Here is a 288358-nt window from a genome sequence, read left to right as displayed (position 1 = left end):
AATATGCATAGTTATGATTTAATAAAAAGTAATAATAATGAGAAAAAACAACAACAAACAACAAAAGAATGGACTTACTTTGTGACCCAGCAATTTTACTCCTGGGTATGTATCTCAAAGAAATAAAAACTGATGTTCACACAAAAACCTATACATCAATGTCCTTTACAACTTTATTCATAATTGCCAAAAAGTGTCAGCCACTAAATAATTAAATGATTAAACGAACTGTAGTAATTCATACTATGGACAACTACTCAGAAATTAACAGGAACTGACTGCTTTGTGTAGAACATCTTGGCTAAACCTCAAGAAAAATTATGCTCAGTGTAAAATAATAGTTTTGAAAGGATAAATACTAAATGACAACTTTAAGTAATACATGTGAAATCATAAGAACAGCTTAGTGAGTGCCAAGGGCTAAGAAGGGGAAGAGGAGTTGGATGTGACTTTAAAGAAATTATGTAAGAGTCTTGGGGTGATGGTACTGCTGAGGATCTTAATTGTGGCAATGGTTATGCAAAGTTACTTGTGTGATACTGTTGTATGAATCTATATACAGACATGCACACACAAATTAATGTATGCACATACCACACACACACACATATATACACATATGTGCATATATCTGTTGAAACCTGAATAAACTATAGACTGCAACAATGTCAATCTATATTTTTATATATACACATATATACTACACATATGTGTGGGTACATATATGATACCATTACAGCAACTGGTATCTACATGAAGCTCAATAAAAATGTTAAGTAAACAAATAAATCCAATCAATTTACAAGTCCTTCTAATTCAAGCTCGTCAGTAACTTTAAAGTTGTTTTTTATTTATTTTTATTTTTTTGCAGTTTTTGGCCAGCACTGGGCTTGAACCCGTCACCTCCAGTATGTAGGGCGAGTGCCCTAACCCTTTGAGCCATAGGCGCTGCCCTGTTTTTTATATTTTTATTCCTAATACCACTAATTGATAAGTTTTCACCTTGATTCTAGAAAAGTCTATTAATTTAATCTATTAATCCTAAATCCTAAATCATTCATCCTTCTCCGATTTTCCCATTAGCAATTCAGCACCTACACTAATACCAAAATGATGATATTAAGATAAAAGATAAATACATCAGTCCCCTACTTAAAACATTTCTTATTTTTGTATTTTTATATTTTTATTTTTATTTTATTTATTTATTTTTTTGAGACAGAGTCTTACTGGTCATAAGACTTACATGTCTTATGTGTGTGACTTATATGTCACACTGGTTATAGTGCCATAGCGTTACTGGTCACAGTAACTTCAAATTCCTGGGTTTGAACAATCCTTTTGCCTCAGCTTCCCAAGTAGCTGGGGCTACAGTAGCCAGCCACAAGGCCTAGCTAGTTTTTCTGTTTTTAGTAGGGATGGGGTCTCACTCTTGCTCAGCTTGGTCTTGAACTCCTGAGCTCAAGTGATCCACCTACCTTCATCTCCCAGAATGCTAGGATTACAGATTTATATGCCCAACATATAGTAACACAGACTTTATAGTTGGCTCAAGGTTTGTTTTATTAAAAGACCATAAACGCAAAGATGATCTGGGAGAAGAAATGTTTAATTAACATTATGTGGCTTGTAACCCTGGAAACTTGGACAAGTATTACCCTCAATTTTTAGAACATTATTCTGAAAAACAAAATTTTCATAACCCAACGTATTCCCTAGAAGCTGAGTTATACATATTTAGGAGAAATACCTTAATGTTCTCCTAAATATCTCGATTTTCTCTTAAATGTTTCCTTTTCCCTATACACTAATAAATCAGGTATTTTCGTATGATTATCCAAATCTCTTCTATCTCTGAAATCAACTCTGGTTTCTGCACGAGATCAACCTTAAAAACATAATTGGCAATGAACACTATTTATACTCTCTATAGTATTCCATAGGTGTGATGAATACATAGTATCATCAGGGTAAAAACTGGAAAGTACATTTTTATCCTATTTTCTAAAATCTTTCAAATAATAGAGGAAATAAAGCCATACATGGTTGATTGCAACCTAAAACATCACTCCAAGGTTCATAAATTCAAAAGCACTCAAGTTTTTTTAATGGGAATTTAGGATCTAGAAGTGTCTTTTGTATTAGGAAAATGATGGAATGGAACAGGTATACCAGAAAAAAAATGCTCTGAAACAATAATTTGTAATTTCCTATATAGTTATCCTACCTCCATTTTTTCCCCAATAAATATTTTATAAGGTAAAACATTCTTCAGGCTACATGCTATACTTCAAGAATTCCTAAAATGGGGCGGTGCCTGTGAAAAAACAAGGGTGGCAGCTGTGGCTCAAGGAGGAGGGTGCCGGCCTCATATATCAGAGGTGGTGAGTTCAAATCCAGCCCTGGCCAAAAAAAAAAAAAAAAGAATTCCTAAAGTGGGTATCAAAAGAATTTCATTTTGACTAAAATCACCATTAAAAGATATTATATATGGATGATTGAAAGAGATCCTAAAAATATGAAGTACCAGTAAAAAAAAAATTGTTCTGCACTATCATTATTTATAGATTTCAAAATAAAACATTTCTGACAAAACTAATGTACCTTTTTACTATTTGGTTTTTCAGATTGCACATTTTTACATCATTATCTCTATGACATACAAGTAAGAAGACTGTGAATTTTTAGTTGCTTTCTAGACAAGAAAAATCATTGATTTGCATCAAATATTTAAAAGTAAGGAAAATAAAAACACATACCAAAGAGTTGTCCACCACAATGTGTATTTCTAGATAAAGAGGAAATAAATCTGGAAAATCTTGTTCTGACTAGGAAAAAAAATCAGCATATAAAACTTAAAAATTTTAATAATTTGTTTAATTGAACTCATTAGAATTTCCACTCACAGGATATTCTAAGGTAATTGATTCACATAAATAGTTAATATCAATGTGCACTCTTGGCAATGAACACTATTTGAGTTTACAGCAATACACCCAAGTAATAAGAACACTGGTTATAAAGTTATAATATATATCTCAATAAACTACAGCTTTCAGTTTCTGAACTGTGAACAAAACACCTAGCACTCACTTCTAACCACCTATTACATATATATATACACACATACATACATATGGGTGTTTATGTGTGTGTGTATATATATATCAAAAATAAATTACACTTTTGCTTTATATATTAAACAGGCATTAAGGATTTTTAAATGTTTATTTGCAATAACTCCCATCATGAGATAATACTAAATCCCCTCTCTCTCAATCGATGCTGGGCCTTGTAACTTACTTGAACCAAAAAATGTAGTGGAAGTGCTGTTGTGCTAATCCTAACTAAGTCAGCTTTCATTCTGCCCTCATGTCTTAGAATCTTGCTTTCTTCGTGTGGCCAACTTGCCAGATTATAAAAACCAAGTGGCCTATTCATCCCATTGACACAGAAAAACAAAACAAAACAGGACAAAGCTTGAAGAAGAAAGAATCTGCTGAATTTCTGTGAGAGGAATATAGTGCTTGAGCTTATCCACCTATCATCCCATCCCCCACATCCAGCTTGGTGGCATCCATGAGGATGGCAGTCTATTTTCTAGGCTAGGCTTTCTGGTGCCAGAGGGTGAGGTACCAAATTTGTTCTCAAAGAATTATAGTTGTGTGTTTTGAGCTGTCTAGTAACTCCCTAAAGAATTTGCTCAAGGGCTATCCTATGTTTCCATTACCTTGAAACTTTCACAGGGTTGGAGTAGACTCCAAGGTGTTGTTTGTGAAAGTACTTAAAGGCAAATATACTGACTGCAGCCACCTATAGCAAGGAAAAACAGGTGGTACAAGGAGCAGGCATGCTGAAAAAGCCAGGAAGAAGAAGAAGGCAGGGGAAGAATATGGATAAAAAATATAAAGGTTTCTAAACTCTAGCATATACTGGGAAATCTAGACCGCAATACACATTCCAAAGGCATAAAGTACTTGACAAGGCACTAAACTTTCTCTTCTGGCTGTCTTTAAACTACTGTCCAAGCAGGAATGAAGGACAGGACAAAGTTTTAAACATCTGGAATAAGTGTTTCATGTGTACCCAGGCACATAATCAATCTTCGAAAACCAAGAAAAGTTTTCTTTGCTTGTTTGTTTGTTTTTTGCTCCAGTCATTTAAGGAATGCTTTGCCAAATCACTAGTGGACAACTGAACTATGTTCATTAATTATAGTGAATATAGTTCAATACAGTTTTTATAATTTAACAGTTTGTAAATTTACAATTTTTAAAAAATATTGATAACAAAATATTTCTTTACTTAAAAGTCAGTAAATAAAATCTACAATGCTCAACAAGCAGCAGAGACAAACTCTAGTGCAAGCAAGGGAAAATCTTATTTAAGGCATTATCACATCAAAATATTCAAAATGTTCAGTTTTCAACAACAACAACAAATGAGACATAAAAACAAACAAGAACACATAATACATCCTCCAGGGGATAAAATAGAAATTGCCCCTAGGGCAATAATAGTCAAGACGAAAAACAGTCAAGGACTTCATTCCCTTTACAGTTGTTCCAAAGAAGATGAAATATTTGGGAATTTACCTAACAAAGGATGTAAAAGATCTCTATAAAGAGAATTATGAAATTCTGAGAAAAGAAATAACTGAAGATGTTAACAACTCGCTCCTATCTTAACAGCAGAAGAATCAGGGGTGTGATTAGAATATCCTAACCCCCACAGCGCCACCTGGTGTTCAAATAATATATTGCTGTGTATATGATATATATATATATATATATATATATATATATATATACATTGACCCTACATTTAATTTTTGTTCTTGTTTGTTGTTGTGTTTTTATTTTTGCATTTTTTTCTTTCTTCATTAGTAATAACTCCATTTTCCTGTGGTTTTATAATCTTTTTGTCCTTCCTTTTTCATTTTTTTCCTTAAGGTTTGTTTTGTTTTGTTGCATTTTCATTTTTCCACTTTTACTATCGTAAATAGTAATGGTCCCATATTTTTTCTACGATTTTATACCACTTTCACTTTTTCTTAGGAGATCCTGATGTTAAGAGACACATCCAGCACACCCCCAGTGGCCTGCAATTGCTGGGGAGGGTCAAAAAACCCTAAGGAACACCACTAGTACTCCTGACTCTTTCTGTTCTTCTCTCCTTTTTTTCAAGTTTTTTCTTTCATCCTCCCTCCACTTTTTGTTGTCCTTTTCATTTTCTCCTTTATTGCTCTTTACTCTTGTCTTCCTTTCTGTCTGTACCAAATGGACACTTAAACAACTAAGCATATAGACAAGATAAAATAAAGAGAAGGAGGAAGTAAAAGAAAAAAGTAGGGAAAGGAAGGGAACAAGAAGAAAACACTTATGAGGAAGAATCAACCCAAAAATTATGGCAACATGAAAAACGAGAACAGATTAACCCCCCCACCCCCACTCCCACCTCCGGGATCATGAGGTAGCTACTGAAGAGGATTCTACCTGTAAAGAATTTTTGAAATTAACAGAAAGGGAATTTAAAATATGGATGACCAAAATGAAGGAGAGAATTAAAGGGAAAGTGGAGAATAAACAAAAAGAAATTAAAAAACTAACACAAATAATGAACACAAGACATAAAGAAATTAGAAAAAAATATATTGGATCTTAAGAAAATGAAGGAGTCATTCCAGGAGCTTAAATATGCAGTAGAACAAATGAATATTTAATCAACAACAGATTATACCATGCAGAAGAAAGATTATCAGAGCTAGAGGATAAGGCTCTCGAGCTAACCCATGTAGCTAAAAAGACAGAAAAAATGAGAAATTAGAGCATTTGTTCAGAGAATTGTGGGACTTAACTAAATGTTCAAACATACAAATTGTAGAGATCACTGAAGGGAAATAAGAAGATACCAGAGGAAATTAAGCCCTACTGGGGTATATCATAAATGAAAATTTCCCAAAAGATTCCAACACACTCCTTTCAGAGGGATATTGAACCCTGGGTTGTCTCAATGCAAACAGAACATCTCCAGGACACACTGTCATGAGCCTGGCCAAAGTCAAGATGAAAGAGAAAATACTGAAAGCAGCCTTGAGTAAGTGCCTATTGACCTACAGAGGGAGATCATTAAGAATGACAGAGGACTTTTCAGCTGTAACCTTTCAAGCCAGAAGAGAATGTCATCTACCTTAAACCTTTCTCAATAAAACAATTTTGTGGGTGGGCACAGTGGTTTATGCCTATAATCCCAGCACTCTGAGAAGCCAAGGAGGGTGGACTGCCTGAGCTGAGGAGTTTGAGACCAGCCTGAGAAAATGCAAGATACTGTCTCTAAATGATAGGTGCCCAGTGTTTTAGTGGGCACCTATAGTGCCAGCTACTTAGGAGGCTGAGGCAAAATAATTGCTTGAGCCCAATATTTTGAGGTTGCTGTGAGCTATGACACCAGGGGATTCTACAGAGGGCAACAAAATGAGACTCTGTCTCAAAAAAATAAAAATTCTGCCTAGAATTCTATATCCTATTAAGCTAAGCTTCAAATTAAAAAAAAAAAGAAATCGAATGTTTTACTGATATTCAAGAATTGAGGAAATTCATCAAAACATGACCAAATCTACAGGAAATATTTAGAACTATTCTCCACACCTATCATCACAATGGACCACCAACAACGTTAACACCCATAAAGAATCTAAGAGACAAAACCTAGCTTTCAAATGATAAAAAAAATAAAAACAACAACTAAGCAACAGACTTTCACCAAAAAAGATGACTAGAACCCCACCATATGCATCAATTCTTTCAATAAATGTAAATAGATTGAATTGGCTGAGTCGGTAAAGCGCCGGCCCCATATACCAAGGGTGGCGGGTTCAAACCCGGCCCCGACTGAACTGCAACCAAAAAATAGCCGGGTGTTGTGGTGGGCGCCTGTAGTCCCAGCTACTCGGGAGGCTGAGGCAAGAGAATCACTTAAGCCCAAGACTTGGAGGTTGCTGTGAGCTGTGTGATGCCATGGCACTCTACTGAGGGCCATAAAGTGAGACTCTGTCTCTACAAAAAAAAAAAAAGAATTTCCCACTGAAGAGGCACAGGTTAGCTGACTGGACGAAAAAGCACAAGCCATCTCTATGATGTCTCCAAGAAAAACACCTAACCTCAAAAGACAAAACAAGACTCGGGGTGAAGGGTTGGAACAACATTTCAGGCTAAGGAAAATTAGAGTATAGGGAGAATCTCAATCTCATTTTCACGTACAAGTGAATTTAAAGTAATAAATTTAAGAAACCCAAAGATGGTCACTAAATACTGATCAAGGGAACAATGTAAAAAGAGGACATTAGAATTCTAAATCTTTATGAAGCCAATTTAAATGACACCAGATTTGTGAAATGCACCTTAATTGGTCTAAAAAATATATCCTACAATAGTGTAATAGCTGGGGATGTTAACACTCCTCTGAAAGAACTGGAAAGATCCTCTAAACAGAAACTAAACAAAGATACAAAGGACTTAAATGTGCCCCTAGAACACTTGGGCTTAATAGACATATACAGAACATAACATCTCAAAGCTAATGAGTATACATCATTCTTATCAGCCCATGGTTCATACACCAAAATAGACTATTTCCTAGGACACGAATCAAACCTCAATAAAATTAAAACTACTGAAATTGTACCTTGTTTCTTTTCAGACCTCAGGGCAATAAAGGTGGAGCTCAACTTGAACATAAATATTCATCCCAACACCAGGGCATGAAAACTAAAAAATCTTATGCTGAATGAGAGCTGAATCAAGGATGAGATAAAAGAGGAAATTATTAAATTACTCAAAAATAACAATAATGAATCCATAAGCTATGGGATAACACAAAACCTGTGGGATACCACAAAAACAGTGCTAAGAGGGAAATTTATCACATTAGAAATACAATCGTGAAAAACAACACTACAGCAAACTAATTATCTCAGGGAAGTGGAAAAGTTAGAACAATTTAATCCCAAACATAGCAGAAGAAGAGAAATAACCAAAATTAAATAGGAAATAAATGAAATTAAAAATAAAATAATTATTCCAAAAATTAATGGAAAAAAGTTCTTCAAAAATATGAATAAAATTGATAAAAAACAGGCCAGATTAACTACAAATGGGAAAGTAAGAACTTTAATAGCCTCAATAAGAAATGAAAAAGAGAAAATAACAAGAGATACAACAAAGATGGAAGAGTTTATCTGTGATTACTACAAGAAACTCTATGCCCCCAAATTTGACAATGTGGAGGAAATGGACCAATACCTGGATTCACACCATTTCCCTACACTTAACCCAGAAAACAGATCTCTTAAACAAATATCAAGGACCAAAATTAAAGAAACAATAGAACCCCCCCCCAAAAAAAAGCCCTGGACCAGATGTCTTCACATCAGAATTGTAACAAAACTTCAAAGATCTTGTACCTATACTGTAGAAACTATTCCAAAACATTGAGAAGAAAGGAACCTTCCCCAACATGTTCTGTGAAGCAAACATGTGATAGAGATGTTTTTGTTTGGTCACTAAGAAAGGACACAAGTAAGAAGTAGAACTACAGATCAATTTCACTGATGAATATTGATGCAAAAATAATAAAATCTTAGCAAACATATTACAGCTACACATTAAAAAGTTATGCATCACGATCAAGTACAGTTCATCCCAGAAATGCAAGGCTGGTATAAGATATGCAAATCCATAAATGTAATTCACCATATCAATGGAAGCAAAATCAGAGACAAATGATCCTCTTAATAGATGCAGAATAACTACCCCGTTTCCCTGAAAATAAGACATCCTCCGAAAATAAGACCTACTTACAGGAAAGATAAGACATCCCCTGAAAATAAGACCTAGCGCATCTTTGGGAGCACACCATAAAATAAGACACTGTCTTATTTTCTGGGAAACAGGGTATTTGGCAAAATTCAGCATACTTTTCTAACAAGAATACTTAATAGGCATAAATGGCACACTTCTTAAACTGATTGAAGCCACTTATGACAAACCTACAGCCAATATCATACTGTGTGGAGCAAAAGTAAAAGTTTTTTCACTTAGAATTGGACTAGATAAGGATGTCCATTATTGCCATTATAATTCAAAATAGTTCTGAAAGTTCTAGCCAACACGATAATGTAAGAGAAGGAAAATACATTCTTCTCATCAGCCCATGGAACATTCTCCAAAATAGATCATATCCTAGGCGACAAAACAAACCTCAACAGAATCAAAAGAATTAAAATTTTACCTTGTATCTTCTAAGATACAAGGTTGCACAATTCATAATCATAAAGATATGGAATCCACCTTAATGCCCTTCAATAAGGAATAGGTTAACAAAATGTAGTATTTGTATACCATGTAGGACTGGTTAACTATAAAAAGAAATAATGTCTTTGGCAGCAATTTAAATGGAACTGGAGACTGCTGTCCTAAGTGAAGTATCTCAAGAATAGAAAACAAATACCACAAGTGATCTCTAGTAATTTTCAATGAACTCACGGGTACACATCCACACTGAAGGAAGTAAAAGTCATTGAAAATTGGGAAGGTGGAAGTGGGGGGTGGTGGGAGGAGCAAAAATCTACATAACAGGTTCAATGAACACTATTTGATTGATGAGGAAATTACAAAATCTATGTAATAAAAACATTTATACACTCAATATTTTGAAATTAAAGACAAACTATTATGTACTACTCAGCAATAAAAGCAATGAATTAATATCTTTTGCAGCAATTTGTATGGAACTGGACATTATCCTAAGCAAAACATCTCAAGAGTGGAAAACAAACACCACATGTACTCTCCAGTAATTGTGAACTAACTGACAATCAATAAGGCAATAAGAAAGTAAAATTTATTGAAAACCAAAAAAAGGAAGAGTGGAGAAAATGAGGTATAAAAATCTTACAAACAGGTACAATGAACACTGTTTGTGTGATGGGCACACTTGTAGCCCTGACTAGAATATTATCTATCAAAGACATCCATGTGATAAAAATATTTGTACCCCTTACTTTTTTGAAATAAGAAAAAAAATATTGGGGTAGGAAAATATTTCTTGCCTAGACACTGATACTGGAATATAGAAGCTACTATATAATAGATATGACTATACATTTTGTTTGATATAAAAATTATATACTGTTCCAAATTATTAGTTTATCTTATCTTTTACTTCTTAGTAAAATAAAATATTTTTAGTAAAATAAAATATTTATATCTTTGTTGAATAAAAATTCAAAATCCCCACAATTATGGAAGAATATTTCTCCTGAAAATAGACAAAAATTAACAACATGTTAGCAATAAAATTCAGCAGAGTTTTTAAAATAACACCATGACCAAGTGGAATTTATTCCAAGAACACGAGGCTTGGTCAATATTTGAAAATACCCACCACCCTTAATAAAAATAATACACCAATCAATAGGCTAAATAACAAAAATCACACAATTATATCAACTGATGTTGAAAATCATTTGGTAAAATTCCATACTCACTTGTGACTTACAAACAAAAAATCTAAGAAAACTGGGAAGAGAGGAGAAATTTAACAAATTTGTAAGAATTTCTTCAAAAGAAAACCCTAAAACAACATTACATTTACAATACAGACTGAAGGCTTTCTTTCCAAAATTTGGAACAAGAACATGACGTTACTCAAAAACATATGGAATTGTCTAGCCCTATAAGAAGTCAGGAAAAGGAAATAAAAGGCATATAGATCAAAAGAACAAAATATATCTGTTCCTATTTCCAGATGACACATTGCAGATGCAGGTTGTCAATAAAGAAATTCTCTAGCAATTCATAAAAAATACCCTTAAAACTATTCAGTGTGTTCATCCAGGTCACAGACTACAAATAAATACATAAAATAAATTGCATTTCTACATAGTAGTGGTAATTACCCAAGAACTGAAATTAGAAATGCAGTATCATTTCTAAAACTTGAAATACTTAGGTATAAATGGAACGAAATATGCTAAAAGCTTATATGCTGAAAAGTATAAAACTCTGATGAAAGAAATCCAAGATAAAAAAAAAAAAGTTTATAGCATGTTCATGGACTGGAAAAGTTAAAACAGTAAAGATCAATTCTCCTCAAACTGATATATAGGTTTAACCCAATTCCCTTTAAAATCCCAGCAAGAATATATATACAAAATTATTCTAATTTGTGTGGAAATTCAAAGACATTAGAAAAGCTAAAATAATTTTGAAAAAAAAATAGAGAAAAATCACTTTGCCCTATATGAAGGCTTATGATAAAGCCACAGTAATCAATACTATATATTGTTGACAGAAGGCTAGAAATATAGATCAGTAGAATACAGGATACATAATCAAGGAGAGCTCTGTAAATACAGTGGTTATGGTGCCAGCAACATACACTGAAGCTGGTGGGGTCAAACCCGGCCTGGGCCAGCTAACAACAATGACAACTGCAACCAAAAGGATGTTGTGTTAGGCGCCTGTAGTCCCAGATACTTGGGAGGCTGAGGCAAGAGAATAGGTTAAGCCCAAGAGTTTGAGGTTCCTGTGAGCTGTGATGCCACTGCACTCTACTGAGGGTGACATAATGAGATTCTGTATTAAAAAAAAAAAAAAAAAGTTTTAGAAAAACATTTTTTGGTATCTATGGCTATTCAAAGTTCTCATACTTCCCCTGAATACGTGATCCATAAAATTAGGACCCCAAGACATAAGAAATGCATCATATATACGAATTCACAATAAGACTATCAATGGACTTATCAGCAGAAACCCTGAAGGGCAGGAAAGAGTCAGGTAAAATAGCCAAAGTGCTAACGAGGGGGAAATGTAAAATCATACATCAAAAACAAAATGAGGGGAAGTTAAAAGTGTAGAGTTTTTACATCCACTTACACAGAAGATGTGATTGGCTTGAATAGAATAAGTTGTTTCATGTAAGTTTCATGGTAAACAAAAAGAAAATATCTATAGAAGATGTACAAAACAAAATAAAAACCCATTCAAAATACAGAACTACAGAAAATGATAAAATCACAAAAAGATGACTAGAGAAGGGGGAAAAAAAGAAACACAGTAGCTATGAAAAAGTCAGAAAAAAAAACAGTGAACAAAATAGTAGCAGTAAGTTGTTACCTGTCAATAATTACCTTGAATGTAAATGGATTAAACTCTCCAGCCAAAACATAAAAAGTGAATGAATGGATTAAAAATTATATAAAATAATTATCAAATAATTTTCTGACTATGAGGGACTAAATTCTGTAAAAATACAGACTGACGCATCGCACTATCAGACTTCAAGATATACTATAAATCTATAGTGTTCAAAACAGCCTTATACTCACACAAAAATAGAGGTAGAAATATGGAACAGAATAAAGAACCAACAGATGAACCCAGCCACTTATCATCATTTCATCTTTCATAAACCTATCAAAAACTTTAATTGGGGGAGAGATTCCCTATTTAATAAATGGTGCTGGGTGAACTGTCTAGCAACATGTAAAAGACTGAAACTGGACTCTAACCTTTCACCATTAACAAAAATTTATTCTCACTGGATAAAAGATTTAAACCTAAGACATGAAACTATAAAAATACTGGAAGAGAGTGCAGGGAAAACACATGAAGAAATTGGCCTGGGAGAATATTTTATGAGAAGGACCCCCTATCAATTCAAGTAACATCAAAAATATATTACTGGGGTCAGATCAAAATAAAAAGCTTCTGAAGAGCCAAGGGCAGTGTAAGTAAAGCAGACAGTTCTCAGAATGGGAGAAGATATTTGCAGGTTATGTTTCTGAACTCAAACTAACCATAAGAGAAGAACAAAGAATGCTATTTCCTTGTGGGTAGGAGACTTGAACAGAATTTTCTCTGAAGAAGACAGACACATGGCCTACAAACCATGAAAAAATGCTCATCATCTTTACTCATCAGAGATATATAAATCAAAACTGCTTTGAGATATCATCTAACTCCAATAAGATTAGTCCATGTCACAAAATCCCAAAACTCCAGATGTTGGTGTGATGTGGAGAGAAGGGTACACTTCTACACTGCTGATGGGAAGGCAAGCTAATACATCCTTTTTGGAAAGAAGTTTGGAGAATACCCAAGGAACTAAAAGTAGACCTGCAATTCCTCTACTAGTTATATACCTAGATGATCAAAATCATTTTATAACAAAGACATTTGCACCAGAATGTTCATTGCAGCCCAATTCATAATTGCCAAGTCATGGAAGCATCGACTAAGTGCCCATCAACCCATGAATGGATTAACAAATTGTGGTATATGTAAACAATGGAATACTATGCAGCCATAAAAGATGGAGACTTCACATCTTTATGTTTACCTGGATGGAGTATTCTTCCTAGTAAAGTATCTCAAGAATGAAATAAAAAGTATCCAGTGTACTCAATACTATTATGAAACCAATATATAATCATCTACACTTTTCTTATGAGTGATGAAATAAAACTTTAGTCCAGAAAAAATCAGGGAACAGGAGGGAGATGGGAGGGATGAGGGAGGCCAGTAGGAGGGAGGGTATTTTGTGGGACCTAATCTATTGCACATAATGCAATGGTACATTTTAAAACTACCATGTTTCCCTGAAAATAAAACATCCTCTGAAAATAAGAACTACTTACAGGTTTCCTTCTGGGTGAAATATAAGGCATCCCCCCGACAATAAGGCCCTCCAGGCTCTGTCTCGGAATGAAAATTAATTTACTGAAAACTGGTTGCTAGGGCACCCTGACTGGCGTCTAGCAACCAGTGACGTTATGCGGAGTCCTGATGTCACTGCTGTGTGGAGGCGGAGTGGAGTTGGAGTGAGCGGTGAGCGTGAGGCGGGAGACAGGAGGAGACTTTCGCAGATGCGTGTAGAAGAACAGGAGGATCAGAGTGGACGGGTTGCGGTGAACAATAAATGTGTACTGTATTCTTCTTCATGGAAAAATAAGACATCCCCTGAAAATAAGACCTAGCGTATTTTGGGGAGCAAAAATTAATATAAGACACTGTCTTATTTTCGGGGAAGGAGGGTATTAAGAGTAGAGTATAAATGCCTTACCACTATAAATAAGTGAGATGTTTGTTATGTTAATAAGTTTGGTGTAAACTTTCTGCATTGTATATCAATTAGCACATTGTACTCCATAAAGACATTATGCACACAGTTATGATTTAATAAAGAATTAAAATAAAAAATTCTATAAATAAATTTGAAAAACACACAGACTGAAAGAGATAGAAAAATATATTACATATAAACAGATACCAAAAGTTAAAAAACAAAACAAAACTTCTTACAGTTTTTAAGTCAAAAATTGTAAAAAGAAACGAGAGTGACATTACATAATGATAAAGAGGTCAACTCATGAAAAGGATAAAAACATTGTAAATATATATGCACTTAACAGTGGAGCACTGAGATATATAAAGCAACTATTAAAATATCTGAAGAGAGGTATATAGATTGCAATACAACAATTCTAGGAGACTTCAATACACCACTTGCATTAGTAGGCAGATCATCCAGACCAAAAATTAATAAGGGAACATTGGACTTGAACAACATTTTAAACCATATAAACCTAAGAGACATATATAGAACATTCCATCAAATAATAGAATATACATTCTTCTCAAGTATATACACAAAATCCTTTGGGATAGATCATATTAGGCCATGAGACTGGATTTGCTAATTTAATAAAACTGAAATAGTATCAAGTATTTTTTTCTAACCACAATAGTGTAAAACTAAAAATCAGCAACAGGCTGGGCAAGAAATTTGAAGAGAAACTTCTCTGAAGAAGACAGGCACGCAGCCTTCAGACATATGAAAAAATACATAATCATCTTCTGCTCATCATCTTTAATCATCAGAGAAATGCAAATCAAAAGTACTTTGAGATATCATCTAACTCCAGTGAGACTAGCCTATATCACAAAATCCCAAGACCAGAGATTTTGGCACAGATGTGGAGAAAAGGGAACACTTTTGCACTGCTGGTGGGAATGCAAATTAATACATTTCTTTTGGAAGGAGATATGGAGAACACTTAGAGATCTAAAAATAGATCTGCCATTCAATCCTGTAATCCCTCTACTGGGCATATACCCAGAAGACCAAAAATCACATCATAACAAAGGTATTTGTACCAGAATGTTTATTGCAGCACAATTCATAATTGCTAAGTCATGGAAAAAGCCCAAGTGCCCATCGATCCATGAATGGATTAATAAATTGTGGTATATGTACACCATGGAATATTATGCAGCCTTAAAGAAAGATGGAGACATTACCTCTTTCATGTTTATATGGATGGAGCTGAAACATATTCTTCTTAGTAAAGTATCTCAAGAATGGAATAAAAAGTACCCAATGTACTCAGCCCTACTATGAAACTAATTTAGGGTTTTCACATGAAAGCTATAACCCAGTTACAACCTAAGAATAGGGGGAAGGGGAAAAGGGAGGGGAGGGAGAGGGAAGGTGGGTAGAGGGAAGGGGATTGGTGGGATTAAACTTGGTAAATGTGGAATGTAAGTGTCTTGGCACAGTAACTGAGAGAATGCCAGGAAGGCTATATTAAGTAGTGTGATGAAAGTGTGTCAAACGGTCTGTGAAGCTAGTGAATGATGCCCCAGGATCATATCAATGTACCCAGCTATGATTTAATAAAAAATAAATAAATAAAAATCAGCAACAGGAGGAATTTCAGAAAATGTGCAAACACATGGAAATTAAACATGTTTCTGAACAATCAATTAGCCAATGAAGAAATAAAATTGACATTTAAAAAGATCCTGGGAGACACAACAATGGAAATATAGCAAAACTTACAGGATACAGCAAAAACAATTCTAAGAGTAAAGTTTATAGTAACAAATTCCTACATCTAAGAAAAGTAAAGGTTGCAACTTAATTCCAACAAAAATATTCAACCCCACACAAAGGCAGGGAAATTAAATAACCTTATTCTGAATGACAATTGGGTGCAGGAAGAAATAAAAGAGGAAATCATTAACTTCCTTGAGCATAACAACAATGAAGACACAAGCTACCAAAACCTGTGGGATACAACCAAAGCAGTCCTGAGAGGAAAATTTATTGCTTTATATTCCTACATTCGAAAAACAGATAGAGAGCACATCAACAAACTCACAAGCCATCTTATGGAATTGAAAAAAGAAGAACAATCTAAGCCTAAACCCAGCAGAAGAAATGAAATATCCAAAATTATTTGAAATATCCAAAATTCATAAATCAGAGATTAATTAAATTGAAAACAAAAGAATCATTCAGAAAATTAATGAAACAAGGAGTTGGTTTTTTGAAAAAATAAATAAAATAGATAAACCTTTGGCCAGACTAACTAGAAATAGAAAAGTAAAATCTCTAGTAACCTCAATCAGAAATGATAAAGGGGAAATAAAAACTGATGCCACAGAGATAAAAGAAATTATCTCTGAATACTACCAGAAACTCTATGCCCAGAAATTTGACAATGTGAAGGAAATGGATCGATATTTGGAATCACACCCTCTCCCTAGATTTAGCCAGGAAGAAATAAATCTCCTGAACACACCAATTTCAAGCACTGAGATCAAAGAAACAATAAAAAAATCTCCCAACAAAAAAAATGCCCTAGTCCAGATTACTTCACACCAGAATTCAATCAAACCTTCAAAGAAAAGCTTCTTCCCATACTGCAGAAATTATTCTAAAAAAGCAGGAGGAAGGAATCTTCCCTAACACATTCTATGAAGCAAACATCACCTTGATACAAAAACTAAGAGAAGAACCCAACAAAAAATGGAGAACTTCAGACCAATTTCATTAATGAATATAGATGCAAAGTATCTCAAGAATGGAAGAAAAAATATCCAATGTACTCAGTACTATTATGAAATCAATTTACAGTCACTCACACTTTCATATGAAGAATAAATCACAACTATGGCTCAAGATGAAGGAGGGAGGAGGGGGGATGGAAGAAGAGGGGGAGGTCAGATCCAGGAAGGGTAAATGGTGGGATCACACCTATGGTGCATAATGCAAGGATACATGTAGGATCTATTAGTATGGAATCACACCCTCTCCCTAGATTTAGCCAGAAAGAAATAAATCTCCTGAACACACCAATTTCAAGCACTGAGATCAAAGAAACAATAAAAAAATCTCCCAACAAAAAAAATGCCCTAGTCCAGATTACTTCACACCAGAATTCAATCAAACCTTCAAAGAAAAGCTTCTTCCCATATGAAGAATATGAAGAATAAATCACAACTATGGCCCAAGATGAAGGAGGGAGGAGTGGGGATGGAAGAAGAGGGGGAGGTCAGATCGAGGCAGGGTAAATGGTGGGATTACACCTATGGTGCATAATGCAAGGATACATGTAGGATCTATTAGTATGGAGTATAAATATTTTAATACAATAATTAAGTAAAAGAGATGAGGTACATATTAACCAGTGTGATGTAAGCATTCATAATTCTATATGAAATCAGCACATTGTACCAGACAAATGCATTAATGTATACATGATCTATGTGTTTATGATTTAATAAAAAATAAAAATAAATAAATATAGATGCAAAAATTCTCAACAAAATCCTAGCCAATAGATTACAGCTTATCATCAAAAAGTCATACATCATGATTAAGTAGGTTTAATCCCAGGGATGCAAGGCTGGTTTAACATACGCAAATCCATAAACATTATCCACCATATTAACAGAAGCAAAAACAAAGACCATATGATCCTTTCAAAAGATGCAGAAAAAGCATTCGATAATATCCAGCGTCCTTTTCTAATTAGAACACTGAAGAGTATAGCCATAGGTGGCACATTTCCTACACTTATTGAAGCTGTCTATGACAAACCCACAGCTAATATTTTACTGAATGGAGTAAAACTGAAAGCTTTCCCTCTTAGAACTGGAACCAGATAAGGTTGTCCTCTATCATCATTACTATTCAACATAGTGCTGGAGGATGTAGCCAATACATTTTGGCAAGAAAAGGAAATTAAAGGTATCCAAATGAGAGCAGAGGAGGTCAAAGTCTCCCTCTTTGCTAATGATATGGTCTTATACTTAGAGAACCCCAAAGGCTCAACCACAAGACTCCCAGAAGTGATGAAAAAATACAGTAATGTCTCAGGATACAAAATCAACATCCACAAATCAGTAACCTCTGTATATGCCAATAACAGGAAAGATGATAAAAAAATCAAAGACACAATTCCTTTCACAGTAGTTTCAAAGAAAATGAAATACCTAGGAATATACCTAACAAAAGAGGTGAAGGACTTCTGCAAAGAGAATTATGAAATCCTAAGAAAAGCAATAGCAGAAGGCACCGATGAATGGAAGAACATATACTATGCCCTTGGCTCAGCAGAATCAACATTGTTAAAATGTCTATACTACCCAAAGCAATCTACAGATTCAATACAATCCCAATTAATTTACCAACAACATAATTTGAAGAACTGTAAAAAATAGTTCTTCATTTTGTAGGGAACCAGAAAAAAAACCTGTATAGCCAAGGCAATTATTCATAATAAAAACAAAGCTGGTTGCATCACTATCAGATTTCAGGTCATATTACAAGTCCACAGTGATCAAAACAGCATGGTATTGGCACAAAAATAGAGACATAGACATATGGAACAGAATAGCAAAGAGATGATACCAGTGTCTACTTGCCATCTGATCTTTGATAAACCAAACAAAAGCATACAATGGGAAAGAGAATTCCTATTCAATAAATGTTTGTTGGAAAAACTGGATAAATACATATAAAAGACTGAAACTGGACCAGCACCTTTCACCACTTACAAAATATTGATTCAAGATGTATTAAAGATTTAAATATAACTTAAAAAATAGTAAAAAAAAAAAAATAGAAGAAAACATGGGGAAAACTCTTTTTTTTTTTTGCAGTTTTTGGCCAGGGTCAGGTTTGAACCCACCACCTCTGGTAGATGTGGCCAAGGCCCTATTTCTCTGAGCCACAGGCACTGCCCTAGGGAAAACTCTTATGTATGTTGGCCTGGGGAAAGAAATTATGAAGAGGACTACAGTGGCAATCACAACAACAAAAATGAACAGATGGGATTTAATTCAACTGAAAAGCTTCTGCACAGCTAAAAACACTACAAGTAAAACAAATAGATAACCTTTAAAATGAGAAAAGATATTTGCATATTAGGCATCTGACAAAGAGTCCATTACTAGAATCTACAGAGAACACAAATTAATCAGCAAAAAAAGAGCAAACAATACCATCTACCACTGGGCAAGAGAAAAGAACAGAACCCTCTATGAAGACAACAGTTGAATGGCTAAGAAACAGGTGAAAAAATGCCCACCATCCCTAATCATCAAAGAAATGCAAATCAAAACCACCCTTAAATACTACCTAACCCCAGTGATAATAGCCTACATCACAAAGTCTCAAAGCTGCAAATGCTAACATGGATGTACAAAGAAGGGAACTTGTATACTGTTGTTGGGAATGCAAACAAATATAGCCCTCTTTGTAAAGAAGTAAGAAGAATCCTCAAATAACTCAAAATACACCTTCCATTTGATTTTGAAATCCCATTATTAGGCATAGATGCAGAAGAAAAAATTATTTAATCAATGGGACATTTGTACTAGATTATTCATCACAGCTCCATGTACAATTGCTAAGATGTGGACACAATATAAATGTCCCTTAAACCATGAATGGATGAATAGACTGTGGTATATATATACCATGGTATATTATTTAGTCACAAAAAGATGGGGGCCTTACATCTGTTGTGTTAACCTGGATGGAGTTGAAGCACATTGTTCTTAATAAAGTATCATAAGAATGGAAAAGTAAGTATTCAATGCACTTAATACTAATATTAAGCCAGTAGACAATCTAATTCATGCCACACAAGTGAAAACTCAATTCAAATCAAGATAGGTGGAGGGGATAGGAGGGAGGGTTAGAAAGGAGGAGTGAGAAGCTGTGGTAGTATATGGTGTACCTCTTGGGGGGCCCACTCAAATACTAGCAAATGGAAACATTGTAACCTATTTCTTTGTACCCTCAAATTAATCTGAAATTTAGAAAGAAAAGTCCTCAAAAAAAATTAAAAATGAGCAGAGTATAAGAGACCTGTATGATTCCATAAAGCATAAGAACATATGCAGTAATCGAAAAGTATACATAATACCATTTAAGTAATTTCTCATCCCTCACCACCCTCCATGCTCCCACCTTTTCCAGTCTCCAATGTCTTATTATTCCAATCTCTGTGTCCACATGAAAAGTAAATGTACTCAACACCACAAAGGATAGAGGATAAATTGGAATTATACCATTTAAGGTTCTTAGGTACATGTGAAAAAACATAGTATTTGAAAGAAGACTGTGACTAACTAAAGATATTTATTATAAACCCTAGAGTTTACAAGACTACTAAAATATTGAAAGGAATAAATAATAAGCAAATAATTAAGAGAGAACTGAATTATAAAAACTATACAAATAACCCAAAAAGGGCAAAAAGAGAGAAAAAATAACAAAAAACAGATGGAACATATGACAGACTTTAATCCAACTACATCAGCAATTACATTTAATGTAACTAGTCTAAACAGAAAAAATTAAAGAGCAGAGACTGACAGATAAGAGAATGAGAGAAAATCAAACCAAACCATGTATTTATCTAAGAAATCCACTTCAAATATAAAAACAAATAGTTTCGAGACAATGAAAATTAGGCAATTTTTGGATTACTGTGCTATATGACTAAAATTAAAATGTCTAGTTTTAATGGGGTAAGAAGGCAGCTTTCTCCAGAATTTCCCAACCCTCAGGAGATAAATTACACTGAAGTGGACTTTGGAGAAGTTGAAATTGGGTGGTTAAAAAACAGAAGAAATCAAGGTGCATATTATCCCCACTGAGACACACAATGAGGGTGAAGAAGAGGAATAAAGACAACAGAAATCAGGTACCAGTGCCTAGACTGAAGGTACCTGGAGGGAAGAAGAAGAGAGACAACTCCCACAACAGGGGGCTTGCTGTGGGCTTTCCACAGCATGGGACAGAGAACTTTTCATCTCACCTCACATAAGAGAGCCACAAAGCAGGAATTTTACTTCTGTGTTCATGTCCTGCCTGGCACAAAAGTGAACAAATTTTCTCTGTTTTATCTTGAGCCCATAGACTCTTCCCCACCTCTCTGGTTGCCCAGTAGACTACACCCTGAAGAGGAGTTTGGTGAGATCTCTGGGCATCTTCTACATTGTATGGTCCAGTGAGACACATGTGCCCAAACCCCACTGTGAGAGGAAACTGTGCTTCAGTGCACTGACTTTGGCTGACCCCCCCTCCTGCTGGGTGTGGGACCTTCCCCCTGCCCTCTCTAGTGGCCCTGTTCAGTGTCTGCACCTGGCATTCCTAGGTTCCCCTCCTGCTGACTTGGAGAGAGCCAGGCCTAGCCTCAGATGACTTGCCCTGGAAAGGTCCACAAAGCAGACCACAATATGTGGATCCCCTTCCCCAGGCACAGGTAATGGCTGCATTGTATCAAGTCCACAGCCAAGACTCTAGGGGGAAAAAAAAAGTTTTTTTTCATTTTTCACAAGAAGCATTCACACTGGACTCACCCCCAAACACAGCTTTTATGAATTTGCTTGTGCAAGAGGCATTTGTACCAACAGAGGTGGGAACAGTTGGGACTGTCCATATATTCCTTTCCTCCAGCCGCTGCTGGGAGGGTTGGTGGGTACAATGGTTCAAACCTATTATGGAAGGGAATCCAGTGAAATACCATGGCTCTTTTAAACTGGGTAGAGGACAGGCTGATCCCCAGACAGAGTCAGTTTGCACTAACTGGGAGACACCCCCTCCCAATATAGGACACTCACCTGGAGGTCCACCCGCAAATGCTACCCCACCAAACCTGGAGAAAGCAAGGCCAGCCCTGAACGACTCTCATCCTGCAGCCCCAAAAGGGAGCTTTGTGAGGCTGTGTGGGACGGGCCCCAGGCAAAAGCTCTAGTTCATTCAAGCAGTTAGTGGTGAAGGTGTGGCAAGAAAGTGTGAGAAAAACTCTTGAAAAAATTGGCCTGGAATTTACGAAGAAGAATTTATGAAGACCCTTTGGCAAGTGCAGCAACACCGAAAATAAATAAATGCGACATGATCAGACCAAAAAGGTTTTGCAGAGCCAAGGGTACAATAACTAAACAACCATCAGAATGGAAGAAGATATTTGCGCACTACGAATCTGACAAAGTTCTGATAACTAGAATCTACAGAAAACCTGAATTAATCAGCAAGAAAAGAGCAAACAATCTCATTTATAAGTGGGCAAGAACTTGAACAGAAACTTCTTAACTACACCAAAGACCAACAAACACATGAAAAAATGCTCATCATCCCTAACCATTAGAGAAATACAGATCAAAACCATTCCGAGGTATCATCTAACCCTGTTAGAATAGGCTACAACACAAAATCCCAAAGCCACAAATGTTGGTGGCAAAGTGGAGAGAAGGGAACACTTCTGCAGGGCTGGTGGGATTGCAAAGGAATACCGCCTCTTTGAAAGAAGTACAGAGAATCCTCAAAGAACTAAATATAGACCTTCTGTTTGATCCCGTAATCCCATTACTAGGCATATATCATAAGGAAAAAAATCATTTTATCAGAAGGACATTTGCCTTAGAATGTTTATTACAGCTCAGTTCACATAAGAAGTGGAACCAACCCAGTGCACATCAACACATCAACACATAAATGTATTAATAAACTATATATATATGAATACTATTCAGCCCAGTGCACATCAACACATGAATATATTAATAAACTACATATATATGTATATATATACATAATGGAATACTATTCAGACATAAAAGAGATGGAGACTTTACATCTTTTGTGTTTGCCCGGATGGAGTTGAAACATATATTTCTTCATGAAGTGCCACAAGAATGGAAAAGTATCCATTGTACAGACAAATGGCCAAGAAACAAAAATACTCATTAGCTCTAATCATCAGAGAAATGCAAATAAAAACCACTCTTAGATATCACCTAACTCCAGTGAAATTAGCTCACATCACAAAATCCAAAATCTGCAGATGCAGGTGTGGATGTAAAGAGAAGGGAATACTGCTGGTGGAATTGCAAACTCATACAACTTCTATGGATAGAAGCATGGAGAATTCTTAAAGAACTAAAAGCCAATCTTCCATTAAATCTCACAATTCTATTACTAGGTATCTATTCAGAAGAAAAAACATAATTTTACCACAAAGACATTTGCATCAGAATGTTTATTGCAGCTCAATTCACAATTGTCAAGTCATAGAAGCAACTCAAATGCCTATCAACCCAGGAATGGATTAACAAACTGTGGTGTAGGATACAAAAAACTACTATTCAGCCATAAGAAAAGATGGAGACTTTACATCTTTTATGTTTACTTGGATGGAGTAGATACACATTCTTCTTAGTAAAATGTCTCAAGAAAGGAAAAAAAAATCCAATGTTACTGAATACTAATATGAAACCAATATAGTATAAACAATTACACATCTAGACAAACGATAAACACACATATAAGTCTAGCAAGAGGAATGGAGAGGAGGAAGAGTAGAAAGGAGAAGAAGGAGGGTGATTGGCAGGAGAAGGGAGAGCCATTGGTGGGATCTCACTTAATGTGAGGGTGTTCAGCCCTCCTCCCTGGGTGAAGTGCTCAACTACTTTAACTTTACCTTAGAATTCAAAAATAATGTAACTTAAAAACGTGTACCCTCATATTAATTTGAAGTAAAAAAAATAGTAATAAAACATATATAACTCACTTTTTCACTTACAAAATTTTTAGAGTCCATTGGGTATTTTTCTATGTCTCCATTGTTAAAAATTGAATATTCATCATTTTCTTTCTTTAATTTATAAAGAAGGTGCTGAAATTCAAATTCAGATGCCATAGGCTCAATTCCATAAGAAACATTTTCAAATTGTAGTATTCCTCTGTAAAATTAAAGTTAAAATTTTAAATTTTTTTACTCAAATCTATGTTATGAAACTCAGACAAAATCCAAAATAAAAAAGTATCACAGCTATAAAACATTTTGAGTCCAGTATCATGATTCAAACTCGGCTTTAAAGAAGATTCTGAAGAGACAAAATATTTTCCTAATCCACAAAAGTAACATTCCATTTCACTTCCTAGTTACAAACACAGCAGAAATTACCTTGTTAACTGCTAAGTACACAAGCATATGCTATTACAGTAATCAAGTAATCCATCTGTTTTCCATGTCAGTGACTTAACTATCTTAAACATAGTGCCTCCAATTCTCATACTGATTCATTGTTATTTCAATGGTTAAGAAAAAATAAGAAAGCAAGGAATCCAGGAAATCTAAATCTTTGAGGGAATTAGAAATGTCTCTGCCAGTGAAGAAAGTGAGAGAAAGTAGGAGAATTGGAATCATGTCCAGAGTAGTATATCATTGAATGATCTAGTCATAGGAATCTTCCTATAGAGCACCACACTTAATACGAACAGTGTCACAGCAGCCAAATAGCATAACTATGGTGTTTTGTAATGAATGACAGAAACTAATAACCTCAGTCCAGAACATGCGCTGAGTGTGACATAAGAATTTGGATATCCTTCGATATGTCCTTGATAGTAGCAATGAGTCTAGAAAAGAAAAAAAGTAAAGTGGTTACCTCAGAATTAGCAAAATATTGTAATGATTTCTTATTTCTCTATCTGATAGAAACCTTCTGAATGTCTTTCACAGACAACATGCTTTATATCAAGTATGAGCAAAAGTGACATTCAGAAAAAGCCTCCCATATTTGCCACTTTCACTATAATAACTACTCTTTTTAGAGTATGATTCAGGATTAATATTTTATAAGCTGCATCCAAAGTGTTACCCTCATGTTTTAGGCATAAATTATTTTCCAACACATAAATTTAGGTCATCAATTAAAATACAAAAATTGTGCAAATGTTTTTTTCTTTTTTTTTTTTGTAGAGACAGAGTCTCACTTTATGGCCCTCGGTAGAGTGCCATGGGCTCACACAGCTCACAGCAACCTCCAACTCCTGGGCTTAAGCCATTCTCTTGCCTCAGCCTCCCGAGTAGCTGGCACTACAGGAGCCCGCCACAACGCCCGGCTATTTTTTGGTTGCAGTTTGGCCGGGGCCAGGCTTGAACCCACCACCCTCGGTATATGGGGCCAGTGCCCTACCGACTGAGCCACAGGCGCCGCTGGCAAATGTTTTTTTCAAAAATATAATATGTTGCTAAAAAATAGACATATAAAATATAATGACACAGAAGATTGAAAGGCTAGATGTGAACACAAAAGACAAGGATGATTCTGAAAATATATTGACAGAGGAAAGGTAGATTTTAAAGTATGAAGCATTACTATAGATAAAGGAAGACATTTATAAGGACATGAGTTTTTCAATTCACCAAGAAGATACAAATATTCCACACTGGCATTCACTTAATAACACAGCTTCCAAATGTATAATGTCAAAATTGGAAGAAGAGCAAAAATAGAAAAATGTATAATTATAAAAAAGATTTTTTAACCTAATTTATCTCAATAATTGATAAAATCAAGCATTTAAAATCCATAGAAGGTTTCAACATGGTTAGTAAATGATTTAATTAATATATGTATAACATTATACTTAAAATAACTGGAATACACATTTTGAGGACACATGGAATATTTACAAAAATGAAACCATACTCTGGGCAATAATTTAGGACTCAACATATTTCAGTGGACTGAAACGTACAGTTTGGTCTCCAACCACAGTACAATCAAGCCAGAGATGAAGACTAGGGGAACCACACCTATGGAGCACATTGCAAGTACAAGTTGGATCTATCAAGTGTAGAACATAAATGTCTTAATGCTGTAATTGGGTAAATGAGGTGAAATATATGTTGATTAATAGAATGTAAGCACTCCAATTTGTGCAAATAATCAACACATTGAATCCCATAATGGTTTAAACCCAGCCCTGGCCATACTGCAACAAAAAAATAGCCAGGCATTGTGGCGGGTGCCTATAGTCCTGGCTACTCGGGAGGCTGAGGCAAGAGAATCACCTAAGCCCAAGGAGTTGGAGGTTGCTGTGAGCTGTGACTCCATGGCACTCTACCGAGGGTTAATAAGTGAGACTCTGTATCAAAAAAAAATTAAAACTGAATCCCATAATGGCATAAGTGTATTTATGATCTATGTACAAATGACTTAATAATAAAAAAGAGTAGCAAATGTCTCAGAAATAAAGGTAGATTTCATGTCCAAGAGTCAATGGTGTTATAAATTTTGGTACAAATAAATATAATATTTTTTATTAGCATACTACTTTATAATGGAACTAAAGTAAGGAAGAGGTAAAGGGAAATCATGTATAATTTAAGTGATACAACATAATGTTTCAAAAAATCTTCAGTGTAACCTGAGTGCTAGGCATTTTTCTAAGAAATGGTGTTGCAGTGAATTAAATACAATAAAAGCCCTCAGGAAGATTATATTGGATTGGGGAAACAGAAAACGAAGTAAATAGATACAATATAGGTACATTACATACTGATAACTACCACGGAAAAAAGCAAAATGGTTAAAAAAAATATACAGAGGTATTAGGGTAAGAGTGATTTTGAATAAAGACCTGAAGAAAACGAGGAAAACATAAATGTGGGTCTCCTGGGAAGGAACAAGCACTTGGATCCCAGGGAAGAGGAAGTACAAAGATTTGGAAGGAGAACATAGCTGGTATGTTTGAAGAACAGCAAGGAGACCAGGGTGGCTGGAACAAAGTGAGTGAGGTAGAGAAAAATAGGAAAACATCAGAGACGTAAATGGGATTCCAGAGCACTCTGGTTTCTACTTTCTGGGTGACAGGAGGCCATTCCATGGCAGGTTCTGAGCAGAGATACAACATGATCTAACTAGGTTTTAATAGGATCAAACTAATTTCCATGTTCAGAACTGTCTGAGGTGGACAAGGTTTGAGAGCAGGGAGATTACTCAGGAAGCTATGGCAACAATCCAAAGTAGATACAGTTTTTCCTTATAGATGGAAGGTATCAGTGGATGGAGGCAGAAGAAGAGAGTGGCTTCTGAATATACATTTTGAAGGGCAGTGTTAATAGGAGTTTTGATGGATGGAATGGGGGAAGGAAGAAAAGAAGTATTTTTTGATCTACATATATGTGTCCAATATTTGTATATACTTTTCTTATTATTTATACATCTTCATTCATTCATCAAAATATAAATAAATAAGTGAATAAATAGTGCCTGTGTTCTAGCCAGTGTCAAAGGTGATGACAGGTCAATGTAATTGGTCTTTAGTTTACCAAGACTTCAGGAAAGCCAAACTGTTAACCAATAAACATTTTAAATATGTTCCCTGTGAAGCCGGAAAGCCTTCTGTATTAAAAAAATCATGTATTTAATGTAAAAAGTATTTTAAAAAATTCTACAAAATATAGAACTGAAAACTTACCTGAATATTTGAAGAATGAGAATTCACAGATCCTTGCTTATACAAATAAATCTTAAAATTATCTGCTACAAAATATCTGAATTTAAAAGAGAGGAAATTTTAAAAATTATCCTTGAAACATAAAGCAAAGGTCAGTAAACTGACACCCTCAGCCAAAATCTGATTCACTCTTTTGTAAATAAAGTTTTATTGAAATGCAGCCATACCCACTCACTTACATATTATCATGGCCGTTTTCATACTATAGGAAAAGATTGGTTGGGTAGTTTTGGCAAAAAAAAATATATATATATATGGTGCTCAAAGCCTAACATATTTTCTATTTAGACATTTAATGAAAATGTTATCAATCTCTGACATAAAGGTAGTATTTGCTTTCAATATATATTTCATTTTTAAGCAAATTAATACACATTTACTCAAAATATTTTCCTAACTTAATGGACTCCTTTATTTATTTATTATTTTTTATTGTTGGGGATTCATTGAGGGTACAAAGAACCAGGTTACATTGATTCCTTTGTCAGGTAAAGAAAAATAGGAAGAAGGGACTGTAAGAGGGCAGGCAAAGTATGTTAAAATTTAAAAGATATAGGGTGGCACCTGTGGCTCAAGGAGTAGGGCACTGGTCCCATATGCTGGAGGTGGTGGGTTCAAAACTAGCCCCAGCCAAAAACCAAAAAAAACAAAAAAATTAAAAGATATAAACTAGATGTAATATTATGAAATTTTTATTTCATTCTTTCTAAGTTTTCCTACCATGTACATATATTATAATGAAGTGGAAGATTATTGTGTAAAAGTCATATTCACCTGAGCACATGTACTGAAACTTTTGAGTCTGAATTCAAATTTGGTATCATTCCCTTTACTTATTATGTTATTTTAGTTATGCTTTCTCACTTCGTGTTCACTCTTCAACCTAATGTAACTTAACTCAACCACCCAGACCACCTTCTGCTGAAAGCCTCCACTAACACTGATCTCACAAAGGTTACTAATGATCTCCTAGCTGACAAATCCAAAAGGCCATTTGAAGCCACATAAAACTACTCTGAAGAACTCCATACTGAAGAACTCCTCATCTCTAAGATATCTCTGCTTCAGTTTAAATGATACTACTTCTTGTGGTTTCCTTCATGTATTTCCTTCTACTTTTACCAAGTCCTTTGTTGGGATCCTTCCTTCATCCTTTAATGTTCCATTGAACATTAGGTATTGAACACTAGGTTGTTTTCCGTCTCACCTTTAACATTCACCCCCCCATCTCTACAGATTTATCTTATTTATTTCTGTACATTCACACTTCTGGATAGGAATTCCAGTATTATGTTGAATAGAAGTGGAAGGTGGGCATCTTTGTCTTGTGCCTGGAACTAGACGAAAAGCTTTCAACTTTCCATCATTGAATATGATGCTAGCTGTGACTGTGTCATGTGTGGTACTCACTGTTTTGAGGTAGGTTAATTCTTTACTTAATTTGTTGAGAGTTTTTATAATAAAACAGTGTTGAAACTCACCCTTCTCTCCCATGTTCTACACTAATTAACTGCCTCATGAACATTTCCCTTGGGATGTCTGACAAGCATTCTATAACCAGCTTCTTTCATCATGCGTCCATATTTCTTTTGATCAAATATGTCCTTCATCGCCTTCTACTTACCAAATTTTTGTGACCACTCTATTCAATCTGTTACTAAGTCATTTCTCTGCCACCTCAGCATTTCTCAGAAACTAAATTTCCTTACCTCTAAAAAATCATAGTTCTCCTTCCTATTATTCCTCATATAAGCTATTTTCAATAACATCCTAATGGCCATTATGCTATCATAATAATTATGCAGCTAATTTCCCAAAAATAATATACATATTCCTTATCCATCTCTCAAACTCCAGTCTCTACTCTTCTTAATAAGGTCTATATTCTTAATAAGATGTTCAAATTCAAGAGGGCTCTCTCACTTTCCCTCTAATACTCTTTGAAGTTCTTTGGGTTATTGTGCATCATACTCTTCTCTTCTGTCTAAAGGGAAAGTCAACCCTCTCTATGGGAGTACTTGTTTACCCCTTTCATTTATCTTTTTCTATCTCTTTACGAAACTTCCCCTTAGTCAAAAAAATCCTGTTTTTTTCTTTATGGGGGCAAGACATGATTGCAAGAGGGACTTTACCTAACAATTGCAATCAGTGTAACCTGGCTTATTGTACCCTCAATGAATCCCCAACAATAAAAAATAAATAAATAAACAAATAAAAGAGTATCCTGATGGGCACCTCTACCAAGTTCTGCAACGTACAGTGTGAAAATTAGATGTGAACACCACTTATTAAAGAATACCCTTCACTTAAAAAAAATGCTCATCTAAACATCCTCTTATTTCTCTGATCAATGTTCTTCGACAAAGATATATATATTTTCTGAAGGAATGGCATTAGTCATAAACAGAAAGAAAAAAAAAGGAAGAAAAATCACAGCAACAACTTCCCCTCTGTTTTCTTAACCACCTTTGATTTAACTTGTTGCCCTTAACAATTGCTTTTGCAGCACTTGAAGAGTACTGAGCAGAGGAGCATGACCTTCCTCCATATCTGCTAAAATCACATTCTAAGAAGTCTAATAAAGCTAGCCTAGCCTAGCATAGGAAAAGAAACAGTCACTTCCTATTATCATTTTGCATCAATAACTGCTTTTTTACCCTTTATAACCCCAATAAAAAGTCCAAAACCCTAAATGTTGGTCTTCTTCCTTCTTTCTTTCATGCCATTCCTTATCTTCTCGTGTAAAAAATAAAAATAAATAAACTTTTTGCATCAAACCTATCCTAATCTTTGAGTCAAGAATTTTTTTTAGTCCTGCAGTACAAGTTCCCATGCCCACACTTGCTACCTTCAGTTTCTCATAATCTATCTCTCACAAATACCGTAGTTTTATGCCCAAATTTAACTGAGGCTGTTCTCTTCAGTGTCACAAAGTAAACATAGTGGCACATAGAGAACTACTCACCAGCTCTCCAGCAGTGTAAGATCTAATTTCTATATTAAACCCCTATTCCCTATCCCTTACTGTAGTCCCACCTCTCTGATAAAACCCTAAATCATATGATCAGTTACAGATTTACTTCTTTTTTCACTATCTTTGTTTATTCAGATATTATACAATTGTCAACTTGATGGTGACACATAAGTCACAAGCTAGCAAGAAAGATTTTTTTCATTTTGATACCAAGACGTCATTAGGATTAACAAGTTAATGTTTACCAAATTACTCTGAACGATATCCTGTCCTGAGAATATAGGTCCTTCTGGTCCTGTCAACTTAATATCACATGACATAGATCAGTCTCCAGGAAATGAGTCCCAATTTTTTCTGTTCCAAATTCCCATTTACAAAAGACTACTTGAGGCATTAGAATCAAAAGTTAAATCAAGTCACAGGGGAGTATGTGTTCACCTGAGAAAACTAAAAGCTTAAATGTCAACTTCATTTATTTTTTCATAGTCTATTTTTATTATAAGTAAACATAGACATAAGATAAAATCCAAAAATAAAAACTAAAACAATTACCTTTGCTTAAGGTGTATAGTATATGGCCATTCATCTATTGGAATAATGTAAGATATCTGTTCCTAGAGAATTCAGAACAACTGAGAGTTAAGACAAAGTTAACATAAGAAACTAAACAATAATTAAATATATATATCAAATAATCCTTTTAAAAAATGCTTAAAATGTCTATTTTTACAATTATCTAATTAAATATCTCAGACTACATTGATTTAAAATCTGCAATAAAATATCAAAAAGATATTATATAATTTTATAATCCATTCTATTTCCACAAATATAGTATTAGAAATATACATGCAACTAAATTGTAAACTCTTATTAAAGAATAGACTATGTTCTATGCAATTAAGACTATTTAGGTGGCATCATCGGGATAATAAAGTCTTCTACATCAGTGTCTTCTATCAGACATAGAAATTATTTAATAATTTGCTTAAAATTCCTCTTACAATGTATTACCTATCACCTGTATTTTTAAGCAGATTATTGAGCAAAATCTTATATTATCTTTGACTCTATCACTGTATTTTCAAATTATAACATGGCTGTCAACTGGTTGGAAAATCTGTCGGTCAGTGAATCTCTATAATGAGATTTTATCCAACAAAAGGGAGCATGTGAAAAGCAAGAGTTAGAACATCAGTGGGAAAAAAAAAAATAGTAAAAGCATATAAAAATAAAAAGGAAACAAATATTAGAACAAATAAAGAAATTGGAAAAAATTAGAAACAAATATTAGAAATAAAGAAATTGAAAAAATTAAGAAAAGATAAGCATGCAAGAAGCTCTGGAAATAAGAAACAACCAGGATACTACACAAATTGAGGAATCACGATGTAGGTAGTTCCCAGGTCAAAAAATGAAACCAGAAGATTAGCATCATTAGCAATAAGTCAAGTTAATATACCCTCAATATAATATGATGAGAGGAGTACTTTACTCTATGATAATCTTCCCTAAAACTCACTAATCATGAGAAAATATCAGACCAAGACAAACTGATGTATACTCTACAATATATGTAGTACCTGACCAATACTATTCAAATCTGTCAATTAAAAAAAAAAAAAAGAATGATAAACAGAGCAAAGAGCCCTGGGAAGTCATGCAACATAGTTTCCTGGGTTGGATCATGGAGCAGAAAAAATACGTTACAGGAAAAACTGGTAAAATACAAATAAATAAGTTTACTTACTAGTGAAGTATCAAATGATAAGTTCTTATATTTAACAACGGTATTAATATTTCTATATAAGACTTAACACTAGGGGAAACTAAGTAAACAGTATATAGAAACTTTCTGTAGTGTCTTTGCAATTGTTCTGTAAATCTAAATTTATTCCAACAACAATGGAACACACATACAACACTGGAGTCCTCCCTGGGGCCTAGAGACCAGATCACCCAGCCTGCCACCACTACCCACTCATATGCACCCACCCAGGGTCTGGGGACTAGCCAAACCAGCTCACTGCCAACACCACTGGTGTTTACATGCACCACCCAGGGGTCTAATGGCTGGCCTACCACTGCTACTGCCACTGCTGGTGTCATTTACCTTCTCCACTGTCACCATTATGAACTTGCCCACCTGGTGTCCCCATCCCCAGTAAAGCCTTGCTACAGCCTCTAGTAACAAAGACAACCTAATCCACTGGTAATTCTGATGTTGATTATAGCTGAAGAAATCATATAGATACTACATTATTATATCCACCCAGAATCAAAGCCAAAGCACCTTATAAACCATACTAGAGATATACCTATAGGAAAAAATCTATTCTTAGTAAAGTATCTCAGGAATGTAAAAAAAAGTATCCAATGTACTTAGTACTACTACAAAGCCAGTTTATTGTCTCTCACACTTTCATATAAAAGATGAATCACAATTATAGCTCAGGATGAAAGAGAGAAGGGGAGGGAGATGGGAGAGGAGGGAGGTGGTTTGATGGAGGGAGGGTGAATGGTGGGACCACAACTATGGAGCATATTGCAAGGGTACAAGTCAAATCTATCAAGTATGGAACACAAATGTCTTAACACAGTGATTTAAGTAAATGAGGTGAAAGCTATGTTAATTAGTTGGATGTAAGCACCCCAATTTGTACAAATAATCAAAACATAGAATCCCACACAGGCATAAATGTATTCATGACCTATGTATATATGACTTAATGAAAGGAAAAGAAAAAATCTATCCCTGTGAAAGCCAATCCATACAATCCATAAAGTTAGAAGTGACTGTTATGCCAGATGCATAAATATCTTGGGTCATAAAGAAACAAGAAGCATGAAAAAGCAAGAAACACGACTACTTCAAAAGAACATAATAATTCTCTAATAACAGATCTCAAAAGAAAATTCATTAAAATCATAAAAATGAATTCAAAACAGCCATCTTAAAGAAAGTTAGGGTTATAAAAAAGAACACATATCAACAAAACAAAGAAATAAATTCAATAAATCAAACCAAAAATACAACCAAGAGGTTCAATAATAGACTAGATCAAGCAAAAAAAAAAAAAAAAAACTTATTGAACTTGAAGACATGTCTTTTGAAATACCCAGTCATAAAAAGAAAAAAAAAAAACTAAGAATAAGACAGAATGAAGAAAGCCTGCATGATATATTGGATACTACAAAGCCAAGCAACACTCAAATTAGAAGAATTTCAAGAGAAGACATTGGCAAAGGCATAGAAAATCTATTTAATGAAAAAATAGCTGAAAACTTTCCCTGAGTCATAAAAAGATATAGACATTCTGATACAAGCAACTAAAATTCCCCCAACAGATTCAATTCAAAAAGGTCATCTTTAAGGCACATAGAGTCAAACTGTTAAAAGTTGAGACACAAAGAGAATTCTAAAACAGCAAAAGTATCTAATCACATATAAAGGAATCTCCAACAGAGAAACAGTGGATTTCTTAGTATAAACATTACAAGCCACGAGAGAATGGAATGATAGATTCAAAGTGCTAAAAGAATACTACCCTCAAAAATGGGTAAATGAAATATTTTCCAGACAAGCAAAAACTTAGGAAATTCGCCACCACTAGTCTGCTTCTACAAGACAGACATCCTTAAAAGAGTACTACAATGAGAAGAAAAGGACAACATTGACCATGAAGACACAACATAGAAGTATAAAATTCATTGGTAGACCAGACACATAAATAAGAAAAATAAGTCAAAATACCACTATAGAAAAAAAAATCACTATGATAAACAATAAGGACAAACACAAGGAATATATAATACAACCAGAAATAATTAACAAAATAACATAAATAATTTCTCATGTAACAATAACCTTAAAAGTACATGAATTAAATTGATTAAAAAATTAGACTGATTGAATTAAAAAAGTCCCAATTATATGACACCTACAAGGAAACTGCTTCACCTGTGAATATACTTACAGACTGAAAGTGAAGGGATGAAGAAAGAGATTCTACACAATGAATACAGAAATGAGTAGTAGTTATACATATTTATATCAGATAAAACAGACATTGTGGCAAAAACAGCAAAAAGAGACAAGTCTGACAGTTATGTTTGCAAACATGCCACCATGTGCTTATGTTGGCAACATGGTACAAAAAACTTGATAAGGCTAGTATGTCAGAACCTTGGTATATTAGTGTCTCACAGTTGTGTTTGTGTCAGGCATCTTGTTGAGTGGCGTTCATTATTGTCATTGCATGTTTTTTGGGTGCAGTCACAAGAATGTTGGAGCTTGAATTAGAGAAATAAGAAAACATTAAAATTCCTATTAAACTTGGCAAGAGCTTATGTGAAATCTGGGACGTGTTAACCCAAATCTATGGGGATAATGCCATGAAGAAAATGGCAGTATATAAAATCATTAAACATTTTTTCTGAGGGGAGAGAACGTGTCACTGAGGAAGAGGTCAGGGTAGCCATTAATGAGCAGAATAGACAAAAACATTGTGAAAGTTCATCAAATTGTGCATGAAAATCATTGACCGACTGTGAGAAGCATACCAGACCAAGTAAACATCAATAGCGAAACTGGAAAACCATGGCATTTGTATCAGGACAGATCACAGAGCATTGTCTGTGAGGGAGTTTTTAGCAGTAAACAAACAATTGTAAAGGAACACCTTCCCTACGCACCTGATCTGGCCCTCAATTACTTTTTCTTAATCCCCAAATAAAGGAGATATTGAAAGGAAGACAGTTTGATGACACTTAGGACATCAAGAGTAATACAATGACAGCTTTGATGGCCATCCCAGATTAAAAAAAAAAAAAAAAAACTTCCAAAATTGCTTTGAAGGATGGACTAGGTGCTGGCGTTGGTGCATAGCTTCCCAAGGGGAGGATTTCAAGGGTGACCATAGAGATACTCAGCAGTGAGGTATGAAGCCTTTTTTCTAGGACGATTTCTCAAACTTAATTGTCAGACCTTTAATGACCCCTTTAATAATAAAGGAATCAGTTTAAAAAGAGGATATAAGAATTATATATATGTAAATTCAACGCTGAACAACTCATACATAGTAAACAAATATGATTAGAGCTGAAGGGAGTGATAAACTACAATACAATAGTATTTTGGTTCTTCAAGAACCCACTGTCAGCATTGGGCTCATCATTTACACAGAAAATCAATAAACATTGGATTTAAACTGTACTTTACAGAGATTTGCAGAACATTTAATAAAACTTCTGCATTCTTCTCATTAGCTCATGGAACATTCTCCAGGATACACCATATGCTATGTCAGAAAATAAGTCTCCCAAATGATCATGAAATCAAGGAGGAAACTAAGAGGACATTGTTTTTTTTAATTTCTCAAAACTAATGAAAAGGAAAACACAACCTAGCAAAGCCTATGGTATAGAGCAAAAACAGTGCTATGAGAGAAATTTATAGCAGTAAACACCTACATCAGAAAAGTAGAAAAGGCCAGATGCGAGCGCGGCGGCGAGACAATAAGGACCCGCTGCCTGCTGGATCCCGCAACCTCGCGCCCAGTGTCGTCGCCCTATCCCTGTGCACCCCAGCGGACCGCGCAGCTGGCCCCGCTGTAGGCGCCATGCAACCAGCACACCTCATGCTCTGAGCCGGGCGTTGACAGTGCTGGGATGGCTTCGCGAGCCGCCCGTGGCTCGGGCTGGCGCGGGCGCGGGCGCGGGCGCGGCGGGGGGACCCGGTGGTGCGCTGCGAGCCGTGGACGCCCGTGCGCTGGCCCAGTGAGCCCGCGTGCGCGGCGCTGGGGCACGAGCCGGGTGGCGGCGGCTGCTGCCTGACATGCGCGCTGCGAAAGGGCCGCTGTGCGGCGTCTGCACCGAGCGCTGCGGCGCCGGCCTCACGGCCAGCAGCCTCACTGCGATCCGCGCCCCCTGCAGGCCCTGCTGGACGGCCGCGGGCTCTGTGCCAATAGATGTGGAATGTAGATGCTTGGCGCAATAACCGGGAGATTGCCAGGAAGGCTGTGTTGACTAGTGGGATGAAAATGTGTCAGACGGTCTATGAAACTAGTGAATGATGCCCCATGATCATATCAATGTACACAGCTTTGATTTAATAAAAAAAAAATTAGAAAAGATTTCAGATAAATAACCTAACAGTGCACCTCAAGGAACTAGAAAGGAAATAGCCAACAAACCCCCAAATTAGTAGTAAGAAATAAATAATAGAAATCAGAGCAGAACTAAAATTAATAGAGACTAAAATAGAATTTAAAAATAATTTACAAAACAAAGTTGATTTTTGAAAAAAAATAACCAATAATTAAAAACCCATTCTTGGAATAACTGAGAGAGAGAGAGAGCATGAGCCAGCGAGCGCGAGCGAGCCCATTAAGATAAATAAATTCTTAGATACACACAATATCCTCTAGACTGAATCAGGAAGAAACAGAAAACCTGAATAGACCAAAAACAAGTAATGAGATTGAGTAAGTAATAAAAAACCCAATACTGAATGCCTTTGCTGCTGCAGTCACCAAACTTTTAAAGAAACACTAACACCCATTTTTCTCAAACTATTACAAAAATTTAAACAGGAAAGAGCTCTTCCTAATTCATTCCACAGAACAACATTACCCTCATAACAAAACCAGACTGGGGTATAGCAAAAATATTCCTGATAAATATGAATGCAAAACTCCTCTACAAAAACCAGCAAACTGAATCTAAAAACACATAGAAAAGAGAATGTACCATGATCAAGTAATATTTCTCCCAGGGATGTAAGGATAATTCTATGTATGCAAGTCAATAAGTGTGATATAACACATCCACAGAATGAAGGACAAAAACTGTATGATCATCTCAGTAGTTAAAAAGATAGCATTTGATAAAATTCCAAATCCCTTCATGATTAAAAACTCTCAACAAACTAGTCATAAAATAAGCATACCTCAACATAATAAAGGCTGTTAAAAAAAAAAAACACAGCTAACATCATTCTGAATGCAGAAAAGCTGAAAGCATTTTTTCAAAAAATTGGAACAAGAAGCGAATGCCCACTCTTACCACTCATATTCATCACGATAGTGGAAGTTCTAGCCAGAGCAATTAGATAATAGAAAGAAATAAAAGGCATCCAAAGTGGAAAAAAGGAACTATAAAATGTCATTTGTTGCCAGATTTATAAAAAATAAATAAATAATCCATCAAAAAACCTCTAAGAACTGAAATATGAAGTCAGTAAAGTTTCAAAATACAAAAATACATGAAAATCCTGTAGTCCCAGCTACCTGGGAGACTGAGGCAAGAGAATCACTTAAGCCCAGGAGTTGGAGGTTGCTGTGAGCTGTGTGAGGCCACGGCACTCTACCGAGGGCCATAAAGTGAGACTCTGTCTCTACAAAAACAAACAAACAAACAAACAAACAAAAAACATGAAAATGAGAAGACATTTCTATATGCCAGTAACAAATCAGCAGAAAAAGAAATCAAGAAAATGAACCCATTTACAATAGCCACAAATACATAAATTACATAAAAATAAATTTAACCAAAGAGGTGAAATACCCCTACAAAAATTACTAAAAAACACTGATGAAATAAAATAAAAAGGACAAAGGAAAATGGAAAGGCATCTCGTTCTCATGTCCTAAAAACTTAATATTATTTAAATGACCATCCTACTCAAAGCAATTTAAGATTCAATGCAGTCCCTACCAAAATACCAATGATATTCTTTATAGATATAGAAAAAAGTACTGAATTTATATGGAAACTCAAAAGATGCTGAATAATTAAAACAATCCTTAGAAAAACAAAACTGGAGGCATCTCAATACTTGACTTCATAATATACTATAAAGATACAATAATCCAAACAGCATGGTAGTGGTATAAAAATAGACACAGACACAAATGGAACAGAATAGAGAATCAGAGAACTAAGGAGTAAATCCATGTATTTATAGCCAACTTGTTTTTGACAAAGACATTAAGAACATAAACAATAATTTAGAAAGTGTGGTGAAGGCTATGTTAACCAGTTTGTCGTAAGTATTTCAAATTGTATATAAAACCAGCACATTGTACCCCACAAATGCATTATTTTACACAGCTATGATTTAATAAAATTTAAAAAAGAACATGCATTGGAAAAAACACCCCTTTTAATAAATGATGCTGGGAAAATTGGATATCCATATGCTGAAGAGTAAAAGTAGAGTCCTATCTCTCACAATATACAAAAGTCAACTAAAAATGGGTTAAATACATAACCGTAAGACCCAAAGCTATATAATTACTAGAAAAAAATTACAAGAAATGCTTCAGAAAATTTGTCTGCAAGAACTTTATGGGTAAGCCATCAAAAGATTAGACTACCATAAGATCCAGCAATCCCACTATTAGGTATTTATCCAACGGAACAGAAATCAGTATATCAAAGGGATACTATTTAACCTAAATGTCCATCAACAGATTAATTGATTTAAAAAACGTGGCATATATACACAGTGAAATACTATTAAAGCAAAAAAAGTGAAATCTTGTAATTTGCTACAACATAGATGAGCCCAAAGGACAAGAAAAATAAACCAGACACAGAAAAAAATAAATACTGCATGTTCTCACTCTTACATGAGAGCTAGATAAAATTAGAGCTCATGGAAATAGAGAATAGAATAGTGAAAGTTGGAGGTTGGGAGGACTTGAGGGAGAGGAGGATGAGGAGAGGTTGGTCAATGGAAACAGAATATAACTATATAGAAGAAATAATTTCTTGTGTTCTACAGTATTGTAGTGTGAATATGGTTAACTATAATTTATGGGATATTTTTAAAAAGCCAGAAGAAAAAATTTTCATGTTCCCAGGGCAAATAAATGATAAATGTTTGAGATAAAGAATATACTAACAACCCTAATTTCTTCAATACACTGTAGTGTTACACTGAAGTAACACTCTGTATCCCAGAAATATGTACAATTATTTACATGCCCACCAAAAGAAAAGAAAAGAAAAGAAATTCTATCATTTCTTGGACTTTTGATGTATCAAATAAGTCTGTCTATCAGAATGTTATTTTCAAAGTATTGACAAGCTCAAAAAACATTCTTCCTAGTCACCTACTCATATATTCCCCAAATTATGCACCTTCTCAAAATACATTTAAGTACAGTCTGAAACCCCTATAACCTTTAAGCAATTGGGGAATTGAACAATTATATTAATTGATAGCAACATATGTTGATAATTTATCTTTTTGTTTCACAAAAACCATGGACCTTTTGGATAGTGTCTTAGGTTGGATTCCCCAGAAATAGTGTGAAATATTTTCCTATTTACACTTGAAATGAGGCATGATAATTTAAAGAAAGTCCTTGTGGACTTACATGCCACACATGGGTCTTTCTGCCCTGTTATTCAGCAGCAGCCCTAACTCCTGGTGGAGATCACAGTAAATGAGTTAATTATCCTGCCAGTTTGTCTATCCTTTTCCTTTCTTTGCCATCATTACTTTCTTTTCTTCCCTTCATTTTTTTCTTTCATTTTGGATTGCTTTTTTACTGTCTCAAAGAGCCAAGAATTACCTTATGGCAGTTATAGCTATAAGTTTATTCTGAGTTTTACTGTGTTACCTGCTAGAAGTACCTCTCACTGCGACCCAGATAAGGTTGGGTCAAACACTCACAGGATAAGGTTGTAGCAGAATCAAATCATCCCAAATTGTTCACTGAAAGTGACAAGTGGGGACATTTATGCCCCCACTTTGTAGTCCTTGGACAATGGCCATTTGTTTCATGTACAGACTACACTCTAACGTATAAACCTCATCTTTGCAAATGTCATTTCCAAGATAGACACTAGCTGCATCTTTCAGAAACCAATTCATTACTCTATCAGGCTGGCTGCTTCTGGAAAGTGCCATGTGTAATGGGGATCAGACAGTGCCATGGTTATATAACCACTTGATTTACCATCTTGATTTGACCCCATGTCCATAAGTCAGGCTCTCATGAAACCCCGGCTAATATGGCTGGTGAGTGCACCACAGAGAGTGATGCTGGCCAAGCTACTTTGGGTAGGAAAGGCAAACCCACAACCAGAAATTTGTGTCAAGAATAGTAACATCAAATCTCTGTTCCTTTGAGGAGCAAAAAAGGTCTGATATACTCAACATACTAAGAGGTAGATGGGCTCTTATCATTATCGTATCTGGGGTCTTATCATTATCTATTGCTATCATATCAGACATTCAGCAACTAGCCTTGGTGAGAGAGAGTTTGTGCTGTTGGGTACATGCACAGTCTTATTCTTTATCACCATGGCTATTTGAAAGGTTTGTACAAACACTGGGGCAGCCAAGAGCAGAGGCTGACATTCATCCGCTGACTGCATCATTCTATCGACTTGCTTATTTCGTGCCTCTTCCATGGTGGATGTTCACTGATGTGCATTAACATGAAACACAGATCTTCACAATTTGTACCACTGACAAAGGTCCATTCACATGCTTCTTCCTCAACCTAATCTTCTAATAGTCCTCTTTCCAGGACTATTAGACAAAACAGCCAAACCATTCACCTCAGACCATAAAGACATATGTATTTTTATTTGGGCTGCTTCCTTTTCCTATCCACAAAGTGCATAACCAGTTGTACCACCTGAAGCCCTCTCACTGGGAAGACGTCTCCTACCTGTTGTCTCAAGAGTCAACTCTGAGTTGAGCTATAACATACTAACAATCCAGTTTTGGTTTGCACCAATGTACCAAGAGAATTAACAAACCAACCTCAATTTGTGTTTCCTTCTTTCATTACATCCTTGTAGAGACCATTCATGAGTCCATAGGTTTGAGCTGAAGAGAAGCATTAATGAATACAGTAGAGGATGACATGGAGATAGAGTCATTCAATTTGTGCCCACTGGATCTACTCGGTCTCAGCATCAAATGTATTTCCATTGGCACAACAACTTTATAAGTTAGGGAATCTATGATAATAGTACCTAATGGTACTATTGCTAATGATGGGACACCTTGGTCAGTCATTATTTAATGTACCATGATCAGATTCTCAGTCTCTGTTAAAACCCAAAACATTCCTGTAGCTGCTTTTTGAATGGCATATAGTTCCCTACTGAAGACAATATGGCCTTGCTCCAGAAGCACAGGTTTCTGCTCTACAACTGTCCTATTGAGGCCAGCCTGAGACTCAACACAGCATCTGTTTGCACTACAATTACTTCTGATATCAAGGGGTCTTCAAATAGCTCAAATAGCTCTTTGAGGCTAGTAATGAAACTTGGACCTGATGTAGAGCTTTCTTACTTTAGGCTGCCCTTTGAAACTGGCAGACTTCTAAATCATCCAATAAATGGATCAGAGTATAATTTCAAAATGAAAATTGTGCTGCCTCTAAACAAAAAGGGACCCATCAGGATTTTTATTTATTTATTTTTTTTTAGACAGAGTGTCACTATGGCACCCTCCAATAGAGTGCCTGGCGTCACAGCTCACAGCAACCTCAAACTCTTGGGCTTAAGTGATTCTCTTACCCAACCTCCCAAGTAGCTGGGACTACAGGTGCCTGTCACTATACCTGGATATTTTTTTTGTTGTTGCAGTTGTCATTGTTTAGCTGACCCAGGCCAGGTTCAAACCCACCAGCCTCAGTGTATGTGGCTGGCACCATAAAAACTGTGCTACAGGCACCAAGCCTGACCATCAGGTTTTGTGGCTCCTTCTTAGTGACAGAAGGCACAGGTGCAACTATTTATTCTTTATTTTGGAAAAGATGTAGCAGCATAGCACTGAACACTAGACTCTAACAGTGGTCCTCAAACTTTTTAAACAGGGGGCCAGTTCATAGTACCTCAGACAGTTGGAGGGCCAGACTATAGTTAAAAACAAAACAAAAACAAACTATGAACAAATTCCTATGCACACTGCACATATCTTATTTTGTAGTAAAAAAAAAAAATCACATCGCCTCATGTGGCTCGCGGGCCATAGTTCGAGGACCCCTGCATCTTACACATTGATACTGAATATCAATTAATCTTTATAGAGTTTATCTTATGCCATCTGGGGCCACGTGTTTTACCAGGGCATTGGAATGTTTGTCATTTTTAATGGAGTCTCAATGACTTCATATAATACTTGTCCATCATGATGTTCTATATCCAGATGATCCAGATCTTCCTTAGTTTTGAGGAGTGGCCCTGCCCCCACAGTTCTGGGCTCTGTGGTACTAGACAATGGAATCCTAACTCACTGAAACCAAGGAGGTGGCTCCACTCTCGAACACTAGGAAGAAAGCAGAATCGTCTTCAGGGTCATTCCCCTCTTTTCTTGAATGACAATTCATTTTTGAAGTGACATAGGTCTACTGTCCTGTTCTGTAGAGTCCCATAAGTCCAACAAACTTCCTTCATTCTGTCCAGTTTTCTCTGCTCCCTTTACTTCTAGCTGGCAGTGATTCTGCTAGTATAATCCCAGCTCTGTTCTTGGCTTCAGTTGAGATGGCTGATGAAGTCATGAGTAATCTATTTATAGTTGAGATTTTCCATCTACACCTCTGATGCTCTCTAGAACATGCTTTCTTATTTTTTTTTGAATACAGATAAGTGGACAATTTTGCAAATCTTCAAGCTCCTTTTCCTTGTTGCCTAAAAATTTCTTTCATTCTACTCCTTCCCCTTGCATTTTACTATAAGTAGTAATAAGAAAACAGGCCACACCATCAACACTTTGCTAAGAAATCTCTTCTATATACCTAAGCTTGCCCCTCACAAGTTCTAACTTGCACAAAACACTACAACACCATTCAGCCAAGTTTTTGCCACTTTATGCCACTTTAAGTATCTCCTTCCCTCCAGTTTCCAATAACATGTTTCACATTTCCATCTTTGACTTCACCAGAAATACCTTTAATGTTCATATTTCTACCAACATTCTGCTCATAATGATATGTGTATTCTCTAAGACTGCAGAGTCTTTGTCTATTACTCTTCTTTCTTTCTGAACCTTTATAAGAATTGTCTTTAGCATCCATATTTCCACCAACAGTCCCTTAAATCCCACCTAAGATTTTTTGCTAGCATGTATTTCAAATTTTTTCCAGCCTCTACCCCTCCTCACTCAGTTCCAAAGCCAATTCCACACAGTTAGGTATTTGTTAGAGAAACACCCCGCTTCATGGTGCCAAAATATGTATTAGTCTGTTCAGGGTGCTATAATAAAATGCCACAGATTAAGTGACTTAAACAATAACAACAAATAATACCTCCACTTCATTTTCTTGCAGCTCTAGAAGCTAGAAATTCAAGATCAGGTTCCAGCAGAGTTGATTTCTGAGGAGGCCTCTCATCCTGGCCTGTAGATAGTTGCCTTCTTGATGTAACGTCTTATGACCTTTTCTTTCTGTGAATCTCTTCCTTTTTTTATAAGTGCACCTGTCCTATTAGGTTCCTACCCTTATGACCTCATGTAACTAAGTTATCTCCTTAAGGCCCTATGTGCACATAAAGTAAAAATAACAGAGCTTCAACATGTGAATTCTGAGGGAACACAATCAAGTCTATAACTGAGTTCTTATATACAAAACCAAAAACAAGATCCATAAGAAGAAAATTTGATAAAATACAAGTCATCAAAATTGAAAATATTCATGCTTCAAAAAATGCCACTGAGAAAATAAAAAAACAAGCAAGATATTAGAAGAAAATAATTATAAATCATATATCTGATAAATAACTTGCGATCCAGAATGCATAATGAATTCATAAAACTCAAAAATAAAAAATAAATAAATAGCTTGTTTGAAATGGGTGAATGTTTTGACTAGATATTTCACAAAAACATCTACAAATGGCTAAAATAATCATGAAAAATGCTCAACATCATTATTCATTAGAAATCGTAAGTTAAAACCACAATTGTATACCACTACACCCCACTATAATAGCTTTCATACAAAAGACAGACAGTGTCAAGTGTTCACAAGTATGCAGAAAAATTGAAACACTCAGGTGTTCCTGATGTGACATGTAAATTGCTATAGTCACTATAGAAAACTGTGTAATAGTCTGTAAAAATGTTAAGCTTATTACATGAACCAGAAATTTCACTCAGAATAATCTACCCAACAAAAGGATGACATATGTCTATACATGAATGTTCATAAAATAATGTTCATAATATCCAGTATCTGAAAACAATCCAAATGTCCATCAACTGGTGTATAGTTAAGCAAAATGTGTTCTATTCACATTTAGTAAGAAATAAAATTTAATGAATACTCTAAATAAATAAATACTCTAAATAAAACAATGAAAACAATATTTCCCTTTCAAAAAGAAAAAAAAAGAATAAAAGGTTTATTCTTCTTTGAGAACTGGTAGATGCCAGAGTGGAGACTGAGAAAGATTTAGTGAAAAGATATTTTCTTAGACATTTAAAAAGTTATTCTCCACATTCTGGTGGGACTGCAAACTAATACAACACTTTTGGATTACTGGGCATCTACACAGAAGGAAAAAAAAACTTTTTATCATAAGGACATTTGTGCTGTATATCACAGGTAAATTTACAGTCACCAAAATGTGGAGACAACCTAAATGCCCACAAATATAGGAATGGATTAACAAACTGTGGCATATGCATACCATAGAATATTATTCAGCCACTAAAAATGATGAAGACTATTCATCTTTTGTACTAACTTGGATGGAGGTGGAACACTTTCTTTTTAGTAAAGCATCACAAGAATGGAGAAGCAAGAATCCAATGTGCTCAATTTTAATATAAGGACAATCAATGACCTAGTACATGGGGGATGGGAGATTGGCAGCAGAGACAGGGTTTAAGGACGGGAAGTGGGGGGCCACGTTGTTTGGCACACCTCATGGAGGAGGAACACATTTATAAGAGGTACTTTGCCTGACAAATGCAATTAGTGTAACCCGGATCTTTGTACCCTAAATGAATCCCCAACAATAAAAAAAAAAAGAAAATTATTCTCTACATGTTGATTTCCTAGATATTAGATAAGACACTTAATTCTTCTGTGCTATTTTCTCCAAGTAACTTTTAAAAATAATCTACCAGGAATAAATGACAAAAGTTAATCAAATCATAATATTCTGACTTACATATTTTATTTTACCATGAAAACTTTAAATTCATTGTTAGTGTAAAATTAGATACATATATTCATGCTAGAATAATGTTTACATATTTTATAGTCACAAAATAACAACAAGAAATTTCATTTAAATATTTAGGTTATGAAAAGTGTCTCTTACATGGTCTATTTCTGAACTGTCACTTGTATTTGTTTGGATTTTCTCTGGAACTATGACTTGTAGAAATGAATTTGGAGAACCTGAGAAGATAAAAACAAATTTATAACCCTACCTTAAATTTGACTGAATAGCTATTCATAAGGCTTACTTGCATATGTATGCATGGCTCATCACTCTGTACTATAACAACATCGTAAATAATTAATTGGGAAAAATGTAGTTATTACAAACCAAGAAATCAATGGGGAAGAGGTATTTAACTTACACAGAATGTGTTGTTCCTAAAGAATATAGAAAATGCACACCCCAAAATATCAAAGACATACTTGAAGAAAACTTTTCTGAAATAAAAGACTTAAAACAGCAGACCAGATAGTATGGTGTATTTTAGGAATAACTGACAATAATTAATCCAAACCAAGACATATTCTACTAAAGTTACTGGAACTCTAACATAAAGAATCCCATGGGAATATGAGATAAAAAGGAAAAAAAAAGTGTGAATAATTGTAAATCACAACTATAGCCTATGATGAAGGAGAGAAGAGGAGAGGAACAGGAGGGGAGGGGGCAGGTTTGACAGAGAAAGGGTAAATGGCAGGACTACACCTATGGTGCATATTGCAAGGGTACATATCTAATCTATTAAGTATAGAGTATAGATGTCTTAACACAATATTCAAGTAAATGAGGTGAAGGATCTATTAATTAGTTTGATATAAGCATTCCAAACTGTATATAAAATCAACACATTATACACCAGGAATGCATTAATGTGTACATGAAAAAAAAATTAAAAAAAGTGATCCCATCACAGGCTGGGCAAGGGACTTGAAGAGAAACTTCTCTGAAGAAGACAGGCGCACAGCCTACAGACATATGAACAAATGCTCATCATCTTTAATCATCAGAGAAATTCATATCAAAACTACTTTGAGATATCATCTAACTCCAGTAAGATTAGCCTATATCACAAAATCCCAAGACCAGAGATGTTGGCGTGGATATGGAGAAAAAGGAACACTTCTACACTGCTGGTGGGAATGCAAATTAATACATTCCTTTTGGAAAGATGTTTGGAGAACACTTAGAGATCTAAAAATAGATCTGCCATTCAATCCTATAGTTTCTCTATTAGGTATATACCCCGAAGACCAAAAATCACATTTTACAAAGATATTTGTACCAGAAAGTTTATTGCAGCCCAATTCATAATTGCTAAGTCATGGAAAAAGCCCAAGTGCCCATTGATCCACTTGGATTAATAAATTGTGGTATACCATGGAATATTATGCAGCCTTAAAGAAAGATGGAGACTTTACCTCTTTCATGTTTACATGGATGGAGCTGGAACATATTCTTCTTAGTAAAGTATCTCAAGAATGGAAGAAAAAGTATCCAATGTACTCAGCCCTACTATGAAACTAATTCATGGCTTTCACATGAAAGCTATAACCCAGTTACAACCTAAAAATAGGGAAAAGGGGGAAAGGGAGGGGAGGGAGGGGGGAGGTGGGCAGAGGGAGGGTGATTGGTGGGATTACACCTGTGGTGCATCTTACAAGGGTACATGTGAAACTTAGTAAATGTAGAATATAAATGTCTTAACACAATAACTATGAAAATGCCAGGAAGGCTATGTTAACCAGTGTGATGAACATGTGTTAAATGGTCTATAAAACCAGTGTATGGTGCCCCATGATCGCATTAATGTACACAGCTATGATTTAATAATAAAAAAAATAAAAATAAAACTTAATTTTCCTAAAAAAAAATCAGCTCAAGATGAATTAAAAACATGAACATAAGACTCAAATCCATAAAGCTATTAGAAGAAAACACAGAGAAAATACTCTAGGATATTGATCTTAGCAAAGATTTTATGCCTAAGACCTCAAAAGCATAGAAAACTAAAACAAAAATAGACAAATGGAACAAATTATACTAAACCAAAAGCTTCTCCACAGCAAAAGAAACAACAGAATGAAGAGGCAACAGGTAGAATAGGAGAAAATACATAAAACTATTTATCTCACAAGGCTCTAATATTCAGAATATATAAGGAATTCAATTCAACAATTAAAAAAAGTTAAAAAGTGGGTAAAATCAAAGAAGACATACAAATGGCAACAGATATATGAAAAAATATTCAACATCACTAATCATCAAGCAAGTGTAAATAAAAACCACAATGAGACAGCATCTTACCTTAATTAGAATGACTTATTTAAAAAAGGCAAAAAATTCCACTAGTAGGTATCTACCCAAATGAACATAAATCATTTCATCAAAATGTTGCCTGCATTCAGATATTATGAATTTTGCCCCCACTTCTAAGACTTTGCTCCTGTACAGCATTTCTAAACCTATTCTGGGCCAGAAAGAAATCCACTGTCCTATTGGGAAAAATCTGGTCCTGGCAGGATGCACTACCTGCTGAATAAAAGAGCCATTGGCAGCCAGGCGTTGTGGCGGGCGCCTGTAGTCCCAGCTGCTCGGGAGGCTGAGGCAAGAGAATCGCGTAAGCCCAGGAGTTGGAGGTTGCTGTGAGCCGTGTGATGCCATGGCACTCTACCCGAGGGCGGTACAGTGAGACTCTGTCTCTACAAAAAAAAAAAAAAAAAAAAATAGAAAACAGAAGCAGCCAGTCAGTAGTAGCCACAGACCTTGGAAAGCCCTGCTACCAAGCTGGTTTTAGGCTTTAGGTGTCACCCAGTATGCTGCAAGCTGCAGTGCACAGGGAAATGCCCATGTCACCCGTCCTCTAACTCTAGGCAGACCAATGCAGAGAATGGCTAGTTTTGATTGCTGAAAGGAGAGGAAAGAGAGTGAGAAACTTGCATTGGTAACGTGAGGAATTCTCCTTAATCCTACTCAAGTTCACCAAGATTGTGTATCTAGGAGTCTTCAAGAGTTGCAGCATTCCTGAGCTAAGCAAAAATACTGAAATGGCTGCAGTAATCATGTTTAGGTTACAATACTAAATACTCTTTGAATCCTTAGACAGCCTACTCAAGAACAATGAGTAAAAAAAAATGCAGTATGCAAAGACTGGAGTAAATAACTCTTCAATACCTAAACACCATCAGTGATGGATCTACAAGCATTAAGAACGTCCAAGAAATCATGACCTCACTGAATAGACTAAGGCATCAGTGACAATCATGGAGACACCAAGATATGTAAACACTCAGGAAAAGTATTCAAAATAGCTGTCTTAAGGAAGTGCCATGGAAATCAAGATAACACAGGGAAGAAATTCAGAATTCTATCAGAGATATTTAACAAAGAGTGTGAAGTTATTAAAAAAAAAAAAAAGCAGAAATTCTGGACCAGAAAAATTCAAGTGACAAACTGCATAATGCATCAATGTCTCCCCAAAGCATAAGTGATTGAACAGAAGAAAAATTAGTGAGTTTGAGACAGGCTATATGAAAATACACAGTCAAAAGAGAAAAGAAAAACAATTAAGAATGCCTACAATTCCAGAAAATAGCCTCAAAAGAGCAAATCTGAGTGTTATTGACATTAAAGAGGATGGGGGGAGAAAGACTGGGATGGGTTCATTCAAAGAAACAAAAACAGAGAACTTTCCAAAACCAGAGAAATAAATTATGGGAAGGACAAATAACATGAAACAGACTCAACCCAAGTAAGATTATCTCAAGGCCTATAATAATCAAATTCTTGAATGTCAAGAATAAAGAAAGGATCCCAAAGGTATCAAGAGGAAATAAACTAATTACATATAAAGTAGATCCAATATTATTTCTCAGTGGAGACTTTACAGGCTAGGAAAAAGTGGGCTGATTTCTTCAAAGAGCTAAGAGAAAAAGAAGCCCAACCTAGAATAATTTATCTAGCAAAACTGTTCCTTATACATGAAGAAGAAATACTTTCTCAGACAATTAAAAGATAAGAAATTTTATCAACACAAAACCTGTCTTACAAGTGATGCTAAAAGAAGTTTAATAGTAACAATGGAGTGAAAACCTACAATAGATAGGCAAAAAGTAAAAACAAAAAATTTAAACCTATTACTAGAGAAAATCATTTTCACACAAAGGAGTATAATAAAGGAAGGAAGGAATAAAGGGAAGGAGGGAGAGAGGGAAAGAAGGAGGGAAAAGGAAAGGATAGGACTAGAAAATACATAACAAAATACAGTAGTTAAGTTCTTACCTATCAGTAATAACACTGAACATAAATGGACTAAATTCTTCAAACTAAAGGCATATAGTGGATGAATGGTTAACAACACCAACAAAAACCCAACTATATTCTGCCTACAAGAAAATCACTTTACCTATAAAGACACACATAGCCTGAATTGGAGAAATGGAAAAAAAAAAAAAAGTTGTAAAAGGGAACCCAAAAAAGAGAGCAGGAGTGGATATACTTATATAAAATATATTTGAAGACAAAAACTATAAAAAGACACAACAAAAGGTATTATATAATAAGAAGGGGTCAATTCAGCAAGAGAGAACAATTGTAAATACATACACACCCAACACTGGAGCACCCAGATATATTAAGTAAATAGTATTAGGGATAAGAGAGAGAGGTTTAAATACATAAATACTTGGAGACTTTAGCACCCCACTTTTAGCACTGAGAAGGTCATCTACATAGAAATTCATAAGCTGGGTGTGGTGCCTTGCTCCTGTAGTACCAGCTACTTGAGAGGCTGGGGCAGAGAGAATATTGCTGATTTCTTTAGTCTAAAAATTTTAGATTGTGGTGAGCTATGATTATTCTTCAACCAGAGCAATAGAGTAAGGCCCTGTGAAAAAAGGAAAGGGAAACGGAAAAGGAGTGGGAGGGGAGGGAATGGAGAAGGAGAGGGGAGGGAAAAGAAAGAAAAGAAGGAAGGAAGGAAGGAAGGAAGGAAGGAAGGAAGGAAGGAAGGAAGGAAGGAAGGAAGGAAGGAGATAGAGAAAGAAAGAACATTAACAAATATTAGACTTAATCTGCAATATAGACTAATGGACCTAATAAACAGATAAGTAATATTTTATCCAACATTGCAGACATATTGTTCCCATCAACAAACAAAGAGCTCTTAAGGATAGACCATATGTCAAGACACAAAAGAAGCTTCAAAAATTCAAAATAATTGAAATAGTATCAATTATCTTTTCTGATTACAATGGAATAAAACTAGAAATCGATAATAAGGGAAACATTGGAAACCATGCAAATATATGGAAATTAAATGATGTGTTCCTGAATGACCATTCAATGATTAAAAAAGTTAATTAAAACATTTAAAATTTTTGTGACACAAATGAAAATGAAAACAAGCATACCAGAACCAGAGATACAGAAAACACAATACTAAAGGGAAAGCTTATAACAAAAAACACTTGCATCAAAAAAGTTTGTTTACCCATTTATTAGGATAAAATTTTGGATTCTTTTTACCTTTTGGCTATTATGAGAAATTCTTCTATGAACATTCATGTCCAAGTTTTTCTTTTCTCTTGGGTATGTATCTACAAGGAAAACTGTTGGGTCAAATGGTATAGGTATGCATATTTCCTCTGCCCAATTGTAATGATAATATGATTTTGAGAAGAAATGGAATGATGTAAATTTCCATCTAATGAAGCACAGCATATTTATATATTTTTCTCTATATAGTAATGGCTATTAAGTAACTTGATATTTGGATTTAGTTGAGTAAGTTTAAGTGAGTGACTTAACAGTATAAGTTTAGAATCTCAATATAGACAATAAAAAATGAAAACTATATTTCTGATTATAAATTTTACTTGTCAACTTAAAAATGTACAATATAGTAAATCATCTTTCAAAATGTTATTAGGGGCTAGGAGAGTAAAAGAATAAACATCATTTGTTCACAAAACTTGATTCATTGAACTAAGAGATGATCAAACTCTATCTTGAAAATAGAAAAATCTCTTCTCTCTCCTCTCTGTTTCTCTCTCTCTCTTCCAGTAAAAAATGTAAATATTATTACTCTTAGTTCCAGGCACTTAACTACGTGATATGGTACCAATTGAAAAAAAAAAAAAAATCCTTGCTATGGTGAAGTAAAGAGTGCATGTGAGGATACTTAAGGGAAAAGTCATATCTTGATGTGCTTGCATTACTAGTAATAATGATTTTATAAGTTTGAAGCCAATATTCAATTATTAATTGTAAGTAGATTAGAAATACTATTAGGAACAGGGGAAAGAGTCTGGACAAAGGGAGATGGTAATAGAGAATTGATTTGGATGCAATGTCCCTTGTCACTTTAATATTCTGAAGACTGACATGTTAAATATCTCCCCTTCTCTGCAGCTGCCACGTGGCTGCACGCTGCAGGCTGCAGGCTTTGAGGTCATTCTCTGCCAGGGCAGGACTGTGTGCTCCAGGAGAGTGCTTTTTGGGAGCTGAGAATGTGGAGTCTTTAAACTTTGTTCAACACAGGAAGATTTGCTCCAGACCAGATAAGGCAATGAAATATCTCTTTTCTTCTGTAACCTTAGTTTGGCCAGAGGAGTCTATCTTTCTGGACACAAGGCTGTCAGACTATTAAAACATCACATCTGTGATGTGTGAATATGAGTCAGCTAGGGTTTGTTCCTTGAGTCAGCCTCTAATTGGCTGCCTTGTCAAGACTCTGTTTGTATTAAGGCCATAAATACCTTAAAACAATAAAAAGTAGCAAGTAAATCCATACAATTAGCGTAATTAGTTGTAGAATTAGTCTAGTTAGCAGAAATGCAGCACAGTAAGAACCATGACAGGATTGTTTGCCTTGCCTTCATAAGATTCACGATTCTAACACTGATGTCTGAAATAAATATAGAGCTAGTCTGATACCCGAGGTGGCATATCGAGTAAAGCCTCACTGAAAGCCTCACAAAGAAGGGTGTGGCACCTCCCAAATCCTCACTGCTCTTAAAACTATCTCTTTGTTTTTGTCTATTAATTTTCTATAACTTTCATGGTAATTTTTCGTCTGTCTTCTTGCCCTCTCAGGCCACTACAAAGTAGACTCACAGCATGTTGGGGCTGGTTCCCCGACAGTGAAGCTTGAAAGTGATAGCACTAAAGACAAGTAATATGCAAAAAAAAAAAAAAAGTGATTAAAAAATGGCTAAGTACTTGAACAGATATTTCTTCAGGAATATAAACAGATGGCAAAAAATATATAAAAAGATGTATATCATCACCGATTATTAGGGAAATGCAAATGAAATAATAATGAAATACCATCTCACACTCATTATGATGGCTATTATGTTTTTTAAAAAGCAGATAACAAGTGTTGGTGAGGATATAAAGAAGTTAGAACACCTGCAACTGTTGGTAAGAATGTAGAGTAGTACAACTACTAAAAAGCAATGTAGTTGCTCCTCAAAAAATTAAGAATGGAATTACTAAATAATCCATAAATTCCACTTCTGACTATATGCCCCAATGAAATGAAAGCAGAAACAAATAGGTATCTGTACACTTATGTTCATAGCAGCATTATCCACAATAGCCCAAAGGTTGTAGCAATCCAAGTATCCATCAATGGATAGGTGGATAAACAAATGTGATACACACCAAGGCTTAAAATTACCCAGCCTTGAAAATGAGAAAATTCTGACACACTGCATAGTTGAATTTTGAGGACATAGAGCTAAGCGAAATAAGCAAGGCACAAAACACAAATACTATAGAAAGTACTATACGAGTTACCTTGAGTATTCAATTCATAAAGTCAGAAAATAAAAAGTTGGTTGCTAGGAGCTGGGAGAAGGGGAGGATGGAGAGTTGGTGTTCAATAGGTACTGAGTTTCAGCTTGAGTTGATGAATTACAACAGTGTGAATGTACCTAATGCCACTCGACACTGCACAGTTAAAAATGATTAAAATGGCAAACTGTAAATTATTTATATTTTACCACACTTTTAAAATCTTTAATGGCTATATAGTTCAGTACTGCAAAATGAAAAGACATCTGGAGATAGGTATACAAATGTGAAGACACTCAACATTGCAAACTGTATGCTTAAAAATAGTTAAGATACCCCAAGTTTGCAGGGTTAATTTGTAATACACAAAGGATTAATTAACACCTTTTGCAACAATCTGGATGGAACTGGAGATCATTATCCTCAGTGAAGCAGCACAAGAATGGAAAAACAAATACCATATGTATTCACAATTAAACTAGAACTAACCAGTGAGAACATATATGCTCAGAGGAATACAAACTTTAGTAGAAATCAAGTGGGGAGAAGGGATTAGGAAGGGAGGGACAAAAACCTACCTTATGGGTACAATGAACCCTATTTGGGTGACTGGCACAACAATAGCTGTGACTCAAGTATTAAAAAAGCAATACCTGTAACCAAAACTTTAGTATATCCTTAATACTTTGAAATATAAATAAATACATAATCCACTGCTTTTGAACATACTAGCAATAAGTGGAATTTGAAATTAAAAACACATTTCTCTCTACGTTAGCACCCCCCAAAATGAAGTACTTAGATGTTAATAAAAATTGTATGAAACCTAGATTAAAAAATTGAAAAATTCTGATGAAAGATATAAAAACTTCAATAAATTATTATTTCTTGTTCATGGATAGAAAAGTCAATATTGTCAGATACCACTTTTTTCTAGCTTTGTCTGTAGATGCAATGCAATTCCAAACAAAATCCCAGCAAGCTCCTGTGTGCTGTCTATGGCAAATGTATTTTGCATTGTAAACTTTCTTGCTCTGTGAACTTTCTTATTCTGTAAACTCATGTTCCTTTTACTCAATAAACTTTCTTTCACATTTGCATTAAAAAATAAAAATATTTTTGAAAAATTGCCACAAGCTATTTTGTGGATACTGAAAAACAGATTCTACAGTTTACATGAAGAAGAAAAATATCCAGAGTAGCCTACATTATAGTGAAGGAGAAGAACAAAGGTGGAAGACTGACATTATATGACTTCAAAACTTACTATAAAGCTACAGTAATCCAGACAATGTGGTATAGGTAAAAGAACAGAAAAATGAATCAATGGACAGGAAACAGCCCAGAATGAAACCCACATAATATTCAACTGATCTTTGATAAAGAAGTAAAGGCAATACAATGAAGTAAACATGCTTCTTGCAACAAATGGTGCTAAAACAACTGAATTTTTGCATTTACGAAAAAAAAAAAATCTAGACACACCCTTCAGAAAAATTAACTTCAAATGGAGCATAGACCTAAATGTAAACAGCAAAACTATAAATAACTCCTAAAATATGACATAAGATAAAACCTAGATATCACCTTATGTATGTCAATGCTTTATCAGATATAACACCAAAGGCAAAATCCATGAAAGAAAGAATTTATATGCTAAACTTTAGGAGAAACTTCTGCTCTGCAAAAAAAAAGAAAGAAAAAGAAACAAGTCAAGAGAATGAGAAGACAAGCCACAAACTGGGCAAAAATACTTATGAAGGTACACTGGACTAAAGACTTATCCAAAACGTACAAAGAACTGTCTTCTACTAAAGAAAGAATAATGAAAAAATCAGTTTTAAAATAGGCAAAGACTTGAACAGACATCACATTTAAGAAAATATACAGAGGGCAAGTAAGCATATGAAAAAATGTTCATCATCAGTAACTAGGCAATTGAAAATTAAAGTAAGATACCACTTTACACCTGCTACAGTGGTGAAAATCCAAAACACTGACACGTCCAGTGCTAGTGAGGATGAGAAACAACAGGGACTAGTATTCAATACTGGTGGCTGCAAAGAATATGTATGAAGACAGTTTGATGTTTCTTACAAAACTAAACATACTCTTATTTTTTTTTTTATCTAGCAATAACACTCCTTTCTATTTACCCAAAGGCACTGAAAACTTAAGTCAACACAGAAACTTGCTCATGGATATTTATAGCAGCTTTATTCACAATTGCCAAAACTTAGAAGTGAGCAAGGTATCCTTCACTAGGCAAATACATAAATAAATTGTGGTAAATCTAGACAATGTACTAAAGATAAATGAGCTATCAAGCCATGAAAAGACATAAGGGAATATTAAATACATATATACTAAGTGAAAATGGCAATATAAATAGCCAACATGTACATATGATTTCAACTCTATGAAATTCTGGAAAAGGCAAAACTTTAAAGACTGTAAAAACATAGTGGTTGCAGGCGTTAGTAAAAAAGGAGGGATGGACTATAGTTATGTCTTACCATTCATATGAATGTGTAGGTGATTATATATTGATTTTATAGTAATATTGAATACATTAGAGAGAAAGGGAGAGGCTGGGAGGAGGGAAGGTATTTGGTGGGACCTCACCTAATGTGCATAATGCAATGGTTCATTTCAAAACTATTAAGAATAGAACATAAATGTATTACCACAACAAACAAGTAAGCAAGGTGACCGTTATGTTAATCAGTTTGATGTAAGCATTCTACATTGTATAACAAATCAGTTAGTTATACCCCTTAAATTCATTAATATACAGTTCTGATTTAATAAAGGGAAAAAAATAAGGAGGGATGAATAAGTAGAGCACAGAGGACTTTTAAGGCAAGGAAAACATTCTGTATAATACCACAATGGTGGATATATTATAGATGTGTCAAAACTATATAGAATGTACTACATCAAGAATGACCCTAATGTAAACTATGGATGCTGAGTGCTGAGGGATAATGATGAGTCAAAGTAGGCTCATCAGTAGTAACAAGTGCAGCACCAGGGTGCCAGGTGTTGACAGTGGAGGAGGGTGCACATATGTAGGTTCAGGGATTATATGGAGATTCTGTATTTTCAGCTCTATCTTTCTATAAACCTGAAACTACTCCAAAAAAAACAAAGTTTACTAGTTTAGAAGAGGGTGAGTTGGTAAATTTTATTTTGTGTGTATTTTATAACAATTTAAAATTAAAGTTAAAAACAAGAATTATTACTACACATTAAAAAGTACATGGGTAAAATATCAAAGTTCAAGACAGAGCAATGGATTAAGAAAAGCTCATTGTTTGGTACCAATGTTATCAAAAGAACAAAAAATAAATAATGTTTTTATTTGTATAAATTATATATATATATAGATATAAATTCATTGCTATGCTTTAGTTTATACATTGCAACTAATCTTTACTGTTTTTCAAGTTTTGGTGCAGTCAAATAATACTCTCAATTACCTAAAAACAGAACTTCTCCTTTTTCCAACTATAGAGTCTGGATTTTCTTTATATACTTCAAATGAAACAAACAGCAACAGATTGAATGCACAAGTAGATATGAGAATCTAGCTGTCTTCTATTAAAGCAGACATTAGATTTAGAAAAATGTAAAAAAAGTCATTCTTATAATTATTTTTTATTTTGGAAAATATTTTTATTTTCAAAATGTTACTTATGTTAACATGTAGCAGGTCTACAACTATTATTTGTAAGTGAACAAATACACTTTCTTAAACTTTTATGTTAATATCTAATGCGATAACCATTGACAGGTAGAAATGCACATAAACAGAAGCTATTTGAGAATGCCATTAATATGTAAAGGAGTTCTGACTTCAAAAAGTTTAACAACTACTGCATTAAAGTATTGCGTGTGTCGTGGATCAAAAGCATCCCCCTAAAATTCCTATGTTGAATCCCTAATCCTCCATGTGATAGTATTGGTATTGGCCTTTGGGAGGTAATTAGGGTCACACTAGGTCTTAAGGCGGGGCCATCATAATGACATTAATGCCCTGTGAGAAGAGGTCCTGCTCCCTGTTCCTGCACACGACGACCTCTTCTCCACAGGAAGAAGGCAGCAGTTTATAAACCAGCAGAACCCTCAGCATAATCCAACCCTGAGAACACCCTGATCTCCACCTTCCAGAAACGATTCAGAACAGTGTGTAAAAAGCGAAGGAAGATAGCAACACATGGAGACGTTTTACTTGCAGGAAGCATCTCCTTCTGGGGAAGGCTTCCTGCTGCCTTTCCTTTCCCGCCACAAAGTACCTCTGTGGTATAACAAGGGCTGATTTTTTTTTCGTATTGCAAGGCAAATTATTACTGTATGGAAGGTAAGTTATGTTGGAACAAAAGGAATATCTGAGGAAAGTCAGTTTTTTGAGTTTTAGTGGATTTCAAGGGCGTTTCTGAGGTACTTTTTTAAGTGCAAGAATAACAGGGTCTCCGTTGGCTTACCGAGGCGTGCTGATAGTAGGTAGCTGAGCCCGGCAAGCAGCATCCTTAGGCAGAACATGCTGGGACTTCTCGGTTCTGAGCCAAGACTGAGCGGGTAGCGGTTGGGTGGGCGAGAGGCGGGGACGGCAACTGCGCGCGCCCCGGGCTGTAACCTCCCACTGCCTTCCCGGCCGCGCACCAGCCCCTCGGGCTGCCTCTCTTCTGTGGCCATCCAGCCACCCTGGTCGGTGTCCTCACAAACTTGAACACACTTCCCTGCGTTCTTCTGTATCAAACAGTCCCTGGGTACTTTTAAAGTGAATTTGTGATACTTTCTGAATTAAATAATCATACACACACAAATATACGTATATATTCATGTTTACTAAATCTGTTTCTGAAACTTAAAAAAATATATATGAGCAAGCTAGATTTGTGAAAAGTTTCCAATAAAGGGAAAAGGAGGTTGATTTTCATGTTTTTTGGAGAGGGCCTGCTACGTCGTCTTCCGACTGGTGTCTTTTTCCTCCAATCAACCTAATTGTCCACAGATCCTTTGCTAAAATTCATGTTCAGAAATGTCTTAGTGCACTGAATAACTCGTTCATTAACATAAAGAAAGAGAGAGAGTCTTACCCAAATTACAGTACCTATGGTCCAGTAGAAAAGTCTAGTCAATGCCTCAGCACATATTTAAATTTTCGGACCCCAGCCTGACACCTATTTTCTCCTATCCGAAATACTTTGGTAGCTGTGACCAGATCATGTCTTTCCCAACATTGCCTAATTCTTTTGGACTGCCTGTGATGCCTCCTGGTTCTAAGCCTCATCCCCAGTCTCCACACGAATTATATTTTAATTATTTCAATGCCAAAGAATGAATTAAACTCTCATACTAATTAATAAGTAGGCAGACACACAAACTTAAAGGCCATGTGGAGGAATCAAACATTTAAAGTTACAGCCTAGATGTGATTTTATGAATGCCTGTAGTTTCAACAGAGCCTAAAAAGAATAGAATGAGCCAAAACAAGGTAACAACAGCAAGACATATCTATCTATCTATCTATCTATCTATCTATCTATCTATCTATCTATCTATCTATCTATCTATCTATCTATCTTTGCTATCTATTGGGAATAGCCAATTAAGTTAATACTGCTTCTAGGTAGCAGTTAAGCCAAAGCTGTTTCACCTTGACTAAGAGCACTTAGAGCAATTACAATAAATAGTTGGACTTGATAATGTTCTGAATTAATTTCTAGTTCTTATCTTTCTTTGTTCTTTCTCTCTATCCAAACTTTCCTATTTGTATCTTTAATAGAGAAGATTTCATATTATTCTTACTTGTGTGTATGGTTCTCTCCGTGAAAGATAAGGTACTCTAAAGGACAGGAAATATATCCCATTCAGAACTTATATATCATAGTATCTAATTCACTACCTGCAAAATGTTAGCATTTCAGCGAATACTTATGAAATTAAAAAAAAATCTAATTTATGCTTAGAAAACCTGGACTATGCTTAACTCTACAGTTAGAGACCCAGGCTTGATGAAAGGAAATGCAGTGACCTGAACAAGGTAAATTTGCGGACCTTCAGTCAAAAGACTTATAGTTTATATGATAATTTATCCCTTACATATAATTATCCCTCATTTTATTCTTTTAGCAGATAGGAAGTTCTGTAATATTTTTAAATTTTGAAGTGGAATCTATGACCAGGAAATTTTCCAATTTTTATAGCAACACAGAATAAATTAAGGACAAACCTAAGAGAAAAACACATAAAATTTGATGATTTCCTTCTTAATCTCATCTTTGATCCAGCTAAAATACGGAACAGAATAGAGAATCTAGAGATGAACCTAGCCACATATTGTCATTTGATCTTTGATAAGCCTATCAAAAACATACATTTGGGGAAAAGATTTCCTATTTAACAAATGGTCCTGGGAAAACTGGCTAGAAAGGTGTAGAAGACTAAAACTGGGCTCTCACTGTCACCAATAACAAAAATTGATTCTCTGGATAAAGACTTAAACTTCAAACACGAAACTATAAAAATACTGGAAATGAGTGCAGGAAGAATTCTTGAAGATAGTGCCCTGGGAAAATATTTTATGAGGAGGACCCCCATGACAATTGAAGCGACAACAAAAACATATTACTGGGATCTGATTAGACTAAAAACTTTGGCACAGCCAAGATCATAGTAAGTAAAGCAAACAGACAGCCTTCAAAATGGGATAAGATTATTGCAGGTTATGATCATGACAAAGATCTGATAACTACCATCTACAGAGAACTCAAATTAGTCAATAAGAAAAGAACAAATGACTCTATTTCTTTCTGGGCAAGAGACTTAGACAGAAACTTCCCTGAAGATGACAGGTGAATTGCCAATGAACACATGAAAACATGCTCATGATCTTTAATCATCAGAAAAATGCAAATCAAAAACACATTGAGGGTGATGCCTGTGGCTCAAAGGAGTAGGGCGTTGGCTGGATATGCTGGAGGTGGCAGGGTCAAACCCAGCCCTGGCCAAAAACTGCAAAAAAAAACAAACAAAAACACTTTGAGATATCACCTGACTCCAGTAAGACTAGCCCACAAAATTTAAAACTGCAGATGTTGATGTGGATGTAGAAAGAAGGGAACACTCCTACAGTGCTGGTGGGAATGCAAACTAATATAGCCTTTTTGGGAAAGAAGTATGGAGAATTCTCAAGGAACTAAAAGTTGACCTACTATTTTATCCTGCAATTCCATTACAAGGTATCTATCCAGATGAACAAAAGTCATTTTACAAGAAAGACATTCGCACCAGAATGTTTATTTCAGCCCAATTCATAATTGCCAAGTTCTGGAAGCAGCCCAAATGCCAATCAACCCATGAACATAGATTAACAAATTGTGGTATATGTATACCATGGAATACTATGCAGCCATAAAAATATGGATACTTTACATCTTTTATGTTTACTGGGATGGAGCTGGAACATATTCTTCTTAGTGAAGTATCTCAAGAATGGGAAAAAAAAGTATTCAATGTAATCAGTACTGTTATGAAACCAACATATAATCACTTACACATTAATACAAATAAGAAAACACAAATGTAGTCTAGAAAGAAGGAGGAGAAAAGAGGAAGAGGGAAGGTGAGGGGGGAGGACAAGTAGAGGGAGAGTATTTGGTAGGATCTCACCTTGCACAATGCAAGGATTCATTTCAAAACAACTAAGAGTATATTATAAATGTCTTACCACAAAAAAAAAAGTAAGTAAGGTAATGGTTATGTTAACCAGTTGTATTTAAGCATTCTACGTTGTATATCAAGTCACCACATTGTACCCCATAAACGTCTACAGTTATGATTCAATAAAAATTAAGTTAAAAAAGAAAAACACATAAAATATGAAAAATGTATATAAAAATAAAAAATTCAGATCAAAAAGTCTTTTAGAAAAACTGTTTTCTTTTTCTTTTTTTTTAAGAGACAGAGTTTTACTTTATTGCCTTCAGTACCTTGGCATCACCCAGCTCACAGCAACCTCCAACTCCTAGGAATAGGCGATTCTCTTGCCTCAGCCTCCCGAGTAGCTGGGTTACAGGTGCCTGCCACAATGCCTGGCTATGTTTTTTGTTGCAGTTCAGCCAGGGCTGGGTTTAACCCCCCACCCTCGGTATATGGGGCCAGCGCCCTACTCACTGAGCCACAGGCGCTGCCCTAGAAGAAATTTTTAATTAGTCAAGGATACTAGGTACGATGGAAGAAGGGTAAATGGTGGGACCATTCCTATGGTTCATATTGCAAGAGTACATGTCAAATCTATTAAGTATAGAGTATAAATGTCTTAACACAATAATTAAGTAAATGAGGTGAAGGCTATAAATTAACTAGTTTGATTTAAGCATCCCTAATTGTATATAAAATAAGCACATTGTACCTCATAAAGGCATCAATGTATTCATGATCTAGGTGTTTATGATGTAATTAAAAAATATACTAGGTATCATCTAATTCAAAGAAAAGTGTTAAAATAACATATTAACATATTACCAACTGTAAACTTTCAGTGATATGCATTGCAATTGCAAAACCTGAGGGTCTGTGAGTGAAAGACACAAACATTTTAGTCTGATCTTAATTAATTCAAATATTTAAATTGAAATAAATAATACCTTCATTTGGGATGGTTCACAATTTTTAATGTGTGACTGATTGTTAAAATAATGTTCTGTTTTCAGAGGATTAAAGTATCTACTTTCTTCAAAACTAATCTGTTTTCCTTTAACAAAAATTCATCATGGACAGTTTGGAAAAAGTCTGGAAAATGAATGAGAAGATGTATATAGAAGTTTGAGAGGATTTAACTTTTTAATTAATAAGATTATAAATAGTAGAATATTTGGAAGTTACTAGAAGAAAAAATAGAAAATTTCTGGTATCTTATACTTATTGTAAATTTAGTTTTATATCCATTTACACATACAAATACAAGCCAAAAAATTTTAAAAAAATAATGAAACTGTTAATAGACGTATTTTTAAACACTATTATGAAAGGTTATGAAAAAAATTCAAAGTCAATAAAATTTTCATGTATATACTATTTCTTCCACAGAAAAACTTCATTTTATAACACAGTTGACACAACTCGTGTAGCACATATGACAGAAACATTTGAGAGCTTATTTATGAAAACCTTTTTTAAAAAAACAATTCTCTAGCTTAATTTTCCTTGATTTGCTCAGAAAATCATGAAAAAAGCATAATCAGGAATGACAAAAATATATTCTTTACTCTCATCACTTTGTCTCACAATATTTGTACTTAATCTTAGACTTCAAATTTTCTATAATTATTTCACCACTTTCCCCATTAAAATGGCTTAGTCACCATTTAGTAGACAGCCTATTACCTAATTCTCCATAATTATTTAAAAAGTGTTTGTGTCATCATATTAATTTATTTAGTGCTAAATCAATAAATAGCTCCCAGAATAAAACTTTGAAAATGTGATTCTAATTAATGAATTCCACAAATACGGATTTTAACGCTATAAACCTTCTCTGAACTATAATTGTTTTATCCTAATTTGAGTTGGATTCCTAAGATGGATGATTCTTGGGAGTAAGAAGCAATCATCTCCAGTATAAAAATCTTTGTGGCAGGATCTATTCATTTTTTTTTTTTTAGAATAAAAATGCCTAATTCAATGGCATCATCATGTAATCTTTTATTCCTTTACACGGAGTAAGAGACCATACTAAAAAACAATAAACTTGCTGGAATTTCATTTGTAGTGATTTAAAATAAACTACTTTCCTTTAGATGTATCATCATTTGTTTGAAAAAAAAACAAACAAGTGATGGTTTTAAAACTTGTCTACAAGTACTTTGACATTTTTCCCATGAAATTCCATCCTCTATAGGAGATTGGCTTAGTAACTGGTTTTTAGTGAATATAATGTAACAGAACTGTTGTGTTACTTGTAAGGTTAGATTAGAAAATGTAACACAGCTTCCATCTGACTCTCTCTGTAATCTAGTACCCAGTAACCTCCCATTCCTTAATCTTTTGCTTTAGAACAGGTTGGGTTCTAACTAGGGAACAAGTTCCTATAGTTCTAAGACCTCCCACTGTTCCCACTGGATCCTCCCTGGTGTGACCTCTTCCCTTACCAGGCCAGATGAACCATAGACATAAGTGAAAGAAGCATCTTCTTACTCCATTAGGGAACACGGTCTCAGCAGCCAACAGCCAGGGTCACTCCACTCTGTGGGGGGGCACCACCTTCAGTTTATCCTTGGAGTCCTGAAGGAAACAAACCCTGATTCTAAAAAGGAACTAGAAAGGTCTGTAGAACCTAAGCATCTAATTTTTTGTTTGTTTGCTTATATCTTAGTCTTTATCAATGTGCCATTTTCAGTGAGTCATTGGTAGTGTAGTGAAAGCTAGAGACCAAGAAGGAGGTTGGGCACATACACAAAAGCTTATTCACAATTTTACACTCCACTGTGGACTGAGGGTTAAGAACCTATGCTTAACTGAGATTACTGCTGATGCAAAAAAAAAAAAAAAAGAAAGAAAAGAAAAGAAAAGAAAAACAACAAACATATTCCCATTGCAGATTCTGAAGGAATATTCATACATGTCACAGTTCTATGGAAAATAAGATCAAACGAGGGTGAAGTTTCAGAGAAGATAAATAGTTAAGAGTGTTTCATTCATAATTTAAAATTGTAAGCTATTTTTATTTACCTTTGTAGCATGCAAAATCATACCAATTTTCATTCACTTGCAAAGCAAAATATTTTGACTGTGCTATTTTATCTTTTAGATTTAGAACATTTTGATCCTCCTGTTTCTACATCTTTACTATTAACACCCTCTCCCCCTCCTTTCATCTCTCCATCTCTTCTAATATACTTGTTCACAATTTTTAAGAAATATTATACACCTTCCAACAAGCACATTGGTAAAAAATAAAATCAGTATAAAATATATGTGACAGTGATCTAGCCTGCCAATTATAGAAATTTGTTAGTGCCATAAATGACAGAAAAATCTATCTTGAGTGAAATTCAAACATGCAAAAATTGATCCAGAAGCGTAACACTTAGTAGTGATGACCAAAAAAAAAAAGATACACAAAAATGTCACATTTGCCCAATTGTGATGAAAAATATTTCAAAAAATAAAAATAAAATTCTGGAAAAAGAAATTGGGAACAATTATAAATTGCTATATCAGAAAGAAATTAAATTAAAGGCAGTCTTAAATATAGTCGTGTGTTGCTTAACAGTTAATATATATTCTGAAAAATGAGTAATTGGGCATTTTCATTGTTGTGAAAGCGTAATAGAGCTCATTTCCACAGCGTAGATAGCAGAGCCAGGCCACATGGTATGCCCTATTGCTCCTAGGCTACAAACCTGCACAGTATGCCCTATTGCCCTACTACACAGCCAGGCCATATGGTATGCCCTATTGCTCCCAGGCTATAAACCTGCACAGTATGCTACTGCACTGAATCCTGTTGTAGTACAATACTAAACTTATAAAAGGTACAAAAAAATATGGTATTAAAAATTTGTTTTGAGACAGAGTCTTACTATGTCACCCTGGATAGAGTGCTATGGTGTCACAGCTCACAGCAACCTCAAACTCTTGGGCTTAAGTGATTCTCTTGCCTCAGCCTCCCAAGTAGCTGGGACTACAAAAGCCCACCACAGCACCTGGCTATTATTTTTTTGTTGTTGTTGCAGTTGTCATTGTTTAGCTGGCCTGGGACGCGTTTGAACCCGCCAGCCTTGGTGTATGTGGCTGGCACTGTAACCACTGTGCTATGGGCACGAAGCCGGTATTATAATTATATAAAATGGTACATATATATAGGGAAGCTCCATCATAATATAATGGAATCGCTATCATGTATGAGGTTTATCATTATCTGAAACATTGTCATGTGGCTCATAACTCTATTTTCTTAATTACTGACATAGCCATAATGTTTTACATTTACAAACTGAAAGTCATAATACAGGGATTTACATTTCCATGTGATTAGAATGATGGGTTCAATATATATTAACCATGAGAAATTTTCTTAAATTGAAGGAACAATTTCCGAAATAAGAGCAAGTAAAACATTAAAAAGCCATTAAATCTATTTTGGCATTCGACATTTGATACCATTATAATTGTGTTGTACTAACGAGAAAATACATTTAAAAATGTGTAATTGTATTTGAAAATCACAATAACATAACAATAATTTTCCTTAGGGAAGTTTAAGGTAATTTCATATGCCAATCATTTAATTTCATACACACAGCAAGGTGTCCATGTAAATCGCACACGAACTTTATGGACACCCTGTGTGCGTGTGTGTGTGTGTGTGTGTGTGTGTGTGTAGACATACATATAGAAGGTGCCAAAAAATGAATACACATTTTAATAAAGGAAAAAAACAGTTATTAAATTTGTAATAATCTGGTCACATTTGACTTGTGCAATTACAAGAGGTGCTCAACATGACTTGTATTCATCTTTTGTTATCATATATGTTGAGTGTATATAGAAAGAAAGAGAGAGAGGATCTTCACTAATCAGCCCACCTTCAAAGTCTTGAAACCTCTCAGATTTTCTCTGGGAATGCCACTTTGTATTAGCATGTGTGATCGCCTACTTACTTGAGGTTTACCTGTTTCTGCTAGCAGGTCTCCCTGGTGTCTCTCAGTGGTACTGCATCCTTTGTGTTCTTGTAGCAAGATAAGGAACTGAGGCTTTGCCTCATGTCTGCCTTTGGTACTGCAGACTCGCCAGTGGTAGATTAAGCCATTTGTTCTCCTTTGTTCTCATTGGCCCCACCTGGTACTTACTCAAAGAAGCCTGTGGATTCATGAAACCATCCCTTCCCCACTTTCTTGGGAAATTCCCAGAAAATTTGCTTTTCTCTCCCTCCACAGAAGAAGCTAAGAGTTGGAAGTTATCTCATGATCATGCTGTGCTGTTATGAAGGAAGGGGCTATATCAAGTAAATGCCACATTTTCTTTTTTTTCTACCTGATTTGATGACAAATTGCCTGCCACAATGCCTGGCTTTTTTTTTTTTTTTTTTTTTTGTTGTTGTTGCTATGTCAAGTAAATGCCACATTTTTTTTTTCTACCTGATTTGATGATATTTTTCTTGGTTACACTTCTCCATAGGAGCAGGAAAGTCATAGTTTCTTTAAAGATTTCTCAAAGATAAATTTTATATAAAAGATGTTAAGTCATTGTCTCTTTGTAAAGAGAGACTGGCTACATATTCCCTGATAATCTTGCTGAAATCACTCAATATCTGCATGCGTAGGACTGCTATATTTAATGTAGTTATTGCTATGTTTGAGTCTACATCTCATTTTTTGACTTTAAAGACACATCAACATTGTAGTCTTCATTTTTTTAATCCTTTTTTTCCCACTTGTTTTGAGTCTAATGTTTGTTAGTAATCCTTTTTCCTTTTACGCTGTTTTGCTTTTTGTTCATTTCATTAATTATAGTTTTACCATATGGGTCTTTTCTTTTTAATTAAATCATAACTGTATACATTGATATGATCATGGGGCATCATACACTCGCTTCATAAACCATTTGACACATTTTTATCACAGTGGTTAACATAGCCTTTCTGGCATTATCTCAGTTACTGTGTCAAAATATTTACATTCTACCTTTACCAAGTTTCGCAAATACCCCTGTAAGATGCACCACAGGTATGATCCCACCGATCCCCCTCCCTCTACCCACCCCTCCCTTCCCACTTCCCCCTATTGTTAAGTTGTAGCTGGGTTATAGCTTTCATGTGAGAGTCCCAAATTAGTTTCATAGTAGGGTTGTGTACATTGGGTACTTTTTCTTCCATTCTTGGGATACTTTACTAAGAAGAATATGTTCCAGCTCCATCCATGTAAACATGAAAGAGGTAAAGTCTCCATCTTTCTTTAAGGCTGCATAGTATTCCATGGTATAAATATACCACAATTTATTAATCCATTCGTGGATCGATGGGCACTTGGGCTTTTTCCATGACTTAGCTATTATGAATTGGGCTGCAATAAACATTCTGGTACAAATATCTTTGTTATGTTGTGATTTTTGGTCTTCTGGGTATATGCCCAGCAGAGGAATTACAGGATTGAATGGCAGATCTATTTTTAGATCTCTGAGTGTTCTCCATATATCTTTCAAAAAGCAATGTATTAATTTGCATTCCCACCAGCAGTGCAGAAGTGTTCCCTTTTCTCCGCATCCACGCCAACATCTCTGGTCTTGAGATTTTGTGATATAGGCTAGTCTCATTGGAGTTAGATGATATCTCAAAGTAGTTTTGATTTGCATTTCTCTGATGATTAAAGATGATGAGCATTTTTTCATATGTCTGAAGGCCATGCGCCTGTCTTCTTCAGAGAAGTTTCTCTTCAAATCCCTTTCCCAGCCTGTGATGGGATCCCTTGTTTTTTTCTTGCTGATGCGTTTGAGTTCTCTGTGGATTCTGGTTATTAAACCTTTGTCAGAGATATACCCTGCAAATATCTTCTCCCATTCTGAGGGCTGTCTGCTTGCTCTGCTTACTGTGTTCTTAGCTGTGCAGAAGCTTTTTAGTTTGATCAAGTCCCAGTAGTGTATTTTTGAAGCTGCTTCAATTGCCCGGGGGGTTCTCCTCATGAAATACTCACCCAGACCAATTTCTTCAAGGGTTTTCCCTGCATTCTCCTCTAGTATTTTTATAGTTTCATGTTTTAAGTTTAAATCTTTAATCCAATGAGAGTCTATCTTAGTTAATGGTGAAAGGTGTGGGTCCAATTTCAGTCTTCTGCAGGTTGCCAGCCAGTTCACCCAGCACCATTTGTTAAATAGGGAATCTTTTCCCCACTGAATGTTTTTTTTTTTTTTTTTTTTAGAGACATAGTCCCACTATACCGCCCTTGGTAGAGTGCCGTGGTGTCACACGGCTCACAGCAACCTCTAACTCGTGGGCTTACGCGATTCTCTTGCCTCAGCCTCCCGAGTAGCTGGGACTACAGGCGCCCGCCACAACGCCCGGCTATTTTTTTTTTTGTTGTTGTTGCAGTTTGGCCGGGGCCGGGTTTGAACCCGCCACCCTCGGCTAATGGGGCAGGTGCCCTACTCACTGAGCCACAGGCGCCGCCCCCCACTGAATGTTTTTAATTGGCTTATCAAAAATCAAATAGCGGTAAGTAGCTGGATTCATCTCTTGGTTCTCTATTCTGTTCCAGATATCTACTTCTCTGTTTTTGTGCCAATACCATGCTGTTTTGATCACTATCGATTTGTAGTAAAGTCTGAGGTCTGGTAGTGTGATTCCTCCTGTTTTGTTTTTATTTCTGAGTAATGTCTTGGCTATTCAAGGTTTTTTATGATTCCATATAAAATGAAGTAATGTTTTTTCAAGATCTTTAAAATATGACAGTGGAGCTTTAATAGGGAGTGTGTTGAAATTATATATTGCTTTGGGTAGTATGGACATTTTGATAATGTTGATTCTTCCCAGCCATGAGCATGGTATGTTTTTCCATTTGTTAACATTTGCAGCTATTTCTTCTCTTAGAGTTTCATAGTTCTCTTTATAGAGATCTTTCACGTCTTTTGTTATGTAAATTTCAAATATTTCATCTTCTTTGGCACTACTGTGAATGGGATAGAGTCCTTAACTACTTTTTCAATTTGACTGTTGTTGGTGTATATAAAGGCTACCGATTTATGAATGTTGATTTTGTAACTTGAGACGCTGCTGTATTCCTTGATCACTTCTAGGAGTTTTGTAGTAGAGTCCCTAGTGTTTTCCAGATACACAATCATATCATCTGCGAAGAGCGAGAGTTTGATCTCTTCTGACCCTATATGGATACCCTTGATCGCCTTTTCTTCCCTAATTGCGGTGGCTAAAACTTCCATTACAATGTTGAAAAGCAATGGAGACAATGGGCAGCCTTGTCTGGTTCCTGATCTGAGTGGAAATGATTCCAATTTAACTCCATTCAATATGATATTGGCTGTGGGTTTGCTGTAGATAGCCTCTATCAGTTTAAGAAAAGTCCCTTCTAGACCAATTTTCTTGAGTGTTCTGATCATGAAGGGATGCTGGATATTATCAAAAGCTTTTCCTGCATCAATTGAGAGAATCATATGGTCTTTGTTTTTTAATTTGTTTATGTGCTGAATTACATTTATAGATTTACGTATATTGAACGAGCCTTGAGACCCTGCGATAAAACCAACTTGGTCATGATGTATAATTTGTTTGATGTGTTGCTGGATTCTGTTTGTTAGGATCTTTTTGAATATTTTTGCATCTATATTCATTAGTGATATTGGTCTATAATTTTCTTTTCTTGTTGGGTCTTTTCCTGGTTTGGGGATCAGGGTGATGTTTGCTTCATAGAACGTGTTGGGTAGTCTTCCTTCTTTTTCTACATTTTGGAACAGGTTGAGTAATATAGGTACTAATTCCTCTTTAAAGGTTTGGTAGAATTCTGACGTGGAACCATCTGGTCCCGGGCTTTTCTTTTTAGGGAGGTTTTGTATAGTTGATGCTATTTCTGAACTTGATATGGGTCTGTTCAACATTTCCACTTGATTCTGGTTAAGTCTTGGAAGGTGGCGTGCTTCCAAGTATCGGTCTATTTCCTTCAGATTTTCATATTTCTGAGAATAAAGTTTCTTGTAATATTCATTAAGGATTTTTTGGATTTCTGATGAGTCTGTGGTTATTTTGTCTTTGTTGTTTCTGATTGATGATATTAGAGATTTTACTCTTTTTTTCCTGATTAGGTTGGCCAGAGGTTTATCTATTTTATTGACCTTTTCAAAAAACCAGCTTTTTGATTTATTGATCTGTTGTATTATTCTTTTGTTTTCGATTCATTTAATTCTGCTCTAATTTTGGTTATTTCTTTTCTTCTACCGGGTTTGGGGTTGGAATGTTCTTACTGTTCCAGTTGCGTGAGATGTCCCATTAAGTTGTTAACTTCCTCTCTTTCTGTTCTCTTGAGGAAGGCTTGCAGTGCTATAAATTTCCCTCTTAGAACTGCCTTTGCAGTGTTCCAGAGGTTCTGATAGTTTGTGTCTTCATTGTTGTTTTGTTCCAAAAAATTGGTGATTTCTTTCTTAATCTCATCTCTGACCCAGCTATCATTCAGCATAAGGTTATTTAACTTCCATGTTTTTGTATGGGTATGCAGATTCCTGTTGTTACTCAATTCAAGTTTTATTCCATGATGGTCCGAGAGGATGCATGGAATAATTTCTATTCCTTTAAATTTACTGAGGTTAGACTTGTGACCTAAAATGTGATCAATTTTGGAGTAAGTTCCGTGGGCTGATGAGAAGTATGTGTATTCAGTTTTGTTGGGATGAAATGTTCTGTAGATGTCTGCTAAATCTAAATATTGGATGGTTAGGTTTAAATCTAAGATTTCTTTGCTCAGCTTCTTTCTGGAGGATCGATCCAACACTGCCAAGGGAGTGTTGAAATCTCCAACGATTATGGAGCTGGAGGAAATCAAGTTACTCATGTCTGTTAGAGTTTCTCTTATAAATTGAGGTGCATTCTGGTTGGGTGCATAGATATTAATAATTGAGATCTCATCATATTGAGTATTACCCTTAACAAATATGAAGTGACCATTCTTGTCCTTCCTTACTTTTGATGGTTTAAAGCCTACTGTATCTGCAAATAAAATTGCAACACCGGCTTTTTTCTGATTACCATTTGCCTGAAATATGGATGACCATCCTTTCACCCTGAGTCTGTATTTGTCTTTTAAGTTGAGATGTGACTCTTGTATGCAACAAATATCTGGCTTGAGTTTTTGTATCCAGTCAGCTAACCTATGCCTCTTTAGAGGACAGTTTAAGCCATTCACATTGATGGAGAGTATTGATAAGTCTGGTGGAATTTTGGGTATCGAGTTTTTCAAAGGTCCAGTGGACATTTTTAATCCTTTCACCAGTGTGGAAGTTGGAGTTTGATCCGAAGTTTCTGAGTGAGTTTACTCTTGTGGTATAGGATTGGGATGGTCATTGTGGAGGATAGGTCTGAGAATATCCTGTAGAGCTGGTTTACTTATGGCAAATTTTTTCAACATATGAATGTCATTGAAGTATTTAATTTCTCCATCATAGATGAAACTCAGTTTGGCTGGATACAAGATCCTGGGTTGAAAGTTATTTTGCTTTAGGAGATTAAAAGTTGATGACCAGCCTCTTCTGGATTGAAAAGTTTCAGCAGAGAGATCTGCAGTTATTCTAATATTCTTACCTTTGTACGTTATAGTTTTCTTTTGCCGGGCTGCTTTGAGAATCTTCTCTTTCATGTTAACTTTAGTGAAGCTAATTATGATATGTCTGGGGGATGACTTATTGGGGTTGAATCGTGCTGGGGTTCTGAAGCTGTCTGCTATCTGAATTTCAGATTCTCTAGGCATGTCTGGAAAATATTCTTTCATAATTTCATGCAGAAAGGCCTCTGTGCCCTTGGAGGCGACTTCATCATTCTCAGAAATTCCTATAATCCTTATGTTGCTTTTTTTCAAATTACCTGAGAGTTCTCTGAGTGAGTGATCCGTTTTTGCTCTCCATTTCTCTTCCTCTTTGAGTGATTGGGAGCGTTCAAAGACTTTATCTTCAATGTCAGAAATCCTTTCTTCTGCTTGCTCCATTCTGTTACTGAGGGATTCTACTGTATTTTTCATATCTTTGAGGGCTGTAAGTTCTTGCTTCAGTGTGTCTAAGTCTTTGGTGGTTTTGTCTTTAAATTCGTTAAATTCTTGAGACAATTTTTGAATTTCTCCTCGAATTCCTAATTCCATTTTATTAATCTTGTCTGCAATCCAAATTCTGAATTCGATTTCTGACATCTCAGCCAGTTGTTTATGAATGGGATCTTCAATCACATCTGCCGTATCTTTTCTTGGGGGGGTTGATCTATTCTGGTTATTCATGTTACCAGAGTTTTTCTGCTGATTCCGCCCCATGGTTATTTTACCCCCTTTGGTTTTTCCCCTGGGGTTTTATTGAGGGCCCGTACAGTGTTGTGGCCTGAGAAACTGGGGCCCCGTCTGTTGTGGTGGAGGAAAGTGGTTCTGTCTTGCTTTCAGCTGGTTTCTGTTCGATCCTATTGCAACTTCTACTCTGGCTTGAAGTCTCAGCTGTGTGGAAATATCAGCAATTAAGTCACCCCGCCTGCCCACCTCTGGCCCCAGTTGGAAAAAGAGAATCAAACCTTCCTACAATCGCACACCCAGGGCACCGCCTCAAAAGTCCTCAGTCTATTAGCCCAGTTCAAAAGGTCCAAATCAGCTGTCTCAATTGGCACTTGTCTCGGGTGGGAGAGTTCAAGAGTTCTCTGGGAACTGGATCAAAGGGGCCTGGTGACTCCTCTGACACGGCTCACCCCAGTGCAGCATGGAGTCAGGAGGAGCCACCCAGCAAACAGAGCAGTCTAGGAAGGTTGACGTCTCCTTCCCCACTTTGCCCCTCCGTCGGACCCAGTCACTGGTATCTCTGCAGATGGCTAACCCAGTTGCGTGCAGTAAACAGACACTCCAGGGGTTTGCACCTGCCTGAATCACAAGGAAGTCTGCCAGGCCCCCACAGACTGCCGCTATCTAGCAGGATTAGATGGAACCTGACATCTTTGAGTGTTTGATGTAGGTGATGGGAAGGAGGTGTTCACTCAGGCTTAGCCCCGTCCCTGATGGATGCTGCTAACAGAACAGAACAGAACAGACAACTTTGCGGGGTTCTGTCTCTGTTCCTGTCGAAATCGCCTACAGAAGACGGGCTGTTTTGAGTTCAAACGTCTTTGCTGCTGGAGATTTGCATTTGAACACCTCTCTGGGTCGGCCCCTCCCTGGAAGCTTCCCATGTTTGTAAGCCGTGTCAGGAAATCCCCCGCTCACCAGTGGCCTCCTCTGGTTGCCCAGGGAGACAGGGGGTGTGGCCTCAGAATATCCAGAAGTGGGCGTTCTGCCGTTAAAGAAAAAACGGCTGTTGATCTACCTCCAGTGCTGCTCTGGTGTGGGCACTCAGGCGACCCTTGTCTCCTCTGTCCCGCGCCCCAGAGTCAGCACTGAGCGGCCGCAGTTTGTGCTGGGTCCACACCCCTCAAGAGATTCCCCAAGAATCAGAACTCTTGGGGGATGGGCCCCCAGACCCCGTTTGGGAGTGGGGGGCGGGGAAGCTAGAGTTTCATTCAGTTTTACGCAACACTATGGCCCGGGGAGGGCTCCTGCACTGCACCGCAGGGAAGTGCCGCCAAGGCTTGATTTCCCCTCAGCAGAGTGCCCTCTCCTCGCTCACGTGTCCCAGAGTCAGCGCTGACCTGACGCAGCTCAGGCACTGTGCACTCCCCTTGGGAAATCACCCAAGGATCCGAACTCCGGGGGGATAGGCCCTCAGACCCCGAGTGAGAGTAGGGGCTCTCAGCTCTCAGCGGGGAAGCTAGAGTCTTATTCAGTCTTGTGCCCCGTAATGTTGCCCGGGGAGGGTTGCTGCACTGCACTGCAGGGAAGTGCCGCCAAGGCGTGACTCCCCTTCAGCCCGGTGCCCTCTCCTCACTCGCGCGCCTCAGAGTCAATGCTGACCAGTCGCAACTCGGGGACTGTCCACTCCCCTTGAGAAATCACCCAAGGATCAGAATTCCTGGGGGACAGGCCTCCAGACCTCAGTGGGCGGGAGGGGAGCGCCGGGGATTCAGGCTTGCCGGCAAAGGATTCCCAAAGTTTTATTCAGTTTTATGCCCGGCAGGAGAATGTCACGGCACCCCAGTAGGGGAGGTAGGTCCAGTTTTTAGAAGGTCTCTCCCTGGAGTGTAGTGGGAGGGCCTTTAATTTCTGCCCGCTTGTTCAATTGTGGGGCTCTTGAGCTGGTCTCATGGGGGAGGGGGACTCCCGTCCACTTGGTGTTGGATTTTGTACCTTTTGTTTGTGTCCTTGTGATCGCAGCTTGCCTCAGCGGTGTTGATGTGTGTTCTTCAACCTTCTCTCTTGGTGAGGCTCAAGTCCACCAGGATACTTAATAAATTCCTGTCCCTTAACTCTCCTTCTGGACGGGAGCCTCTGTTGAAAGCTGGCTTCAGTCCGCCATCTTGTCTCCCCTCCCTCCACCATATGGGTCTTTACTTTGTCACAGATAATACTCAGATAATTTAATACAACTTCACATAATGTAGAACTTTAAAACAATATAATTCTATTTGACTTTTCAGTCCTTTTTCCTTTGTCATATATTAGTTTTCTTTTTATGATATAAACTCCAGGATGCATCTTTTTTTTTTTTCATTTACACAGGTAATTATCCTAAATTTAAAATGAATAAGATTGTGTACTTTTTAATACATTCAATATTTCTTCTTATGCTTTTCACAGAGAAGCACAGAAGTAGGTTTTCATATGATATTCTTTTACTTCTTCCTGAATAGAATCCTTAAAAAAAATTTTTTTAGTGTAGTCTGTGGTTAATCTCTGTTGTTAGCACTTTTTTTTTCTTATTTCCTTTTTGTTTCCTCAATTTAAAGTCATCAATATTTTTTTCAGAATATTTTCCAGTGAGATGTTTCAGACTATCATTATTATTCTTTGAAAATAGTTAATACATTTTTTTCTGGCTCCTTTCATGATTTACTTTTCAGAACATTTTCATTTTGATTTGTTTTGCCTTGATGTAGTATGAATATGTATATCTGTAGGCTGTCTGTAAATATTCTACTTGGCAACTTTAATGCTTTCCGATTTGGCAATATTCACCAAACTTGAAAAAAATAGCTATTATTATTTTAAAAAATATTTCTCTGCCTGTTTCTGGGATTCTGGTTATGTGTAGAATAGATTTCTTTATATTGTTCCATAAGTTGCTGTTTATTTGTGTATATATATACATATATATATATTATTTTTTTTTTTTTTCAGACGGAGTCTCACTTTATCACCTCCGGTAGAGTGCCGTGGCATCACAGCTCACAGAAACCTCCAGATCTTGGGTTTAGGTGATTCTCTTGCCTCAGCCTCCCGAGTAGCTGGGACTACAGTTGCCTGTCACAATGTCCAGCTATTTTTTTTTGTTGCAGTTCAGCCAGGGCTGGGTTTGAAGCTGCCACCTTCAGTATATGGGGCCAGTGCCCTACTCACTGAGCCACAGGCTCCACACTTCTTTTTATATTTTTATCAGTCATTTTTTCTTTGTTTTTTTTTTCTTTAGATAGTCTTATTGCCTTATCATCTTTATTGATTTTTATTTCTGTATGGTCTTATGCAATCTTATTTATAGCCAATTAAGTACATGATGAATAGTGTATTTCTTAACTCTAAAATTTCCACTTGATACATTTATTCTTTCCAACTCTCCATTATGGTCACAGAAGATTCAGGAATAATTTATTTCTAGCCTGTCATTTAGTGTCAATAGGCCTGGCTACGGCATAGGTTTTCTTAGAAACAAAAGCATACATAGTGAATGCATAAATGTATTTGGATTTTGATTGGGATTATTATTTGTTTGTTTGTTTTAGGAATGTTCTCACTCTGTCACTCAGGCTGGAGTACAGTGGCAAGATCACAGGTCACTGCAGCCTCAAGCTGGCATCAAACCATCTTCCTGCATCAGTCTTCCAAAGTGCAGGGATTATAGAATTTTGGATATTATGTAGTTGTGGTTTTTGTTTGCATGATACTTTAAATCAATACTAAAGAAATAAACATGCACACATTTAGATGTAGAATTTTATTTATTTTATTTTTTTCCTAATATTAAGTCATATACACATAGATCATGAATACATTTATGCCTTTGTGGGGTTCAATGTATTGATGTTTTTTGTACAAATTGGAATGTTTACATCCAACTAATTAACATAGCTTTCACCTCATTTACTTAATCAATGTGTTAAGACATTTATGTTCTATACTTGATAGATTTGACCTGTACCCTTGCAATATGCTCCATAAGGTGTGGTCCCACCATTTGCTCTACCTCTATCAAATCACCTCCCTCCCATTCCACTCCCCTTCCCAAATTGTGGTATATGTATGCCATGGAATATTATGCAGCTTCTAAAAAAGATGGAGACGGCCATAGTTTCCAGTTGTGTTAATCAGCTGATACATACATCAATGAGAACATACCACAACTTCAAACTATTTTTTGTGGGGAAGATAGTTTAAGACATAATCCTAAGGGAGGAGCAAGATGGTGGCTGAGTAACAGATTTCTTGCAACTGGTCATGGTGAGTCTGGGGAGACAAGACTCCAGGCATCTCTGGCTGGTGGGATCTACCCAGAAACATCCCTTTGGGGACACAGGGAGTCAGTGAGAGAGTTCTGGACCCCACGAGGAGGACAAAAGCAGTGGAGAAATGGCAAGTGTTTGTGTGTGTTCATTCAGTCTAATCCCGCCAGCAGGTATAAGTACAGCAGCAGTGAGATTGCAAACTGGAAAGGCCTTACTTGTGAGCTGTTTGGGTGTTTTTGGACTTGGCACTCAGTTGAACTACCTTAGGAGAACTTGTGCAAGAGTGCGGAGGACTTTAAACATTGTCTAGGGCCCCAGGCTGAGCTGCCGAGCCAGACAGATCTAATAGTGTTCAGCTGTGGGCTGCACGGAGCCCCATTGTAGGAAAACTGACCTGTAAATCTCTTCCATCAGGGTCTCAGAGAAAGGATATGGAAGGAGTGAGTAATCTACTGACTGAGAGGCCTAAAGGCAGTGACTGAGATGCCTTGAAGGCTTAGCCCTCAAGGGGCATAGAGTGAGAACAGTTTTGGCACACTGGGTAAGTGGATAGCCACTTAAGGAGTAACAAGTTCTTTCCTGAGAAAGCTTCTTTTCAGCCAAGGTTAGCAGTTTAAAATACCTTTTAAGCAGGCTGAGAATAGATTTAGGCTCTCCACCATGCAGGCTTTGAGAAATCAGCAGAAGCCTCCAGTCTCCATCTTGTACAGCCATATCAGCATTATGATTAATATCTCATACCCCAGTAGATCACCTGTTGCCCAGACAATATTCAGCAAGATATATATTTTTAGGTTTTGTTTTGTTTTTGTTTTTAATTTTGACATTTATCCCTATAGATTTTTCTTTTCATTTCTTTTTTCTTTTATTTATTCATTTTTCTGGTTTAAATATAATTTTCCATTGTTGCCTTTTTCAAAAATTAGAACTTCATTTTTTGCTAGTGTTTCTACCCCTATTATTTGGTTCTTCCCTCAATTTTATCCCATAAAGTTTTCTGTTTGCTTGTTTTGGTTTGATTTATAGCAAACTTTCCTCTCTACTTGGTGGAGGTGGAATACTGTGTCCCAACAGGCTAGCAAACAGTTGCTGACATCAAGGGAACCACAAAACTGGGCACTCCTAGAGGTTGGGGGGTTTTAAAGTTGGGTCAAAGTACCCTACTGTACACTTAAATTGCTCCTGTCTCCTTTTTTCTGTGCCTCTTTTCTTTTTGTCAACCTTCCCTTTTACCCACCCCCCTCTCCTTCCTCTTGTTTCTTTTCTTTTCTTTTTCTTTATTTTTTTCCCTTTTTCCTCTTCAATCTTCTCATCCTTCTGGTCCTATACCAAAAGGACTCATGAAAACTCTCATACATAGGCACAGCAACATAAAGAGCAAGAGGAAGTGAAAGGAAAATTAGGGGAAGAAAACAGATAAAATAAATCACTCATGAGAAAGAATCAGCAGAAAAATCCTGGCAACATGAAAAAGCAGTTCAGACAAATGCCCCAAGGGATCATAAGGTAGCTACTGCAAAGGATTCTACCTATAAAGAAATGTTAGAAATGACAGAAAGGAAATTTAGAATATAAATGATGAAAACAATGGAGGAAATGATGGAAACAATGAAGGAAACTGCTGTTAAAATGGAAAATAACCAAAAGGAAATAATAATTAAAAAAACAGAATAAAATAAGAGATGAACGATATGAAGAATATAGAAAGAATGTAGCAGAGCTGAAGGAACTGAAGCAGTCAATTAGGGAAATTGAAGATGCAATAGAAAGTATCGACAACACAGTAGACCATGCAGAAGAAAGAATATCAGAGGTAGAGGACAAAGCTGTTGAAATAACTCAGATGTTAAAGAGGCAGAAAAGAAGAGAGAGAAAGCAGATTGTTCACCAATATAATTATGGGACTTTTTGAAGCATTCAAACATACCAGTTATAGGTATCCCCGAAGGGGAAGAAGAATGCCCCAGGGGAATGGAAGCCATACTAGAGAATACAATAAATGAAAATTTCCCAAATCACCAAAGATTCTGACACACTACTATCAGAGAGATATTGGACTCAAGGTCACCTCAACTCTAACTGAGCTTCTCCAAGACACATTGTGATGAACCTGTCCAAAGTTAAAACAAAAGAAAAGATTCTGCAAGCTACCAGGAGTAAGCACCAGTTAACCTATGGGGGCAAATACATCAGGGTGTCTGGAGACGTCTCTAATGAAACTTTCCAAGCAAGAAGACAACGGTCATCTACCTTTAATCTACTTAAACAGAACAATTTCCAGTCCAGAATTCTATATCCTGTTAAGCTAAGCTTTAAAATTGACAGAGAAATCAAATCATTTTCTGATATACAAACATTGAGGAAATTCACCAAAACAAGACCAGCTCTACAGGAAATAATTCAACCTGTTCTACACACTGACCATCACAATGGATCAACAGCGAAGTAAGTACTCAGAAATTAAAGGACAGAACCTAACTTCCACAATGATGCAAAAGATAAGCTAAGCAATGGACTCTCACAAAATAAGATGAATAGAAACTACCACACTTATCAATTATCTCAATAAATGTTAATGGCTTGAATTCCCCACTGAAGAGACATAGATTGTCTTACTGGATTAGAAAAAAAAAAAAGCCATCCATTTGCTGTCCACAGGATGTACACCTAGATTCAAAAGATAAATTAAAACTCCAAGTTAAGGGTTGGAAGACAATTATTCAGGCAACCAGAATTCTGAAGAACAGAGGAGTTGCAATCTTATTTTCAGATACACGTGGAACTAAAGTCAAAAAAGACAAAGATGGTCACTTTATATTGGTCAAGGGAAAATTACAACAAGAAGATGTTTCAATTCTAAATATTTATGCACCCAATTGAAATGCAGATTCTTGAAACAGAACCTGCTCAGTCTTAGCAATATGATATCCTATCATACCGTAATAACAGGGGACTTTAACACTCCTCTTACAGAGCTGGATAGACTCTCTAAACAGAATTTAAACAAAGACATAAGGGACTTAAAAGAGACCCTAGAACAACTGTGCTTGATACAAGCATATAGAACACTCAATCCCAAAGATAAAGAATATATATTCTTTTCCTTGCCACATGGAACATTCTCCAAAATTGATTATATCCTAGGCCACAAAACACACCTCAACAGATTCAAAAGAATTGAAAATTTACCTTGTATTCTCAGACCACAAGGCACTAAGGTGGAACTCAACTCCAACAAAAACATTCAACCCCACACAAAGGCATGGAAATTAAACAACCACCTGTTGAATGACAGTTGGGTACAAGAAGAAATAAAAGAGGAAATTGTTAACTTCTTGAACATAACAACAATGAAGACACAAGCTGCCAAAATCTGTACGATACTGCAAAAGCAGTTTTGAGAGGAAAATTTATCACTTTAGATGCCTACATTTGAAAAAACATAAAGAGAGCACATCAACAAACACACAAGCCATCTTGTGGATTTGGAAAAAGAAGAACAATCTAAGCCTAAACCCAGTAGAAGAAAAGAAATCTCCAAAATTAAATCAGAGATAAATAAAATCAAAAACCTAAGAATCCTTCAGATAATCAACGAAACAAGGAGTTTTTTTTTTTTAAATAAATAAAATAGATAAACCTTTGGCCAGACTAACTAGAAATAGAAAAGTAAAATATCTAGTAACCTCAATCAGAAGTGATAAAGGGGAAATTACAACTGATGCCACAGAGATCATCTCTGAATAATACCAGACACTCTACACCCAGAAATTTGACAATGTGATGAAAATAGATCAATATTTGAAATAAAACTCTCTCCCTAGACTTAGCCAGAAATAAATACAGCTCCTGAACAGACCAATTTCAAGCACTGAGATTAAAGAAACAAAAAATCTTCCAACAAAAAAATGCCCTGGTCTGGATGGCTTCACACCAGAATTCTATCAAACCTTCAAGGAAAAGCTTATTCCCATACTGAAGAAATTATTCCAAAAAACTTAGGAGGAAGGATTCTTCCCCCAAACATTCTATGAAGCAAACATCACCCTGATACCAAAACCAGGAAAAAGACTCAACCAAAAAGGAGAATTTCAGACCAATTTCACTCATAAATATAGATGCAAAAATTCTCAACAAAATCCTAGCCAATAGATTACAGTGTATCATCAAAAAAGTCATACATTATGATCAAGTAGGTTTCATCCCAGGGATGCAAGGCTGGTTTAACATACGCAAGTCCATAAACATTATCCACCATATTAACAGAAGCAAAATCAAAGACCATATGATCCTCTCAATAGATGCACAAAAAGCATTTGGTAAAATACAGCATCCTTTTCTAATTAGAACACTGAAGAGTATAAACATACGTGGTACATTTCTCAAACTCTTTGAAGCTATCTATGACAAACCCACAGCCAATATTTTACTGAATGGAGTAAAACTGAAAGCTTTTCCTCTTAGAACTGGGACCAGACTAGGTTGTCCTCTGTCACCATTACTATTCAACATAGTGCTGGAAGTTCTAGCCAATACAATTAGGCAAGACAAGGAAATAAAGGGCATCCAAATGGGAGCAGAGGTGGTCAAAATCTCCCTCTTTATGACAATATGATCTTATACTTAGAGAACCTGAAAGACTCAACCACAAGACTCCTGGAAGTCATCAAAAAATACAGTAATGTTTCAGGATACAAAATCAATGTCCACAAGTCAGTTGCCTTTGTATACACCAATAACAGTCAAGATGAGAGGCTAATTAAGGACACAACTCCCTTCACCACAGCTTCAATGGAAATGAAATACCTAGGAGTATACCTAACAAACAAGTTAAAGGAACTCTATAAAAATATTATGAAATCCTAAGAAAGGAAACAACAGAGGATATTAACAAATGGAACAACATACCATGCTCATGGCTGGGAAGACTCAACATTGTTAAAATGCCTATACTTCCCAAATCAATCTACCTATTCAATGCCATTCCTATTAAGATACCAACATAGTACTTTCAAGATTTGGAGAAAATGATTCTGCATTTTGTATGGAACCAGAACAAACCCTATATAGCTAAGGCAGTTCTTAGTAATGAAAACAAAGCTGTGGTCATCACCATACCAGATTTTAGGCTGTATTACAAAGCCATAGTAGTCAAAACAGCATGATACTGGCACAAAAATAGAGACATAGACATTTGTCATCAAATAGAAAAATGAGAAATGAAACTAATATCTTACAACCACCTAATTTTCGATAAACCAAACCAGAACTTACCTTGGAGGAAAGACTCCCTATTCAATAAATGGTTCTGAGAGAACTGGATATCCACATGTAAATGACTGAAATTGGACCCACATCTTTCTCCACTCACAAAAATTGATTCCAGATGGATAAGGAACTTAAATTTAAGGCATGAAACAATAAAAATCCTCAAAGAAAGCATAGAAAAAAAAAACAAAAAACAACAACTCTGGAGGATATTGACCTGGGGAAAGACTTCATGAAGAAGACTACCGTGGCAATTGCAACAATAACAAAAATAAACAAATGAGACTTAAACTAACAAGCTTCTGTACAGCTAAGGAGACAACAACCAAAGCAAATAGACAACCTACACAATGGGAAAGGATATTTGCATATTTTGAATCAGACAAAAGCTTGATAACTAGGATCTATAGAGAACTCCACAGAGTTCACACATAGATTAACTCTCCAGTTAATCCACATGAAAAAAGCAACAATCCCATGTATCAATGGGCAAGAGACACGAATAGAACCTTCTCTAAAGAAGACAGACGAATGGCTAACAAACATGAAAAAATGCTCATCATCCCTAATTATTAGAGAAATGCAAATCAAAACCACTCTGAGATACCTTAGCGAGAATGGCCCACATCACAAAATCTCAAAACTGCAGATGCTGGTGTGGATGTGGAGAGAAGGGAACACTTTTACACTGCTCGTGAGACTGCAAACTAATACAACCTTTTTGGAAGGAAGTATGGAGAACTCTCAAAGAACTCAAGCTTGATCTCCCATTTGATCCTGCAATGCCATTACTGGGCATCTACACAGAAAGAAAAAAATCCTTTTATCATAAGGACACTTGTACTGGACTGTTTATTGCAGCTCAATTTACAATTGCCAAAATGTGGAAACAGCCTAAATGCCCACCAACCCAGAAATGGATTAACAAGCTGTGGTATATGTACACCATGGAATACTATTCAGCCATTAAAAAAATGGAGACTTTACATCATTTTTATTAACTTGGATGGAAGTGGAACACATTATTCTAAGTAAAGCATCACAAGAATGGAGAAGCATGAATCCTATGTACTCAATTTTGATATGAGGACAATTAATGACAATTAAGGACACGGTGGGGTGGAGGAAGGGAGAGCAGAGAGAGAAAGAAAGAGGAAGGTGTGGGGAAAGGAAGAGCAGAGAGGGAGAAGAAGAGAGGGGTTGGGGTCTTGGTGTGTGCCACACCTTTTTGTGCAAGACACGATTGTAAGAGGGACTTTACCTAACAAATGCAATCAGTGTAACCTGGTTTCTTGTACCCTCAATGAATCCTGAACAATAAATTAAAAAAATAAAAAAAGATGGAGACTTCACCTCTTTTATGTTTACTTGGATAGAGCTGGAAAATATTCTTCTTAGTGAAGTCTCTGAAGAATGGGAAAACAGTATCCAATGTACTCAGTACTGTTATGAAACCAATTAATAATTACTCACACTTCCATATGGAAGATAAATTACAACTATAGGATATAGATTTAGAATTTACTTTGGACTCCTTAGTTTTCTAAAAAATTCTTTCCGATTTGTTTTTACTGTATCTGTGTGCTTTCGCCCGAGACTGAAAGTAGAAAACTAGATGTAGAAGTGGCTAAGATTGGGAATTGGGTGCCGCTACACATATCATGAATTTTTCTGTTCTCCTTCACTACAGTAATTCAGCCTTGTACCAGAAAACTATGTAGTTAAATATTATTATTGCCAAGATCTTCATCAGCAAAAAGTCTGGAGGAGATTGTGCCTTATAATCGTTATGCTACCGCTGAATGCATCTCAAATGTCAAACTTTCAGAAAATAAAGCTGAGGTGCAGTAGTGGCACAATCTCCTGTGCGGCTCTGCAGCTGCAGCGTTCTGTGGGTGGGCGCCCTGGGACTGCTGTCCCCGCCGCTGTCACCCTGACCCCAGCGTCAGAGCCGCTGCCCGCCCTCCCCGCCACGTGGCTCTGTCCTGCCAAGGTGAAACTGGTGCCTGCAGCCTCGAACTGCGGCGTTCCACCCACAACGGTCATCACCATCACCGACGAGAGGCCGGCCCCACGATGCTGTCTCTCCTCCTGATCCTCTCTGGCCTGGGCCGGCTGACTTCTGCAGGCCAGCGTAAGTGAAGACCTTGCTGCAAGGAGGGCCTCCTGCCTTTCCCTTTCATAGTACCCCACAGCGAGGAACAAACACATCACCTTCATTGTTCCTGAAGTTCAGGCCAATCTAGGGATTGGTCCATCAGAGCAGGCTCAGTTTCAGAGCACCAGAAGCGCAAAGTTATAGCTATTTCTTACAAGACCTTACACAAGAGGGCTCTTTGATTTCTTCTGGGGCGGTGGGGAAGGAGGGATCCTGGATGGGGTTGGTGACCTGGAGCCCACATGTCTTCTCACACTAAGAGCTGAGGCCAAATGGCCTTGGAATGCCTCTGGACAGCAATTGGGTGATGCTGCCACTTTTAGAGGAGACTCTTCCTGGGGTTGCTCAGAGTGTAGTGTGTGTGTGTGCTGTAAAGAGTGATGCAAACAGGTCCAGAATGAGGAAATGCTCACACTTGCTTTTCCTTACTGCAGGTTTTGAAGCGCCACTTCTGCAAATTACAGTGCCACAGAAAATTGAGAGAAACACCAACGATGACGATGTTTCAGAAACAAATGTAATTAATCACTTTACAAAATTCTAGATATTTTATTTTTGCTGGACTTCATGGCCCTAATCAATTTATTCATAAACCTTTATAAAATTTTGTTTGCATTCTAATTCACTGTGCTAAACAGGTGTTTGGCCTGAATGAGAGCAAACGTTTGATTTCTTTCATTGCCCAAGTAATTTGTAAATACTGTATAAAGTATTTTAAAACAGAAACTCAGGACATATATCTTAAATTCCCATAACAAAATGTCACATAAAGTTTACTGGACTCTTTTAGAAAGTATGTACATTTAAATATATATTTTCATGTAATACTAATATTTATCAAGTAATACAATTTTAAAATGGCAGTATATAAACATGCCATTTGTACATGTATGTATAAGTCCATTGTAACAATGAAAGTAATACCACTTTAATATGATTAAAATAATAGAGTATGTACATTTTAAAACTAAATTTAGATTAGTAAAAAGAGTTGTAAAGTGAATGTCCACACCAGTCTCCAAATATAGAAAATCTGAACTAAATGAGTATTTAGACATGTACACAAATACATATATATGTATATATTTTTTATTGTTGGGTATTCATTGAAGGTACAAGAAAACAAGTTACACTGATTGCATTAGTTAAGTCCCTCTTATAATTGTGTCTTGCCCCCAAAAGGTGTGTCACACACTGAGACCCCCACCCCCTTCCCTCTCTCTGGTCTTCCTTTCCCCCATCCCTCTCCCTTTTTCTCTTTCTCTGCTTCCCCCTACCCCCATCCCACAATGCACCATCATGTACTAAGTCATTAATTGTCCTCATATCAAAATTGAGTACATAGGAGAGACTCAAATTAACCACATGAAAAAAACCAACAATCTCATATATCAATGGGCAAGAGACAAGAATAGAACCTTCTCTAAAGAAGATAAATCAATGGCTAACAAACATATGCAAAAATGCTCATTGTCCCTAATTATTAGAGAAATACAAATCAAAACCACCCTGAGATATAATCTAACCCCAGCAAGAGTGGCCCACATCACAAAATCTCAAAACTACAGATGCTAGTGTGGATGTGGAGAGAAAGGAATACTTTTACCCTGCTGTTGGGACTGCAAACTAATACATCCTTTTTAGAAGGAAGTGTGAAGAACCTTCAAAGAACTCAAGCTAGACCTCCCATTTGATCCTGCAATCCCATTAATGGGCATCTACCCAGAAGGAAAAAATTCTTACCATAAAGATACTTGTACTAGACTGACATATACTTTTAATGATCATATATAAGTGTATTTTCTTTTTCATTTATTTACAAAGTTAGATGTACTTTTAAAATAATAAGTATGGCTCATTTTCATAACTGCATGATATGTCATATGGATGTAATATATTTTACCAAATTTTGGGCATGTAGAGATTTTCATGAACATTCTTTGATTATCTTTTTCATAGTATCAACAGGCACATCTTTAAATATTTTGGTAAATACTACAAAATGTCCACTGGAAAAGTTGCATTATACATATCTGACTCCAATTAACAAACAATGATGATGCATACTCTATCTTCTCTATCCCTCACCAGACTTTGTTCAACTTTTTTTATTCTCTGCTAATGTGAGAATCATAATGAATGTTCCATTGTGTTTAACTGGTGTATTTTTATTTAGTTTTAAAATGATATGGCTTTATATATTCTATATTGACTATTTGAATTACTTTTTCTTGTTCATTTGTTATTGATTTTGACTTCTTTTTGTAAGTTTTAGCAGTTTTTGTTAGGATGTTGTTTTGTAGAAGGAATAAGTACTAATTTAATTTTAGTAGAAAGTCTAAGATTAATAATGAAATGTCAACTGAAAAACTCCCAGACACTAAGACAAGTTTTATAGTCTGAGTAGTCTAACTCACTGGCATCAAAAAACATCTCATGATTATATATTTATAAAAGATATTACACCAAAAAAGTAAATATTTAGAGATGCTAAAATGCCTAGAAAATCATATCTTATAGAGGGAAAATGCCAACCAAGAAACAAAGGTACTTATCCATGATAACATCAGTAAAACAACAGCAATTAGAGTACACACACAATTATGAGCGATAAGGACAAACACTGTTACTAATGATAAAATATTTAGATCACTAGAAAAATCTAACAATTCTAAATTTTTATGAATTCAATAAAATTTCTTTAGCACATACTACAGCTGATAAAACTAGAGGGAGAAATTGTTGAATCCATTTTTACAGGGCAATCTTAAAATGTTTTACTCAAAGTTTGGTTGACAAATCATAAAATATTCATAAAAATAAAGAATATTTGAACAACAACAAAAGATGTTATTCAGTGGACATATGTGTAAAATGTGAACTCAGTGAAGTGAATGCATTTTTTTTTTCCACTTCTCGTATTTTTGGGGACTCACTAGGCTCTTCAGAGTGTCACACATGAGGCTTGTATTTAATGACAATGCATTTCATGAAGCAAGAGAGGAGAATTCAGGGAAACAGCAACAGCCGCTACCCCCCCCAAAAAAAAACAAAAAAACAAAAAAACAAAAAAACAACTCCTCAGTGAGATCTCTATGAGGCAAGTTTCTGACTTTTCCTTCCCAAAAGACCTATGGGAAGAATTTTGGCTTTGGGAGAATGTTCCTCAAAGCTTCCCTTGACACTTTGAGTAGCCAGCCCAGTCTTGTAAAAATAGTTAAACAAACATTGAAGAAGTTGGTTTGGTTATGGTACTTTTGATCACTAAACAGCTTGCTTTATAAATCTTACTACCTTTGTGTAGCTGAAAGACAACAACTTTTAGACTTACAGATATCCCCAGAAATAAAGACAGAGTTTTTCCAATGCAGTTGTAATTCAATTCCATTTCCCCTAGTAATAACATATTTTTCTTGAGGATATTGTTGACCATAGCAAAGAAAGAAAACTAAAAATAAAATACTGATAGTATAACATTTATTATCTGGTAACAATTCAGTTAGAGTAAAATTTAAATAAAGATTAGAAAATTCATTTGGAAATTTGTAAATGTACTTCTAAGTATTTTATGAGTTGAAGAAGAAATAATAATAATGATGGCCATTATTCAATAAATAATGGACTAGAATTGATCAATAACATAGAGAAATTTGAGTCATGTTGTAAATTGTATAGGGTCATAACTTATAACTAACATTTAAATAATGGAAAACAACATAGAAAAATAATTTAAATCCTTAAAAATTTTATAGATGATACTAAAATTAAGCTATAAAATTAGTGAAAGAGAAAACCAAATTAAGATAGCCTGCATTTATAACATTAAAAGGCGATTTATGCAAATAATATAAAACATATTTTGGTGAGACAGACTAAGGAAAAAGGAAAGGATTAGGAAAAGCATGAAATAAAAAATACAAAAGAACAAATAGAACAATGAAAAAATGTATGCCTATAAATTTTTATTTAAAGAAAATACTTAAATTTATAAAATTATATGTTAAAATAGCTTACAGAAGATGAAATAAACAATATTAATAGAAAGTAAAAACCTTGTTGAAATTTTACTCTTTGCACCTATTCCAGAATATATTAATTTTAGAGAAATGTATTTAATTGTATCAAAATGAACAAATCTGAAATTTCTTTTGAATATATGAACTCCTGCTACACTAACTCAGATCATATTCCTCAAAAACTTGTTTTGCCTTTTCTGATCTATCCAACTTTACTATTTTGTCATCTTAAACTTCATATGAAAAAGATTACATGGTGGTACTTCTTTGTGTGTCTGACTTCTTTAATTCAGCCTACTATTCTTGTAGTTTGTGTCATTTCATGTATCAGGCATTTCATACATTTAATAACTGTATAACATCATAAAACTTGATTTATTAACCTATTGTTAGACGTTGTCTACAGTTTGTGGACATTACATTACAAGTAAATCTGATATAAAGAAACATATTTCATTGATATGTGCTTTCCTGGACGTATGTCTAGTAGGAAAATTCTGGTTGACAGAGTAAGTGCACATTCACATATGTTTGTAGAAATCTGGTAAATGGTTTTTAAAGCAGTTATACTCTTTCACATTTCCATTAACAGTGCAGGAGAGTTTTAGTTGTTATACTTTTTGATAAGACTTACTAATATTTTCTAGTTGTTTCATATTTGTTTATTTTATTTCTTTTTCTCTGTCTTCCTGGATTATTTTGCATACCATGATGCATAGTAATGATGAGTGACTAGTTGAATATTTACAGGCTGGTTATAAATTACAAAAATATCACTCTACCTTCTAGGGATTGTCTTTCAAATTTCTTAATGGTGTTTTAGGATTAACAATAGTTTTAAGTTTTGATGTTATCCATTTAATCAAATATTTATTTTATATTTATTCTTTTATCTTCTATTTAAGAATTATCTTCCAACTCAAGGACATGGACAGATTCTTGTATGCTTTCTACCTGAAACTTCATAATTTTAGTTTTAATATTAATTTTTTAAGTGATTTTATTTTATTTTATTTATTTTGAGACAGAGTCACTCACATTTCATTACCTTTGGTAGAATTCTGTGGCATCACAGCTCACACAAACCTCAATCTCTTGGGCTTAAGTGATTCTCTTGATTCAGCCTCCCAAGTAGCTGAGACTACAGGCACCCACCACAACATCCAGCCTTTTCTTTTTTTTTAGAGAAGAGCTCTGGCTCAGGCTGGTCTCCAACTCCTGAGCTCAGGGAAATACACCTGCTTCAGCCTCTCAGAATGCTAGCATTATAGACATGAGCCACCACGCCCAGCATAGTTTTAATATTTATGTTTGTGATCACCTCTAAATTTTATTATGGCATGAGGTATAGACCAAGGTTCATTTTATTCTCATGTAGCTATCTATTGAATTAACTCCATTCATAGAAAATAATATCTCTTTCCCATTAATTAAATAGTCACTGGAGTTGGAAAAAAGACATTTTATGGATTTATTTTTAGAATCTCAATTATTTATTTATTTATTTATTAAATCATAGCTGTGTACATCAATATGATCATGGGGCACCATACACTTGGTTCATAGACCACTTGACACATTTTCATCACATTAGTTGACATAGCTCTCCTGGCATTTTCTTTTTTTTTTATTTATTTTTATGAAACCATAGCTGTGTACATTAGTATGACCGTGGGGCACCATACACTTGGTTCATAGATCGTTTGACACATTTTCATCACATTAGTTAACATAGCTTTTGTAGCATTTTCTTAGTTATTTTGCTAAGACCTTTACATTCCACATTTACTAGGATTCATATATATCCTTGTAAGATGCACTGCAGGTGTAATCCCATTAATCCCCCTCCCTCCCCCCTCCCTTCCCTCCCTTTCCCCTTTCTCCCTATTCTTAGGTTATAACTGGGATATAGCTTTCATGTGAAGGTCCTACATTACTTTCATAATAAGGGTGAGTACATTGGGTACCTTTTCTTCCATTCTTGAGACACTTCACTAAGAAGAGTATGTTCCAGCTCCATCCATGTAAACATGAAAGAGGTAAAGTCTCCATCTTTCTTTAAGGCTGCATAGTATTCCATGGTGTACATATACCACAATTTATTGATCCATTCGTGGATCGATGGGCACTTGGGCTTTTTCCATGACTTAGCAATTATGAATAGGGCTGCAATAAATATTCTGATACAAATATCTTTGTTATGGTGTGATTTTTGGTCTTCTGGGTATATGCCCAGTAGGGGGATTACAGGATTGAATGGCAGGTCTATTTTTAGATCTCTAAGTGTTCTCCATATCTCTTTCCAAAAGGAATGTATTAATTTGCATTCCCACCAGCAGTGCAAAAGTGTTCCCTTTTCTCCACATCCACGCCAACATCTCTGGTCTTGGGATTTTGTGATATAGGCTAGTCTCACTGGAGTTAGATGATATCTCAAAGTAGTTTTGATTTGCATTTCTCTGATGATTAAAGATGATGAGCATTTTTTCATATGTCTGAAGGCCATGCGCCTGTCTTCTTCAGAGAAGTTTCTCTTCAAATCCCTTGCCCAGCCTGCGATGGGATCCCTTGTTCTTTTCTTGCTAATGCGTTTGAGTTCTCTGTGGATTCTGGTTATTAAACCTTTGTCGGAGACATAACCTGCAAATATCTTCTCCCATTCTGAGGGCTGTTTGCTTGCTTTACTTACTGTGTTCTTAGCTGTGCAGAAGCTTTTTAGTTTGATCAAGTCCCAATAGTGTATTTTTGAAGCACCTTCAATTGCCCGGGGGGTCCTTCTCATAAAAAACTCGCCCAACCCAATTTCTTCAAGGGTTTTCCCTACACTCTCTTCTAATATTTTTATAGTTTCATGTCTTAGGTTTAAATCTTTAATCCAGTGAGAGTCTATCTTGGTTAATGGTGAGAGGTGTGGGTCCAGTTTCAGTCTTCTACAGGTTGCCAACCAGTTCACCCAGCACCATTTGTTAAATAGGGAATCTTTTCCCCACTGAATGTTTTTAATTGGCTTGTCAAAATTAAATAATGGTAAGTAGCTGGATTCATCTCTTGGTTCTCTATACTGTTCCAGACATCTACTTCTCTGTTTTTGTGCCCGTACAATGCTGTTTTGATCACTATCGATTTGTAGTATAGTCTGAGGTCTGGTAGTGTGATTCCTCCTGCTTTGTTTTTATTTTTGAGTAATGTCTTGGCTATTTGAGTTTTTTTCTGATTCCATATAAAACGAAGAATTATTTTTTCAAGATCTTTTAAAGTATGACAGTGGAGCTTTAATGGGGATTGCCTTGAAATTATATATTGCTTTGGGTAGTATGGACATTTTGATAATGTTGATTCTTCCCAGCCATGAGCATGGTATATTTTTCCATTTGTTAACATTCTCAGCTATCTCTTTTCTTAGAGTTTCATAGTTCTCTTTATATAGATCTTTCATGTCCTTTGTTAGATAAACTCCCAAGTATTTCATCTTCTTTGGTACTACTGTGAATGTCCTTAATTGTTTTTTTCAACTTGACTATTGTTGGTATATATAAAGGCTACCGATTTATGAATGTTGATTTTGTAACCTGAGACACTGCTGTATTCCTTAATCACTTCTAAGAGTTTTGTAGTAGAGACCCTAGTATTTTCCAGATATACAATCATATCATCTGCGGAGAGCGAATGTTTGATCTCTTCTGACCCTATGTGGATACCCTTGATTGCCTTTTCTTCCCTAATTGCGGTGGCTAAAACTTCCATTACAATGTTAAAGAGCAATGGAGACAATGGGCAGCCTTGTCTGGTTCCAGATCTAAGTGGAAATGATTCCAATTTAACTCCATTCAATATGATATTGGCTGTGGGTTTGCTGTAGATGGCCTCTATCAGTTTAAGAAATGCCCCTTCTATACCAATTTTCTTAAGTGTTCTAATCATGAATGGATGTTGGATGTTATCAAAAGCTTTTTCTGCATCGATTGAGAGAATCATATGGTCTTTGTTTTTTAATTTGTTTATGTGCTGGATTACATTTATAGATTTACGTATATTGAACCAGCCTTGAGACCCTGGCATAAAACCAACTTGGTCATGATGTATGATTTGTTTGATATGTTGCTGGATTCTGTTTGTTAGGATCTTGTTGAATATTTTTGCATCTATATTCATTAGTGATATTGGTCTATAATTTTCTTTTCTTGTTGGGTTTTTTCCTGGTTTGGGGATCAGGGTGATGATTGCTTCATAGAATGTGTTGGGTAGTCTTCCTTCTTTTTCTACCTTTTGGAGCAGGTTGAGTAGTATAGGTACTAATTCCTCTTTAAAGGTTTGGTAGAATTCTGACGTGAAACCATCTGGTCCCGGGCTTTTCTTTTTGGGGAGATTTTGTATGGTTGATGATATTTCTGAACTTGATATGGGCCTGTTCAACATTTCCACTTGTTTTTGATTAAGTCTTGGAAGGTGACGTGTTTCCAAGTAACGGTCGATTTCCTTCAGATTTTCGTATTTCTGAGAGTATAGTTTCTTGTAATATTCATTAAGGATTTTTTTGATTTCTGAGGAGTCTGTTGTTATTTTGTCTTTGTTATTTCTGATTGATGAGATTAGAGATTTTACTCTTTTTTTCCTGATTAGGTTGGCCAAAGGTTTATCTATTTTGTTGACCTTTTCAAAAAACCAGCTTTCTGATTTATTGATCTGTTGTATTATTCTTTTGTTTTCAATTTCATTTAGTTCTGCTCTGATTTCGGTTATTTCTTTTCTTTTACTGGATTTGGGGTTGGATTGTTCTTCCATTTCCAGTCTCTTGAGATATCCCATTAAGTTGCTTACTTCCTCTTTTTCCATTCTCTTGAGGAAGACTTGCAGTGCTATAAATATCCCTCTTAGAACTGCCTTTGCTGTGTCCCAGAGGTTCTGATAGTTCGTGCCTTCGTTGTTGTTTTGTTCCAGAAATTTGGCAATTTCCTTCTTGATCTTATCTCTGACCCAGCTATCATTCAGCATAAGGTTATTTATCTTCCATGTTTTTGTATGAGTATGCAGATTCCTGTTGTTACTCAGCTCAAGTTTTATTCCATGGTGGTCCGAGAAGATGCATGGAATAATTTCTATTCCTTTAAATTTGCTGAGGTTAGACTTGTGACCTAAGATGTGATTGATTCTGGAGTAAGTTCTGTGGGCTGATGAGAAGTATGTGTATTCAGTTTTGTTGGGATGAAATGTTCTGTAGATGTCTGCTAAATCTAAATGCTGGATGGTTAGATTTAAATCTAGAATTTCTTTACTCAGCTTTTTGTTGGAGGATCGATCCAGCACTGCCAAAGGAGTGTTAAAATCTCTGACTATTATAGAGTTGGAGGAAATCAAGTTGCTCATGTCTTTTAGAGTTTCTCTTATAAGTTGAGGTGCATTCTGGTTGGGTGCATAGATATTAATAATTGAAATCTCATCATATTGAGTCTTACCCTTAACAAATATGAAATGACCATTTTTGTCCTTCCTTACTTTTGTTGGTTTAAAGCCTATTGTGTCCACAAATAAAATTGCAACTCCTGCTTTTTTCTGGATACTATTTGCCTGAAATATGGATGACCATCCTTTCACCCTGAGTCTGTATTTGTCTTTTAAGTTAAGATGTGACTCTTGTACGCAACAAATGTCTGGCCTGAGTTTTCGTATCCAGTCAGCTAACCTATGTCTCTTTAGAGGGTAGTTTAACCCATTCACATTAATGGAGAGCATTGATAAGTTTGGTGAAATTTGGGGTATTGAGTTTTTTGAAAGTCCAGTGGGCATTTTTAATCCTTTGCCATTGTGGAAGTTAGAGTTTGATTAGAAGTTTCTGAGTGAGTTTACTTTTGTAGTAGAGGATTGGGTTGGTTATTATGGAGGATAGGTCTGAGAATATCCTGAAGAGCTGGTTTAGTTATGGCAAATTTCTTTAGCATATGTATGTCATTAAAGTATTTAATTTCTCCATCGTAAATGAAGCTCAGTTTAGCTGGGTACAAGATCCGGGGTTGAAAGTTATTTTGCTTGAGGAGATTAAACTTTGATGACCACCCTCTTCTGACTTGAAAAGTTTCAGCAGAGAGATCTGCAGTCATTCTAATGTTCTTCCCTTTGAAGGTAATAGATTTCTTTCTCCTGGCAGCTTTGAGAATTTTCTCCTTCATATTAACTTTAGTGAAGTTAATTATGATATGCCTGGGGGATGTCTTATTGGGGTTGAGTCGTGCTGGGGTTCTGAAGCTATCTGCTATCTGAATTTCAGGTTCTCTAGGCATGTCTGGAAAATTCTCTTTCATAATTTCATGCAGAAGGGCCTCTGCGCCCAGTGAGGCCACTTCATCTGTTTCAGGAATTCCTATGAGATGGATATTTGCCTTCTTCGAGTTATACCAGAGCTCTCTGAGTGAGTGATCCATTTTTGCTCTCCATTTCTCTTCCTCTTTGAGAGTTTGGGAGCGTTCAAAGGCTTTATCTTCGATGTTGGAGATCCTTTCTTCTGCTTGGTCCATTCTGTTGCTAAGGGATTCCACTGTATTTTTCATATCTTTGAGGGCTGCAAATTCTTGTTTCAGTGTGTCTAAGTCTTTCGTGGTTTTGTCTTTAAATTCGTCAAATTCTTGAGACAGCTTTTGAATTTCTCCACGAATTCCTAATTCCATTTTGTTAATCTTGTTTGCCATCCAAATTCAGAATTCAATTTCTGACATCTCAGCCAGTTGTTTGTGAATGGGATCTTCAATTACATCTGCCGTATCTTTCCTTGGGGTTGTTAATCTATTCTGGTTATTCATGTTACCAGAGTTTTTCCACTGATTCTGCCCCATGATTGTTTTACTCCCTTTGATTTTCCTCTGTTGTTTTGTCGAGGACCCGTACAGTGCTGTGGCCTAAGAAACTGGGGCCCTGTTTGGTGTAGAGGGGATAAGTGGTTCTGACTTGTTTTCAGCTGGTTTCTATGTGACCCTAGTGAAACAGCTACTCTGGGTTGAAGTCTCAGCTGTGGAGAAATACCAGCAATTAAGTCACCCCACCCACCACAGGCAACAAATGGAAAAGGAAAATCAAACCTTCCTGCAACCACACACCCAGGGCACCACCTGGATAGTCCCCAGGTGAGTGACTCAGTTCAAAAGGTCCAAGTCAATTGTCTCAGTCAGCAGCTGCCTTGGGTGGGAGAGTTCAAGAGGTCTCTGGGAACTGGGTCACAGGGGTCTGGTGACTGCTCTAAAATGGCTTGCTCCAGTGCTGCGTGGAGTCAGGAAGAGCCAGCAGTAAATAGATCTGTCTGGGAAGAATGATGCCTCCTTCCCCACCTTGCAGCTCTGTCACACCCAGTCTCTACTAGCCCCACAGGGCTGTGACCCAGTCAGTTGTCTGCAGTAAGCAGATACTGCAGGGGTTTGCACCTGCCTAAGTCACAGGGTAGTCTGTGTCTGCTCGACTAGGCCGCTATTCTCTGTCTTTATCCAGTAGGGAGTGGTGTGGCCTGTCAACCTTGGGCACTTGATAGAGGCTGGAGGTGTTCACTCAGTTCCAGCCCCACCCTTAGTTTATGTTACTGGGTGAAGGGAACAACTCTGTGGGAGTTTGTTTCTGACCTTGCCAGATTCCTCTGCAGAGGAGAGGCTTATTTGAGTTCCCAGAACCTGTGTCTCAGGCCCTGTCTTTAGTCCTGCGGGTTTGTATTCGCAGCACGATCAGTTGTTGGCTGTAGCCTCTTGGCCTCCTTTGTCTATAGGCTGGTGATCCCCTAAGGGCCAGGTGCATCTTAGGCTCAGTAGAGCGGTTCTCTGGATCAGCCCCACCCTAGGAGTTTCCCGGCTCTGCGGGTGTGTTTTCTAGTCCCCGTGTTCCACCCAGGTCGGTACCGTCTCCATAAAACCCTTTACTCACGGGGCCTGTGTTTCAAGTCCCAGGTCTGTTCCATGGTGGTTGCCATCTGAGAAGATGCTCGGCCTCATCTGGTTGCCCAGGAAGACAGGAGGAGAGGCTATGGGATATCTGGGGGTGGGCCTTGTTATTGCTGAAGATGGCTGTTGCTCTGCACCTCGGGGCACCACCACTCCAGTGTAATTCCCTCTCAGCCAACCATTGTCTTCTCGCTCCTTTGCTACAGAGTCAGCACTGGCCAGCTGCAGTCCAGGTTCTGTCTATACCTCTTGAGAGTTCAGCCAAGAATCTGGACTCCTGAGGGGGCAGGTCTCCAGATCACAGAGTGAGAATGGAGGGGTGTGTTAGGAGCTCAGGGTTACAGGTCGTAACACCAAGCTCATTGAGACCAAATGAACAAATAAACAGATACAAAGGTTACCAGGCACATGGGCCCATAGATATAGAGATAGACAGAAACACATAAACATACAAGCAATAGCCACGACAACAGCAATATAAGAACAACTGCAATAAAAATAGTGATAATCGTAAAATAATTGAAAGAAAGGAAAAAAAAGAGAAAAAAGTGGTGTTAAAAGGAATGTTAAGTGAGAAGAAAGAAGAAATTAAAATTAGAAGACTTAGAAATAAAAAAAAATCTATATAAAATGTAATAATAAAAAATTATCGAAATCTCCTCTAAGAAAATGGTGAGGAAAAATCAGACAAAAAGAAAACAACAGCAAAAAAACAAAAAAAGCCCCACGAAAACCAAAACAAAACAAACAAAACGAAACGAAAAAAAAAGGCACCAACTGCAAAAATATTCTTGTGGTAGAAATATACCTATAAATGTCTATATGTCTGCTGTAGGGATCAACTTTCGTAGGAATATATTCATACTGCAATATACTTTCAGGACACCAGGTGGCGCTGTGACTGGTTTTGAGACTTATACCTGGTTTACAGTTTATACCGTTATCATGGTAACCACCTTCCATGGCCGATCGCCATTTTGGAGTTTCTGTAAAAGTTTGTCGCCTAAGAATTGTGCAACCTCTGCTGTTCTCCTCTGGACAGCACTTGCGACCGACCCTCCCACTCAGTGCAGGTGTCCACGCTTCCTAAGTCCCTCCACTCTGCTCCCAGGTTCCCCCGCAAACTGGTGACTGCAATCTGCCATAAGGGGAGTGGTGCTGAGTTCGCACGGTATCTCCTGTAGCTGGTTCCTGGGGCTTCAGCAGCCAAAGCCAGTCCGCAGCTTCAGTTGCTCCGCGGCCCCAGAAGCCAAAGCTAGGTCCTAGGCTTCAAGCCGTTCCGTGGTTGGAGCGCTCGTGGGATTTATTCTGAGTTTTATGGTTCAGAGTTTTGGATGGGCGTCCGCCAATTCGCTGTGCAGCCTGAACCGCCAGCCCCCTCCAACACCTGGGGGAAAGGTGCCCGCCCTTTTGGGTAGTTCAAAATGTCTGTTTCCCAGGCAGGATCCCTTCCCTTCAATTGTCCAACGGTTTGCCCAGCTCCCTGTGGTTTTGAGTGGCTCTCCTTTCGGATGCCTCCCTCAGTTCAGGATTAATTACTTGTCAATTGGATTTTGTCAGCATTTACAAGCTGCTGACCTCCGTGGGGGAGGGGCCTGCTGGCCTGCCCGGCTGAGCAGGGATGAATCTCTACAACAGAGTCTGTGATTTTTAAATTACCCCTCATATATAGCAAACCGCCAGTTCGCTGGGCGTCTCCAGCTGTCTGTCCACTCCAATAATCCACACACAGGGAAGGTCCAGACCGCCTTTCCTCTCACCTGGTGGCTTGGGAGAGGTGGGCTACACGTCTGTCCTGTCCGCCATCATGCTCCGCCTCCCTGGCATTTTCTTAGTTACTTTGCCAAGACATTTACATTCCACATTTACCAAGCCTCACATATACCCTTGTAAGATGCAACACAGGTGTGATAGAGAATGTCAATTCTCTCTAAGCGATGAAAGAGTAGAACGTTATGCCCTGTGACGTAAGCAGACACAGAATGAAAACAAGCTCATGTATATGTGGTAATAAAAATGAAACATGGAACAAGCCCGTGGTTACCAGAGGCAAAGTGAGGGAGGAGCAGCGTGAGAGGGGGAGGGATGTTAAGTTATAAAAGGATGCAGAGTTATATGGGATGTTAAGTTATAAAAAGATCCCAGAGTTATATGGGATAAATATGTCTGAGAGATAGAATGTATAAGATAGCTACAGTTTATAATATTTTGTTGTATACTGGTAATTAGATAAGAGGGTAGATTTCAGGTACTCTTACCACCAAAACAAAAAATATGTATATATAAAAACAGGTAACCATATTCAAATGATAACTGAACTGAGAGCCATGAGTGTCAGGACAGGGTAGCTATGGAAACAGAATGTTCTAACACAGACCAGTAGTCCATCACTTGAGACAACGCAGAACCTCTCACAGTAAATAAAGTTCAAACACCCACCCATCGACTTCTGCTTCAGATGGCCCTTACCCATACGTGGAAGCTACTGTCCCTGGAGCTTTAAAAGCACAACATAATTTAATAAATACTCTCAGAGAGCATGCTGCTGTAGAATGAGATAACCTCCCTGAGAACTCTGCAATTCCAATGTTGCAGAAGGTAGCAAGCTTACATGTATACCCAGCATATCTCTACTACAGTCACTACGTTAGAAAGCACACATGTGCTATCTATAACCAAAGAATTCATACAGAGCCTTAGCCCCCTGACAGTGCCCCAAATTGAAGTTAAATATCCAAACAACACAGTATACCCATACCATCAAAGGGAGAAATAAATTTTCAAAAAAAAATTAAAAATAAAATAAATTTTCAAAAAAAAATTAAAAATGTTCAAAAATGTAAGTAAATTCACAAATGATAACTTACCTCTTACTTTATATGAGAAGGAAACAATACAAGAACTCCAACAGTATATAAAATAATAACAGCCTGGTTTAATATTCCCAAATAATCACACTTGCCCCCTACCCTCTGGCAATGGATCTCAATCACAAGGAAAATTTTGAAAGACAGATAAAGAATGTAAAATATGGATTGTAAGTAAGCTCAATGAGATCCAAGAGAAAGTTGAAAACCAACACAAAGAAACCAAAATATAATTCAGAATATGAGTGAAAAAGTCATTAAAGAGATAGATATTAAAAATAAAACTGTACTTCCAGAATTCCCATATTTAGGGAATTATAAAATATAGTGGAAATTTTTAACAATAGGTCAAGCAGAAAAAAATTCAGAGCTTAAAGTCAAGGCTTTGAATTAATACAGGTATTTCTGAAGGAGAAGAAACAGCAAGTTGTTTGGAAAACCTAATTGAAGAAATAATTGAGGAAAATGTCTCTTGTTTTACTAGCAATTTAGACATCCAGATATAAGAAGCTCAATAAAATCCTAGGATATTCACTCTGAAGAGGAATTCACAAAGGTACATATTCATCAGGTTCTCAAAAGTTAATGTGAAGGAAAAAAATTCTGAAAACAGTGAGGTGAAAGCACCAAATAATTTATAGAGGAAACCCCTTAGATTTGATTTGATTCTGCAATCCCATTACTTGGCATTTACCCTGAAGAAAAAAAAATCATTTTATCATAAGGACATTTGCACTAGACTGTTTATCAGATACAGCTCAATTTACAATCTCCAAAATGTGGAAACAATCTAGATGCCCCCAAATCCAGGAATGGATTAACAAACTGTGTATATGTATACCATGGAATATTATCCAGCCGCTAAAAAATATGGTGACTTTACATCTTTTGTATTAACCTGGATGGAGGTGGAACACATTCTTCTTAGTAAAGCATCACAAGAATGGAGAAAAATCCAATATACTTAATTCTAATATGAAGAGAGTAAATGACTTAATACATGGAGGGGGGAAAGAAGTGAGGGACCAGGGAGAGGGAATGAGAGAGAGAGCTGAGGTATCATGGTGTATGGCACAACTCTTGGAGGCTGTACACAATTATAAGAGGAAATTTACCTCAGAAAGGCAATCAGTGTAACCTAATTCTTTGTACCTTCAATGAATCCCAAATACTAAAAAAGAAAAAAAAAACATATTTAAAAATAAAAACTAAAAAAAAATCAATACCTCAATACCATTTCTATACACCAATAGAGACAAAGCTGAGATTCAAACAGATGCTCAATACTTTACAACAGCTGCAAAGTAAAATAAAATACCTAAGAATATTTAACCAAGGAGGCAAAAGACCACTAAAAGGACAATTACCAGTTCCCGATGAAAGAAATCACTTATGACATGAACAAACAGAAAAATATCCCATGCTCATGGACTGGAAGACTCACTACCCTTAAAATGGCAATACTTTACAAAATAATGTACAGATTGAATGCATTTCCTATAAACATAACAATATTCTTTTTCACAGTCTTTTTTTATTATTAAATCATAGCTGTGTACATTAATGCGATCATGGGGCACAATACACCGGTTTTATAGACCATTTGACACATTTTCATCACACTGGTTAACATAGCCTTCCTGGTATTTTCTTAGTTATTGTGTTAAGACATTTACATTCCACATTTACTAAGTTTCACATATACCCTTGTAAGATGCACCACAGGTGTAATCCCACCAATCACCCTCCCTCCGCCCACCTCCCCCCTTCCCTCCTCTAGAATGTTTATTGCAGCCCAATTCATAATTGCTAAGTCATGGAAAAAGCCCAAGTGCCCGTCTATCTTTTTCACAGTCTTAGGGAAAAAATTTAAAAACTCATTTGGAAGCAAACAAGAGTCTCAATAGCCAAAGCAATCATAAGAAAAAAATAATTAATTATGTTAATAATAAAGGAGGCATCACATTACCTGAGTTCAAATTATACTACAATGCTGTAGTAAACAAAACAACATGATGCTAGAATAAAAGAACATAGATCAATGGGAAAGTATAGAGAATCCAGATATAAACAGATGACACCATATACTTACGTATAAATGGTCTTTAACAAAGCATATACAAACTTAAACTGGAAAAAGGACATAACTGTTCAATAAATGGTGAAATGGTGTTGGGAAAATTACATAGTTACATGCAGAGAAATGAAACTGGATTCCTATCTCTCATCATATAAAAAATTAACTTAAAGTGAAGACTTAATATAAGATCTTAAACAATAAAAATTCTGGAAGACAACCTAGAAAAAAACTCTTCTGGACATTGTCCCAAGCAAAGGATTTATGATTAAGATCTCAAAAGCAAATAGAACAAAAACAAAAATGGAGAAGTGATAATTAAACGAAAAAGCTTCTTTACAGTAAAATAAATAATCATCAAATAGAAAACCTGCAGAATGAGAGAAAATATTCTCAAACTATGCATCCAACAAGGGCCTAATACCTACAGGCTCTAAGGATCAACAAGAAATAAACAACCTCTTTATAAAGTGGAAAAATAGACATTTTTCAAAAGGAAGATATACAAATGGAAAAAAAAAGAAGAAATGCTTAGTATCACAAATCATGAGAAAAATGCAAATTTTAACTATAATAGGATACCACTCTACCCCCATCAGACTGCCATTAGCCAAAAGTCAAAAAACAATAGCCATTGGTGCTGATGTGGTGAAAAGAGAATGCTTATATACTGTTGATGGGAATGTAAGTTAGTCCAATCTCTATGGAAATTTCTTGAAGATCTAAAAGTAGAGGTATCAAAGGGAAATAAATCATTATATAAAAATGATACTGGCACTTGTATGTTTATCTCAGCATAATTCACAATGGCAAAAATTTGAAATCAACCTAAGTGATCATAAACTGATAAATATGTAGAAAAAATTGGTATAGACTTGTATTCATGTATACTCAATGGATTATACTCATCCATAAGAAAGAATGAAATAATATCTTTTTCAGCAACTTGAGTGGCTCTGGAGGCCATTAACTTAAGCGAATTAATTCAGGAACTGAAAAATAAATGCCACATATTCTCACTTATAAGTGAGAGCTAAGCTTTGGCTATGCAAGGGCAGGCAGAATAGTATAATGAGAACCGGAGACTTAATGGGGAGGGAAGAGAGTGATGGGGCAAGGGATGAAAAATTACCTAATGGGTACAATGTACCCAGATCTCTCCACTACATAATATATACATGTGAAAGAATTCAACTTATAGTTCCCTAAACCTTGAAATAAGAAAAAGGCAAAACCCATAGTAACAGAAAATAGAATGGTAATTACCAGGGACTGAAGGTGTGGGAGAAAATAAGAGATGTTGATTAAAGGGTAGAAGTCTTCAGGTATAAGATTAGTAAATTTAGAAAATCTAGTATATTTCATGGTGATTATCATTAACAACACTTAACTGCACACTCAAGTGTACTTGAAATTTGCTAAGACAATAGATCTCAAATGTTCTCAACACAAACAATATAACAGTAAACATGCGAGGTGATGGATATAATGTTCCATTGTTTTAATTATTTCACAGTTTGTATGTATATCATAACATTGTGTTGTGTGTATTATGCACATTTTATTTGTCAGTCATATCTCACTAAAGTTGGATTCAATAAAATGCCATGTAAGGTTCTCCTAGACAGGGGGGCACCTGTGGCTCAGAGGAGTAGGGCACTAGCCCCATATGCTGGAGGTGGCGGGTTCAAACCCAGCCCTGGCCAAAAACTGCATGTAAGGTTCTCCTAGAAATAAAAAGAACCTTTACTGTTGATAGTTGGATCAATTTATCATGAGATATCACCATGCTAAATATGTTTGTCTGTAACAGGAAAACTTCATACTTCATTTAATTCTAATTAAATGTGGGCTGTCACAGAAAATTGTGGCTTTGTGTGAGGTGATCCTATTTAGCTGAGTCAGTTTTCAAATGGGACAGGGAGATGAGGTAGCACTTCTGGCAGATAGGGGATAATTATTTTAGTTTTAAAAGGAAACTGTGGTTTGATTTTCAATTTATTTGTGCTGGAAACTTCAAAGTAGAACAAATGTAAAAAAATTAAATTTATTCAACTGTTACTCAGCATTTTAAATGTAATATTCATTTTAGACTTAGATGTCTTGATTTTATTTAAATATAATTCTGATATATATTTAATTTTGATATATGTAGGGTATGATTACAGTTATATGAAAAGTGTATAAATTTCAAAGAATTATGGAATTTTACTTTTGATAAGATAGAATTTTTAACAATTACATTCTCTAAATACTTTTCTACAGGTTGCTTATCTCATCAACATTAAGGAGAAAACATATACATTCCTTCTTAAGAAACAGTAAGTGCCATGGATTACCCTCACTCCACCCATCTCTCCTCTTCCCTCCCCTACCTCACCAGACTGTGTATGTTGTTAGAGTACATGTCAAATATATTAACAGTAGAATATAAATGTCTAAACACAACAATTGAATAAGTGAGGTGAATGACATATTGACCAGTTTGATGTGAACATTCTAGATTGTATATAGAGTCAGCACATTGTACCCCATAAATGCAGTAATGTACACAGTTATGATCTAATTTTTAAAAAAAGGAGAAACAGTAGGTGAATATGTTTTAAATTCAGTTATTTTTAGTACCTTACATTTTTAAAATCACTATCATAAATTAAGCTTAAACAAGAACACGAAGATGATATTTCTTTAACATATTCATCCCTGTGATTCTTGAATTTCGCATTGTTATTTTGAGATTTTTAAAGAATAATTGAGCCAAATTCTAATTTATTGATGCTGATATTAATTCTTGTCAGACAGATAAAAATTACTTTATGTAACTTTATACAACCACAAATGTAGCATTTAGGAGTATGATTTTCATTTGTACTGTTTTAATTTTCTTTATTTACACATTCTATTTTATGTATTGATATGATTTTAATTATGTCACTTGATATTACACGTTAAAGACAAATTAAAATAGAAAGCAAGCCTGAAAAATTCCTGAACAACAACAACAACAACAAAAACCAGTTTGGCCTGAAAACTAGCAAGTATTAACTTTGCTTAAATGGCAAAAGTAAGTGAAATGTAAGTTGTATCAATCCTAGTAAATGCTTTTTTTTAGAGAAAAAAAAGGAATCTTATCAAATCAGAATCACCCAACTGACATATAATCATGTGACCACAAACTTTCCAAAAAGGCAAATCAAAACAGGCAAGTTCATATCTGCGACCAAGATATTCACCAGATAAATCATCTATCTAAGAAGTTGTCATCAGAGCTCTAAACCTCTTTCAGTCATTTAAAATTTTTTTTCTTTTTTCTTTTTATTATTTTTTATTTTTACAGATTCATTGAGGGTACAAAGGACCATGTTACATTGATTATATTTGTTAGGTAAAGTCCTTCTTATACTTGTGCCCTGCCCCCAAAAGGTGTCACACACCATGACAACCCACCCCCAACCCTCCCTTCTTCCCTCACCCTGCCAGGAATGTGATTGCAGGATCAAATGGGAGGCCTAGTTTGAGTTCTTTGAGGTTACTCCATACTTCCTTCTAAAAAGGTTGTATTAGTTTGCAGTCCCAACAGCAGTGTAAAAGCGTTCCCTTCTCTCCACATCCACGCTAGCATCTGCAATTTTGAGATTTTGTGATGTGGGCCATTCAAATTGGAGTTAATGATATCTCAGGGTGGTTTTGTTTTGCATTTCTCTAATAATTAGGGACTCTGAGCATTTTTACATGTTTGTTAGCTATTAATCTGTCCTCTTTAGAGGAGGTTCTATTCATCTCTCTTGCCAAGTGATTTAAGGGATTGTTGGCTTTTTTCATGTTGTTTGAGGTCTCTGTAGATCCTAGTTATAAAGCTTTTGTCCAATTCAAAATATGAAAATATTCTTTCCCACTGAGTACCTTGTCTATTTTCTTTGGTTATTGTCTCCTGAGCTGAACAGAAGCTATTCAGTTTAATTAAGTCCCATATGTTTATTTTTGTTGTTGTTGCAATTGCCATGGGAGTCTTCCTCATAAAGTCTTCCTCAGGCTGTTGTCTTCAAGTGTTTTACCCATGCTTTCTTTGAGGATTTTTGTTATTTCATGCCTTATATTTAGGTCTTTTATCCATCTTGAATAAACTTTTGTGAGCTGAGAAAGGTGCGGGTCCAGTTTTAGTCTTTTACATGTGGATATCCAGTTCTCCCGGCACCTTTTCTTGAATGGGGATTCTTTTCTCCAGTGTATGTTCTTGTTTGGGTTTATCAAAGCTTAGGTGGCCATGAGATGTTAGTTCATCTCCTAGTTTTCTATTTGGTTCCAGATGTCTATGTCTCTATTTCTGTGCCAATACCATGCTGTTTTGATCACTATGGCATTGCAGTACATCTAAATTCTGGTAGGCTGATCCCCCTGGCTTTGTTTTATTACTAAGAACTGTTTTAGTTATATGAGTTATTTTTTTTTCTGGTTCTCACAAAACAAAGAATTTATTCCAAGTCTTGAAAATATGATGTTTTAATTTTAATGGGGATGGCATTGAATCTGTGGATTATTTTGGGAAGTATAGACATTTTAACAATGTTGATTCTTCCCAGCCATTATCATGGTATATTCTTCCATTCGTTAATATCTTCTGCTATTTTTATTCTTAGGGTTTCATAATTTTCTTTATAGAAGTCCTGCGCCTCTTTTGTTAGTATATACCTTAGTATTTCATTTTCTTTGAAGGTACTGTGAAGGGCATTGTATTAACTTCTCATCTTGGCTGTTATTGACTTATAAAAGGTTACTGATTTGTGGACATTGATTTTATATCCTGAGATGTTACTGTATTTTTTGATCGCTTCCATGAGTTTTGTGGTGGATTCGCTGGGGTTCTCTCTGTATAATATCATATCATCAGCATAGAGGGAACGTTTGAGCTTCTCTGCTCCCATTTGGATGTCCTTCTCTTGCCTGATTGTATTGGATACAAATCCCCACACTATGTTGTATAATACTGGCAATAGAGGAAAACCTTGTCTGCTTCCAGTTCTAAGAGGAGAAGCTTTCAATTTTACTCCATTAGGTGAAATATTAGCCTGGGACTTTTTTTTTTTTTTTTTTTTTGTAGAGACAGAGTCTCACTTTCTGGCCCTCGGTAGAGTGCCGTGGCCTCACACAGCTCACAGCAACCTCCAACTCCTGGGCTTAAGCAATTGTCTTGCCTCAGCCTCCCAAGTAGCTGGGACTACAGGCGCCCGCCACAACGCCCGGCTATTTTTTTTGGTTGCAGTTCAGCCGGGGCGGGTTTGAACCCGCCACCCTCTGCATATGGGGCCGGCGCCTTACCGACTGAGCCACAGGCGCTGCCCGTTAGCCTGGGACTTTAAAAAAAAAAATTAGCTGTGGGTTTGTTGTAGATGGCTTCAATCAGTTTAAGAAACTGTGCCACCTATACCTATATTCTTCAGTATTCTATTAGAAAAGGATACTGGGGGTGGCACCTGTGGCTCAAGGAGTAGGGCGCCGGTCCCATATGCTGGAGGTGGTGGGTTCAAACCCAGCCCCAGCCAAAAACCACAAAAAAAAAAAAAAAAGAAAAGGATACTGGATTTCATTAAATTCTTTTTCTGCATTTATTGAGAGGATCATCTGGTCTTTGTTTTTTCTTCTAATGAGATGGTTCATTACATTTATGGACTTGTGTATTTTAAACAATCCTTGCATCCCTGGGATGAAACTTACTTGATCATGGTGTATGACTTTTTTGACGAGAAGCTATAATCTATTGGCTAGGATTTTGTAGGAATTTTTTGTATCTAATTTAAGTAGTGAGATTGGTCTGAAATTCTCCCTTTTAGTTGGGCCTTTTTATGGTTTTTGTATTAGGATGATGTTTGCTTTGTAGAATGTGTTGAGGAAGATTCTGTCCTTCTCAATTTTTTGGAATAATTTCTGCAGTATGGGAAAAAGCTTTCCATTGAAGGTTTGATACAATTCTGATGTGAAGCCATCCAGACCAGGGCAATTTTTTTGTTGGAAATTTTTGTATTGCTTCTTTGATCTCAGTTCTTGACATTGATCTGTTCAGGAGCTCTATTTCCTCCTGGATAAGTCTAGAGAGAGGATGTGATTCTAAATATTGATCCATTTCCTTCACATTGCCAAATTTCTGGGCATAGATTTTTCTTATAGTATTCAGAAATAATCTCTTGTATCTCTGTGACATCTGTTGTTAGTTTCCCTTTATCATTTCTGATTGAGGTTACTAGAGATTTTACTTTTGTATGTCTGGTTAGTCTGACCAAAGTTTTATCTATTTTTTTTTTTCAAAAAAACAACACTTTGTTTCATTTATTTTCTGAATGATTCTTTTGTTTCAATTTCATTAATCCATGATTTAATTTTGGATATTTCTTTTTTTTATACTGTCAGATGTGAAATTTATTAAATATCTTTTATCAGATTGAGAAAGTCCCTTTCTTTTTCTTCTTTTTTATTGTTGGGGATTCATTGAGGGTACAAGAAACAAGGTTACACTGATTGCATTTGTTAGGTAAAGTCCCTCTTACAATCGTGTCTTGCTCTCCCCAAAGGTGTGGCACACACCAAGACTCCAACATCCTCCCTCCTTCTCTCTCTCTGCTCTTCCTTTACCCACCACTCCCTCCTTTTTTCTCTCTCTGCTTTCCCATTCCTCTACCCCCACCATGTCATTAATTGTCTTCATATCAAAATTAAGTACATAGGATTCATGCTTCCCCATTCTTGTGATGCTTTACTAAGAGCACTAATGGAACACTAATGTGTTCCACTTCCATCCATGTTAATACAAAGGCTGTAAGTTTCCACTTTTTAATAGCTGAGTAGTATTCCATGGTGTACATATACCACAGCTTGTTAATCCATTCCTGGGTTGGTGGGCATTTAGGCTGTTTCTACATTTTGGCGATTGCAAATTGAGCTGCAATAAACAGTCTAGTACAACTATCCTTATGATAAAAGGATTTTTTTACATCTGGGTAGATGACCAGTAATGGGATTGCAGGATCAAATGGGAGGTCTAGCTTGAGTTCATTGAGGGTTCTCCATACTTCCTTCCAAAACAGTTGTATTAGTTTGCAGTCACACCAGCAGTGTAAAAGTGTTCCCTTCTCTCCACATCTATGCCAGCATCTGCAGTTTTGAGATTTTGTGATATGGGCCATTCTACCTGGGGTTAGATGTTTTCTCAGGGTGGTTTTGATTTGCATTTTTCTAATAAACAGGGATGATGAGCATTTTTTCATATGTTTGTTAGCCATTCATCTGTCTTCTTTAGTGCAGATTCTATTCATGTCTCTTGCCCATTGATATATGGGAATGTTGGCTTTCTCATGTAGATTAACTTGAGTTCTCTATAGATCCTAGTATCAAGCTTTTGTCTGATTCAAAATATGCAAATATCTTTTCCCATTGTGTAGGTTACCTATTTGCTTTGGTTATTGTCTCCTTAGTGGTACAGAAGCTTTTCAGTTTAATTAAGTCCCATTTGTTTATTTTTGTTGTTGTTGCAATTGCCATGGCAGTCTTCTTCATGAAGTCTTTCCCCATGCCAATATCTTCCAGTGTTTTTCCTGTGCTCTCTTTGAGGTTTTTTATTGTTCCATGCCTTAAATTTAAGTCCTTTATCCATCTTGAATCAATTTTTGTGAGTGGAGAAAGATGTGGGTCCAGTTTCAGTCTTTTACATGTAGACATCCAATTCTCCCAACACCATTTATTGAATAGGGAGTCTTTCCCCACGGTATGTTCTTGCTTGGTTTATCAAGGATTAGGTGGTTTTAAGATGTTAGTTTCATTTCCTGGTTTTCTATTTGATTCCAAGTGTCTATGTCTCTATTTTTGTGCCAGTACCATGTTTTCTTGACCACTATGGCTTTGTAGGATAGCCTAAAATCTGGTATGGTGATGCCCCCAGCTTTGCTTTTATTACTAAGAACTGCCTCAGCTATATGAGGCTTTTTCTGGTTCCGTACACAATGCAGAATTATTTTTTCCAAATCTTGAAAGTATGATTTTGGTATTTTAATATGGATGGCATTGAATAGGTAAATTGCTTTGGGAAGTATAGACATTTTAAAAATGTTGATTCTTCCCAGCAATGAGAATGCTATGTTCTATTTGTTAATACCTTCTGCTATTTTCTTTCTTAGGATTTCATAATATTTTTATGAAGTTCTTTTACCTCCTTTGATAAGTATATTCCTAGGTATTTCATTTTCTTTGAAGCAATGGTGAAGGGAGTTGTGTCCAAATTAGCCTCTCATCTTGACTGTTATTGGCATGTAAAAAGGCAACTGATTTGTGGACGTTGATTTTATATCCTGAGACGTTACTGTATTTTTTGATGACTTCTAGGAGTCTTGTGGTTGAGTCTTTCGTGTTCTCTAATTATAAGATCATATCATCAGCAAAGAGGGAGAGTTTGACCACCTCTGCTCCCATTTTGATGCACTTTATTTCCTTGTTGTACATAATTACATTGGCCAGAACTTCCAGCACTATGTTGAATAGTAATGGTGACAGAGGACAACCTTGTCTGGTTTCAGTTCTATGAGGAAAATCTTTCAGTCTTACTCCATTCAGTAATGTATTAGCTGTAGGTTTGTCATAGATAGCTTCGATCAGTTGGAGAATGTACCATGTATGCTTATACTCTTCAGTGTTCTAATTAGAAAAGAATGCTGGATTTTATCGAATGCTTTTTGTGCATCTTTTGAGAGGATCATATGATCTTTGTTTTTGCTTCTGTTAATACGGTGGATAACATTTATGGACTTGAGTATGTTAAACCAGCCTTACATCCCTGCGATGATACCTATTTGATCATGATGTATGACTTTTGTGATGATAAGCTGAAATCTATTGGCTAATATTTTATTGAGAATTTTTGAATCTATATTCATTAGTAAAATTGGTCTGAAATTCTCCTTTATAGTTGGATCTTTTCCTGGTTTTGGTATCAGGGCGATGTTTGCCTCACAGAATGTATTGGGGAAGATTCCTTCATTTTAAAATTTTTTAGGATAATTGTACAGTATGGGAATAAGATCTTCCTTACAATTTGATAGAATTCTGGTGTTAAGCCTTCCAGACCAGGACATTTTTTTGTTGGAAGATTTTTTAATGTTTCTTTAATCTCAGTGCTTGAAATTGGTCTGTTCAGGAGCTCTGTTTCTTCCTGGCTAAGTCTAGGGAGAGGGTGTGATTCCAAATATTGATCCATTTACTTCACATTGTCAAATTTCTGGGCATAGGGTTTCTGGTAGTATTCAGAGATGATCTCTTGTATCTCTGTGGCATCAGTTATAATTCCCCCTTTATCATTTCTGATTGAGGTTACTAGAGATTTTACTTTTCTATTTCTAGTTAGTCTGGCCATAGGTTTATCTATTTTATTTATTTTTTTTCAAAAATCCAACTCCTCATTTCATTAATTTTCTGAATAATTATCTTGTTTTACATTTCAGTGATGTCTGATTTAATTTTGGAAATTTCTTTTCTTCTACTGGGTTTAGGCTTAGGTTGTTCTTCTTTTTCCAATCCCATAAGATGGATTGTGAGTTGTTGATGTGCTCTCTTTCTGTTTTTCAAATGTAGGTTTCTAAAGCAATAAATTTTCCTCTCAAAACTGCTTTTGCAGTATCCCACAGGTTTTGGTACATGTGTCTTCATTGTTGTTATGCTAAAGGAAGTTAACAATTTTGTCTTTTATTTCTTCCTGCACTCAACTGTGACTCAGCAGAAGGTTGTTTAATTTTCATGCCTTTTGTGGGGTTGAACATTTTTGTTGGAGTTGAGTTTCACCTTTAGTGCCTTGTGGTCTGAGAAGATACAAGGTAAATTTTCAATTCTTTTGATTCTGTTGAGGTTTGTTTTGTGGCCTAGGATATGATCATTTTTTGGAGAATGTTTAATGGAGCAATGAGAAGAATGTATAGTCTTTATCTTTGGGATGGAGTGTTCTATATGCATCTATCAAGCACAGTTGTTCTAGGGTCTCTTTTAAGTCCCTTATACCCTTGTTTAATTTCTGTGTAGAGGGTGTATCCAGCTTTGTAAGAGGAGTGTTAAAGTCCCCTGTGATTATGGTGTTATAGGATATCATATAGCTCAGACTGAGCAGATTCTGTTTCAAGAATCTGGGAGCATTTCAATTGGGTGCATAAATATTTAGAATTGAAATGTCTTCTTGTATTTTTTCCCTTGACCAATATAAAGTGACCATCTTTGTCTTTTTTGACTTTAGTTGCTTTAATATACATGTATCTGAATATAAGATGCTACTCCTCTTTTCTTCTGAATTCCGTTTGCCTGAAAAATTGTCCTCCAACCCTTAACTCAGAATTTTAATTTGACTTTTGAAACTAGGTGTGTTTCCTGCAGACAGCGAATGGATGGGTTGTGTTTTTTAATCAGGTCAGCCAATCTATGCCTCTTCAGTGGGGAATTCAAGCCATTAACATTTATTGAGATAATTGATAATGTGGTAGTGTTCTATTCATCTTCATTTGTGAGAGACCATTGCTTAGATTTATCTTTTGCATCATTGTGGAAGTTAGGTTTTGTCCTTTAATTTCTGAGTTCTTACTTTGCTGTTGATCCATTGCGATAGTCAGTGTGTAGAACAGGTTGAAGTACTTCCTGTAGAGCTGGTCTTGTGGCAAATTTCCTCAATGTCTCTATATCAGTAAATGATTTGATTTCTCCATCAATTTTAAAGCTTAGCTTAACAGGATATAGAAGTCTGGGCTGGAAATTGTTCTGTTTAAGTATATTAAAGGTAGATGACCATTGCCTTCTTGCTTGGAAATTTTAATTAGTGATGTCTGAAGTCACTCTGATGGATTTACCCCTGTACGTCAACTGGCACTTACTCCTGGGAGCTTGAAGAATTTTTTCTTTTGCCTTGACTTTGCACAGATTTATCACAATGTGTCTTGGAGAAGATCAGTTAGAGTTGAGGCAACCTGAGGACCAATATTCCTCTTAAAGGAGTGTGTCAGAATGTTTTGGTGATATTTGGGAAATTTTCATTTATAATATTCTCTAGTGTGGCTTCCATTCCCTTCTCCTTCTGGGATACCTATAACTCACATGTTCGGACACTTCATAAAGTCCTATAATTCTGTCAGTGACTGTTCTGCTTTACCTCTCTCCTTTCCTGCTTCTTTAACTATCCCATCTGAATCATCTCAAGAGCTTTGTGCTCTACCTCTGAAATTCTTTCTTCTGCATGGTCTAATGTGTTGTTGATACTTTCTATGGCATCTTTAAGTTCCCTAGTTGACTGCTTCAGTTCCTTCAGCTCTGTTATATCCTTTCTATGTTCTTCTTCTTATTATTTTTTTTTTATAAGAGCCAGAGTTTCACTCCATCACCCTCTTTAGATTGCTGTGGCATCACAGCTCACAGCAACCTCCAGCTTTTGGGCTTAGATAATTCTCTTGCCTCAGCCTCCAAGTAGCTGGGACTACAGGTGCCTGCCACAATGTCAGGCTACTTTTTGTTGCAGTTTGTCCGGGGCCACATTTGAACCCACCACACTCAGTATATGGGATGGGCACCTTACTCAACTGAGCCACAGGTGCTGCCCTCATTTCTATATACTTCATTTCGTTCATCTCTTTTTTTGAATCTGTTTTCGGATTTCCTTTTGGTTATTTTTCACTTTATCAGCAGTTTCCTTCATTGTTTCCATCATTTCCTTTCTTTGTTTTCATCATATATATTCTAAATTCCATTTCTATCATTTCTAACATTTCTTTATAAGTGGACTCCTTTGTGGTAGCCATCTCATGGTCCCTTGGGGGTGGTTGCTCTAGACTGGTTTTTCATGATGCTAGGATATTTCTGCTTTTTCTTCCTTATGAAGGAAGAATCTTTTATCTGTTTCTTGCCCTAAGTTTTCTTCAATTTCCTCTTGCTTTTTAAGTTACCATGGCTCTGGACTAGGGTTTCAATGAGTCCTTTTGGTACAGGACTAGAAGGATAAGATTGAAGAGCAATAAGGGAAATAAGAAAGAAAAAAAGTAACAAAAAAAGAGAAAGGAGAGGGAATGGGTAGGAATATTGACAAAAGGAAGACAGGCACAGAAAGAGAGAGACAGGAGCAATATAGGTGTACAGTAGGTACTTTGACTGAACCTTAAAAAAACCCCAACCTCTGGGAGCCCTGGGTTGGGTGCTTCCCTTGAGGTCAACAGCTCCTTGCTAGCCTGTTTAGACATAGTATCCCACATCCATCAAGTAGATAGGAAAGACAAAAATGCTATAAATCAACCAAAACAAACAAACAGAAGTCTTTATGGGATAAAATTTGGGAAAAAAAAACAAATAATAGGGATAGAAACACTAGCAGAAATGAAGTTCTAATTGTTAAAAAAGGCAACAATGGAAAATTATATTTAAAGTAGTAAAATGAAGAAGGAAAAGAATGAAAAATAAAAAGAAAAGGAAAATCTATAGGAAAAATGTTGAAATTAAAAAAGCAAAACAAAACAAAAATCAAAAGAAAGCAGTATATATATCTTGCTGAATATTATCTGGGCAACAGGTGATCTTGTGGCATATGAGATGTTAATCACAATGTTGATCCAGCTGTACAAGATGGAGACTGGAGGGCTCTGCTGATTTCTCAAAGGCTGCAGGGTGGAGAGACTAAATCTCTCCTCAGCCCACTTAAAAGCAGTTTAAACTGCTAACCTGGCCAAGCAGAAGCTTTCCAAGGAAAGCACTTGTCATTGGGATCACTCCTGAAGTGACTGTCCATTTACCCAGTGTGTCAAAATCTGTCTCACTCTATGCCCCTAGGGCCAAGGCTGTAAGGTGTCTCAGTCCCCACTTTTAGGCTGATCAATCACTAGTTTACTCCCTCCCACCCTATCCTTGCTCTGTGACCCTGAGGGAAGAGCTTGCTGGGGAAGTTCTCCCACAATGGCTCCCCACACCCCACAGCCAAACACTATTAGCTCTGTCTGGCTCAGTGCCTCAGTCTGGGGCCTAGACAACACTTAAAGTCCTCTGCACTCTTGCACAAGTTCTCCCAAGGTAGTTCAACTTAGTGCCAAGTCCAAAAACACCCAAACAGCTCACAGGTAATGATTTTCCAGTTTGCAATCTCATTGCTGCTGTACTTACAGCTGCTGGAAGGATCAGACTGAACAAACACACGCAAACACTTGCCAGTTCGCCACTGCTTTTATCTTCCTCATGGGGTCCAGAAATCTCTTGCTGACTTCCTGTGTCCCAAAAGGGATGTTTCTTGGCAGAGCCTACCAGCCAGAGATGCCTGGAGTCTTCTCTCCCCAGACTCACTGTGCCCAGTTGCAAGTAACCTGTTACTCAGACACCATTTTGCTCCTACGCCCTAATTTTGGATATTTCTTTTCCTCTGATCGGTTTAGGCTTACATTGTTCTTCTTTTTCTATTTCCATAAGATGGTTTGTGAATGTGTTGATGTGCTCTTTCTGTTTTTTGGATGTAGGCATCTAGAGCAATGACTTTTCCTCTCAGGACTGCTTTTGCAATATCCCACAGGTTTTGGTAGCTTGTGTCTTCATCGTTATGCTCAAGGAAGTTAATGATTTTCTCTTTCATTTCTTCATGCACCCAACTGTCATTCAACAGAAGGTTGTTTAATTTCCATGCCTTTGTGTGGGGTTGAACGTTTTTGTTGGAGTTGAGTTTCACCTTTAGTACCTTGTGGTCTGAGAGATACAAGGTAAAATTTCAATTCTTTTTTTTCTTCTTCTTTGCAGTTTTTGGCTGGGGCTGGGTTTGGACCCACCACCTCTGGCATATGGGGCCGGTGTCCTACTCCTTTGAACCACAGGCGCTGCCCAATTCTTTTGATTCTGTTGAGGTTTGTTTTGTGTCCTAGGATATGATATATTTTGGAGAATGTTCCATGGGCTGATGAAAAGAATGTATATTCTTCATCTGTGGGGTGCAGTGTTCTATATATGTCTATCAAGCAGTTTTTCTAGGGTCATAATAAAGTTTCTTGTATCTTTGTTTAGTTTCTACTTAGAGCATCTGATCAATGCAGTGGAGTGTTAAAGTTCCCTGTTATTATCATGTTATGGGATATCATATTGCTCAGACTAATTAAGGTCTGTTTCAAGAATCTGAGAGCATTTAAGTCAGTTGAATAAATATTTAGAATTGAAATGGCTTCTTGTATTATTCATTTGACCAATATTAAGTATCCATATTTGTCTTTTTTGACTAGTTGCTTTAAATCCACTTGTATCTGCGAATAAGTTTGCATTCCCTATTTTTTTTTTTGACATCCAATTGCTTGAACAATTGTCTTCTCCCCCTCAACCCTGAGTTGTAATTTTTCCTGCATGGCTACGTGTACCTCCTGCAGACAGCAAATAGATGGCTTGCATTTTTTTTTTTTTTATCCAATCCACCACCCTATGTCTCCTCAGTGGGGAATTCAAGCCATTAACATTTGTTGAGACAATTTATAAGTATGATGGGGTTTTATTAATCCTGTTTTGTGAAAGACCATTGTTTAGTTTTAGCTTTTGCATCATTATGGAAGCTAAGTTTGTCCTTTAGTTTCGGGGTGTTTAGTTTGCTGGTGATCCATTTTGATGATCAGAGTGTAGAATAGGTATAAGTATTTCCTGGAGAACTATAATTGATGGTAGAATATCAGTGAAAGATTTGATTTCTCCATGAAACTGAAAGCTTAGCTTATTAGGATATAGAATTCTGTGCTGAAAATTGTTTTGTTTAAGTAGGTTAAAGATACACAACCATTGTCTTCTGGCTTGAAAAGTTTCATTAGAGAAGCCTTCTGTCATCCTGATGTATTTATCCCTGTAGGTCAATTGGTACTTACTCCTGGCAGCTTGCAGAATCTTCTCTTTTGTCTTGACTTTGGACAGGTTCATGACAATATATCTTGGAGAAGCTCTATTGGAGTCGAGATGACCTGGGATTCAATATCCCTCTGACAAGACTGTGTCAGAATCTTTGGTGATATTTGGAAATTTTTCATTTTTGATATACTATATTAGGGCTTCCATGGCTCCGGGGAATTCTTCTTCCCCTTCTGGGATACCCAAGTCCCATAAGTCCCATAGGTCTGTCAGTATACATTCTGCTTTCTCTCTCTCTCTCTCTTTTTTATTTTTTCCTATTTAACTATCTAAGTTAGCTCAAGAGCTTTATCCTCTACCTCTGAGATTCTTCTTCTGAATGGTCTTTTGTAATATTTATAGTTTCTGCTGCATCTTAAGCTCCCTGGTTGACTGCTTCAATTTCATCAGCTCCTGACTATATTCTTAAAATAGTTCATCTCTTATTTGATTCTTTTTTTTTTTGGATTTCCTTTTGTTTTTACCACTTTCTCAGAAATTTCCTTCATTTTTTTCATCATCTGTATTTCAAATTCCCCTCTGTCATTTCTAACATTTCTTTATATGTATAATCTCCTGCAGTAGCTACCTCATATTTCCTTTGGGAGGAGGGTTGGCCTGGTGTGGTTTTTCATTGTTGCCAGGATTTTTCTGCTGTTTCTTCCTCATGAGTGTTTTCTTTTTTGTCTGTTTCCTTGTGCTACTTTTTCTTTCTCTACCTCTTTCTCTTTAAATTACCATGTCTATCACCTAAGGAGTTGAAGTGTCCTTTTGGCAAAGAACTAAAAGGATGAGAAGAGTCAAGAGCAAGAAGGGATAAAAGACAAAAAGAAAGAGAGAGAAAACAAAAAGATAAAGAAATGGGTTGAGTAAAAGGGAAGATTGACAAAAAGAAGAGAGGCACAAAAAGAGAGATAGGTAGGAGTGATAGTGATATACAGTAGGGTACTTTGACCCTCACTTGAAATTCCAATCTCTGGAAGGGCTGGGTTTACAGGGTCCCTTGGCATCTGCATATTTTTGCCAGCCTGAGCAGACACGGGGCTCCACTTCTGCCAGATAGAGAATAAAAACAAAAATACTATAAATCAAACCAAACCAACCAAACAAAAAAATCTTAGGAGATTAAAATTGGGGAAAAAATATCAGGGGCAGACAAAGTACCAAAAATGAAGTTCTTATTATTAAATCAACAATGAAAAAATATATTCACATGAACAACATGAAGAAAAAAAAAGACAATTCTTGGGAGAATAACATGAAAACAAACAAATAAAAAAAAAAAGATAGAAGATAGAATTCTGTTTTACAGCCATTTAGTCATGGGCTTTTTTTGTTGTTGTTGTTATTGTTGTTGAAAGCATTTTATTGTTTGTGCAATCCCAGTGCTTGATATTGGTCAATTCAAGAGATCTATTTCTTCCTGGTTAAGTCTAGGGAGATGGTTTGATTCTAGATATTGGTCCATCTCCTCCACATTACCAATTTTCTGGGCACAGAGTTTTGAGTAGTAGTCAGAAATAATCTCTCGTTTCTCTGTGGAATCAGTTGTTATTTTCCCCTTTTTCTTTCTGACTGAGGTTACTAAGGATTTTACCTTTCTATTTCTGGTTTTTCTGGCTAATGTTTATCAATTTTATTTATCTTTTCAAGAACCCAACATTTTGTTTCATTAATTTTCTGAATGATTTTTTTTTGTTTTAATTTATTTATGATTTAATTTTGATCATTTCTTCTGCTTGGTTTGGGATTGGATTGCTCTTCCTTTTACTTTACTGTAAAATGATTCATTATTTCCTTTCTGATGTATTTCCTTTCTGTTTTTCAGATGTAGGAGTCTAATGTAATAAATTTCCCTCTTAGGACTGCTTTTTTAGTGCCCCAAAGGTTTTGGTATCTTGTGTCTTCATTGTCGTTATGCTCAAGAAAGTTAATGATTTCCTTTTTGGTCTCATCCTTGCCTCAATTGTCATTTAGCATAAGGTTGTTTAGTTTCATGGCTTTGTGTGAGGATGAAAAGTTTTGTTGAAGTTGAGTTCAACCTTTATTGCCTTCTGGTCAGAGAACATACAAGGTACAATTTCAATTATTTTCATTTTATTCAGATTTCATCTTTGTCCTATAATATGATCTATTTTGGAGAATGTTCCATGGACCAATTTTGTGTTTTGTACATGTCTACTAAGCACAGTTGTTTTAGGGTCAAGTTTAAGTCCCTTTTATCATTGTTTAGTTTCTGTTTAGGGGATTTTTTCAGCTCTATAAGATGAATGTCAGGAATCCAGGAGCACTTAAGTTGCATGCATAAATATTCAGAACTCAAGTGTCTTCAAAAGTATCCATAATTTTCTTTTTTGATTTTACTCACTTTAAATCCACTTTTATCTGAAAATGTGATTGTGACCCCTCCTTTCTTCTGATTTCCATTTGCCTGAAATATTGTTTTCAATTATTTCACTCTGATTCTTACTTTGTCATTTGAGGCTAGATGTGTTACCTGGAGGCAGCATGTAGATGGCTTATGCTTTTTTTTTTTTTTTTTTTTTTTATCTGACAGCCTATGCTTCTTCAGTGGGGAATTCAAGCCCTTTACATTTATTGAGAAAATTGATACATGTGGTAGAGTTCTAATGATCTTATTTTGTGAAAGTCCATTGCTTAGTTATATGTTTTGTGACATTGTCCAAATTAGAGTTTGTCCTTTAGTTTCTAGGTGTTTAGTTTTTTAGGTGTCCATTGCAATAGTGTGTAGTATAGGTCTATGTATTTTCTGTGAAGCTGGTCATGTTGTGGTAAACTTCCTCAATGTTTGCATATCAGTGAAAGATTTGATTTCCCCATCATTTTTAAAGCTTACTTAGCAGTACACAGAAAATTGTTTTTCTTTTTTTTTTTTTTAAGTAGGTTAAAACTAGATGATTATTATCTTCTGGCTTGAAAAGTTTCATTTGAGAAGTCTTTAGTCACCCTGATGAATTTGCCCCTGTAGGTCAGTTGGAACTTACTCATTGCTACTTGAAGAATGTTCTGTTTCATCTCAACTTTGGACAGGTTCATCACAATGTGTCCTGGAGAAGCTTGGGGAATTCTTCTTCCCCTCCCGGGATATGTTTTTATTTGTATGTTTGAATGCCTCATAAAAATCCCATAATTCTCTCAGTGAACATTCTGCTTTCTCTTGCTCTCTCTCTCTCTCACTCCCCACCCCCCCATCTTTTTAACTGTCTGTGTTAGCTCAAAGGCTTTATCCTCTACCTCTGAGGTTGTTTCTTCTGCATGGTCTAATCTGTTTCTTTTTTAATTCTTTATTAAATCATAACTGTGTATATTAATGCATCCATGGGGTACAATGTGCTGATTTGATATACAATGTGAAATGCTTACATCTAACTGATTAACATAACCATCTCCTCACTTACTTATTTATTCTGGCAAGATGTTTGTACTCTATTCTTAATAGTTTTGAAATGTATCATTGCATTATGCACATTAGGTGAGATCCCCCCAAATACCCTCCCGCCTCTTGGCCTCCCCCCTTCCCTCACCTTACCTTCCTCTTCCCTCCTTCTTTCTGGACTATATTTATGTTTTAGCATTCCTATGAATGTGTAGGTGATTATATATGGATTGATTAGCAGTATTGAGTACCTTGGATACTTTTTTTTCCCCATTCTTGAGATACTTTACCAAGAACCTTCCCACTCCCCACCAATAGCTTCCTGAAAGTCTCTGCTCTTCTTTACTTCTATAAAGGGTAGCGTCTTGAAAATGTAATCATATATGGGTATGTATTTGTTTGCTTACCCTTTTTAACTTTTAGTCAATGTCAGATATCATGAATTATGTTAAGGAATTGAGTACAATGTGCAACTACAACACTTGGATCGTATTGATCCAGAGATAGCATCCATAGTTAGTTTCTAACTTATGAATATTCATTAAAGTGAACACAGCACATATACATTATCTGCTGCTTTTATTATAATTAATATTGGGTATGTTCTGGTGAATTCATACTCATTGTACAGAAAAAAATACCTTTTTTAACCAGCTTTTACAAAGACAGAATGGATTACACAGCTCAAAGATTGGAATTTACTTATAATAGATAACTTCAAAATTATAAGTCCATTCCAGAAGAGGAATAAGTCATCCACTTGAAATTGTTCAACATTAATCTAAACATTAAAAACCTCAAGGTTAGGATCCCATAGATCAGAGCCTACTTTTTAAATAAACTCTCACTCTCAGAAACTAGAAGCAAGATAGTTTGTGACACATGTGCTTCCCAAAAACTAGAATAGATTTTTACTGAATAGTGGTATATATGATGGCATATGTTTTTTAAAGGTCCAAATGTAATTAAAAAGGAAAGAAAAAATTATCTTCTTTAAAAGCATTTTAAAAAAAACATGATTTTACTCATGTTTTTATGAGTAAAACTAGTTTAGAAACCAGTTTTTAGGCTGCTTATCTTGGTTGTTTATTTTCTTCATGTGAAATGTTTCTTTTTGAATGGAAATTTGTATTTTTATTGCTTATGAGATTAAGCCAGACTCTTATTGATTCATGTAGAAGCAGAAAGTATGGTTTTGAGGGTGAATAAACTTGCAAATTAAAGTGTTGCCCTTTCTTTTTTTTTTTTTTTTTAGAGACAGAGTTTCACTTTATCACCCTCCATAGAGTGCCATGGCATCACAGCTCACAGCAACCTCCAACTCCTGGGTTTAGGCGATTGTCTTGCCTCAGCCTCCCAAGTAGCTGGGACTACAGGTGCCTGCCACAATGCCCAGCTATTTTTTTTTTTTGTTGTTGTTGTTGTTGCAATTTGGCAGGGGCTGGGTTTGAACCCACCACCCTCAGTATATGGGGCCAGCACCCTACTCACTGAGCCACAGGCACTGCCCAAGTGTTGCCCTTTCAATTATGTAGGAGTTATATATTTTAGGAGATTATTTTTCCTGTAATTCCTTTACCCTGAGAACAGCTTCTGGATTCCTATTTCCATTGCTTATATTTGCATGCTTACAGTTATTAAAATTTTACTCTTCCTTGTATCAGAATTCATTATCCAGGACTACCAACTAAATTCAGACTTTTTCCTTGAATAAATGTATCAGTTAATTTTTTAATTAACTGATAAATAACAATGTTTTGTATGGGAAATTATCTAGTTTGTTGTTTAAAATGAACACATTGAAAAATTGTCAGAAATGCGATAAAATAAAGCAGATATGAAGAGAGATGTTACTATGAAAGAAAGTACTTTGCAAGTACTCCAGTTCTTTTCCTAGTCCAGTCTTAAAATTCCAGTTGTTATTGGGAATTTTTGAAAAATCAGTTTCCCTATCATATGTAACTGTGGTAGATTACTGCTTAATCCTCCGTGTTTGATTGTACTTTACCAACATGTTTATATCAAAATTGTTTAACTCAGGAAGTTTGATGAAAATACTAGCTATATCTTTCTTCTGAAGACAGACTTTAGAATTTAGAACTATTTTATTCTCTTAAAATTTAATTTTTTCTTCTTCTTCAAGAAAGACACATCCTAGGGAGGGACTATGACTTTTCCTAGATTCTAGAATCCAGCCAGCACAAAGGTACATTGTTAGTAAACTTGCAAATGACATTCACTGTTGTTTTAAGCTGCTAAAACTGTTGAAGTTGTTTGTACCAGAGAATAACTTCATGAAAAACTAATACAATAAATCTATTGTTACTTGTTAGTAAATATTAACTAAGTTATTTATGTCATGAAATTATTAAAATTGTAATTATAGACAATTAAATTTTAAAAATTGTTGAAATCTACAAGTCATGGCTAATACCATACATAAATCTGTCAGTTGGTCGTGTTTTTATTTCAGAATATTGCAGGGATGCACATATTTTGTTTATAGAATTTGCTTTTTCACTTTTTACGCCAATATTTTAAGTGTGCCCTTTACCAAAAATGTGTGCAATGTACCAGTTAGGTATGAATTTATCCAACCCCTCTTTAATTCATTAAAGCATCCATACTATTTTCTGATTATATAGGTTATTATTTTTTGTTATGTTAAAAAATGCTACATATGTTATCAGGAAGCAGAAGGATGATTCTAAGATTTTAGAGGCTGTAAATTGTAAAATGAAGGTAAATTTTATTTACTTTTATTGTTCTAGTAGTTATTTTTAATAATGATATAATTTTACTAAAGTTTTATTATTTTTATTGAACTAGGTCATTTTTACACCCACATTTCCTTGTGTATTTATACAATAAATCAGGTATATTGTATCCAGATTCTTCATTTAAAAAGGTAAGTTTGGTTTCTGCCAAATTTTACAGTTTTATGTAGTTAAGATGTCACTGTTGGAGAGTAAATGAATGCCTTATGACCCACAGAATTATTGACCAAAGATATAACAAACCCAAATATAAGGTGGCAATTACTATGAAAGCATATTGAATAAAAAAACTACTTTTAAAATCTGAACTCAGATATAAATGATCCAAAGAAGACATTTGAACTATTTCTGCAAGTATTGGTAAAAATGTGAGGGGGGGATAAAAAAGAACTGAAGGAACTATTGAGAAGTTTTAATTGATATATACTAGAATTTAAGCAGTAAAGGAAATAAAGGAAATTACTTTAGAGAAAGACCTCAGAGAACTGATGAGATTGATGATGTGGAAGTGGATTATGTAAAGAATCTGAATAGAGTCACAAGCAAATTTCCAATCAGAATTTGAAATGTATTCAAAAGGAAGGCAATTAGGAGTCACAAAATTTTTAAATATGATAAAGTTAAGATATTCCCACTTAATTTTGTTCTCTGATTGGAAATAATGTCTGGTGAGAATAATGTGTATTCTGTTTTATAATGTCTGGACCATAGTGCAGAGAGATAGCAGAACTCTTAAGAGTTTGCAGTGTAGAGCTGAAGCAGCTATGACTTATCTAACATAGTAGCAGAGATGAAAGGGGTTGTCTCTTTCACATCTATTTTCTCTGTGTTTGTCTTTCTGTGCTTGACTATAAATTAGGGTACACATGTGCTGGGTAAGACTTCACTGAAGATTTTTGAGTAAAATGAAGACATTAAAGGTCAATGAGTGTTTAGAAATGTTGAATTTTCAGCCAATGCATAGGCAATTGCTCGTGGTATTCAGGTTAGACCAGATAGGCAAATCCTTGGAAGAAAGGTCAAGCTCTGGAGAAAGGGCTGTTCTTAAATCTCTCCTCTTTTGTCCCAAAGCCAGCATTGAAAGAATTAAGGACATTGCTTTCCACTACAATACTATAAAGAAAAAAATAGAAGAGGATGCAAATAATGCAGATAAGGATAGATATTAATGATATAGACAAAAGTAAAAACATGACAGAAATTAATAGTAAAAATTTTGCTCTTTAAAAGGATTAATAAAATACACAACCCTTCATAACTCTTATCCAGAACAAAAGGAGAAAATGCTATCAATATTAGAAATGGAAGACAATATTATTAGTCATACCATAAATACAATGATATTTTAGAATATTATGAAAGATTTATGCCAAATAATTTCATAAATTAGATGAAATGGACTATTTCTTTGGAAAGATGATTTATCAAAATCAGGGAAGCAAAAATAAACAATTTCAGTCACTTGATGCCTATTTAAAAATTGAATTCCTAAACAGCTAATTTCCCATGAATGAATACAGGGGTCCTCAAACTATGGCCCACGGGCCACATGAGGCAGTGTGATTGTCTTTGTTCCCGTTTTTTTTTTTACTTCAAAATAAGATATGTGCAGTGTGCATAGAAATTTGTTCATATATATATATATATATATATTTTTTTTTTTAAACTATAGTCCGGTCCTCTAACGGTCTGAGGGACAGTGAACTGGCCCTCTATTTAAAAAGTTTGAGTACATCAATGATGGGAGTGCCCCACCTGTTAACAAACATCTTGAATATTGTGGTCTTTGGCTATTAAATATAATTTTTTATGATCATTCACATACAATTTTTTTATGTGAATATAAATTTTTATTTCTCTTAAATGCATGCCCAGGGACATGATTGTCAAGTTGTATGGGAAATGTATGCTTTTTTTCTGGCCAGGGCTGGGTTTGAACCTGCCACCTCCAGCATATGGGGCCAGCACCCTACTTCTTTGAGCAACAGGTGCCACCCTATATGCTTATTTTTAAAATAAAATATCAAATCATTTTTCAGAGTGTACCGTTTTGTATTTCCATCAGCAGTGTATGAGAGGTATAGAGTTTCCACACTCTTGTCACCACTTGGTATTATCACTATATAAAAGCAATATCTTAGTCTATCTCATGTGGTTTTGATTTGTTGCTTCCTAGTCACCAATAAGACTGATTTTTGTGTGTGTGTGTGCTTATGTGTCACCTGTGGTGATATGTCTCTTAATGGATTGTGCTCCTTTTCTAATTGGATTGTTTCTACTAAAACTTTTGAGTTTTCTGTATTGTCAACATGTCCTTTGAAAAACTTTCTATGCTTTTTATATTGTCTCTCAATAAGCAGAAATTTTTAATTTTGATAAGAGCTAATTTATCAGTTTTTTTTTCTTTTCGTGAATGGTTGTTTTGGTGTCAAATCTACGAACTCCATGTAGCACTAGTTCCTAAAGATTTTCTATTTTTTTCTAAAAGTTAAATGCTTTACATTTAATTCTGTATCTATTTTGATAATTTTGCATAAGAAACTATCTTGTTTCAAGGTTTCTTCTTTCACTGGGTGGGTAATAATTCTAGTAACACATGCATGCATGCACATGTGTGTGCATGCACACACACACACACAGGTTGACCAAAAAAATGTATACACATTTTGGCTAGCCACAGTGGCATACACCTGTAATCCTAGCACTCTGGCAGGCCAGTGTGGAAGGATCGCTTTAGCTCTGGAGTTCAAGACCTGCCTGAGCAAGAGTGATACCCAGTCTCTACTAAAAACAGAAAAAACTAGCCAGATGCTTTGTCCCATACCTGTAGTCTCAGCTATTCCAGAGGCTAAGGCAAGAGGATTGCTCAAGCCCAAGTGTTTGAGGTTGCTGTGAGCTATGATGCCAGAGCACTTTACCCAGGGTGATACAGTGAGACTCTGTCTAAAAAAAAAAAAAAAAATGTATACACATTTTAAGAGTTGTTATCTATGTGTGAATTTTTAAAGTTGACTTATGGTAACAGTATGATTACTACAGTCACTTAAAGGCTGCCATAAGCAAATGAATGCTAGCATCACCACACCACAGGAAGAACAATTGAAGAAAATAGCAGAAGTATGGTTGTCATTTGAGGAGTGCAAGACCGTTTTGAAGTGGGATTTAAAATTTTACAAGGTTGTTGAAGTACAATGACAATGGAGGCATGAGTATGGGGGACTTAAAGGATGTGGTGTACCATAGAAAATTGGCCACACTGTGGTACTTCAGAAGAAATTGAAACACTATGCATAGTGATACAAGTGGACACTGGTCAATGTTGTCCAAGCAGTAGTTCATTGTAATTAGAAATGTATGGGTTTTGATGGTAAACACATCTGTTATGATTGCAGAAGTCAAACGTGATTTCTATTAGTCTTTTCTTATCTGTCTATATCGATTATTAAAAAAAATAATACAATTTCTTGCTTTCTTAAGATGTGTATACTTTTTTGCACCCTTTGTATATGTATGTAAATATATATATACACATTGTTTTATGACTAAAAATATTGTATACATTATGGTTCGAATTGCTTTTGTATTTTTGTCAAAAATAAATGAATTGGGGCATTTAGGTGGATATATTTCTGGGCTTCAGACTACAGCGATTCTTCTTATTCTTTTGTGTTAAGCTTTTAAAACTATTCTACCCTAGATATTTTTATTTTCTATGTAAGTTTTAGACAAAGCTTTTCTATCTGTACAAAAAAATAATTTCCATGATTGTGAATGCAATTGTGTTAAACTTGTACATCACTGTGGGGAGAACTGATGTATTAACTGTATTGAGTCTTTTGATCTCAAAATCCAGTGAGTTTCGCAATTTACTTGGTCCTTTTTATGCATTACATTAGCATTTTTCAATTGCATATTTTAGATCCTGTATCTTTTTTAGTTTTATGCTAAATGTTTTATTTTCTTTATTACAAATGATACTGCGTTTTAATTTCAGTTTCCACACATATGTTACTATCTAGATAAACAATTTTCTTCTTCATGTTTTGTATTCTGCAATCTTGCTAAATTCACATATTGATTCTGTAAGTTTTTTTATAGATTACTTGAGGTTTTCTACAGAGATATTTCTTTTAAACGTATAGTTTTATTCCTTCCTATCCAATTCCTATGATTTCCATACCTTTGCCTTGCTTTATTGTGTTTGCTATAACTACCAATATTATGTTACATAATATGAGTGAGGAAAAATGTCCTTTCATTATTCCAATCTTAAAATATTCTTTCACCATGAAGAATAATGTTGATTATGGCTTTTCTTGTATGCTCTTGTTTCAATTTTAGAAATTTGTCCTCTATTCCTTCCTAGATTACTAAGGTGTTTTTCTCCATTAATTTATACTTAATTACATAGTCAGTATATCAAATACTCTTTCTGCCTCTGTTGATAAGATAATTTTTTCTTCTGAGCCTTTTAATATGGTAGAATTGAATTTATTTGATTTTTCAAATCTTGAAATAGTTTTACATAACTAGTATAATTATGTCTTGCTCCTGGGTGTCTAATACTTTTTTATATACAGTGAAAATTTGTTGGTAATTTCCTGAGTTAATTTTCACCAGAGTTCATGAGACATATTGGTCAGTTTGGTCTTTTTTTGTTTTGCTTTGCTTTTTTCTGTTCGTTGTTTGCTGATGTTGATTTATTTTTATAATAGGGTAATACTAGCCTCATAAGGTAAGTTCGGAAGTAATACCTCCTCTATTTTCTGGAAAATGAGTAAATTTGTAGCTTGTTTTGTAAAATTATTCTGTGAAGTCATTTGGGGGAATTTTGTGTGCGTGCGCACCATTAATTGTCCATTAAATTTATTTAACATTTATACACATATTCAGTTTATATTTCATTTGTTTTGCTTTGTTATTTTTAAAGAGTTTTTCTAATTTCAGCTCAGACATTTAATTTATGAGTTTAAATTTGTTCATTGCATTTCTGCCTTTCATTTTTATGAAAAGTAAATTTATTTCAGGTTAATATAAGTGTACAAACAACCAGGCCAAAATATTTGATTTTGTTAGATAGAATCCCACTTGTGGTTATATCATACACCAAAAAGTAGCACCAAACGCCCTCACACCCTGCCCATATAGTGAGAGCACCCCACCTCCCTCCCCTCTGCTCTTTTATTACCCTCCAACTTAAATTGAAATGAGTTTCTCTCGGGGCAGCACCTGTGACTCAAAGGAGTAGAGAACCGGTCCCATATGCCGGAGGTAGTGGTGGATTCACATTAGTATTGAGTACATTGGATAATTGCTTTTCCATTCTTGTGAAGAATGTGTTTCAACTCCATTCAGAAAACTATAAAAAATGTGAAACCATCATCTTTTTTACGGCTGAATAGTATTTCAGGGTATACATATACCATAATTTGTTAATCCATTTCTGAGTTGATGGACATTTAGATTGTTTCCACATCTTGGCAATTATAAATTGAGCTGCAATTAAACAATTTAGTGCAAAAAAAAAGATTTTTATTTCTTCTGGGTAGATGCCTAGTAGAGGGATTGCAGAGTCAAATAGGTGATCTAATTTGAGTACCTTGAGAATTCTCAACACTTCCTCCCAGAGAGGATTTACCAGTCTGCAGTCCTAACAACAGCATACAAGCATTCCCCTCTCCCCATGTCCACATCAGTATCTGCAACTTTGGAACTTTATGATGTGGGCTAATCTTACGGGGTATAGGTGAAATCTCATGGATGTTTTTGTTGGTGTTTCTCTGATGATTAGGGACGGTGAGCATTTTTTCATATCTTTGTTAGCCATTCATCTGTCTTCCTCAGAGAAGGCTCTTTCTGTTCATGTCTCTTACCCAGTGATAGATGGGATTTATTAGAATTCTCTGTAAATCCTAGTTATCAAGGCTTTGTCTGATTCATAATATTCAAATATCTTTTCCAATTCTGAAGGTTGCCTCTTTTCTTTGGCTGTTTTCTCCTTAGCTGTATAGAAGCTTTTCAGTTTTATTATGTTCTATTTATTTTTTGTTGTTGTTTCAATTGCCCTGGCAGTCTTCTTCATAAAATTTTTCTCCAAGCCAACATCTTAGAGTTTCTCACACTTTCTTGTAGTATTTTTATTTTTCCATGCCTTAGTTTTAAATCTTTCATTTATTTTGAATCAATTTTTGTAAGTGGTGAAAGGTATGGATCCAGTTTCAGTCTTCTACATGTGGTTATCCAGTTCTCCCAGAACCATTTATTGAATAGGGATTCTTTTCCCCAGTGTGGGCTTTTATTTGGTTTATCAAAGATGAGGTGGCTGTAAGATGTCAGTTTTATTTCATGTTTTTTTATTTGGTTCTAATTGTCTATCTCTTTGTTTTTTTTTTTTTTTTTTTTGTCAATAGCATGTTGTTTTGAACGCTATGGACTTGTAATATAGCCTAAGCAGGCATCCTCAAACTTTGTAAACAGGGTGCCAATTCACTGTTCCTCACACCATTGGAGGGCTAGACTATAGTAAAAAAAAAAAAACTATGAACAAATTCCTATGCACGCTGAACATATCTTGTTTTGAAGTAAAAAAACAAAACAGGAACAAATAGAATCATACCGCCTCATGTGGCCCACGGGCCACAGTTTGAGGACCCTTGCTAAAGTCTAGTAGGGTGATACCTATGGCTTTGTCTCTATTAATAAGAATTCCCTTAGCTATATGTGTTTTTTTCTGGTTCTATATGAAACAAATAACTTTTTTTTTTCCAAATCTTCAAAGCATGATGCCGGTATTTTAATGGGGATTATATTGAATCTGTACACTGCTTTGGGAAGTATAGACATTTGACAATGTTGATTCTTCCCAGCCATAAGCATATTATGTTCTTCCATTTGTTAATATCTTCTGGTATTTTTTCCTTAGGGTTTCATAGTTTTCTTTATAGAGATCCTTCACTGCTTTAATTATGTATATTCCTAAGTTTTAAAAATATTTATGCTACCATGAAGGGAATCTCAACTTAGCTGTTGTTGGCATATACAAAGGCTATTGATTTGTGGACATTGATTTTATAACAAGAGACATTACTGTATTTCTTGATCACTTCTAGGAGTCTTGTGGTGGAGTCTTGGGGGTTCTCTAAGTATAAGATCATGTCTTCATCAAAGAGTGAGATTTTGACCTCATCTGATCCCATTCAGATGCCTTTTATTTCCTTCTCTTGCCTTATTACATTGGCTAGAACTACCAACACATTTTGTTTTGTTTGTTTTTTTCTCGTTTGTGAAAAGAAGGAGCCATATTATTGACTTTTGCTCTTCTCTTCTATTTTAAGCATTTTAATACTAAAATTTTCCTCTCATTGCTATTTTACCTTCATCCAGAACAGTATGTTGTATAGATGGCCATTAAACGTGAGTTTGAACTGTGGAGGTTCGTGTACACATGGATGTTAAATAAGTATATTTAAATTTTTTCTGAGCTTTGTACAATTAGAAAAACAAAACTTGCAGATGAACTTCATAGCCTGGAAATAGCAAAAAAAAAATAATAATAAGTAAATAAAAAAATGTTGATACTTTGTGAATGCGTATAGTATATGTATGTACTAGTCTATTTAAATCATTAATGATTAAATTCTTTAAATTTAATTTAAAGTACATAAATTCTTTCTAAGAAGTTAAAATTTATCAAAACACACACACAGACTCTTATACAATGCCACTAAACTGGGAGTAATGTAAACAAACATCAAGGTGTGATACTAAATCGTAACTCCATAGAATTAACTGTAGTATATATTGGACTTCTATAATCATTTTATAGCCACATCCTGCTACAATTGCTGTGAACCCAAGAGTTGTGAATATACACTTAAAGTTCCATGTAATACTGATCTCCCCAGTTTATTTTACATAACAGTAAAAAGTGATCCCTTGTGGTTGGTAAGTATTTTTAATTTTGTTTTGTACAATACCACCAACGGACTCACAGGAAGTGCCCCTGATAATGCTGAAAGTGTTCTCAAGTGTTCTGCAAATATCTTTGTTGCAAAGTGACTTTTGGTCTTTTGGATGTAGAGGAATTTCAGGATAGAATTTCAGGTCTACTTTTAGATTCCTGAGTGTTCTTCAAACTTCTTTCCAAAAGGAACATATTAGCTTGCATTCCCACCAGCAGGGCAGAAGTGTTCCTTTTTCTCCACATCCACACCAACATCTGTAGTTTTGAGATTTTGTTATGTGAGCAACTCTCACTGGAGTTAGATGATACCCTGTTTCCCTGAAAATAAGACAGTGTCTTATTTTAAGGCATGCTCCCAAAGATGTGCTAGGTCTTATTTTCAGGGGACATCTTATCTTTCCTGTAAGTAGGTATTATTTTCGGAGGATGTCTTATTTTCTGGGAAACAGGGTATCTCAAAGAGGTTTTGATTTGCATTTCTCTGATGATTAAAGATGATGAGTATTTATTCATGTGTCTGTAGACCATGTGCCTGTATTCTTTAGAGAAGCTTTTGTTCAATCCCATTCTTGCCCACAATGAAATGGGATCACTTATTCTTTTCGTATTAATAAGTTTGAGTATTAGACCTTTGTCAGAAACGTAACATGCAAATATCCTCTCCTATTCTGAGGGATGTCTACTTGCTTTACTTACTGTGTCCTTGGAAATGCAGAAATTTTTAGTTTGATCAGATTCCAGTAATGTATTTTTGGAATTGTTTCAATTGCTCAGGGAGTCCTCCTCATTAAGTGTTCTCCAAGCCAATTTCTGCAAGTGTTTCCCCTGCACTCTCTCCAAGAATATTTATAATTTCATGTCTTAAATTTAAGTCTTTTATCCAGTGAGAGTCAATTTTTGTTAGAGGGGAAAGGAGTGGGTCCAGTATCAGTCTTCTACAACTCACCAGCCAGTTCACCGAGCACCATTTGTTAAATGCAGAATCTTTCCCTCAATTTATATTTTTGATAGGCTTATCCAAGATCAAATGATGATAAGTATATGGGTTTATCTCTTGGTTCTTTTTTGTGTTCCATTCATCTACCTCTATATTGTTGTGCAAGAACCATGCTGTTTTGATCACTATACTTTTGTATGGTGATCTGAAGTCTGATAGTGTGATTCCTCCTGATTTGTTTTTATTTCTGAGTAATGTCTTCACTATTCAAGGTTTTTTTCTGTTTCCATATAAAATGAAGTACTAATTTTTCCACGTCTTTAAAGTATGACAAAGGTGTTTTAATAGGGATTGCATTAAATCTGTAGATTGATTTGGGTATTTCTTTTCTCAGAGTTCCATAATTCTCTCTATAGAGATCTTTCACATCCTTTGTTAGGTACACTCCCAGATATTTCATCTTCTTTGGCACTACTGTAAAAGAAATAGAGCCCTTGACTGTTTTTTCAACTTGACTATTGTCAGTATATATAAATGCTACTGATTTGTGAATATTGATTTTGTATTCTGAGATGTTGCTGTATTCCTGGGTAACTTCTAAGAGTTTTTGTAGTAGAGTTCCTGAGATTTCCAGGTATAAATCATATCATCTGTGAAGAGCGACAGTTTAATATCCTCCAACCTTATATGTATACTCTTGATCACTTTCTCTTGCTTAGGTCAGCCAAAGATTTATCTATTTTATTGGCCTTTTCAAAAAAGAAACAACTGTTTAATTTGATTCATTGATCTGTTGTATAATTTTTTTGTTTTTAATTTCATTTATTTCTGCTCTGTTTTTTTTTTTTTTTTTTTTTTTTTTTGCTGCTGGGTATGTGGTTGGAATGTTCTTCCTTTTAGAGTTGCTTGAGATATCCCATTAAGTTGTTGATTTCTTCTCCTTCTGTTCTCTTGTGGAAGGCTTGCAATGCTATAAATTTCCCTCTTAGGACTGCCTTTGCAGTATCCCACAGGTCCTGCTAATTCTTGTATTCATTATTTTGCTCCAAAAATTTGGTAATTTCCTTCTTTATCTTATCTGTGACCAGCTAATATTCAGCATAAGGTTATTTAGTTTCTATATTTTAATGTGAGTATGCAGATTCCTGTTGATACTGAGTTCAACTTTTATTCCTTGATGGTCCAAGAAGACACAAGGAATAATTTGTATTCTTTTAAATTTGTGGAGGTTAGACTTGTGACCTAAAATGTGCTCAATTTTGAAGGATGTTCCATGGGCTGATGAGAAGAATGTGCATTCAGTTCTGTTAGGATGAAATGTTCTGTAGATGTCTATTAAATCCAATTGTTGAATAGTTAATTTTAACTCTAAAATTTATTTGCTTAGTTTCTTATTGGAGGATCTATTCAACACTGCCAAAATGGTGTTAAAATCTCCCATTATTGTGCTGCTGGAGGATATCAAGTTGCTTATGCCTATTAGCATCTCTCTTATAAATTGAGGGGCATTCTGGTTGGGTGCATAAATGTTAATAATTGAAATCTCATCATGTTGAGTGTTTCTCTTAACAAATGTGAAGTGACCATCCTTATCTTTCCTTAATTTTGTTGGTTAAAGCCTATTGTATCTGTGAATAAAATTGCAACACCTACTTTCTTCTGATTTCATTTGCCTGAATTATAGATGACCATCCCTTCACCCTGAGTCTATATTAATCTTTTAAGGTAAGATGAGATTCTTATATTCAGCAGATATATGGCCTGAGTTTTTGTATCCAGTCAGCCAACCTGTACCTCTTCAGAGTACAATTTAAGTCATTCACATTAATTGAGAGTATTAATAAGTCTGGTAGTATTTTGAGTATGAGTTTTTCAAAAGTTCAGTAGACATTTTTAGTCCTTTCATGATTATGGAACTTGGGATTTGGTCAAAAGTTTCTGAGTGAGTTTACTTTTGTGTTGTTGCATTGTGCTGGTCATTGTGGAGGATGGGTCTCAGAACATCCTGGAGATCTGGTTTAGTTATGGCAAATTTCTTCAACATGTGAATATCATTAAAGTACTTAATTTCTCCATCATAGATGAAGCTAAGTTTAGCTGGGTATGGGATCCTGGGACAAAGTTATTTTGTTTTAGGAGGTTAATGGTCTATGGCCATCCTTTTCTAGCTTGAAAACTTTCAGCAGAGAGATCTGCAACCATTCTAATATTTTTCCTCTTGTAGGTTATGGTTTTCTTACATCTGGCTGCTTGCAGAAATTTCTCCTTCTTATTAACTTTGGTGAAGTTGATTGTAATGTGTCTGGGAGATGCTTTATTTGGATTGAGTCTTTCCGGGCTTTTGAAACTGCTATCTTAATTTCAGAATCTCTTGCCATGTTTGGGAAGTTCTCCTCAATTATGTCTGTAGTACAGCATCTGTGCCTTTCAGAACAACCTCGTCACTTTTAGGAATTCCTATAAAGCGAATGTTTGCTTTTTTGGAGTTGTCCTACAGCTCTCATAGAGAATGATCTGTTTTTGATCTCCACTTCTCCTCCTCTTTAAGCACTTGGGAGCATTGAAATGCCTTGTCTTCAGTGTCATAAATCCTTTCTTCTGCTTGCTCCATTCTGTTACTGAGGAATTCTACTGTATTTTTTTATATCTTAGAGGCCTGCAAATTCTTTTCTCAATGTGTCAAAATCTTTCATGAGTTTGTCTTTGAATTAATTGAACTCTTGAGACAACTTTTGAATTATTCCTAGAATTTTGAATTCCAACTTCAATTCTCTTATTTGTCATCCAAATTTTAAACTCAATTTTTGACATCTCAGTCATTTGTTTATGAATGAATCTTCTAGTCATTTCTTGGGGCATTTGAGCTACTCTGATTATTCAAGTTGCCAGAGTTTTTCTGCTTATTCTGTGCCATGATTATTTTTCACCATTTGGCTAGATGAGCAGGTAAGGTGAAATTGGATTGGAGGCTCCTGGAGTTGTGACTAACCAGGCCTTTGCCAAAGAGCTGGGACTATTGAGTACAGTTTTTCCCCTACTGCTTTGCACAGAACCTGTACAGTACTATAGTCTGAGACTCTGAGGACTTGCTTGGTGTGGTAGGGATAGTTGTCTGTCCAATCCTAGTGTATCAGTGACTTAATGTTGAAGTGTCAGCTGTGAAGAAATACAAGCAACTACAACACCCTGCCCTCTTAAGGGAAAAAACTGGACAAGGAAAATCAAACATTTTCATTATGACACAACCAGTGTACCATTTTTTTTTTTTTATTAAATCATAGCTGTGTACATTGATATAATCATGGGGCATCATTCACTAGCTTCACAGACCGTTTACCAAGTTTCACATATACCCTTGTAAGATGCACCGCTGGTGTAATCCCACCAATCACCTTCCCTCTACCCCCTCCCCCTCACTCCTCTCCCTATCCCCCTTCCCCCTATTCTTAGGTTGTAACTGGGTTATAGCTTTCATGTGAAAACCCTAAATTAGTTTCATAGTAGGGCTGAGTGCATTGGGTACTTTTTCTTCCATTCTTGAGATACTTTACTAAGAAGAATATGTTCCAGCTCCATTCATGTAAACATGAAATAGGTAAAGTCTCCATCTTTCTTTGAGGCTGCATAATATTCCATGGTGTACATATACCACAATTTATTAATCCATTCATGGATCAATGGGCACTTGGGCTTCTTCCATGACTTAGCAATTATGAATAGGGCTGCAATAAACATTCTGGTACAAATATCTTTGTTATGATGTGATTTTTGGTCTTCTGGGTATATGCCCAGTAGAGGGATTACAGGATTGAATGGCAGATCTATTTTTAGATTTCTAAGTGTTCTCCATATCTCTTTCCAAAAGGAATGTATTAATTTGCATTCCCACCAGCAGTGTAGAAGTGTTCCCTTTTCTCCACATCTGTGCCAACATCTCTGGTCTTGGGATTTTGTGATATAGGCTAGTCTCACTGGAGTTAGAGGGTACCATCTTGAGGGGTCCTCAGGTGAATGGCCCAGGGCAAGAGTTCCAAACCAATTGTCCCAGTCAGTATCCACTCTCAGGTGGGAGAGTTAAGAAGGTCTCAAGCAACTAGACAGCACAGGTCTACTGGCAGCTCAAGTGTGGCTCATTCCAGTGCTCCGTGAAGTCAGAAAGACCTACCCACCAAATGAGTTAGTCCAGGGAGGTTGATGCCTCCTTCCCCACCTTGCACCTCCATCACACCCAGTTACTGGTAACCTCACAGGGCTGTAGCCCAGTTTCCTCCAATAAGTAAATTGTGCCAGGGATTTGTGCCTGCCACACTCACTGGGAGATCAATGTCCCCTCAGCCAGGGTGCCACACTCTGCCACCAGCTGGCCGGGGGAGCTGAAGACTGACTACCTGGTGTGCTCAATGGAAGCTGTGGAGTGTCACTCAGTTCTAGCCCTGCCCTGGGATGCTGCTGTTGTTACTTATATTCTCATGGAATATGCATTTCTGTCCCCTTTGAATTCCACTACAAACCAGGTGAGTTTTGAGTTCATAGAAGCTGCAACTCAGCATCTCCCTGTGCCACTGCTGCTGCTCCAATTCTCACAGAGCTGGTGTCTCTGTCTCTGCTACACTCTTTGTTGGGGTGGGTGAAATTAGAGCTCACAATTGGCTCTCAGTTCCTGCCCCACCATGGGCTGATGCTGCTACCAAATGCACTGTTGTGCTGGCTAACTCAACCATTTTGTTTCAATGCAGTCAGCTTTATGATCAAACCTATCCTTACCTATAAAACTTCTAAACCCCAAGCCTAAAAGGGAATAGATAAACATAAGCTGTTAAACCCAAAGCTTGTACTACACCTACCAAGAAAGCCTGGACCATGAGATCTCTTTTACTAAATTGATTCCATCACTGCTTTTTCCAGGAAGTCAGGAAGTATCTTGTCAGTAAAGGATAGCTTTTTCAAGTTCTTTTTTTTTTTTTTGATATTGGACACTGTCACTGGCCACTCACAACCTAATTCATTAATTTCCTTTTCAGTTCCTTTATGGACACAACATATTTAGGACACATTCTTGAATTTCTATATGTTTTGGTATACTTTCCAAACTTCATCATTATTAATTTGCATTGAATGTTAAGTAAATTTCTAAGGTCATTTGGTTTTTGTCTAATTAATGTCTGATTTTTTAATTTATTTTCTATAATGATATATCCAATGCTGAAAGTGGAGTGTTAAAGTATCCTACTATTATTGTATTACAGTCTACTCCTGTTTAGGTTTAATAATATCTATATATTAGATACTAATTATCAGAAAAATATAAGTCAAAACCATCCTACAATATTACCTAAGTCCAATAGAAAGTGGTCCACATCACAAAGACAAAGTTGCAGATACAGGTGTGGTTTTGGAGAGAAGGGAACACTTTTACACTGCTGGCGGTACTGCAAACTAATACAAACCTTTCTGAAGGGAGTATGGAGATTCCTGAAGAAACTCAAACTAGACTTTCCATTTGATCCTGTAATCCCATTGCTAGGCATCTACCCAGACAAAAAAAATCATTTTATCATAAGGAAATTTGTACTATACTGTTTATGGCAGCTCAATTTAAAATTCCCAAATTGTGGAAACAACCTAAATGCCCACCAATCCAGGAATAGATTAACAAGCTGCGATATATGTTTACCATAGAATACTATTCAGCCATTAAAAAGGATGGTGATATTACATGTTTTGTATTAATTTGGATGGTGTTGAAATACATTCATCTTAGTAAAGCATCACAAGGATGGAGAAGCAAGAATCCAATGTACTCAATTCTGGTATGAGGATAGTTGATGATACTACATGGTGGATGGAGAGGAATGGTGGAAGAAGGAAGGGAGGTGTGGGGACACAATATGTGACACACCTCATAGGGGCAGGACACTATTTTTAGCAAATGCAAGGACTGTAAACTGGCTCTTTGTACACTCAATGATTCCCCTATCCAAAGAATGGAAGAAAAAAATATCCACCCAATGTACACTCAGCCCTTAGATGAAACTAATTTATAGCTTTCATACAAAGGCAATAACCAATCTCAGTACAAGAATATGGGGAAGGCAGCAAGGGAGGGGAGGGGAGAGGGAGGTAGGGTGGAGGGAGGGTGATTGGTGGGTCCACATCTAAAGTGCATCTTGGAAGAGTGCAGGTGAAGTTTACTAAGTGTAGAGTATAAGGGTTTGAACACAATAATTAAGAAAATGCCATGAAGGCTATGGTAACCAGTTCTGTGAAAATATTTCAGACTGTATATGGAACCAACACATTGTACCTCATGACTGCATTATTGTACACAGCTATGATTTAATTAAAAAACAAACAAAAAAAAAACTTCACTTAAAAAATAAAAAAATAACCCCAACAATAAAAATAAATAAATAAATAAATAAAAATAAAAATCCATTGATCTACTTAAAGTCTTTTATTTAAAGATTTTAATTCATTTTTATTTGACTTTATTGTTAGATAAGAACACTTATCTGCCACTTTGTTAATTTCTGTAAGGCTGCTTTGTAGACCCTTTGTTCATTTCTTTCTTGTTTACCTCTGAGGCTTTATGATTTTATGTGTTTCTATTGGCAGGTTGGGCAAATTACATTTGAGGGAATTTCCCTTGCCTGTTCTCTAGCTCTCAGTGTGCTTCATTCTATTTCTATGTATCTGGCATGAAAGGGCTCTTATTTGGATGACTTATGCTTGGAGTAAAGGGTATTGGAAAGCATCTCATGAAGATCGCCTTATCCCATGGGGTGCACAACTAAAAACTGTTGAGCCTGGTTTTCTTTCTACTGCTGGGTAGAGGGTTGGGATCTTGTTTTCCTTCTACCTCTTTGTGAAAGGATTGTAGGTATATATTCTGCTGTTACCAGTAAAAGTTTGAGTTGCTTCTACTGTTGCTGACAAGGAGAAAATGTGTGAATCTCCCTACTTGAAGTTAGTTGGTCTTGGTGGTGTGGGTGTATTGGGTACTCTGCTATCACTGTGTGTATGGTGTGAGATAAGTTGCTCAACCCAAGCTCTGCTGACTGCCTCTGAGGGTGGAATTGTGATGTCAATATATGTCAATAGTTGGGGATAGGACTTATGTGTAGATTTGAAAAAAAAAAAAGAGGGTGGCACCTATGGCTCAAGGAGTAGGGCGCCGGTCCCATATGCCAGAGGTGGTGGGTTCAAACCCAGCCCTGGCCAAAAAAAAAAAAAAAAAAAGAATGATTATTAATGGAAATATCTGTTTTGGAGCTAACAACATATAGACACATTAATAGGAAAGAACGATATGACACTAAAAGTTCATAGTGTACAATTAAGAAGAAATTCCAAAATATTTCATCTTTTTTGGAACTATTGTGAATGGAATAGAGTCCAAAGCAATATGCAATTTTAATGCAATCCATATTAAAGCTCCACTGTCATACTTTAAAGATCCTGAAAAAATGATACTTCATTTTATATGGAATCAGAAAAAAAAAAAAACATGAATAGCGAAGACATTACTCAGAAATGAAAACAAAGCAGGATGCATCATGCTACCAGACCTTAGACTATACTATAAACCAATAGTGATCAAAACAGCATGGTACTGGCACAAAAACAAAGAAGTGGATGTCTGGAACAGAATAGAAAACCAAGAGATGAATTCAGCTACCTACTGTTATTTGTTCTTTGACAAGCCAATTAAAAACATTCAGCGGGAAAAAGATCCCCTATTTAACAAATGGTGCTTGTGAACTGGCTGACAACCTGTAGAAGACCAAAACTGGGCCCACATCTTTCACCATTAACGAAGATAGACTCTCCCTTGATTAATGATTTAAACTCAAGACATGAAACTATAAAAATAGTAGAAGAGAGTGCCAGAAAAACCTTTGAAGAAATCGGTCTGGGTGAGTATTTTATAAGAAGGATCCCCCTGGGCAATTGAAGCAGCTTCAAAAGTACACTACTGGGACCTGATGAAACTAAAAAGCTTCTGCACAGCCAAGAACACCATAAGTAAAGCAAGCAAACAGCCCTCAGAATGAGAGAAAATATTTGCAGGTTATGTCTCCAACAAAGGTTTAATAACCAGAATCCACACAGAACTCAAGCATATAAGCAAGAAAAGAACAAGTGATCCCATTGCAGGCTGGGCAAGGGACTTGAAGAGAAACTTCTCTGAAGAAGACAAGGCACATGGCCTACAGACATATGAAAAAATGCTCATCATCTTTAATCATCAGAGCAATGCAAATCAGAATTACTTTGAGATATCATCTAACTCCAGTAAGATTAGCCCATTTCACAAAATCCCACGACCAGAGATTTTGGCGTGGATGTGGAGAAAAGGGAATACTTCTACACTGCTGGTGGGAATGGAAATCAATACAATCCCTTTGGAAAGATGTTTGGAGAACACTTAGAGATCTAAAAATAGATATGCCATTCAATCCTGTAATTCCTCTACTAGGTATATACCCAGAAGACCAAAAATCACATTATAACAAAGGTATTTGTAGCAGAATGTTTATTGCAGCCCAATGCATAATTGCCAATTCATGAAAAAAGCCCAAGTGTCCATCGATCCACGAATGGATTACTAAATTGTGGTATATGTACACCATGGAATATTATGAAGCCTTAAAGAAAGATGGAAACTTTACCTTTTTCATGTTTACATGGATGGAGCTGGAACATATTCTTCTTAGTAAAGTATCTCAAGGATGGAAGAAAAAGTATCCAATGTACTCAGCCCTACTATGAAACTAATTTATGGCTTTCACATGAAAGCTATAACCCAGTTATCACCTAAGAATATGGGGGAGGGGGAGAGGAAGTAGATGGAGGGGGGAAGATGGGCAGAGGGAGGGTGATTGGTGGGATAACACCTGTGGTGCCTCTTACAAGGGTACATGTGAAACTTAGTAAATGTAGAATGTAAATGTCTTAACACAATAACTAAGAAAATGCCAGGAAGGCTACGTTAACCAGTGTGATGAAAATGTGTCAAACTGTTTATAAAACCAGTGTATGGTGTCCCATGATCTCATTAATGTACACAGCTATGATTTAATAATTAAAAAAAAATTAAGAAGAAATGACGACTAATTGTAATGATTGTTAGAAATCAGAGAGAAGAAAACTGTGAATTTACTGAAAGAATATTATGGGAGGACATAGAAAAGAATAACACTGTGAATGTGGATGGGAAGGAGGATTTGAACTAAGAAGGTGAATTATTTCTACAGAGATATACTAAAGTGAAATCAAGATGAAGAAATGTTAATTAAATACTTCTATGTAACCTAGAACAAAGGAGTTTCTAGAAGTGAAACTAGATGTTCAGGAAATGTGGGTGAGTAAGAAAAGATGCAAATAAGAAAGTTGTTTGTAAAAAAAAATTAAATGATATCAACAATTATTTAGTGGAAGATGGTGGCAATGATTATATATAGGCAGAAAAGGATTTAGAAGAAGAGATTGCATATAAAGAACAATTTATATTATTGACTATCTGGTGAATAATGATCTAATTACTAAATATATTGAAAGATAAGAACTAGGATTTCCTTTTCAAATAATTTATGAATTTATCTTCTTGATTAGGGGCATTGCTTTTATCAAGGATACGCTGCAGAGATTGCAAGATCAGTTGCAACACTAAACATTTGTTCTGGACTCAGGTAATGTCATATTCTTGTGTGAGCACTTAATTTTTAGAAATGTCTTAAAAGTAAGAGTGAAGAAAAAGAAATACAGACTTTGTTGTCTCTCTTCTCATATGCTTTATTTTTTACCCGTACCTCTTTCTTATCTCTTTTTTTTATTCTCTTTATCTCTAGACCACACTTGCAGTCATAAAATGTATGCAGAAAAACTTCTACTAGCATGAAAAGTATTCAAATTTTTTTGTCACACTATAACCACAACTAGATTTAATTGCTATAATAGACAGAAGATGAGTATAAAATTGAGCTTGAAAATTAATCTAAGTAAAATGAATGATTCTTAGTTATTTGAGTGTAATGACCATTGTAAAATTATATGCAGTGTTTTTATTTAATATTTATTTACATTTCTCAGTGGAGAATTATACTAATTACATTTTTACTTTTTGAATATTTAGGGGATTATTATTTTTGGAGAATATCACTTATGGTATTAAACCATTGGAAATGTCACCTACATATGAGCATATGCTTTACCAATTTAAGGATAATACTCTTGATGATTTCCCCTTTCAAGAAAATTACTCTGTGTCCCCAAATGTAGATAAATTCCATGGTAATCTTTTCAAATCAGAAGTGAGTATTCCTATTTATGAGCTCTTTATTTATCTTACTTTTGCTAAACTTATTCATATTGAAATTTTGAGATTGAAAACTTAGGGGAAAAATAAGCTGCTATTCATTATATTAAAAGCTTCAGTTGCAGAATGCTTATTTTAAATTTGTTTATTTGGATAATGTAGAAAATGTAATAGATATAAATATATAATTAAAAAAATTCTGCTAATGTTTCTCTAATTGCAAGTATTTTTATACACACACATGCATATTTATATAGTTGTTTTGTACTAAATCTGCACCCTACTTATAAAATTATTTTAAAATTTGTTCTAATTAGTTTATTTACCAATACATTTTCTTTTAAAAAAGACAGGATAATTTTGGTCTAAAATTAAAAGTTAGAAGTAGGCTAAGTAATATGCTAGAACTTGTGTAAAAACTCACTCATTATCTAGGGATGGTGATCTTAAAATTTGGAATATTCTATATTTTTCAAATACAAAGTTATAAATGCAGATTCATATATGTACATTATTATTAGTATAAAATTACTTTTATGCTAATACATGTTACTTTGAAATTGTTATATTGGTAAAATAGAATGCACATGTTTGTTTATTAAATTATTACATTTATTATTATTTTTATAAAACCAATAATTACACATATTTTGGGGGTACATATGATATATTTATAATGTGTGTACAACGTTTAATGAACAAATATTTTCTAGCTATTGTGAAATGTACAAAAAGTGATTGGTAACTATAATCACCTTAGTGTGCTTTTGGACTAATAATTATTTGCTTAATCTAACAGTGTGTTTGTATTCATTAACAAAACTCTTTTCATTCTCTCCTCCTTCTTACAATTTATAACCTCTAGTAACCACCATTCTATTTTCTCCCTTCACAATTTCATATTATTAGTAAGGTCTGATAATGAACTTTGTGAACTTATCCCAGAAAAAGTACTATATTCCTCGTTGTTGAATATCACAAAGGTCATTTGCAAACTAATCCCTTTGGGAAGCTATGCACTACTGCCACCATCCAGCCACCTGCTCAAAGCAATTTTGGAATTATTTTCCTGGAATGACCATCAGAGCTATCATTGTATGGAAAACAAAAACACATAACAGCAATAATGAATGCCACCCAACAAGATAGTGCCATGCTTTGATAAAAACATAGCTAAGAGATGTTGGTATACCAAAGTCATGAAACCTCGCAAAGTTGTTTGTACAGTGCTGCCAAAGTAAGTGCACCATGGCAAATTCACAAACTTAATTGTCAGGCCTTGTATGACCAAAACTCTTATGATCATTACAGAAAAAAAGTTTTAAAATTGTTTTGAGGGGTGGATTAGGCACTGGCATCAACAAGTAGCTGTCCAAGGGGAGTATTTCAGGGGTGATTTAGTGATATTCAGCAACGAGGTTTGTAGCACTTTTTCTAGGATGAGTTTGTGAACTTAATTGTTAGGCCTTGTATGAATGATAATTTGTGACATTTTTCTGTGCCTGGCTTATTTTATTTAACATATCCCGTGTGTTCATCATGTTCCTCAATGACAAGATTTAATTCTTTTTGTTGTCGGAGTAATATTCTATAGTGTTTATGTACCACATTTTCTTTACCCATTCATTTGGTGATAGAGACTTATTATATCTTGGCTATTGTGAATAGTACTGAAGTAAACAATGGGCTGGACACACTCTTCCACATAGTGATTTCAATGCTCCTGGGCCTCCCAGAGTGTTAGGATCGCAGGTGTAAGCCACTGCATGTCCCACCCTATTTTGAGTATTTTAAGGAGCCTCCACATCCATATTGTTTTAAATTATGGTGGTACCAATTTATATTCACACCCACAGTAAGTGAGAGTTCCCTTTTCTGGCATACTTACCAGCATCTGCTGTTTTTTTTTTTTTTTTTTTTCTGTTAGTAACCAAATTCGTTAGGTTAAATTTGTATCTCACTAAGGTTTTTATTTGCAGTTCTTTGATGATTGGTTCTCAGCAATTTTCCTACATTTATAGGCCATTTGTATGTACTTTGAGAAATGTCTATTTAGGTCTTTTTTCCCATTTTTAATTGGGTTATTTGTGTCTGTGCTATTGAATTATTTGAATTACTTATATATTGATTAATTCCTTGTTGTATAGTTAGTTGAAAATATTTTATCCCATTCTGTAGGCTATCTTATAATTCTATTGATTGTTTCCTTTGCTATGCAGAAACTTTTGAGACTGATGTCCTCATTCTCAAGTACATTTGTGTACTTTTTGTTGCCTGTACTTTATTTGAATTTTCACATATACATGTGTATGTTAGGCTTCCACTTTTTGCCTTCACAAAATTAAAAAGGCTTAAACTTTAACAACAATAACAATGTTTAAGATAGGGACCAGAAACAAAAACCTTGCAAAAAACCAATGAAAACAAATACATTCAGAAAAGAAATCAGATGATTGCTGCAACAAAGTTTTAAGCAATAATAATAATAGTAATGCAAAAAAAGTAACATTCACATTGTCCAGTAAGAATATGTCTATTATAGAATGTTTTGACTCTGAGGTTCAGGATGGAGTCATCAATTAACTAATTCTTATTATTTTTTTATGAAAGTATCAAAGAAAAGACAACTAATATTTATAAAGAAAGATAAAAGATAATTTAAAAAAAATCATGCTGAATATTATAGACAATAGAAACAGAAAAAATACTTCAAAATCATTCTACTTAATCTGGATACACCTGATATTAAAATTAGAAAAAATATATTACTATAACGGGGAAATTACAAAAACAATTCACTTATAAATGAGGATGCAGTATCCTGTATCCTAAATAACATATTAAAAAGTTGAAGTAAAAATTAATGTTTAAGAAATGTACTTTAGTCAAGATCAAAAATTGGAATAATTTCCACTCAGATCAGGAACCAGACAAGGCTGCCCATTGTCTCCATTGCTTTTTAACATTGTAATGGAAGTTTTAGCCACCGCAATTAGGGAAGAAAAGGCGATCAAGGGTATCCATATAGGGTCAGAAGAGATCAAACTTTCACTCTTCGCAGATGATATGATTGTGTATCTGGAAAACACTAGGGACTCTACTACAAAACTCCTAGAAGTGATCAAGGAATACAGCATAATCTCAGGTTACAAAATCAACATTCATAAATCGGTAGCCTTTATGTACACTAACAATAGTCAAGTTGAAAAAACAGTTAAGGACTCCATCCCATTCACAGTAGCGTCAAAGAAGATGAAATATTTGGGAATTTATCTAACAAAGGACGTGAAAGATCTCTTTAAAGAGAATTATGAAACTCTGAGAAAATAAATAGCTGAAAATGTTAAGAAATGGAAAAACATACCATGCTCATGGCTGGGAAGAATCAACATTGTTAAAATGTCTATACTACCCAAAGCAATATATAATTTCAATGCAATCCCTATTAAAGCTCCACTGTCCTACTTTAAAGATCTTGAAAAAACAATACTTCATTTTACATGGAATCAGAAAAAACCTTGAATAGCCAAAACATTACTCAGAAATAAAAACAAAGCAGGAGGAATCACGCTACCAGCCCTCAGACTTTACTACAAATCAATAGTGATCAAAACAGCATGGTATTGGCACAAAAACAGAGAAGTAGATGTCTGGAACAAAATAGAGAACCAAGAGATGAATCCAGCTACTTACCATTATTTAATCTTTGACAAGCCAATTAAAAACATTCAATGGGGAAAAGATTCCCTATTTAACAAATGGTGCTGGGTGAACTGTCTGGCAACCTGCAGAAAACTGAAAATGGACCAACACCTTTCACCATTAACTAAGATAGACTCTCACTGGATTAAAAACTTAAACTTAAGACATGAAACTATAAAAATACTAGAGGAGAGTACAAGGAAAACCCTTGAAGAAATTGGTCTGGGTGAGTATTTTATGAGGAGAACCCCCCCGGGCAATTGAAGCAGCTTCAAAAATACATTACTGGGACTTGATCAAACTAAAAAGCTTCTGCACAGCCAAGGACATAGTAAATAAAGCAAGTAAACAGCCCTCAGAATGGGAAAAGATATTTGCAGGTTGTGTCTCCGACAAAGGTTTAATAACCAGAATCCACAGAGAACTCAAACGCATTAGCAAGAAAAGAACAAGGGATCCCATCGCAGGCTGGGCATGGGATTTGAAGAGAAACTTCTCTGAAGAAGACAGGTGCGTGGCCTTCAGACATATGAAAAAATGCTCATCATCTTTAATCATCAGAGAAATGCAAATCAAAACTACTTTGAGATATCATCTAATTCCAGTGAGACTAGCCTATATCACAAAATCTCAAGACCAGAGATGTTGGCATGGATGTGGAGAAAAGGGAACACTTCTACACTGCTGGTGGGAATGCAAATTAATACATTCCTTTTGGAAAGAGATATGGAGAACACTTAGAGATCTAAAAATAGGTCTGCCATTCAATCCTGTAATCCCTCTGCTGGGCATATACCCAGAAAACCAAAAATCACTTCATAACAAAGATATTTGTACCAGAATGTTTATTGCAGCCCTATTCATAATTGCTAAGTCATGGAAGAAGCCCAAGTGCCCATCGATCCACGAATGGATTAATAAATTGTGGTATATGTACACCATGGAATATTATGCAGCCTTAAAGAAAGATGGAGACTTTACCTCTTTCATGTTTACATGGATGGAGCTGGAACATATTCTTCTTAGTAAAGTATCTCAAGAATGGAAGAAAAAGTACCCAATGTACTCACCCCTACTATGAAACTAATTTGTGGCTTTCACATGAAAGCTATAACCCAATTACAACATAAGAATAGGGGGAAAGGGGAAAGGGAGGGGAGGGAGGGGGCAGGTGGGTAGAGGAAGGGAGATTGGTGGGATTACACCTGTGGTGCATCTTACAAGGGTATATGTGAAACTTAGTAAATGTGGAATGCAAATGTCTTAGCACAATAATTAAGAAAATGCCAGAAAGGCTATCTTAACCATTGTGATAATAATGTGTCAAATGGTTTATGAAACTAGTGTATGATGCCCCATGATCATATCAATGTACACAGCTATGATTTAATTAAAAAATAATAAATAAAAAATAATTAAAAAAAAGATCAAATCCAGTTTATGTGAGAATTAGTCACTATTTTTCTTCTTCTTCTTCTTCTTCTTCTTCTTCTTCTTCTTCTTCTTCTTCTTCTTCTTCTTCTTCTTCTTCTTCCTCTTCCTCTTCCTCTTCCTCTTCCTCTTCTTCTTCTTCTTCTTCTTTTCTTTTCCTTACCCTCACCTCCTCCATCTTTCTCTGTCTGCTTGCCCCTTCCTCCATGCCCCACCATGTCATTAATTGTCATTAATTGTGCTCATATCAAAGTTGAATACAAAGGATGCATACTTCTCCATTCCTGTGTTGCTTCACTAAGGATAAAGTGTTCCACTTCCATCCAGGTTAGTAAAAACACTGCAAAATCTCCATTAAAAAAAATACCTGAATAATATTCCATGTACTACAGCTTGCCAATACATTTTTGGGTTGAGGGGCATTTAGGCTGTTTCCACATTTTAGCGATTGTAAATAAACAATCGCTGCAATAAACAGCCTAGTACAAGCATCTTTATAATGAAATGCTTTTTTTCCTTCTGGATAGATGCCCAGTAATGGGATTGCAGGATCAAACGGGAGGTCTAGGTTGAGTTCTTGGAAGTTTCTCCATACTCCCTTCCAAAAAGGTTGTATTAGTTTGCAATACCATCAGCAATGTAAAAGTGTTCCTTTCTCTCCACATCTGCACCAGAATCTGCAGTTTTGAGGTTTTGTGATATAGGTCATTCTCGCTGGGGTTAGATGATATCACAGGGGGGTTTTAATCTGCATTTCTCTAATAATTAGGAATGAAGAGCATTTTTTTCATATGTTTGCTGGCCATTCTTCTGTCTTCTTTAGAGAAGGTTCTTTTCATCTCTCTTCCTCATTGATGTATGGGATTGTTGTTTTTTTTTTTCTTATGGATTAATTGAAGTTCTGTATAGATCCTAGTTGCTAAGCTTTTGTCTGATTCAAAATATGCAAATATTCTTTCCCTTTGGGTAGGTTGTCTATTTGCTTTGGTTGTTGACTCTTTGGCTGTACAGAAGGTTTCAATTTAATTAAATCCCACTTGTTTATTGTTGCTGTTGTTGCTATTGCCACGGTAGTCTTCTGATAAAGTCTTTTCTTCCAGTGTTTTTCCTATTCTTTCTTTGAGAATTTTTATTGTTTCATGCCTTAAATTTAAGTCTTTTATCCATCTTGAATCAATTTTTGTGAGTGGATAAAGGTGCGGGTCTAGTTTAAGTCTTTTACGTGTGGATATCCAATTCTCCCAGCACCATTTATTGAATAGGGAGTCTTTCCCCCAGTGGATATTCCTGTTAGGTTTATGGAAGATTAGGTGGCTGTAAGTTGCTAGTTTCATTCCCTGGTTTTTCTGTTCGATTCCAAATGTCTACGTCTCTATTTTTGTGCCAGTACCATGCTGTCTTGACCACTATGGCCTTGTAGTACAGCCTAAAATCTGGTATGGTAATACCCCTGACTTTGTTTTTATTACTAAGAACTGCCTTAGCTATATGGGTTTTTTTATATGGTTCCATATAAAACGCAGTATCATTTTTTCCAAGACTTGAAAATAGGATGTTAGTATTTTAATAGGGATGGCGTTGAATTGCTAAATTGCTCTTGGAAGTATAGACATCTTAATGATGTTGATTATTCCCAATCATGAACATGATTTGTTCTTCCACTTGTTAAAGTCCTCTGTTATTTCCTTTCTTAGGGTTTCATAATTTTCTTTATAGAGGTCCTTCACCATGGAATACTATGCAGCAGTAAAAAAAATGGAGACTTTACCTCTTTTATTTTTGCATGAATGGAGCTGGAAAATATTCTTCTTAGTGAAGTATCTCAGGAATGGAAAAAATATATATCCAATGTACTCAGTACTACTGTGATACCAATTTATATGGTAAATACCCACACTTGCATATGAAAAATGAAACACAACTATAGGCTAGAATGAAGAAGGGGAAGGGAGGGAGAAGGGAAGGACGGGGGATGGGTTGATAGAGGGAGGGTTTATAGGGGGATCATGCTTATGGAGCACATTGCAAGTACAAGTTGGATCAGGTGTAGAACACAAATATCTTAGTGCTGTCATTGGGTAAATGAGGTGAAAGCTATGTTGAATAGTAGGATGTAATCATTCCAATTTTTACAAATAATCAACACATCAAATCCCATAACGGCATAAATGTATTTATGGTCTATGTACAAATGACTTAATAAAAATAAATAAATAAATAAATTAGTTTCATAATATGGCTGAGTACATTGGATACTTTTTCTTCCATTCTTGAGATACTTTGCTAAGTAGAATATGTTCCAACTCCATCCATGTAAACATGAAAGAGGTAAAGTCTTCATTTATCTTTAAGGCTGTATAATATTCCATGGTGTACATAAAGCACAATTTATTGATCCCTTCATGGGTTGATGGGCACTTGGGCTTCTTCCTTGACTTAGCAATTATGAATTGGGCTGCAATAAACATTCTGCTACAAAAATCTTTGTTAAAGTGTGATTTTTTGTCTTCTGGATATATACCTAGTAGAAGAATTATAGGATTGAATGGCAGATCTATTTTTAGATCTCTAAGTGTTCTCCAAACATCTTTCCAAAAGGAATGTATTAATTTCCATTCCCACCAGCAGTGTAGAAGTGTTCCCTTTTTGCCACATACATGCCAACATCTCTGGTCTTGGGATTTTGTGATAGGGGCTAATCTTGCTGGAGTTAGATGATATCTCAAAGTAATGTTGATTTGCGTTTCTCTGATGATTAAAGATGATGAGCATTTTTTTATGTCAGTAGGCCATGTGCCTGTCTTCTTCAGAGAAGTTTCTCTTCAAGTCTCTTGCCCAGCCTGCGATGGGATCACTTGTTCTTTTCTTGCTTATATACTTGAGTTCTGTGTGGATTCTGGTTATTCAATCTTTGTCAGAGACATACCTACAAATATCTTCTCCCATTCTGAGGGCTGTCTGCTTCCTTTACTTACTGTGTTCTTGGCTGTCCAGAAGCTTTTTAGTTTAATCAGGTCCCAGTAGTGTATTTTTGAAGCTGCTTCAATTGCCCAGGAGGTCCTCCTCATAAAATACTCACCCAGACCAATTTCTTCAAGGGTTTCCCCTGCACACTCTTCTAGTATTTTTATAGTTGCATGTCTTAAGTTTAAATCTTTAATCCAATGAGAGTCTATCTTAGTTAATGGTGAAAGGTGTGGGTCCAGTTTCAGTCTTCTACAGGTTGCCAGCCAGTTCACCCATCACCATTTGTTAAATAGAAAATCATTTCCCCACTGAATGTTTTTAAGTGGCTTTTCAAAGATTACGGTAAGTAGCTGGGTTCATCTCTTGGTTCTTTATTCTGTTCCATACATCTACCTCTCTGTTTTTGTGCTCATACCATGCTGTTTTGATCACTATTGATTTATAGTATAGTCTGAGGTCTGGTAGCATGATTTCTCCTGCTTTGTTTTTATTTCTGAGCCTTGGCTATTTGAGTATTTTCTGATTCCATATAAAACAAAGTATGATTTTTTTCAAGATCTTTAAAGTATGACAGCGAAGCTTTAATAGGGATTGCATTAAAATTGTATATTGCTTTGGGTAGTATGGACATTTTAACAATGTTGATTCTTTCCAGCCATGAGTATGTTTGGCTATTTGAGTATTTTCTGATTCCATATAAAAACAAAGTATTATTTTTTTGAGATCTTTAAAGTATGACAGTGAAGCTTTAATAGGGATTGCATTAAAATTGTATATTGCTTTTGGTAGTATGGACATTTTAACAATGTTGATTTTTCCCAGCCATGAGTATGTATGTTTTTCCATTTGTTAACATATTCAGCTATTACTTTTCGTACAGTTTCATAGTTGTCTTTACAGAGATCTTTCACATCATTTGTTAGGTAGACTCTCAAATCGTTCATCTTCTTTGGCACTACTGTGAATAGAATAGAGTCCTTGACTGTTTTTTCAGCTTGACTATTGTTGGTATATATAAAGGATGGAAACCTCTCTGGAAAGCTGGCTCTAGTCACCCATCTTGCCTCTGCCTCTCTTTTGTTGTATATTTTGAAGTCATGTGGCATGACGCCTTCAGCTTTGTTCTTTTTATTCAGAATTGCTTTGTCTATTCAGGATGTTTTATGGTTCCATATGACTTTTTTCTATTTTTTTAATGCAATTAGTATTTTGATAGGAATTTCATTGAAACTGTGATTGCTTTGGGTATTATGAATATTTTAACAATATTGATTATTTCAGTCCATAAGCTAGATGTGTTGTTGCATTTTGTTTTCTTATATTTTGTTGAAGATTTTGCATCTAAATTCATCACAGATATGGGCCTTAATTTGACTTTTCTTTTGTATTTTATTATCTGATTTGGGTATCAGAAAAATGCTTGTCTCATAGAATATCTTTGGAAGACTTTTCTACTCTTCAATTTTTTGAATAGTTGTTAAAGACAGTGTTCTTCAGAAGTTTTGTAGATTTAATATTGAAGCCATCTAGTTCTGTTTTATTATTTGTTTGTTTTTAGGAAAAATGTATTATTTATATAATCTTATTTCTTGTTATTGATCTGTTCATGTTTCCTTTTCTCCCTGGTTCAAACTTGGTACCTTATATGTGTCCTGGAATATGTCCATTTCCTCTATATTTTCTAATTATTGGTATACACCTGTTTATAATAGTCTCTAAATTTTTTGTTTCTGTGATATTAGTTGCAATGTCTCCTTTTTTGTATGTGGTTTTATTTATATGGGTCTTCTCACTTTTTTTATTCAGTTGGTCTGGCTGATATGTTGTCAATTTTGTTTATCTTTTGAAAAAACGTTTTGTTTTGCTAATGTTTTAAATTATTTTTAGTTTCTATTTGTTTAGTTGATGTTAATTATTTTTTCTAATAAGTATAATCTTAGTTTGTTCTTGCTATCTCATTCCTTGAGGTACATCATTACTTTATTTGCAACCTATTTCCTGTTCAGTGTAAGTATTTATTGCTACGAATCTCCTTTCTTTTACTCTATCCATTGTTTTTTGTATGTTTGTGTTTATATTTTCATTTGTTTCAAGATTATTATTTTTTTTTACTGTTCCTTACTTACATAATAGTCATTAAAAAGCATGTTATTTAATTTCCATTTCTTTTCAGTTTGCAAAGTTCATTTTGTTATTGATTTCTGGTTATTTTTACATGTGTTTAGAAATGATACTTGGTATATATATATATATATATATATATATATATACTTTTTTTTTTTGAGACAGAGTCTCACTATGTCACCCTCAGTATAGTGCTGCAGTGTCACAGCTCACAGCAACCTCAAACTCTTGGGCTCAAGTGATTATCTTGCTTCAGCCTCCCAAGTAGCTGAGAGTACAGACACCTGCCACAGTGCCTGGCTATTTGTTGGTTGCAGTTGTCATTGTTGTTTGGCAGGCCTGGGCTGGGTCTGAACCTGCCAGCTCTGGTGCATGTGGTTGGCTCTCTAGCTGATGAGTCACAGGTGCTGAGCCAATACTTGATATAATTTATATTTTTAATATTTCTTGAGACTTATTTTGAGGTCTAAAATGTATTTTATCTTTTTGAATGTTCAATGTGCTAAGGAGAAGAATGTGCATACTGATACTGTTGGATGAAATGTTGTGTCACTATTCATCTATTTGGTCTTTAGTACAGCATATATGTAATATCTCTTTATTGATTTTTTATCTAGAAGTATCTAACAACGCTTCAAGTGGGATATTGAAGTCCTTAACTTTTTGCATTGGGGTTTATTTTTCACTTTAGCTCTAATAATATTTGCTTTATATATCTGGGTACTCCAATGTTAGGTTTGTGGTTTTTTGTGAGTGTGATTCTCTAATTATCTTTTTATATCAATTTTTTTAACAGTTTTAAGGAATACAATTTTTTTTGTTACATGGATGAATTGCTTAGTGGAAATTCTAAGCTTTTAATGTGTTTGTCATCTCAATAGTATAAATTATATCCAATAAGTAATTGTTTTGTACCACATCTCCCTCCTCCTTCTGAGTCTGCAGTATATATTGTGTCACTTTGTATGACCATGCATACCTGTTGTTGAGCTCCACTTACAAATGAGAATATACAGCATTTGGTTTTTTGATCCTGGCTTACTTCACTTAGGATAATGGCCTCCAGTTTTACCCAAGTTTCTACAAAAGATATTGTTTCCGTATTTCTTATGGACAGATAGTACTCCATGTTTTATATGTGTGTATGTATGTGTGTGTGTGTGTGTGTCTCATTTGACTTCTGCAAGTACAAGAGGTGCTCAACAGTATTCACATTTTCTTACTGATATTGTGTATATATATATATTGTATATATATAGTATATATATATACACAATACAATCTTTCCTTTCTTAAAATGGATATACATTTTGGCACCCTTTGTATGTATATGCCGATATACATCCAAAAACATACATACACACACATACATATATACAACTTTCTGCCTTTGTAGCATCAGAGCAGCATAGAGAAATGCAAAGAAATTAATATGGTGTATTCTAATGGAATATTACTTACAAAGTAGTAGTGTAGTTTTTTACCCTGTTATACTGCCTCTTAGGTGTTTTTGATGCAATTACAGACATATAGAACACTGAAACAAAACAGATAAAAAGAAGAACCACAGGTTAAATGAATTTTTACTAATGTGCCAAGGGCTTTCAAAGGCTGAAGACTGATTTTTTCCCAGTAAATAATGTGAGAAGAACTGACTATAAATACGGAAAAATATGAATTATTATCCTTAATGGAAAATAATTAAATTAAGACATAGACTTAAATACTAAAGCTAAATAAAATTTATTTAGGAACCTTAGGAGAAACCAAATTACTGAGTCATATGTATTTGTAAAGAGAGATGTTCACCATCATTAGCCATCAAAAACTGCACATGGAACCTCAATAGATAACAATACAGACCAAAAAGAATGTATAAAATGAAAAAGACTGAAAATACCAAATATAGGCAAGGATTTGGAGCAATTAGGAGCAATTCTTGGTAAGAAGGTTGAATGCTCAAACCAACTTGGAAATAATTTGGCTCTTTCATTAATTTTATACACCCACAATTAATATATAGCTTAGTTATTCTAGTTCTAAGCATTTGCCAAGAAAAAAAAATACATGACTGTACACACATGCAAGTAATGACACAAAAACATGTACATGGTTATTCATAGCAGCTGTATTTATAATAGCTGAAATAAATAAATAGATAAATAAAATGACCAGCAATAAGTTATTGTGTAAATTATTATATATCTTTAAAGTGGCCCAATAAAATCTAATGAAGTACGTATAATTACAACAACCCAGATGAATGTTGAGTAAAGAAAGAAGGTATATATAAAAGAATATATGCCATATTTTTCTATTTATATGACATTCTAGAATAGATTATTCTAACCTATAGAGAAAGAAGTAAATCATCTCTTGAGCCATTTGATCCTTTGACATGGATGACTGTGTTGGAAACCTTTATCTTAAATACAGAAATGATGACATGAGTGCATAAGTTACTCAAAAATCATATATCTTTTATTTTAAATAGACACATTTTATTGAATATAAACCTCAATAAATAGAAAAAGTAAAAGTATAAAAATAAGGAGACAGAAGCATCATACAGGGGAATATTTATGGAAGTTTGTGTAGCTTGAGGGTCGTGGGGGAGTGGTATCCTAAGGGTACACAGAAGTAAGAGGAAGAAAATATAGCATTCTTCCTCATTTCAGTGAGTTTTTGAGGATCTTAGTTAACAAGAATATAAATAAAAAATGCTTCTGTTTTGTTCCTAAAATTTTTATTTGGAATCTCATCTGCACTAATCCGCACTAATCTGGTAATATTTTCTTATTATCCATGTTTATATTTGTATATCTATTTATATATATATATATATTTACATGTGTGTGTATTCTGTATTTACCCCATTTGTGAATATATGTATAGATTGAACATGATAATAACAATGCACACTTTTTGAAAATTTTTTGTTTATGTTTTATATTTCACAGAAAAATTCAGATGACACATTATTGAAAAGAATTCTGAAAGTACAAATTATTATGGATAAAGCCATGGTATGCAATATTAATATATTCATTGAATCTTCATTTGTGTTTACATTAAGGGGTAATACAAATACGAAACTTTAATTATTTTCCATGTAGATATATTTTAATCTGTTTAAAATATGTCTCAGTCTTTGAGTAGCAGGACGTAAAGAAATGCCAGTTGTCTTTACACTGACATACAGAAATAAATACTATTTATTGAGGGTTGGTGGGGGAGTGGTATCCTACAGGGTACACAGAATCAATGTAGGACTTTAGCATTAATGTATAACACAATATGGATGGGTTCTAGGACACTACACTATTACTTGATTTTTTTTTATATAATTTACTTTTACTTCAAATTAATATGAGGGTGCAAATATTTAGCACCCTCACATTGTACACATTAGGTGAGATCCCTTCAATTGCCCTCTCTCATCCCTCCTCCCTTATTTCTGCTCTTCCTTCACCCATGCTAGACTATATTTGTGTTTTATCATTCATGTGAGTGTGTAGTTTATATGTTGGTTTCATGTTAGTATCAATTCTTGATGCAACTCTTCCCAAAATCTATCTCCATTTTAAAGGAAGGTATTACATTGATTACTCAATTGGGTATTATTATTACTAAATACTATTCTTAAATAGATTATTGCTAGATTCCGTGGTGGAAGTTCTGTATTTAAAAAAGCTCTGTATTCATGAGAATGTTTAGTTGATTTTGATTTATTTTTATCAAAAGTATTGATAAGTATAGGTTTAGATTAATTGCTGTTAGTATTCTTTTTTATTAGATCATAACTATGTACATTAATGAATTTATGGTATACAATGTACTGATTTTATATACTGTTCGTGTTTTATGTCTCATAATTGTTTTCCCCTTTATTTGTCTTTCCTACCCTTGGGTCAGTGTTTTAGTTTTAGAATTTCTTTTTATCACCAATATTTATTTTTCTTCTGTATCTTAGTTTCCAATTCCTAACCTTAGTGGTTTCTCTTATGTTCCAGTAAGTATTCTTGACATCTTATGATCTAAAATTCATTTAAATATAATTTTATAAATATTATAGTAGCATTAAAACAGTAATTTTATTTAATGCTTAAGAGTTATTATAATAATGTGTTATAAGAGTTATATAATAATGATATATTTTACTTCTCAGTGCATTATGAACTGCAAAACAAATTATTTTCAATTAAATATTCAATTATTTTTAAAGAAATTAATTAAAATAATTAAATCAATTATTTTATTTTATTTATTTATTTTTATTTATTTTTTTATTAAATCATAGCTGTGTACATTAGTGTGATCATGGAGCACCATACACTTGGTTCATAGACCGTTTGACACATTTTCATCACACTAGTTAGCATAGCTTTCCTGGCATTTTTTTAGTTATTTTTTAAAATGTCATTTTTCTCCACATATTTGCCATTTATGAAACTTTTCATTCCTTCTACTAGAGCTTCATTTATGATATTTTTCTTTGGCCTGCTGAAGTCTCTCTATATTTTGCTAATCTGAAATTGTCTTTTTTCATCCTCTCTTTCACAACATGTTGTTTGGAATAATTTCACATTTTCAGAAAAATTCCAAGAGTGAGAATAATGCAAAGAACATCTTTATTATCTTTACTTACATTTATTGTTAATATTCTACCTCACTATCACTTATGCTATCTACATTTGAATTTGAGAGTAAATTGTAAATTGCATTATATAGCTTAACTCTAAAATACTTTGATGTTTACTAAGAATAAGAACATTATCCATATAACCACAACAGAGACTTCCATCCCAGTGATAATAGCATTATTTAAATATCTTCATAAATTTCACTCTAATTTAATTGCATTAGGGTCAGATAATGTGATCCTGTGGCACTGTGCTTTATATTCAAAGAGGTGTTTGATGACCTAATTTGGGTGAATTTATATAAAATGTTCATTTGTGTTTGAAAAAAAATATTATATTCTCACTTTTGTATATAAGCTTCTGCATACATATATTATAGCCAATATTTGCTTAGATTTTTTAAAATCTTAAATATCTGTACTGTTAATTTGTCTAATTAATCTTAATTATTAAGAGACTTTTATAAAATATCTAAATATTATTGTTAATTTTTATTTCTAATCTTATTAAATCTTGTTTTATATATGTTATGTCTTTTTTTTTTTTTTTTGAAACATAGTTTACTTTGCCCTCAATAGAGTGTCATGGTGTCATAGATCACAGCAACCTCAAACTCCTGGGCTCAAGTGATTCTCTTGCCTCCACCTTCCCAGTAGCTGGGACTACAGGTGCCACCACAATGCCTAGCTAATTTAGAGACATAGCTAAACATTGTGAGCCACTGTTCCTGGCCCTTATTTTATAGTCTATAATCAACTTTAAAAAGTTTCCATTATTCTACTAATCGAATATTTTATCAATATGTTGTGGTAATTAGGTTCTTTTTTTTCTTCATGCTTTATTTTTATCAATATAACTACTAAATTAATGTAGCTATCACATAATTTAACATGTTTTTGTCTATTATATTTTTAAAACTAGGTGATATCATTTCATCATTTGACTCAATAGTTTTGTGTCCTTATCATTTGATTTTTTTAAAAATAATTTGCGTATAGTGGATTTTTTATTGTTATTACATCATTTAAATAGTGTTTAGTTGGTAAAATTTTGTGATTGTTGATGTATTTTGATTTATTCACATGATATTTTTGTATTCTGGTATAGTTTTTATATGTTTAGCCTTGCAAAGGAGAACCTTCACTCATAAAATACATGCTACATTGTGTTAATATACGGTATGGTTTATTGTGGAAGATTACACAAAGAGAAACACCAGCAAAATGAAAAACTGTCTTTAGAGCTAGAGACTTCAAAGAGTTAGGAGAATCACATTTCTTTTGTTTATATCAGAGTGGGACTCTATCCATTGCTTTTATTTCCTCTCAGGAGTCTTCTTCAGACTTGCTGGGGGTTACTGAAGATCCCAAGTAGCAATTCTGTTTTTATTATTTTCAGCATTTAGAAATATATATGTATACACAATTAAAATAATATTTCATGGAAAATATGATCTCTGAATGAGTATATATTCTTGAAATTATTCACTATTACATCACTCATGTCTCTGTATTTAGAAAGTACATTGTTTATCAAGAATATACAGGCATACCTCAGAGATATTGCAAATTCAGTTCCAGACTATTGGAATAAAGCAATCACAAAATTCTTTTGTTTTCTTAGTACAAATAAAATTATGGGCATAATTTACTGCTACATATTAAGTGTGTAATAACATTATGTCCATAAAACAATGTATGGACCTTAATTAAAAATACTTCATTGCTGAAATATGGTAATGATTTTCTGAGCCTTCAGAAACTCATAATTTTTTCACTGGAGAAGCATCTTGCCTTAATGTAAATGGCTGATGACTGGTGAGAGTGGTGGTTGCTGAAGGTTGGGGTGGCTGTGGCAGTTTCTAAAGTAAGACAATAATGTTTGCTTCATCAACTGACTCTTCCTCTCATGAAAGATTTCTCCCTGGCATGTGATACTGTTTGATAGGATTTTACCCGCAGTAGAACTTCTTTCAAAATTGGAGTGAACATTCTCAAACTCTGCCCCTACTTTATCAACTAAATTTATATAATATCCCAGATCCTTAGTTGTCATTTCAACAATGTTCAGAGCATCTTTATCATAAGTGGATTCCATCTCAATAAAACCACTTTATTTGCTTACTCATAAAAATTTCATCATAGGACTGTCACAATTCAGTCACATATTTAGGGTGTGCATTTAATTTTACTTCTCTATTTTCACAAAATCTACAGTTACTTGAATTCTTGAATCCCTCCTAGTCATATGTGAGTATTACTATCAACTTCTTCCAAATTTCTCTTAATTTTGATATTTTTTCCTTCTCCCACGCATCACAGATGTTTTTAAAAGTGTCTAAAATAATGAATCCTTTCCAAAGGTTTATCAATTTACCTTGCCCATATCCATTAAAGGAATCACTATCTATGGCAGTCACAGCCTTAAGAAATATATTTTTTAAACAATAAAACTTGAAATTACTCCTTTATCTTTGGGTGCAGAATGAATGTTTTCCTACCAAACATGAAATGGAAAAAATATATATCCAATGTACTCATACTACTATAAAACTACTATATGTATGTACACACAATTAAAATAATATTTCATGGAAAATATCTTTATTCTCCTGAATGAGTATATATTCTTGAAATTATTCACCGTTACATCACTCACAATTTATAATCACTCACACTTTCATATGAAAGATGAATCACAACTATAGCCCAGGATGAAGGAGGGAAGGGGAAGAGGAAGGAAAGAAAGAGGGGGTGGTTCTATAGAGAGAGGGTTAATGGTGGGACTATATCTATGGAGCATATTACAAGGGTACAAGTCAAATCTATCAAGTATTGAATACAAATGTCTTAACACAGTGATTAAGTAAATGAGGTGAAAGCTATGTTAATTAGTAGCATGTAAGCACTCTAATTTGTACAAATAATCGACACATTGAATCTCACAAAGGCATAAATGTATTCATGATCTATGTATATATTACTTAGTAAAAAAATAAAACAATATTAATCTCCTTGTACATCTCCATCACATTTCTTGGGTGACTGGATGCATTGTCAATGAGCAGTGATATATATATATATATATACATATTTATTAAGTCATACACACATAGATCATGAATACATTTATGCCTATGTGGGATACAATGTGTTGATTTTTTATACAACCTGACGTGGTTATATCAAACCAATCAGCATAGCTATCGCCTCGTTTACTTGATTATTGTGTCAAGACATTTATGTTCTACACTTTACAGATTTGACTTGTACCCTTGCAACATGCTCCATAGGTGTGGTCCCGCTTTTTACCCTTCCTCTATCAAATCTCCTCCCTCCCTTTCCTACGCATTCTATTTCTCTCCTTCATCCTGGGCTATAGCTGTGTTCTATCTTTCATAAGAAAGTGTGAGTATATCCAAAAGACCAAAAATCTCTTTGCAACAAAGATATTTGCACCAGATTATACATTGCTGCTCAATTAGTAATAGCCAAGTCATGGAAGAAGCCCAAGTACCCATCAACCCATGAATGGATTAATAAATTGTGGTGTATGCATACCATGGAATACTATGCAGCCTTAAAAAAGATGGAGCCTTTACCTCTTTTATGTTTACATGGAAGGACCTGGAAAGTATTGTCCTGAGTAAAGTATCTCAGGAATGGAGGAAAAAGTGTCCAATGTACTCAATACTTCTATGAAACCAACTTATATTTACTCACACTTTCTTAGGAAAGATAGAACAGTATATTTTGAAAGAATTCTTTTTTGCTATGCAATGGGCTTAGAGAAGAACACTGCCTTTTTCAAGATATAGGCTCAAATATTCAGTAAAATGTGCTTTATGTAGATATGCTGTCATCCAGCCTTTGTTATTTCACTTACATAGCACAGGCATAGTTGATTTAGCATATTTCTTAAGAGCGGTGGAATTTTCTGAATGGTAAACGAGCACTGACTTCAACTTACAGTCACCAGCTGCTTTAACCCCATAACAAGAGAGTCAGCCTGTCCTGTGAAGCTTTGAAGTCGGGTATTGATGTCTCCTTCTCGTCTTATTCTCTTCTTTTCTAGCTATGAACGTTATGAACAGCATCCTCTTCTGAGACAAGGATGTTTTTATATACTGAAAAATCTTTGGTGTCACTACATGCACCAATATTTTAACTAGATCTTCTGCATAACTTGCACTTTCTGTGTCAGCACTTGCTGCTTCACCTTGCACTTGCACTTTTATGTTATAAAGAACACTTCTTTCCTTAAATCTCATGAACCAACCTCTGCTAGCATCCACCTTAAGCCCTCTTAATTTTCATAGAATTAAAGAGAGCTAGGATCTTGCTTTGGGTTAGGCTTTGACTTAAAAAAATGTTGTGAATCTTTTATGCAGATTACTCAAACTTTATTCATATCATTAAAACTATTTCACTTTCTTACAATTCATGTATTTGCTGGAGTACAACTTTTAATTTCCTTCAATAATTTTTTTCTTTTTTATTCACAACATGGCTAACTGCTGATTGTAGGAGGCCTAGGTCTTAGCCCATCTGCTTTTGACATGCTTTTCTCACTAAACTTAACAATTTCTAAGTTTTGAGTTAAAGTGAAACATGTACTATTCTACCCTTCATTTTAAAACTTAGTGATCATTGTAGGGTTATCGAATGGCTTGATTTTTAAAGTTTTTGTGTAAGAGAAAAGTGAGACCCAATGAGAGGAAGAGAGATGGGGAAATGGCCAGTTAGAAACTACACAACATTTATAGATTAAGTTTGCCATCTTCTATGGGCACATCTCCCCAGCACCCAAAAACAGCCACAATGGTAACATCAAAGATCACTAGTGATTGATCACTGTAACAGATACAATAATAATAATTAATAATAATAATAACAATAACAATTTAAGATATTGAAAGAATTACAAAAATTTGACATGGAGACATGAAGCAAGCACATGATGTTGGACAAATAGTGTCAGTAGACTTGCTTGATCCATTATTGCCTCAAACCTCCAATTTTTAAACAAAAATGCAGTATATGCTAAGTTCAATAAGGAAAAATAAGCTAAACTGAGATGCTTGTATAATCATGTTGGCTTACTAGGAAGGCAAATAACGGAAGGATACTATAATAGAAAGAATAGATTTAGTAGTTTAGTTAGTTAGACATTTGAGCCCTGGTTCTAATCCTTGCTGGTTATGCACCCTTGGTATCTTAAGTCTTTGACTCTTAATTTTTAGGTCTGTAAAGTGGAATATAATCACAGTTATTTCATTTTAATATCATTGACTAATTTATAAAAGCTCTAGGGTAATATCTAATCATTAGCATATGATATATCTTACTTCTACTTTGGCCCCTTCATTGAAGCACTGAATTATTTTCAATTTATATCTAAATCCATTTAAATATGGAAGTTTAATCTTTTTCCTTAGTTACAAAGAAATAAAATTTGTCTTTCAGTATGATTATATGGGCTCTGAGGTGGAAGTTGCAGTTGAGAAAGCTATCCAAATCTTTGGTCTTATCAACACTGTAAGTATGTTTTGTGTTTAAGTAGGCAACATATAATGGAGTAACATTGTATAAATAGTATTCACACTTACACAAAAAATGAAGTCAAACTAGTTTAATCCACTGATGGTTTTATCTTCAAACAATAATAAATTAAATATATTATATAAAGACATACTGTTATTTTTATGGTCACCAAAATTGTATAACATATATGTTCTGCTTTTAGATGTTTTCCCAGCTTAAAATGACAATCATGCTATCTTCTTTGGAGCTCTGGTCAGATCACAGTAAGATTTCAACAGGCGGGGATGCTGATGAAGTACTGCAAAGATTTTTGTCTTGGAAACAATATCCATTTCAAAGGTTCAATGATATGGCATACTTATTAATGTAAGAACTTTGTTCACATTGGTAAAGGTTTTATCAAATTATTTGATATATTAGCTATCAAAATTGTATGTAAATTCTGTATAATAATAATATTTAGAAATAGTATGTATATAGTCTTTTGGCAAAATGCAAAAATCTTATAATCATGTAATATATTAATTAAATCATAGAAGGTCACTATTCTCAGAGTAAACTACTTATGCAAATGTAATGAGTTGGGAAATGGAGAGCTTTGAGAAAAACATGGGACCTTTATGGTTGTAAATGTTTTTTCAGAGGAAAATAATTGAAGATATCACTTTATTATTACATGACAAATAAACTGGTTCACACAATGCAATAGTTGTATGGATTGCTGGTTATAGTACAAAACATGAAATTAATAAATAACTGAAATGGACCACTTTATTCTCCCTGTGGTTACCTCAGGGTATTTAAATACTGACCTATGAAATACCTGTTTATCTATTTACTCTGTATATATTAAAGGTCTTTATATAGATTTTCTGTTTCACTAATTTGATTTTTTCTGTTTCACTAATTTGATTATTTCATGTGCAAAAAATTGAAATACAATTTTGAAACTGTTAAGCAATGTGGAATATATTTATACATATCTTCTGTGGAATCTAAAGAGCTTTTGGTATTTCTGATCAACATTAATGAGGACTAAAATGTGAAAAGGCACTTTCTACATCTTATCTCTCTCTTTTTTTAATCAATCAGCTGCAAGTTTTATCCCTGTCTCTTTCTCTTTTCTTTTTTTTTTATTTATTTTTATTAAACCATAGCTGTGTACATTAGTATGATCGTGGGGCACCATACACTTGGTTCATAGATCGTTTGACACATTTTCATCACATTAGTTAACATAGCTTTTGTAGCATTTTCTTAGTTATTTTGCTAAGACCTTTACATTCCACATTTACTAGGATTCACATATACCCTTGTAAGATGCACCGCAGGTGTAATCCCATTAATCCCCCTCCCTCCACCTCCCTCCTCCCTCCCTCCCCTCCCTTTCCCCCTTCTTCCTATTCTTAGATTATAACTGGGATATAGCTTTCATGTGAAGGTCCTACATTAGTTTCATAATAAGGGTGTGTACATTGGGTACTTTTTCTTCCATTCTTGAGACACTTTACTAAGAAGAATATGTTCCAAGTCAGTGCTCTTTACATATGTTTAGGGTTGGTTCACTAACTGAAAAAACATGACAATAAATAATCTTGATTTTCAATAAATCTTATAATTATATCCATCCAGTGATTATAACAGTGATTATTATTTTTTGAAAGGATTATGTATTTTTAAGTTTTAGACCTGTATCATACATTTTTCAATAACCTTTAAGACTTTCACTTCATATAAATTATAGGAAATTATAAAAATCATAAATGATTGAAAGTATAAAACAGTTTGTGTGTTATTAATGTTTTAAATAAAGCATTCTTTACATAGGAATCCAATTTATAAAATGCCATTATGTATTTCAAAATACATAAATTCATAAAAATTTTCTTTGTATTTAGTTATAGGGAAAATTCTACTTATATGGGAGCAACATATCATGGAATGGCATGTGATCCAACATTTGCAAAAGGAGTTGCTCTGGTATGCACTTTTTCCCATCTCTTTAGTGATTGCAAAGTTTTGAAAGTTAATATTCATTTCGATTACCAGAAGTATGTATGAGGTATCTCTCACAAATCTTAATAAAAATGTTCTTTTTTAGATTTTTCAACTCAAAGAAGTTTGTTATTGTAGGGAAAAACATATTACATACAATTTACCAACATAACCATTTTCAGTGTACAGTTGAGTAATGTTAAGTATATTCACTTTATTATAAAATGTATCTCCAGAATTTTTCATCTTGAAAAATTGAAACTCCACAGCCATTAAATAACTCCCCTTCTAACCATTGTTGAATTGGAACCATCCAATTCTCTGCTTATATTAATTGGCAACTTTTGATTTCTTATAAAACTGGAATTATGAAATATTAGTCTTTCTGTGACTGGCTTATTTTACTTAGCAAAATGCCCTCAAGATTTATCCATGCTTAGCATGTGACACAATTTTCTTCCTTTTTATGGCTAAAATATGTTCAATTATAGATATATACCATATTTTATCTATTTATCTGATGATGGACATTTAGGTTATTTCCATTTCCTAAGTTTTGTGTATAATGCTGCAATAAACATAGGAGAGCATATATTTATTTATTTTGGATATGTGCTATACAATCAGTTTTCTGTTGCTTGTAACAGAATACCCAAAACTGTGTATTTTCTAAACATTTGTTTCTTAACATTTATGAAGGTTAAGAAGTCCAAGACCAAGGGGGCATATCTGGTGAAGCTTTGTTGTTGATGAGGGCCCTGCAAGATTATGCAGGAAACCACATGCCAAGGCAGCTGCGTGTATAGCTCAGGTCTCTCTTCCTCTTCTTTTTTTTTTTTTTTTTTTTGTAGAGACAGAGTCTCACTTTATGGCCCTCGGTAGAGTGCCGTGGCGTCACACAGCTCACAGCAACCTCCAACTCCTGGGCTTAAGCGATTCTCTTGCCTCAGCCTCCCGAGTAGCTGGGACTACAGGCGCCCGCCACAACGCCCGGCTATTTTTTGGTTGCAGTTTGGCCGGGGCCGAGTTTGAACCCGCCACCCTCGGTATATGGGGCCGGCGCCCTACCCACTGAGCCACAGGCGCCGCCCTGTAATTTGTTTTTTTTTTTTTTTTTTTTGTGGTTTTTGGCCGGGGCTAGGTTTGAACCCGCCACCTCCGGCATATGGGACCGGCACCCTACTCCTTGAGCCACAGGCGCTGCCCTCTCTTCCTCTTCTTAAGAAGCCACCAGACCCATTCCCACGGTAACACATTAATCTATTCATGAGAACAGAGCCCTCATGACTTAATCAATTACCTCTTCAAAGTCTTACCTTTTAATACTATCACATTAAAGATTTACTTTTCAACATGAAGTATAAATGAGATAAATATTCTAGTCAAATAATATCATCCCTAATGACCACCAAACAATTCTCTAAGGAATTCTAAACTTTTTCTAGTTTTCTTGTCTTCTGATCCATCACCAGAATCTAGGATTTTTCTGTCCTGCTCTTCCAAAGTCTTTTAGGCATTACCTATTACCAAATTCCAAAGTCACTTCTACTTTTTCAGGTTATTTGTTATTAATCACAATCTCACTCCTGATACCAATTCTCTGCCTTAGTCAGTTTTCTATTGCTTATATCAGAATACCTATAATTGAGTAACTTTTAAAGAAAAATAATTTACTTCTAATGGTTATGGATGCTGAGAAGTCTAAAGATGGGAGGGGTTATAAGGAGAGGGCCTTATTCCTGGTGGAACCTCTATAGAGTCCCAAGGCAGCACAAGGCATTGTACGGCAAGGGGGCCAAACAGCTCAGAACTGTCTTACTATTTTTTATGAAGCCATCAACCTCAATCCTGTGACAATCCCATTAATCAAGTAACCCATTAATCTCTTCATCTGTGAGTGAATTCATTCATTGAGGGCAGTACTCTCAGGGTCCAATCAGATCATAAAGATCTCATTTCTCAATACTGCCACATTGGGTATCAAATTTCAACATGGATTTCAATTGGTGCGGACATTTAAAATATAAAATATAACCATAATTGGTATTGCTATATGATACAGCAACTGCATTTTTTATTTTTTGAAGAAAATAATATATTCCAACTTCTATGGAGGTTGTGCCATTTTATAATCCCACCAACATTTCCTATCTTATTTGCTGCATTCTTACCAACACTGTTGGTTTCTGTTTGCTTGTTAAGTAATGGTCATTTTAGTGTGATGGAGGTCATATATCATTGTTACTGATTTGTATCTCTATGGTAATTATTGGTGTTGAACATCTTCCCATATGCTCATTGGCATTTTGTGTGTATATTTGGTGAAATGTCTTTTCAAGTCCTTTGTTCATTTCTTGAAATTTGGCTATTTGATTTTTTTTTGTTGTTATTGAATTATGGAGTTATTTACATGCTAGATATTAAACCCTTATCAGATATATGCTTTGCATATGTTTTCTTCTGTTTTATGAGTGTACCTTTACATTCTGTTGGTGGTGTAATCTGAAGAAGAAAAGTATTATCATTTATTATTCTTCCCCCCCCCCATGGCTTGTGACTTCATTTAGAGAAATGTTCTGATCAATATCATGAACATTTCCCCCTATATTTTATTCTAAAACGTTTTCTATTATTTGCCTTTCCTTGTGTATTTAATCTATTTTGAATCAACTTTTGCATTTGGGTCTAACTTTATCGTATTGCATGTGGATACTCAGTTTCCCCACACTATTTATTAAAAACCTGCTCTTTCCTTATCAAATGTCTTGGCACCTTTGTTGTATACCATTTGACCATTTATATCAGGATTTATTTCTAGGATCTATATTCTGTTCCACCATATGTATTTTTTGTGCCAGTAACACATTTTTTTGATTACTGTCACTTTTATTTGAAATTTAAAAATGTGAATTCTCAAACTTTAGTCTTCTTTTCTAAAATCATCATGGCTATTTGCAGTCAATTGATATACCATATAAACTTTGAGGGCTTTTTTTATATTTCTGAAAAATGCTCTTGAGATTGTGATAGAGATTTATATAAAATTACATATTTATTCTGCAAGTAATGAAATCTTTTTGTATTAAATATCCTAATGTGTATGTATGAGATATACTTCCATTAATTTGTATCTTCTATAATTTCTTCTATCAGAGTCTTACAGTGTTCAATGTATATGTTTTTACCACCTTTGTTAGTTTTATGTCTAATAATTTCATTTTTTTATATTCTAGGAATTAAAAATGTTTTCCAGGTTTTCTTTGGATTATTCATTTTTAGTGTATGGAAACACATTCTTTTACTATGTGTTGATTCTTTTTTATTTCAGAATATTATGAGGGTACATATGTATTTTGGTTGCATAAATTGCTTTTGTACTATTTGAGTCAGGGTTATAAGTGTGCCAATCACCCAGACAGTGTTCATTGTAGCCATTAAGTGTGATTTCACCAACCTCCCCCTTTCCCTACCACCTGCTTGATTTCTGTTAAGTTTTCCTTTTTTATTTCTGTTAAGTTTTACTTGCATCTGTGTACATGAGTGCTGATCAGTTAGTTCCAATTGAATAGTGAACACATGTATTTTTTCTCATTCTTTAGATACTCCACTTAGGATAACGGTCTCCAGTTCTATTCAAATTGTAATAGACATTAAGTCATCTTTCTTCACTGCTAAATAGTTTTCTATGGTGTGTATATATACATGATTTCCCAAAAGTTTCCCCTAAAATTTCCATACTTGGAATAAAATGGGAAATTGTAGCTACATGTGCCTTAACTTACAAAATATTTGTTACAAATTTTTTGCAAAGAGGTGGCCAACACACAGAAAATATTTTGTACATATTTTGTAAATTGTGTAAAGAATATTTTTTAAGTAAAAGTACCCTTAGCTACAATTTCCCATTTTCCCTTTATATGACAGCTTTAAGGGACAAATTTGGGATAGTGTGTGTGTGTGTGTGTGTGTGTGTGTGATATTGTGTTAATTCACTCATGAATTGATGGACACTTGAGTTGATTCCACATCTTTGCAATTGTAAATTGTGCTGCAATAAACATTCAAGTGCAAGTGAATTTTTATAACATGGCATCTTTTCCCTTGTATAAATACCCAGTAGTGGGATTGCTGGCTCAAATGGGAGGTCTATGTTTAGTTCTTTGAGGAATCCACATACTGTTTTCCATAGAGGTTGTACTAGTTTGCAGTCATACCAACAGTGTATAATTGTTCCTTTCTCTTTGCATCCACACCAGGATCTGTTATTTATGATTTTTGGATGAAAGCCATTCTCACTGGTTTAGGTGATATCTCATTGTAATTTTTATTTGATTGTTGCTGATAATTAGTGATGATGAACGTTTTTCATATGTTTATTGGCCGCTAGTTTTTCTTTTGAAAATATTCTGTTCATGTCTTTTGCCCACATTCTGAAGGAGTTGATTTTGTCTTGCTGATTTTCTCAAGTTCTTTATAGATTCTGGTTATTAGCCTTTTATCATGTTTCGCATGTGAGTATTTTCTTTTATTCTGTAGATTGCATATTTGCTCTGCTGATTGTTTCCTTGGCTGTGCAGAAGCCTTTTGATTTAATCAAGTCCTGTTGGTTTATTTTTATTATTGCTGTGATCGCCTGTGGTGTCTTTTTCACATTTCTTTGTTGAGGCTGATGTCTAGAAGAATTTTTCAAAGATTTTATTCTAGAATTCTTACAGTTTAATGCCTTAGATTTAAGCCTGTTATTCATTTGAATTAATTTTTGTTGAGTGGTGAGAGAAACAGATCTTGTTTCAGTCTTCTACATGTGGCTGTAGAACTTGAGCACCATTTATTGAATAGGGATTTTTTTCTTCAGGATATATTGTTATCTGCTTTGTCAAAGATAAGTTAGCAATCTATCAATGATTATATGTCTAGGCTTTTTGTTATGTTTCATTTCTTGTTCTTTGTATCTATTTTCTGTGGTAGTGCCATGATTTTTTTGGTAATTAGAGCCTTGTAGTAGAGTCTGGTAAAGTAATTTCTCCAGATTTCTTCCTTTTGCTTAAGGTTGCTTTAGCTATTTGTGCTATTTTTTGGTTCCACATAAAATATAGATTTTTTTCTATATCCACGAAAAATTATGTTATTTTGATAGGGATTGCACTGAATTTGTAAATCACAATGTTGATTCTGCCAATTCTTTTTTTAATTTTTATTTTTATGCTTTTTTATTAGATCATAACTGTGTACATTACTGTATTTATTGGGTACAATGTGCTGATTTTATATACAGTTTGGTCTCTCACCTTTCACCATTAACAAAAATTGATTCTCACTGGATAAAAGATTTAAACATAAGACATGAAACTATAAAGATACTAGAAGAGAGTGCAGGGAAAACACTCAATTCTGCCAACTCTTGAGCATGAAATGCCTTTCCAATTGTTTACATCATCTGCAGTTTCTTCCTCAGTGGTTTGTACTTTTATTTGTAAAAATTTTCACCTCCTTGGCTTTGTATATTCCTGAGTATTTTATCTATAAATGGCATATATAAGTATCTATAAGCTACTATAAATGGCATTGAATCTTTGATTTTATTCTGATTGAATGTTGTTGGTGTATAGGAATGCTACTGGCTTGTGTACATAGATTTTGTAACCTGAGACTTCACTGAACTTATCAATTCCAGAAGTCTCTTGGTAGAATCTTTGAGGTTTTATGTATAAAAGATCATATCATCAGAAAAGAGTGATAGTTTGAGATCTTCTTTCCAATTCAGACATCCTTTATTCCTTACATTTATTGGAAGAATTGATAGGTGGGATACAGTTCTGTTCATCCTGTTAGGTATAACCTTATTGATTCGTGTTACTTTTTTAGCCATTATTGTATATTGGCTCTGAGCTTTAGCTTATGGATATTTTACTCTGGTGAGTGCCTACTGTGCTGATCAATAAATAACTAGGATCTGAGTACATCCTGCAAGGATGATCTGGTCTTGTTAAATTATCTCAGTGTTTGCTTGTCTGAAAAAGTCTGTATTTCTCCTTTATATAATAAAGGGTGGACATTTTTCTTTGTAAGAAGTCTAAAGATGAGGCCTCAATCCCTTCTAGCTAGCTGTGTGAGTTGTATTGGGTTCCTCAGCTTAATCCCAAGATGGCAATTGGTACTTGTGAGTTAGAATCACCATGTCCTGCTTGACTGATTTGGTAGATCATGTAATAAGCTATAGAGTTGTTCTTCTTGTAACTGGTTGATATTTGTGTGAAAATGTCAGCTGCCAACATGCTCTTTTGCACTCATTGTATACTTTGGCTTCACAGATAGAGTACATGAATCCCCCGAGCTTAGAGAGCCCCTTAGAGAGCAAGCTTCCATGAGTTTGCTTTGATCTTCATCACCTCTGATGTGGCAGTAGGAGCAACTGATTGTGGTTGAGTTTGGCTTTGCAAAACCTTGGTGAGGCTCAGAAATTGATTTTCAGGCCACCAGGGAAGCCTCAGGAGAAGGGTCAGGATAGGCTTTCTAGACCAGTCGTGTTGTTTGAGTGGAATGGTCCTAAATACTTGACTGCAAAAGCCTCAATCTGGGATCTTTTCACCTTTATTGGTTAGTGCAGTTTTCTGCAGGGAGGAATGGGACTTTTCTTATCGCCACACTTTGGACCCCCACAGCTTAATTCTGTCAATTCAGTATAAGTGGGCTCTCTCACCACACAAATTTAACTCACAAAACTCTCTTCATGCCGTGTGCCTGACCCACTAGCATTCATCTCAATGAAACAGTAGCAGGTAGGGAGTTCTCAGACTGTGTTCTTAGACTGTTCCACTACAAGTCCTCAATATAAGAGATGTGGGCCCCACTATCTGCTGGGAACTTACCCTGGGTCAGGCACTAGCTGAAGAGAAGCAGCCACTCACAAAGATCTCAGCTCAAACACTCTCCCTATTGTGTGAGTGGATGAGGTCATCTGGCACGCGTGAGTGTGAGGCTACTGGTTGCCATGGAACCAGAGGCTAGGCTATTCCCTCTGAATGCTACACCCTTATCCAATATGGTGGTTCTCCTGAGGGGAAAGAATATAGGTGCTTTCCCTGTTCCTTCCACATTCTCTTGGTAGATATATCCATGTGGATGTCTTTTCCACCCAACTCCAGCTCCCAGACGTTTCCCCTGTGTCCCCTTGCATTCCTCTCTAGGGAGGGTGGCACCAGGACTATCTTGTTTGTCTGAGTCACCTGCATGTAACCCCATGAAGTGCTGATGGGCAGGGAATTCCCAGATTGTGAACCTTAGTGTCCTCAGTGTAAGAGGTGTAGACATCATTCTTTATGGACACCTCAGCTTGGAGGGAGCACCTGTTCTAGAGAAGAGGACACTTAGGCACTTCTCAGCTCAAGCTGCTCTCAAAGGTGTGATAGATGGGGTAGAGGTTAAAGCCAGTTAGCCCAAGGTCAAAATGCTTACTGTGGAAAAATATCCAGGGGTGCTGAGTGGTGCAGCCAGCACTGAAAGTGCTTTCTCCACTTATATTGTAATAAGAATAAGAAACAGACCAAGATTGACTCTTTCAGACAGAGGATTGAACCAGGAGAAAACAGTAAATGTAGTGATATTGTATGATGCCATATGGTTTTTCTGTGTTTTGATTATATAAGATTTCATATTATACTTTCTTGTACAGCTTTTCCTAGAGAATAAGGTACATGTACATAGCAGTATAATAGGCCTAGCTTCTTATATTGACCACCTCTGTATGTTGACCACTTTGTTATAGTCCATTGAGTGGTCAACTTACAGAGGTTCTATATATAGAAGTATTTATTGAATATTGTGTTTATATAAGAAATGTATTAAATATTGTATTTACACAAGAAATATTTATTGAATTCCCAGTTGTAACACATTATTGTTACATTTACAATATTACATTTTTTTTTTTATGTGCCGGTTCACATTCTTTTTTTTTATTAATATTAAATCATAGCTGTGTACATTAATGCGATCATGGGGCACCATACACTAGTTTTATAAATAGTTTGACACATTTTCATCACACTGATTAACATAGCCTTCCTGGCATTTTCTTAGTTATTGTGTTAAGACAATTATATTCTACATTTGCTAAGTTTCACATGTACCCTTGTAAGATGTGCCACAGGTGGTGGGATTACAATATTACATTTTAGAGGTTACCACTTAATGATCAGAATGTATAATTTTTATATATCACAAAATTAAATTTTCTAATTAAAAAAATGCTTTCCCAGTTTCCAGGGGATAGGTGAGATGAAGGGCAGGAAGCTTCTGAATGGAAGAAAGCTGTCATTCCGGTCTCTTTTTGCACTCTCCTGAGGGGCCCATCATGGATTGCCCAAACTCTGGAGGCACACTAGTTCACCCCACTATTCCTTATTGTCTTCTATTCCTGGACTTGTGGAGAATGGAAAATGCTGCAGTACACTTGGTGGGTCATTTCCTCACACAGAAGGGAGATGGCAATACACCCCTTACCCTTTCACTGGGCTCGCAGGATTTCAGATTTTGATTCTCACTGACATCTTATCCTCTTTATCTTCTTCCATCTAAGCTTCACAATATTCCAATTTGTTTATGGAAAGTCAAGTTTTCCTTATGTGAGTGAGTTCTAGTTGCATTCCATTTTATTTCCAGACTGAAAAAAAAAAATTGTTTACATAATTTCGATTATTTTAAAAATCATTAAGAATTTTTGTAATGCTTTTGATTTTCAATTATATGATATATGAAATCAGGATAATCATTTGGCTTTCTTTCTTTTGATTACTATTTGCAAGGATTTTTTTTCAATCCTCCCTTTTTAAGCAATTTGTGTTTTTATTTCTAGTGTGATTCTCTTGTATTTAGCATATATTAGATGCTGGTCTTTTAATCCATACAGCCAATCTGTGCCTTTTTCAGTAAGTTTAATCCATTCATATTTGATATAATTTGTGCTAAGGAAAAACTTACTTTCACAATTTTGTTAATTGTTTTTTTGTAGACTTTTCCCCTCCTTTTTTCTCTTTGCAGCTTTCTTGTGTTGTATTGATATTTTGTTGTGACCCATTTTGAGTTTATCTTTTTCATATGTTGTTTGTATATTCTATAGGATTTGTGTGTATTTGTGTGTGTGTGGTTACCATGGCAATTATATAAGACATCTTAAAGCTATAACAATCTATTTTAAATTGGTAATAACTTCATTTACACATAAAACTCTACCATTTATTACTGCTCTCCATATTATGTTATCAGTGTTACAAATTCATTGTTTTATATTGACTACTCAGTGCAGAGAGTTTTAAGATTTTTTTTTTTATTTTTAGCACTTTCAGACAGCCTACATATTACTTTCTCTGTCTCTACAAAAAAAAAAAAAAAGTTCTACACAAGATTTAAAAGTGAGGAAATATTCATATACTTAAGATTTGGGGAGTTGCTATCTAGTTGCTTTTTATTTTCAATTTGAAAGGCTCCTTTAAAATTTTACGTTGATAAAGGCTACTGGTTATGAACACTCAAAGGTTTTATTGATCTGAAAAATTCTTAATTTATCATTTTTAAATGAAAGATTTCTTTCTCTAATTATAAAATTCTTGATGATTTCAATACTTTGAAAGACATAAATCCTACCACTTTCTTCCTGTAGGACTTTTTAAAGAAAAATCCATTGATAATATTATGAGATCTCCCTTGTCTGTGACAAATTTTTTGTTCCTTGATTGAATTATAACAGTTTGATCATATGTGTCCATGAGGGTTTCTTTGGTTTTATTATCATTAAAGTGTATTGAGTTTCTTAATGCTGTGTATCCATTTCCTTCTTCTCATCTCCTAACTTTTTGGCTATTATATTCTCAAGTTCTATGTCCTCTGCTCTTTCTCTTTACCTTCTAGGACCCTCATTTTGCATATATTTTTTTGTAATAGTGACTCATAATGTTCTCTTTATTTACTTCATTGTTTTTCCTTTACTTCTCAGAAATGATGGTTTCAAGTGGTCTGCCTTCAGGTTCACTAACTTTATCTGTTGCCTGATCAAATATGCTTTTGCATTCTTGTAGTGAATTTTTCAGTCCCATTTACTGTTTTTTTGACTACAGTATCTTTTTTTTTTTTTTTCAGTTTCTATCTCTTTGTTGATAGTTAAGCATGGAATTTATTACAGACGTATGAAGTTGGTTAATAGTATGGAAATCAAATCATGTACCCTATTGTATTAACAGGCTAAAGAAAGAAGTTATAAGATTCTACAGATAGAAGCGTATTTTTATAAAATCTCTCAGAAAATTCAGAATATAGGAAACTAGTTCAACTTGGGAAAAAGTATTTATAAAACATCAAAAGTTAATAGCAAGTTTATTTTGAGAAAAGAATGCCTTATTGCTAAGATCAAGAACAAAAGAATAATGTAGCTCACTATTCCTATTCAGCATAGTACTGGAGCCCAAAACACTTGAGAACACCAAATACTGTGAGAGTGTGGAACAGAAACACTTACTCATCACTGATGGGTTTGAAAAATGGTACATCCACTTTGGATGAGGGTTTGGCAATTTCTTATGATACTCAATTTATGCTTACCCTTTGATATAGCAATCATATTTCTTGGTATTTACCCAAGTGAATTGAATACTTATATCCACACGAAAACATGCACATAAATGTTTCTAACAGGTTCTTATAATTGGCACAGATTGAAAATAACTAAAATGCACTTTAATAGGTAAGTGGATAAACAAACGTTAGTACATCCATGCTACGGAATATTATTCAGTGATTTAAATAATGAAGCATTGACCTAAAATAAAACATGATGAAAACTAAAATGCATAGCGATAAGTGAAAGAAGCCAATATGAAAAAAAACTACATACTGCATTCTTACTATTTTAACTATATAATGTTCAGAAATAGGAAAAACTATAAAGTTACTAAAATTATCATTGGTTGTTGTGGGCTTATAGAAATGCTACTCATGATTATTATACTAGCTCTCTGACTTTTGAGAAAAAAAATCATTTGAATTTTCTTAACCTGCTTTTGAATTCAAAACCGATGCCATTCTAACTGTTCAGAAAATGTACATTTTTCCCCAGTGTTCTCTTGAGAAATGATGTAGTTACTGATATAATGCTTCTAATTCTCAAAATGTTTTTTGGGTTTCTAAAACATATTATTCAGTTAATCTTATTTTATTATATGTCAGTGCCATTTAAATCAAAATAATACTGCTTAAAACAAATAACAAAATTCCCCTATTTTTATTTTATTTTTTATTTTTGGGGATTCATTGAGGGTACAAAGAACCAGGTTACATTGATTGCATCTGTTAGATAAGGGCCCTCTTATAATTGTGTTCCACCCCCAAAAGGTGGAACACACCCTGTGTCCCCCCTTCCCTATCTCTTCTCTCCCCATCCGCCATCCCCCACAGTATAATAGGTCACTAATTGCCCTCGTATTAGAATTGAGTACACGGGATTCTTGTTTCTTCATTATTGTTATGCTTTACTAAGAATAATGTGTACCATTTACATCCAGGTTAATACAAAAGATGCAAAGTCTCCCATCTTTTTTAGTGGCTGAATATTATTCCATGGTATACATATACACAGCTTGTTAATCCATTCCTAGGTTGGTGGGCATTTAGGCCATTACCACATTTTGGAAATTGTAAATTGAGCTGTGATAAACAGTCTAGTGCAAGTGTCCTTATGATAAAAGGATTTTTTTCTTCCAGGTAGATGCCCAGTAATGGGATTGCAGGATCAAATGTGAGGTCAAGCCCAAGTTCCCTGAGGATTCTCCATACTTTCTTCCAAAAATGTTGTATTAGTTTGCAGTCTCACGAGCAGTGTAACAGTGTTCCCTTCTCTCCACATCCATGCCAGGATCTGCAGTTTTGAGACTTTGTGATGTGGGCCATTCTCACTGGGGTTAGATGATATCTCAGGGGAGGTTTGATGCATTTCTCTAATATTTAGGGATGCTGAGCATTTTTTGATATGTTTATTAACAAAGTATCTGTCTTTTTTAGAGATGGTTCTATTCATCTCTCTTAAAGAAATTTTTCTTACTCTTTTTTTTGTTTTATTAAATCATAGCTGTGTACATCAATATGATCATGGGGCACCATACACTTGGTTCATAGACCATTTACACATTTTCATCACATTAGTTGACATAGCCCTCCTGGCATTTTCTTAGTTACTTTGCTAAGACATTTACATTCCACATTTACCAAGCCTCACATATACCCTTGTAAGATGCACCACAGGTGTGATCCTTTCAGTGCTCCTCTCTCTACCCACCTCCCCCCTTCCCTCCCCACCCTTTCTCCTTTCCCCCTATTCTTAGGTTGTAACTGGGTTATAGGTTTCATGTGAAGGTCTTACTCTTAAGAAAATAACTAACTTTGGGCAAAGCCACTTTCAAAATTTGCATTTGCATTTAGATAGTTCAAAAGAGCTTGACAAGTTCATTGGGATGAAGAAATAACTTAGGTAATAATTCTATCTTGTATTTTTGTTTTTTTTATTTAGTATTCAAAGATGATAACTTTAGAAGCTTTTTCAGTTGTTATGGCACAGTTGCTTGGAATTAATCTGGGATTAACATTTGATAACAACCACAGTTGTTACTGTCAAGGAACTGCATGCATAATGAATCCTGAAGCAATGTAAGATGTCACTTTTTATCAAATTTTCTCTTCATAAATGTTTTTAGTATTCTTTGATGCATAATTTCTAGCAATTTAATTAGTAAAAATGTTTTATTATATAAAAATTGCTTATTTTAAAACCGTTAAAGAGTATGAATATAGAATGTTGTAGAGAATAAGCTATATTGTTCTATATTCGATGTTATTTAGCTTTAGAGAAAGTGAAGACTAATGACACTTTATGAGGTTCACAGAAGTTTTGGATTTGTTGAAAAACTTCTCAGTGTCAGCAAATGAAATTACTGCATAGCAAGAAATTTGAAAAGCTCAACAAAACTGGAATAAGATTTGGGAGTAGTAAAGGGGTAACAAATTAAAAAAAAAGAAGAAATAGTTGGGACTAAAAAGAAGAATATTTGAGACAAAAGAGAAATAAAATATAATAGAACCATGAATAAGGGAAAAACAGTAATATGGAAAATTTAAGAAAAATCATTATCATGCATTTATGATGTGGTGTTTTGAATATGTAATAAATGCTACAAAGCACATTTTAATCAATTTTTGAAATATGAATAATAAAAATTTATCTTGTAAAATGAATCAGAGGGACCTATAATATACTAATATTTGAGAGATGATGTTTCATACTAATCTATAGAAGTTCATTAGGATTGAAAGGAAGGAGGATGTCAGGAATTATTCATAAGTTTTTGGTAATCACAATTTAGTAACAAATATTGGAAAAGGCCAATATTTTGGGAAAGTAGATAAATAGGGAGAAATCTTGAGGACAGGTGATAAATGTTAAATCTGAGATATTCTGAGTCATGAGTTGGAGTTAAGCAGGCAGTTAGTTATGTAACTCAGTATATCTCAGAGGACTAGAGATCCAAAATGTACAAGTCATCAGCATATGGATGGTAAATAAATGTTGAACTGATAATTAGGAAAGAAGTTATAGTGGATGAAAAGAGGTGGTTTAAGATAAGGTTTTCAGTACTTCTCACATTTATAGGCTGAGTAATTAAAGGAAAAACAGTAACATGGAATGGAAGAAGAAAAGAAGACATTTTAGGATAACAACCAAGATAGGATGGAGTCTTCCCTAAGGAGGAATGTGTTTTAAGAATAAGGGAGAAGATGGGAGCCAACTGGTAAATGCCACCAGCATAGGATTTTCCCTGTATTCTCTTACAAGGTAGAGGGAAATACTAAAACAAATAAACAATAAAAAACAAAGCCATGTATCTTTCCCAGTCCAAGCAGATATGGCCAATCCCCCCATATAAAGATCTGACAAGCTAAAATCTGTATGATATATGAGGCTGTGTGGGAAGAAATAGAAATGGAAACAACAAATCCCCTAAAAATCTAACAGACCTGAGAAATTAAAATTCACTGACTAAACCACACCCCAAAATGTTTCCCTCATTAGGTCTGAAATATGAATATGGTCATGTAATTACAGGTGACAAAATTAGTGAGGATTTTGAAAATTGCAGATGGGAGCAAAGGCCCTGTGAACACATTTTAATATGATCGTATGGCCTTGGTCTCTGCTGGAAAAAATCTGCAAACAATGAGCACATGAACTACCCAAATCACGATTTTTAAATACTCTTCTTTAATAAAAGGAACAGCCTAAGGCAGAGGAAATACAAATCAAAATGGAACATTTTGTGTCAGAAAGTAAGAGGAGTTCGGAGAGTATGGACAAAAATTTGTGGAATAGCTAGTTTGAAGGGTCTTTCACTTGCCAAATTTGGGACAATTTGAGAATCAAAACTAATAAAGGTAGTACTGGATTGTAACTCACCGAGTAAAATTTAACAAAAAAAGTCCCATATTAATATAAATACATGAATGTATAAATTGGAAGTGTAATTGAGAATAAGATATCTACTTAAAAAACAAAGTACTTCTCTCTAAACAATTAGTAACTGATAAAAATAAGTAATTTAACAATGAAGATTTGTGGACACATCTTAATTGACTGATTAACTTTTGTCAATAATATGACCTATTGAATTGTGTGTCATGTTTTGGGTTGTAGTGAAACAATGTAGCTATATTAGTGTGATAATGCAGCTAAAATGCATAATCCAAGTCTAACCATAAAGAACTATTTCACAAACCAGAATTGAAGGGCATTCTCCTAAATTATTGACCTGTAATAATATAGCTTTTCATGGTCATGAAAGCTAAATAATATTTGGGCAACTAAATTAAGAAAACCTGAAAACTAAATGTAATGCTTTATTTCGAACTAAATCTTTTTGCTATAAAATGACAATATTGTGATGCTTGGGGAAAATTCAACAGAGCCTGATAATTATATATTAGTAATGTATTACATTATTTTTTCCAGATTTTGAGGAAGATAAGAGTAATTATACATAAGAAATTATTTGTATGGAAAAATTACACATTATAGTATTTAGAGTTATGACATTGTGTTTCCATCTTACTCTTAATGCTTAAGGAAAAAAATTACTTTGGACTATATATCATTGCTTAAAGGTTGAGATCATTTCAAATTACACAATAACTCATAAACAGTACACTTAAAGGTAAAGAATTACAAAAAGTAGGCAGCACCTGTGGCTCAAAGGAGTAGGGCACTGGCCCCATATCCTGGAGGTGGTGGGTTCAAATCCAGCCTCAGTCGAAAACTGCAAAAAAAAAAAAAAAAAAATTTACAAAAGATAAAAAGTTTCAAAAAGAAATCTAGAACTTATGTACTTTAAATGCCTTGATATTGAGATTATTTACTTGATACATTTTGTTAACTAAAATCATAATTTTTCATTAACACGATAATCTTTATTTCTTGAATTTTTCACATACATTTCATAGTATGTTCCATTTTCTTAATGATTATTGGAGCTTCTTATAAGGATGACTTTGACAATAATATTATACTTAAATGAGGCGTGTTGTATGCTAAATTTTGTTAAGTATTTTGTCACTTCCTCTATTTTCTAGATGTTTATTATATTAAATTATGATAGAAATAGACATATTTCTTTTGTTTGTAACCTATATAAAAAATATAACTACTCTCCACTCCTTTGGCTCTTCTGTAAGTGATATAGATCAGAATTCATAATATTTTATTGAAGAGTGTTAATTTGATACTTTTATTCCATTTATCTGAGAAATATAATTTAATTTTAGACTATCACATGGTGTAAAGTATTTTAGCAGTTGCAGCATAGATGAATTTAAACAGATAATTTTTCATCCCAAATTTGAATGTCTTCTGAATAAAACTATTCCAAGAGTGATTTCCCCCAAACAAGGTGGAGCTTGTGGCAATGCAATTTTGGAACCAGGAGAAGAATGTGATTGTGGCCTTAAAGAGGTTAGTGGCAAACTTTATGGATTATTCAAAGACTTGAGTTTTGTTTTGTATGTGTTTGATTCTTGTGGAATCTATAGATAATGATAAAAAAGGAGAGGGCTTTTCTTTAAGTGCTGCACTATTTTATGAAGTATATAAAATAGAAAGATATGGAACATGGGATAACCAATTCAGCCTGAATTTAAAACATTTTCAGAGTGCAACTACTGAATAAGTGTATCAACATTAAAGATATTTTCATTGTCTATTAATAGCCATACTACTTTTTAGTATCACAACATCAGTAGCATCAATCATTACACGAACTATGTACAGACATCACCCTCATCTCTTGAATTCCTCTAAAATGAATGTAACTGCATAAGTTCATTAAGTTATTTAATGTGCATTGTCATGTATTTCTTTACCTCTTAATTTCAGCACTTGCATTTGTGGTGATATCATTTGTTTTCACTTGCTTCTAAATCTACAAGATTAGATAAATCATAATCCTTGGTTAATTGTCATTCATAGTAATATACATGACCCAACAATGATAAAGAATGACTCAACTTTTTCTAATTCTTCACACTTTTCCTCTTTTTCTAGAAGTAAAAACTATCCATTTTTTTGATTAACAATAGCTTTTCATAATTTTATCACAGTTTTTATTAGCTTTCATTTTAGAGCATTTTAAACATTCACCACAATTTCCTTAGGCTAAGTTTTCATCCCCTATATTATTGAATATTTTGTGTAAATTCAGCTCATTTATTCATTTTTTAATGTTGTAATCCATTATATATACAATTATTGATCTTTCTTATTTCCGGCCACTTGGAGTGTTCATAAACTTTTTCCCACCATTCTAAGGAGTTTTGTGACTTTTTACTTAAATCCTGATGCACACAAGGGTCTCCTGGCTGTATATCTTGATAAGGAATTTCTGGGTTATCAAGTAGGTGAATAATGACTGAATAACGGTCAGTTTTTTCCAAAAAATAATTGTGCTAATTTGCACTTCTGATGGCTTTATGTATTTTACATTCTATTTAGCACATGATATTGCCAGACTTTGTAATTTTTGCCAATTTTATATGTATAAAATCATACTTCATTGTGATTTCCAGTGAACTTTCCTCAATTACTAGTAAAATTAATTACATTGTCACATTTTTACTAGCCATTTCAGTTTTCTTTTCTGTGAAATGTTTGTTTCCTTGATTTGTACTTTCATCTATTAGGCATTCTCTTTTTCTTTGCAATTATCTTATACTGATCATTAATATGTTTAACATCTTCCATATCCTCCACTTTCTTCAATACAACTTCCGTTATAAAGAATATTTTTATTTGTTTTTATTACTTTTTTTCACTTTTTTATTGTTAAATCATAGCTGTGTACATTAGTGCAATCAAGGGGTACAATGTGCTGGTTTCATATACAATCTGAAATATTCTCATCAAACTGTTCAACGTAGCCTTCATGGCATTTTCTTAGTTATTGTATGTAGACATTTGTATTCTGCATTTAGTAAGTTTTGCCTGTACCCATTCTAAGATGCACTGTAGGTGTGGCCCCACCCATTAGGAGACTTTACCTCTTTCATGTTAACATGGATGGAGCTGGAACATATTCTTCTTAGCAAAATACATCAGGAATGGAAGAAAAAGTATCCAATGTTCTCAGCCCTACTATGAAGCTAATTTATAGCTTTCACATGAAGGCTATAACCCAACTATAGCACAAGAATATGGGGAAAGGGCCAAGGAAGGGGAAGGGAGTGGGAAGGTTATGGTGGAGGGACGGTAATGGGTGGGGCCACACCTACGGTGCATCTTAGAATGGGTAGGCAAAACTTACTAAATGCAGAATATAAAGAATATTTTTATTTAAAAATTATTACACTTTAATAGGAAACTCTGTTTATTATTTCAGCTTTATATAACTGGTGAAAGCTTTTCTCTTTCCTCAATTAAAAGTTCTTTTCATTTAGTCTTCTCTTTGTGCTTTAGTATGGATATATTTGATTCTTATAATTCAAAACCACTAGTAATTTCTTTTGTTAAGAAACCTAGTGAATTTTTCATAATGCAGTATCTTATGTCCTTAAAATTTCCATTTTGTCATTTTTTAAAAGATATTCATTCGTAGAAAGAGAAACTTTAGACAAATTAAATATAGTAGTTTATTGGAGCAAAGTATCATCCATAAATTGACCAACCCACAGAACCAGAACAGATTTGTCTGGAAACTACTCTGTGGGAGACCATAACCATATTGGGCCATACCTCTTCTAATCCAGACCTTCATTCTTAACGCAAAGAAAACAGAAAATAATAAATGATTCAGTGTTTTAAATATCAGCTAGCACATATAACTCTATATTTGTTCTATATGTCATTAAAAATATCATACATTTTTCTCTAAAAATATTTGGTATATTTTTTCTCATTTTCATTTAGGTATATGATAAATCTGTAGTTTATTTTGTATTTATATGTATGAATATCAAATTAAATATTCAGAATTATTCATAGTCTGTTTTTCCCTTCTTACAATGAAACGTAATTTTGGTTATCAATCAAGTGAATAAATATTTGTATTTTTCTGTTTTTCCTCCTCTTGTATCAATATTACACTACCATAATTACTGTATCTTTCTGTCAATTCATGGTATATGGTATTCTAATATTACCGTGTACTGTGTTTCTAGTTCTAATTGTTTTGGATATTTTTGGCCCTTTGCATTTTATTGAAAAATTCAGATTTGTCTGTTCACTTTCTACCACAGAAGAAGACTATTGCCTAAAAGACATTGCATTGAATCTTGTAGATAAATATGAGGTTAGATAAAATAGAGGTGTATACCTAGAATTATTTATGTCTAATTTTTTCTCAGTATTTTATAGTGTTCAGTGTAAAGATTTATCACCAATATATTTTTATTATTTTTGCTTTTTAATTTCATTATTTTTTATTAATATTAAATCATAGCTGTGTACATTAATGCGATCATGGGGCACTGGTTTTATAAACAGTTTGACACATTTTCATCACACTGGTTAACATAGCCTTCCTGGCATTTTCTTAGTTATTGTGTTAAGACAATTATATTCTACATTCATGTACCCTTGTAAGATGCACCACAGAAGTTGCTATTTTAATGATGCTATAAATCATACCATTTAAATTTTTTTCTCTTTTATGGTAGACTATAAAAATACTCCTTATATGTATCTTTGTTTTGTATTCCTCAATCTTATTCATTTCATTTATTAATTCCATTAGTATTTCATCATACCAATGCTATCCAATAATAATGTGGCAGGCAAAGGTATTTTACATTTTGTACTAGCCACATTTTTATAGTTGAAAAGAAACAGGTAGAATTAATTTGACTTAGCATATGCAATTAGCATTACTTTAGCATGTAAACTATATAAAATTATTTGGGTAATTTTGCTTTCATTTTTTATATCTGTATGTGTTTGTATAATATTATCACATATTAATAAAGAGAGGGAGAGAGAGATTATAGGAATTAGCTCACACATATATGGGGTCTTAGTCATGGAGGCAATCATACAAGCACCAGGCCTAAGAGTCAAACAGAATGTACAGGATGAAAATAAAGTAGTTGTAGACCCAACTGATTCTTCTCTAAGTGACATAAGTCAGAAGATCAACAACTTGAGTTAAAGCTGTGATTAGTTTTGATTTTGTGAATGTTGTGATGAGACACATGCATTTTGCATATGAGATGGGCATGAATCTTTGGGGACCAGATAGTGAAATGTGGTGGATAGAATAATTTTCCACATGGAACAGTTATCAATGTCCCAATCACCATGACTTGTATTATTATTATTAGTAATAAAATTACTGTGCTTTGGTTTAAGATTCATTTCCATGTCTTTCTTACTAATTTAGGATTAATAATCCTTTCTAATATCAAATGAAAGGTAATAAGAACACTGGAGGTTTTGAGATTGTTCTCTCTCCCTCCCTCCCCCACCTTCCTTTCCTTCTTTTTCTGTCCAGGATGACATTCTAGCTCATGATTCTCTTGCTTTAGCCTTCCTACTCCCCAGGACTGTAGGTGTGTGTAACTGTGCCTAGTCCCATAACTTCTGAATATGTTGTCTGATGTGGCTAAAGGAGTTTTAAATGTGTGATCAAGAAAAAGTGATTATTCTTTGTTATCTGGGTTGGCCCAAAGTAATCATGAGGGCTCCTATCAATGGGATGCAAAAGGGTCAGAACTAGAGGAGATGTGACAGTAATATTTAAAGATTCTTTACTGTTGGATTTTAAGATGAAAGAAGGGTCCATGAACCAAAGAGTGCAAGTGGACTCTCGAAGCTAGAAAAGCACTAAAATCATATATTGGAAGTTTTGTATTCCTTCTGGAGGATCTAGAAGCAGTGATTCTCAACTTTCCTAATGCCATGACCCTTTAATACAGTTCCTCAAGTTGTGGTGACCCCCACACAGGAGGAGTGGTGTCTTGGTTCCTAAGACCATCAGAAATATGTGTTTTCTGATGGTCTTTGGCAACCCCTGTGAAAGGGGAAAGGGTTGTTGGACTCCCAAAGGGTTTGCGACCCACAGATTGAGAACTGCTGATCTAGAGAGAATCTGTTTCCCAGCCTCTTCCAACTATAAAAGTTAGTGGCTTAAAGCCTCTTAAAAGTATTATTTTATAGTTATAAACTAGTGGCTATAAGTCCAAACTACATTTAAGTGGTTTTAAGCCACCATCTTTATGGGTAATTTGTTATAGCAGAAATAGAAAATGATAAAAATGACTGAGCTGATTCTTGGTCCCCCGAAGTTAACAACCTTCTTGAGTGGATTTAAATATTTCCTGCCAAGCAGGCTGCAGATTTTCTTAAGAGTAAAACAATTTGGCTATCACAGAAGCCTAGATTCAATACACTGACCTACTTTGGGTAAACTTACTTCTGTCAAGACATTTGTAGCTGAGTTATAGCTTTCACGTGAAAGCCATAAATTAGTTTCATGAAATTGTGTCAAACGGTCTATAAAACCAGTGTATGGTGCCCCGTGATCGCATTAATGTACACAGCTATGATTTAATTAAAAAAAAGAAACTTGCAAGGATGAATCAGAAAAAAAAAGACATTTGTAGCTAATTCAGCAGCAACATTTTGCTGCATGAGGTAAAAATCTAACTTTTTTTTGAGACAGAGTGTCACTTTGTCACCCTTGGTAGAGTGCCATGGCATCACAGCTCATAACAACCTAGTCTGTTGGACTCAAAGGATTTTCTTGTCTCAGCCCTTCAAGTAGCTGGGATTATAGGCACTGGCCACAATACCAAGCTATTTTTTTAGAGATGGGGTCTCATTCTTGCTTAGGCTGGTCTTGAACTCATGAGCTCAGGTGATTCACCTGCCTCAGCTTCCTATAGTGCTAGGATTATAGGCATGAGCCACCACACCTGGCCCAAGGTCTAATTCTTATAAAACTGAAAGCAGGGCTTATTAATATAGGAGAATTTTAGTACCAGAAGAGACCTGTAGGAAGGACTTTATACTCTGAAGTGTTGAAATTCACAGCTAATAATTTTTTCAGAAAGGTCAGTGAGGTGACAGGCCCAGCAACCCCTATAATTCAGAGAAGTAGCTATGGGCTTGATAAAAGTACACAAGAAAGTTTCATTTTTCCTTGGGTAGTAATGGAGATCTCCAGAGTTAATAAGATGTAGCTAAGGGAAATTACATCAGTGTTCAGAACTTTATCTTGGGCAGAGGCTCTCTACCTCTAGTTACAGCAGTCTCAGGTTAATGTTTTGTAATAGAATGTGTATTTAGTGCATAGTGCATAGTGATGATCACCAAAGAATTCACAGTTGACAGGGCCAGCTAAAGCATTTCCAGGCACTCTTTTTATATCGTGTCATTTAATTTTTACAACAACCAAATGTAGTAGGTGTAATTATCATTCTTATTTTACATAGAAGTAAACTCGGGCTCAGGAGGTCAAATAGCTACTTAGTAGTAGAGCTAGGATTTGAACCGATGTCTGTTTGACTCTTAAGTCAGCTAACCTTTATGTCAAATGTATTTTAAAATCAGTTCTTTAAAATTCAAAATATATTATCATGCATGATTAAGAAGTTATTAAAAAGTGTTCATCTTTGAGCATAAAAAAAAATAAAAAAATAAAGCATCCTGCAAGTGAAGTCCAGAGTTTAATTTTATCACCTTCTACTCTTTTTATTTTTATCGGATCATAACTCTGTACATTAATGCATTTATGGGGTACAATGTGCTGATTTGATATACAATTTGGAATGCTTACCCCAAATGGGTTAGCAGAGCCTTCACCTCACTTATTTAATTGTTGTTAAGACATTTATACTCTACTCTTAATATATCTTAATATATCTGACATGTACCCTTGCAATATGCACAATAGGTGAGGTCTCACCGATTACCCTCCCTCCACCCAGCCACTCCCTCCACTCCCCTCCTATTCTCTCCTTATTTCTGAGCTATAATTGTGTTTTATAATTTGTATGGAATTGTGGGTGATTACATATTAATTTAAAAATAGTACTTAGTACATTTGATACTTTTTCTTCCATTCTTGAGATACTTTACTAAGAAGAATATGATCTGGCTCTATCCATGTAAACATAAACGAGGTAAAGTCTCCATCTTTTTATGCCTGCACAATATTCCACAGTATACATATACCACAAAGGAGGAGGAAACATGCCACCAGACTTCAGACTATACTATACATCTATAGTGATCAAAACAGCATGGTACTGGCACAAAAACAGAGAGGTAGATATATGGAGCAGAGTAGAGAACCAAGAGATGAATCCAGCCACTCATCATCATTTGATATTTGATAAGCCTATCAAAAACATAAAATTTGGGAAAGATTCCTTATTTAACAAATGGTGCTGGTTGGATTGGCTGGTGACTTATAGAAGACTGAAACCGGACCTCACCTTTCGCCCTTAACAAAAATTAATTTTCACTGGATAAAAGATTTAAACATGGGCGGCGCCTGTGGCTCAGTGAGTAGGGCGCCGGCCCCATATACCGAGGGTGGCGGGTTCAAACCCAGCCCCGGCCAAATTGCAACCAAAAAATAGCCGGGCGTTGTGGCGGGCGCCTGTAGTCCCAGCTGCTCGGGAAGCTGAGGCAAGAGAATCGCGTAAGCCCAAGACTTAGAGGTTGCTGTGAGCCGTGTGATGCCACGGCACTCTACCAAGGGCGGTACAGTGAGACTCTGTCTCTACAAAAAAAAATAAATAAAAAATAAAAAAAAAAAAGATTTAAACATAAGACATGAAACTATAAATATACTAGAAGAGAGTGCATGGAAAACACTTGAAGAAATTGGCTTGGGAGAATATTTTATGAGGAGGAACCCCCTGGCAATTGAAGAAACACCAAAATTGTATTACTGGGATATGATCAAACTAAAAAGCTTCTGCACAGTCAAGAACATAGTAAAGCAAGCAGACAGCCCTCAGAATGGGAGAAGATATTTTCAGATTATGTTTCTGACAAAGGTTTGATAACTAGAATGCACAGAGAACTCAAACTAATTAGTAAGAAAAGAACAAATAACCCCATTTCTATGTGAGCAAGAGACTTGAACAGAAGCTTCTCTGAAGAAGACAGGCACATAGCCTACAAATACATGGAAAAATGCTCATCATCTTTAATCATCAGAGAAATGCAAATCAAAACCACTTTGAGATATCATCTAACTCCAGTAATATTTTTAGCCCACAAAACAAAATCCCGAAACTATAGATGTTGGTGTGGATGTGGAAAGAAGTGAACACTTCTGCACTGCTGGTGGGAATGCAAACTAATATGTTCCTCCTGGAAAGAAGTTTGGAGAACAATTAAGGAACTAAAAGTAGACCTGCCATTCGATCTTGCAATTCCTCTACTAGGTATATATCCAGATGACCAAGAAGCATTTTACAACAAAGACATTTTGCACAAGAATGTTTATTGCAGCCCAATTCATAATTGCCAAGTCATGGAAGCAGCCCAAGTGCCCATTGACCCATGAATGAATGAAGTCACCTTGTACTCTTGACCACATAGAGTCAAGGTGGTCCTTCTTCCTCTGCCATGGTTGCTTTTTTCTACGGCCGTGTTATCAGCATGAAGTGTTCGTCACAACCTGTTTAACTTTTTGCCTTCTTCAGGTCAAAGTAAACTAAAAGCCAGGTCATTCCCTAGGTAGTTTGGCATTTTAATTCTTATATACCTTGTGCCATCTCAGAATATCTCCCATTTACTGATGCAGGGTCCCAAAGTCCCAGCTATATGTAAAATCAAAAAAAGCTATCTACTTACAAGCATAGGTGCATGCTCCCATTTTAAATGCGAGAAATAGGCAAGAAGAGGTGGATGACAGGCTCCACCCAATTTGAAACCCGAGAGAGCTGACATTGAGTATTCAGACTCTTGAATAGTTTCTTTTGACAGAATGTTCAGAATCCTCTGCACACAGGTGTAAGGGTGAATCCAAGGCCTTGGACAGCCCCAACCCATGGCTTGACTGGGATTATTAATTCACCCAGCTCTCCCAGGCTGGCATTGCATGTTGGTAGCTTTAAAATTCCAGGAGGTTGGTAGTGAACCCAGTCTCTCAGCGACAATAAGCATTATTCTAGTGGGGCCTCTCTGTGATGGCTTCTCCCCCACAACAAGTCTATACCTAGACCTCCAGGCTTTTCATGACATCTTTTGAGATATGAATGGAAGCTATCAAAGTTTATGACTTGAACCTTCTGGAAGGAGCCACACTGGAGGCCAGTGGGCCTGTGCTGGAATGCTGGGAGCAGAGTCCTGAGGCAGCCTTGGTCAGTGAGCTCATGAAGAGCATTCCAGTTATTTCCTATAAAACCATTCTCTAGGCCTGTAATGGGAAATAAAATCTCTAAGATCTATAAAATTTCTTTAGAAGTCTTTCTTTCATTGTCTTGAGGAAATGAAAGTTTCCGGGTAATATCTTGACATTCTCTCCTAAAAATGCTCCTTCATTCTCTACTGCATGGTCAGGCTACGAATTTTACAAATACTATCCACTCTGTTTTCCTTTTCTCTAGCAATTCACCATAAGCAGTGATTAGAAAATACACAGTAACCAAGCATTTTGTTGCTTAGAAATTTCTTTAGCCAGATGTCTTAATTCATCACTCTCAAGTCTGCCCTTCCACAAAGGCACGGTCACTGAATTCAGCCAAGTTCTTGAATGGTTTATAACAAAGATGCCCTTTACCCTGGTTTCCAATGCCTTTTTTCTCACTTAAAACCTCATGAGAATAGCCTTTACTATCATATTTCTTTTTTTTTTAAAGGAATTTTTACTTTGTTAAAAACCTTTATTTATTTATTTATTTTTTGTTATTAAACCATAGCTGTGTACATTAGTATGATCGTGGGGCACCATACACTTGGTTCATAGACCACTTGACACATTTTCATCACATTAGTTGACATAGCTCTCCTGGCATTTTCTTTTTTTTTTATTTATTTTTATGAAACCATAGCTGTGTACATTAGTATGACCGTGGGGCACCATACACTTGGTTCATAGATCGTTTGACACATTTTCATCACATTAGTTAACATAGCTTTTGTAGCATTTTCTTAGTTATTTTGCTAAGACCTTTACATTCCATATTTACTAGGATTCACATATACCCTTGTAAGATGCACCACAGGTGTAATCCCATTAATTCCCCTCCTTCCCCCTCTCTCCCCCCTCCCTCCCCTCCCTTTCTCCCTATTCTTAGGTTGTAACTGGGTTATAGCTTTCATGTGAAGGTCCTACATTAGTTTCATAATAAGGGCGAGTACACTGGGTACTTTTTCTTCCATTCTTGAGACACTTTACTAAGAAAAATATGTTCCAGCTCCATCCATGTAAACATGAAAGAGGTAAAGTCTCCATCTTTCTTTAAGGCTGCATAATATTCCATGGTGTACATATACCACAATTTATTAATCCATTCGTGGATCGATGGGCACTTGGGCTTTTTCCATGGCTTAGCAATTATGAATAGGGCTGCAATAAATATTCTGATACAAATATCTTTGTTATGATGTGATTTTTGGTCTTCTGGGTATATGCCCAGCAGGGGGATTACAGGATTGAATGGCAGATCTATTTTTAGATCTCTAAGTGTTCTCCATAGCTCTTTCCAAAAGGAATGTATTAATTTGCATTCCCAGCAGCAGTGCAAAAGTGTTCCCTTTTCTCCACATCCACGCCAACATCTCTGGTCTTGGGATTTTGGCATTCTGGTCAATACTACTTAATTAATCTCAAAGGTGTCCCACACTTTCTTTAGTATTTTTCTGTTCTAAGCTCTCACCAGAATCTAGGCTTCTATCTCCCTTTCCCAGCTTTCCAGTCACTATCCATTACAAAGTTTCAAAGCAGGTTCTACATTTTTATGTATTATCAGCAACATTCCACTTTCTGATACTAATTTCTTATCTTGAATTATTTTGCTGATATTGTGAACTATCGATCTATACTATTTTATTTTGGGTCATGCTGAGTAGCCTTTATATCAATACTTCGGAATTCTTTTTTTGAGATAGAGTCTCACTATGTCACCCTCGGTAGACTGCTGTGGTATCACAGCTCACAACAGCCTCAAACACCTGGGCTTAAGTGATTCTCTTGCCCCAGGCTCCCAAGTAGCTGGGACTACAGGCACCAGCCACAGTGCCCAGCTATTTTTTGGTTGTAGTTGTCATTGTTGTTTTTAGCAGGCCCGGGCTGGGTTTGAACCCTCCAGCCCCAGTGCATGTGGCTGGCACCCTAACCACTGAGCCACAGGCACTGAGCCAGTACTTTGGAATTCTTGTTTAGATGTTGTATGGATTTAGGAGGGGCGTTCTCCCTAGAGAATTATTGTGTCTTCTTTTGAGGTGTCTTCTTTTGTGTTTTTTTTTTTTTTTTTTTGACAGGGCTGGGTTTGAACCTGCCACCTCCGGCATATGGGACCGGCACCCTACTTCTTGAGCCACAGGCGCCACCCTTGAGGTGTCTTCTTTTGATTTTTCATTTTTCTTTCTTTCTGTGTTTATTATCTGCATATCTGGTGGAGCAATCACCTCTTCCAATTTTATATGTCCTTTATTGTCAGTTGGGTAGAGTGATTTATCTTTGGTTCTGGCTGGACACCATGATATAATCTCTGATTGATTTATTTGGTTGCAATCAATCAATCCATGTCTGAGTGACTCAGTGGTCCAGATTGTTTATAATTTTTAATGAATTGATGTGGATATTTTGAGGGTAAAACCCAAATGAAGTGAGTACTCAGGACCTTTTCAGGAGCAGACACTTGGGTGCAGTGACTGTGCTCTCTGTTCATCAAAGCATTGTTGCTGATGAAAATTTCCAAGCAGGCTGCTCCTCAGTTTTTGGGGTATATGTGGTTCAAGACAGTTGAAGGGGTGACACTGGTCAAAGGGGTGACATTGCCAGCATGGTAGGTGCCATGTAGCTGATCCTCAGGCCCTGGAGAGGATGCAAATTGGCTCCCTTATTTTGATTGGCAGTATTCCAGCTGTGCTAGACTGCTTTTTCCTGGGAGTATAGGGTAGTGCATAAGTTTGGGGGCCAGGATTATAACTGTACCAGTGGGCTGAAGTGGAGTCATGCTGTTTCAGCCTTTCATGCAACTTGGATGACAGGCAGGCCCAAGGGAAGTGTAAATGCAGGGACTACTGGGTCCCAGAACAAGGTGCATTCTGGTAGGGACTCTGTTCTCACAATGGTGCCATGCCATAGCAACTGTGTCTCAGGGAGTGCAAGGGACCCAGGATGAGTTTCCTCTGTAAAGCAGAGCAACCATATGGACTCCAGGTGTCTCCCTATGAGAGCCTATGAGAACTGTGGGTCTCCTCAGTGCCTAGGAATCCAGGTTTAGCGGGTAGTAACAGGGACTTCTGGGAATCTTTTCCTCTCCTGCTTACCTTTCTATATAATGTGGAATCTCTCTTGCTTACCTTTAGCCCCAAGCTACATGTTTGCATCCCTCTCTGTGCTGCCATTCTAACACAGTTATCTAGTTATCTGTTTGTTGTTTTTGTCCTTTGTGGAATGGACTGGCATTGCGCCCCTCTTTTCAATCTCCTTGACTGACAAATTTTTCATTGAAACATCATTTACAATAATACATTTAAAGGCATTTATAAACCTCTATTTTTCTAATAATCATATCTTATATTTAGTCCCAAAATGAAATCTTAACACATATTGAAGTACATATTTTTATAAACAATAATAAGATGGAAAGACATTGCATTATACTGTTTAACAGATGAATTTCTTGAGTATGAAATTTTATCATTCCCTTTTTTTCTATAGTAAAATACGTATATTGAGTTTAAATAAAATGCTCTAAAAATAAATACAGTAATCAAAAGTCATGCTATGATTATAATTAAGATAGAGACATATTTAATATGTTTTGAAATTAAATAAAATTATTTGATTAAAATTTGATTGAAAATGTTTAATATCATTACATTTGCTTTTAGGCATGCACTCATAAAAAATGCTGCCATTCTGAAAATTGCACCTTGATTGGACTTTCAGAATGTGGTACTGGGAAATGCTGTGATACAAAAACTTGCAAGGTAAGTTTTCAAAATATTACTTTTTTTTGTCTTATTCATTTTTCCTGCTTTTTAAAAAAATACATCTTTCAAGTATTTCATTTATATTCTCTGTGGTCAGCTTTTATTTAAGATTTACTTCCTAATAGCATATGAACATTTATTTCGTAACCTTAAATATTTTATAGAGCATGTTCTTAGAGGATATAAATAGCCTACTGCCCAGTAAAGGGTAAAATCCTGAGACAGCAAGGATTACAGCAGAGAAATTAATTTATTAGGTTATTAAGTAATAAATGTCCAATTTCCTTAAGTACTAAGTTTGAAAGTTATCTCTGACATTTCACTTTGACACTTCTTATTTTTTTTTATGTGAAAGAGATTTATTCATTCTTTTTACTCTTACAGATAATGTCATCTGTGTATTTCTATTCCAGCTTGTTTTTTTATTTTTTTATTTTTTTGAGGTTCACTGAGAGTATAAAGAATTAGATTACACTGATTGCATTTGTTAGGTAAAGTCCTTGGTATAATGGTGTCCCTCCCCCAAGATGTTTGCCATACAGGGAGATCTGGGTTATGAGATGCTAATCACCATGCATATACGGATGTATAAGATGGAGATTGGAAGCCTCTAGGAGACAGCGTCCCATCTTCCTGACTCCTTTGGGACCCTGAAGCTCATTCCCCACAGGGTTGGGACCCTGAAGCTCTCCTCAGCTCGCTTAATAGACACGCCTCAACCTTTCCACAGTATGTCCCTTGGCCATGCAATGGCTTTCCCAGGAACACATGTATCACTCATATCTACCCATGTGTGGCTGCCCTCAGGCACCAGAACTGGCCTTGTACTAGGACCCTGAGGGCTGAGCTTGAAGGCAGCTGTCCCATAATGGCTGCTCCTAGCCTGTAGCTGAACAATGAAAGCTCCACTCTGCCCCTGTGTCTCAGTCCAGCCCCTAGACATTGTTCAAGATCACTCACCCACTCCCCAAAGTTCTCCCACAGTAACTCAACTAAGTGCTCAGGTCCAAAAAAAAGAAAACCTACAGGGCAGGCCTTCTCTGTTTGTAAACTGTGACCCACCGTTTTGGCCGGCCTCTGCCAACATGCAAGTACTTTCCCTTTTTTCAGCTTCTCTGCTGCTTCCATCCTCCTCTGGGATCCTGAAGTCTCCTCTGGGCAAAGCCCACAAGCCAGACCTGTGTGGAATCTTTTCTCACTGATCTTACTATGCATAGCTACAAAGAAGCTGTCTCTAGACTGCCATCTTGCTCTGCCTCCCCTTTTTTTATTGTGAAGAAACATCCTCATTCTTTCAAATGTACATTTTAGCTTGTGATTATCTTTCAAAAAAAAAAATTAGAGCAAGGCCAGAAATTATGGTTCATGCTTGTAATTCTAGCATTCTGGGAGACCAAAGCTGGTGGTTGCCTGAGCTCACAGGTTCGAGACCAGCCTGAGCCAGAGGAAGATCTTGTCTCTAAAATTAGCCAGACATTGTGTCAGGCACCTGTAGTCCCAGCTACGTGAGAGGCTGAGGCAAGAGGATCACTTAAGCACAAGAGTTTGAGCTTTCTGTGAGCTGTGACACCATAGCACCCTACCCAGGGTGACAAAGTGAGACTGTCTCAAAAAAAAATAAAGCAAATTATGTAAAACTATGAATAAGTGAAAAATTTGTGTTATTTTTGAAGATGAGTTCTATCTTGAAACCAATGCAATGCAGACAGCTCAAAATATAAACTAATTGTTTGGGAAAGATGTGGCTAATGCATGCACAATGGTTTGAGATATTCCGTTCTGGTGTTTTTTAATCTTGAAAATGAGCCATTTTGGTGACCTGAGACCAAGATGCATATTGATGAACTGAAAGCTATTGTGGCTTTCAACATACCTACAAATTAGCAGTAAGGTTCGATGTTGCTATTCTCACAATACTGGACTATTGGTAACAAGTAGGGAAGGTACAGAAGCTATGTCGATTGGTTCTGTATAAATGAAACAAGTGTCGGAGAAGTATTCTCAAACTTTGCCTTTCTTTGCTCTTATGACATGAAGGTGAATCATTTCTACACTGTATTATTACATGTGGTAAATAGATTTCTTGACAATTACAAGCATTTAGTACAATGTTTGGACAAACATCAAGTACTGAACCACAGTGCAAAATCAAATATTTATCAAAAAGCTAATGGTTGTCTGTTAGGTGGCTCAGTATTGCTATTATACACTACAGCTTTGTGAAACCTGGTCAGTCAATTATAGGCGATGTCTACTGCAACCAAATGGATGAAATAATGAGGATGCTTGTAAGTAAGCAGCTGAGATTGGTCAAAAGAGATAGGCTAATCTTGCAAGATAGTGTTCGACAACATGTCACACAAACAACAGTGTTCAAACTATAGAAACTAGACTTGGAAACTGTCGTTTGCCTTATTCACCAGACTGTGCACCAATTGACTACCACTTCTTCCAGGTTTTGGATCACTTCTTGCAAGAGTAATATTCAATTGTCAACAACTGTGGAAAACACCTTTCCCAATTTCAATTCAACTTGTTCTCCAGGTCTGTCCATGTGTCTGATTAACATCAGTGGATCCTCTTGAATGAAGAGTATAAAAATATCTGAAAGACCAGTCTTAGGCTCCACAGTGTTAAAGCTGTCTATAGAAGCAGTTGGAAACGTCACAAATGTTGTACCTGTCAGGGAAGATACATGCCATTAAGCAGTAATCAGTTAAAGCAGTAAGAAATTTAAGGAACAATCTACTAACTTCTAGCTATATCTATACTTGTGTAAAAATCAGGCTTTTATTTCTATTTTTACCTTATGGCTACACATTATTTTAATATAGGCAGTTTCCTGGTTCCTTAAATGTTTAATATTAAACATATTTTCTGTTATTTGTACCACTTGTTTTCAGGTTATCTACTATGTTAGTAAATGACAAAAACCCACTGCAAACCCAACCAGTTTCAGGATTCAGAGGATGTCCTTAGGTTTTTTGCAACCTTCTTTTCTTTGCTTTTCACTGTGTAGCTTGAATATTTACTGGAAACTCATCTAATTTTTTCATTCAATAGGAATTACAGATTACTTGGGTAGTATGGATTTTTTTTAGCATAACAGCATATAGCTAGTAAGTTATGAACATCTTATAAAAAATTATAAAACAAACAAAATACCCACAGACGTGCAAGCTTTACCAAAGCTTGTGTAAAATTTAGAGTTTTGATTTAATTATTTTTCTTATAAATTTTCAGCTTAAGTAAACACAACTTCTACCCAAATGCAAAGATGTGAAAGGTAGTTTAATCAGCTATTTTGCTAACCCTTGAATTGACTAACATATTCCTACCATTACTTAGATATTCCTGTAGGTAATTTTTTTTAACCCCTTTTAATTGGTACCACACAATACCAACTAAGTATTGGTAAATTGTAACTCGATGCTGCATGGTCATGGCCAAAACAAAGAAAAGTAAAACACAGACTTGAGAAACTTAAGTTGGAGATGAATCCAGCTTTATGCTCAGTGGCCTCTTTGGGTCAAAAAGTCACAATAGAGTTTTTAATCTGTGTATCTATTAGCAGTACTTGCCTTTTAAATAACATTTCTTTTTTTATTTCTTAAATAAGCATCCTTAATACATGATTCATACAGGTCATTATGGCTCTGTGGTTTTTAGTACATAGTGTACAAATATTACAATTTTCATTCTTGATATCCATTTCAATCCTTGGTAGAGGAGCAAAACTTGACTGAACCTGAAAAACATGTGTATTTTTTTTCTTTGTCTCACAGATAGCTGAAAGAGGACATTTATGTAGGCGAAGTAGAGATCTGTGTGATTTTTCTGAATATTGCAACGGAACATCCGAGTTTTGTGTGCCTGATTTCCGAGCTGCTGATATGGAACCATGTAATAATAGGACTGCCTATTGCCGTTCAGGAGTATGCCGAGATCTGGATAGACAATGTGTAGAGTTATTTGGAAAATGTAATAGTTTTCTTTTTTTTTTCTGGGGTTCATTTAGTTATTCTAAAGTCAGTAATCCACCCTATAGCCATTCTAAAAGATGTTGTTGTTTACAATCAAATTTAAAAACATATACTAAATTTTGTGTTGTTTTTTTTACCTGGAATTTACCTACCAAATATTTTTTTACTTGTAACTATGTTATCTTAGTATGTTTTTGAAATTAATTTATTGTCACCATATCAAATAAAATCTTATTTACCCAAATCATTTTATTTTTTATTTATTTTTTTATTAAATCATAGCTGTGTACATTAGTATGATCATGGGGCACTATACACTTGGTTCATAGACACATTTTCATCACACTAGTTAACATAGCTTTCGTGGCATTTTCTTAGTTATTTTGCTAAGACCTTTATATTCCACATTTACTAGGATTCACCGCAGGTGTAATCCCATTAATCCCCTTCCCTCAACCTCCCTCCCCCCTCCCTCCCCTCCCTTTCCCCCTTCTCCCTATTCTTAGGCTGTAACTGGGTTATAGCTTTCAAAAATAGGGTAAAATAAACAGTTAAACATCTTAATAAACTGAACATATAAAATAACTGAGATAACATGTTTTTCTACTTGTGATTCACCCTAATTTAACTTTATCAATGATGCGTATAGGTTATCAGCTTAGACAAGAAGCATAGCTGAAGAAAGTGAGCTGTTTTCATCAACTTTACGTTTCTTTTCTAATCCAAAAGACTAATTACTTCATGATCTTTGGGTGACTCAAATACTGAATTGAGGTCAGAATTACAAGGAAGCTGAACTGAGGATAATTTATGTAGCTCTGGTCTTTAAGGAAGGTCTTGATTAAATAAAATTATTTCAACTTTAAAAAAAATAAAATAAAAACAAAATTGCAAACCAAAGAAACTTTGAATGTTGTCAAGAGGCAAAATGAATTTAATAGCTACAGGAAACAAATAATAGGACACTAGTCAAATTTCTGGTATTTAGTAGAAAGAGAGGAGACTATTAAAATAGTAGATAAGAGAGAAAATTACTATTTTATTTCTCAATCACTTCTGCATGATAATATAGATTTTTCTATTCTCAAGTGGGTGGTTTCTAGTGTTTCTCTTTATATAGCAGGTTGATGACATACAAAATGTATAGCAGATGACACTGACTGGGCATTATTATTTTTTAATTGTGTCTGTACTAACTAACCACACCCTGAGCTTATAATATTTTTCACTGTTAATAATTGTAACTTGTTATGATTTCAGTTGCTAAAGGAGGTCCTTACCTGTGTTCAGAGGAAATTAATTATCAAAATGACAAATTTGGAAACTGTCATAGACAATGCAATTACAAGTGCGTATTTAGAAAATTGTATATCTCCAAAGTGCTTGTGTATGGGTTGTGTGTGTGTATTGCAGAGCACATTTATTACACTCACCTCTAATATATACCAATAGATTTGTATGTTGCCCTTCGTATGTATTGCAGAGCACATTTATTACACTCACCACTAATATATACCAATGGATTTGTATGTTGCTCTTCATGAACCAGTATATAATCAGAATAGTTTTTATATTAATTATCTCAGTAATATTTTGAATTATCCTCATATTTTGAATTGCTTTACCTAATATTGTGTACCTAGTGAAAATGGTTAATTTTTTATACCTTATATTTCCAGGTATGTCCTTTGTGGGAAACTAGTTTGTCATTGGACACGTGCAGATATAGTACCAATTAAGGACCATGATATTCAGTATACCTACCTTGATAACTATGTATGTTTATCTGCGCATTTAAGAAATACTTCAAGGAGGGATCAGACCTATGTAGAGGAGGGTACAATGTGTGAGGAAAACAAGGTACATATACCTTTTACTTGAAAATATATGTGGTATATTTGTATGTGAGTGTCTGGAGTGTGTGTATGTGCGCGCGCGCACGTGTGTGTGTGTGTGTGAGAGAGAGAGAGAGAGAGAGAGAAAGAAAGAGAGAGAGAGAGAGAAAGACCTTAACTTCTGTTTGTAATTTGTTTTTTTATGTTTTTGTTTTTATTAAGTAATAACCGTATACGTTCATGAATTTATGATCTTTGGTATACTGATTTGATATACAATGTGAAATGCTTACATTGAACTGATTAACACATCCATCACAATTATACTCTTTTCTTAATAGTTTAAATGTACCATTGCATCATGCATATTAGGTAATGTTGCTCCAAAACCCTCCTTCCTTTTGCCGCCCCTCTTCCCTCCCCTCTCTCTCCTCTTCCCTTCTACTTTCTGGGTTATAGTTATGTTTTACCATTTGTATGAATGTGAAAGTGATTATATATTGATTTCATAGTAATGTTGACTACATCAGATACTTTTTTTTCCATTCTTGAGATACTTTACTAAGAAGAATATGTTTCCACTCCATCCAGGTAAATAAAATATGTGAAGTCACATCTTTTTTATGTCTTCATAGTATTCCATAGTGTACATATACCACAATTTGTTAATGCATTCATGGGTTTATGGGCACCTAGGCTGTTTCCATGTCTTGGTAATTATTAATTGTGCTGCAATGAACATTCTGGTGCGAATTTCTTTGTTGTATAATGATTTCTGATCATCTTGGTAAATACCTAGTAGAGGAATTGCAGGATCAAATGGTAGATCTACCTTTAGTTCCTTGATTATTTTCCAAACTTCTTTCCAAAAAAGCTGTATTAGCTTGCATTCCCATTGGCAGTGTTCCCTTCTCTCTGCATCCATGCCCCCATCTGTAGTTTGGGGATTTTGTTATGTGACTAGTCTTACTGGAGTTAGATGACATCTTAAAGTGGGTTTGATTTGCATTTTCTGATGATTAAAAATGAAAAGCATTTTTTTATTTATGTGTAGGCCATGTACCTGTATTCTTCAGGAAAGTTTCTGTTCAAGTCTCTTACACACATAGAAATGGGGTTATTTGTTCATTTTTTTATTGATTAGTTCGAGTTCTCTGTGGATGCTAGTTATAAGACCTTTGTCAGAAGCATAACCTGCAAAAATCTTCTCTATTCTTAAGGTTGTCTGTTTGCTTCACTTACAGTGCTCTTGGCTGTGCAAAAGTTTTTTAGTTTGATCAGATTCCAGTAATGAATTTTTGGTGTCGCTTCAATAGCCTGGGTGGTCCTCTTCATAAAATATTCTCCAGTCTGATTTCCTCAAGTGTTTTCCCTGCATTCTTTTCTAGTATTTTTATAATTTCATGTCTTAAGTTAAAATATTTTATTCAGTGAGAATTAATTTTTTCTTAATGGTGAAAGGTGGGGGTCCAGTTTCAGTCTTCTAAAGGTCACCAGCCATTTCACCTAGCACCACTTGTTAAATAGGGAGTTTTTTCCTCCACAGAAAGTTTTTAATAGACTCATCAAATTTCAAATGGCAATAAGTATCTGGGTTCATCTCTTGATTATCTATTCTGTTCCATAAATCTACCTCTCTGTTTTTGGGGCAATACCAGGCTGTTTTGATCACTATAAATTTATAGTATAGCCTGAAGTCTGGTAACGTGATGCCTACTGATTTGTTCTCACTTCTGAGTAATGTCTTGGCTATTCAAGGTTTGTTATGCTTCCACATAGAATTAAACACTATTCTTTCAAGCTCTTTAAAGTATGACAATGATGTTTTTGTAGGGATTGCATTAAATCTATAGATTGCTTCAGGTAGTGTGGACATTTTAACAGTGTTTATTCTTCCTAGCCATGAGCATGGTATGTTTTTCCATTTGTTAACATCTTCAGATATTTCTTTTCTCAGAGTTTCATAATTCTCTTTATAGAGATCTTGCACATACTTTGTTAGGTAAATTCCCAGATATTTCAACTTCTTTTACTGTAAAGGGAATAGAGCCATTGACTATATTTTCAGCTTGACTATTGTTGGCATATATAAAAGCTACTGATTTGTAAGTACTGATTTTGTATCCTGAGATGCTGTATTCCTTGATCACTTCTAAGAGTTTTATAGTTGAGTCCCTGGGATTTTCCAGGTATAGGATCATATTATCTACAAAGAGGGAGTTTGATCTTCTCTGGCCGTATTTGGATACCTTTGATTGCCTTCTCTTGCCTGATTGCGATGGCTAAGACTTCCATTATTATGTTGACTAGCACTGGAGACAATAGGTGTTCTTTCCTAGTTCCAGATCTGAGTGTAAATGTTTTCCATTTTACTCCATACAATATGATATTGGCTGTGGGTTTGCTGTAGATGGCCTCTATCAGTTTAAGAAATGGCCCTTCTATGCCTATTTTTCTTAAGTGTTCTGATCATGAAAGGATCCTGGATATTATCAAAAGCTTTTTCTGTGTCAATTGAGAGAATCATGTGGTCTTCGTTTTTTATTTTATTTATGTGATGTGTTATATTTATAGATTTTCATATGTTGAACCAACCTTATAGCTCTGGAATAAAACCAAATTGATTATGGCACATAATTTTTTTGATGTATTATTGAATTCTGTTTGCTAAGATTTTATTGAATATTTTTGCAATGATATTCATTAATGATATTGGTCTATAATTTTCTTTCCTTGTTGCATTCTTTCCTGGTTTGGTTATCACAGTGATATTTGCTTTATTGAATGTGTTAGGAAGGATTCCTACATTTTCTATGATTTGGAAAAGGTTGTATAATATAGGTACTAGTTACTCTTTAAAGGTTTGATAGAATTCTGATATGAAGCCATCTGGTCCTGGACATTTTTTTTTTTGTGTGTGTGTGGGGGGGGGACTTCATATTGTTGATGCTATTTCAGTGATTGATATAGGTCTATTCGAGATTTCTAATTCTTTATGGTTGAGTCTAGGAAAGTGACATGCATGATCCATTTCCCTCAGATTTTCATATTTCTGGGAATAGAGTTTTTTGTAGTAATCATTGAGGATTTTTTGAATTTCTGATGTGTCTGTTGTTATTTCTTCTTTATCGTTTTTAAGAGATAATATTAGAGATTTTACTTTTCTGTCTCTGGTTAGGTTTGCCAAAGGTTTATCAATTTTATCAATCTTTTTAATAAAACATCTTTTTTTTGTTGATCTTCTGAATGATTCTTTTGTTTTTAATTTTATTTAATTCTGCTCTACTTTTAGTTATTTTGTTTCTTCTGCTGAGTTTGGGGTTGGTATGTTCTTTCTTTTTTAGTTGCTTGAGATGATCTATTAAGTTTTTGGCTTCTAGGCAGTACCTGTTGCTCAAAAAAGTAGGGCGCTGGCCCCATATGCTGGAGGTGGTGGGTTCAAACCCATCCCAAGCCAAAAATGGCAAAAAAGAAAAAAAAAATTTTTTTTTGGCTTCCTGTCTTTTGGTTTTCTTAATAGCGGCTTCCAATGCCAGAAATTTTCACCTTAGAACTGTCTTTGCAGTATTCCACAGATTTTTATAATTTGTGTCTTCATTATCATTTTGTTTCAAAAATTTGGTGATTTTCTTTTTTTTTCTCTTTTTTTATTAAATCATAGCTGTGTACATTAGTATGATTATGGGGCACCATACACTTGCTTCATAGATCGTTTGACACATTTTCATCACACCAGTTAACATAGCTTTCCTGGCATTTTCTTAGTTATTTTGCTAAGACCTTTACATTCCACATTTACTAAGATTCACATATACCCTTGTAAGATGCACTGCAGGTGTAATCCTATTAATCACCCTCCCTCCACTTACCTCCCCCCTCCCTCCCCTCCCCTTTCCCCCTTCTCCTATTCTTAGGTTGTAACTTGGTTATAGCTTTCATGTGAAGGTCCTACATTAGTTAAATAATAAGGGTGAGTACATTGGGTACTTTTTCTTCCACTCTTAAGACACTTTACTAAGAAGAATATGGTGATTTACTTAATATTTGACCCAGCTATAATTCAGCCTAAGATGATTTATTTTCCATGACTTTTGAGGGGTATGAAGATTCTTGTTGCTGTTGAGTTCAACTTTTATTCCATGGTGATCTGAGAAAATACAAGGAATAATTTCTGTTCTTTTAAATTTGCTGAGTTTAGACTTGTGTCCTAAGATATAATCAGTTTGGGGGGATGGTCCCTGGGCTGATGAGAATAATGTGTATTTAGTTTCATTAGGATAAAATGTTCTGTACAGGTCTGTTAAGTCCATTTGTTCAAGGGTCAGGTTTATGTCTAATATTTCTTTGTTTAGTTTCTTCTTGGAGAATATATACAAGACAGTGAAAGGGATGTTAAAATAGCCAACATTTATAGAGCAGGAAGATATCAAGTTGTTCATCTCCATTAGGGTTTGCTTTATTAATGAGGAGCATTCTGGTAGGGTATATAAATGTTAATTATCTAAATCTCTTCATGTTGGATGTTTCCCTTGATGAATATGGAGTGACTATCCTTATCTTTATTTTTGTTGGTTTAAAAACAATTGTATCTGCAAATAAAATTGCAATCCCTGGTTTTCTCTCTCTTTCTTTCTTTTTTTTTTTTTTGGTTTCCATTTGCCTGTATTATAGATGTCCATCCCTTCACCCTGAGTCCATTTTTATCCTTTAAGGTAAGATTATATTCTTGTATTCATCAGAAATCTGGTCTGATTTTATGTATCCCATCAGCCAACCTATGCCTCAGAATTTAAACCATTCACATTAATTGAGAGAATTGATAAGCTTGGTAGTGTTTTATGTGCAATGTTTTTCAAAAGTCTAGTGCATGTTTTTAATTCTTTCACCACTGTGGAAGCTGAGTTTGTTCAAAAATTTCTGAATGAGTTTACTTTGGTGGTAGAGCATTGGGCTGGTCATTGTGGAGGTTGAGTCCGAGAATACCCTGGACAGTTGGTTTAGTTATGGCAAATTTCTTCAACACATGTATGTCATTAAAGTATTTGATTTCGCCATCACAGATGAAACTCAGTTTATCTGGAGACAGGATCCTGGGCTGAAAGTTGTTATGTTTTAGGAGATTGAAGGTCAATGACTTTCCTCTTCTTGCTTGAAACATTTTTGCTGAGAGATCTGTAGTTATTCTGATATTTCTCCCTTTGTAGGTAATGCTCTTCACACATCTGACTGCTTGCAGAATTTTATCCTTCGTCATAACTTTGGCACAGTTAATCTAAATGTGTTCAATTTGGCACAGTTAATCTAAATGTGTTTAAGAGATGCTTTATTTGGATTGAGTCTTGCTGGGGTTCTGAAACTGTTTACTATCTTAATTTCTGTATCTCTTGCAAAGCTTGAGAAATTCTCCTCCATAATCTCTTGGAGTAGAACATCTGTACCTTTAGGACCATCCTCTTTTCCTTTAGAAATTCCTGTAAGACAAATGTTTGATCTTTTGGAGGGATCGCACAACGATCTTGGAGAATAATCAGTTTTTGCTCTTCATTTGTCTGCCTCTGAGTGTTTGGGAACGTTAAAAAGCTTTTTCTTCAATTTCAGAGATCCTTTCTTCTGCCTGGTCAACTCTATTACTGAGGGATTGTATTGTGTTTTGGAGCTCCTTGAATAACTTTTTCATTTCCTTGAGTTCTACTATCTGTTTTCTCATTACGTCAATATCTTTGGTGACTTTGTCCTTGAATTCATTAATTTCTTGAGACAACTTTAGAACTTACTCTTTGGATTTCAATTTCTAACTTTTCTTCCATTCTATTCATCTTATTTGCGATCCATATTCTGAATTCAATTTCTGACTTTTCAGCCATTTTTCTATGCATGGAATCTTCAGTTGTATCTCCTTTGTTATTTCTTGGGGGGCAAGGGATTGATATACTCTGATTATCCGTATTTCCAGAGTTCTTTCATTGATTTTGCCCTATGTTTATTTTCCACTGTTTTGTTATTAGAACTGGTAGGGTGAGATTGTATTGGGGTTCCCAGGTAGTAGAGTTAGTCAACCCCTTACCAAACTGCTAGGCATTGTAATTGTGGCTTATCCCTTACAACCTTACAAAGGCCCCTTTCACAGTTTTGGCCAGAGACTCTGAGGACCTACTTCATGAGCTAGTGCAAACTTACTCTGTTTTGAAATCAGCCAATGTCTACCCTATCCTAAGAAGCCATGGTATTAGGTTTAAATCTTGGCTGTAGAGAGATACAGACAGCCATGGCTCTACCATCCTGTTCTTTTCCATTACAGAACTTCTAAGGTCAACCTCAGAGTGTCCCCAGGTGGACAGCCCCAGATGCACGTTTCAATCAAACTGTTTCAGGAAGTACTAACCCTGCTTAACAGAGGGGGATTCACAGGTTTCCAACAGCTCAATTGGAGCCAGGGGTCCATGCCACCTTCCACAAGATTCAGTTCACACTCATGTCTGTTTCTCTGCTTGCAGACCCAGTTGGAATTGAGATCATGCCCTTAACTGCTGGTCTCAGTTCACACCCCATAAGCCTCTGCTTGCCAGCCCATTTGGAGTCAGGGGACCACACCCCCACCTGCCGATCTCAGTCCAAACCCAGCCACCCTGTGATGGTGGGCTTTGTTGGTGTCAAGGGACCACACCCCTGCCCACCAGTCTCGGTTCACACCCAGAAAGCCTCTGCTGGTGGGCTCTGTTGGAGTCAGGGGACCACACCCCCACCCACCAGTCTTGGTCCACACCAGGCAAGATTCTGCTTACTGGCCCAATTGGAGCCAGGGACTAGCCCCACTTGTTGAACTCAGTCCATACCTGGCAACCACCCTCCTGCTTGCAGGCACTATCAGAGCCAGGGGTTCTTCACTCCCTCCCACAAGACACAGCCCAAATATTGGCTGGGCAAAGTTCATAACTAGGGGACTGCTCTTCCTCCAACAAGTGTTTCTTTCTTCTCATGCCCTCTTTCTTCCCCACTAGTCACAGAGTCCATTCTGATGTGCCAAGAACTCTCAGGAAAAGACCAAACACTCTGTGCTCTGCAGGGGGCAGAATGTCAGACCACCATGCAAGGTGGGAAGGATGAACTGGGAGTTTGGAATGGTGGGGTAAAATATTTGTTCCATTTAATTCTCTGGGGTGGTGGTGTCTAGGTTCATAAGTGGGACCTATGTTGAGAAAGAGACCTGGTTTAGTGGCTCTCTCAAATAACCTAAAATGAGAGAGGTCTTTTGTTCCCTGCTTGCTCACAGAAAGCTTACAGCAGACTCTATAGTCTTTGTACCTGTAATTTATTTTCTTGAATGCTCTTCCTTGGAGTCACAGCTTGCCAAACTTCTTTCTTGGCTCTTCTCTCCTCTTCTTAGCTTCATAGAGTCCATGTCTGTCCATTTTTCCTCCCTCTGGTCACAAGCCTCTGCTGAGAGTTGCTACTAATCAGCCATCTTCACAGAATTCCCTTAACCTCCTTTTATTTACAATTGGTGCTATACATTTTGATTGCTTCAGTATGATCTTAAAATTAAAAAATTAGAATTTCTTATGGTTAAAGGAACTCTTGCTTTGCTCTCTATTATCTTTATTAGAATTCTTGCTATAGATATTTAGACTTGTTTTTTTCTCAATTGAGAATCTAAGCCTGCTTGTTAAGCCAGTATCTGGTCTGGTATAATTTGTGTACACCAGGAACTAAAAAGAATCAAATAATACACCAACACACACACACACACACACACACACACACACACACACAGTCAGAGTAACAAGTGATACTCTGTATCACTCAACCTAAGTAATGAGTGATAGGTACCATAATAGAGTTGAAGGGGAGGGCCTGAAAAAAGAAAGGGGGCCGATTCAGGTATTAGAAAGGATTTATTAGAAGAGGGAAAGAGAAAGATCAGAATGGAGTCTGACCAGGAGTCAGCTCACTCTCACACAGTTTCAAGAAGCTTTTGTTAGTGTAGTTGGAATGCAGGTGAGAGGTGTTATCTTTTTTCTGCAAAGTGAAAGATGCTATGTCAGGGACTCATCTTAGAATTACAGCCTTCTGAAAAAGTGCTAATCTTACACCAGAGCCTTATCTCTAGTGTCAACCAGGACCAGGGTAGGAGATTCTGATGTTTCCCAGGGTCTCTGGCCTTGAAGCATACCAAGAGTGTGGGGATGGTGTTGCTATTACCATGCCATTTGGTCTCTGACCTCCTTCCTATTGCAGGACGTCCTCACAAGATGACTGTACTCTTATCAGGATTGTGAGGATTCCTTCCCCATAATGGGATCATTTAAGAATATCAGAAAAAGAACCAAGTATTTAGTTTCACAGTGTTACTTCCCAACCCAGTCCCTTGTCCATTAAAAGCCAAAATACTTAGGCAGCAAGTATTACAGCAGAGAAAGATTTTTATTTTGCAAGGCACCAGGCAAGGATATGGGAGTAATTTCTCAAATCCATGTCTCCAACAATTTTGGAGAGAAGGCATGGCATTTAAAGATAATTTGTGGGCAAAGGGCTAGAGAACTGGGTGTGCTGATTGGCAGGGAATGAGCTCATAGGGTTGGGATGCAGAAATTATCTTCTTGGTTTGTAGGTTCCTTGAGTAGGGGGTTTCAGGGTTGTTGTTCTTTTCCCATGCTTTATCCATAGGTATGGTTGACATCAGTAGGTCTCCAGGATATAGACTTTGAAAATCACCTCAAATACTAGTCTTAAATGTACAATGTTATCTATAGAAGCAGTTGTGAGGAGTCCCAAATCTTGTGCCTGTCAGGGAGGACAGTGCCATTAAGTACTAACCAATTATAGCAGCAAGGACATTAAGGAACAATGGCTGGTTAATTTCTGACTATGTTTATACTTTTATAGGAATTAGGTTTTGATTACTATTTATACCTTGTGGCTCCACATTATTTTAATATGAATGGTTTCACCTGTAGTTGACAAAATCTTTTTTCATTCTAATTAAAATAAGTCTTTTATTTGTTGATTAACCTATTCCCTTTATACTTCTCCCAAAAGCATACTATTCTTGCTAAAAATGTGGCCCTCCCATAAGACATGGAGTTTAAGGTTTATTTATTTTAATTTTACTTAAAATTTTTTGAGAAAACTAAAGATTTGCAAAGTAATAACATTCAAAAATTAGTTTACTAATTATGACACATTTTAATAAAAATAAAATAAGTTGCATGTAGGTAAAACAATTTTGAAATTAAAAATAAGAAGAAAATGTAAATGAATAATATACTTATCTCAGAATTGACAGAGATTGAAGAATAAAAATAATAATATTATCACAAAAGGGTACAATGGTTCTGGCAATATTGTTACATAACGTCAGCTTTTCAAAGGTCATTTAAAATAAAACAAAAAATAATACTGTAAATATAGAAGTGTAAATACATTAATTCAATAACTAATTTTATTATTAATTAATTACAAAAAATTGCATGAGTGATGTAGGCATGCAGTGGTCTTTGTCCCTGATTCCTGGCAGACAGTTTCTAATAAAACACTTGGAATTTCCTGAGTATTGTGAAGTTATCTATGTTATTCAAACAAACTCCTTTCAATTAAACCTTAATTTATGCAATTTAGGGTGGGACCCCTACCTGACCACAGAAAAAGGCTGGTCATAGGAGGAGTAAGTGATTAGAGAGATGGAACAATTATCCTTACCCACTGACTTTGGAAGGAGGAATGTAGGGCTTGAAACTGAGCTATATAAAACACTTGAACAAAGAGATTCAGAGATTTTCTAGATTATGAATATGACACCTTGCTGGAAGGGTAGCATGCCTAGAGAAAGGTTGGACACTCTTACCCCTCCTCCAATACTTTATCCTCTGTATCTCATCCATTTAAGAGTTTTTGTGTTGTACTCTTTATAATAAACTTGTGTACATAGTGCTTCTCTGAGTTCTGTGAGCTATTCTCACTATTTGTTACCTTGTGGAGGGGCTATGGGAACCCTCAGTTTATATCTGGGCTGTAAGAAGTATGGCTTACCTGAGACTTTTCTGTTGGCATCTGTGGTGTGGGTAGTCTTTAAAGTCTGAGCCTGTTAACTTGTGAGATTTGGTATGTCTTGTCAGTTTTTGTTTTTCTGTGAAGGAATACCTAAAGCTGGGCAACTTATGAAGACAAGAGATATATCTAGCTCATGGTTCTTCAGACTGTACAAGAAATATGACACCAATATCTGCTTCTGGTGAGGGCCTCAGGCTCCTTTCACTAGTGACCAAAGATGAAGGGGAGCTGTTATGTATAGAGATCATGTGGAAAGAATGGGAAGTAAGGGGGAGAGAGAGGAGCCTTCCTTTTTTAAAAAAAAAAAAAACAAGCAACTCAAGTGAGAACTAACAGAGTGTGAATAGAACTCACTCATTATTCAAGGGCAGAACCAAACTATTTGCAAGAGATCCACTTCCATGACCTAAATTCCTCCTGTTAGACCCTATTGCCAACATTGGGGAAACAAATTGCAACATGAGGTTTGGAGGGTTAAATATCAACTATAGCATGACACTACCTCCAGATACACAATATTATAATTGAATTTATTTGTTGTATGCCAAGTTGATATTAGAGAAGTAATTGATGTTAGAAAAAAAACCCACTGAATATGCATTATATGCTCATACACATACACCAAGTGTATGTGTATTTGTGGGTATACAAAAAATTATAAAACAAAACATATGACCAAATTTTTTGAAAACTTTTCACCTAATATGTGAAGAAATAAGCAGTAAGTAAATGAATATCCAGATATTGCCTTTGTCTTATCAATTGGGCATTGAAAATTATACATGATATTGAGAAGTATATATTATTATATTCCCCAGAGATGTATAAATAAGCACATACTTTCTGGAAAGTGATTTAGAAATGCATTAGTAGTCAAATATATTATTATTTCCTTTTATCTATTTCTAATATAATAATGTAAATTTTTAGAAATTAAGCAATATACATTGGCATAGAACAATTATTAAGATAGATAAAAAGATCAACACACACTAAATGCCAATTTGCTGTGGTAGGTCAGATGTGTTACAGTATATTCAAAATGAAATATAACATTTCCCCTAATGAGATAGTCCCTAAGATTCTTTAATGACATGGAAGAATTTTCAGCCTCCAACTGGAGGGATTTTCAAATTTGCGGTGTTCCTTGGGAAAAGAATTTCAGGATGCACCAAATGATATATTTTTATAAAATGTGAAAGTTGACTTTCAAGGAGGAAAGTGGGAAAGCTCAAAAGGGGCAGCTATACTGGGCAGAAGTTGTTTTCGATCTTTTGTAGTCTTATCGATTGAGGGGAGGAATATTCAAGGCCAGAGTGTTGGCTTTTACTGTGATTTTGTTACTAATTCTTAGAAATGGCTTCCCTCCCATTTCTATACTTTATATGATTGGTTTGAAAATGTCATGGTGATTTCAAGGGTGGAAAAATTCTAAAACCACCATGTAAACAATATTGTAATTAACCAAGGTTGATGCAAAGTGGCAAGGTAGCTGGTAAACCAGTCGAAGCCAGTTGAATCCAGTTCTTGTTAGGGCCTACAGTTAACATATGCTTAAGAGTTGTTTATTTTAACGCCTGTATCTGACTTTCAAGTCCCTGAATCTCCTCTCATCCCTGTCTCTTAGTCTCCTACAAAAACAGAAGTATATTTGTAACAATATATTAAGTAAAAAACCAGGGGAAAATTTGTATGGGTCTACTTTCAGTCTTTTACATGTAAGTATACAGTTCTCCCAATATCATTTATTGAATAGGGATTCTTTTAGCCAGCATTTATTATTGTTTGGTTTATCAAAGATCAGGTGATGTAAGATGTTAGTTTCAGCTCATGATTTTCTATTTGGTTCCAAATGTCAAAGTCTCTACTTTTGTGCCAATATCATGCTGTTTTGATCACTATGGCCTTGTAGTATAACCTAATACCTGGTAGGAAGATGCCCCCAAGATTTGTTTTTATTACTAAGATTTCCCTTGGCTATACAGGGTTTTACTAGTTCCATACAAAATGAAGAATTATTTTTTTTCCAAATCTTGAAAGAGTGATGGTAGCATTTTGATGGGGATTACAATGAGTCTATAGATTGCTTAGGGTAGTAAGATATTTTAAAAATGTTGATTCTTCCCATACCTGAGTACGGTTTGTTAATATGTTCTGCTATTTCTTTTCTTATGGTTTCATAATTTTCTTTGTAGAGGTCCTTCACTTCTTCTGTTAGGTGTATTCCTAGGTATTTCATTTTCTTTGAACCTCATGTGAAGGGAATTGTATCCTCAATTAGCTTTTCATCTTGGCTCTTATTGGCATATACAAGGGCTACTGATTTATGGACATTAATTTTATATCCTGAGACATTGCTATATATATTTTTTATCACTTCCAGGAATCTTGTGGTTGAGTCTTTGGAGTTCTCTAAGTATAAGATCATGTCCTCAGAGAAGACTTAGAGTTTGACCTCCTAGGCTACCATTTGGAAGTCCTTTATTTCCTTCTCTTAGCTGTTTGTATTGGCTAGAACGTCCAGCAATATGTTGAATAGTAGTGGCAATACAGGACAACCTTGTCTGGTTCCAGTTCTAAGTGGAAAAGTTTTCAGTTTTACTCCATTCAGTGTAATATTAACTGTGGGTTAATAATATATGGCTTCAATCAGTTTAAGAAATGTGCCACCTATGCCCATATTTTTAAGTGTTCTATTTAGAAAAAGATGCTGAATTTTTTCAAATGCCTTTTCTGCATCTATTGAGAGGAACACATGGTCTCTATATTTCCTTCTGTTGATATGGTGACTTATGTTTATGGATGTGCATATGTTCAAACAGCCTTGCATCCCTAAGATGAAACCTACCTGATCGTGATGAATGATCTTTTTAATGTGTAGCTATAATATAATGGCTAGAATTTTATTTAGAATTTTTGCATTTACATTTCTTAGTGAAATTAATCTGAAGTTCTTAGGGTGATGTTTGCTATGTAAAACATGTTGGAGAAGATTCCTTCCTTCTCAATTTTTTGGAATAATATCTGTAGTCTGGGTATAACCTCTTCTTTAAAAGTTTTATAGATTTCTGATGTGAAGCTATCTGGACCAGGGCATTTTTCTGTTGGGAGTTTTTTTCTTTTTGTTGTTCGTTTGTTTTGACAGAATCTCACTATGTCACCCTTGGTAGAGTGCCATGGTGTCAAAGCAACCTCCAACTCCTGGGCTTAGGTGATTCTCTTGCCTCAGCCTCCCAAGTAGCTGGGACTACAGGCACCCACCACACTGCCTGGCTATTTTTTGTTGCAGTTTGGCTCAGGTTCAAACCCATGCCCTCGGTATATGGGGCTGGCATCCTACTCACTGAGCCAGAGGCGCCCCCTGGGAGATTTTTTTTTGTTGTTGTTTGTTTTTAAATCAATCTCAGTTCTTGAAATTGGTGTGTTCAAGAACTCTACTTCTTCTTGGTTAAGTCTAGACAGAGGGTTTGATTCCAGGTACTGATCCATTTACCCCACATTGTCAAATGTCTGGGCATAGAGTTTTTTGTAGTACTGAGAAATGATCTTTTGTTTCTCTGTGGCATCTGTTGTTATTTTCTATTTTTTCTGATTGAGATTATTAGAGATTTTACTTTTCTGTTTCTAGTTAATCTGGCCAAAGGTTTATGAATTTTATTTTATTTTTATTGTTGAGGATTCACTGAGGGTACAAGAAACCAGGTTACACTGATTGCATTTGTTAGGTAAAGTCCCTCTTACAATCATGTCATTCTTTCAAAAGATGTGGGACACACCAATGCCTCACCCACCTCCCTCCTTCCCTCTCTCTGCTCTTCCCTTCCCCACCCCTCCCTCTTTATTTCTCTTTCTGCTGTCCCCTTCTCCCACTCATGCTGTGTCCTTAATTGTCCTTATATCAAAATTGAGTACATAGGGTTCGTGCTTCTCTATTCTTGTGATGCTTCACTAAGAATAATGTGTTCCACTTCCATCCAGGTTAATACAAAGGATGTAAAGTCTCCATTTTTAATGGCTGAATAGTATTCCATAGTGTACATATACCACAGCTTGTTAATCCATTCCTGGATTGGTGGGCATTTAGGCTGTTTCCGCATTTTGGCAATTGTAAATTGAGCTGCAATAAACAGTCTAGTGCAAGTGTCCTTATGATAAAAGGATTTTTTTCCTTCTGGGTAGATGCCCAGTAATGAGATTGCAGGATCAGATGGGAGGTCTAGCTTGAGTTCTGTGAGAGTTCTCCATACTTCCTTCCAAAACAGTTGTATTAGTTTGCAGTCCCACCAGCAGTGTAAAAATGTTCCCTTCTGTCCACATCTATGCCATCATCTGAAGTTTTGAGATTTTGTAATGTGGGAAATTTAATGGTTAATAAACTTATGAAAAAATGCTTATCATCCCTAATTATTAGAGAAATGCAAATGAATTTTATTAAGAAAAAAAAAACCTTTTTGTTTTGTTAATTGTCACATTTCATTCCTGACACCACCTGTCAGAGCCCAGGACTGGCCAGGACTCGGGCCCATGTTAACTAGATTCCGGACGTAGACCGCTAAGTTACCTTGCTCAGGTACAGTTTCTCTTAGGTGCCTGAGGGCTATCTAATTTAGCTGGAAAGAGAGAGTGTCTTAGACAGAATAAAGCAGTCTTAGAATAAATAGATCTTAGTCTTTAGTAGAGCTTGGTAATCTTCAGCAGAGAGATGCCGTGCTGGCGTTCTGCAGGCAGAAGAGGAGACAGAGTCAGAGTAAGCGGGTCTGTGATAGAATGTGCACACTCCTGAGTGTCTTCTCCCCCAAGCCTAGTATATGGCTGATCTCATGCCTCTCAACACTACAGGTATAGAGACTGCCAATTCGTCAGTGCTCTCATCTCACGAGCTCTCCTGCTTGTTTAGGAGAGCTAAATCCCTCTCCATGCCCTTTCCACCAAGGTGTTCCATTATTGAGCTATACAGGTATTTCTTATAACTCTCACTCCTCCTAGCCATAGGCCATATGGGCTGCTACAGTTAATTTTCTGAGTGATTCTTTTGTTTTCAACTTCTTTAATCTCTTTTTTAATTTGGTTATTTCTTTTCTTTTACTGGTTTTGGAATTGGATTGTTCTTGTTCTTCTAGTTCCATCAGATGGTTCATGAGTTTGTTGATATGCTGTCATTCTGGTTTTCAAATGTAGGTGTCTACATTTCCCACTTAAGAATGCTTTTGCTGTATCCCACAGGTTTCAATAACTTGTATCTTCATTGTTGTGAAATTTGAGGAATTTAACAATTTCCTCTTTTATCTCTTCCTGAACCCAGCTATCATTCAGCATAAGGTTGTTTAATTTCCACGTCTTTGTGTGGGGATGAACGTTTTTGATGGAGTTGAGTTCCACCTTTATTGCCTGTGGTCTGAGGGGATAAAAGGTATAATTTTCATTGTTTTAATTTTGCTGAGGTTTGCTTTGGTCTTAAGATGTGGTCTATTTTGGATTATGCTCCATGGAATAATGAGAAGAATGTGTATTCTTAAGCTTCAGGATGGTGTGTTCTGTTTATGTCTATTAATCCCATTTGTTCTGGGGTCACATTTAAGTCCTTTGTATCTTCGTTTAGTTTCTGTTTAGAGGATCTGTCCAGTTCTGTCAGAGAGGTGTTAAAGTCCCTGGATGTAATGGGACTTTATACTATGGGGTATCATATTACTCAGACTCATAAAGGTCTATTCCATAAATCTGGGAGCATTTAAATCGGGTGCATAAATATTTAAAATTGAAATGTCTTCTTGTATTGTTGTATAATTTGTCCATCTTTGTCATTCTCAATTTTGTATGCTTGTTTCGTAAAATAAGTTTTCAACCCGTCTTTTCTTCTGATTTCCTTTTGCTTGATACACTGTTTTCCATCCCTTAACCCTGAGTCTTGATTTTTCTTTCAACACTACATGTGTTTCCTGGAGACAACATATGGATGGCTTGTGCTTTTTATCACATCTGTCAGCCTATGCCTCTTCAGTGGTGAATTCAAGACATGAACATTTACTGAGACAATTGATAAGTAAGGTGGAGTCTTATTCATCTTATTTTGTGAAAGTCATTTATTAGTTTTATCCTTCGTAGCATTGTGGAAACTAAGATTTACTTTTAGTTTCTGGGTGTTTAGATTTCTGATACTCCATTGTGATGGTCAGTGTTGGAAATAGGGCTAAGTATTTCCTATAGAGCTAGAGTCGTTGTGAATTTCCTCAGTGTTTGTATGTCCTCAAAATATTTAATTTCTCCATCAATTTTGAAGCTTAATTTAGAAAAATACAGAATTCTGGGGTAAAAAATTGTTTTGCTTAAGAATGTTGAAGGTGGATGACCATTGTCTTCTGGCATGAAAAGTTTCATTTGAGAAGTCTGTAGTCACCCTGATGTATTTGCAGCTGTAGATAAGCTGGTGCTTACTCCTGGATGCTTGAAGAATTTTTTCTTTCATCTTTACTATAGACAGTTTCATTACAATGTGTTTTTGAGAAACTCTGTTTGAGTTGAGATGACCTACGTTTCAATATCCAACTGAAAGGAATGTGTCAGGATCTTTAGTAAAATTTGGGAAGCTTTCATTTTTTTATTAAATCATAGCTGTGTACATTGATATAATCATGGGGCATCATTCACTAGTTTCACAGACTGTTTACCAAGTTTCACATATACCCTTGTAAGAAGCACCGCTGGTATAATCCCACCAATCCCCATCTCTATATCCACCTCTGCCTTCGCTCCCCTCCCTTTCTCCCTTCCCCCAATTCTTAGGTTGTAAATGGGTTATAGCTTTCATGTGAAAACCGTAATTAGTTTCACAGTAGGGCTGAGTACATGGGGTACTTTTTCTTCCATTCTTGAGATACTTTACTAAGAAGAATATGTTCCAGCTCCATCCATGTAAACATGAAAGAGGTAAAGTCTCCATCTTTCTTTAAGGCTGCATAATATTCCATGGTGTACATATACCACTATTTATTAATCCATTCGTGGATCGATGGGCACTTGGGCTTCTTCCATGACTTAGCAATTATGAATTGGGCTGCAATAAACATTCTGGTACAAATATCATTGTTATGATGTGATTTTTGGTCTTCTGGGTATATGCCCAGTAGAGGGATTACAGGATTGAATGGCATATTTATTTTTAGATCTCTAAGTGTTCTCCATATCTCCTTCCAAAAGGAATGTATTAATTTGCATTCCCACCAGCAGTGCAAAAGTGTTCCCTTTTCTCCACATCAGCACCAACATCTCTGGTCTTGGGATTTTGTGATATAGGCTAGTCTCACTGGAGTTAGATGGTATCTCAAAGTAGTTTTGATTTGCATTTCTCTGATGATTAAAGATGATGAGCATTTTTTCATATGTCTGCAGGCCACGTGCCTGTCTTCTTCAGAGAAGTTTCTCTTCAAATCCCTTCCCCAGCCTGCAATGGGATCCCTTGTTCTATTCTTGTTAATGTGTTTGAGTTCTCTATGGATTCTGGTTATTAAACCTTTATCAGAGATATACCCTGCAAATATCTTCTCCCATTCTGAGGGCTGTTTGCTTGCTTTACTTCTTGTGTTCTTGGCTGTGCAGAAGCTTTTTAGTTTGATCAAGTCCCAGTAGTGTATTTTTGAAGCTGCTTCAATTGCCGGGGGGGGGGGGTCCTCCTCATAAAATAGTCACCCAGACTGATTTCTTCAAGGGTTTTCCCTGCACTATCCTCTAGTATTTTTAGTTTCATGTCTTAAGTTTAAATCTTGATCCAGTGAGAGTCTATCTTAGTTAATGGTGAAAGGTGTGGGTCCAGTTTCAGTCTTCTACAGGTTGCCAGCCAGTTCACCCAGCACCATTTCTTAAATAGGGAATCTTTTCCCCACTGAATGTTTTAATTGGCTTGTCAAAGATTAAATAATGGGAAGTAGCTGGATTCATCTCTTGGTTCTCTATTCCGTTCCAGACATCTACTTCTTTGTTTTTGCCAATACCATGCTGTTTTGATCACTATCGATTTGTAGTATAGTTTGAGGTCTGGTAGCGTAATTCCTCCTGCTTTGTTTTTATTTCTGAGTAATGTCTTGGCTATTCAAGGTTTTTTCTGATTCCATATAAAATGAAGCATTGTTTTTCAATATCTTTAAAGTATGACAGTGGACCTTTAATAGGGATTGCATTGAAATTATATATTGCTTTGGGTAGTATGGATATTTTAATAATGTTGATTCTTCCCAGCCATGAGCATGGTATGTTTTTCCATTTGTTAACATTTTCAGCTATTTCTTTTCTTAGAGTTTCATAGTTCTCTTTAAAGAGACCTTTCACGTCCTTTGTTAGATAAATTACCAAATATTTCATCTTCTTTGGCACTACTGTGAATGGGATAGAGTCCGTAACTGTTTTTGCAACTTGACTGTTGTTGGTATTTACAAAGGCTACCGATTTATGAATGTTGATTTTGTAACCTGAAATGCTGCTGTATACCTTGATTACTTCTAAGAGTTTTGTAGTAGAGTCCCTAGTGTTTTCCGGATATACTATCATACCATTTGCGAAGAGTGAAAGTTTCTTCTGACCCTATATGGATACCCTTGATCGCCTTTTCTTCCCTAATTGTGGTGGATAAAACTTCCATTACAATGTTAAAAAGCAATGGAGACAATGGGCAGCCTTGTCTGGTTCCTGATCTGAGTGGAAATTATTTCATTTTAACTCCATTCAATATGATATTTGCTGTGGGTTTGCTGTAGATGGCATCTATCAGTTTAAGAAATGTCCTTTCTATATTGATTTTCTTAAGTGTTCTGATCATGAAGGGATGCTGGATATTATCAAAAGCTTTTTCTGCATCGATTGAGAGAATCATATGGTCTTTGTTTTTTAATTTGTTTATGTGCTGGATTACATTTATAGATTTATGTATATTGAACCAGCCTTGAGACCTGGGATAAAACTGACTTTGTCATAATGTATAATTTGTTTGATGTGTTGCTGGATTCTGTTTGTTTGGATGTTGAATGTTTTTGCATCTGTATTCATTAGTGATATTGGTCTATCATTTTCTTTTCTTGTTGGGTCTTTTCCTGGTTTGGGGATCAGGGTGATGTTTGCTTCATAGAACGTGTTAGGTAGTCTTCCTTCTTTTCTACCTTTTGGAACAGGTTGAGTAATATACGTTCTAATTCCTCTTTAACAGTTTGGTAGAGTTCTGATGTGAAACCATCTGGTCCTGGGCTTTTCTTTTTAGGGAGGTTTTGTATGGTTGATACTATTTCTTAATTTGATATGGGCCTGTTCAACATTTCCACTTGATTCTGGCTAAGTCTTGGAAGGTGACGTGCTTCCAAGTATTGGTCAATTTCCTTCAGATTTTCATATTTCTGGGAATACAGTTTCTTATAATATTCATTAAGGACTTTTTTGATTTCTGAGGGGTCTGTTGTTATTTCATCTTTGTTGTTTCTGATTGATGAGATTAGAGATTTTACTTTTTTTTCCTGATTAGGTTGGCCAAAGATTTATCTATTTTGTTGACCTTTTCGAAAAACCAGCTTTTTGATTTATTGATCTGTTGCATTATTCTTTTTTTTTTTCAATTTCATTTAATTCTGCTCTAATTTTGGTTATTTCTGTTCTTCTACTGGGTTCGTGGTTGGAATGTTCTTCCTTTTCCAGTTGCTTGAGATGTCCCATTAAATTGTTAACTTCCTCTCTTTCCGTTCTCCTGAGGAAGGTTTGCAGTGCTATAAATTTCCCTCTTAGAACTGCCTTTGCGGTGTCCCAGAGGTTCTGATAGTTCGTGTCTTCATTGTTGTTTTGTTCCAAAAAAATTGGCGATTTCTTTCTTAATCTCATCTCTGACCCAGCTACCATTCAGCATAAGGTTATTTAACTTCCATGTTTTTGTATGAGTATGCAGATTCCTGTTGTTCCTGAGGTCAAGTTTTATTCCATAGTGGTCCGAGAAGATGCAAGGAATAATTTCTATTCCTTTAAATTTACTGAAATTTATTTAGACTTGTGACCTAAGATGTGATTGATTTTGGAGTAAGTTCCATGTGCTGATGAGAAGTAGTGTATTCAGTTTTGTTGGGATGAAATGTTCTGTAAATATCTGCCAAATCCAAATTTTGGATAGTTAGGTTTAAATCTAATATTCATTTGCTCAGCTTCTTGTTGGAGGATCGATCCAACACTGCCAAGGGAGTGTTGAAATCTCCGACTATTATGGAGCTGGAGGAAATCAAGTTGCTCATGTCTGTTAGAGTTTCTCTTATAAATTGAGGTGCATTCTGGTTGGGTGCATAGATATTAATAACTGAGATCTCATCATATTGAGTATTACCCTTAAGAAATATGAAGTGACCATTCTTGTCCTTCCTTACTTTTGTTGGTTTAAAGCCTATTGTATCTGCAAATAAAATTGCAACACCTGTTTTTTCTGATTACCATTTGCCTGAAATATGGATGACCATATTTTCACCCTGAGCCTGTATTTATCTTTTAAGTTAAGATGTGACTCTTGTATGCAACAAATATCTGGCCTGAATTTATGTATCCAGTCAGCTAACCTATGCCTCTTTAGAGGACAGTTTAAGCTGTTCACATTAATGGAGAATATTGATAAGTCTGGTGAAGTTTTGGGTATCGAGTTTTTCAAAAGTCCAGTGGGCATTTTTAATCCTTTTGCCATTGTAGAAGTTGGAGTTTGATCAGAATTTTCTGAGTGAGTTTACGTTTGTAGTAGAGGTTTGGTTTGGTCATTATGGAGGATAGGTCTGAGTGTATCCTGAAGAGCTGGTTTGGTTGTGGCAAATTTCTTCAGTATATGAATGTTGTTAAAGTATTTAATTTCTCCATCATAAATGAAGCTCAGTTTAGCTGGATACAAGATCCAGGGTTGAAAGGTATTTTGCTTTTGGAGATTAAAAGTCGGTGACCACCCTCTTCTGGCTTCTGAAAAGTTTCAGCAGAGAGATCTGCAGTCATTCTAATATTCTTTGCTTTGAAGGTAATGGTTTTCTTTCTTCTGGCAGCTTTGAGGATTTTCTCCTTCATATTAACTTTAGTGAAGTTAATTATGATATGCCTGGGGGATGTCTTATTCGGGTTGAGTCATGCTGGGGTTCTGAATCTGTCCGTTATCTGAATTTCAGTATCTCTAGGCATGTCTGAAAAATTCTCTTTCATAATTTCATACAGAAGGGCCTCTGTGCCCATCGATGCCACTTCATCGTTTTCTGGAACTCCTATTATTCTTATATTGACCTTCTTTGAATTATCCCAAAGCTCTGTAAGAGAATGATCTGGTTTTGCTCTCAATTTCTCTTTCTTTTTGAGAGTTTGGGAGCATTCAAAGGCTTTATATTCAGTGTCAGAAATCCTTTCTTCTGCTTGGTCCATTCTGTTGCTGAGGGATTCTACTGTATTTTTCATATCTTTGAGGGCTGCAAATTCTTGCTTCAGTGTGTCTAAGTCTTTGGTGGTTTTGTCTTTAAATTCGTTAAATTCTTGAGACAACTTTTGAATTTCTCCTCGGATTCCTAATTCCATTTTATCAATCTTGTCTGCAATCCAAATTCTGAATTCGATTTCTGACATCTCAGCCAGTTGTTTATGAATAGGATCTTCAATTACATCTGCCATATCTTTCCTTGGGGGTGTTGATCTATTCTGGTTATTTATGATACCAGAGTTTTTCCACTGATTCCACCCCATGGTTGTTTTACTCCCTTTGATTTTCCCCCTGGGGTTTTGTTGAGGGCCCGTTCAGTGTTCTGGCCTGAGAGACTGGGGCCCTGTCTGGTGTGGTGGGGCTAAGTGGTTCTGTCTTGTTTTCAGCTGGCTTATGTTTGATCCCAGTGAAGCACTTGCTCTTGGTTGAAGTCTCAGTTCTCTGAGTCGGCCCTGCCCTGGAAGTTTCTCAAGTCTGTGAGTCACCTCAGGCAAATCCTATACTCAGGGTTGGCCTCCTCTGGTTGCCCATGGAGACAGGTTGTGTGGCTTCAGCCACCTCAGGGAACTGCCACTCTGATGTGGGTCTCCCCAAGCCTCACTCCTGTGTCCCAGTGTCAGGACTGACCAGCCACAGTTATGGCACTGTCCATGCCCTTACATATCCCCCAAGAATCTGGACTCCCGGGGGACAGGCCTCCAATTCCCAGAGTGAGGGGGGTGTGTGGTGCCGGGAGCCCAGAGCCACCGGCAGCGATCACACTCAGTTCCTCCCAATCTTTTGCCCCGCCTCACCACCGCAGCCCAAGCCTCCAGGTTTCAGAATGAGGGCGGGGTGGGGGGAGCGGTGGGATCCCAGGACCTCCAGCAGTGAACACACTCAGTTCCACTTAGTTCCTTGCCCAGCTGCATGGCAGGCGCTCTGTTCTCCAGATCAGAGTGAGGACAGGGTGAGCGCTGGGAGTCCAGAGCCGCCAGGAGTTCAGAGCCACCGGTAGCAAGCACAATCAGTTCCTCCCAGTCTCTCGCCCAGCCACACTACTGCAGCTCAAGTCTTCAGGCTTCAGTGTGAGGGTGGGGTCAGGGGAGTGGTGGGAGCCCAGAGCCGCAGGCAGCAAACACACTCAGATCCACCCAGTTCCTTGCGTGGCCACACGGCAGGCGCTCAGGTCTCCAGACCACATACGAGGCCCAGGGAGCACTGGGAGCCCAGAGCCCTTGGGAGTTCAGAACCACCGGGAGCTCAGAGCTGCCGGGAGCCCAGAGCCACAAGGAGCCCAGAGCTGCCAGCAGTGAGCACACTCATTTCCTCCCAGTCTCTCGTCCGGCCACACCTCCGCAGCTCAAGCCTTCAGACTTCAGAGTGAGGGCGGGGTGGGGGGGAGAGGTGGGAGCCCAGAGCCGCCGGCAGCAAACACACTCAGTTCTACCCAGTTCCTTGCCAGGCCACACGGCAGGCGCTCAGGTCTCCAGACCACAGAGCGAGGGCATGGGGAGTGCCGGAAGCCCAGAGCCACCAGGAGTCCAGAGCCGCCGGGAGCCCAGAGTCACTGGGAGCCTAGAGCTGCAGGGAGCCCAGACCTGCTGGTAGTGAGGTCACACAGTTCCACTCAGTTTTATGCCTGGTTGTATTGCTGCCCAAGGAGGGCTGCTGCACCATGCCTCAGGGAAGCGCCACCCTGGTGAGGGTCACCCTCAGCTGACTGTCTGTCCTCACCACTCTCTGATTCAGCGCTGACCAGCCACAGCTCGGGCACTGTCCTCTCCCCTCTAGAAGTCACCCAAGAATCCGAACTCCAGGGTGACAGGCTTTCAGACCTCAGAGAGAGTGGAGGGGAGTGCTGGGAGCTCAGAGTTGCCAGAAAAGGATATTTACAGTTTTATACAGTTTTATGCCTGGCAGGAGAATGTCTAGGCACCCTGGTAAGGGAGGTAGGTCCAGATTTTAGGAGGTCTCTCCCATGAAGTGTAGTGGGAGGGCCTTTGATTTCTGCCTGTTTGTTTGTGGGGCTCTTAAGCTGATCAGATGGGGAAGGGGGAACTCCCGTCCGCTTGGTGATGGGTTTTGTACCTTTTGTTTGCATCCTTCTGGTCGCAGCTCTCCTCAACGGGGTTGATGTGCGTTCTTCAACTTTCTCACTTGGTGCTGCTCAAATCCATCAGGTTACTGGCTAAATTTTCATCCCTTAACTCTCCTTCAGGATGGGAGCCTCTGTGGAAAGCTGGCTTCAGTCCGCCATCTTGTCTCCACCGCATCAAGGCCTTTTGAAGCAACCTCTTCTCCCTCAGGGATTCCTATAAGGTAAATGTTTCCTCTTTTGGAATGGTCCCACAATTCTCTCAGGGAATGGTCTGCTTTTGCTCTCCACATATGTTCCTCTTTGAACATTTGGGAACATTCAAAAGCATTGTCTTCAATATCAGAGATCCTTTTTTTCTACCTGCTCCATTCTGTTACTGAGGGATTCTACTGTATTTCTCAGGTCTTTGAGGGTAGCAAGTTCTTCCCTCAATGTGTCAAAATCTTGTGATTTTGTCTTTGAATTCATTGAATTCTTGAGACAACTTTTGAATTACTCTTTGAAATTCTAATTCCATCTTTATCTCCCTTCTGTTGATCTTATTTGCATCCAAATTCTGACCTCGATTTCTGACATCTCAGTCATATGTTTATGAATAGGATGATCTGGTGTGTTTGTTTTGTCATTTCTTGGGGGAGTTGATCTACTGTGATTATTCATGTGACCAGAGTTTTTCTGCTGATTCCACCCCATGTTTATTTTTCACCATTTGGCTAGATGAGCAGGTAAGTGAAATTGGATTGAGAGCTCCTGGAGTTGTGGTTAACCAGCCCTTTGTCAAGGATCTTGGACTGGTGACTGTGGCTTTTTCCCTTGCAGCTTTGGAAAGGGCCCATACAGTATTACAGTCTGAAGCTCTGGGGACCTGCTTGGTGTGGTGGAGTTAGGTGGCTCTGTCTTGTATTCAGCTGATCCTAGTAGATTAGTGACTCTGGATTGAAGTCTCAGCTGTGGAGAAATACAAGCAACTGAGTTACTTCACCTCCCACAGGCAACAACTGGAAGAGGAAAATCAATCCTTCCCATTGCCACACAACCAGGTTACCACCAGAGAGGGTCTTTGGTTGATTGACCCAGGTTAGGGGTTCCAAACCAATTGACCACATCAGTACGAACTCTCAAGTGGGAGAGTTCAAAAGGTCTCCAGCAACTAGATTGCAGAGGTCTACTGGCTGCTTAAATGTGTCTCACTCTGGTGCTCTGTGGATTCAGAAAGGCCCACCCAGTATCAGAGTTGGACTAGGGGTTTGGTATCTCTTTCTCCACCTTGCACCTCTTTCATGCCCAGTTACTGGTAACCCTATGGTGCTGTGGTCCTGCTCCCTCCAATAAGCAGATGTGCCAGGGCTTTGAACCTGCCAGAGTCAAAGGAAAGTCAGTGTCACCTCAGCCCAGCCACCACCATCTGCCACCAGCTGGCTGCAGGAGCTGAGTCCTGCCTGCCTTGTGTACTCAATGGCAACTGGGGAATGTTCCACCTAAGCTTAATTGGAACCTGAGGATAATAGTTAGCAAATGATTTTCTCCCTGTGCCACTGGACCTCTGCCCCAGCTGCTGTGCAGCACTGATTTCCCTATAGGATGAGGTCTCGCATCCTTTGGCAGTCCTCAGAGTTGAGGAGGTGTCTCTCCAAGATTAGACCCTGGCAGGATTGCTCTACTGTTGCTGAATCTTTGTGGGAGGTGTCCCTGTGCAGCTCCCAGGCAGCTCCCATCATCAGGGATGTAACTGTAGTGGTGGCTCTGGGAGTGTGGGGCACACAGCTCCAGCAGCAGGGCAGAGTGCACTGCAGCTCCAGCAGGGTGGAGCACATGCAAGTGGTTCTGACAGGGTGGGGTGTGGGTTTCCAGGCTCTGGCAGGGCAGGGAGTGCTGCTAGTGGCTCTGGCTAGGCAGGGCAGAGGGCATGGGGCACTTGGTTCAGGCAGGGAAGGTGCATGGCTCACAAGCCTCCTCCCACAGCTGGTTTGCACTTTCGCAGAGCCAAGCCTGACAGCCTCCCCCACTTTGTCTGTATTACTCCTGGGCACACTTTTAGAGTGCAGATTTTCCCCCACAGCCCTTGTGGTGTCCATACCTGGGAATGAACCATGGACATTTCCATATTTGTAGGAGTTAGGCTTCTGGACCTTCAGATGAGGGGGGAAGGGTGGACTGGAAGTTCAAAATTGGAGTGAAAATGTTAGTTCAACTTTTATGCCTGGCAAGAGAGTGCTCAGGGTCATAGCAGGGTCCCTCTGGAGCAGTAGTACCCACTTCCTGCAAGTCTCTCCCCTGGGGTGAGACCATAGGTCCACAGTTCTCTGCTCTCCTGTAGAAAACCTACAACCAATGGGGAAAAAAAAAATCTCTTGGGGGAGGGGACAAACACTTTTCCTTTCAGATGAGTTTTATACCTGAAATTTGCTTTCTTGGAGTTGCAGCTTGCCTCAGCAAAAGTGACGTGCAGTTATCACTCTTCTCTCAACTCGGCTCCCAGTCTTCCGCTTTATTGGATACTTTCTGTTCATTGTCCTTCCTTCTGGATGGGTGCTTCTGTCTAAAGCTGGCTCCAGTAAGCCATCTTGCCCCTCCTCCAGAAGGGACCAACTTTAATAGGACTATATATGTTGCAGTATGTCACCGGAACACCAGATAGCACTGTGGTTTATTTAGAAGACAGCACAGCTGGCAACCTCTGTGTTTCTTACTCCTAACTTAGTTGCTCTCGGTGGTCACATGATTGTTTCCTCAGCATTCAGACCCAACTGATTGTGATCCTAAAGATCTCCAGAATCCTTCAGGGGCAGGTCTTTCATTGCCCCCTGACACCAATCCCTGTGGGGTGTGAGAGTCCCTCAGCCTCTCCTAAGAGTGGAGTTCTGATCCCATCAGATGGAATTAAGATGGCCATGCTTTAGGCCCTGCTAAGACCTACTCATGACCTTCCCACAATAGTAGCCCCATGACTGCCTAGACCTTCACAGTGTGTCTATCTTACCAGCCACCAAACTGATGTCAAATTCACTACAACTGGTTTTCAAATCTGGTTGCTGTATACTTTTCAAGACCACCCACTCTCAAGCCTTTTACTCAATGTGCAGCTTCCCCCCACAAACTGAAAACTCTGGAAAGGTTTCCTCCCAACATGGACCTCTGTGGGAGGATCTGACAGATCCTAGTGGCTTACACTTTTCCCCCCAATGAGTCAGATTTCCACTGTTCCAATCACATGATATATCTAGTTGACCATCTCCTTGCTGTGCTCCCTGAGCTATGACCCTGGGTAAGGCCCCCTGGCCAGGTATAGCTGGGTTCTCTCATTTTCCACAGTCATACTAGGATAGCTTAGCTGAATGATCCTTCTTGTCCCCCATATTACTCTGCCCCAAGTCATACATTTCTTATAAGTAAAAATTAAAGCTTTTCAAAAGAAGCCTAGGACTGAGTATTGCAGCATAACTAGCATTCAAGAGCATTTAAACCCTGGGAAGATTTAATCGAAGGTATGCAATATGGCTTTTATTACAGTGACCACAAAATATTATTAGAGAATCAAGAAAAGACTATATAAATGGAGAAATATACCCTACTCATGAGTTGAAAGACACAATATTGACAAGATATCAATGTTCTCAAAATTAATTTGTGAATATGATGTCATCAATTTAAAATCTCATCAGATTTAAATTTTATTTTTTTGAGGGAAGGATGCTGACATACAGATTCAAAAATTTGTAAGGGTCCAGTGATTCATGCTTGTAATTCCAGCATTTTACTATAGGAAGCTGAGGTGGGAGGATGCCTTGAGCCTAGGAGTTCAAGGTTATAATCCCACCATTGCTGTCTAGTCTGGACAACAGAACAAGATTCTGTCTGTCTGTCTGTCTCTCTTTCATATATATTAGCCAATGCAATTTCAAAGAAGAAAATGAAAGCTGGAAATTCATTCTGGTAAATCAATATCAAGAATTACTGTAAAATCTAAGAATTTAAGACAATGCAGTGTTAGTACAAGGATCAGTTAACTGACCTATAGACTAAAATAGAAAATATTATTTCAGAGGAATTGCAGACTAAAATGTTTTCATAAATATATTCAAAGAAAACTTACATGAAGTGACACATTCAATGCTATTTTTAAATAAGACATACAATGAGTTGCAAGGAAAATATTAATAAATGTATTATATGATGATTACAAACCTGCAGATAAAAGGTACAGGTTACAGAAAAATGGACTAGGCATACTTTTGCTCATCCTTTCAATATATACAGCTAAACTTCCCTACATATAATATAGAAAAATTCGAAGTCTGAAGTGTGAAGAGTAAAAGGCAAACCAGCTAGGGACCCCAAAACAACAAAACGTATTTTGCCTCATCTGTCCCAAAATGGGTGTCAGAGAAGCCAGCAATTAAGAAAAGCCAAGTGGCATAGACAATAAGAAGTCTTTAAGAAAATTTCCCCTTCTCTAGCCAAGGGACATCTTAGCAAGATAGTACACTTTTAAACTATAACTTCTCTACTTATTCCAAGTTACATATGTCAAAAAAAAATGGTTGGACATCATTGGTAGTAATGATATAATTCCACCAGATGCTATTAACCTAGAGGAAACCCTGTCCTTCCCTCACTTGAGCAGTATTTAGGACCCCTCACATTCCAGGTATTGATGGAATCTGTATTTCCAACTATACCTGGCAGTAATGAGACAGTGTCCTTTTTAGTTCTATCAGAATTTTAACAGAGGAGTACTGTTAAAAACAAAAGGTATAACCAGATTCAGAGTTTTATAATACTCAAAATGTCTAGCTTTCAATCAAATCATTCATATCAAGAACCAAAAAGACAAAAAGTCAATTTGAATGCGAAAAGACTACTAAGAAGTACCAACAGGAAGATGGCACAGATGTTAAAATTATCCTTTAAAGAATGTAAAACAACCAGCATTAATATGTTTCAGTGAGCAATTGTGGACACGCTCGAAGCTAATAAAGCAATAGAAAGTGTCAGAAAGGAAGTAGAAGATACAAAGAAGAACCAATCAGAGAACTAATGTGTATATATTTTTCAAATGTGATAAAAGGAAATAATGTACATATTCAAAGCGTGTTGCCTTGGGTTGCCTCTATCCTGTGGTCTTCACCTTTTCCCAGTGTTGTGAATTTTATTGGGTCCTCAAACTAAATCTCTGAAATGGTGGATGGGTGGTACTGTGAATCAGCCATGCCTTGTTTGGTTGGGTGGATAGATTCTGTAATGAGCTACCCATGGTCTCCAACCATTTCTTTTTCCTATGCCACAGATTAGAAAAATAAGAGTTGTCTTGGATCACACATTAAATACAAAAAATCTAATGTAAGCTGATTGGCAATAAGAAAAGCTCTGTTCATACTCTTTGTGATATCAGACATCACACACAGATAAGCAAAAATGTCCTTACAAAATCAGCATGTAGCCCATGGGCTGCAAGCTGGACACCCTGAATATAGTAGCATTGTTCTTTCTGTTGGTGGTTGATGCTTGCATGAAAGGATCAATAGCCAATGTGTTCTTTTGTGCCTGTGGTAAGTTCCAATCCCTTAGGTGGAACACTGAGTGTCCCAGGATTTATGTTAGGTGACACCCTGTATCTCCTGGATGGAGAAGTAAGGCAGAGCTTGTTTAGGTTTTGTGAACCTGAAAGGCTTTGCAAAGGCTCAACTGGGCTCCGAGGTTGCTTTCTTGGGAACTAAAAAAACTACTTTGAGACATCATCTAACTCCAGTAAGATTAGCCCATATCACAAAATCCCAAGACCAGAGATGTTGACGTGGATGTGGAAAAAAGGGAATACTTCTACACTGCTGGTGGGAATGCAAATTAATGCATTCCTTTTGGAAAGATGTTTGGAGAACACTTAGAGATCTAAAAATAGATCTGCCATTCGATCCTATAATTCCTCTGCTAGATATATGTCCAGAAGACCAAAAATAACATTAAAACAAAGATATATGTACCAGAATGTTTATTGCAGCCCTATTCATAATTGCTAAGTCATGGAAAAAGCCCAAGTGCCCATCGATCTACGAATGGATTAATAAATTGTGGTATATGTACACCATGGAATATTATGCAGCCTTAAAGAAAGATGGAGACTTTACCTCTTTCATGTTTACATGGATGGAGCTGGAACATATTCTTCTTAGTAAAGTATCACAAGAATGGAAGAAAAAGTATCCAATGTACTTAGCCCTACTATGAAACTAATTCATGGCTTTCACATGAAAGCTATAACCTAGTTACAACCTAAGAATAGGGGGAAGGGGGAAGCGAGGGGAGGGTGGGGGGAGGGGGGCAGAGGGAGGGAGATTGGTGGGATTACACCTGCAGTGCATCTTACAAGGGTATATGTGAAACTTAGTAAATGTGGAATGTAAATGTCTTAACACAATAACTAAGAAAAATGCCAGGAAGGCTATGTTAACCAGTGTGATGAAAATGTGTCAAACAGTCTATGAAACAAGGATATGGTGCCCTATGATCACATTAATGTACATAGCTATGATTTAATAAAAAATAAAAATAAAAATAAAAAATAAAAGTAATCATTCTTATTTTTTTCTTTTATTAAGTCACATACACACAGATCATGAATACATTTATGCATATGTGGGATACAATGTGTTGCTGTTTTTGTACAATTTGTAGTACTTACATCAAACTAATTAGTATTAGATAGGTTTTGCCTCATTTACTTGATTATTATAATACATTTATGTTCAATACTTGATAGACTTGACTTCAAGCTATTTCCCCATTAACCATTTTACAGCCTGTGAATCTCAGGTCTTCATCACCCAACTAAGAACCTCAAAGTTAAATATAAAAGTAGTTTGCTGATAAACCAGAATATACAATGGGTTTTGCTAAATGGTCATCATAAAATTAGTCTTATTTATCAAAGTATTAGTCAATCAGTGCTCATTCTACTTAAGGCTGTATTTATAGTTTTATGACCTTTAAACATCTAACAGAGATGAAAATAACCCTCTATGAACAGCAAACCCAGGCAAGTAAAAATAGTATGCTTACTATTCTGAATACATATTTACATTGATTTTACTTACAAATTTAGAGCTAGCCTGTTACCAAAACTTTACTTATACCAAGTAAAATGAAAGGAATTTAGGGTTAAATAGAACGTGTTTTAACAGTTTTTGGTATAATTTACATGAGCACTTCTTTATTGTTTATTTCTAATCCAATGAAAACAGAACTTTTATGCAGCTATATTATGTAGACACATTGTATAACATAAATCCACATAAACACATAGCAAAATATAGTAATGTAAACTGCTTTATATAAAGACAATTGAATCCAAATTATAGTTCTGGCAATCTGGGACAAATTGAGATTAATGATTAAGATGATTCAATTATTTTCTTACCCAATAATGATTTTCTGCCTGGGCAAGTCTGATCATTGGTCCATGCCCACATGACTATTATTTTTCATGGAAGGAAAAAAACCATAAAAGTGAAAGCAAGCAAGCAAGGAGAAAGAAAAATGAAAGGATCAAAGAAATGAAAGCAAAGGGAAGGAAACTGAAGAGAAGGAAAAGGGAAGAAAGAAAAAGAGAATGGGTGATTATCAATATCTCACTTTTGAAAGGTTCTGCCAGTTGGAATTTATTGTTTTTCAATTTATCATTTTCAAATCATTTGGCAGAAATTCTCCTTATTATAAAAATAAAAATTTTCTGTATATCTTCACTCCATATGACCAGGCACTTGTGTTGCCTCTGGAGTTATGTACATATCAGTTTACACACAATGGGTTTCAAACCCCATTTCTTAAGGCAGTTAATAACACATTGAACAAAATTAAAAGAATAAAATGAAAAGACATATTACAGGAAGACCAACATAGTATATTCTTTCTCTCTCATAGAAAGGTGAAAGAAAGTTTTGTAGCCATGTTTGAAAATATTTAATACAGTTATTAGAACTTCCTCATGCAGTGGATTAGACATCACAAGTATTAATTTCTGTGATTAGTAAGTGAACAATTTTCAAAAGAAGAGTTTGCTTTGGGCTCCACTATATAGGAAATGAAGCCAGCTGTGATGTGGATTTTGAATACTATTTGAATGTAGCTGTGCATGGCAACCCCTGCATATGGAGTTCGATCCTAGACATATTGGGTTAAAAATGGACTGTGATATAAACCTTGGAAACTAGTTGATTCAAGAACTGCCTTAAAACCAAGACTATGATCAGTTATATTTTGTGCAACCAGTTTTATAACAAGTAAAAAATGAAGAGTTTACCTACTTTTTGTGTCAGAGAAGCCCATAATCTATGATTTTTTTTTATTGTTGAAGATTCATTAAGGGTACAAAGAACAAACTTACTTTGATTGCATTTGTTAGGTAAAGTCCCCCTTATAATTGTGTCATGCCCCCCAAAGGTGTGTCACACACCATGACTCTCCACTCCCCCTCTCCTTTCCTCTCTCTGCTCTCCCTTTCTACCCCCCCCAACTGTGTACTTGTTCATTAAGTGTCCTCATATCAGAATTGAGTACCTAGGATTTTTGCTTCTCCATTCTTGTGATGCTTTACTAAAAATAATGTGTTCCACTTCCATTCAGTTTAATACAAAAAATGTAAAGTCTCCACGTTTACAGTGGCTGAATAGTATTCCATGATATATGCATACCACAGCTCCACAGCTCCACAGCTTGTTAATTAATTCCTAGTTTGGTGGGCATTTAGGCTGTTTCCACATTTTGGTGATTGTAAATTTGAGCTGCAATAAACAGTCTAGTGAAAATGTCCTTATAGTAAAATGATTTTTTTTTTCCTTTTGGGTAGATGCCCTGTAACGGGAGTGCAAGATCAAATGGGAGGTCTCATTTGAGTTTTATGAGGGTTCTCCACACTTCCTTCCAAAAGGGTTGTATTAGGTTTCAGTCCCACCAGCAGTGTAAAAGTGTTCCCTTCTCTCCACATCCACCCCAACACCTGCAGTTTTGAGATTTTTGTGATGTGGGCCATTCTTACCAGGGTTAGATGAGATGATCTTAGGGTGGCTTTGATTTGCATTTCTCTGATGATAAGGAACAATGAGCATTTTTAATATATGTTTTAGCCATTCATCTATCTTCTTTAGAGAAGGTTCTATTCATCACTCTTGCTCATTGATTTAACGGATTGTTGGCTCTTTTTATGTCGATGAATTTGAGCTCTCTGTAGCTCCTAGTTATCAACCTTTTGTCCAATTCAAAATATGCAAATATCCTTTCCCATTGTGTAGGTTGTCTGCTTTCATTGTTGTCTCCTTTGCTGTACAGAAGCTTTTCAGTTTAGTTAAGTCCCATTGGTTTAATTTTGATGTTGTTGCAATTGCCATGGAAGTATTCTTCATAAAGTCTTTCCCCAGGCTGATATATTCAAGTGTTTTTTCCATGCTTTCTTTCAGGATTTTTATTGCCTTAAATTTAGGTCTTTTATCCATCTTGAATCAATATGTGTGAGTGGAGAAAAGTGTGAGTCCAGTTTCAGTCTTTTGTGTATGGATATCCAGTTCTCCCAACATAATTTCTTGAATAAAGATTCTTTTCCCCAGTGTATGTTTTTGTTTGGTTTACCAAATATTAGGTGGCTGTAAGATGTTAGTTTCATTTCCTGGTTTTCTATATGATTCCAATGCCTATGTCTCTGTTTTTGTGCCAGTACCATGATGTGTTGATCACCATGGCCTGGTAATACAGCCTAAAGTCTGGTAGGGTGATGCCTGGCTTTGTTTCTATTACTAAGAACTGCATTAGCTATACAGGTTTTTTTCTGGTTCCATATGAAATGAAGACTTGTTTTTTCCAAGTCTTAAAAGTACAATATTCATATATATATTTTTTTTATTGTTGGGGATTAATTGAGGGTACAATAAGCCAGGTTACACTGATTGCAATTGTTAGGTAAAGTCCCTCTTGCAATCATGTCTTGCCCCCATAAAGTGTGACACACACCCAGGCCCCATCCCCCTCCCTCCTTCCCTCTTTCTGTTCCCCCCCATAACCATAATTGTCATTAATTGTCCTCATATCAAAATTGAGTACATAGGATTCATGCTTCTCCATTCTTGTGATGCTTTACTAAGAATAATGTCTTCCACATCCATCCAGGTTAATACAAAGGATGTAAAGTCTCCATTTTTTTTAATGGCTGAATAGTATTTCATGGTATACATATACCACAGCTTGTTAATCCATTCCTGGGTTGGTGGGCATTTAGGCTGTTTCCACATTTTGGCGATTGTAAATTGAGCTGCAATAAACAGTCTAGTGCAAGTGTCCTTATGATAAAAGGATTTTTTTCCTTCTGGGTAGATGCCCAGTAATGGGATTGCAGGATCAAATGGGAGGTCTAGCTTGAGTGCTTTGAGGTTTCTCCATACTTCCTTCCAGAAAGATTGTACTAGTTTGCAGTCCCACCAGCAGTGTAAAAGTGTTCCCTTCTCTCCACATCCACGCCAGCATCTGCAGTTTTGAGATTTTGTGATGTGGGCCATTCTCACTGGGGTTAGATGATATCTCAGGGTTGTTTTGATTTGCATTTCTCTAATATATAGAGATGATGAACATTTTTTCATGTGTTTGTTAGCCATTCGTCTGTCGTCTGTCAATGTCTCTTGCCCATTGATATATGGGATTGTTGGCTTTTTTCATGTGGATTAATTTGAGTTCTCTATAGATCCTAGTTATCACATGATCCTCTCAATAGATGCAGAAAAAGCATTTGATAAAATCCAGCATCCTTTTCTAATTAGAACAATATTCATATTTTAATAGGGATGGCATTGAATCTGTAGATTGATTTGGGAAGTATAGACATTTAACAATGTTTTTTCTTCCAAGTAATGAGCATGATATGTTCTTCTACTTGTTAATATCTTCTGCTATTCCTTTCTTAGGGTTTCTTAATTATCTTTGTAGAGTTCCTTCACCTATTTTGTTAGGTACATTCCTAGGTATTTCATTTTCTTTGAAACTACTGTGAAGGGGATTGTGTTCTTAATTAGCTTCTTATCTTGGCTGCTAGTAGTGTGTACAAAGGCTACTGAAATGTAGATATTTATTTTTATATCCTGAGACATTACTGTATTTTTTGATGACTTCCAGGAAGTTGACTTCCACTCAACTTGTGTTTGAGTACTTGAGGTTCTCTAAGTGTATGATCTTATAATCAAAGAGTAAAAGTTTTATCTCCTCTAATCCCATTCAGATGTCCTTTATTTCCTTCTCTTGCCTGATTGTTTTGGCTAGAACTTCCAGCAATATGTTGAATAGTAGTGGCAATAGAGGACAATCCTGTTTGCTTCCAGATCTTAGTGGAAAAGCTTTCACCCTTAACTCCAGTCAGTAAAATATTAACTGTGGATTTGTCATACATGACTTCAATAACTTTAAGAACTGTGCCACCTATGCCTACACTCTTCATTGTTCTAATTTGAAAAGGATGCTGGATTGTATCAAATGCTTTTTCTGCATCTATTGAGAGGATCATATGTTCTTTGTTTTTACTTTTGTTGATATGGTGGATTATGTTTATGGACTTGGATATGTTAAACTGGCCTTGCATGCCTGGGATGAAACCTACTTTATCAAGATATATGATTTTTTTGATGAGAAGCTATACTCTATAAGCTAGAAATTTGTTGAGAATTTTCACATCTATATTCATTACTGAAATTGATCTGAAATTCTCCTTTTTAGTTGGGTCTATTTCTGGTTTTGGTATCAGAGTGATGTTTGCTTAGTAGAACAGGTTGGGGAAGATATCTTTCTCTTCAATTCTTTGGAATAATTTCTGAAGTATAGTAGTAAACTCTTCCTTGAAGGTTTGATAAAATTCTACTGTGGAGCTATTCTGCTAGGGCATTTTTTTTTTGGTGGGAGATTTTTGTTTCTTTGATCTCAGTGCTTGAATTTAGTCTGTTCAGGAGACCTAATTTAATTGCACTTTCTTCCTGGCATCATCTAGGGAGATGCTATGATTGCAAATATTCATTTCTTTCACATTATCATTATCACATTATTATTTCTTCATTCATTTCTTTCACATTATCAAATTTCTGGGCATAAGAGTTTCTTGCAATATTTCAAGACAATCTCTTGTATTTCTGTGGCATCTGTTATTTCCCCTTTATCACTTCTGATAGAGGTTACTAGAGATTTTACTTTTCTCTGTCTTGTTAGTGTGGCCAAAAGTTTATATATTTTATTTATTTTTTTCAATAAACCAACTCCTTTGTTTTGTTAATTTTCTGAATGGTTGTTTTGTTTTCAATTTCATTAATTGCTGATTTAATTTTGGATATTTCTTTCCTTGGGCCAGGTTTAAGCTTAGATTGTTCTTCTTTTTCCAATTCCAAAGGGTGGCTTCTGAGTTTGTTGATGTGCTCTCTTTCTGCTTTTCAGATGTAGGCATCTAACATGAGAAGTTTTCCTCTCAGGACTGCTTTTGCTGTGTCCCACAGGTTTGGGTAGCTTGTGTTTTCTTTGTTGTTATGCTCAAGGAACTGAATGATTTCCTCTTTTATCTCCCCCCACACCCAACTGTCATTCAGCATAAGGTTGTTTAATTTCCATGCCTTCATGTGAAGCTGAACATTTTTGTTGTAGTTGAGTTCCACCTTTAATGCCTTGTGGTCTGAGGACATACAAGGTAAAATTTCAGTTATTTTGGTTTTATTAAGGTTTGTTTTGTGTGCTAGGGTATGATCAACTTTGGAGAATGTTCCATGGGGCAGTGAGAAGAACACATATTCTTTAGGTTGGGATAATGTGTTCTATATACGTCTATCAAGCACAGTCGTTCTAGGGTCACATTTAAGTCTCTCATGTCTTTGTTTAGTTACTGTTTAGAAGATCAGTTCATTTCTGTAAGAGGAGTGTTAAAGTACCCTGCTATTATGGTGTTATGGTATATCATATTGCTCAGACTAATTAAGGTTTGTTTCAAGAACCTGGGAGCATTTAAGTTGGGTGCATAAATCTTTAGAATTAAAATGTCTTCTTTTTCTATTTTCCCCATGACCAATATGAAGTGTCCGTATTTCTCTTTTTTGATGTCAGTTGTATCTACTTATATCTGAAAATAAGATTGTAACCCCTCATTTTTTTTCTGAATTCCGTTTGCCTGAAAAATTGTCTTCCGTCCCTTAACTCTGAGTTTTAATTTGTCTTTAGAGGCTAAGTACGTTTCCTGCAGACAGCAAATGGATGGCTCGTTGTTTTTATTTTCTTTGTTTTGCCCCCAATCAGCCAATCTATCTAATTTCTCTTTAGTGAGAAATTCAAGCCATTAACTTTATTGAGATAATTGATAAGTGTGATGGCGTTCTATTCATGTCACTTTCTGGAAACCCATTGCTGAGTTTTATCTTTTGCATCATTGTTTAAGCTAGGTTTTGTCCATTAGTTTCTGGGTGGTTTCTTTGCTGGTGGTCCATTGTGATGGTCAGTGTGTGAAATAGGTTGAAGGATTTCCTGTAGAGCTGGACTTGTTCTGGCAAACTTCCTTGATGTTTGTACATCAGTAATAGATTTGATTTCTCCATCAATTTTAAAGCATAACTTAGCAGGATACAGAATTCTGGGCTGGAAATTGTTTTATTTAAGTATATTAAAGGTAGATTGCCATCATCTTTGTTGCATGACTGGAGACACGAATGAACAGCAGCTTTGCCATTGGTGTAAACTCACTCCTGTAATTATTAAGTCAAGAAACAGACTACACGCAATTAGATGAGATGAAATGGCATGTAGCAAAAATCTTTTTTCTAGGTTTTGGTTTTATATTTTTCCAGTTACATACACACTTAATCTATTATCTATTAGTTTCATCATGATCTTCTTTTACCTATCTGAAATTTAACTTGAAAGGAAATATTTTGTTATCATATCAATACAATCACCTTGTAGTAAACCTCTTCTTCTAAACATTGACTAATTTCTGAGCAGGTATCTAAAGGAAGATCACAAAGAAGAAAGTAGCCACAGGGGAATGGAGTTAATAGAAGAATATCTTCAACCATTCACTTAGTTTACTCAGTATGAAGTAATGACTGTGTCTTTCCTTCATGGAAGAGTACCTATAGACCTCTGACAATATGTTGTTAACATATGTCAACCCTCTGCCTGTATCCCTGAGGAAGGGTGGCATGCCCTTTGATCTCAGGCTTCATGGGGTGTACAGCTTCAGAGAAAAGGCCTAAGGAATTTACAACTCCAAAAAAGCCTAACTCTGTGTGTAACCCAGGGGGGTCAAAGTCCCTTAAGGTGCTGGAAGAAAAGCAAGTGATTTTAAACTCACACTGAATTCACTTTGTAGGATATGTTTATTTCTAAATATTATCACTGCTTGATGTAGGATATGTTTATTTCTAAATATTATCGTACATTCTTCTAGTTTGAAAAGCGTCATTTGTGAAGTCGCAGTCACCCTGATGGATTTTCCCCGTAGGTCAATTGGTGTTCACTCCTTGTGGCTTGCAAAATCTTTTCTTTTGTCTTGACGATGGACAGGTTCATCACAATGTGTCTTGGAGCAGATCAGTTTGAGTTGAGATCACCCAGGGTCTGATAACCCTCTGAAATGAGTGTGTCAGAATTTTTGGTGATATTTGAGAAATTTTCATTTATAATATTCTCCAGTATGGCTTCCATTCCTCTGGAGCATTCTTCTTCCCGTTCCTTCCCCTTCTGGAATAGCTATATCTTGCATGTTTGAATTCTTCATGAAGTCCCACAATTCTATGTGTGGACGTCCTGCTTTCTTTCTTTCTTTCTTTCTTTCTTTCTTTCTTTCTTTCTTTCTTTCTTTCTTTCTTTCTTTCTTTCTTTCTTTCTTTCTTTCTTTCTTTCTTTCTTTCTTTCTTTCTTTCTTTCTTTCTTTCTTTCTTTCTTTCTTTCTTTCTTTCTTTCTTTCTTTCTTTCTTTCTTTCTTTCTTTCTTTCTTTCTTTCTTTCTTTCTTTCTTTCTTTCTTTCTTTCTTTCTTTCTTTCTTTCTTTCTTTCTTTCTTTTTCTGCTTCTTTAACTACCTGAGTTATCTCAAGAGCTTTGTCCTCTATCTCTCAGATTCTGTATGGTCTGATCTATTTATTGATACTTTCTACTACATCTTTAAGTTCCCTAATTGACTGTTTCAATTCCTTTAGCTCTGAAATATCCTTTCTATATTCTTCATATCATTCATCTTTTATTTGATTCTGTTTTTGGATTTTCTTTTGCTTATTTTACACATTCTCAGGAATGTCCTTCATTATTTTTATCATCTGTATTTTAAATTCCTCTTTGGTCATTTCTAACATTTCTTTATAGGTGGAAATCTCTGCAGTAGCTACTTCATAGTCCTTTGAGGGGGGAGAGTTGTTCTGTTTTGATTTTTCATGCTGCCAGAATTTTTCTGCTGTTTCTTCCTCTTGAGTGTTTCCTTTTGTCTGTTTCCTTGCCCTAATTTTTCATTCACTTACTCTTGTTCTTTAACTTACCATGACTCTAACCTAAGGTATTGATGAATCATTTTGGTCCAGGACTAAAAGGATGAGAAGGTTGAAGAGCATGAAGGAAAAAAATATATTAAAAAAAAAGAGAGAACAGAAAGAGGGTTAATAAAAGGTAATTTTGACAAAAAGAAGATAGGCAGTGAGAGTGAGAGACAGGAGTAATAAAGGTTTACAGTTTTGATCCACACCTTTAAAAACCCCCAACCTCTGGGGGTGGCTGGGTTGTGTGGTTCCCTTGAGGTCTACAGCTCTTTGCCAGCATGAGGAGACACAGTATTACACCTCCACCAAATAGAGAAGAAAACAAAAATAATTAAACCAAAATAAACCAAAAAAAACCTAAACGATAAAATTGGGAGAAAACCAAGTAACGGGGCCATAAAAACTAGCAAAAAATAAAGATCTTATTTTTAAAGAAAGCAACATTGAAAAATTATATTTACACTAGAAAATGAGGAAAAAATATAAGAGGAAAAGTTGAAATGAAATAACAAAAAAGGAAAAAAACAAAAACAAAACTATATATTACCTGAATATTACCTGGGCAACAGGTGATCTTCTGGTTTATGGGATGCTAATCACAATGTTTATACAGCTGTACATGATGGAGACTGGAGGCCTATTGACATCTTTGCTCTCAAACCTCACAGAGTTGAGAGCCTGAATATCTCTCCTGCCTGCTTAAAAGACATTTTAATCCATGTCCCTAGGCTAAGCAGAGGCTTTCATAGGAAAGATTGTGTCACTGGGATCTTTCCTAAAGTGGCTGCCCACTTATTATGAATACCAAAAGCAGCATCTCTTTATGCCCCTAAGGGCCAAGGCTGGAAGGCAGCTCTCCAACTGTTGAACAATGAAATCTTGCTCTTCCCTGTGTCTAAGTCCTGGCCTCTAGGCACTGTTCAGAGTCACTTGATCACTAACCCAAGGTCTCCCTGCACAGACTTCACTCTGGGACCCTGAGGACAAAGCCTGAATGGCAGCTCTACCATAATGGCTGTACAATGTCCACAGTCAAACAATGAAAAAGTCTTTTCTGGCCCAATGGCCTAGTCCTGGACTCTGGACACTGCTCAATGTCACTTGTACACTTGCCAAAGGTCTCCCAAGGTAACTCAAACAAGTGACCAAGTCCAAAAATCAAAACAATGCACAGGTAAGACATTCCCTGTTTGCAATCTCATTGCTGCTATAGCTCAGCCACAGTAGCCACCATGGCCTCAGACTGAATGCAACCACTTGCCACTTCTCCAGTGATTTTGTCCTCCTCCTGGGTCCAGAAGTCTCCTGAAACCTCACTGTATCCCCAAAGATATATTTCTGAGCACAGCCCACAAACCAGAGGTGCCTGGAGTCTTTTCTCCTTAATGTCACTGAGCCTGGTTGCAACAAAGATATTACTCGGCCACCACCTTGATCCACCTCATAATTTATGATTTTTATGATGCACTTTTTATTCAAGCAATTAATTAACTCACCTAATTGTTTCTGAATATACAACTTGAAATATACAAGGTCTGGCAATTAAATTTGTGAACTTGCCACCATGTGCTTACATCGGCAGCACTGTATGTACAACTTAGTGAGGTTTCATAACCCTCGTATATCAGTATCTCACAGTTGTGTTCATATTAACAACCTGTGGTATCTTTCTGAGTGGTGTTAATTATTGTTGCATCTTTTTGTGTGCTGTTTTGAAAATGTTGGAGCTTGAATTAAAGTGATGGACAAACATTTATAAATTTCTCGTAAACTTGGTGAGAGTGGAGGAAAATCAGGGACATGTTAGTCCAAGCTTGTGGGATAATGCCAGGAGGAAAACAACAGTATAAAAGTAGATTAAATGTTTTTCTGAGGAGAGGGAAAGTGTCACTGATGAGGAGAGGTAAGAGAGGCTAGTAACAAGTAGAACTGAAAAAAACATTGCAAAAAGTTTATCAAATTGTGTATCAAAATCAAATGCTGGCTATAAGAAGCATAGCAGACCAAAAAATGTCAATAGAGGAAAAGTTAGAAAACTCTTAACCAAAAATCTTGGCCAGGAACTCATGCCTTTGCATTGTGACAATGCACCAGCTCACACAGCACTGTCCATGATGGGATTTTAAGCTAGTAAAGAAATAATTATATTGGAAAAACCTCCCTATTCACCTGATCAGGTCCCCAATGACTTTTTCCTTTATATGAAGATAGAGAAATTATGAAAAGGAGACATTTTAATGACATTCATGACATCACATGTAATACAAGAACAGCTTTGATGGTCATTTCAGAAAAAGTTTCAAAATTGCTTTAAAGGGCAGACTAGGCACTGAAGTGAATCTATACCTATCTAAAGAAAGTACTTAAAAGCTGACCAAAGTGATATTCAGCTCTGAGATATATAACACTTTTTCTAGGATGAGTTCAATAATTATCAGTGCTTGCATATACTGTGCATAAGCACATACATATGTACATACTGGTGTGATATAAACTATAGTAAATTATACCAATTAATTTGGAAAGTGTATGCTTTTAAATGTGTATTGGCAGAGTGAAAAAGAATAAGAGAACTAGTTTAAGACAAATGGAAAATAAATCTTTAGGTGGTGCAATATTCCTTACATTCAGAGAACTCTGATGTTGGTAAAGTATGATTCAGGTCATTTATCTGGCTTTTGCACATTGATGCAGTAGTAATTTTGGATTGGTGTGACTTTTTATACCTAACCATTTTGATAAAATACTTATTAAGGATCTTTTTCTATGTTGCAGGAGTTTATTAAATGGCAGTCTTCATCTTAGAAGCTAACTTTAGGCCCTGATATTTGCAATAATTCAATAGAATGATGCTTATTCTAGAGGAAGGACCACTTTAGTAGCCTGAATTCTATGGTCAAATATCCCTCTATATTTTCTTCCATGGGATAAAAGTGTGTTGACTGCATTCTGTAATTGAGAGGAAAGACAGAGAAGTGAGTAGTGGATTATGAGAAATAATAACTTCTGTGTTTTGTGGGGACACATTTATGCATACTGCAACATTTTAGCCACCCTTCTCATCTCCTTGTCATCAGTTTCTCCTTAGGACTCTGAGGCTGCAGCTGTGGTAGAACCTTATTAGGCTGACCAACTAGACTCTCCCCTTTGCCATTGCCTTCAATTTGATAGTTTTCTCACTTCATTTCATCCATCAGTGGTCTTCCATTGATTTCAAAATCCTAGGGAGTTTTTAAACCTCTCAGGTCCATATTACATCATTTTACTCTTTTATTTATTGGAAGATAGGGCTTTTATTTGTTCCAACTCTGTCAAAATGGGAATCCTTCTGTGTCTGTTTTTAGTCGTTATCAATAACATACCTGATTCTCAAAAGTTATTGTACATTGATCAGTTAATTTCAGAGAAGTTGGGAAGTAGACTTCTTTAACTCGCTCTTTTTAAATGTGGGTACTTTATAAAATTAAAATTAATGCATATCGACATATTTTATACATAAGTTAATATATATGACTTGTTTATATATGTTAATCAATAGAAAAACAAGCTAGAAAGATTTCTTATTTATCAACATGAATATGCATATCTGTCTTGTTGATTAAAATATTGTAAATAAAACAGTAATAAATTTTAAAAAATAGTGTATCAAGTGAACAACATACTCCATGCAGATGGGGATTATTCTACCAATGCAAGTTTGCTTAACATTAGTCATGATAAAAAGCATCTTTGAATATGTCATTTACAAGTCTTAGAACAGAAAAAGTTTATGAAATTTATCCTAGCTCACCAAACTGTATGGAAACAGATAAGTACAAGAGAACCAAGAGATGAACCGAGACATTTACCATCATTTGATCTTTTAAAAGCCTATCAAAAACATAAATTGGGGGAAAGATTCCCTATTTAACAAATGATACTGGGTGAATTGGCTGGTGACTTGTAGAAGACTGAAACTGGATCCACGCCTTTCACCATTAACAAAAATTGATTCTCACTGGATAAAAGATTTAAACTTAAGACATGAAACTATAAAGACACTTTGAGAGAGTGCAGGGGAAACACTTGAACAAATTGGTATGGGAGAATAATTTATGAGGGGCATCCCCCAGGCAAGTGAAGCAACACCAAAAATATATTTCTGGGATCTGATCAAACTAAAAAGCTGCACAGCCAAGAACACAGTAAGTAAAGTAAGCAGACAGTCCTCAGATGGGGAAGATATTTGCAGGCTATGCTTCTGACAAAGGTTTAATAACTAGAATCCACAGAGAACTCAAACTTATTAATAAGAAAAGTACATGCAATCCCATTTCATTGTGGGCAAGAGACGTGAACACAAAGTTTCTGAAAATGACCATGGCCTACAGACACATGAAAAAATGCTCATCATCTTTAATCATCAGAGAAATGCAAATAAAAACCACTTTGAGGTATCATCTAACTCTTTTTTTTTATTAAATCATAACTGTATACATTGATATGATCATGGGGCATCATACACTCGCTTCATAGACCATTTGACACATTTTTATCACAGTGGTTAACATAGCCTTTCCAGCGTTATCTCAGTTACTGTGCCAAAACCTTTACATTCTACATTTACCAAGTTTCGCAAATAACCCCTGTAAGATGCACCACAGGTGTGATCCCACCGATCCCCCTCCCTCTACCCAGCCCCCCTTTCCCACTTCCCCCTATTGTTAAGTTGTAGTAGTTCACATAACAAAATCCCAAAACTACAGATGTTGTTGGAGATGTGGAGAAAAGGGAACAGTTCTGCACTGCTGATGGAAATGCAAGCTAATACATTTCTTTTGGAAAGAAGTTTGGAGAACACTTAGGGAACTAAAAGTAGACCTATTCTTAGGTTATAACTGGGTTATAGCTTTCATGTGATGGTCCTACATTAGTTTCATAATAAGGGTGAGTACATTGGGTACTTTTTCTTCCATTCTTGAGACACTTTACTAAGAAGAATATGTTCCAGCTCCATCCATGTAAACATGAAAGAGGTAAAGTCTCCATCTTTCTTTAAGGCTGAATAATATTCCATGGTGTACATATACCACAATTTATTGATCCATTCGTGGATCGATGGGCACTTGGGCTTTTTCCATGACTTAGCAATTATGAATAGGACTGCAATAAATATTCTGATACAAATATCTTTGTTATGGTGTGATTTTTGGTCTTCTGGGTATATGCTAAGAATAGGGAGAAAGGGGAAAGGGAGGAGAGGGAGGGGGGAGGGAGGGGGAAGGAGGGGGATTAATGGGATTACACCTGCAGTGCATCTTACAAGGGTATATGTGAATCCTAGTAAATGTGGAATGTAAAGTTCTTAGCAAAATAACTAAGAAAATGCTACAAAAGCTATGTTAACTAATGTGATGAAAATGTGTCAAACGATCTATGAACCAAGTGTATGGTGCCCCACAATCATACTAATGTACACAGCTATAGTTTAATAAAAATAAATAAAAAAATATGTCAAATAAAAGTAGACCTGCCATTTGATCCTGCAATTCCTCTACTAGGTATATATCCAGAAGACCAAAAATAAGATATTTTCACCAGAATGTTTATTGCAGTTCAATTCATAATTTACAAGTCATAGAAGAAGCCCAAGTGTCCATCGACCCATGAATGGATTAACAAATTGTGGTATATGTATACCATGGAATATTATGCAGCCTTAAAAAAGATGGAGACTTTACCTCTTTTATATTTACATGGATGGAGCTGGAACATATTCTTCTTAGTAAAGTATCTCAAGAATGGAAGAAGTATTCAATGTATTCAGGATTATTATAAAACCAATATATAATCATCCACATTTTCATATGAAAGATAAAACACAACTATAGTCCAAGATAGATGAAAGATAAAACACAACTATAGTCCAAGAAGAGGACAGGGAGAGAGTCTGTCAGTAACTGTAAATAACTTTTATTCTTCTCAAGTACAAATATGCATAAAAGTATCTTGTTAGGGTCAATAGGAGTATATAATATAAAAATGCTAAGACAGGTCCTAGAAAATACAAAATATTGGTATGAATTAGCTAAATTTTTTATTTTATCAATTTGTAACTATAAGTATAGCTCTGTTTTCTCAGGAGAAAAAAATGTATCCTATTTGTAATATTTTACATTTTATTGATTAATAACATACCATTTTAAATGTGACTTGATTTTTTTTTACTAAAATAAAAAGATATTATGAAAGTCACATTCATCTGTTCTGTTTAACTCATATAATTTCTGTGCATATAATTTTTGTACAAATATGATTCTATACCTCTTGACCTTACATTTCATTTTTGTTATTGCTTGCTTTAACATTATAGGCTTGTCGCAACATGGAGTGCTTGGAGCTTGATCGACATACAGATAGATCTCGGTGTAACTCAGACACAAAATGCCAGGGGCACGGGGTATGTATATATTTTAAGTACAATTGTTTCAATCCATATCCATGACATTTTCCATGATAACAAAGTTCACAATTATTTGTTGTGGAAATTTCCTTTAGAAAATTGCTATTAAAAAAAAAGAAAAGTTGATTTCATTATTTATGTATATATTAAGGTCAGACAATTAAGTATGCAAACATCTTAGAAAAAAAGCTACATACGCATTTGCTGAAGATCACTATGGTCACCTTTAAATTACTAGCTTGGGAAGCTATGTATCAATACCAGTGCCTAGTCCACCCTCTAAAGCAATTTTAGAACTGTTTCTGGAATGGCCATTGGAGGTGTCACCTTATGCACTAAAGAAGAAGCAAGAACAATAATGAACAGCACTCATCAAGACACCGTCACATGTCCACATGAACACAGCTGTGAGACAGTGGTATACCAAAGTTATAAACATTACCCAGCTGTTTGTACAGTGCTGCCAACATAACCACACAGTGGCAAGTTTGTGAACTTAATTGTCAGACGTCATGCATGGACACTTCTGATCATCATTATAGGGAAAGAGTTCCAAAATTGCTTTGAAAGGTGGACAAGACATTGGAATCAGTGCATTGCTTCCCAAGTAGGGAAGGTGACTATAGTCACATTCAGTAATGAGTATGTAGTGCTTTTTCTAAGATGAGTTTGCATACTTAATTCTCAGACCTAATGCAATGTGTATGTTTACAATCAGATTGTTACAGTATTCATGAACAAATGTCTATGAAATTTATATAAATATGTAATATAAAACATATCAATTTTTATTATACTAGATTAAGATTATGAATTTTTGAAATGAGTTTCTTAAAGTTTGCACATATACATTTACACATGCAAACACAGACTTATTATAATTTTATTATAAATATATAAACATTCTCACAATATGAATCACATTGCTTTTAATATATTATTTTTATAGGATCAAAGTTTCCTGCACATTCTGATGTTTCATCCTTCAATGACTTCAATTTAATTCCCTGTATAGATCATCCATGCAATATTTGAAATGTCATTTAGTGGATGGTATTTCACATAACATTAACTTTTAACTATTGCAACTGATAGTACAATAGACACTGTTGCAAATTCACTTCTTCATAATTATTTCTTAAATAATTAGCAGCACAATCTGATTTTATCAAATATATGTACCATTTAAATTTTCATCAGTGTTAAACTGACTTCAAGAAATATTATGCCAATTTTCTTTCCCAAGTTATCATGTATGAAAATGTGCATTTCTTCATACAGTACCTAGACTAGTTTTTTAGTCCTTTTATTCTCCTCCAATATGCTAAATCCATTGTTAATTTGGGTTTATTTTATGATATATTTTCTAAGTATATATGGTAATATATGCTATTTTTATTTTTACTTGTCCGTTTGTTACAAACTTACCTACTAGGTTATAGTTATTTTGTAAACTTTCTTATATGTTTGTACTTTAACTTTGTGTCCAGTGTCTTCTGCCATTCTGATTATTAATATCTTAAGTAATAATTTAGATGAAAATGTTCTGTCTATATCTTGAAACCATAGTTGCCCAAGATTGCATACACATCCTATTATAATATTTACAGTTTCTTTTTCATTTCTTATTTACTTTTAATTCACATTTGCATTTAATTTCTGTATATTTCTGAATTCTCTACTTGCCCTTTTCCTATTCATTCATCAGATTAAATTTATATACATTTTCTTGCCTTCCACCTAAATTTTGCTATCTGTATCTCATTAAGAAAAGTTCTCCCCCCCTTTTTTTCTATTTTTCACAAATGCTGGTCTCTTGTCATAGCTATATTTTTAAATCTGACATAATTCATAATAAATTTTAAGTCCCATAATTCTACAGTTTAACTTCATAATCTTCATGCTTTCCATTACAAGGTATTTAAACTGAGTCAAGAATGTTATTTACTTTATTTAGAAATACAACAGACAAATAAGAATATATCTCTATGTTGTAAAATACATTGCATGGACATTTACTGTACTACTTTTTTATTTTAAAATGTATTTCTGTATTAAATAAAAAACATACTAAATTATAATATTTTAATAATTTACTAAACAATAGCAACCAATGCATTTAATTTTTATGTTGTAGATAAAATGTTCTTATTTGTTTTGTTTGTTTGTTTCAGGTTTGCAATAATGCCTTTAATTGTCAGTGCGATCCTGGATATGCTCCCCCAAATTGTGACCTGTCACCATCATCACAAGGAGGAAGTATCAATGATGGGAACTGGCTGATTTCAGGTTAGTCTCTAGATCATTGAGTTCCATTAAAGCTCTTTGCTTCCATAGAAATGGTCTACATCTCCAATCCTTTGTGGAGTGGATATGAATAGTGCAACTAAAGAGCTTAAACTTCACCTTTATTTTGTTTATTTAAGTTGAAATAGACATTGTGACTAACATACTTCCAACTAAAATTGGGTGTACCTTTTTAATTATAATCAAGAAGTGAAAAATTTAAAATTTTAACCATAGTTTCCAGAATATTTCATTTTATATAGAAGATTTTTTTTACATAGGTATAGTTAAACTATAGAAATGGTGATAGTTTTACTGTATGGTCTGTGTATGCCAAGGATGCTGCCTATTGTGATGTACTATATAGTTCACAGCCAAATGGAATCTTTAAAGTTAACTGTAATATTGTAAGGGGAAAGTAATTAAATCTTCTACACCCATAGCATATGAATAGTATATGGTACTACCCCATTTCCCCAAAAATAAGACAGTGTCATATTAAAGTGTGCTCCCAAAGATGCGCTAGGTCTTATTTTCAGGGGACGTCTTATCTTTCCTGTGTGTAGGTCTTATTTTCAAGGAAACAGGGTAAGTATTTTTAAATTTATTTGGTGAAATGTCATGAACAAATGTAATAATTTCACAGTTAGAATTGAATATGTGCTCTATGCTTGAGACATAGATTTATATGTCAATATGCTAAGGTGACATTCATATTTCTAATTGACTAGATGTATATAAATTATTATCATACAGCAGTTTGGAGAAAAGTAGATAAGGACTTGAAGATTAAAACCAAAATACATTTCCGGAAGGTTGCAGGTATATGTTTCCTTGCTCCCACAATTTAGAATTTTGAGTACTTTGATAGCAGAAAATACTGAAGAAAGTAAAGTTTAAGTTAGTTTAAATTGAAATAAATACGTATACATGTAGATTAAAAGAAGAATAAATTAACTTCACTTCTTTGGCGTTTTTCAATTTTAAGCTATTATTCATAAGTTTGTGATGATGTTCATGTTAAAGATTCCGTGTGAAAGTAAAATTTTAATCGTCTGGGATATATATCCCATAAGGGAAATTGCTGCAATGTATTGTAAACTATGGATAGTTTTGAAAGCAACTGTCAAATTACTTTCAAGGTGGTTCTGCTGTATGACATTCCCACCAATAATGTATGAATAACTGATATTTTTACACCCAGACCAAAATTTGATAATACCACTTATTTTTAATTAAGTCATTCTATTAGCTTCCATAGAAATAGATATTAGCTGTGTATCAATATCTCTTCGTAGTTTTAACCTGCACTTTCCCATGGATAATGATTCTGAGCATCTTTTATGCATTTATTTGGGTATATATTCTATTTGGTAAAATTGTCTTTTAAATGACTAATTTTGAGAGATTTTATGTATTATTGATACATTCATTTAGTTGGATATTTTTTGCATGTATTTTATATAAGTCTGTAATTTGTTTTTTCTCAAAGCACAATTTCTCTTTATTTAATTCTTATTTTGGTAAGACCTACATTTTACTTTCTGGATCACTTTTATGGTATCAAGTATGTGAACTCTTCTTTTTATGTTTAGATTCACACAGTTATTTTTTTCCCATTTTTTAATTGTTGGGGATTCACTGAGGGTGAAGAAACAGGTTACACTAATTGCATTTGTTAGGTAAAGTCCTTCTTATAATTGTGTCCTGTCCCCAAGAGGTGTGTCACACACCATGAACCATCACCCATTCCCTTCTCCAACTCCTACCATGTACTAGATTATCAATTGTCCTCGTATCAGAATTGAGTACATTGGATTCTCACTTCTCCATTCTTGTGATGCTTTACTAAGAATAATGTGTTCCCCTTCCATCCAGTTTAATAAAAAAAGATGTAAAATCTCCATTTTTAATGGCTTATTACTATTCCATGGTATACATATAGCACAGATTGATAATCCATTACTGGGTTGGTGGGCATTTAGGCCATTTCAAAGTTTGGCAATTGTAAATTGAGCTGCAATCAACAGTCTAGTGCATATGTCCTTATGATAAAAGGATATTTTTTCTTCTGGGTAGATGCCCAGTAATGGAATTGCAGAATCAAATGGGAGGTCTAGTTTGAGTCCTTTGAGGGTTCTCCATACTTCCTTCCAAAAAGGTTGTACTAGTTTACAGTCCCACAGCAGTGTAAGTGTTCCCTTCTCTTCACATCCACGCCAGCATCTGCAGTTTTAAGATTTTGAGATATGGGACATTCTCACTGGGGATAGGTGATATCTTAGGGTGGTTTTGATTTACATTTCTATGATAATTAGCGACAATGAGCAATTTTTGATATGCTTGTTAACCATTCACCTATCTTCTTAAGAGAAGGTTCGATTCATTCAAGGGACATAAGGGATTGTTGGTTCTTTTATGCTGATTAATTCAAGTTCTCTATAGATGCTGGTTGTCAAGCTTTTGTCCAATTCAAATTTTTCAAAATCCTTTCCTATTATGTAGGTTGTCTATTTGCTTTGGTTGTTGTCTCTTAGCTGTACAGAAGCTTTTATGTCCCATTTGTTCAGTTTTGTTGTTGTTGCAATTGCCATGGAAGTCTTCTTCATAACGTCTTTCCCCAGGCCAATATCTTCAAGTGTTTTCTCATGCTTTCTTTGAGAATTCTTATCATTTCAATGCCTTAAATTTAGGTCTTTTATCCATCTTGAATTAATTTTTGTGAGTGGAGAAAGGTGTCCAATTTCGATCTTTTACATGTAAATATCCAGTTCTCTCAACACCATTTATGGAATATGGATTCTTTCCCCCAGTGTATGTTCTTGTTTGGTTTATCAAAGATTAGGTGTCTGTAAGATATTAGTTTCATTTCATTGTTTTCTATTCGGTTCCAGATGTCTATGTCTATTTTTGTGCCAATACCATGCTGTTTTGACCACTATGGCCTATAGTACAGCCTAAAGTCTGATATGCTGATGCCCCTGGCTTTGTTCTTTAATACTAAGAACTGCCTAGCTATATGGATTTTTTCTGGTTCTGTACAAAGCAAACAATTATTTTTCCAAGTCTTTAAAGTATGATGTTAGTATTTTAATGAAAATTGTATTGAATCTGTACATTGATTTGGAAGTATAGATATTTTAACAATATTGCTTCTTCTCAGATATAAGAATGGCATATTCTTCCATTTGTTAATAGCTTCTATCATTTTTTTCTTAGGATTTCATAATTTTTTGATAGAGGTCCTTCATCTCTTTTGTTAGGTGTATTTCTAGTTATTTCATTTTCTTTGAAGCTACTATGACAGGTATTGTTTCCTCAATTAGCTTCTTATCTTGGCTGCTATTGGTGTATACAAATGCTACTGATTTGTGGATATTGATTTTATACCCTGAGAGATTTCTGTATTTCTTAAAATAGTTTTACACACATCTTATTATTTATTTATTTATTTATTATGGGGAGGCAGGGTAGGAGTTAGGGTGAAGGAGGGACAAACTACTGAGAGAGAGAGAGGATAGCACCTTAATCATATATTTTAACTGACTAGAATAAATCAAAAATTTCAAATATATGAGATCTGTTTTTGGAATTGTTTTTGTCTTTTGAAATCAAATTCAAGGAGCAGATCACACCACTTACAAGGGTATATGTGAAACTTAGTAAATGTAGAATGTAAATGTCTTAACACAATAACTAAGAAAGTGCCAGGAAGGCTATGGTAACCATTGTGATGAAGATGTGTCAAACGGTATATAAAACCAGTGTATGGTGCCCCATGATTGCATTAATGTACACAGCTATTATTTAATAATAAATTAATTAATTAATTTAGAAAAAGGAGATCCTCTGACCTTTACTGTGAGTAAAAAAAAATTATCAATGAAAATTTTAGATACAATCAAATAAAATAAGACCCAAAGCACCCAAAGCATCTTACCCATTTTAGAACTTTACTGGGTTCTTAGGCTCCACCTTAAAAGGCCTACAGACATATGAAAAAAATGCTCATCATCCTTAATCATCAGAGAAATGCAAATCAAAACTATTTTGAGATATCATCTAATGCCAGTAAGATTAGCCCATATCACAAAATACCAAGACCAGAGATGTTGGCATGGATGTGGAGAAAAGGGAACACGTCTGCACTGCTGGTGGGAATGCAAATTAATATATTCCTTTTGGAAAGATGTTTGGAGAACACTTAGAGATCTAAAAATAGACCTGCCATTCAATCCTATAATTCCTCTACTAGGTATATACCCAGGAGACCAAACATCACGTTACAACAAAGATATTTGTACCAGAATGTTTATTGTAGCCCTATTCATAATTGCTAAGTCATGGAAAAAAGCCAAAGTACCCATCGAGCCATGCATGGATTAATAAATTGAGGCATATGTACACCATGGAATATTATGCAGTCTTAAAGAAAGATGGAGACTTTACCTCTTTCATGCTTACATAGATGGATCTGGAACATATTCTTATTAGTAAATTATCTCAAGAATGGAAGAAAAAGTATCCAATGTACTCAGCCCCACTATGAAACTAATTTATGGCTTTCATATAAAGCTATAACCCAGTTATAACCTAAGAATATGGGGAAGGAGGATAGTGAGGGGTGGGACCGGGGGAGGATGGGCAGAGGGAGGGTGATTAATGGGATCATACCTACAGTGCATCTTACAAGTGTACATGTGAATCCTACTAAATATAGAATATAAATAACTTAACACAATAACTAAGAAAATGCCAGGAAGGCTATGTTAACCAGTGTGATGAAAATATGTCAAATGGTATATAAAACTAGTGTATGGCGTCCCATGATTACATTAATGTACACAGCTATGATATTATAATAATAATAATAATAAGAAGAAGAAGAAGAAGAAGAAGAAGCAGCAGCATGTAATTGAAGTATGAGTCTGAGACAAAAGAGAGATGAGAGATTTGGGTTAGAAATAAATAAATATATATATATATATATATATATAGGCATCAACTTGCCAAAGTTTCTTCAACCAGTAGGATAAGCAAGGATGGAACAGAAAAGGAAAATGCCAAGGACAGAACCCTGGGGAGTAATAGGAGATTTCTGTGTTTTTAGATCACTTCCAGGAGTCTTGCAGTGGAGTATTTGGGCTTCTCTAAGTTTAATATTGTAATGTCAGCAAAGTGTGAGAATTTGAACTCTTCTGCTCCCATTTGGATATCCTTTATTTTATTCTCTTGATTATATTGGCTAGAACTCCTAGCAATATGTTGAATAGTAGTGGTGACAGAAAACCTTTCTGCTTCTAGTTCTAAGTGGAAAAGCTTTCCGTTTTACTCCATTCAATAAAATATTAGCTGTGGGTTTGTATACATGGCCGTGTTCAGTTTAAGAAATTTGCCATGTATGCCTATATTCTTCAGGAGGATTTTAAATTAAAAAAGGATGTTGAATTTTATTGAATGCTTTTTCTGCATCTATTGAGAGGATGATATGGTCTTTGGTTTTGCTTCCCTTGATATGGTGAATTATGTTTATAGATTTGCACATGTTAAACCTGCCTTGCATCCCTGAGATGAATCCTACTTGATCATGATGTATGACTTTAAATGAGAAGCTATAGTCTATTGGTTAGGATGTTGTTGAGAATTTTGCATTTATATTTATTAGTGAAATTGGTCTTAAGTACTCCTTTATAGTTGGGTCTTTTCCTAGTTTTTGGTATCAGGGTGATGTTTGCTATGTAGAACATGTTGGTTAAGATTGCTTCCTTCTCAATTTTTGGAATAATTTCTGCCTTATGGGTAAAAACTCTCCTTTTAAAGTTTAATAGAATTTTTATGTGATGCCATCAAGAAAAGGGCAATTTTTCTTGGGTGATATTTTTATTTCCTTGATGTCAGTGCTTGAAATAGGACTATTCAGAAGATTTTTTTTTTCCTGGCTACGTCTAGGGAGAGAGTGTGATTCCAAATATTAATCCATTTTCTTCACATTGTCAAATTTCTGGGCATAGAGTTTCTTGCAGTATTTCAAGATAATATCTTGTATTTCTGTGGCATCTATTGTTATGGCCCCTTTATTACTTCTGATTGAGATTACTAGAGATTTTACTTTTCTATGTCTTATTAGTGTGGTTGAAGGTTTATCTATTTTATTTCAATAAACAGACTCCTTGTTTCGTTAATTTTGGATATTTCTTTTCTTGGGCTGGGTTTAGGCTTAGATTGTTCTTTTTCCAATTCCATAAGATGGCTTGTGAGTTTGCTGATGTACTCTCTTTCTGTTTTTTAGACGTAGGCATCTAACACGAGAAGTTTTCCTCTCAGGACTGCTTTTGCTGTGTCCCACAGGTTTGGGTAGCTTGTGTTTTCTTTGTCGTTATGCTCAAGGAACTGAATGATTTCCTCTTTTATTTATCCCTGCACCCAACTGTCATTCAGCATAAGGTTGTTTAATTTCCATGCCTTCATGTGAAGCTGAACATTTTTGTTGTAGTTGAGTTCCACCTTTAATGCCTTGTGGTCTGAGGACATACAAGGTAAAATTTCAGTTATTCTGGTTTTATTGAGGTTTGTTTTGTGTGCTAGGGTATGATCAACTTTGGAGAATGTTCCATGGGGCAGTGAGAAGAACACATATTCTTTAGGTTTGGGATAATGTGTTCTATATACGTCTATCAAGCACAGTTGTTCTAGGGTCACACTTAAGTCTCTCATGTCTTTGTTTAGTTACTGTTTAGAAGATCAGTCCATTTCTGTAAGAGGAGTGTTAAAGTACCCTGCTATTATGGTGTTATGGTATATCATATTGCTCAGACTAATTAAGGTTTGTTTCAAGAATCTAGGAGTATTTAAGTTGGGTGCATAAATCTTTAGAATTAAAATGTCTTCTTTTTCTATTTTCCCCATGACCAGTGTGAAGTGTCCATCTTTCTCTTTTTGACTTCAGTTGCTTTAAAGCCACTTGTATCTGAAAATAAGATTGTAACCCCTCATTTTTTTCTGAATTCCGTTTGCCTGCAAAATTGTCTTCCATCCCTTAACTCTGAGTTTTAATTTGTCTTTAGAGGCTAAGTATGTTTCCTGCATACAGCAAATGGATGGCTTTTTTTTTTTTTCCAATAAGCCAGTATATGCCTCTTCAGTGGGGAATTAAAGTCATTAACATTTATTGAGGTAATTGATAAGTGTGATGATGTTCTATTAATGTCATTTTCTGGAAGCCAATTGCTTAGTTTTATCTTTTGCATCATTGTTGAAGCTAGGTTTTGTCCATTTGTTTCTGGGTGATTTCTTTGCTGGTGGTCCATTGTGATGGTCAGTGTGTAGAATAGGTTTAAGTATTTCCTGTAGAGCTGGTCTTGTTTTGGCAAACTTCCTCAATGTTTGTATATCAGTAATAGATTTGATTTCTCCATCAATTTTAAAGCTTAACTTAGGAGGATACAGAATTCTAGGCTGGAAATTGTTTTATTTAAGTATATTAAAGGTAGATTGCCTTTGTCTTCTGTATTGAAAGCTTCATTTGTGAAGTCCACAGTCACCCTGATGGATTTTCCCCTGTAGGTCAATTGGTGTTCACTCCTTGTGCCTTGCTGAATCTTTTCCTTTGTCTTGACATTGGACAGGTTCATCACAATGTGTCTTGGAGCAACTCAATTTGAATTGAGATGATCTGAGGTCTGATATCCCTCTGAAACAAGTGTGTTAGAATCTTTGGTGATATTTAGGAAAGTTTATTCATGATATCCTTTATTATGGCTTCCATTCCTCTGTGGCACTCTTCTTCCCCTTCTGGGATAACTTTAACTCTTTAACTTGTATGTTTTAATTCTTCATGAAGTCCCATAATTCTGTCAGTGAATGTTCTGCTCTTTCTCTCTCTCTCTCCTTTTTTTTTTTTTTTTTACTCTTTAACTGCCTGTGTTAGCTCAAAAGCTTTGTCCTCTACCTCTGAGATTCTTTCTTCTGCATGGTTTAATCCATTATTGATACATTGTACTGAATATTTAGGTTCCCTGATTGATTGCTTCAATTCCTTAAGCTCTTCTATATCCTTTCTATAGTCTTAATATCATTCATCTCTTATTTGCTTCTGTTTTTGGATTTCCTTTTGCCCATTTTCCACTTTCTCAGGAATGTCCTTCATTGTATTTATCATCTGTATTTTAAATTCCTCTTTTGTCATTTCTAACATTTCTTTATAGATAGAATTATCTGCAGTAACTATATCATGATCTCTTGAGGGATTGCTCTGTTCTGGTTTTTGCCAGGATATTTATGCTGTTTTTTTCCCCATGAGTGTTTTCTTTTTGTCTGTTTCTTTGCCCTACATTTTCCTTTCACTACTCATTTCTCTTTTATTACCTTTGCACTGACCTAAGGTGTTCAAGAGTGTTTTTGGTACAGTACTAAAGGGATTAGTAGAAAGGAGAGCAAAAAGGCATAAAAGATAAAAACAGAGAAAAGAGAAAGTAAAGGGGGTGAGTATAAGGGAAGAATGACAAAAAGAAGAGAGACACAGATGTAGAGAGACAGAAGTAATTGAGGTGTACAGTACATAACTTTGACCTACACCTAAAATCTCCAACCATAATGGGTGAATGGGTGCTGAGTCAGATGGTTCCCTTAAGGCATGCAGTTCTTTGGCAGCTTGAGCAGACACAGGACCCCAACTCCACCAAATAGAGAAGAAAAGCAAAACTGCTATAGATCAAACCAAAGACAAAAAACAAAAAATGTTACAGGAAAAAAAAATGATTTCTGCCACTTTCTTCTTTTTTAAAAATTGGCATGCTATTTTAGGGTCTCTTTTTTCCCTATATATTTTAGAATAAGTTTGACAGTGCTAATAAAAAATCTTGCTGTTCTTTATTTAGATCAATTTAGCAAGAATTTATATCTTCACTCTCACTGAATCATCCAATGTATAAACTCATTATTTCTCTGCATAGAGCTGACATGCCCTATGTGTTTTGATGTAATGCCCAACTGTTAATCATGAATCTGAAACATATCTTTTCTGTAATTACCAGAAATACATCTTTAATAACTTAGGAGTGGTCATTAATTAGGATTTTTTGGCATTTACATCATCAAAGCATGATTTTGATGGTAATGATTTTGCTGATGTCATCTTTGTACTATAATTAAACTATTTTAATAAATGCCAACTAATATAATTTTAATTCTTTACTCCTACTATGTTTATGTCCATTCAATAGAGTATGCATGCGTATTTAACTTTGGCATTTTTCCACTTGTCAATCGTATCAAATAAATGTTTATGTTCAAATTCTGTATCAGATGAAAGATTATTATTCTAAGTCTTCTTTATACTATAGTAAGTCACAGGTACTTATGAAAATATATTGTTTGTTGAAGTCATTCCTATTATATGACTAATTGGATGGATATATGGAGAATTCCACATATCCACTGTCAGCTCCTTGAGGTTTGATTTATAAAACAAAATTAAGTTATCATCCAAAATCTATAGCCTGATATTTCATTTTTATGATCAATGGCAACTTTATTTGTAAACTAAATGCTAATATTCCCACCGAAATTCATATATTAGAACTTTATTTGCTTTTTCAACTTGACTATTGTTTGTATATATAAAGGCTACCAATTTATGAATGTTGATTTTGTAACCTGAGATGCTGCTGTATTCCTTGATCACTTCTAAGAGTTTTGTAGTAGAGTCCCTAGTGTTTTCCAGATATACAATCATATCATATGTGAAGAGCAAAAGTTTGATCTCTTCTGACCCTATATGGATACCCTTGATCGCCTTTTCTTCCCTAATTGCGTGGCTAAAATTTCCATTACAATGTTAAAAAGCAATAGAGACAATGGGCAGCCTTGTCTGGTTCCTGATCTGAGTGGGAATGATTCCAATTTAACTACATTCAATATGATGTCAGCTGTGGGTTTGCTGCAGATGGCATCTATCAGATTAAGAAATGTCCCTTCTATACCTATTTTCTTAAGTGTTCTGATCATGAATGGATGCTGGATATTATCAAAGGCTTTTTTCTGCATCGATTGAGAGAATCATATGGTCTTCGTTTTTTAATTTGTTTATGTACTGAATTACATTTATTGATTTACGTATATTGAACCAGCCTTGAGACCCTGGGATAAAACCGACTTGGTCATGATGTATAATTTGTTTGATGTGTTGCTGGATTCTGTTTGTTAGGATCTTGTTGAATATTTTTGCATCTATATTCATTAGTGATATTGGTCTATAGTTTTCTTTTCTTGTTGGGTCTTTTCCTGGTTTGGGGATCAGGGTGATGTTTGCTTCATAGAACGTGTTGGGTAGTCTTCCTTCTTTTTCTACCTTTTGGAACAGTTTGAGTAATATAGGTACTAATTCCTCTTTAAAGGTTTGGTAGAATTCTGATGTGAAACCATCTGGTCCCGGGCTTTCCTTTTTGGGGAGGTTTTGTATGGTTGATGTTATTTCCGAACTTGATATGGGCCTGTTCAGCATTTCCACTTGATTCTGGCTAAGTCGTGGAAGGTGACGTGCTTCTAAGGATCGGTCAATTTCCTTCTCTTAGAAATATGAAAATCTGAAGGAAATTGACCGATCCTTAGAAGCACGTCACCTTCCAAGACTTAGCCAGAATCAAGTGGAAATGTTGAATAGGCCCATATCATGTTTGGAAATAGACTCTCACTGGATTAAAGATTTAAACCTAAGACATGAAACTATAAAAATACTAGAGAAGAGTACAGGGAAAACCCTTGAAGAAATCGGTCTGGGTGAGTATTTTATGAGGAGGACCCCCCGGACAATTGAAGCAGCTTCAAAAATACACTACTGGGACTTGATCAAACTAAAAAGCTTCTGCACAGCCAAGAACACAGTAAGTAAAGCAAGCAAACAACCCTCAGAATGGGAGAAGATATTTGCAGGTTATGTCTCTGACAAAGGTTTAATAACCAGACTCCACAGGGAGCTCAAATGCATTAGCAAGAAAAGAACAAGTGATCCCATGGCAGGCTGGGCAAGGGATTTGAAGAGAAACTTCTCTGAAGAAGATAGACACGTGGCCTTCAGACATATGAAAAAATTCTCACCATCTTTAATCATCAGAGGAATGCAATTAATATGTGTCGATTAGTTCTAGTTGCCATTTGTTCACTTTTCTTTTTCATCAGTTAATAGGAGGGTAGGGCTGTGAAAATTTCGAAGTACAATTGTGATTTTAATTGTAAGAATTTCTGCTTTCTGTATATTTAGTTACATCATTATGAGAATTAAAATTTAAAATTCTTTGGTCAAAAAAAAAAGAAATTTGCTGGAAATATTGGTTACTAGCAACACCTTATGTTCTATAATATACATGAAATAGTTTAACAATAAACCTGAACAAAGGTAAAAAAAAAAAAAAAAAAAAAACTACTTCGAGATATCATCTAACTCCAGTGAGACTAGCCTATATCACAAAATCCCAAGACCAGAGATGTTGACGTGGATGCGGAGAAAAGGGAACACTTTTGCACTGCTGGTGGGAATGCAAATTATTGCATTCATTTTGGAAAGATATATGGAGAACACTTAGAGATCTAAAAATAGAACTGCCATTCAATCCTGTAATTCCTCTACTGGGCAAATACCCAGAAGACCAAAAATCACATCATAACAAAGATATTTGCACCAGAATGTTTATTGCAGCCCTATTCATAATTGCTAAGTCATGGAAAAAGCCCAAGTGCCCATCGATCCACGAATGGATTAATAAATTGTGGTATATGTACACCATGGAATATTATGCAACCTTAAAGAAAGATGGAGACTTTACCTCTTTTATGTTTACATGGATGGAACTGGAAAATATTCTTCTTAGTAAAGTATATCAAGAATGGAAAAAAAGTACCCAATGTACTCACCCCTACTATGAAACTAATTTAGGGCTTTCACATCAAAACTATAACCCAGTTACAACCTAAGAATACCGGGAAGGGGGAAAGGGAGGGGAGGGAGAGGGAGGTGGGTAGAGGGAGGTGGACAGGCGGGATCACACCTGCGGTGCATCTTACAAGGATATATGTGAAACTTAGTAAATGTAGAATGTAAATGTCTTAGCACAATAACTAAAATAACTCCAGGAAGGCTATGTCAACCAGTGTGATGAAAATGTGTCAAACAGTTTATGAAGCTAGTGTATGATGCCCCATGATCATATCAATGTACACAGCTATGATTTAACAACAAAAAAAAAGAACTTTATTTGCAATGTGATGGAATTTAGTGGTGGCTTTTTTTTTTTTTTTGATACAGAGTCTCATTTTGTCACCCCAACGAGAGTGCCATGGCATTAGAGCTCACAGCAATCTCAGACTCTTGAACTCAAGTGATCTCTTGCCTCATTCTTCCAAGTAGCTGCGACTACAGGCATCTGCCAAAATGCCCAGCTGTTTTTAAAGACAGGGTCTAGCTTTTGCTCAGGCTGATCTCAAACTCATGAGCTTAGGCCATCTGCCTGCCTCAGCTTCCCAGAGTTCTGGGATTGCAGGTGTAAGCCACCATGCCTGGCCTATTGGTGACATTTTGAAATGTGATTAGGTCATAAAGGCAGATCCCTCATTGATGGAATTGGTGTTTTTATGGAGGACATTTCCCCTGTTCCCATTATCACGTGAGTTTACAGCAAGGAGCTGGTTGTCTCTGACCCAAAAAGCAGATGCAGATCATAGAATGAATCTGCCAATGCCTTGATCTCTGACAAAAAAAAAAAAAAAAATATATATATATATATACACACACACACACACACACACACACACGCACACATATATTCAAATTAATATGAGGTTACAATTTTTAGGTTACATTGTTCTCACTTCCAGGGTAAAGTTGCATTTATAGAAGAGCCCCTCATGCAGGGGGGGTGTTATACACACACACAATGTGCAAATTAGGTGAGATCCCACCTCATGCCCTCCCTCCTTCTGTTATAAGTTGGCCCCCTTTAGGGTACTGCGGATTAGGAGGAATATCAGTAACTATAACAGGGAAAAGCCCTAAAGTATCTTCAAAAGTAAAATCACCTGTTTTACAAGCCTCCAACAGGGTTTTCATAACATTGGTTGTGGGAGGACTATCTTCACAATGAAGTGTTGAGGGCAATGTTGGAGGATCTACATTAGGTAGGCAATATTGGATGCATTAATAGTTTTATCTGTGATGCTATTTCATTGGTCTTTAACTATTTTACCTGAGTTGCCATAGTAGCTATTGAGGCATTTCCTTATTTATCACTTATCATTTATACTTCCTCCTCTGAGGAAGAACTAAAAGAACTCTCATAAGTTTTGTATTTTGTCTTTTTTGGAATTTTGTTCAGTTTATTATCTTTTTTTTTTTTTTTTTACCAATAGGCAGAGTACTCTCCTTTGTTGACACTAATGCAATCATTGCCAAGACCAAAAAGTCTGCTATTAGAGGTTTCCCTTGAAGTTTTGCCAAGTCCTCACTATCTGAGGACAGTTTTCTGATATGACCCCAAAAGGTAAAAGTAGAATTAATGGCTCTTGAGAGAGGGCAACATATTGCATCTTTATTTTGTCTACTATCTTTCTCTTTCTTATCTTCCTCTTCTTCTAATTGAACCTTCTGTACCATCTCATTACCTTCCTCATCAGTTTCCAATTGTTGCAACTCTGCGGTCACAAAATTACTTATTATTTCTTACTGTTTGCCCAAGTTCCCACTTACTCTAAGCGTGGTTCCCCCTTTGACTAAAAGAGACCAAAGGTGGCACTTTAACCCAAAGCAGCTCCCCCTCTGGTTAAAACTCCCTCTTGCCATCTACCAAAGGTTTTACTTACTCTCAAGCATACTTTCTCCTTCAGTCCACGTCCAGAACCCTTCTAACTATGCCATTTTTCGGTGCCTGCTGTGGCACCCCATCACCATGCAAATAAAAACAGCCAGGACATGGATTGAAGGCACATGCCTGCAAGAGGTGGGCTTTCTGTCTGTTCTCTGAGAGCCCAAGAAACCTCTCCCTTGGCCTTTTATTGAAGCTTGACACAGCAGGAGTGGGGATCCACGTGCTAGAATCACATATTTAATTGTTTCTAAGTGCTCTTTCTGCCCAGGCTCGACTCCCATCCTGTTGCCCTATGAATGTTACGAAGTATAACACTTGCTTGTTAACGAGCTACCGATCTTATCCCATTAATACATGCAGCTGCTTGAGGGCTTGTCTCCAGGCTGCAAAACATCTCCATGCTGGCTAGGAGATTGTCCCACTGCCAGCGCCTTCTTCAAGAGCTGGTGGCTGCTTCTATAAGCCTATATTAGTGTTTTATTGTTCTTGTGAACAAATAATTGTTTACATATTGATTTTGTATTAGTATAGAGTACATTGGATATTTATTTTTCCATTCTTGTTATACTTTACTAAGAAGAATGTATTTCACCTCCATCCAGGTAAATGTAAAAATACAAAGTTTCCATCTTTTTTAATGGCCTGCAATCCTATTACTAGGTAGGAGAAGAACAAAAATCATTTTATTTCAAAGACATTTGCACTAGAATGTTTATTGTGGCTCAATTCATAATTTCTAAGTCATGGAAGCAACCTAAGTGCCCATAAAATCATGAATGAATGAAGAAACTGTGGTATATGTAAACCATGAAATATTATTGATCTTTGACTTCTCAGCCTCCAGAACTGTGGGAAATTTCTGTTGTGTGTAAGCCACCACGTCTATAGTATTTTTCTTATGGCACTCTGAAAAGACTGATGCAATCACTTTTACAGATTTGCTTTCTGTTTCTTTGCATTTGCCTTATAGGCAATTGTATATTATCTTTCTTTATCATTATTATCCTTCATATTATTATGGTCAATAAAGGAGAATTTCTGAATTCTCAACTGTGTTCAACAAAAACTATTATAAAAAGGAAATTTTTTTTCCAGGATTCTATTATACCATTTCTGATATTTAATAGATTATAGTAGGAAAAAATATAAGAAAATTGAAGTTTTCTAATGGAACGAAAAAGGAACCCCAGTAATAAATCCTTGACTATATGTTCTAATGATTTTTAACAAGAATGCTTACAGCATTCAGTGGGTGGGGGTGGGGGGAGTGAGTCTTTTCAATGGATGATGTTGAGATTTCTGCATCTAAAGATGCAACACAGTAAGGTTGAACACTTGTTTATACCACATGTCAAATTAACTCAAAATGGATCAGTGATCTAAATGTAAGAGCTTACATAAATACTCAGGAAGAAAATATAGGAAGAAATTGTAGTAACATTGGATTTGGCAATAATTTCTTTGATATGACACCAAAATCACAGCACAACAAAAATAGACAAATTAGGATTTATCATAATTAAAAACTTTTGTCCATCAATAAATACTGTCAACCCAGTAGAAAGACAATACATGTAATAAGAGAAGATATTTGAAATAATGTATCTGATAATGGATTAGTGTACAGAATATGTAAGGGATAAGTTATAAAACATTAAAAGAAATAACCCAAATAAAAAATGGGCAAAGGAGTTGAATAGAAATTTATCCGAGGAAGATGTAGAGATAGCCCATAAACAGAAGGAAAAAAGTGTACTTTTCTCACATCATCACTAATAATTAGGGAAATGCAAATCAAAGCTACAATGAAATGCCAATGCATGCTTATTAGGATAGTGATTATAAGGCAAAATTGTAAAAACTGGTGATTAGGATATTAAAAAATTTGAATCCTGGTGCATTGATGATGGAACTGTAAACCAGTGTTATTCTTAAATGTAAACCAGCTTTTGCGGAAAACAACATGATGAATCCTCAAAAATGTAAACATTGGCCCTGCTCTCTGCTCTCTTTTCTCTCTTTCTCATCTACCTCCTCACTCTTTTCCCTCTTCCTAATAGAAAACAAACATATACTTTCATATCCTAAAAATAAATTAAACATTGAACTATTGTTACACATTAAATGTTGAAATTTAATATTGAACTAGTATCTTATTCATAAATTCCACATCTAGATATATTTCCAAAAATACTGAAAGCAGGGACTAAAGCAGATATTTTTACTCCCTTGTTTATAGCAGCATTATCACAATATCTAAAATGTAGAAAACTCAAATATTTATTGACAGATAAATAGGTAAACAAAATGTATCATATATATGTTACAGAAGACTATTCCACCTTAGAAATGAATAAAATTATGTTACATGCTAAAATGTGAGTATGAACAGAAGATTTTATATTAAGTAAAATAAGCTAGTTAAAACAGGACAGATATTGTATGATTCTGTGTATGGGAGGTGCTAAGAGTGGTCAAATTCATAAAGTCAAAGTAGAATGGTGTTCTTCAGGGGAGGGGAGATGGTGAATTAATATTTAATGAGTAGAGAGTTTCAGTTTGGCAGGATGAGAGACTTCTAGAATTATGTGGTGGTCATGGTTGTACAACAATGTAAAGAATGGGATACCATAGGCTAAAATAGATTATAAGTGAAGATTAAATATATATGAGATGACAAATTTATATCAAGAATATTTGATAAATTGTCAATTACATTTATTGCCAATGATGTTTGTAAAAGTATTGAGTTGACACAAAAATACATAATGCACTTTGGGGCCAGTCATAAAAGACTGAAAAACATTTTTAAATTCAAATGTATTAATTATCTGACTATATTATGTAAATTAAAATTTTTAGAATTCGAATTACTAGTATGATTTATGCATAAATGTTGAAAAAACTAAAAGTAACTCTCATATTACAGAACGAAGGATGCCCCTATTTGTAGAACAGCATGTTGCTCCTCATAAAAATGGCCTTTTAATAAGTTTCTACGTTTTTCTACCTTTCCTCATTTTAACTGCCGTTGTTATTCTTAAATGGAATAAAATGAAGGGATTTTGGAATAGAACAGAAACTATGAGCATAAGGTAAGTAAACTTATTACTTTTTATATTTAATATTACAAATATACAAAGGGAAGAATTTGACTGTGATTCAGAATTTACAAGTAGGGATATTTGGATGAATTGTGTTAATGTTTAGAAATATTGAATAATATATCTCAGTACAAAAAACGAATCTCATTATACATCAATTTTTTTTTTTTGTCATATGTCAGGCAGTTAGTTTCTTGGCCTTATAAGGCCAAGAAAAATTAAAGTTATTCAGTAAATCCTAATGGCCTTTCCCATAGGAAGTCATGTTATCTATAACTCTTTTAGGAAATTCTGTTGACTTCCCAAGAAACACCACTTTCCTCACATTGAGAATAAGTTTAATTAAAGAGATCAATAAAGACAGTTATAGAGTCAAACTTTGTGAATAGAACATGTAGAACATAAGAAAATAGGAGATGGAAAAAACACAGGTAGTATACTTTATATTTTAAACATAATATTGCTCATGTGTTTATAAAATTAGAATTTAGATACTTGCACAGCTTTTTCCTTTACTGTAACACCAATTAAAACCACAATTTTCTCAGTGAATATTTAGGGATATGAAAATGCAGAAGTGAGAATAAGTAAATGCATCTTGTTCCATGCCTAAAAAAAAAAAAAGAAAAGAAAAAAGGAAAAGAAAAAAGATTCTCTGGGGTGGCACCTGTGGCTCAAATGAGTGGGGCACTGGCCCCATATACCAGAGGTGGCCAGGACAAAAACTGCAGCCCAGGCCAAAAACTGCCAAAAAAAAAAAAAAAATCCTCTGTTGCTTTTATGCATTCATGGAGTTAAGATATTGATGCAAGCCATCAACCATAAACATTTTTATTTCTTTCCTTAGCTAATCTTATTTATCAAAAGTTAACTTCAACTATGGCCAGGCATGGTGGCTCACACCTACAATCTTTGCACTTTGGGAAGCTGAGGCAGGAAGATTCTTGTAGCTCAGGAGTTTGAGCCCAGCCTGAGCAAGAGGCAAAACCCCATTTCTACTAAACAGAAAAATTAGCCAGGCATTGATCTCTGTCTAAAAAAAAAAAAAGTTAGCAGCAGCTAGTTAAGTTCAGCATAATATTATGGATGATTTATGCATACATTTACATAATCATCCAATTGTTATGCATTGACTTAATTAACAAATGTTTTCAGGGCTGCAAGAATAAGACATTTACATTTCTTATTCTTATTTCTTATAAACAATTGGATGATTATGTAAAATTTACATTTACATAATTATCTGATTGTTATGCATTGACTTAATTGAAAAATAGCATTAGTCTTCTTTTGCTTGCTTGTTGACATCTTGGGAATGTCTGAATATATGTTATTGTTTATATTTGGACTATCACTTGTAAGAAATAAATCTGACTTTTGGAAGAAATGTTAAACTCAGGTTATCACTGGTTAAAAATTACAAAATGTAGGGCAGCTCCTGTGGCTTAGTGAGTGGGTCTCTGGCCCCATATGCCGAGGGTGGCAGTTTCGAACCCAGCCCTGGCCAAAAGGCAACTAAACATAACCGGCCATTTTGGTGGGCGCCTGTAGTCCCAGCTACTTGGGAGGCTGAGGCAAGAGTATCACCTAAGCCCAAAGCTGGAGGTTGCTGTGACACCATAGCACTCTACCAAGGGAGACAACGTGAGACTCTGCCTCTAAAAAAAGAAAATAAAAAGAAAAAAAATTACAAAATGTGGACACAACAGTGTAAGTTTTATAACAAATGTTTTCAGGGCTGCAAGAATAAGAAATGAAATAGAGCTGAAGCACAAAAGGGTGCTAATGAACTATAGTGTCAGAAAGTAGGTCATTCTCTTCATCACTCAGTGGCTTTGCATATCTGTACCTTCTCTCCAGAGTGACTGCTCTGCTTGCATTTATTTACCTTATGTATATTGATTGAATTAGTGCATATGTAGCTTTTAAAAAAATTTTCTTATTTTCCTTAAGATTACATTGTTTCCTGATGTTGTTACTATTTTACAGATCTATCTCAGAAGTCAGCAGTAGTAAGAGTGACCAGTCATAGAGTTAAAGGTGAATTGAAAGAATCAAATTGTTAGTAAAAATGTATAATGCATGAATTAGCTACTTTCTGATAAAACCTCAGTATGAGAAACTATTATTCACATGTCTTATCATCTTGATTCCTATTTAATAGGCAAAAACAAAGACTTAGATAGAGTATAATACTTGATGTCAATCTTATTTTATGCTTATTGAGAAATATTTAATATTAACTAATACTTCCAGAAAATTATTGAGCAACATTTTTGTAATAAATAATTTATTTAATTTATTCTTAAGAAATACTTTAAAAAAAAAAAAAAAAAAAAGAACAGGGCGGTGCCTGTGGCTCAAGGAGTAGGGCGCCGGTCCCATATGCCAGAGGTGGTGGGTTCAAACCCAGCCCCGGCCAAAAAACCAAAAAAAAAAAAAAAAAAAAAAAAAAAAAGAAATACTTTATTTCTTATTACAAAAATATCTGTAAACAATCGTACCTCTCAGTCATTGATTTAAGGGTCCAATGGTTTTAATTGGTAGATTTACACATATTGTCCCCTCATATTTACATTCTACCTTGTTAAGACTCTGTGGGTAATTCTTACCCTCATTTTAGAAATAAGGAATTGTTCTCCTATACATAAAATCAGCACATTGAACTCCATAAATGCATTAATGTGCACAGTTATGACTTAATTAAAAAAGGAAATAAGGAAATGGACATAAATAATTTAAATGATTCCCCATGGAGATAGATTTTAGTGAGTTTGGGAGTTGGAGTTTAACTTAATGCAATCAGACCCCAGAGTTTAAACTTTTAAGAATGTCACAATTTTGACACACATAGCCTGATAGATGCCTGGGGTAAAGAATGAAATTTATATTTATTGAGTATATATCAGTCATCAGACAAAATGCACCCTCCCTCCAATGCAGAGATAAAATTCTTTATCATAATATTGGATACAATAGGCATCCATATTTATGGCAGAAGGTTCTAATTCACATGTGTAATGAAATAATGATATTGGGAATATTAGGCCTATCACTGGGAGTAAATAGAAAAATTAAAAAATTTCAACTAAGAGTGGCATCAAAAGTTCATCCGATTACTTATCTGCCATTTTTTCCTTATCTGACTTTGACTGACAGTTAAATCAACGGGTATCTGTTTTCTTGTCAGTCATTAAGCATTGAGGATAAGAAATAGTCTCCAAGATCCTTATTTTAAATTTTAAGCAGCCTATTATAAATCCCATTGCTCTTTTCATGGAAAAGAAAAAGTTCAAACCAGACATCCAGGACTTTCCAGAGATAAAGTTAGTGCTTTTGAATTCCAGCTGCAAGTCAGCTCTGTCTTACACAGGCATGTACCTGGCATAATTATCCATTCATACATTTTGGCAGTAGCTTTCCAAACACATTATTGATCTAATGAAAATTAGGTCTGAAAAGTTAGAGTAACACCAGGAATGTCAGTTTTAGAAGAATTAGCAAGAGAGTTGTAGCTGTGATGAGGTCAGTGAAGTAAATCTCATGTAGTATCTTAGAGTTCTTAGAGCCTATTTTTCATTTACCCTGAGTGTAAGGGAGGAATCATGTGACAGCTTAAATTCTCAGCATATAATTTACACTTAAAAAGGCTATTTTGTAGAGAACAGTCTGTATGATGGCCAGATTAGAAGAGGAAATACCCCTCAGTGGAGTAACTGCTACAGTAATCCAGGAGAAAAAAGATGGCATTTCACATAAGGGGTGGTAAGGATTGTTTTATGTATAAATTTGAAGGTGAATTGACAGAATGCTTTGACAGTTTAGATGTAGAGTGCAAGAAAAACTACTTAAATAAGATGGTTATTGCTACAAATCAGGAAGACAGTGAAGATAGAAAGGCTAAAATATAAAGCTAGGCTTCTGTGTTTCCAAACTTCATCCCTTTTAAGTTTTAAAAGTCATTTTTAAGTTTTTAAATATTGAGAGATAAAAGCTGCATAGGATAGCATAAGCCAAGTGAAGTGTCTGGTGTGCCATGATGAGGGATTTAAATGTTCTGTATGAAAGACAATATTTTTGAGGTGCTAAGAGATATTTGGTACAGTATGGTTTGTATTTTACAAATTTCACTGTGATAAAGTAGGGGAAATGGATTTTGTCTGAACTAGAGACTAGCACCACAGTTAAGAGATTACCAAATGCACAGGAAACATAGGACGAGGACAGGGTTGGATGAAAGGAAACATACAAACATACTGGATGGATATATTTATGTTAGAATGAAAGAGCGATCCACAAAGACCTAAACTTTTCTTTTTTATTTTTTTATTAAGTCTTTTATACACAGATCACCAATACATTTATGCCCATTTCAGTGTGTTGATTATTTGTACAAATTGGAGTGCTTACATCATACTAATCAGCGTAGTGTTCATCTCATTTACCCAATTATAGCATTAGGACATTTGTGTTCTACACATGATACAACCAACTTGTACTTGCAATGTGCTCCATAGTTGTGGTCCCCCTACTATCCCTCCCACCTCCTCCTCATCCCTCGCCCTCCCCTTCCCTCTTTCATCATAGACTAAAGTTGTGCTTCATTTTTCATATGTAAGTTTGAGTCATTATAAATTGGTTTCACAGTAGTACTGAGTACATTGGATACTTTTTTTCCATTACTGAGATACTTTTCAAGCAGAATGAATAGTGACACATTTTATGAATGACACACAGTATAGTAGGAAAAGAACTAATTTGAGTTGAGGTGAGGAAGTGGAGAGGAGTGAAGAATGCGTTTGGATTTGCACACGTGTATGTGGGAAGTGCACAGAGGGGTTTTGGAAGTGCTCTTCCCCTAACAGACAGAACTACACAATTTATAGTAACTCTTTGCTGTTTCTTTACATATTTATTTTGTTCTTTCCATTCTTTTCCTTGCTGGTGGTTTTCTTTTATCCATGTAAAGTTTATATATTGTATACATTAAATATATGAATATCAATTTATAATATTTTATTTTGTAATAATGTAGCTATTACAAACTATTGATGAAATAGAAGCTTAGAATAATAAGTTTCCCAGATCACAGTCATAGATAGTAATAGTATTAGCAATGCTTTATTACACTGATTCATTGCCATACTTGTAGTTGCATAGTAAATTTAAATAGCTTTTATTAACAATGAAAATTTAGCATTTTAACTTTTCTTTATTTCTTTTACAATAGCAATTAAATGATAACATTAAAAAGCCATAAGCTAGAGAAGGATATTACCAAGAAACTCACCATCACCTGGCCTGATGCAAGAGTGAAAACAAACAAACAAACAAACAAACAACAGCAAAACAACAACCTGTTTTTGTATCCTATTTTTATGGCTTACGGTTTTCATTTTCACAAACCAAAATAAACCCTGTGACTGAAAATATGCAAGCTTTTGTCTATCAATGTTTCTATCTACAACCCACCATCATCCTTTAGTCTTAAATAAGGAATTTTGCCTTTTTTAACCTCAGAATTTTTATTATATCCCAAGCTCAAAACTTTCCACCATCCATTGCCACTGTCTACTCTCCAAAGCCCATGGCCATGCTCACTGCTCTGTACCCCTTCAATAGTTCATGTATTCCCTTCCCTCTCTATCCTGGAGTTTGGAATATTGATAGGAATAATTTATAGACAAGGCTATTCCTAGTGCCCCCAGAGAGTCACTAACAAAATATTTTATCTTAAAGAAAATTTTAAAAGTCAGTTTCTGATCTTATATACTTTCATGATCTTTCTTGGCCGTGTACAAACTGATGTGTATGAGAATATTTCTTTGTCTTTTGGGGAAAACCAAACTTCCTGCACTGTCTTAAAAGAGGTCTTCTGGGTAAGATTTTCTTGTGACAGTGTACTGTATTCTCATTTCCCTGTGGCTGAGGTGGTTGCTCTTTTACACATCTCAAAGCATTGTACATGGATTAGGGAAGAATCAGCTACCATAGAGTCTGTTTTGGACCCACAGAACCGCCATCAAAAAACAGTATCCTGAAACAGTAGAAAAACCTCATCATAGAGCTCAGAGTTTCTTTTTCAAAATATCTATCAATAGATGAATAGATAAGCAAATGTGGCATATCCAAACAATGGAAAATGAAATAGTAGTCATAAGCATAAAAAGCACTGAAAATGATACAATATTTATGAAAAGAGAAATTATTATGGTAAGTGGATAAATCCAGTTACAATGACAGTGTATTATTCAATGTCCAAAATAGGACTATATCTGGAGACAATAATTAATTTTGTGCTTGTTTAGCTGTGAGGAGAGTTGGGGGTTGAAGAACCAGGTAGGGGAGAGGTTTATGGCTAAAGGGTAGAAAGTTTCTTTCTGAAACTGAAACTAATTTAAATTTGATTGTAGTTACACATATCTGTGAACATCCTAAAAGCCATTCAATTGTATATTTTAAATGAGTGAAATGTGTGGTATATGAATTATGTCTCAATAAAACAGTTTCAAAAATATAAATTAGAGTGATTCCAACACCTATACCTTATCTTGACTGCCACTGATTTATTTTGGGTCATTATGCTTAATGTCATGCCTTATTTTAATAATAATTTCTGAACTATCAGTTGCCCAGATGTACTAGTACCTAGCTGGTCCAAGTTTCACTCCAGACGAGAGTTTATTTGTATAACTCTTGACATAATTTGTTCTGGCAATAGGGTGTATTGGGGTAAAATAAGGTTTGGGGGAGAGGTGGTACAGAAAAGAAGTTAGGTGTTGGGCATGTGCATATTTGTCAGAAATTACAAAGAGACAGTTGAATGCTCTTTCTCCAACTGTAATATATTTTCCTCTCTCCTCTTGCTTTGCTGCCCTCTCCATCTGCACAACTTCTTCATTACTGCTTAGAGTCACTGTTAATTAGACAAAGGTTGCATTTTAAAGTTACCTTTCCTCTTTCCTCCATGAATTATAAACTATTGATATAAGCAAAGTGCACAATTGAAGAAAAGCTCTTTTTTTACTACCTTATCAGAATTAAGTACTACTTTCTTGTCCTTATTTGCAAGGATAATAAATATTTAAACAGTCAGCACTGTTATGTAGGAAATTGCTAGAAATAATGGCTGTTGATGAGTTTATAAAAGCTCATTTGTTTGCCTTACAGTGTTTTTCTTTAATTTCTAATGTTTTCTTTTTATTAGATTTTTTATTAGTTTCCATTTATATTCTGATGTTACCCATCTGTTACTGCATGTTATCCACTTATTTTCTGAAGTTCATAGCATATTAATTATTATTGTTTTAAATTCCAAGTCTGATAATTTTGAAATCTCTGTCATATATCACTCTGGTTTCAGCCTTGCTTTGTCTCATCAAACTGTTTCTTTTTTCTTTTAATATTTATTTTTTTATTAAGTCTTTTGCACATAGATTTAGATACATTTATGCCAATTTTAGTGTGTTGATTATTTGTACAAATTGGAGTGTTTACCTCATACTAATCAATATAGCTTTCACCTCATTTACCCAATTATAACATTAGGACATTTGTGTTCTACACATGATAGATCCAACTTGTACTTGCAATGTGCTCCAAAGTTGTGGTCCCCCTACTATCGCCTACTATCCCTCCATCCCATCCCCATCCTTCACCCTCCCCTTCCCTCCTGCATCTTAAGCTAAAATTGTTTCATTTTTTTATATATAAGTGTGAGTTATTATAAATTGGTTTCACAGTAGTACTGAGTACATTGGATTTTTTTCCATTCCTGAAATACTTTACTAAGAAGAATATTTTCCAGTTCCATCCATGTAAACATAAAAGAGGTGAAGTCTCCATTTTTTTTACTTCTGCATAGTATTCCATGTTATACATATACCACAATTTATTAATCCATTCACAGGTCCATGGATACTTGGGCTTTTTCCATGACTTGGCAATTATGAATTGAGCTGCAATGAACTATCTGGTGCAAATATCTTTATTGCCAAATGATTTTTGGTCCTTTGGATATACACCTAGAAGAGGAATTGCAGGATCAAACAGCATGTCTACATTTAGATCCCCGAGTGTTCTCCAAACTTCCTTCCAAAAGGAACATACTAACTTGCATTCCCACCAGTAGTGCAGAAGTGTTCCCTTTTCTCCACATCCATGCCAACATCTGTTGTTTTGGGATTTTGAGATGTGGGCTACCCTTACTGGAGTTAGATGGTATCTCAGAGAGGTTTTAGTTTGTGTTTCTCTGATGATTAAAGATGATGATCATTTTTTCATGTGTCTGTAGGCCATGCACCAGTATTCTTCAGAGAAGCTTCTGTTTATGTCTCTTGTCCATAATGAAATGGGATCACTTGTTTTTTGCTTAGTAATAAGTTCTCTGTGGATTCTGGTTATTAGACCTTTGTTGGTAGTATAACTTGCAAAAAATCCTCTCTCATTTTGAGGGCTGTCTATTTTCTTTACTGAGTGCGTTCTTGGCAGTGCAGAAGCTTTTTATTTTGATCAGATCCCAGTAATATATTTTTGATGTTGCTTCAATTGCCTGGGGTGTCTTTCTCAAGAAGTATTCTCCCAGGCCAATTTTTTCAAGCGTTTCCCCTGAACTCTCTCTAAGAACATTTATAGTTTCATGTCTTAAGTTTAAGTCCTTTAACCAATGAGAGTCAATTTTTGGTAGAGGAGAAAGTTGTGTGTCCAGTTTCAGTCTTCTACAAGTTGCCAGCCAATTCGTCCAACACCATTTATTGAATAGGGAATCTTTCCCCCAATTTATATTTTTAATAGGCTTATTGAAAATCAAATGATGATAAGTGTCTGGGTTCACCTCTTTGTCTTCAATTCTGTTCCACACATCTACCTCTCTGTTTTTGTCAGTACCATGGTGTTTTGATCAATATAGATTTATAATATAGTCTGAAGTCTGGAAACATGATTCCTCCTGATTTGTTTTTATTTCTGAGTAATGTCTTGGCTATTTGAGGTCTTTTGTGTTTCCAAATAAAATGAAGTACTAATTTTTCCAGGTCTTTAAAATATGAGAGAGGTGCTTTAATAGGAATCGCGTTAAATCTTTAAATTGCTTTAGGTAGTATAGACATTTTAACAATGGTTAATCTTCCCAGCCATGAGCATGGTATATTTTTACATTTGTTAACATCTTCAGCTATTTCTTTTCTCAGAGTTTCATAATTCTTTTTATAGAGATCTTTCACATCCTTAGTTAGAAAAACTCCCAGATATTTCCTCTTCTTTGGCACTATTGTAAAGGGAATAGAATCCTTGATTGTTTTTTCCCCTTGACTATTGTTGGTGTATATAATGGCTACAGATTTATGAGTATTAATTTTGTATCCTGAGATGTTACTGTATTTCTTGATCACTTCTAGGAGTTTCGTAGTTGATTCTCTATGGTTTTCCAGATATATAATCATATCATCTGCAAAGAGTGACAGTTTGATCTCCTCTGGTCCTATTTGGATTCCCTTGATTGCCTTCTCTTGCCTGATTGCGATGGCTAAGACTTCCATTACAATGTTAAAAAGCAGTGGAGACAGTGGGCATTCTTGCCTGGTTCCTGATCTGAGTGGAAATGATTTCAATTTTAATCCATTCACTATGTTATTGGCTATGGGTTTGCTGTAGATGGCCTCTATCAGTTTAAGAAATGTTCCATTTCTACCTATTTTCTTAAGCATTCTGATCAAGAAAGGGTGCTGTATATTGTCAAAAGATTTTTCTGCATCAATTGAGAGAATCATATGTTCTTTGTTTTTTAATTTTTTTATGCAATGTACTATATTTATGGATTTATATATATTGAACCATCCTTGGGACCCTGGGATGAAACCCACAGGGTCGTGGTGTATAAGTTGTTTGATGTGTTGTTGGATTCTGTTTGCTAGGATCATATTGAATATTTTTGCATCAATAGTTATTAGAGATATTGGTCTATAATTTTCTTGTTGGGTCTTTTTCTGGTTTTGGTATCAGGGTGGATATTTGCTTCATGGAATGAATTGGGAAGTATTCCTTCTTTTTCTATGTTTTGGAAAAGATTAAGTAATATAGGTACTAGTTCCTCTTTAAAGGTTTGGTAGAATTCTGATGTGAAGCCATCTGGTCCTTTTCTTTTTTGGGAGATTTCTTACAGTTGATGCTATTTCAGAGCTTGTTATAGGCTTGTTCAAGATTTCCACTTTTTTCTGGCTAAGTATAGGAGGGTGGCATGTTTCTAAGTATTGATCTATTTCCTTCAGATTTTCATACTTCCGAGAGTAGAGTTTTATGTAGTATTCATTAAGGACTTTTTGAATTTCTAAGGTTAAGTTTAATTTTTTTTTTTTTTTTTTGTAGAGACAGAGTCTCACTTTATGGCCCTCGGTAGAGTGCCGTGGCCTCACACAGCTCACAGCAATCTCCAACTCCTGGGCTTAAGCGATTCTCTTGCCTCAGCCTCCCGAGCAGCTGGGACTACAGGCGCCCGCCACAACGCCCGGCTATTTTTTGGTTGCAGTTTGGCCGGGGCTGGGCTTGAACCTGCCACCCTCGGTATATGGGGCCGGCGCCTTACCGACTGAGCCACAGGCGCCGCCCCGGTTAAGTTTAATTTTAAAATTTCTTTGCTTAGCTTCTTATTGGAGGATCTTTCCAACACTGCCAGAGGAGTGTTAAAGTCTCCAACAATTATGGTGCTGAAGGAAATCAAGTTGCTCATGTGAGTTAGAGTTTCTCTTATAAATTGAGATGCATTCTGGTTAGGTGCATAAATGTTGATAATTAAAATCTCATCATGTTGAGTGTTGCCCTTAACAAATATGAAGTGACTGTCATTGTCTTTTCTTACTTTGAATGGTTTAAAGCCTAATGTATCTGCCAATAAAACTGCAACACCTGCTTTTTTCTGATTTCCATTTGCCTGAATTATAGATGACCATCCCTTTATCCTGAGTCTATGTTTATCTTTTAAGGTAAGGTGAGATTATTGAATGCAGAAGATGTCTGGCCTGAGTTTTTGTATCCAGTCAGCCAACCTGTGTCTCTTTAGAGGGAAATTTAAGCCATGCACATTTATTGAGAGTAATGATAAAACAGGCAGTTTTGGGTATCTAGTTTTTCTAAAGTTCAGTGGACATTTTTAATCCTTTTGCCACTGTGGAAGTTATTTTAATTTTATCAAAAGTTTCTGAATGATTTTACTTTGGTGGTGGAGGATTGTGTTGTTCATTATGGAGGATAGGTCTCAGAATATCCTGAAAATCTGGTTTAATTATGGAAAAAATTTCTTCAACATGTGAGTGTCATTAAAGTATTTAATTTCTCCATCATAGATGAAACTCTGTTTAGCTGGGTACAGTATCCTGGGTTGAAAGTTATTTTGTTTAAGGAGATCAAAGGTCGATGACCACCCTCTTCTAACTTGAAAGGTTTCAGCAGAGAGATCTGCAGTCATTCTAATGTTCTTCCCTTTGAATGTAATGGTTTTCTTACGTGTTACAGATTTCAGAATTTTCTCCTTCATATTAACTTTAGCAAAATTACTTATAATGTGTCTATGAAAATTTTTATTCGGGTTGTGTCGTGCCCATGTTTTAAAACTGTCTGCTCTCTGAATTTCAGAATCTCTGGGCATGTCCAGAAAATTCTCTTTAATTATTTCATGAAGCAAAGCATCTGTATCCTTCACAGGAAGCTCATCACTTTCAGGTATTCCTATAAGGTGAATATTAGACCTCTTCAAATTATCCCAGAGCTCTCTGAGAGAATGATCCTTTTTTGTTCTCCACTTTTTTCCTCTTTGAGTGTTTGGGAGCATCCAAAATCTTTGTCTTCAATATTGGAGATCCTTTCTTCTGCCTGCTCCATTCTGTTACTGAGCGATTCTACTGTATTTTTTAGATCTTTGAGGGCTGCAAATTCTTGCTTTAATGTGTCAAAATCTTTGGTCATTTTGTCTTTAAATTCCTTGAATTCTTAATACATCTTTTGAATTCTGCTTTAAATTCTAATTTCATCATTTCCTCCATGTTGTTGATCTTATTTGCTATCTAAATTCTGAACTCGATTTCTGACATTGCAGCAATTTGTTTGTGAATAGGATCTTGTGCTGTGTCCGCTTTATCGTTTCTTGGAGCAGTTGATCTGCTCTGATTGTTCATGTTGCCAGAGTTTTTCCACTGATTCCGCTTCATGATTGTTTTTCACTGTTGGCTAGGTGGTCTGGTAAGGTGAGATTGGATGGGGTTTCCTGGAGTTGTGGTTAACCAGCCCTTTGGGACTGATGACTGCAAATTTTTCCCCTTTAGTTTTGCAAAGAACCTATACAGTATTACAGTCTGAGGCTAGGGAAACCTGCTTGGTTAGGTGGGGTTAGGTGGCTCAGTCTTGTATTCAACTGGTTCTTGTCTGATCCTGGTGGATCAGTGACTGGCTGGTGAAGAAATACAAGCAATTGAGAAATATTAACTCACCATAGAACAACTGGAATGGAAAAATTGACCCTTCCTGTTACTACATAACCAGGGTATCACCTGAGAGGATCCTTGGGTGATTGTCCCAAGTTAGAGGTTCCAAACCAATTGACCCAGTCAGTACAAACAGTCAGGTGGGAGAGTTTGAAAGGTCTCCAGCAGCTGGATAGCAGAGGTCTACTGACTGCTCAGATTTGGCTCTCTCCGGTGCTCTATGGAGTCAGGAAGGCCTGTCCGGTAGCACAGTAGGACCAGGGAGCTGAGTCTCTTTCTCCACTTTGTTCCTTTTTCATGCCCAATCACTGATGACACCGCAGGGCTGCAGTTCTGCTCCCTTCAATAATGCAAAGTGCCAGCGCTTAATGCCTGTCAAAGTCAAAAGAAGGTCAATGCCCCTGAGGCCCGACCATGGCCATCAGCTACCAGCCACCTGGGAGAACTGAGGCCTGCCTGCCTCAGGTGTTCAATAGCCACTGGCTAGTGTTCCACTTGAGCTAAGTCTAAACCTGGAGGTACCAGGCCAGCAAATGCTGACCTCTCTTAGTCACCGCACTTTTGCCCCTGCAGCTCTGCAGCACCAGTATCCCTATAGAGTGGGTTCTGGTTTCCTCTGGTAGTGCACAGTTTGGGGAGTGTTTTTCCAAGATTAGACCCTGGAGTGATCATTCTATTGTTACTGGATCTCTGTGGGAAGTGCCCCTGCACAGCTCCTCTGCCACTGTCAAAGCCAGAGAATTCTGGCTGTAGGAGCAGCTCCAGTAGCATGCTGCACGTGGATCTGGCAGCAGGGGTACACTGCACATGATTCTGGCAGTGTCAAGCGCCCAGTGACTTCAGCAAGGAGAACACAACTCCACTGGTGATTCTGGTTGGGCAGTGGCTTGGCAAGGAGACAGGGTGTGTGCGGGATGCGGCCTCAGCAGGTCTCCCGCCGGGCAGGGCAGGGCATGGACTCAGCGGATCTTGGGCTGGGCGTGGCATGGCTTGGAGACAGGGAGGGCCGGGGAGGGTGCGGGTGCAGGGCTCCAAGTGAATCTGGGCAGAGGGCTGGGCACTCCATCAGGCAGGCTAGGAGGGGGAGGCATTGCTCATGAGCCTCCTCCCTCAATCTCAGTAGGGGTTAGGGATCTGGTTTATTCTGTGAGGGGGGAAGGGTGGACTGGAACTTCAGAATGGCAGGGAAAATATTAGTTTAATTTTTTCTGCCTGGTAAGAGCATGTTCAGAGTCACCTCAGGGTCCCTCTGGAGGAAGTAGTCCCCATTTCCTACTGCTCACAACCGTGGGTTGAGATAAGAGATCCTCAGTTCATTGCTTGCCTGTAGAAAACCCACTGGAGCAAACAAAGAGTGAAAGGAAAAGGAAAAAAAGAACCTGCAGCTTTCTTGGGGGAGAGGTCAGGCACTTTTCCTTTCAGTTGAGTTTTGTACCTGAAGATTGTTGTCTTGGAGTCGCAACTTGTCTCAGCAGGGGTGACCTAGAGTTATCTCACTTCTCTCTCGGCTGGGCTCCCTGTCTTCAGCTAAATTGGATATTTTCTGGACGTTATCCTTCTCTCTGGATAGGAGCTTCTGTCAGAGGCTGTTTCCAGTTGGCCATATTGCCCCCAAACTGTGTTTCTTGTCCTTTCATTTTCCTTTTATTTGTTGTTGAAAGCCAGGCATAATGTACTGTGTAAAAAAAAGAAAGAAAAAGAAAAACAATGTAAATAGGCAGAAATCTAAAAACAGAACCCTTTAGTGTGAGCCTTTATATTTATCTAGCTAGAGATTAGGGTATGTTTACTGTTTGCTGTGGACTTAGGTGTCATAAACTACAATTTCCTGTGTTTTTCTTCATTTTTATTCCTCTGTTGTCTTTGCAGCTCCCCAGAGACTTCTTAAATGAGGTCTGAGACATGAAAATTTATTCAGCCACATTCCACTCTTATTTCACTGAACCTTTATTGTGGTTGTGAAAAATGTTGGGAATGAAGAAACATTCTATATAGTCCTATGGTTAGAACTCAGGTTGTAGTGAGCCTGGGATCCTATCGTGTGAGCAGCTGCTTCTCAGTCCCTCCTTCCCCCACCTTAAGTGTCAGAAGAAAACAAGAAAGGTAATGGAAGTACAAATTTCCATTACCCTACCTAGAAGTCTAGAGAGGGCCATTGCTGGGTATTTCTCTTACTCTCTGTGGAATGTTTAACTGAAATTTAATTAGATAGGAATAACTCCTGTTCCTAATAAAAGGCTAGATAGCATGCTAGGGTTGGGCAATTTATTTTTCTTTGAGTTAGTTAGACTCTACCAAAACTCCAATATTTTAGGTTCTGGTGAAATAGTTTTCTTTCAGGGCAAGTTGTTAGGGTGAAAGAAAAGTAGGCCTGACTCCATTCTGTTTTGTTACATCCTATTGCTTCAAAAATACTGGTTCAGCTTGCCTACCCATCCATTGCATAGTATTTTAAATACATCTGTTTAGAACTGTTAAAACTATACTACCACTATTGTGTAAAACACATTAATTACCCTCGTGATGAAAACCCTCATGATTATGTTAATATTGTCTTGATATCATCCATATGTGATATTGAAATGTTAAAACAGCAAGCTTAACTCCATTTTACTGTTACTCCCTTTTACTTTCAAAACTAGTTCCTCTTGTTTGCCATCCTATTGGGTAACAGTAAATGCATTTGCTTGTGATTGTGGCCCTAATGATTATAGCTTTTTAAGATCATGCCTTTTACCACCATTACCTGTAAATTCCCCTCCCTACATTTCCCCTCAGGACATTGTGGTTTATACCTATTTTGTAAGGAAAGAAAATTACTAATTGCTCTCATGATCATAGCATTGTGTAAAATAACTAATCGCCCTACCCTCGTGATTCCCCCTACCCCTTTCACTGCTATTTTTGTTTCTGTAATAAGGCTTACTTGCCCCAAGGAAAAGTTTTGTCCTATAAAAGTTTGGGCCCCAGACAACTGGGGTCTGCTCTCAGAAACCCCATGTTGGGACACTAAGACAGTTACTGGTGACTACTCTTTAAATTTGACTTGTCTGGCAGCATGGTCTTTGAGAGACTCCTGGGCATAACAAAGTATGTTAAGCAAAGGACACAAATATAAGAGAGTCCTTACCTAACAAAAACAATCAATGTAACCTGCTTCTGTGTACCCACAATGAATCCCCAACAATAAAAAAAAAAAAAAAAGAAAAGAAAAGCAATGCTTTGGGCATATTTCAAAATGGCTACTTTTATCTGATCTTCACTGTGAGAACTTGAAAGGACTCCAGGAGGTAAAATTCATAAAATTGTTGGAGCTCCTCTATAAGATTGAGGCCTTGTGTTGGTGATTTCTGCTCTAAATTCTCTCTGCCAATCTACCCCTCCAATATTGGGGGATGACAGTCTTCCCTGGGTCCTCAATTCTCTGATGGATCTAGAAAGAGTTGCTGTTGCCTTATGTCTTTGTATTGTTATAAGGATGGCATTGTATTGTTATAAGGATTGTTATAACAATGACTTCAAAGCTCTTTAAATGCCAGACTAGAAATCTATAGTACTTTCTCTTCCTCCTTTCTTTCCTCCCTCCTTTCATTCCTTTTTACTTTACTTGGCTCCCTCAGTTCTTCTTCTATCCCTGCCACCCTTTCTCTCTCTCTCTCTCATATTGATGTTATTTCTTTTTACATGTCTGGTGAAATTTATTGCAAAACCCTTCTGAACTTTTATGTGTATATGACTTAATAAAAGGGAAAAAAAGAAAATACAAATAATTACAAATGCAGTTTCTTTAATAATGATAGGACTGTTGGGACTATGAATACTGTTTATTCTTGTGTCAATTTTTTTTATCTCAAGTTCTTCATCAAGTTGCTCATTTCACCTAAATTTTCAAATTTCTTATTTTTTATATTTTTCTAATGTCAGAAGTAATAGCAATATTGAACCCATTTTATCTTCTGATGTTGCTAATGATATTTTGTAAGGAAAATTTTATTATCTAATGAGACATATAGAAAAAAACTGAACAATTTGGAATTATAAAGGTTGGTTAATTTTTAAATTAAATTGTAACTAATGAGAACACATGTGAAGAAGTATTATATCTCTAACAATATAGAAGTCTATTTATGCTCCATTTAATTATAATGTTTGAAAGGGTAACCACTAACCACTATCCTGATATCAAACATTGTAGTTTTTATTTCATTTTGTTTTGGCCAAAGTTTGAAATTTTTATATGTGGCAAAATAAGAGATACTTGTCTGTATTTTTACACACAACATTGTATTTGTGAGAATTATTCATGTTATCAATAGTTTTAGCTCATTCATTCCTGTGGTTATATCATATTGTTTTATGTGAGAATGTTATGATCTTTATGCAACTTTACTTTTGGAGTCTATGGAAGTCTGTTTCCTGAAGATTATAGCTATTATAAATAGTGTTGTTTTTGTACATGTACATGGCAAATTAATATAGAAATATGGAAGTACATATCCAAGAGAGAAAGAAAATATTGGGTATGTCTATACTCAAACTGAATAGATATTGCAACAATTTATACACTTTTCAGCAGAGGATGAACTACTTATTTGTACCATGGCCTTAATAACTGAAGCAGATGTTATACTATACTTTTAAGACCCTCTTTCAGCAATACTGGCCACATTATCACAGCTGCTAGGCATATTGCAAGCATGTAGCCATCAGTCATCAGTCCCACTGAAGAATTGTTTCAGTTGAAAAGAATCACAAAATTTTAAGTAACATTTGCCTCTGGGGGCTGCTCACATACATTAAATGATTGATAGGGGATTATAAAAGTCTGAGACTCTCCCTCCCACTTGGGACATACCTGGCAGGGCATTCCATCCTCAGAACGTCCTAAAAGATGGGCTGATAATTTCATTGAAAACTGCTTAGTGGCTTAAATTTTCTCACTCATAACCTAATTAACTACTTTATTGACATTCCTTTCATGAGTATTTATTTGCAAAAATACTCTAAACTCTCCCAGTTGCTTCCCAGGGAACGATATATTACAGAAGTTGTGACTAAGAGTGTTCTATGAAAGCTGATGTTAAGACTCAGCTTTTGAGCTGAGTCTCCTACCACCCGTTTGTTAATAGAAACCTCATCACTGGTGAGGATAGAGCAAAGATAGCCCTGAGACAAGGTGGAATGTAAGTGTCTTGGCAAAGTAACGGAGAGAATGCCAGGAAGGCTATGTCAACCAGTGTGATGAAAGTGTGTCAAACGGTCTGTGAAGCTAGTGAATGATGCCCCATGATCATATCAATGTACACAGCTATGATTTAATAAAAAAAGAAAAAAAAGAGATAAGGTGGCATTGCAATTATTAAAACTTTCATTGGTGGTGAGTTGGAATGGTGAGTGTAAAAGAATGTATTAGCTCATGTATTGTATTTGGCAATTGAGAAATATGGGAGGATTGACAGCACCAAAGAAAGTTTATAGCATAGCTATTGTTAATCTTAACTGAGATTTAGAAAACATGATTGAAGAGCAAAGTGAGAGTAACACTGACAATAACAGTGTTTCCCCATTCCACAACTTCTGAAATATCTGAACATGAACAGCATGAGAAATTGTTGAGCTAAATACAAGAAAGAGATAAAAGAGAACTTTATTCCCTCCCTCTATCTATTTTCCTAAAAGCTGGACCAGTGTTTTTCAACCATTTTATCTCATGGCACACTTGAAGCTGTATAGTTAAACTTCCACAGCCCACTTAAATTAAGTTTATCAAAAAAAAAAAGAGAGATAGAGTTAAAAAATATACTTACTGTGCTTTCAACCTCTTTATTTCAAAAAATAATTTAATATCTATAAATTTTTTTGCGGCACACCTAATATCTTTTCATGGCACACCAGCGTGCCATAGTACACTGATAGAAAATCATGAAGCTGGACAAAGATTTTCAAACAAAGAGGCATTCTGTTCCCATCTCCTATCCCCAGAAAGAGTAAAGGCTAACCACTGAAGACAGTTTTGGATTGGCATCAGGCTAGAAATAATATCAGAGGAATTTATACAGGTAGGCTTTGCTACGGAGATTTTTTTATGCCATTTGATTGTCATTCTCCAAGCCAATGCACACACAGACTCAACGTCCTTTTCCTTTGTCTAGCCATGTCCCTAAAATTTTACTGTTCCTTGTTGGATATGCTGGATAGGATAGAATTCATTCCCTCTCCCACTTTGAGAACAAATCATTTTCTGGATGTCTCTCATGTACATTTAAAATGAGAACCCGTGATGGAATGTATGAAATTTGTGCTTAGCCCGCCGCCCTCCCTCCCCCCGACTGTGGCCTGGTTGAGAGTTTACTTGAGTTTCTTTTACATTTAGCCACACTGAAACCTCTGTGGTGTCAAGAAGGTGAATTTTTTTTCTTTGGCCTCGTAATAATGTTTTAACAAAGTAATCAATGATGTGAGAAAGCTACTCATAGTCTAAAGGCTGAGATATTTGTAAACTAACTTAGGAGCATTCATCCCCACTGACGATGTGCTTAGTTACATACTGGGTGCTGGACTACAGTGGTGGAGAAGCTATACAGTCAGTGAAATGTATAATCACACCATTAATTAATTGAAATTTGACCTGTGTTAGTTTTACATAGCTGCCAAAGAGATTATTTCACACTTAGAGGCTTAACACAACCTATGTTTATGCTCCCGTAGTTTTTCTGGGTCAGGAGTCCAAGTGTAGCTCACCTGGGTCCTGTGATCAGAATGGCCCCTACAGTGCTTCCTCCAGGCTGTCAGCCAGGCTGCATTCCTTTCTAGAACTCAACGTCCTCTCACATGGTTATTGGCAGAATTTAGTTCCTTGTGGTCATAGGACTGAGGTCTTTGTTTTCATGTTAGCTACTAGCCAGGGATTATTCTCAGATCCCTTTAGAAGTGTCTCAAAATTCTTTACTCTCATAGACTGTCTCACACACAGAAGCTTATTTCTTTAAAGCTAGTGGGAGAAGGGATCTCTCTGACCTCTAGACTGTCTTTTAAGGACGTACTTGATGAGTTGAGGACAATCCAAGATCATTTCTCTTTGATAAAGTCAGGGTCAATTGATGACTACCTTAATACAAGAGCGGCATCCCCTCAACTTCACAAATTCTGCCTACACTCAAGGAGTGTGTTTATGTGCATGGGGGGTGTATGTCAGCATTGGAAGGGGGTATCTGAATCTTGGGGATGATCTTAGATGTCTGCCTGCCGTGTGATGTCAGGCCCAAAGGAGTAGAGATTTTTCAGGCAGAGAAGACAGCATGTGGGAAGACACTGCTTCAGCCCATTAGAGGCTTGGCAATTTAGAAAGAAGAAGTAAGAAGCTCACTGTGCTTCTTTCCTCAGAGGGAGGAAAAGTGGCACAAATTAAGGGAGTTGCCAGGTCATGCATCAGCCACTTATGTGATTTTCCAGAGAACCATGGGAAACTATAGATCATAATGCATTTTTTTTTTTTTTTTTTGTAGAGACAGAGTCTCACTTTCTGGCCCTCGGTAGAGTGCCATGGCATCACACAGCTCACAGCAACCTCCAACTCCTGGGCTTAAGCGATTCTCTTGCCTCAGCCTCCCAAGTAGCTGGGACTACAGGCGCCTGCCACAACGCCCGGCTATTTTTTGGTTGCAGTTCAGCCGGGGCCAGGTTTGAACCCGCCACCCTCAGTATATGGGGCCGACGCCTTACCGACTGAGCCACAGGCGCCGCCCCCATAACGCATTTTTAAATATGTCTCTGATGTCATCGAGAACAAACAGGGCAAGAAGGAATGGAGGGAGGCCAGCACAAGGCTGCTGCAGTATTCAAGATGACATATGATAGCGGCTTAAAGCGGGGGTGGTTGAAGCAGACATGGAGAGAAGTAGACTGGTTTTAGAGCAACATAAAAAGTAGAATCCATGAGACTTGGTGATTAATTGGATGTGGTATAGAGAAAGAAAAGACTCTGCACTTGAGCCACTGGCTGGTGGTGTCATTTCAGAATCTGGGACCACTGAGAAGAAGAGTAATTTTGCCAGACAAATGGGTCAGTTTTAGACACATTGAGTCTGATGTGCCCCTGAGATGGCAGCATTACCAAGGGCGGTGTTACCTTGGCCATTGGCTGTGCTGATCTGGAACTCAGAGGAGAAGTTAAGGGCATAAATTTTGGAGACATCAGACGATAGGTGACATCTGAAGCCATTGGGAAGGGATGAGATCATCTGGGAATGACAGATAGAATGAGGCCAGAGCCTGGAGCGGTCCTCAGGGACCCCCTACTTAAAGGGCTGCTAAGGAGGAGGGTGTGGCCATTTCACACACTTATCTCCCATTGCTGATGCTAATGTTATCTCCATAAATATTGTGGAGAGAACATTGCATTTAGGAGCATACAGCACCTTAGAGGCTTCTCTCCACCAGAGCCCTGTGTATATTTGCCCAAGTGTGAGTGTGAGAGAGTGTTGTAGAAAGGGAATTGCATCAGAATCAACTGAAGAGGGTTTTTTTTGAGCTACACTCACAAACTTTTATATATGTCTGAGGGAATCAAGAATAACAGACACAAAAAGTCTTTTTGGAGACATATGCCCTCATTTTTTTTAGAGAGAACTGAAGCTCAGAAAAGTGCAAGTGATTTACCCAGTGATGGCACAGCTGGTCAGAGGGCAGCCCCATGAAGAGGAGCTGAAATTGCCTAGCAACGCTTTAAGTCTTCTGAGCCCCCAGGAATGCACATTTCTTCATGAATTCCACAGTCTACATTCCAGACACATTAAGAAACTTAGCATTCCTGTGGGTTACCAAAATGTGTGCCAAGCATTCAGTACCTATGGGAGGAAGAATGAAAATCTCCTTTATTAAACCGCAACTGTACAACCACGGCAGCTTCACAACAGCCCCGTAACACAGGTATTGTTTTCCCTATTTTACAAGTGAGGAAACTGAGACTCATGGATGTAGTAATGTGCCTAGAAATGCCATAATCAGGTTTAAAATTTGCTCTTACCCTTGGCCTTATATTAATTTTAGGATGTTTAGGGGCGACCATATGTATGCACCATGCTTTGGATTCCAATATGCAATTAAGCATTTCTCCAAAAAAAAATAAAATACCAGTGGGATCAAAAAATAAATAAATAAATAAATAAACAAATAAATAAAATAAGCATATCGATGAACTTGTTTGTTTTTCTCTTGTTAATCTATTTTTTTGTAATAGAGATACAGTCCATCTAAGAATCCATTTGGGATTATTATTACTCCACTGCTCCTGCCATCTCCAAGTGTACCATATTCCCAGGGCCTCCAAGGAGCAACCCAGAATCCTGTCCTTTTGGATTTTTAGGAAGGCTTCTTTATGTAGTCATCATTGATTAAATCATTGACTGCTGGAGATTAAGTCAATCTCTAGTTCCTCTCTTCTCCTTGGAGATTAGCTGTGCAACTAAAACTTCCAACCCTTTATCACATGGTTGGTTTCCCCAGCAACCTTTCTGTATTCTTTTTTTTTTTTTTTTTGTAGAGACAGAGTCTCACTTTATGGCCCTCAGTAGAGTGCCATGGCATCACACAGCTCACAGCAACCTCCAACTCCTGGGCTTAAGCAATTCTCTTGCCTCAGCCTCCCGAGTAGCTGGGACTACAGGCGCCCACCACAACGCCCAGCTATTTTTTGGTTGCAGTTCAGCTGGGGCCGGGTTTGAACCCGCCACCCTCGGTACATGGGGCCGGCGCCTTACCGACTGAGCCACAGGCGCTGCCCCCACCTTTCTGTATTCTTGAGATATCCAAGAACCTCTCATTTCACCACTTCTTCATCTGGGTGGGACCAGTCCAGACTTGCTGTCTAAGCCACATGCTAGCACAGAGGGAAGCTGGCCTCAGGAAAGAGCATTCCATCTGGTTGCTAAGGGGAGGGAGATAGACATTAGCTATAAGCCACCTGGAGCCAAAATTGCTCTCTGTTCTGCCCAGCAAGGGGGAGATTCAGAGGAAAAACTGTCTTAAGTGCAGAAAAGGTATCTCATGGCACTTTCCCACAGGGTGAAAGCTTCTATATCCTACTGTTCACTGAAAACCCCAGCTTGGTTCCAGACGAGACTCTCCCTTACTCTTCTGTTTTTTTCCAGGCTTCTATGTATCTCGTCCATCCCACCATTGTCATCTCATCTCTTCCTTTTTTTGGTCTTTGTCCTGACAGCTTGTCTTGGTGGGGTTGCCAGTTGTCTCTGTTGCCTTTCCTGTCACTCTGCCCCCAAAGTGAACTTGCTCCGAGCTCACTTCAATCAGACTCTGTTACCTCCAGCCAGGACAATCTGACAAGAATTGCATGTAGTTGGCTATTTTGCCCCCTTCTTAAATATAGATTTAATAAGGATTACACATATTGATGTATGCCTGCAAATGCACACTACTTATAATTGAATGTACGTGGACCTTAAACCACTCTCATGCTTAATATATTTATACACATCACTTATAATTTTGTGAGAAGTTCCCTTGTTATGCAAATTTGTTAAATAACTTCAATTATTTAACAGATTTCTTTAATAAAATTTAATTAAAGAAGAAATTCTTTCAATTTCTTCTCCTTTAATAACTTCAATTTATGTCCCTCTGATGATCTTCCATACTAGAGAGGGTGCTCCAAAACTGTATACACATTTTAAGGAAATTGTAATACTCAAGTCATATTTGCCTTTGGTAGTTACAAGAGGTACACAAATGTGACATGTATTCATCTTTTTTATCAGTATATACTGAGTATTACAATTTTAGTGTAGTTTTTTCTTTTCTTAAAATATGTATATATTTTTAGCACCCTCTATATATTTGAAAACTCCTTTACTGCTAGTCTTTTAGATGATGTTAAATTTTATTTAACTATAGCAGATAGTGATACAATAGACATTATTGCATGTTTACTTTTGCAATCATTTGATATCTTAAATATTAGCAGTGAAATGTGATGGTCCAAACACATGCAGCACTTATATTCTCATAAGTAACATATTTTATTCAAGAAATACTATGCTTGGTTTTGTTCTGACCTATCATGTGCAAAAATATGCATTACCTCATATTCTGGCCAGACCAGTTTACTACTTGTCTTTTAAAATTTCTCTAACATGCTAAATAATTGTTTATTTGCAATCATGTGATAATTAATGATACAGGTCTTAAATATGTATGATCATATTTATTACTTTCATTTCTATTTGTCCATTTATTATGAACTTTTCTACTGGGGATTATACGTTTTCAAAAATTATATGTTTTTCTAAGCATGCATTTGGTTTGCAATTTTTGGCCTGATTTTCTGACATACTGATATTTTACATAATAGTTCAAGGAAAAGTGACCTGTTTGTATGTCTTGCATCAATATTTCCCCCTAATCATTTACATGTCCTATTTACCATCTCTTTTCTGTTTCTTCCCTTTCTTATTTTATTTTACTTTCCTGTTTTTCCCATAAGCCTATTGCTGGATTCCCTGTTCTGCTACTGACCTTTTTATTTATATATAGATATTTTCTAGTCTTACTATGCATTTTGTTTTCTGTACCTAATTGAGAAAATGTTCCCATTTTTTTTCATTTTGTATAAATGTTAAATTTGATCACAGTTATTTTTATTAATTCTACCATGATTCATAATAAATTTTTACCCCAACCACTTTATATTTTCTAGCTTCATAATTTCTTTCTTTTTTATTGTTAAATCATAGCTGTCTAAATTAGTGCAATCAAGGGGTATAATGTGCTGGTTTCATATACAATCTGAAATATTCTCATTGAACTGTTCAACGTAGTCTTCATGACATTTTCTTAGTTATTGTATGTAGACATTTGTATTCTGCATTTAGTAGGTTTTCCCTGTACCCATTCTAAGATGTACCGTAGGCATGGCCCCACCCATTACCCTCTCTCCACCGTCCCTTTCCTTCCCTTGGCCCTTTCCCCATATTCTTGTGCTATAGTTGGGTTATAGCCTTCATATGCAAGCTATAAATTAGCTTCATAGTAGGGATGAGTACGTTGGATACTTTTTCTTCCATTCTTGAGATACTTTGCTAAGAAGAATTTGTTCCAGCTCCATCCATGTAAACATGAAAGAGGTAAAGTCTCCATCTTTCTTTAAGGCTGCATAATATTCCATGGTATACAAGTACCACAATTTGCTAGTTCATTTGTGGGTTGATGGGCACTTGGGCTTCTTCCATGACTTAGTGATTATGAATTGGGCTGCAACAAATATTCTGATACAGATGTCTTTGTTATATTGTGATTTTTGGTCTTCTGGGTACATACCTAGTAAAGGAATTATAGGATCAAATGGCAGATCTATTTTTAGATCTCTAAGTATTCTCCAAACATCCTTCCAAAAGGAATGTATTAGTGTGCATTCCCACCAGCAGTGTAGAAGTGTGCCCTTTTCTCCACATCCACACCAACATCTCTTGTTTTGGGATTTTGCTATGTGGGGTTAGGTGGTATCTCAAAGTAGTTTTGATTTGCATTTTTCTGATGATTAAGGATGATGAGCTTTTTTTTCATGTGTTTATAGATCATCCGTCTGTCTTCTTTAGAGAAGTTTCTCTTCAGTCCTTTGCCCACCCTGAGATGGGATCACTTGTTCTTTTCTTGCTAATACGTTTGACTTCTCTGTGG

The 288358-nt window shown here is 35.8% G+C and overlaps 1 protein-coding gene across 1 annotated transcript; it reads left to right on the top strand.

The window, feature by feature from the left end:
• The first annotated feature begins 84266 nt into the window (after window positions 1-84266).
• Window positions 84267-265230, top strand: LOC128576584 (A disintegrin and metallopeptidase domain 3-like). The gene is made up of 20 exons (XM_053578828.1): window positions 84267-84324; window positions 84783-84865; window positions 103484-103539; window positions 122331-122409; window positions 140794-140870; window positions 141314-141491; window positions 154681-154746; window positions 161829-161900; window positions 162109-162272; window positions 163805-163886; window positions 176455-176591; window positions 179754-179940; window positions 192499-192597; window positions 196386-196581; window positions 197844-197931; window positions 198263-198443; window positions 243866-243952; window positions 246130-246244; window positions 263024-263189; window positions 265188-265230. The coding sequence occupies exons 1-20, from the start codon at window positions 84267-84269 to the stop codon at window positions 265228-265230; spliced, it is 2214 nt and encodes a 737-aa protein (XP_053434803.1).
• Window positions 265231-288358: the final 23128 nt, after the last annotated feature.

This window comes from Nycticebus coucang, chromosome 24 (assembly GCF_027406575.1).
Source record: "Nycticebus coucang isolate mNycCou1 chromosome 24, mNycCou1.pri, whole genome shotgun sequence".
Classification (NCBI taxonomy): domain Eukaryota; kingdom Metazoa; phylum Chordata; class Mammalia; order Primates; family Lorisidae; genus Nycticebus; species Nycticebus coucang.
Note: the sequence above shows the minus strand (reverse complement) of the source record. Positions and strands in the feature narration are given on the sequence as shown.

What these genes read in the sequence shown, in the direction of transcription:
- LOC128576584 (XM_053578828.1), top strand. Translation starts at nt 84,267, where the DNA reads ATGCTGTCTCTCCTCCTGATCCTCTCTGGCCTGGGCCGGCTGACTTCT. An exon ending in CAAAATGCCAGGGGCACGGG is followed by an intron (nt 243,953 to 246,129) that starts GTATGTATATAT and finishes TGTTTGTTTCAG; the next exon opens with GTTTGCAATAATGCCTTTAA. An exon ending in ACAGAAACTATGAGCATAAG is followed by an intron (nt 263,190 to 265,187) that starts GTAAGTAAACTT and finishes ACTATTTTACAG; the next exon opens with ATCTATCTCAGAAGTCAGCA.